General features: G+C 40.3%; 1 protein-coding gene and 1 pseudogene across 1 annotated transcript; one reads left to right on the forward strand and one right to left on the reverse strand.

Annotated features, from left to right (window-relative positions):
* Nucleotides 1-76836: 76836 nt before the first annotated feature.
* LOC126194738 (uncharacterized) lies at nucleotides 76837-81501 on the reverse strand (annotated as a pseudogene).
* Nucleotides 81499-213459, forward strand: LOC126259248 (zinc metalloproteinase nas-14-like). The gene is made up of 6 exons (XM_049955878.1): nucleotides 81499-81741; nucleotides 83592-83719; nucleotides 148136-148312; nucleotides 163955-164257; nucleotides 182860-182993; nucleotides 213307-213459. The coding sequence occupies exons 1-6, from the start codon at nucleotides 81725-81727 to the stop codon at nucleotides 213424-213426; spliced, it is 879 nt and encodes a 292-aa protein (XP_049811835.1). The 5' UTR covers nucleotides 81499-81724; the 3' UTR covers nucleotides 213427-213459.
* The last annotated feature ends 5692 nt before the right edge of the window (nucleotides 213460-219151 follow it).

Here is a 219151-nt window from a genome sequence, read left to right on the forward strand (position 1 = left end):
GGTCTCCTGTCTGTTTTGGGCAAATCACCACTGTAAGAAATAATTTCAGTGACTCTGGATATCACTTTCAACTTTACCCAAGAACATGTCTGAAGGGTGATATGTGTCCACATCATGAACTAATGTTATAATGTCCTCCAGGATTACTGCTGTAGTTTCAACAATATTCAGATGACTTCCTATTGTTGGTATTTGCGTTTGGTCTCATACTAGATGCCACATAAGATGGAAAAATCTGTTTTTCGAAAGCATGTCATGGTTTTCTTATGCCGATTTATTTTTCCAGGGTGTAATAAATCTTCATAGAAATTTTTGAACTGCCGTTTTTGTGTCGTCTCGACCTTTCTAAAGTATCCATCATGATTCTTCAGAATGTCTTAGAGTGCGAACTGCCACTCATCTTAGAGTGCAGATTGTCATTCACAACTACATCTACATCTACATTTATACTCCGCAAGCCACCCAACGGTGCGTGGCGGAGGGCACTTTACGTACCACTGTCATTACCTCCCTTTCCTGTTCCAGTCGCGTATGGTTCGTGGGAAGAACGACTGCCGGAAAGCCTCCGTGTGCACTCGAATCTCTCTAATTTTACATTCGTGATCTCCTCGGGAGGTATAAGTAGGGAGAAGCAATATATTCGATACCTCATCCAGAAACGCACCCTCTCGATACCTGGCGAGCAAGCTACACCGCGATGCAGAGCGCCTCTCTTGCAGAGTCTGCCACTTGAGTTTGCTAAACATCTCCGTAATGCTATCACGCTTACCAAATAACCCTGTGACGAAACGCGCCGCTCTTCCTTGGATCTTCTCTATCTCCCCCATCAACCCGACCTGGTACGGATATCACACTGATGAGCAATACTCAAGTATAGGTCGAACGAGTGTTTTGTAAGCCACCTCCTTTGTTGATGGACTACATTTTCTAAGGACTCTCCCAATGAATCCCAACCTGGCACCCTCCTTACCAACAATTAATTTTATATGATCATTCCTGTTCAAATCGTTCCGCACGCATACTCCCAGAAATTTTGCAGAAGTAACTGCTACCAGTGTTTGTTCCGCTATCATATAATCATACAATAAAGGATCCTTCCTTCTATGTATTCGCAGTACATTACATTTGACTATGTTAAGGGTCTGTTGCCACTCCCTGCACCAAGTGCCTATCCGCTGCAGATCTTCCTGCATTTCGCTGCAATTTTCTAATGCTGCAACTTCTCTGTATACTACAGCATCATCCGCAAAAGGCCGCATGGAACTTCCGACACTATCTAGTAGGCCATTTATATATATATTGTGAAAAGCTATGGTCCCATAACAATCTCCTGTGGCACGCCAGAGGTTACTTTAACGTCTGTAGGCGTCTCTCCATTGAGAACAACGTGCTGTGTTCTGTTTGCTAAAAACTCTCCAACCCAGCCACACAGCTGGTCTGATATTCCGTAGGCTCTTACTTTGTTTATCAGGCGACAGTACGGAACTGTATCGAACGCCTTCCGGAAGTCAAGGAAAATGGCGTCTACTTGGGAGCCTGTATCTAATATTTTCTGGGTCTCATGAACAAATGAAGCGAGTTGGGTCTCACACGATCGCTGTTTCCGGAATCCATGTTGATTCCTACAGAGTAGATTCTGGGTTTCCAGAAATGACATGATACTCGAGCAAAAAACATGTTCTAAAATTCTACAACAAATCGATGTCAGAGATATAGGTCTATAGTTTTGCGCCATCTGCTCGACAACCCTTCTTGAAGACTGGGACTACCTGTGCTCTTTTCCAATCATTTGGAACCTTCCGTTCCTCTAGAGACTTTCGGTACACGGCTGTTAGAAGGGGGGCAAGTTCTTTCACGTACTCTGTGTAGAATCGAATTGGTATCCCGTCAGGTCCAGTGGACTTTCCTCTGCTGAGTGATTTCAGTTGCTTTTCTATTCCTTGGACACTTATTTCGATGTCAGCTATTTTTTCGTTTGTGCGAGGATTTAGAGAAGGAACTGCAGTGCGGTCTTCCTCTGTGAACGAGCTTTGGAAAAACGTGTTTAGTATTTCAGCTTTATGCGTGTCATTCTCTGTTTCAATGCCATCATCATCCCAGAGTGTCTGGATATGCTGTTTCGAGCCACTTACTGATTTAACGTAAGATCAGAACTTCCTAGGATTTTCTGTCAAGTCGGTACATAGAATTTTACTTTCGAATTCACTGAACGCTTCACGCATAGTCCTCCTTACGCTAACTTTGACATCGTTTAGCTTCTATTTGAGAGGTTTTGGCTGCGTTTAAACTTGCAGTGAAGCTCACTTTGCTTTCGCAATAGTTTCCTAACTTTGTTGTTGAACCACGGTGGGTTTTTCCCGTCCCTCAGTTTTACTCTGCACGTACCTGCCTAAAACTCATTTTACGATTGCCTTGAACTTTTTCCATAAACACTCAACATTGTCAGTGTCGGAACAGAAATTTTCGTTTTGATCTGTTAGGTAATCTGAAATCTGCCTTGTATTACTCTTGCTAAACAGATAAACCTTCCTCCCTTTTTTATATTCCTATTTACTTCCATATTCATGGATGCTGCAACGGCCTTATGATCACTGATTCCCTGTTCTGCGCTCACACAGTCGAAAAGTTCGGGTCTGTTTGTTATCAGTAGGTCCAAGATGTTATCTGTTTAATTGCTCGAGGTGATTTTCGGATAGTGCACTCAGTATAATGTCACTCGATGCTCTGTCCCTACCAGCCATCCTAAACATCTGAGTGTCCCAGTCTATATCTGGTAATTTGAAATCTTCACCTAAGACTATAACATGCTGAGAAAATTTATGTGAAATTTATTCCATATTTTCTCTCAGTTGTTCTGCCACTAATGCTGCTGAGTCGGGAGGTCGGTAAAAGGAGCCAATTATTAACCTAGCTCGGTTGTTGAGTGTAACCTCATTCACAGGAACTATCCACTTCTACTTCACTACAGGATATACTACTACTAACAGCGGCAAACACGCCATTCATCTGAAGAGTGTGAACTGTCAATCATGGTCGTCTGCCCCCTAATGCTCACAAATGAAATTCTCCTATGTTAGGTTGTCCATTTCATTTTTATTAAAACAGGGAGCATTCCATATATTTTAGAACTAGTTCTGGGACAAATAAGGAACAACTCAGGACTCAAATTGTATTGACAAATTTTAATGTACATAGGTTCATTTTACATCATACACCAGATGATCCAAGTAACTTCTAACAATTACTCTGTCACTTGGTACTGTACATTTCACTTTTATGTATTTTATCAGTAAGAGCATTTTCTTTCGATATTGTGTCATAATAATCTGTACATGACACACGATTAAAGTGTGCTTTGACAATGAGCAAGGCCATAAATGTTTCAACTTTCATTTACTAAATAAAGCACATGATTCATGGCAGCATTTGACTCAGGAATCGCCAGACAAAGCGCCACCAAATGAATAATGTTTTATGGTAACATTTTTACTATTGAGAAGGTAAACATTTTACATCACATTGCACTAATACCTTCATTGTCTCCTTTTTTAATTTTTATCAAGTTCTGCACACATGAAAATTCATTGAAGAGTTCATCTTCATCAACAGAAGAAATTGGTACAACACTTCTAACAATAGCACAACAATCCTAAATATCCTTTCATTGTACTGCTCGTTTCCAGTGATCACCGAATCAAATGCTTTTCAAGGCGTGAGAAATGATAAACACCTTTCATTAATATACTGGATATGAGAGTCATAAAATATGTCAATATAACTATGAAATTCCTCAACAGCAATTTCACCCTCTTCTTCCAGCTTGCTTAGCTGCTCATGTACAAAGGAGAGAAACCTGTCAGACTTTCTACGCTATAGTTTGCCCAATAATTCAAGTTTATTTCTTGATACACTTTCACTACTGTGATTTTTTGCTTCTCAGAACATTTATTGTTGTGGAGAAAGATTTTAGTTGGCTAACAAGAAAAAGTAGAAGAACAATAGACAGAGGTTTTTCAGAGAATTGATTAAGGATAGCAGGACACTTACCAAGGGAAATGAAACAGGAGTTTAAAGCAGGAAATATCTCTATAATACTTTCCAATGTGGTTAACAGAGAGAACCATCTTCTCTTGCTGTGCCCAAGCACAGTTTTGTTTACAGTTTCAGTAAACTTATAGAATGAATTAAAAGATTATCTTATTGTATATGTATATGTACAAATGCTGGTATATTTTGTTCACAATTAATTGGCAGTCGTGCACGTTTTAACTTGCTTTTGTGCATGTGCAACTGGTGTGACGCAATCGCCTTACGGATCGAATACATATGAATTTGATGAACAATGTGCACAGTTCATGGAGTGCACAGCTGGTCGCTACTACTCAAATACAAATTCACGACAATGCCACCAGGTGGTAGCACACTGCAGCAGACTTTTAACCCTGTGCAATTGACATAAACCCAGCTAGGCAATAGCACATTCCTCGGACATGCCAATTCAAAAACTACGCAGTAAAATTAGATTGGACAGTAGTATATGTTATATTGACCACAAAACCCATTTTTTGGGTATATGAATGAGTTAACAGTACATTAAGTTTTGATTTTATCATACAGTGACCTGAGTGAGGTGCTGAGAACCGTTTGGACCTAAAGCACATCACCAACCATTGTGAAATTGTAGGAGTTCTTCATACTTCAAAAATCTGTTGCTCTTATAGTGAGTCAGATTCGTCTGCACTGTAGGCCCACACTGTATACACGAGTATGAATATTCACGAAAAGCTGTGTCAATTTCCATGACATTCACTTGAATGTGGGATCGATGATGGTTTGCTTTAGGCCCTTATAGTTATCTAGGTATTAGGGCACTTGTACATTTGCCCGAAAAAATAAAAACTCACGATAACTCCGTCTTGCACAAAAATTCTTTCTTTTGTCAGGCAAGCAATGCATATTATTATTATGATTGTTATTGTTATTGTTATTGTTAGGCCAGAGACAGCAAAGGACTTGGAAGAGCAGTTGAACGGAATGGATAGTGTCTTGAAAGGAGGATATAAGATGAACATCAACAAAAGCAAAACGAGGATAATGGAATGTAGTCAAATTAAGTCAGATGATGTTGAGGGAATTAGATTAGGAAATGAGACACTTATAGTAGTAAAGGAGTTTTGCTATTTGGGGAGCAAAATAACTGATGATGGTCGAAGTAGAGAGGATACAAAATGTAGACTGGCAATGGCAAGGAAAGCGTTTCTGAAGAAAAGAAATTTGTTAACATTGAGTATACATTTAAGCGTCGGGAAATCGTTTCTGAAAGTATTTGTATGGAGTGTAGCCATGTATGGAAGTGAAATATGGACGATAAAAAGTTTGGACAAGAAGAGAATAGAAGCTTTCGAAATGTGGTCCTACAGAAGAATGCTGATGATTAGATGGGTAGATCACATCACTAATGAGGAGGTATTGAATAGGATTGGGGAGAAGAGAAGTTTGTGGCACAAATTTACTATAAGAATGGATCGGTTGGTAGGACATGTTCTGAGGCATCAAGGGATCACCAGTTTAGTATTGGAGGGCAGTGTGGAGGGTAAAAATCGTAGAGGGAGACCAAGAGATGAATACACTGAGCAGATTCAGAAGGATGTAGGTTGCAGTAGGTACTGGGAGATGAAGAAGCTTGCACAGGATAGAGTAGCATGAAGAGCTGCATCAAACCAGTCTCAGGACTGAAGACCACAACAACAACAGGCCTATTACTATTATTACTATCAGTGTTATTATTGTTATTATTGGCAGTGGTTGTAATTGTATAAATTTGTTCATAAGCATAACTGTTATACAGCAGATGCTATTAATTTCACATCATCAAATTTATCTGAATCTAAAAACTGGAGAACACTCACAATGTATACCCACAATCTGCCACTACGACAACCAATCCAAAATACAACATGAACCGGCACTAATGGTTCAAATGGCTCTAAGCACTGTGGGACTTAACATCTGAGGTCATCAGTCCCCTAGACTTATAACTACTTAAACCTAACTAACCTAATGACATCACACACATCCACGCCCAAGGCAGGATTCGAACCTGCGACCGTAGCAGTCATGCGGTTCTGGACTGAAGCGCCTAGAACCACTCGGTCACATCGGCCGGCTGGACCGGTACTGCCAACACTGCAAAATATTAACACTGTGGCGATGAAAGCAAGTAGCAACTATGTAAAGTATCTCTGCACCGGAAACACAAGGCACAAAAGGATAATCTTTATTGTTAATCTTAACCTAGTTTTATGTAATAAGGTATTTGACTGATTTCTACAGATCGTCTTAAACTGTTAATTATGTCATTTTATGCTCGTTACATGCTTCTTTTTTTATTGAATTTCAGTATTCTTTTATAAGGACAGAAATGAAATTCAAATAAATTGAAATTCCGCTAAAACGATCCATTCGAGTCGTGTGATGCCTGTCACATAACAGGCTAATTCGGTGCTCCTACTATCATAAAGCTAATTCACAATGAGGACTTTTTTGTTAATTTAGGTTTCGGAAAATGGATTACAAATTGTACGTAGTGCCACACTGTACAAAAACATCGATAAAAAAATCTTGAAAAATTGTTTTTGAGTGTTTCATAGAATGGAAAGCTCATAAAAATTGGTTGCACTGTTCCGGTATAAAGTCACCATCTCACTAGCCAAGTTCCCTTACTTCATTAAAAAGTCTTGCACTCTGAAGTTAACATTAATTTACCTCCGAAATATATTTTCCCACTGTTACAAAGAAGGATAGCGTCAGTCGACGAAATTAAACTCTTAGAAAAATTATCGTTATACACTCTTCTTTGCACACAGTTGGTAGCTCGGTTGGCAGAGCGGTGGACTGTTGAATGTGAAAAGGTGGCATCCCAAGTTCGAATCAAGCATGAAACAATATTTTACCTTAGTATTTATAAAATAAATCGATAGTACTTTCACATGAAAACCAAATCACAATTACAAACTTCTGCACGCCAGTTATAAACAGAGTATTACTATGTTTACCTTGGCGTTTACATGCTCTTACAAATCCAATAGCTATTCATACACGTCATATTGAAGATGGTGATTATGTGTTTAAAGGGACGTAACTACTGGGTCATAAGTCCGTCCTTAACATGAGAGAAACACGTAAATAAGTGCAATGCGAAAAAGGGGTAGACTGCTCCAATTGCATAAGCAAGTCAAAGATTTTAAAAGGGCATGACAATAGTTATAAATAGACCGCAGATTTTAGGTAAAAACCTATTTTGTTCCTGACTTCCTATTTGCATAAAAATTGAACTTACACGTTTTATGACTATTTACACTTAATAGCGTTAATTCTATAGGACCTAAAAAAATCTATTTCAGCGTTAGTGCTTATTTTTGCCTATTTCGGCTTTAATATCCTAAAAAGTTCCTATTTCATCATATAAAACAGTGGCTCCAAGTTTTTCCACACTATACGACAGATGGAAAAAAATATTTTCTGCCCAGCGTGCAGCAAGGTCGCTATTTGATATGCGCTCATGCTTCTTATTTGCCTAACACTTCGGTCTTTTTTTAATTTTTATATCGCTATCCCTGTAATACCAAATACTCTTTATAGGTGTATTATTATTCATATGTAAAAAATAGATCACGGATCTTTAGGTTGAAACCTATTTTTTTTTCCTAAGTTCCAATTTGCATATAAGTTGGTACTTACGCTTTTTATGACTAACTAAACTGAATACCGTTAGTTCTATAGGACCTAAAATTGCGTATTTCGACGTTGAGGCCAAATTTTTCCTAGTTCAGCATCAAAATCCTAAAAAGTACCTATTTCGTTAATCTTGTGTATTCAAATATTAGAAAAAGGAAGTAAACTTAGGGCTTTACGTCTCGTCGAAGGCGAAGGTCGTTAGAGACTGTTTACAATTCCTTTGCTTATCTTACTACCAACAGCACTCGGCACGGTTGAATGGTCATCCATCCAAGTACGCGCCGAGCGCGACAGTGTTTAACTTCGGTGAGCGATGGGATCCGGTCAAAGATTTGAGTTACGCATTAGAATCGAACGTGGGAGTACTAAATGTTATGTCTGAAAATAATTCGTTCGTAGGATTCTGGCCAGCTGTGTATTTTCGCAAAGAAACGGTTTCATAGGCCTTAAGCTGAGCACGGATTAAAAAATCACAATGTTAACCGTAGTCGCCCTCTACAGCTAAATTACTGCCCTTCGTGCATTTTCTCGCTGCTGTCTACAGGCAGTCCTATCAAACTACTCTGTTTCGTGAAAGGTATTATACGTGAATTTTTCGGTTCGAAAAATAATTTGCCAGTAGTGAGATGTTTTCATCTGAGGCACAGGTAGATTCCACTCGCTTGTCTAGATGGGGCGGCCATCTGTCAGGGGCCATATGTTCAGCAACGAGTACGGTACTTCCCCTACTGCTCCCATGCACCGCAGTAAAAAAAAGGTCATCGTTCTCTTTTTCCCAGCGAAAACAAATCAGTACATCAGTACATTGTGTAGCGACCGACGTGTTAATAAGTGTTAGTGACGTTCTAAGTGCAAAATAAATTCTAGTTTCTGTGTGACAATACTACGCCATACAGCTAGTTCAAAGTCTACCCATATAAGGCAGTGGCTGCAAGATTTTCCGCATTATACAACAGATGGGAAAATTATTTTCTGCCAAGCATGCAACAAGGAGGTTAGTTGATGTTTTTCTTAGATTTCTTATTTTCCTATCACTTAGGATTCTTTTGTATCGCTATCCTTTAGTATTACAAAATACTCTTTATATGCGATTCTAAACTGCACTTCCCTTTTCTCTCGTATTAGGTTTCGAGTGTTAAGAAATCTCACTTAACTCAGCATGCAGATGGAATCGCGCATAAAGCTAATGTTGAACGAAAGTCAAAATTGAAGCAAACTCTTTTAATCAATAAATCTGGTGAATCCTCCGATAAAAACAAGTTCTGCGGTGATTTGTGTCATGCACTTGCGGCAGCAAACATCCCCTTTCGGAAACGAGAAAGTCCTATTTTCAGAGGTTTTCTTGAGAAGTACTGCCATCAGTCTATTCCTGCAGAGTCAACGTTACGTAAGAATTATGTGGATTTAGCTTACAATGCTGCATTGTACAGAATCCGAGAAGATGTTGGAGAATCTTGTATATGGATTTCTGTGGATGAAACTACTGACAGTCTTCGCCGTTACATTGCAAACCTGATTATTGGCAAGCTAGATCCAGATGCTCCATCCAGGGCTCATTTGATTTACTCAAAACAGCTTGCAAAAACTAACCAACAAACAATAGCACAGTTTGTGAACAATGGGCTTAAGGTGCTATACCCAAACGGAGTGGATGAGAATAAGGTGCTTCTGGCCGCCACTGTTGCTGCTGCATATACACTCCTGGAAATGGAAAAAAGAACACATTGACACCGGTGTGTCAGACCCACCATACTTGCTCCGGACACTGCGAGAGGGCTGTACAAGCAATGATCACACGCACGGCACAGCGGACACACCAGGAACCGCGGTGTTGGCCGTCGAGTGGCGCTAGCTGCGCAGCATTTGTGCACCGCCGCCGTCAGTGTCAGCCAGTTTGCCGTGGCATACGGAGCTCCATCGCAGTCTTTAACACTGGTAGCATGCCGCGACAGCGTGGACGTGAACCGTATGTGCAGTTGACGGACTTTGAGCGAGGGCGTATAGTGGGCATGCGGGAGGCCGGGTGGACGTACCGCCGAATTGCTCAACACGTGGGGCGTGAGGTCTCCACAGTACATCAATGTTGTCGCCAGTGGTCGGCGGAAGGTGCACGTGCCCGTCGACCTGGGACCGGACCGCAGCGACGCACGGATGCACGCCAAGACCGTAGGATCCTACGCAGTGCCGTAGGGGACCGCACCGCCACTTCCCAGCAAATTAGGGACACTGTTGCTCCTGGGGTATCGGCGAGGACCATTCGCAACCGTCTCCATGAAGCTGGGCTACGGTCCCACACACCGTTAGGCCGTCTTCTGCTCACGCCCCAACATCGTGCAGCCCGCCTCCAGTGGTGTCGCGACAGGCGTGAATGGAGGGACGAATGGAGACGTGTCGTCTTCAGCGCTGAGAGTCGCTTCTGCCTTGGTGCCAATGATGGTCGTATGCGTGTTTGGCGCCGTGCAGGTGAGCGCCACAATCAGGACTGCATACGACCGAGGCACACAGGGCCAACACCCGGCATCATGGTGTGGGGAGCGATCTCCTACACTGGCCGTACACCACTGGTGATCGTCGAGGGGACACTGAATAGTGCACGGTACATCCAAACCGTCATCGAACCCATCGTTCTACCATTCCTAGACCGGCAAGGGAACTTGCTGTTCCAACAGGACAATGCACGTCCGCATGTATCCCGTGCCACCCAACGTGCTCTAGAAGGTGTAAGTCAACTACCCTGGCCAGCAAGATCTCCGGATCTGTCCCCCATTGAGCATGTTTGGGACTGGATGAAGCGTCGTCTCACGCGGTCTGCACGTCCAGCATGAACGCTGGTCCAACTGAGGCGCCATGTGGAAATGGAATGGCAAGCCGTTCCACAGGACTACATCCAGCATCTCTACGATCGTCTCCATGGGAGAATAGCAGCCTGCATTGCTGCGAAAGGTGGATAGTGCCGACATTGTGCATGCTCTGTTGCCTGTGTCTATGTGCCTGTGGTTCTGTCAGTGTGATCATGTGATGTATCTGACCCCAGGAATGTGTCAATAAAGTTTCCCCTTCCTGGGACAATGAATTCACGTTGTTCTTATTTCAATTTCCAGGAGTGTATGATGGCAGCGTTTCAACTATTAAAAGTATTCTACCAACTGATGCTGCACATAAGTTGTGTAGTGCATGGGATCAACCGCATAGCAGAGCAAGTAAGGCTAATAAAGTAATATCTATGGCGAAGAAAATTTTTGTTAAGACACCATCAAGAATACAGGCATTCAAAGAACAGCTTCCAGATGTCCTATTGCCGCCAGAGCCTGTTGTCACCCGCTGGGGCACGTGGCTGGTAGCAGCAGAATACTATAGTACGCATCTCTCAGCTGTCCAGGCGGTGGTTGAAAATATACCAGAGGATGCTGCATCCGTAACTGCAGCAATGGAGTTACTCAAAGATTCTTCTTTAAAACGGGACTTATCTTACATTAGGGCCCACTACACATTTATGGCCAGAATAATTTCACAATTAGAAGGCTCAGGGAGACCTATCTACGACAATATTTCTTTGCTAGAAGAAGTCGAAATGAAAATTAATGAAGCGCCAGGTGAAGTAGGGGAAAAAGTACGGGCAAAAATGCAAACGGTTTTGCAGAAGAACACTGGCCTGAAGGAGTTGTGTGCTGCTGCCGACATACTTAGTGGAAAATCCAGCACTCCTGACTGCAGCATTCCTGTCCAACATGTGCCGAAAATGAAGTACGCCCCTGTCACATCTGTTGATGTAGAACGTTCTTTTTCAGCGTATAAATTGATTCTGACTGACAAGCGCGACAGTTTTTCAGAAAACCTAGAAAAGATTTTGGTTATTTATTGTGAAGCCAACTATGGTCAGAATATGTGAAACTACGAATGTATTAATGAAACCATTGCCACATCTTTTTTACGGAGGTCTTTATCTTGCAGGAACTCAAAAATATTTGGAGTTATGTTTAACATTAATGTTGTAGATTGCTGTGCTCTGTAACTGTGTAAACATTCATTCTCCTTGTTTTAATGAATAATAAGATGTTCATACTGTCAACACTGTATTTTCTATGCATCATTTTTATTAGAGCCTATTTTAGGTTTTATATAGCCTAAATGAACTACTGAAGGAGCCTATTTTAGGTGCCTAAAACACACTTTATTACGACCTAAAAATCCGTGGTCTAGTTATATCACAATAGATAAAGGAAAACAGAGGTAACCCAGGCAGCACAAGTCATGTTCAAAAAGATATTTTCTAGTCAATGTGACCGCGCACTTTTTCCTTTATTAGAAACTTTTTTTTAATTGTCGTACTGTCCAGTTAGGTTCCTTATTGTATAAGTTTTTCAAGTGTCATCGTCTAACATAATACAAAGTTAAGTCTGCTTCACACACTGACATTAGTTTACAATCACAAACAGCTGAGCCCTTACGTTTGTGTTACCTGCATGTTATGCATACCTTATCTCCCCGCATAAAAAAACCTCATCGCCCTACACTTTGTTATACTCCAGGAGTATGGTGATATCTTCAATACTAGCAATGCTTCCCTAAAAAGGTAATTGTTTCCAAGCAAAGTAGACGCATTTATCCTCAGTTGTCCATTTCTGAAACTAAGGTTAATGTGAAGCTATATACAATACAGCCTACCATCGAAACAACGGTTACAATGAGTTCTTGCTAACGTTATTTTCACATTCCGAGTAAAACTTTTAAAAATTATAGCCCTTCTAGGATCCGAATCTGCGTTATTCGCATACGTAGTTACATGCCCCAATTTGTTGTACCACAGAGCCCATGCTTCTGGCTGTACCTATGTTGAGTAACTTGTATAGCGGAAATCAGGACTAACATTTACCAAGAGTAATTTTATTGCGTTTTGCGTCGTATTTGATGAATGATAGTCGACACTCTAGATATAACATACGGACCCATTTCCAAAAGTTCCACAATTCCTAAGTATTGAGAAGATTTAATAATGTTGTAGGGGGCAGGGAAAAGGAGGTCCGAACTTGTACATATCGCCACTCTAAATGTGTGTTTCCACTAACAGCATTCACAAAATTCCTTTCTGTTGTTAGTTAAAAGTTGTAAATGCATTTTCCATCACTAAATAGCTAAATTATTTGCATAAAAAGTACATATAAGCCCAGTAACTATGGGTAACACTCCTGTAACACACTTAGAGCTTCGTCTTACTCCTAGTCTGTGACGTCGACAGAGCGTCAGCCAATAGCATAGCGTTTTCGATTCATGTGACCAAAACCTGATATTTAATGATTTTTAGGCTTTACTTACATAAAAATTAGAGACTTTTGTGAGAATATTGACCCTAAATGCGATTTGAATCTTATAATCACTCCGAATAACAACCCGAACTATATTTTTAACACAGGAAAGTAGCTTATTGCTTTGTTTGTTGTATTGTTCTCTACGACGCCTTTCGAGTTAATGAGTAAATTAGGTGCTAGAAGTCATGTGGAACGTAGTATCCAAACAGTAATTAATAAAGTTTGGAAACAAGTTCTACTAGTGGCGCTTCCTATCAGATATAAGTGCACAGTTAATTCCAGATCAAAGATCAGATAGAATTAAATACTTTAGCCAAGCGGAATCACGAAAAGCGGGACATTTGGGTGTCCACCAAAAAACTTTCGAAATGCGGGAAATTTTGAAAAAATAAATAAATAATAATAACCAAAGGGACGAAACGTATCGTTAGCTCGTAACGATTACAATATAACTGCCGGTGATGCTTTGTTAATAAAAGAGAAAAGCGGCTGATAAATGAGCTTTTCAATTTACAGGCAACTTAAGACAGCTAGGATCCAAATTAACAAGAAGTGCTTACTCTAGCTGACTGTGGACTGGAATTACTATGCATTACCTCATAGGTGGAGCATTTTGCTCCTCGTTTATTTCGTGGTTGCTTCACACTAAGGATGCCTCTAGGGCCTTGGCTATCACAATCTCGACATGAAAACCACCGAAGTGTAATTATTAAAACTTACTGCTATGGTAAATATTATGGAACATGCAGTCGAATCTGACTCAGTGGACAACGCTAATCATAATTTCATTCAAATACGTGTCACTGAAGGTCTCTTTGAGTCATTTAAGACCCTTTCGTTGGTAATTCAAGGTCCGAATGGGGCTTCTTCGAAGCCTGATACTACGTCTTCGTAGTCCTGGTGGAATGCAGCCATGGAGGTATTTTTACCTCCATCGCTGAGCTCCATGTGCGCAGCATGCTGTCTTATTATGTGAAGCAGTTACACCAATATCGGAAAAATTTGTAATTGGATCCACATCAACTCCCTTCACCTTGATACGAAATACACTGAAGTGTCAAAGAAACTGGTATAAGCACACATATCCCAATAAAGAGGTAAGTAAACAGTCAGAGTATGGCGCTGTGGTCGGCAATGTCTATACAAGTCAATAGTGTCTGGCGCAGTTGTTAGATCGGTTACTGTTGCGACACTCGCATGTTGTCAAGATTTAAGTGAGTTTCAACGTGGTTTTATAGTCGGCACATGAACAATGGGACGCAGCATCTCCAAGGTAGCGATGAAGTGGGAATTTTCCCATACGACCATTTCACGAATGTACCGTGAATATCAGGAACCCAGTAAAACATCAAATCTCTGACATCGCAGCGGCAGGATAAGGATCCTGCAAGAATGGAACCAATGACGACTGAAGAGAGTTGTTCAACGTGACAGAAGAGCAACCGTTCCACAAATTACTGCACATTTCAATGCTGGACCATCAACAAGTGTCAGCATGTGAACCATTCAACAAAACATCATCGATATGGGCTTTCAGAGCTGAGGGCCCACCCATGTACCCTTCATAACTGCATGACACAAAGTTTTACGCCTCACCTGGGCCCATCAACACTGACATTGGACTGTTGATGACTCGAAACATGTCACCTGGTCGAACGAGTCTCGTTTCAAATTGTATCGAGTAGGTGGAGACAACATCATGAATCGATGGACCCTAGATGTCAGCAGGGGACTGTTCAAGCTAGTGGATGCTCTGTAATGGTATGGGGGGGGGGGGAGTGTGCAGTTAGAATGATATGGGACGCCTGATACATCTAGATATGATTCTGACAGATGACACATACATAAGCATCCTGTCTGATCACCTGCATCCATTAATGTCCGTTGTGCATTCCGACAGACTTGGGCAACTCCAGCAGGACAATGTGACACCCCACACATCCAGAATTGCTACAGAGTGGCTTCAGGAACACACTTCTGAATTTAAACACTTCTGCTGGCCACCAAAATCCCCAGACTTGAACATTATTGAGCATATCTGGGATGCCTTGCAATGTGCTGTTCAGAAGAGATCTCCATCCCATCGTACTCTTGGACAGCCCTGCATGTTCATGGAGTCAGTTCCATCCAGCACTACTTCTAACATTAGTTCAGTCCATGCCAGCTCATGTTGCGACACTTCTGCATGCTCACGGGGGCCCTACACAATATTAGGCAAATGTACAAGTTTCTTTGGCTCATCAGTGTAGTTTATGTAATGCTAACCACTCTCGCCCTGGCCCGTGAAGCGAGGACAAACAAATCAGCAGTTCTATACCAACATCCTCTCCGTAGCAGTCGGATTAATTTCACCTAAGTTCCAAGTTCGTACTACTGAACTGGAAAAATGCAGCACTTCAAGTCTCCATATAATGCCCAACTAACACTCTGCAATTTTATCGGAAAGTGTGGGGCTAACAAGATGATCCTGCCATAGTCCACCCTCTGACACAATCGAAACTTGGCTTGGTGAAAGGAGGGTGAAAATAGAGGACACCTATTTTGTCTTAAGTGCCAACAATCAGTAGTTCTCAAGAAAATGACAAAGTTTTGATCATGTCATGCATGTGTCTTTAGTCCAAGTGATTTGGCAGTATAGTGGCTCCAATCACAGTTTCGAACCTTTGCCCTCCACATTAAAATCCAATCTTATGTTTTTTTTTTCTCGTTTGTTGCTGCAGAAGTTTGTGACATCAATGATACCTATATTTTTGTGGCATTGGGAAATAGAATGGGAATATTGACAAAACAAAGAAGTATTTCAAATTTTACTAAAAATAGAGTTTATCATCGCAAACATTTTATAGCCTTGTATAACTAACAGTAACTGAAGATGAAAAATATATAAATTCTATTATTTCCGTTTTCCCTTTGATATTTTTCTTTTACATGTCAAGAAAACCACTGCATTCCTCAGAGTGATATACATCATAAAAACAGTAAAAGCATAAAAATGCAGAGTTCAATGAGTAACATGTGAAGGCACATATGCTACAGTCACACTGACACCACACCAGGGTGAATCCCTTCCTATGACAACAGGGTTAGATGCAGTTTTTAGAGTGAAACAAATGGGCATTGCAATGAGTTTTTAAGGCAGGGAACTCTTGTCATCACCAGACGCTATTGGTAATGTCACAACACCAGAGCAATGCTGTACAGTGAGATGGCTGGGTTCCATCACAGGCTGTACCTAATATATGCACCAAGACCTTCAAGGGACTTAGTGTCACCGCTCTGCTGAGCTGCCATCTGTGCTAGCCATGGCACCAGCCACCAGCTGATTTCTGTCTGAAGGCAGCAGGTTGTATTTTACATGCAGCAGACTCCACATGCCAACACTGCGGCCATGTGTGGAGGTGAGGGGCTGCCTCCTGAGTGAGACACCATTGCGGCACAACACGACTTGACACTGATGTCAATTGACATGACCATCAGAGGAAGCTGGTCTCAAAAGTGCAAGGCAACTGTTCAGCAGCACCAGGACAGAAGACACTGCCTGTTTATCAGGCCCAGCCAGGGTCCATGAGCTGAGATGTGTCTGTCTCACTACATAATGTATCAAAACCAATAAATTTACTTGTAATTGTTAACACTGTTTGGCCTGGGCTCCACTGCCTGTCACTAACCTTCTGATGCTACAGAGTGGTGTCAGGAGGGCTGACATCACAACAGTCAACAATGGAGGGATGCCAACCCTGCAGTCATCCAAGCCACACCCTGCAGTATCATCGTTAGGGTGAGTCAGACTAGTCAAGGGGTCAAAGTTTAGGGGATGCAATTATACCAGCATTATCTTTACAAGGCCAGAGGAGCCAGCTGACTTATTGTGGTTTAAGAGGAATTCTAGAGATGAATGTTTGGTGTTTGTGCGTTGTATTCAATGTACACTACTGGCCATTAAAATTGCTACACCACAAAGATGACGTGCTACAGACACAAAATTTAACCGACAGGAAGAAGATGCTGTGATATGCAACTGATCAGCTGTTCAGAGCATTTACAGAAGGTTGGCGCTGGTGGCGACACCTACAACGTGCTGACATGAGGAAAGTTTCCAACCGATTTCTCATACACAAACAGCAATTGACCAGCGTTGCCTGGTGAAACGTTGTTGTGATGCCTCGTGTAAGGAGGAGAAACGCGTACCATCACGTTTCCGACTTTGATAGAGGTCGGATTGTTGCCTATCACGATTGTGGTTTATCGTATCACGACATTGCTTTCTCGTTGGTCGTGATCCAATGACTGTTAGCAGAATATAGAATCGGTGGGTTCAGGAGGGTAATACGGAACGCCGTGCTGGATCCCAACGGCCTCGTATCACTAGCAGTTGAGATGACAGGCATCTTATCCACATGGCTGTAACAGATCGTGCAGCCACATCTCGATCCCTGAGTCAACAGATGGGGACGTTTGCAAGACAACAACCATCTGCACAAACAGTTCGACGACGTTTGCAGCCGCATGGGCTATCAGCTCGGAGACCATGGTTGTGGTTACCCTTGACGCTGCATCACAGACAGGAGCGCATGCGATGGTGTACTCAACAATGAACCTGGCTGCACGAATGGCAAAACGTCATTTTTTCGGATGAATCCAGGTTCTGTTTACAGCATCATGATGGTCACATCTGTGTTTGGCGACATCGCGGTGAACGCACATTGGAAGAGTGTATTCGTCTTCACCATACTGGCATATCACCCAGCGTGATGGTATTGGGTGTCATTGGTTACACGTCTTGGTCACCTCTTGTTCGCACTGATGGCACTTTGAACAGTGAACGTTACATTTCAGATGTGTTACGACCCGTGGCCCTACCCTTCATCTGATCCCTGCGAAACCCTTCATTTCAGAAGGCTAATGCACGACCGCATGTTGCAGGTCCTGTATGGGCCTTTCTGGATACAGAAAATGTTCAACTGCAGCCCTGGGCAGCACATTCTCCAGATCTCTCACCAATTGAAAACATCTGGTCAAAGGTGGCCGAGCAACTGGCTTGTCACAATACGCCAGTCACTACTCTTGATGAAGTGTGGTATCGTGTTGAAGCTGCATGGGCAGCTATACCTGTACACGCCATCCAAGCTTTGTTTGACTCAGTGCCCAGGCATATCAAAGCCGTTATTACGGCCAGAGGTGGTTGTTTTGGGTACTGATTTCTCAGGATATATGCTTCCAAATTGAGTGAAAATGTAATCACATGTCAGTTCTAATATAATATATTTGTCCAATGAATACCCGTTTATCATCTGCATTTCTTCTTGGTGTAGCAACTTTAATGGCCAGTAGTGTAATTTGCTTGGACATTCTGCCACTTGTGCTCAATTGATGGCAGCGAATTGCTTTACATGTAATCGTTTAGGGCATGCAGCAACACAGTATGGAGAGTCCAGGTGGCTTATGATTAGATGGAAGAAATAGGTTGATAGTACACTCTATATGTATTAGTTTTATTATTTCTCTTTGTTTTTCTGAGTTGTGAAAATGAGTCAATTTGAGACAGAGGCAAATTTGGAGATAAAAGGTATTGCCAATGAGGATGCTTTACAGTTGTTAGTGAATGAGGGGAGAAGGCTATGGGGCTGCAGACTGTGAAGTAGACAAAAGCATTACAAATGTACAACCTGTGATGAAGCAACCTTCAGACACCAGCATATGTTCTATTTTTGTCATTTGATCTATTTTATGAATCATAACCCTCTTATAATTACACAAATAGACACTTTCTTACTCATGCAGGATTTCATAAGGTTTTCTTACTCACTGTGAACTTTGCAATTGCTAATGATGCAGTTAGCTTGACCAGAAGCAATTCTTATAACGAAATATCCATAATTTAAATATAGTAGGAAAATTCTGATACCCAGCTGGAACTATGTAGGGGCACAAGTGTGCATGTGTGCAAGTGTGTGTGTGTGTATGTGTGTACGTGTGAATGTGCTTCCTGTCTGTGTTTGTTTTTTCTCTTGAGAAAGTAGAAATTTCTCTCTCTTTCATGTGTACCTGTTGATGACTCAAAGCTTTTGCTTTTTGGTGAAAAGTCTCCTTTATCCAAAATTTAAGATTGGTGAGGAACACATGAAGTTAAAACTCTCAGTGAGCAAATACATGTTTCTGGCTAAAGTGATACAGCTTAGTTTATAAACATCTTACTTTTCCCAAACCTTCCTGTTTCAGAAATTATTCGTAATCAAAGATCTCGTGTTCCAGAGTGTCCAAATCTTAAGCAATGGTTATTTTCAAGATTCTGTAGCACAGATTTGTAGCCCTGATTTGCTGATTTCAAAAATTCCCACTTTCACTTGGAGAATAGATAGTGTGCAAATTATTTGATCTAGGAAATTTCATTTGAGCCATTTTTGGAGTCTCTGTGAATCCTTGTAGAAACAGAAATAGTATCTATAAAATAATACTTATAATTTTTCCTTTATGCTTCTCATGCAAGCAATAGTTACACAGACTTACTATTTTGATTATTTTAAGTCTGTATCCCTAATTTTTGTCTCTTTTCTATTATAAATTAAAATATAATAATAGATTTTTGAGTTTAATTACTGTGCACATCTATAAGTGGTTCTGCAGGACAATGCTTCAGTCACTTGCTAGTAGCCATTCACAATGTGTGACACGGATGTGTAGCTATTAAAGTCAGTCAGGATAGTCATTCGTAGTGTCCTATGTGTCAATATTAAAGTCAGTAAGAGTATGAAAATCAAATTTCACAATACTAAGGGTGTCTCAAAAGAAAGTTTATATCTGATATATCAAAATAATGTAGAAGATGAAGTGTATCAAGAAAATCTTTATTTACAATTGAAATATACAGTTTAGGAATTTACTTCTTAAATGCAATGTCATTTAAATGCAATTCAGCACACCTATGGCACTCATTTAAATGATAAACAAAATTTTGAATGTAAATTAAAGATTTCATCGATCAGTCATCCTTTTTAAATTTTATTGGCAGATCTAGATTTCAGCTAGAAGCTAGCCATTCTCAATGCAGTATTATTTATGGTCAATGCATGTAATTCCTGTTGGTCAGGCTGAGAATGGCTAGCTTCTAGCTGAAATCTAGATCTGCCAATAAAATTTAAAAAGGACAACTGATCGCTGAAATCTTTAGTTTACATGTCAATATAACAGTCGCTGAGTGCAACAGCTTTCCCAATGGAAGGTAACCTGACGAAAATTTTGTATGATAGCCCAGCATGTGGACACTGGGATGGCTGCCACTTCATTACAGATATTTTCTTTCAATTGATCCCGAGAAGAAGATTATTGACTTTCACTATAGATTTGACATATCCCCACAAAAAATAAATAAATGAATAAATAAATACACACATCAAAAGAAAGTTTTGCATCACCCCAGTTCCCAGAACTTCTGAAGATAGACATTGACTGTGGATACTGTATCACAGACACAGTCCTTTTGACGGTTCAGAGATGTCACTAAACCCGCCCAAAGATGTAAACAATCATGCATGAGCAGCGCCTATTAGATGGAGGGGGTCCAACATCCGATCAGTTCCAGTCATTCCACCAGGAAGGAGGTACACGGCCCGTGTTGTCAGTAATTCAACCATGCCTAGACAGTCAATACTGTGGTTCAATTTCACCCGCTTTGTTACTTTGTGCCAGGAAGGGAAGTGTCCAGGCATCTCGGAGTGAACCAAAGTGATGTTGTTCGGACTTGGAGGAGATACAGAGAGACAGGAACTGTCGATGACATGCCTCGCTCAGGCCATCCAAGGGCTACTACTGCAGTGGATGACCGCTACCTATGGAGGAACCCTGACAGCAATGTCACCATGTTGAATAATGCTCTTGGTGCAGCTACAGGACGTGTTATGACTCAAACTGTGCACAAGAGGCTGCATGATGCACAACTTCACTCCTGATGTCCATGGTGAGGTTGATGTTTGCAGCCATGACATCATGAAGTGCGGTATAGATGGGCCCAAAAACATGCCGAATGGACTGCTCAGGATTGGCATTACATTCTCTTCAACAATCAGCGTCGCATATGCCTTCAACCAGGCAATCGTCGGAGACATGTTTGGATGCAACCCTGTCATGCTGAACGCTGTAGACACACTATCCAGTGAGTGTAGCCAAAGATGGAGGTTCCCTGCTGTTTTGGGGTGGCGTTACATGGGGCTGACATGCGCCGTTTGTGGTCATGGAAGGCGCTGTAATGGCTGTACGATAAGTGAATGCCATCCTCCGACTAATAGTGCAACCATATCGGCAACATATTGTCGAGGCATTCGTCTTCATGGATGACAATTCGTGCCCCTATCGTGCACATCTTGTGAATGACTTTTTCAGGTTAGTGACATTGCTTGACTAGAGTGGCCAGCGTGTTCTCCAGACATGAACCCTTTTAAACATGCCTGAGGGATCTACAGTGAATTGCCAATGAGGAGTAGGACAATCTGAACCAACAGTGCCTTGATGAACTTGTGGATAGTATGCCATGATGAATACAGGCACACATCAATGCTAGAGGACATGCTACTAGGAATTACAGGTACCAGTGTGTACAAAAATCTGGACTACCACCTCTGAAGGTCTCGCTGTATGGTGGTACAACATGCAATGCGTGGTTTTCATGAGAAATAAAAAGGGTGGAAATGATGTTTATGTTGATCTCTATGCCAATTTCGGAACCGAGGTGATACAAAACTTGTTATGATGTGTGTAAATAAAAAATTAGAAATCGAAAATTTAAAAAAAGTAAATGCATGTGGCTCAAATCTGGACTGCATGCTGGTCAATTTATGTCACCTTATTGGAGATCAATTTGCAAGGGAAAATTTAAAGAACTCGCAGTGTAGATGTATTGGATATGCATTCTTTGGCTCCATCTTATGGAAACCATGTTCTCTGGTTATAACCACTCTCGTCCTCGAAAAAGCACATGCAAATTAACCTTTGAGCCAACATCGAAGCCCGTGCAATAACTTTTTGCAAATGAAGGGCTTTCTAATGCTTTTGTTTAGGATTTGTTGCACTCCAATAGTAGCAATTTTTCTTACTGATATTACCGTTCAGGTGAAAATGAGCCTCATTAGAAAACAAGATGTTGTTAGATGAAGGGGACTCAGTCACAACGTTTATGAACTGCATCCTGCGTTTGGCATACTGAAGCTTTAATTCTTGCACCAGCTGGATTTTGTGAGGGTGCAGTTTAAGGCCTTTTTGCAGAATTCGGTGCAGTGGTGATTAATGCAAATTTAAAGAACTTGCATGCTTACAAATGGGAAGGTTAGGATTGTCACAAACAGACTGTTTTATACTGTCCACAGATTCATCTATTCTTGATTACCTTGTTCGCCCAGATTTCAGTTTGGCCAGTGTTGAACCAGTCTCCTCAAACATTTGGTCCATTTCCAGATAAGGAGAACACTTGGAGTGTCATTTACTTTATGCAATCCATTATCAGTGCAAAATGTCCTTTGTGCTATAGTTGCTGAATCACCATTTTTGTAAAATACCCTCATACAGAATGTATGGTCCATTCCCAAGAAGCACCCCACATCAACTGAATTCCTAAAAACCAATCAACCAATGAACATCCCCCCCCCCCCCCCAACAGTTCCCCTCTCAGGCAATATACAATTTACCTATATCACAAATTACTTGAACATAATTATAAATTACTGTGTTTGTGTAGGAGAAGTATCTGCATCAATATCCATGATAACTGATATGAAGCCAAGATGCAACTGTTAATCAAGCAATATTGAGGATATTCAGCCCAGTTGTCGATCATATGATTATTGCCACAACATGTTTTGGGACAACATTATCCCACTTTCAAGTGTTAAAAACAAGAAAACCAGCTAAAACAATCCAAAGTTCCCAAGATACATTGCAAACTGAAAGCCACTGCCGTCACCTACCAACAATGATATTTATTTACAGCCAACAATGATATTTACTTATAGCCTAAGGCTCAGCACCAATGATACTACTGTCCGTCATAAAATCTTTGAGAAATGCCTGTCTGTTCCCAGCCCATTCTAACTTAAAACTATCTCGACACTGCAATCTAAATGGAAATAGCATGCATAAATCCTATGTGACTAGGTAAAATATACAAGTGGCTGCTTCCTAAGGAGGGTCTCATTGAAGTGTGTGCAGATATGCCTTTTAGACATGTCCATCCTCTTATTAAAAAAGCCAGTGCAGTTCTCTTTCAAGCCACAATACATCTTTACCTCCTCAAAATTTTGTAGCAAACCATTTTTCTTCAACATGCAACTCTCTCATGCTTTCCGTCGTATCCCCTAACAAATACTGCTGATTCTTTAAATGCTTTGCTACAACTGATGAGCCATTTTCTCTATTATTGTGCTCTTTAAAACTAACTTTAAAATTTTATCCTAACTGCCCCACATATCTCACCTCACAATCCTGACATTTTATTTTATAGACTCCAGATTTCCTTATCCAGTTCTCATCTGTGTTGATCTTATGCATCAGCCTTGGTTATTATTTGTTGTCCACCTTGAAAGAAATTCTAGCCCCTTTCTTGTTACACCATCTGGATCATTTATTTCAAATGGTCCCCATAGGGCATGACTCTATATTTTTCTGGATTTTTGTCATTTTGCTGGTTGCCATGGCTAACTGCTACATCCGACTAACCTATCAAACATGTGTCAAAATCCATTTTATACTACTATTTCTCTAAGGTTTTTCATTTCCTCATTCTTGTTTTCTCATTAGCCTTGAGCAGTGCAATTTTTAAAATTGCTAATTAATGTTTATTTGGGGGGCATGAGGACTTATCAGTATCCACCCTTCTGAATGTATGTTTCCTAAAGATTCCTATCTTGAGCTTGTTGTTCTTATTCTCAATGCTCAAGTCCAGATAATTTAAAACTCCATGTTGCTCATTTTCCACTGTAAGAACCATGTCCTTATTGAAGCCATTCTCCAACTCATTTACAGTATTTCTCCTTGGACTCCTGATATACAATGAAAATATCATTAACATATCTTCTGCACATCAGTATTTTGTAACCATACTTAACATCTATCTTTAAAAAAGCTGTATCATACATATTCAAGAAGATATCTGCCATCTGCTCTGCTAATGCACAGCCCATTTCTAAACCTTTATCCTGCACATAAAACTTAACATAAATTTAAAATAACTGAACAACAAAACCAACTTTAATAATCTTATAAATTGACCAACTTCCACATTGGATATTTTACCATGCTCACACAATATCTATCGTTCTCTTCACTGGCCCAGATGTATACATATTAGATGCATCTAATGAGGCCAACCTTGCACTGTCATTGCATCAATGGTGCTACTTCCTTACTACGTTTAACTGAAAAGGTTTTGAAGTAACACTGTTCTTGTTACGTCACTTAGCGTAGACCGGGACTGTGTCCTAGGCATGCCCGATGTTGACTGACTGGGCACGGCCCATGCTGCCGGAGTTGTTGTTGTTCTTGTTGTTACGCCGGCAGAGGTCGTGTCAGAATTCTCGCGTGCCCTCTGGTGGACGGGACTCTACTTGCAGCAACTACCGTCCGTGACGCGCCGTGCCAATGTGCGCCTCCCGCGATCTTTCTGGTGGCTACTACACTCCTCCTCCTTCGGGGGGTGAAGCCACTGTGATCCACTGCGTCGGAAGGTGGAGCGTCGGGCAGGAGCGATGACCTCCACATCCATTGGATGGCCGGAGTCGAGGGGATCTGCCAACCCTCGAGCCGGAACCTTCGAATACGGCTGGAAGTGACCCACACGAAGAGGCCCCCGTTGTCCCACAACCGGAGCCCGGGACAGAACGGGCGACAAGCTGTCGAACTCCGGATCCTGGTCCACCTCAGGAGGGGCAAGACCCAGTGGCGGGGACGAAGGGGAAGGGACGACCACAGGTGAACTAGCCCCCTGAGAAACTGGGCCTGCTAGGGGGGCTGGCTCTCGCTGGGGCATCTCGAAAGATGGCGATGCCGGTGCTGGAGCTACTGGAGGCTGCCAAGGCTGAGAACCATCGCAGTGTGGCAGAGTCACAGCGGGGAGAGGAGGTAACGTCCCCTGGGAAACCAATACAGGTGCCGGCAATGGGGAAGCCGGTGTCCGAGAGGTCGGAGGGTGGGTGCCCGAACGTGGACGTAGCTGATTTTGGTGATGACGTACCACCCGATCCCCCGCCTGCAAGGTATAGAGCTGGCGGCCATTTCGGCGCAGGACCACCGCCGGTATCCAACGCGGATTGCGACCGAACCCCCGGGCCCAGACTAACATACCCAGTGGAAAGCCAGGTACTCTGTTTTGTGAAGACTGGCGAGGACCAGGCTGGAGGAGGTGCAGCAGAGTCCTAGGTTGACGACCATGGAGGAGCTCTGCGGGGCTGCGTTCTCCCATTGGTGTGGTCCGGTATGCCGTCAAGAAAAACGTCAATGCTTCCTCTGCAGGAAATTCGTGCACATACTTTTTCATCTGCGTCTTAAATGTGCGCACCATGCGCTCGGCTTCCCCATTCGATTGTGGATGGAAGGGGGGAGAGCAAACGTGCCGAATACCGAAGCGCCTACAAAAATCCTGGAAGGTCTGCGAAATAAACTGCGGTCCATTGTCCGAGACCAGGGTGATTGGCAGACCTTCCACAGAAAAGATTTTTGCTAGTGCCTGGATTGCAATGTCTGAAGTGGTTGAGGAGCAGCGAACCACATATGGGAATCGGGAATAAGCATCAATGACAATGAGCCAAAAGCCATTGAGAAACGGGCCCGCAAAATCGATGTGAACACGTTCCCATGCTTGGGTTGCCGGCGGCCATGAAGAGAACACTGCTCTGGGAGATGCTTGTTGGCTCGCACACTGGGAACAGGCGGCAACCAAGTGCTCAATTTCTCTGTCAATACCAGGCCAGTACACATGTCTGCGAGCCAAGGTTTTAGTACGGGAAACACCCCAGTGCCCCGTATGTAATAACGTGAGGACCTCCCTGTGTAAACTTGCAGGAACAACCACGCGAGGAGCTGTATCATCGGTAGCCAGAAGGAGAACTCCTTCCAAGACCGAGAGGCGGTCTCGTAGAAGAAAATAATTACGAAGAGGGTCCGAGGCCCGGCCCGGAGGGCGGGATGACCACCCCTGCTGAATGAGGCGAACTACTTGCCGGAGAACTGGGTCAGCCGCCATTTCCCTGGCGACTCGAGAACTAGTGATCGGGAAGCCATCAACCGCTTGACGGGACGCCACATCCAATTGAAAACACATAATCTCCTCTCAATCGAACGTAGGATCCGGGCCCACCGGAAGACGGGAAAGAGCGTCGGCGTTGGCATGCTGTCCTGTAGGGCGAAAATGAATGTCATAATGGTAGTTAGAGAGGAACAAGGCCCAGCGCTGTAGTCTGTGGGCCGCCCTATCCGGAATCTGAGAGGCGGGGCCAAATAACGATATTAACGGCTTATGGTCAGTGATTAACTGAAACTTCGTGCCATACAAGAAAGGGTGAAACTTGGTAACAGCGTAGACAATGGCCAAAGCCTCTTTTTCCACCTGGGAGTAATGGGCCTGCGCGGGACTAACAAGGGAACCTCCCCATCGCACCCCCCTCAGATTTAGTTATAAGTTGACACAGTGGATAGGCCTTGAAAAACTGAACACAGATCAATCGACAAAACAGGAAGAAGTTGGGGAACTATGAAAAAAGTTAGTAAAATATACAAACTGAGTAGTCCATGCGAAGATAGGCAACATCAAGGACAGTCGGAGTCAAGGAGCGCCGTGGTCCCGTGCTTAGCGAAAGCAGCTACGGAACGAGAGGTCCTAGGTTCAAGTCTTCTCTCGGGTGAAAAGTTTAATTTTTTATTTTCAGTTTATGTGACAAACTCTTATGTTTTCAACACTTTTTTGGGAGTAATTATCACATCCACAAGAAAACCTAAATCGGGCAAGGTAGAAGAATCTTTTTACCCATTCGCTAAGTGTACAAGTTAGGTGGGTCGACAACATATTCCTGTCATGTGACGCACATGCTGTCACCAGTGTCGTATAGAATATATCAGACGTGTTTTCCTGTGGAGGAATCGGTTGAACTATGACCTTGCGATCAAATGTTTTCGGTTTCCACTGGAGAGGCACGTCCTTTCGTCTACTAATCGCACGGTTTTGCGGTGCGGTCGCAAAACACAGACGCTAAACTTATTGCAGTGAACAGAGACGTCAATGAACGAACGGACAGATCATAACTTTGCGAAAATAAAGAAAGTAAAATTTTCAGTCGAGGGAAGACTTGAACCAAAGACCTATTGTTCCGCAGCTACTCATGCTAACCACGGGACCACGGCGCTCCTGAGGTCATATTCTCCTTGATGTTACATATGTTGCGCATGGACTACTCAGTTTGTATATTTTACTAATTTTTTTTGATAGTTCCACACAACTTCTTCCTGTTTTCTCGATTGATCTGTGTTCAGTTTTTAAAGACCTATCCACTGTGCCAACTTATAACTAAATCTGAGGGGGGTGCGATGGGGAGGTTCCCTTGTAAGCGTTTTCGACGCAAACGCCAGTGGTTGCTCGGAACCATCGGCGTTGCGATGGGCCAGGACCGCCCCCACCCCATACTGCGAAGCATCTGTAGCCAGGACCAACGGCTTATGGGGATCAAAAGTAGCCAAACAAGGGGCTGACGTGAGGAGGCCCTTCAACGAGGTGAACGCTCGCTCGCATGCAGGCGACCAATCAAAAGGAACACCCTTGTGCAGAAGGCCATACAGGGGGTGGGCTATAGTGGAAGCCCTGGGAATGAACCGGTGGTAATAGGCTATCTTGCCCAAAAAAGCTTGTAACTCTTTCAGCGAAGTGGGCTGAGGAAGGTTGACGATACCTTGGACCAAACTTCCTAGTGGCTGGATGCCATGCCGAGATATGGTGTAGCCCACATACTCAATGGACGGTTGGAAGAAGGTTGACTTATGCAGGTTGCAACGCAAGCCCACAGACCTGAATTTGAGAAAGAGGGTGCGAAGGTTGTGCAAGTGTTCCTTCGTGCTGCGGCCTGTGACAATTATGTCATCCAGGTAATTAATACAATGAGGGATTGTCGACGTGACATGCTCAAGATAACGCTGGAATATCGCCGGGGCACTGGATATTCCAAAGGCCAACCGCTGGTATTGGTAAAGGCCAAACGGGGTGTTGACGACCGCCAGCCGTTTGGAGTCCTCATCAAGTGGTATCTGATGATAAGCCTCAGAAAGATCGATTTTAGAAAAATATTGGCCTCCCGCCACGGCGGAGAACAATTCATCAGCACGAGGCAAAGGATAGGTGTCCACCACCAATTGGGAATTAATGGTGGCCTTGAAATCGCCACAAAGACGTAAGTTTCCCGAGGGCTTCTTGACAATAACGAGGGGCGAAGCCCACTCACTGGAAGAAACGGGAAGAACGACCCCTAGGGCTGTCAGCCGGTCTAGCTCTTCCTTTACCTGAGGGCGGAGAGCCAAGGGGATCTGCCTCGCGCGTAGAAAACGCGGGCGAGCCGACGCCTTCAACGTTAAGTGAGCTTCAAAATCGGAAACACGCCCCAGGCCCTCCTCAAAAATATCTGGAAAGTCTGAGATCAAAGATTCCAATGAGTGATAGGGAACGTCTTCGGAGACCAACTGTATGGTGTCAGCGATAGAAAAACCGAAAGCCTGAAAGGCATCCAGGCCAAAAAGTTTAGCGGAGCTCGCATCACTGACAACAATAAAAGTAATAGGCCGAGTGACTGATTTGTAAGTCACGTCGGTAGTGAATTGACCCATTAGGGGAATGAACTGTTTACCATAACCGCGTAGACGCCGGTAAACTGGCGCCAACGGGGGCGATGCAAGGTCGGAATAAGTTTGTGCATTCAACAACGAAACTGCCGCGCCCGTATCTACTTGCAGTTGTAACCGGCGCGACCGAACCGACACCTCGATAAAGAGTTTGCGTGCCGACGCGTCGGGAGCCTGGCCCGATGAAACTTCCTGAATGTCAACGTCCATGTCCTCTGTACTTGCTTCCTTCGATTCTTTGGAGGCTGAGCGGCAAACTTTAGCAATGTGACCTTTTTTATTACATTTGCGACAAACGGCCCAACGCTGGGGGCACTCTGACCGATCATGATGTATATAGCACGACGCACAGGACGGCAACAGGGGCCGGCGGCCGGAATTCTGCTTACGCGCCGTGCGGGAGCGGCCGTAACGGCCGGATTGTACCGCTCGCACGTCGTCCACCCCGGACACAGTGGACGCGGCCGCGCCACCCTGAACCTCCGCGACGTCGCACCACGCTTCCAGCTGTTGACCTGCTGCGTGAGAGACTTCATACGATTGAGCAATGGACAGGACTTCCTCGAGGGAAGGGTCTTCTAACTGCAGGGCCCGTTGCCGGACCTCCCTATCAGGGGCCGAACGAACAATGACGTCGCGGACCATAACGTGGGCGTACGACTCTCGCGAATGCTCCGTGACAAAATGACACTTGCGACTAAGACCGTGCAGGGTAGCGGCCCACGCCCGGTAAGACTGATGGGGCTGTTTCTTGCATTGATAGAACTCGACCCTAGCCGCCACAACATGCGTGCGGCGGCGATAATATGAAGACAGCAATGAACACAATGCGTCAAAACACAAGGACGAGGGTTCCTGCAACGGCGCTAGCTGCCGCAAAACTTGATACAGCGAGGGAGATATCCAAGACAAGAAGAGAGGACGACATACCTCCGCATCGGCAACATGAAACGCCTGGAAATGCTGCCGAAAGCGATGTTCATATGCGTCCCAATCCTCCGCCGTCTCGTCATACGGGGGAAAGGGAGGAGGGAACTGCGCCGGAGCAGACGGCGTGGAGAGCAACGCCGGAAGCGCTTGTTTCATGGTGGCCATGAGCTCCGTCTGCTGCGCCACCAAAACCCGTACCAAATCCTCCATGCCGCGGAGAAGCTGCGAAATCGGAACAACGACGCAACACGCGAAAGAACGACCCTACTTGTCGCCAATTGTGAAGTAACACTGTTCTCGTTACGTCGCACTTCACTTAGCGTAGACCGGGACTGTGTCCTAGGCATGCCCGATGTTGACTGACTGGGCACGGCCCGTGCTGCCGGAGTTGTTGTTGTTGTTCTTGTTGTTACGCCGGCAGAGGTCGCGTCCGAATTCTCGCGTGCCCTCTGGTGGACGGGACTCTACTTGCGGCAACTACCGTCCGTGACGCGCCGTGCCAATGTGCGCCTCCCGCGATCTTTCTTGTGGCAACTACAGGTTTCACTATAAATATACCATTCCCAAAGCATTTCACACTTAATTGTTTGATTAATGTTGCTCCAGGTCCTCTTTACCCATTCACCATAGGCTGTATCGTTCCCTGTCTTTATGGGTCTTTATCTTACCATCCAAATATGGTGCCTCAGGATTCATTACTGTTATTTCTTTTTTGGTACGCAAATACTGAATTTCTTTTACACCTTTCTTAAGCCCTGCTTGAATTCTGCTAGTAAAGTCATATTTAGCTTCTACTATTTCATTTTCTATGAAGAAACTATTTACTTGATCCACATAGTCATCATTTTTCTAATAATGACTGTCCCCCCTTTCAACACCAACATATCATTTTCTTCCAGTTTCCAATTTACCTGTTTTAATACCTTCAATTCTCTGCTCTCCCTCCAACTGATAATTCCTTTTGAATTATTTTATTTATCTTTTATGCTAAATTAGACTGTGATCCCTCAATATTTTTAAACTATCACCAATAGTTTTGGTTTCTGCTACTAGTTTATGGATGTTTTTTGTTGTTGCTGTTGGTGGAGCATTGTATTTTAAACCTTTACGCAGAAGAGCTATTTCCTCATTGCAGAATTTTATGCTAGTATAGTTTTTAACTCTTGGATAAAATGTTTTATTGTTCACATCAATGCATCTGCTCCATTCATAACATCACCTTTCTCTGTTACCAAATCTAGTTACTTCTTTTCATGTGTCTTAACTATTGCCTCTCTCATTCTGAGAACTAACCCACTCATATTGTTGTACAATTCATTAAACTGTACCCTGACAGTGCCCTGGATAGTTATAAATCAGGGTGTATACAACCTGGGACAACTGGTAGATCTGGGAAAAACCCGGGAATTTTTTCATCCAGGAGAAAAACTGAAGAAACCTGGGAATTTTTTAGACTTCCTGGTATTTTATTTGTTTTAGTTTTCAGTTAAATTTTTGTAATTTTCGCTGGTAAGAATCAATACTCTAATAAAGGATACTACTGTATCCCACTACTGCAGAATAATACTGCAGCAATATAACAAGAATGAGAGGAAAAAATAAATAAATAAATAAAACTTAAGTTGCAAAGGAAATGCGCCATATACCACAACTAAACACAGTGCTCATACAAGCATTTGCCATCAGCAAAATGTGTCAAAGGATTAGGAGGATTATGCAGTGCTTCATAACAACAAATTGCCTCCAATGAGCGTTACATCATAACTGTTTACATTTGATTCACGTGAGTATTTGTGAGCGGGCTCATGCACATGAACAGTTGAGCCGCGCATGTGTAGTACATTCTCCCACTTCTGGCTACAGAAGTATGGCTGTTAGCTCTGTTAGCTGTATAAGCAGTAACAGCAAGCAGTCATATGCTACCCGGAAAAATTTTACTGGTGTGTGCAAGCTGCCAGATTCACTGGCGGCAAACCGGGGTATCTGCCATAGGCGGCTATTTCCTGGGGGAGGGGGGGGGGCAAATTCTATTTCACTAAGCGCCTAGTATCCAGTACACGTTGATCTATCAATTACTCATATGATTTTGAAATGCATACCTGTTGGTTTTTGAACATATTTTAAGTTTATATCTGAATGAATCATAAGTTGATTTTTGAAAGCTCACATAATGTACGTCATTTCTCTGCCAGGGGAATCCCCATCGCATTTAGAAATAAACTTCCTGCAGGCAGAAGGGGACGGGGTATATGAGCTGAGTGGAATAAAGCCGAATGGGTGAATGCCAGTCATTGTTTGTTTATGTGGTTGACTGGGTTTGCGAATGATCAACATTGTTATAATTACCAGCAAAATCCATAGATTCAGACTACCAGTGTGGAAATAAACGACTAACAGGAAGAACAGGTAAAAAAGATTACGTATTAACTTCTTGGTGTATCCAAGAAAATGAAATTTTGACAGAAAATTTTTGGCCAGACCGCTATACTAGTAAGGGCCACAGTCACCGATAGCAGCCGCCTATGTTCTATTCTGGGAGTAGTGAGGAAAATGCGTTGTACAAACACATAATAACGCCTAACTGGAGAATAAATGCGCGATAACTAAACCGTTGATTATGGCAGGGTTAGTGAAGTTAACCAGAGAATAAGTTTTGACACTGGCAGGAATAGTAACGGAATTAATGATGACAAAATTGTTTGTTACAACAAGGAAGGAGAAGAAACAGGGACAGTACACAAATTGTGAAAGAATATGGTGATTCCAAATTTATGTAAAGATTTCTTATTACTACTTTTCAATCTCATGCTTGAGAAGCTGTAGCATATGAATGAAATGTAATACTATTTCTGAATATAAAGGTTTCTGCTTGTATTAGGTCTAATAGCCATTTGGTATTGGTACTTCATGAAAATATATTCTGTCATGTGCAAAAATGAATATTTGTGCCAAAACAGTCTTGTTTATTTGGCATGTGTTGCAATTGCTGCAATATTAGACAGGCCTATTTCATTTTATCTAGCAGACAGTGATGAAATACACGTAATCAGATCGAGAAACCACACCATTCTTGGGTACTATTTGTATCAACAGCTTTTTCAGTATTAGACACTGACATTTTGTTTTTTCTTGCAGCAAAACAATTGATGAACTTTGATGAGATTTCCCAGAAAGGAAACACACCATTTAAAGAGGGACTGGCCTGCAGAGGGTCCTGACCTGAATCCTGCAGAACACCTTTGGGATGTTTTGGAACACCGACTTCATGCCAGGCCTCACCGACCAATGTCAATACCTATTCTCATTGCAGCACTCTGTGAAGAATGGGCTGTCATTCCCCAAGAAACCTCCCAGCACCTGATTGAACATATGCCTGCGAGAGTGGAAGCTGTCATCAAGGCTAAGGGTGGGCCTACACTATATTGAATTCCAGCATTACTGATGGAGGGTGCCACGAACTTGTAAGTCACTTTCAGCCAGGTGTCCAAAAACTTTTGATCACATACTGTATGATCATTGGTGAATGATGGCAGCAGCTTTCAATTTTCAATGTACCTTGGGAATTATGGATGCACTGGCTTGTGATGTTTCATATTTTATGGTTTGAGTTGACAATGCATATATGAAGGTTGTTCTTAAGTTGTCATGAGGACTAATAGCATAAAAAATTTTTAACGTAGGTTATAACTCAGGACGTCTGTAATCCGTATAGGTCGGCTGGTATAAGGAGGACTGTTTTATCTGGTTTCATTGTTGTTAGCACTTGAAAATCGGGTAATGTGTCCCAAAATAAGTGGCAACAATCACATGATTGCCAACTGGGCTGAATATCATCAATATTGCATCATATCCATGTCTCTGTGATTTAGTCTGCCACCAGTGAGGTTGAGACTTCTTGCTGATGACTGTAGGTTACCAATCTGGTTTCAATATTGAGGTGTTTCACTATTTAAAAAGATGACTATTATAAAGTCAGAATTGTTCTAAAATAACCATCAAGAAATTGAAAACTATGTTCTGCAAGTGAAGTTCATGTTCTTTTATGGATTTCAATAAAACCCAAGAACAGTAGGAGATTGGTTTAAGACAACAACTTATGAGACCATCAAAGAGATTAACCAGATAAGGTAAGTTACAGGGACATGATGTTCCCATGTAACCATGCTTATTGCAGAGGCTTAAGAATTTGGTGCAATATACTCTTTGTAATTGCTGACTGTCATGTACAATAGTTATCTCCTATGGTATTTTGTGACTAGAGATGAACTGGTAGCTATAATTAGTTTTCCTCCGATTTATTGACAGTGAGATTACTTTGAACCAGGTTAGGAGTTCTGAGAGTAATTTGTTGGCATCAGCATCTTGATAGATGCAATATTTGTTGTTTATCACAATGCTATTAATGCCAGTAAACACTGTGAACTTAACATGTTTTCTATGACAATGGGAAGTCATTTACATAATATATGACAAACAACAGTGGACCAAACATAGATCCATAGAGAATTCCATGGAGTAAAGTGCCCCATTTGGACTCTACCCCCAAACCACTTTGCTGATTTAATTCAAAACTTCCTTCTGCTTCCTGTCTTGAATGTAGGATTTGAGTCAATTTCTTGCTGCCCTTCTGATGGCATAGTGGCAAGCAAGATTAAAAAGTATTTTTTGATTCACACAGATTAAATTTTTAAAAAGAGCACAAAACAACCTAACTGGCTTTATTTTGTTAGCTAGGTATTTCAATAAATTGATCATCGAATAAGATACACCTTCATTGAGAACATATCTTTTTCACATCCATACCATCTTTCACTGATGATGTCAAAGTTTTTGTGTAGGTACACATTTCTCAACTATAGTTTAATTCTCAAAGTCTTGCAAGAATGTGGTCAGGAGAAATATGGGAAGACAGTTTGTGACTTTTGATATGTGTGCATTCTTGTGGAGAGGTTTCCTCTAAAAAGCTTCATTGTGACCCGGAACACAGTCTGCTTCATGGAAATGTGGCAGTGTAACATCTCTCATTCAGTAAAAGAAGGATTGCTGCCCCATAAGGCAGTGGGAGTTAGTATACTCTGAATGCTCATATTGATTACATGAGTTATGCATATCGTGCTTATCAATAAATAATGTGGAAGTTGTATCCCTACACTGTGTCACTATTCTGCTGTCACATCACTGGTATCCCATTTCCCACAGGAGTGACTCTCAATGTCTGTGTCTTGCTGCAATTTTGCTGTTAAGTCAAAAATCTGTTGCATTGGTTATGCCATCGAGAATACTGCTGTTACAAATGGTACAAGCTCACTGTTTCTTCAGCAATGTCGACAACATCTCTCAACAAGTGCTCGTGAATTCCACGAACATCCTGTGTCCAGAATCACTATATATCCACCAAAACTTGCAAGATATTATAGTTCCAAGTGATGTAGCAACATTGTCTTCATTGTCTGCAACATCTTTGCATCAATCTCACATTGCCACCGATGCCAAGCAGTGAACTGTGGCATGACAAGTGTCGAATCTACCAAGTGACTTCACAACAAACATTCTAGATTTGACACCAAGTCAAAAGTGCAGCAGAGAATCATAATAAACACTGGCCATCCGCCTCTGTAAAAAATGTTAATCTAAGTGCCTTTGACTTCTGCACAGAAAAAACATCACGTGTTCCAGTGCTAGTGATTAAGGACAATATGACACTTACATTCTTGACTTGAACCATAAAGATGCCTCCCACAGTTCCGTTAATGTTGAACAACAAAGGCCCATGCCATATCACTCCATCATTCTATTTCATCATTCATCTGACTACAGAATATGGGATCAAGGTTTACATCACATTTCAGTACCTGTGCGTTTTCCACATCTGGTTCTGAGAGTTGCGACTAAATGTGAGTTCCATGACACAGACTATGAAATCACTCATATCCCAGTTCCAGTTGGGCTTCACCACTGCTTCCGGTCCAGTACAATGCTTCATATCTGTATCACCTGCACCCAGCACCAAAACCAACTATTGACTCCAAGAACACAGTTTTCACAGCCTCGACTCAGTGAGGTCAGATACTGCTGCTTGCTGGTTTGAGTAACATCAAACCTTATCAGCCACATCGCAAATAACTCCACACCCACATGAACTCCATGAGACACAAACTATGCCACTGAATAATAAGTGGCTCACCCCTTCCTTCTTTACAGCACCAGGACTCCACCATGTGCACACCCACATACATATTCTGCCATCTCAGACATCTGACATGAGAAAGCTGTACCTGCCACATTGTCCCAGAACTTTACTCACACATGCAGCTATTGTTCAGACACACATCCAAGTTCTTCACACATAACCATGTGGCATTGATGTCATCCGCACTGTGACATGACTCATCCCATCATGCACCTCCCTACATCCAGCCACATTTCCTGCTCATTTCGCACACCGACACTCCCGACACTCCCGTGCCTTTGCACCACGCCACGCCCACCTCACGATGATGCCTTACCAACCACTGGTGACCATCATGCCATCCACCTCTTTCCAAAACTACCATTGTTCCATGTGAATTCACCCATGATCTGGTTTGCCCCCTGTGAGTGATTTCAGCCAGTGGCATCAGTGGGGGTGATGAGAAGTTCACCACCCTTCTTAACCACCTCAGAGACAGTGTGGACTTTATTAGCGACGTGCTTTTGGACATTCTGGCTTCTGACAAACACAAAACGGTCAAGATAATATTGTTACAATGACTAACATGTATATCTGAGCAGCAGCTACGCCTCATCATTGGCGAGACTGCTTTAGACAACCCCCTGCGAATTATAATTGACCCAACACTCCTGCCTGATCATGCACTATGGAAACTTTGGCTCCTAAAACTGCCAGAGAACATCCAGACAGTGATGCTAGTGCATGAGGAGGCACTGCTGGAGTTTAAACTTTGACTTGCTGACAGAATACAGGCAATATCACAACACCACATCCTAATCAGTAATCAGTAACTCTATGCTGCAGTTGACACCCATTATGATTGCACCAAAACTGATTTTGCATGATCCCAGCCGAGATGCCCTCACATTGCATCCAGCTGTGGACCACCTGATGATAGCTGGATTGACCCAAACCAGGCTGTGCCCCTGGCCTCTACCATCCTGAGCACCTTTCACGGCTCCGGCAGACAACAATCACTTACTGTGACAGCCAAGGTTGTTGTCCCCCCTTCTCCACTATCTACCGCCCCAAATATATATATTTAAACAAAAGCTGCACTGACCAAGTGCATCGCATGCTTCCACATCCAACACAAAGCAATGCTAGTGCTCGTTTCACACCAGATTTCGATGGGACACACAGCATTGCAGACAACCCTGCACCTACCCAAAATAGAATGGTGATATGATGTAGGTACCACTAGGCTGCTCTTCATTAACAAGACGCCACTGCTCACACCACAACAAAACAGCACTGATGCAGTGTTATGGTGGGCAGACGGTTTCCGACTATTCGTCCAAGACAGGCACCTACAAACATATTTCCTCGTTGATACTGGGGCTGATGTGAGCGCTCTACTACCTAATCTAGCTCCTGCTAAACTGTTGCCGTCGCCACTTCATGGCTGTTGACACTAATCACAGTTGCTGGAACTGCACATTTCATGCACGCCTTGGCACAGGTACGCAAATATCCTGGACATTCCTAGTGGCAGAGACAGTTGCACTTGTCCTGGTAGCCAATGTCCTCCAGCACTACCAACTGCTGCTGGATTTTAATCGCATCCTCCTATTAAGATGGGGTGAGCAACAGCGGATCATTGGTGTGGTCAGCGATACACTACTTGCTGGCACTGTAATGCTCTCGGTCGCACTGCCGCCCCTTGACGCATCATTTGAACTGAAGCTACAAAGTGAAGCACTTTTCAACCAGCTATGCTTAAAGGCAGCTCAGTGCTCATCGTTACATCATGACAATGAGCTCATGCACCTCAACAATGAACAACTACGAAGACGAATTGCAGATGCCTCCGCATCACTACATGCAGCTCAACAGTATCTTGACAACCGTCTTCATTTTGACACTGACCACTTCCATGGACGCTTCTCAGATTAGTGAAGAATCACAGCCCCCTCCCCCCTCTTGTGTGCACTCCTGAGACAATGGTATGTGACGTTAATAGCAATGGTGAATCATGTAGTGCCCTGTCTCCCAGACTTGTTCCTCGTTTCCCCATCAGATCGCATGCTATCTGTGCTGTGTGGGACAGTACAGTCCACCACATTCTAACCACACCAGGTCCCCCCCCCCCTCCCCCCTCTGTCTATCACCAACCCCGTTGACTAGCTCCTCACAAACTTAGAGTGGCTAAAGGTGCAGTGGATGAGCTTTTATGAGCTGGAATAATCAGGCCATCAGACAATGCTTGGGCCTCCCCAATTAAACTAGTTCCTAAGAAGAATGGTACTTGGTGCCTATGTGACTACCGCTACATCAACATCTGTACAATCATTGACAGCTACCCAATTCTGAACTTGCATGATTTTTCCATGTCTTGGGAAATCGTTGATTGCAAAAGAAGCATACCTGCAAATTCTGATGACAGCCAAAGACATATCAAAAATTGATAATCACCCCATATGGTATGTACAAGATGGGAGGATGGGAAGGCGGTGGGCGTAATTAAATCATCAGGATAATATTTAGAGAAATGCCATTTATTGGTGAAAGCATGTTAAAAAGGGGTCATATAGTCAGGCCTAGGGAGACGAGGGTGAACCAAAGTGTAGAGTTTGGCGAAACATAGTTCGTGAAGCTAATGAAAGTTGGCGTCTGCCATTCAGGCAAGTTCGAGTGGCGTGCCGGCTGCAAAACTAAGTCCACAGTGCTGCAGCACTGGGAGAAGCAGGAGATGTTCACTGCTACAGGGTGCACATCCAAGAGAGAGAGCCCTGGTGGCAGGCAGCCAGGTACATCCAACATGCCACACGGCTTCCTCCGCCCTGATTGGTCAGGACCGAGAAACCCGCAGGGGCAGCAATGGAATTTTCTAGAGCATGGTCTGGTCAGCATTGCAGATATGGCGTTACTTTGACAGCACACGAAGGAGGTGCGTGATCGAGATTGCCTACCTTGGTGCTGACTTCCTGTTGCTGGACCATGGGATGGAAAAATTACAGGCAGCTGACACTGCCGGCCGAGGCTTGGCCATAACAAGAAAAATAAAGTTACCTTTTGAACGCTAATATACTAAAGTAAAATCCCCTACTGTCTGGCTCATCCTTACATGTCTCTTTGTGTTCCTCTACATGCCATACAGACTAAAAAATGGGGCACAGACATGGAAAAGATTTATTGATAGAGTATTATTCAGTTTGCTTTTTGTTACACCTACCTATATGATGTCATAATCTTTTTGCAAAACAAGCAAGACCATGACAACAACCTGTGTATCGTCCTTGATGAGCTGGCCTCTCATGGGGTCGTGCTAAATGATAAGTTCCAACTTCAGCAATCCTGTGTGACCTTTGTTGGACACCACATCTATATGTATGGGATGCATCCTATGTCCGAGAAAACTGAACAGATATGCCTTCTCCCACATCCCAACAAGTACCAAGAGCTGCATAGGGTTTTAAGAGTCATAAATTTCTGAGACTTTGCTGCGACTCACCCAAGCACTGCACAGCAAGAATACATCTGGTAAACAATGCCTCAACTGGACACCACAAATGCAGACGGTCTTTGACAAAATAAAAGAACACCTGTTACACACCATGACCCTCGTCTACCCATTGCTAACTACACATATAATTATTGTATCTGATGCTAGCGATCATGCAATTGGGGCTGTTTTACTGCAAGCCATCGGTGGAATCACTCAGCTGCTCAGGTTTCTCTCATGCAAACTTATCAACAGTCAGAAAAAATGGTCCACATTTGATTGTAAACTACTAGCCATATATGAAACAGTTCATCACTTTCAAGGTGATGTTGAGGGGGAAACCTTACCATATCTAAAGACCATCACCAATTGGTAGATGCATTCCGCAACCTGCTGGCAGATTCTGCACCCAGGAGATTGTGCCATTTTGATTTCATAGCACAGTTCACTATTGGTGTGCAATACATTAAAGGTACTGATTATATTGTGGTGGACTATCTTTCCTGTATCACAGTTACCTCCACCCAGTTGGACTTCAATAGGATCACAGATGCACAAGTGACAAATGCTGATCTCCACAGCTTATTTAACAAACCAGACACCACACTAAAATTGCAGCAGCACACAGTACACAGTGTGACCAAGCAAGTTTGGTGTGATGTTTCAAATGAATGGGTCTGACCAGTCATCCCAGAGCCATGTTGCAGGACAATTTTTGACCTTCTCCACAATCTTGCACATCCGAGCATGTGCCCTGCTGTACATCTTGTCACGGAGTGGTTTTTCTGGCCTAACATTACAAAGGATTGTGCCATGTGGACCAGGAGTTTCACTTCATGCCAGCAGGCAAAAACTGGTTGCAATGCACAGCCCCCCTTTGCTAAATTTCTGATTCCAAAAAGGCGGTTACAGCATGTCCACACTGACATTGTAGGGCCACTCCCTGAATCACATTGTCTCTGTGGTGACATAACAGATCTGACTCAGTAGAAGGAGGATCGTTGCGCCATTGGGCAGTAGGAGTTAGCATGCTCCGTGCTTTCATAGTGATTGTATGAGTTATGTATATTGTGCTTACTGATAAATAGTGTGGAAATCATATCTCTATGCTGTGTCACTATTCTGCTACCACACTGCCAGTATCTCATTTCCCACAGAAATAAGAGTATATGGAGCCAAACTTTCAATAACTGACTTGAGCAGTTTGCTGGAAATATTATCTACTTGTTATGGACCTTTGCATTTTAAAGAGGCAATGGCTTTTTTTTCCTTTACTCCTTTTCCAGTTATTTCACTTATAGGATTAGGAAAATGGTGTTTCGCTATTTCCAGGCGACTTTCTAAAGAGCCATTGCAGCTTGTTCAATCAACAGCACTTAAAATGGTCACTGAAGCTTTCTGCAATTATTTCTTGGACACTTAAATGTTCATTACTAACATTTAAGAACATGTCTTTGGTTTTACTGGCACAGTTGTCACTTGTCTCAATCCTTATTATGTCCCAGACTGTCTTGATTTTTATTACCAGATTGGTCAGACTGTCTTGATTTTTATTACCAGATTGGTCTATTTTAGATGTAAAATATGAACTTTTTGATAGTTTTATGGCATTGTTTAATATTTTACAATACTTTTTGTGATGATTTATTTGGGTAGGCTTTCCAGAATTTTTTTTGACACAGTGGCATGCTGTACAGGGTGGACAGGGACCATGGAGGACTCAGGGTGTTGTGCCAGTCCCCCTAACCAACTCCCTAACCAACACGTTTGAGGTGCTGTCTTTCATTGGAACTGCAACTGAGTTGGTCAGAATCACTTCATCTGATTTGGGGCAACCTGTTTTGTCCAGTGTCAAGAGGAGGCAAACACAAAAGCGTAAGGGTTTGTTAATTGTTGGCAGTTCAGATGTATGGTGAATTATAGTATCCCTTAGGGATCAAGTGCACTCAGTGTGTATGCCTGCAGGCCTCAGTCAACATGTTGAAGAGGCTATTCTGGCAGCCATTGAGGGAACAAGGTGCAACCAGCTGCAGACTGTGGTGCAGGTTGGAACAAATGATGCCTCTCATCTGGGCTCTGAGATCATTCTTGGGTAATTCCTGTGACTGGCAGAGAAGGTTGAGGAGACCAGCCCTGTGCATGGAGTTTCAACAAAGCTCACAATCTGCAGCATTGTCCCCAGAACTGTTTGTAGCCCTTTGGTTCTGGATGGAAGGATTGAACCAGAGACTTCAAAGGTTCTATGACAAGTTAGGTTGGAATTTCACGGACTGGTGTCATAGAGCTGAGAACTGTAGGGTCCCTCTAAATAGGCTAGGTGTGCACTACACATCAAACCCAGAAGTATCAGTGTAAGGTTGAAAGAAATGCCTCCCACAGGTGAGATTATTAAAGCATTCACAGCGAAGTGCCAGAGTTTGAAGCACTCCTGAAAAGCAGTGCAGCTCACATAATACTAGATACAGAAAGCTGGTTGAAACCTGAAATTGACAGCAGTGAGATTTTTGGGGAAAATTTAAGTGTGTGTTGAAAGGATAGGCAAATGGGATATAGATGTGGTGTATTTGTTGCAGTGGACAAGAAACTCAAATCCACCGAATTAGAAATTGAAGGTGCACATGAGACTGTTTGGGCAAGACTCAGTATCAGGAGTGGGCATAAAATGATAATTGGATGCTACTTTCAACCATCAGACTCATCTCCTGATGTAACCGAGAACTTTACAGAAAATCTCATTTCACTTGTACATAAATTCCTCAATCATAATGTAATCATTGGTGGAGATATGAATCATCCAACAATCGGTTGGGAAAGTTACAGTTTTGTTATGGTGGGCATGATAAGACATCCTGTGAAACATTACTAAACGCATACTCTGAAAACTACCTAGAACAGATAGTTCAGAATCCCACTCATGATGGAAATATATTGGATCTAGTGGCAATACACAGACCTGACCTCTTTGAGGATGTCTACATTGAAACTGGTATCAGTGACCATAACACACTTGTGGCAACAGTGAATGCCAAAGTGCAAAGGACAACTAAAGCAAAATGACATATATGTTCATAAACCAGATAAAAAATTAGTAGTGTTGTATCTCAGTGATAAACTTGAAACTTTCAGCACAGAGTAGGAGTATGTAGAGGGACTACAGCTCAAGTTTAAAAGAATGATTGACCACCCACTATGTACCCAGTAGGAAAGTTTATAATGGGAGGTACCCAATATGGTATACAATGACTCTAAAGAAATAGAAATTACTGTGTTGTAGGTGTAAAACAAAGTATAAGGCTACAGACAGAGAGAGGCTGAATGAATTGTGTTTGGCTGTCAAGAGAGTAATGCATGAAGCCTTCAATGACTACCATAGCAGAATATTTTCAAATGATCTTTCATAAAGCCCAAAGAAATTCTGGTTGTGTGTAAAGACTGTTAGTGGCACCAAGGTTAGTGTCTAGTCCCTAGTTAATGAGAGAGGAACTGAAATTAAGGGTAGCAAAGCAAAAGCTGAATTGCTTAACATCATTTTCAAATGCTTCCTTAAAAAATAAATAAATAAATAAATAAATATAAAAAAACCTAGAGAATTGCCCCCATTTGATCTTTGTAACACTGAAAAGATGAGCAAAATAAATATTAGTGTCAATGGTACTGAGAAACAGCTGAAATCATTAAAATTCAACAAAGCTCCAGGGACCATGGAATCTCTATCAGATTCTATACTGAATTTGTAGCTGTGTTAACCCATGTGCTAATCATAATCTATCATAGATCCTTTGTGCAAACAACCATGCCCAGTTCTTGGAAAAAAGCACAAATCATGCCCATGCACAAGAAGGGTAGTAAAAGTGATCCACAAAACTACCATCCAATATCGTTGACATGGATCTTGAGATTCTAGAATCTTAGAATATGCTCTGAGCTCAGACATAATGAGGTATCTTGAATAGAATGACATCCTCCATGCCAATCAGCATAGATTCTAAAATTTTTATTTGTGAAACCCAAATTGCACTTTACTTACATGACATAGTGAAAGCTTTGGATCAAGGCAGTCAGCTAGATACAGTTTTCTTCATTTCCTGAAAGCGTTTGACTCAGTACCCCATGTACACTTATTATCAAAAGTATGATCATATGGAGTATTTGTGACTGGATTAGGGACTTTTTGGTAGGGAGGATGCAGCAAGTTATCTTGGTTGGAGAGTCAAACAGCAGATATAGAAATAACTTCAGGTGTGCCCAGGGGAAATGTGTTGGGATCACTGCTGTTCATGTTGTGTACCAATGATCTTGCAGATAATATTAATAATAATCTCAGGCTTTCTCTAGATGATGCAGTTACCTATAATGAAGAACTGCATGAAAGAAGCTACATAAGTATCCAAAGATTTCAAAATAGTGCAAAGTGTGGCAACTTGTAGAATGAAATTTTCACTCTACAGCAGAGTGTGCACTGATATGAAACTTCCTGACAGATTAAAACTGTGTGCCGGACCGAGACTCGAACTCGGGACTTTTGCCTTTCTTGGGCAAGTGCTCTACCGACTGAGCTACCCAAGCACGACTCACACCACATCCTCACAGCTTTAATTCCACCAGTACCTCGTCTCCTACCTTACAAACTTCACAGAAGCTCTCCTGGCAACTTGCTTTAAAATTAAAAAGTGTAAACTTGTGTACTTCACAAAACAAAAAATATAGTATCCTATGACTATGGCATAATGAGTCACTGTTGGAATTGGCCAAATCATACAAATATCTTGGTGCAGAACTTTGTGGGGATAAAAATGGAATGATCACATAAACTCACTCTTGAGTAAAGCAGGCAGTAGACTTTGGTTTATTGGTAGAATACTGGGAAAGTGCAATCAGTCTACAAAGAAGACTGCTTCAAACTAACAGGGGTATTGAAAGTATACAGAGAAGGGTAGCACAAATGGACACAGATTTGTATGATCCATTGGCAAGTGTCAAGAGATGAAGAAACTGAACTGACAGACTCTTGAAGATGAACAAAAACTTTCGTGAGAAAGTCTGCCAACAAAGCTTCAAGAACCATCTTTAAATGATGACTCTAGGAATACATTACAACCCCCTATGTATTGCTCTCATAGGTATCATGAGCATAAGATTAGAATAATTACAGTATGCACAGAGGCTTCCCACGCTCCATAGGTGAATGGAATGGGAAGAAACCGTAATAACTCATATAATGGGACATAGCCTTTGCCATGCACTTTATGGTGGTTTGCAGAGTATAAAGATGTAAATGTAGACACTATGACAGCTTTTCTACATTTAAATGGTGCAACAGGAGCAAGTCTAGCTGTTTCAAAATAGGCCAAGGTTCCATGAAGGTGGCCTATACATTGGTAGAAATAATAAGTTTGGATTATTTACAGGCAATCCACTGGTGCAAGCTTCCAGTTGTTGCTCTAGACAAAAATTGTGTATATCAGTTGCATTACATTTCAAACAGTTCTTAATGAAAACAGCAACACCTCATTTTTTTCTCCTCTGTTTTCTGAAGGATGATGCCATCACGCTGTTACAAAGTATTACAAAATCAGACATGGGGCTCAATGATACACAGTACATGGGCATGGTCATCCACGTTGATTGTGAGTTCCTTCATGCCTCTAATATTCTGGTGGAAAACTGCTAGCTATGCTTTCTAGAAACAGTTGCTTATTTGCTGTGCCATGGAACATTGAATTATTTGTTGGAAAATTTGGGAATTAGAGAAATGTTGTAGAGCCTTTAGGAAAAAGGGTCCTTTAGGATAAAAGGGTGGATTCAGTTGCTCGTCTTTGGGTTATCAGTAAAATATTTATAGATTTATCAACAACTTCAACAAAGAGCTCTAAAGAGACATAGATTTACTTGATAATAATAACCTGTTGTGTTAACTGAATTTGTAATTACATGCTCGATACAACAAAATTTAAATGAATATAGTATAAGAATAAAATAACCACAAACACAAACAAAAAAGTTAGTGGAAGCAACTTTTGAGATATGCTGAGCTTAATGATCAAGTATTTAACATAGATACTATAAACAAGAACACATTTAGCACAACAATCAGTTATTTACTGAAGACTATAATTAATATTTAAATGTATTTTAAAGTCATGATTAAAAACTACCATGGTAAGAAGACAAGTTGGTGCAAAACAACTTCAGAAAAGTATGAGTGAACATCGTAAAATGTCTACCATAAATACTACAGCATTAAGACATTCCCTTGTGTGGTACGTGAGCCTCTGCTGCTGCATCCTCCCATTAACTTGTACTTTGATACTTAAACATCAGTCCACCCCTGGACAAACAAGATAGGAGGAAATACCACAGACTAACTGAAACAGTTCATTACTAGAAACAAGACACAATGACAATAGCCTTGGGTTATTTCATTAGTAACACATGCTGTTGCTAGTGCCCTTGACCAGTTTTACAGCACCATTTATCACAATGTAAAAGAAACACACAGATAATGGATTGCCCAACTAAATGAACACAATCAGTGCAAGATCTGTGTCACACACACAGTGTTGTTGTTGTGGTCTTCAGTCCTGAGACTGGTTTGATGCAGCTCTTCATGCTACTCTATCCTGTGCAAGCTTCTTCATCTCCCAGTACCTACTGCAACCTACATGCTTCTGAATCTGCTTAGTGTATTCCTCTCTTGGTCTCCCTCTACGATTTTTACCCTACACACTGCCCTCCAGTACTAAACTGGTGATCCCTTGATGCCTCAGAAAATGTCCTACCAACCGATCCCTTCTTATAGTCAAGTTGTGCCACAAACTTCTCTTCTCCCCAATCCTATTCAATACCTCCTCATTAGTTCGGTGATCTACCCATCTAATCTTCAGCATTCTTCTGTAGCACCACATTTTGAAAGCTTCTATTCCCTTCTTGTCCAAACTAGTTATCGCCCATGTTTCACTTCCATACATTGCTACGCTCCATACAAATACTTTCAGAAACGATTTCCTGACACTTAACTCTGTACTCGATGTTAACAAATTTCTCTTCTTCAGAAACGCTTTCCTTGCCATTGCCAGTCTACATTTTGTATCCTCTCTACTTTGACCATCATCAGTTATTTTCCTCCCCAAATAGCAAAACTCCTTTACTACTTTAAGTGTCTCATTTCCTAATCTAATTCCCTCAGCATCGCCCGACTTAATTCGACTACATTCCATTATCCTCGTTTTGCTTTTGTTGATGTTCATCTTATATCCTCCTTTCAAGACACTATCCACTCCGTTCAACTGCTCTTCCACGTCCTTTGTTGTCTCTGACAGAATTACAATGTCATCGACGAACCTCAAAGTCTTTATTTCTTCTCCATGGATTTTAATACCTACTCCGAATTTTTCTTTTGTTTCCTTCTCTGCTTGCTCAATATACAGATTGAATAACATCAGGGAGAGGCTATAACCCTGTCTCACTCCCTTCCCAACCACTGCTTCCCTTTTATGTCCCTCGACTCTTATAACTGCCATCTGGTTTCTGTACAAATTGTAAATAGCCTTTCGCTCCGTGTATTTTACCTCTGCCAACTTCAGAATTTGAAAGAGAGTATTCCAGTCAGCACTGTCAAAAGCTTTCTCTAAGTCTACAAATTCTAGAAATGTAGGTTTGCCTTTCCTTAATCTATTTTCAAAGATAAGTCGTAGGGTCAGTATTGCCTCACGTGTTCCAACATTTCTGCAGAATCCAAACTGATCTTCGCTGAGGTTGGCTTCTACCAGTTTTTCCATTCGTCTGTAAAGAATATGCGTTAGTATTTTGCAGCCGTGGCTTATTAAACTGATAGTTCGGTAATTTTCACATCTGTCAACACCTGCTTTCTTTGGGATTGGAATTATTATATTCTTCTTGAAGTCTGAGGGTATTTCACCTGTCTCATACATCTTGCTCACCAGATGGTAGAGTTTTGTCAGGACTGGCTTTCCCCAAGGCTGTCAGTAGTTCCAATGGAATGTTGTCTACTCCCGGGGCCTTGTTTCGACTCAGTTCCTTCAGTGCTCTGTCAAACTCTTCACGCAGTATCGTATCTCCCATTTCATCTTCTTCTACATTATTAAACCTACTCCTGCATTACCCCTATTTGATTTTGTATTTATAACCCTGTATTCAGCTGACCAAAAGTCTTGTTCCTCCTGCCACCAAACTTCACTAATTCCCACTATATCTAACTTCTACCTATCCATTTCCCTTTTTAAATTTTCTAACCTACCTGCCTGATTAAGGGAGCTGACATTCCACGCTTCGATCCGTAGAATGCCAGTTTTCTTTCTCCTTGATAACGCCGTCCTCCTGAGTAGTCCCCACCCAGAGATCCGAATGGGGGACTATTTTACCGCTTGAATATTTTACCCAAGAGGACGCCATCATCATTTAACCATACAGTAAAGCTGCATGCCCTCGGGAAAAATTACAGCTGTAGTTTCCCCTTGCTTTCAGCCGTTCGCGGTACCAGCACAGCAAGGCCATTTTGGTTAGTGTTGCAAGGCCAGATCAGTCAATCATCCAGACTGTTGCCCCTACAACTACTGAAAAGGGTGCTGCCTCTCTTCAGGAACCACATGTTGGTCTGGCCTCTCAACAGATACCCCTACGTTGTGGTTGCACCTACAGTACGGCCATCTGTATCGCTGAGGCACGCAAGCCTCCCCACCAATGGCAAGGTCCATGGTTCTTGGGGGGGACACACAGTAACCACAATAAATTGGCAGCCACCTTAATGTCATGAGTTATAAAGACAGTCTAGCAATACAGTGTTTGCAGACAGCTGTCAGGCAATGGTGATGTAACAAACACCAGTTTACAGACATAGAAGGAACAAAGACAAACTATAAAAGGTTCCAGTGACTCAAGTCTACTTGCTGTATGTGCAACCTCACACAAATGAGCCATACTCTCAGCTTGTGGCCATCCTTCTGCCTTCGACCAGCACCATGAAGCCTGCTTGCTCCACTCACAGTTTCCTCTTACTCCCATGCATACCAGCAGATAAAATTTTACTCAACCAGACAGCCACATGGTAGGCTGTGAAAAACCCCTGGAAGCAGTGCCAACCTACAAACCCAGGCAAGATAGAACCACACTTGGCACATACTTCTCACCTCAATTTGGCAACCTCTTGAAAAGAACCAGATTATCCCAGAGAACCAAGCCTAATCTGAGAAAGGTGAGCCTTGATTTCTTTGCTGGTTTGTGGATCCCTTATCAAAACATTTAGTGGGATGAGAACTCTTTTAATCTAAATCATGTCCTTAAATTTGGGTACCAATTTCTTTGTCACCTTTTCAGAGGCTCTACTAACACCTTGAAAACTGCAATTCATTAATTATTTGGCCACCACCCCACATTGTACTGCATGGCTTCCTTTGTATGGACCTCTTTAATATTCCATTCAGCCAACCTTCATTGTGTAACCACCTACTGAGCATTTAACTTTTCAGGCAAGAGGTCATCAATGGACCATAAATTACACAACACAGTTTCAGTATGGCAGCCCAGCAGGAAATTAGTGGATGTGGGCTGACGGATTTCATGGTATGCCATGGTAAATGACATTAGTTAAGCATGGAAGCAAATAGTCCCATCCATTTGATCACTGCAATGATATGCTATGAGGGCAAATCTAAGATTTCTATTAAAGCATTCTGCATGAGATGGTTTGGGATAATAAGTTGTTGTTACATGCCGGATTCCCATCCCAAGGCAAAATTGTTTAAAACTATTGGCAGTAAATGAGGTCATACTATCAATCACTAAAGTCTGCAGAACCCAAGTGGTAACAAAATTCTGAATGACCACTTATTCAGTCACCACCATGGTGGGTAATAACCAGACAAAATGTGTGAATGCTGATGAATTCTTCTTGGTTTATCAGCTGAGTGGTGGCGTCGTCTTGTTGCAACATTTCAATGAGTTTTGTACCCATCACCTTCTGGCAAAGATGATGGGAATGAAACTCATTGAAACGTTGTGACAAGATGACGCCACCACTTGGCTAATAATTCGAGAAGAATTCATCAGTGGAATACACTGAGAAATACTGAAATCGCATGTGTGAATGCTTTCACACAAATCAAAATATATAAGTTCCCTGTCTATGACTCAGGCAACAGCCCTCTGACATCAACATATATCATTTGAAAGGCCCTCTCAGCTGGCTTTGAGGCCTATTCTATCTTATTATTCTGTGATGCTTTACTGAGTGTGTACACATTACAACTAGATACTCTGTATGTTTTCATATGTGTTATACAATCTTAAATGAGCCTCCTCCCCCCCCCCTCCCCCAACAAGTGGATCATGGAAATACTGGAACAGCAACAGAAATAATTCCTTAGGAACCATTATCTTAAATTCACGTCGCCTATGTCACTTACAAAGTAGTGCTTTCTCTCTCAAAACATGGTGTTGTATTGTTTCACTTTCCAAAGCCTCTCCTTAATTTTGCGAATGTGTTCATACTAATCTCTGAATTCTCTAATGTTTTGAAATACATGAAGTACCTGAATGAGAATCAAAGTCACTGACAGAGCTGAAGCATGAGCGTCTATTAACTGATCATCTCTTTTTGGTTATTGTCAGTGCAATCAAACGTAATGACTCAGCCCATATGTGAGCACATGTTCTGAAAACTTTGTGTTATATTGAACTTAAAAGTTAAAGTTCCTGTCATCCACCTGGCAATACAAACATTCTAGTGTGGTCTGGCTAACACATGACTGAGTGCTTTATTGTCGGTCTGTAGGATGAACTTTCGAATTCCAGATAGTATCAAAACTTTTCCAAGCTAGTCAGAATTCCCAAGGCTCCCAATCCATAAACTGAGTACCTTTTTTTCTAGTTCACTTAATCCTCTAGAGGCATAAGCAATCACCTGCTTACTCCTTTCCTGCTCTTCTAATAAAATGACTCCTACCCCCAGAGCAGACAAATTCATCTGAAGAATGAATGACACATTGAAATCTGGTAGGGCTAACACCAGAGCTGACTTCAGTGGTGCCTTAAGAGTCAAAAATAAGGCTCCTTGTGAAGGCCCCCAAAGAAATTTACATCTCTTTCTCTGCAACCCTTTAAGTGGAGCTGCCATCTCAGCAAAGCAGCTGTTGAGCTTCCTAAAAAAAATTGACCATGCCTGCAAACATGGCAGTTTGTTCCATGTTCTGTGGAAGTGGAAAATGATAACTGGTTTCCACTCTGTCTGGGTCAGTACAAATTTCTTCACATGCAAATATGTGCCCTAGAAACTTGATAGAGGAACAAGCAAACAAAACATTTTATGGATTAACCGTAGGGACTGCCTTTCGTAATTGCTATAAACCACCTGCAGATGCTGTATGTGCTCCTGAAGTGAGTTACTATAACCCTCTACATTGTCAGGATAATGGCACACATACCTAAACTTTGTACCAGAAAACATGGCATCCATCAGCACCAAGAGAACAGTGGGAGCTGTAGCTAATTCATAGGGGAAATGATTAATTTCAAATGTGTTCCAATTTGTTATGCACACTGTAATGGGCTTTAAACCTTCCTCCAAGGGTATTTGAATATAGCCCTGATTGAGATCTAAGATGGTGAAGACCTGCACTCCCTTATATCATTTGAAGCACAAAAGCAAATACGGCAATGGCACTGATCTCATTATTTAATTAATAGCAATCCGCTATCAAGTAGTGCTCATCTCTAGGATTAGGAACTACGAACACTGAAGCAGCATAAGGAGATTTTGATAGTCAAATTGCTATTTGTTCAAACATCTTTTCTACCTATTTCCTTAATATTTTCATTGTACGTGGTGGCAATCTATAGGGTGACTTCCTGAAGGGCACCTACTCTCTGTGACCTTAATGCCAATCTTCCAAGTAAAATCAGCAGTTTTGACAGTCAAAAACCCAATTACAATCAATTTTGATTTATTTGCTATTAAAAATTGCTCCACATCTAATACCAGCTTTACCCATACACAGACCCCTTGGTGTTTGACAAATCATTTGTAATCGATAGATTGACTGACTGATTCACCTGTTGAACAATATGCAATGTATGAGTGTCATTAAATGTTTGTACAATATTTCTCATTAAAATAAACATGCTCCTTATAGTATTTGTAGCTCCTATACTTATTCCTACTTTTCTAACCCTATTGTAAATTGTTATATAGTACGACATTCATGAACATTAAGTTACTATCAATAGTTATTTTAAGTATTCATTTACAGTATAACAGCTATTATTTGGTAAATATTTTTTAGCCTTTTGCTAAAGATGTGGGGATCATTTACATTGTTTACTTCTTGTGGCAGCCCACTGTACATTTTCATTCCATGGTATAATACACTATTTTCAGTTTTTGACTTGTGTCTTCTGTTTGCATGCAAACAGTGTCTGGATTCAGTTCCATGGTCAAGTAATGTGAAGTCAAATATGCTGTGATTAACGTATTCAACATAACTATGGAACTGTCCGAATTTCTAACTTTTTGAATAATTCTTTACATTGTGCCCTATTACTACCATTCATTGCTATTTAGACAGCTCTTTTCTGTGTCTTGAAAATAGTCTGTATATTCCCAGCACTCATTCCCCAAAACATTATCCCATAACTGAAGATTGAATGCATTTATCAAAGTACATTACTATGAGGCATGAAATATTGCATAATGCTTCAAGGATTCGCAGGATATGGTGAAGATAGCCTCTTTTCCAAAATTCTCACATGTTCTCCCCATTGCAGTTGACTGTCTACAATCATCCACAAGAAATCAGTATCAGTTACATAATCTAGTACATCGTTGTTTACATTCAATGCAGTATCATTGACGTTTTTATTCAGTCAGAAGGTTACACAGTTTGTCTTTTTTCATATTTAAAGTTACTGTGATGTGTAATGACCAGTCCAGGTGCCCCTGAAAGTTTCATTGGAATTTTCTGTTAACTGTGTTGAGTTTTTGCCTGTGATCACTATGGTGCTCTCAAGAGCAAATAGTATTTTTTCTCCATACCTGGTGACTCTATAGGGTATTATTTATATACCAGGTGTTCATTTTAACTGAAGACATTGAAATATCCCAAAACTACACATTGGATCAAAAAAAGTTATAATTCCAATTTTTTTGTCTTGAAAGGGGGGGGGGGGGTCAATCCAACAATATCTCACTTGACCTCCCCCCACCCCAGCCCAACCTGTCCACGAGTGGTGTGGGACGACTTTGAAATCTTCAGTGGGAACCCCATTTTTTATTGCAGATTATGACTCTACAGCAAAATCTATACATATATTGTCAGAAGCATTTTCTTCAAGTCACAACAGATGGCACCGTAATCAGAGGAATGGAAATGGGTATGCAATTGTGATTCTCAATGCCCATGAATATCCAATGGCAAGCAGTACTCCACCTCCATGCTGCAATGGTAAGATAGGACAGTATTTCACAACTTCTAATTGGATTCACAACACTTTATTCCTCTGACATATAAAACAGGAAACTATCCAATACACCACTGTGGCTGTGGCTCGAGGCAAATGCTACTCTACTTTACCAATTAGAGTAAGTCTTCAAATGTAGTACCACCAACTTCAGTGCAATTAGTGATCCACTTTTCAAATGACCATGCACAGGACAGAAGCATATCTACAGGAATCTCAGCACAGGCATTTCTGATGCAGTCGACCATGTCTTCAAGTCCTTCTATCACTTACTGGTACACATGTCTTTTAAATATCCCCACAGAAAGAAATCCAGCTATGTCAAAACTGATGAACTTGTGGGTCAATTAATGGGGCCTGCTGATCGTCCGATCACTGTAAACACAGTCTAATACCTCCCATGCTTCAATTGTGTAATATGCTGGGCAATCATCATGCTGAAACCACATACATTGTCGAACATTCAGGGAAAAGTCCTGCAATAGCACTGACAGTTCCTGTTAGAAAAAGTTTGTTATTTGCATCCATTCAACGTTCTATTGATAAAATGTGAACCAATCAGTTCGTTTCCCATGATGGGACACCATATGGTAACTGACCCAGGACACTGATGGTCAACTTGCTGTAACTACAGGGGAGTTGTCTACTTTCCAGCAATGCATGTTACACCGGTTAATGCTACCATAGTTTGTGTATATGGACTCATCAAAAAATAATATGTTTGCGAAGAACATGGGGATCGTTTGCATTTGTTGATGTCCCTATTTACAAAACACTACTCGGTTATGGAACTCAGCACCATGAAGTTCTTGACACAGTGACACATGGTATGGATGATACTTATGATTATGCAGTATTGTGACAATACTACCTATGGACATGCCAGAATCATGGTGTAATTGTTGGGCACTTATCAGTGGACTGGGGTGCAATACTATTAGTACAGCTGTTTAATTAACTTCTCCTGTCACACTTACGCTTCATTTCCTTTTGCCAGTCTGAACACTGCCACCAGACATAAAGGCATTTATAAATTTGTAAAAGAATGAACAAGAGTAAGCTTTCTCTGGAAAATGCTTGGCATGAAAGGCAACAGCAGCCTCAACATTTGTCTTAGATTCTTGGCATATCAGTATGATTTCAATTTTTTCATTTATTGTCCATTTCCACATCTGTTCTCCAATCATAGGTAAGTGTGCAGGCAATAAACATTGCACAAGTATTGTAACATTCAGAGCTTCTATCTGTTGTATGTATGCACACTACGTGAGCTCTATCAAAGTGTACTGCCTGTAATGTACATCATAGTTCGCTACATAGCCATGGTGGCACATTGAGTAGTTCTTGTATGATACATTGGGGGAATACAAGGTTGTGAATGGGATTTGCAATTAGAAGTTATTAAATACTGGCCTGTCCTACCCTCACAGTATGAGGGTGGGGTCCCATGATATTCAAGGCCCATTGAGTAGCATGTTGTAAATTATGACTGTGTACCCCTTCCTATTGCTCCAATTATAACACCATCTATGGCGAAATGAAGAAAATGTTTCAGACAAAATGTATGTAGATCTTGCTGTAGAATCGTAATCTGCAATAAGAAAATGGTGGTTTCCATTGAAGATTTCAAATTGTCCCCACCACCCACACACAGCCATTGGATGTCCCACTCCAAGACAAACAAATTTGAATTATAACTTTTCTTTGGTCTGATGTATAGTTTTCGAGATATTCCAATGTCCTCAGTTAAAATGGACACCCTGTATGTAAGAAAGAGGACTGGGCCCAATACACTTTTCTGGGTAATGCCTACATTAATATACTTCAGATCTGATAAATATTTTATTACTAGTATTTTAGAAATATGTACAATTTCAAGTCTTTGCACCCGGTTTTACAAATATGACTTAAACCAATTCTTTGCCATACCCCTTATCCCTAATAATTCTAATTTGTGTAATAAAATTCTATGGTCATCTGTGTCAAATGTTTTTGATAGATCCAAAAAATGCCTGTTGCATTCTCACCCTTGTCTAGTGCTTCATGTACAACTTCAGTAAACTGCACAATAGCTGACTGTGTACCTCTTGTGGGCCTGAAACTGAATTGCTCATTGCAGAGGGTTTGTATTTATTTATGTACTTCATTAGTCTATTTTTCTAGCGTTTTTGAAATGAAAGGTAACAAAGAAATAGGTCTGTGGTTTTATATGTTTTCTGCATCACCATTTTTTAGTATTGGTGCTACTTTTGCTTATTTCTCGTACATAGGAAGGCAGTCAGGTCTGAAAGATTCATTAATGATTATTTTTAATGGGATCTTATGTTGTTTATACATTTTTAAGAACAATCTCATTTAACCCTGTGGATTTCCTACTGTTTAATTGGTGTGCTTCCTGTGCCATCTCTTTCTCTGTTGTTGGAAAGAGCACCATTGAGCATGGTGGCTGGTCCTGGAGGTGTAGAACATGTGTTTTTGGGAATTTTTCCTTTAATTTCTTAGCAGTGCCAATCAAGTATTCATTCATGAAGTTTTGTAGTTCATTTGTATTGATGATTTGAACATCTTTACTTTTAGTCTGTGTTTCCAGACGTTTTTGTCCAACATTTGCTGTCTCCTGTTTGTTTGTAGCCCACCACAAAATTTCTCTCCTGTGCCAACCTCTTCATCTCAGAGTGGCATTTTCAACATATGTCCTCAGTTATTTGTTGGATGTATTCCAATCTCTGTCTTCCTCTACAATTTTTATCCTCTACTGCTTTCTCCTGTCCCACGTAAGTTACTCTGTGATGTCTTAATAGATGTCATGTCATCATGTCCCTTTTTCTTGTCAGTGTTTTCCATACATTCTGTGGCGTAGAGTGCCATAAATATCGATATTTGTTCAGTGTATAAGTGTGCTATCTTTGAGAAGAGGGCTTTGGGAGGATGTTGGCCGCTAACGGCAGTTAGCCTCCAGACTTGTATCTGTGTAGCAGCGAAGTGCTAATAAATCTGTATCTGAGAGAATTCTAGTTGTTTACCTACAACTATATCCTATTCCCTCACTGGTGACCCCGTTTTTTGTGTAATACATGTCAGAGTTACCGCCCGAAGGTTATTTACGTGCCTACCGCGTCAGGTTTCTTCGTGATCGCGAGGGCCTTTGTTCAGCTTCAGTCAATGGTCTTTCAGCACTCACCGCCACCCGGATTTCAGCAACATCTCTCCAGCACTTCTGCCATCGTAGTGGACATGCCGCAAGACTCTTCGGAATCCTTCAGCCTGAACATGCAGTGGAATTCATCGAGTGCCGCCAGTTTCTTCCAACTGCCAACGGTCGCGGACTCTGGCTTTGTTAGCTTAGACCTTTCCACATGTTCTCCACAGAGTGTTGTTTGGAACATTCCTACTCCTGTGTAAAATGCACAATTCAATACAGTTCGTGGCTTCAAGCGAAGTTTTGCTACTTTGGAAAATCCAGTAGTAAATTCAAACTCAAATCAGTTCCCGCCACGTGTGTATCCTTCCGTGCCGGCTAGCCAACAGGTGCTCAATGCTCGCCAAACAGGAAATATCACACCGAGTGTGCATCCTAGGGGACATGTGTGGGATCCTTGTGTTGCTTCTAATCAAGTCAACAATTCTGTGCTGGACAGTAATTACCCGGACATCTACAACCAGCCCCACCACTCACAGTCGAGTGAATACAGTGTGCATAACGGACATTCACCGGCGTACTTAAGTACTTGTGGCTTCTCTCTGAGCTACCATGTCAATGAGAATGCACATTTTGACTACAATCCTCACACTGTTCGAGCGTCCGTCACTTCTTAGCCGCCGCCCCCCCCCCCCCCCCCCCCCCCCGGCGTCAAGTGAATTTCACGATACTCGCATTACGAGACGCCAATAATGTGGACTCGCTGTCTTCTGCATGCTCTACTTCCATCCAAGGAAATGGGCACACCTCCACAGTGACTGCAGTGCCAAATCTGCCGCAACTACCAGACTTCAAACCCGCTCACCCGGAGTTCTGGTTTAACTTGGTTGAGCAAAGATTCAATGTCTGTGCTTTAGATGACGACGCACGGTTCACCTGCCTCATGAACCATCCATCTTCATGACCACGTCGATTTAATTTACGATCTGGTCAAAGCACCCCCCCTAGCAGGGAAGTATGCTGTGGCAAAACAGATGATACTGGAGCGCATCTCAAAAACCAGGAGAGAAAATGTGCGACAGCTCATCTACGAAGAGCGTCTCGGCGACAGGTCTCCGTCCCAGCTGTGGCGGTGCATCTGTCTTCTTGTTGATGAGCAAGTTATGCCTGATGACATGCTCGCAGAAATCTGGACAGAAAAGCTGCCTTTGCCTGTCCAGACTGCAATCTCTGCGTATGAAGATAGGCCAGTAAATGAACGTTTACGCGCCACTGACAGAGCATACTCCGCCAGGCAACGTGAGCTCCATGCACTGCATTCTGGATGTGACCGCACTAAGAAGCTTTCTGACACCACGCCCTTGTCTGATGCTGCTAATAACAAGTTTGTTAAACTAGCCGCCCTGCCTGCACCTTCAACTCCCTGCAACGACAGTGCATCGGCCTCTGTGGAAGACTTTGGGTCACATACTCCGTCACCTAGCAACTACCCACAGGAGCACAGGCCCTTCCAACCTTACTGTTTCTTCCACGCAAGATTCGGGGAGCAAGCTCGTAAATGCCAGTCATCGTGTTCTTACCCAAACTCCAACCGCAGGTAGGCTGCGCTGCCACCTCCTGCGATGTAAACAACGGGCAACATCCAATGTTGCATTCAGTTTCAGACAACAACAGAAAGTGTGGTCGAGTCTATGTTCGCGATTTACAATCAGGTGTACGTTTTCTGGTAGACACTGGCGCAGACGTCTCTTTGCTGCCGGTTCGCCTAGCAACAAATAAAGTGCAACCACACAAAACAGTACTTCATGCAGTGAACTTGTCTACCCTACAGTGTTCGGGTTCTACTCTGTATACAGTGAAACTTTCGCCCGAGTGCAAGCTGGAGTGGACGTTTTCAGTGTCAACAATTGAAGAACCTATTCTCGGAATTCATTACCTCAAGCACTATCAGTTGCCACTAGATTTTGTGCAAAATACTGTGTTTTACCCCCCACTAAACAAACATATTCCTTTCACTCTGCCTAGTGACAGTTCGGCTAACACCAAACATGTGTGCTGTGCTAAGAAGTGTTTAAACCAACCCTTGGAGCTGCAATCTTGGACAAACAAGTGGCTAGTGGAGTGCGCCAAGTTGCGGATGGAATGTATGGAAATGCTGCTGCATCTCCGCAACATACACCATGAGTTGGCCTCCACACAACGTCTCGCGACACTACAAGCAGACGACTTGTCGGCTACAGACAAGGTCAGTCCATTCCAATCTGGTGTTCCCGTGCCCATGCACGTTAACGACAATGTTGTGAACTCTGTAAACTGTGTCAGCACCCCCTCTTGTAATGACAGTGTATGCCCGAGTGCTCATGTTCCTTGTGTTCCGAATGGACAATTAACTTCCCAAGCTTTTGGCAATGAACTACGGCCATCTGCTGTTTGGCCACGCCCACTCGTGCCTACAGTGGCACGGCCCGCTACCAAGAACCAGTGTACCAACCTCACCCATGTTAACACGCGTGCGGCCTTTACGCAGCCTACGAGCGGTTGGCACACCTGTACTTCTGTGCCCTCAGCGCCACAGCTTTGCCCGTCTGCCACCGCCTGCTCCGCTTCATGGACATCTGACTGTCGTGCCGCGCCACATATTGCAGTAGTCACTAATGGCACAGTTCATCGGTTACGCCTAACCGATGGGCCACCCATATCGCAACGTCCACGCCGACTCAAGCCAGAATTTATGAAAATTGCAAAGAACAATTAGATGATCTATTACAAAAGGGAATAATTGAACCTTCTTCCGGTTGCTGGGTTAGTCCTATCCTGTTTGACCAAAAGAAAGACGGTACTTGGCGTATGGTCGCAGACTATAAGCGTTTAAATGCCTGCACCATCATTGAGAAATACCTGGTCCCACACATTGTGGACTTCAATCATGCGCTCGTAGGTGCAAAGTACTTCTCTGTTTTGGACTGTAAGCACGCATTTTATCAGATTCCTATGGCTCCGGAGGATATTGAAAAGACTGCCATAACCACTCCCTTTGGGCTGTTTCGATACAAATTTATGCCGTTTGGGTTGAAAAACGCCCCCCAAACATGGCAGCGTTTCATCAATCAAACTTTATCCCATCTAGACTTTTGTTTCGTATACATGGACGACATATTGGTTTTTGCTTCTACTTTGGAACAGAGTGAGGAGCGTGTCCAACTCGTGACAGATATTTTAGCAGCCGCTGGTATTGAACTGAACAATAAAAAGACTCAATTGCACCAGTCATCCGTCACATTCCTAAGTTATGTTGTGTCGTCGGACGGTCTGACACCACCGCAGGACAAGATCAAGCCTGTTCTCGAGATGCCACGCCCCCAGACCTATAGGGAATTACGCAGGTTCATCGGAACAGTTAATTATTACCGTAACCATTTGCCAGCTGCTTCTGCGGTGCAGGCTCCTCTCACAGATTCTCTGCCACTATTGCTCACCCACGTGCGGATGCCACAATGTTTATCACTACTGATGCTTGTGACAATGCTGTCAGCGCAGTACTGAGTCAGACATATAATGATGTTACGACCCCCCTGCAGTTTTTCTCAAAAAAGCTAAACAACGCACATAAGAAATACTCAGCATTCGACAGAGAATTACTTGCAGTTTAAGACACTTAAGAACTGATGTTGAGGGACGAGATTTCTATTTGCTCACTGATCACAAGCCATTGGTTCCTGCCATAAAAAATCCTGCGGCTGATCTGCCCCCCACGACGCTTCCGTCACATCAATTACATCTTGCAATTTACAAATGACATTCGCTACATACGAGGAGCGGACAATGTGGTTGCTGATTTTCTCTCAGGTTGCAATCGGCAGACCCCGATACCATGCAGTTAATTTCGGACCACAGCTCCTCTCTCCAACCAGTACGCTCTACTTTCCCTGGCATATCTGACTTAGTGTGGTGTGATGAATCGACTGGTACATTGTGGCCATTCATTCCTAAGCCCCTTCAATGCCAGGTCTTTGACAAATTACACACATTAGCACACCCCGGTGTCAAAGCTTCCACCCGTCTGGTATCTGAACGGTTTGTCTGGAGAGACATGCGCCGCGACTGTCAGTCTTGGACCAGGGCGCGCATTGTTGTGTCAACAGAACAAAGTTTCCAGGAACATTTCCCCAACCCTTGGCTATTTTGCCCAACCGCCAGGCCGGTTTTACCATGTTCATGTCGACCTCGTAGGCCTTTTGCCACCTCCCCCCCCCACCCCCCCCCACCCCCAAGGGTTTCCATTACTTGTTTACAGCTATTGACAGGATGACTCGGTGGGCTGAGGCTGTGCCTATTCCAAACATTACCTCTAAGACAGTAAGTCGAGCATTCTTAGATTCATGGATCTCTAGATTTGGCTCACCTGTTTACCTCACCACTAACCAGGAACGACAATTCGAGTCTTCAGTTTTCTCTGACTTATGTAAAATGTGTGGTATTGTCAAAATTCATACTTCCGCATGCCATCGCCAAAGCAATGGGCTTATCGAGTGATGGCATCGTACCTTAAAGTCTGCCTTGCATTGCCATGACTCACTATGGACAGAAGCACTGCCCTTCGTGCTTCTTGGCCTTTGTGCGACTTTCAAGGAAGACCTCAAGGGTTCCGTAGCCGATTTTGGTATGGCCAACCTCTGGTTTTGCCTGGAGAATTAGTCACTCCCACCTCACTTCCATTGCCCTCTGAACTCCCTTCACTTCTCAAGCGAGTGCTCTTGCACTGCAGCAAAATTCAGCCGCCGCCACCGGCTACTCATACACCTCTGCGCGTGTACGCACTGTGCACACTAGACTCTTGTGAGTATGTATTTCTCAGAGACGACTCAATCAAAGCCCCGCTTCAGTCGCCCTACACAGGTCCTTACAAGGTCGTCAAATGCTCCAAGAATAACATGGATCTCCTCATAAAAGACTCTGTAACCACAGTCTCACTCAACCGAGTGAAACCAGCTTTCATTGAGCCTCAAGTGAACCTCCCTGATTCTGCTCCTATTTCTCCCACTCCTGCTTCAAGCGGCCATCCATCTTCTCATACCATACATTCGGGTATTGATTCTCCACAGCGTGCTTCCCTGCCGAGCACTGCTTCTTCTCCACGTTCATCTAATTCGAGTGGCCAAGCTTTTCGAGGTTTCACTCCTCACAGCCCTTGCAGTCGCACAGCCAACCACTCGGGTTCTACCATTGTGTTACCATCTTCGTGTGACAGCTCTTTGTCACGCCGTTCAATCCACGCTGGCTCCTCGTTGCCTTCGGTCATGCTCCCTCGTCCGTCAGCTGATCGCCTGAGGTTGTCGCCTATGCAGTCCAGTGCACCTTCCACCCCCCTCTTCGCAGATGCTTCCCCCTGCCATGGCTTTCCCACACCTCCCTGCCTCCCTACCATTGCTTGTACAGGTGCCACCCAAGAATTCACAACACATGTACACCCTGATGACATACATAAATTATCTGTTGTCGTAGATGGTGATACGGTGTGTGTGGTATTCACGTGTGACAATGTTGAGGGAGGAAGTGCAGAAACTTGTGTGGTGCGCCGCTTTAAATTGAGCACAAGCGCTGTGAGTGGCAATTTACATGCCTTTGTTAGGCCTTTTGGCAAGGTGATTCTCCGCCTGCCTACTGATGAAATGCTACACCTCCACTCCAGGACGGGACGTCGTCTTCAGCTGCCAGCGTCGCTTGCTGACTTCGCCGTCGACGTACCGGGCTTCACCCCCCAGTCTCCTACCAGTTGACCGCTTCCGCCTGACGCGGAAGAACTGTACGCTACCTTGCTAACTTCTCATCCCCCCTCCTCCCCATTCACAGGGATGTACTCCATACTGCGGGTGGGAGGGGGGGGGGGGGCTATGTGGCGTAGAGCGCCATAAATATTGATATTTGTTCAGTGTATAAATGTGTTATCTTTGAGGAGAGGGCTTTGGGAGGATGTTGGCCACTAACGGCAGTTAGCCTCCGGACTTGTATCTGTGTAGAAGCGAAGTGCTAATAAATCTGTATCTGAGAGAATTCTAGTTGTTCATCTACAACTATATCCTATTCCCTCAATTCCTTTCCTCACTGATTCAATGAAGAACTTCCTCATTGTACACCTTATGAGTCCCCCTAATTTTCTACATTCTTCTGCAGCACCACATCTCAAATACTTCAATTCCCTTCTTTTCTGGTTTTCTCACAGTCCAATTTGCACCACCATAAAATGCTGTTCTCCAAGCACACATTCTAAGAAATTTCTTCATCAAATTAAGGCATATGTTCAATATTAATACACTTCTCTTGGCTAGGAATGTCCTCTTTGCTAGTGCTAGTCTGATTTTATGTCCTCCTTGCTCCATTCATCATGGGTTATTTTGCTGCCTACATAGCAGAATCCCTTAACTTAATCTCCTTGGGATCACCAATCCTGATGTTAAGTTTCTCGCTGTTCTCATTTCCGGTGCTTTTTCCTAAGGGCAAACTGATAGTCATGTAACATGTTCCCAGCTACCTTTTCTCTTCTTCTGTATATTATCCTTGTCAGCAACTTGGGTGCATGAGTTGTTAAGCTGATTGTATGTTAATTTCACACTTGTCAGCTCCTTCAGTCTTCAGAACTCTGTTGATGATGTTTTTCTGAAAGTCAGGTAGTATATCGCTAGACTCATACATTCTACACACCAAACTGAACAGTTACTTTGTTGCCAATTTCTCCAATGATTTTATAAACTCTGGTGCAATTTTATCTATATCTTCTGCCTTATTTGATCTTAAGTCTTCCAAAGCTCTTTTTAAATTCTGATTTTAATATTTAATTACCTATCTCTTCTGCATCAACTCCTGTTTCTCCTTCTATCATGTCATCAGACAAGTCTCCACCTTCATAGAGTACTTCAATGTACTCTTTTTGGCTATTTACTCTCTCCCCTGCATTTAACAATGGAACTCCAATTGCACTCTTAATGTCATCACCCTCACTTTTAGTTTCACTGAAGGTTGTTTTGACTTTTCTGTATGCTGTGTCAGTCCTTCTGACAATCATTTCTTTTCTGATTTCTTCACATTCTTTATGCAGCCATTTTGCCATATCTTCCCTGCACTTCCTGTTTATTTCATTCCTTAATGACTTGTATTTCTGCATTCCTGCATTTCCCTGAATGTTTTTCTACTTCCTTGTTTCATCAATCAACTGAAATATTTCTTCTTTTAACCACGATTTCATTGCAGTCACCTTCTTTGTACCTATGCTTTTCTTTCCAACTCTTGTGATTGCCATTTTTAGCATTTTTAGAGATGTCCATTTCTCTTCAACTGAACTGCCTACTGAGCTATTCCTTATCACCATATCTATAGCTTTAGAGAACCTCAAGCTTACCTGTTTATTCATTAGCAGTTTTGTATCCCACTTCTTTGCACAATTATTCTTTGTGACATGTCTCGTAAACTTCAGCCCAATCTTCATCACTACTTAAATGTGATTTGTGTATATATCTGCTCCTGGGTATGCCTATGCCTTACAATCCAGTATCTGATTTCAGAATCTCTGCCTCACCATGATGTAATTCAACTGAAATCTTCCCATATCTCCTGGCCTTTTACAATTATATCTCCTCCTCTTCTTATTTTTGAAGAGAATATTCACTATTACTAGCTGACATTTATTGCAGAACTCAATTAATCTTTCACCTCTCTCATTCCTAGTACCAAGCCCATATTCTCCTGCCACCCTTTCTTCTACTCCTTCCCCTACAACTGCATTCCATCCCCAATGACTATTAGATTTTAATCTTCCTTTACATATTGAATTACCTTTTGATATCCTCATATACTTTCTCTACCTCTTCATCGTCTGCTTGCAACATCAGCATGTATACATGAACTATTATTGTTGTTGTTGGTTTTCTCTCAGTTCTGATGAGCCTTAGCATTTTTGCAGTTTGGTCTCTTGAACTCCACCAACCAACCAATCAATCTTAGCATTTTCCTTTTCAGATTTTCTAGTTCCCCTGCCAGATTCAGACTTCTGACATTCCACACATTCCACTCATAGAAAATTATCCTTTCCTTAGTTATACCGTCTTTTTCTCATAGTCATCTCCACCTTATCAGTCCTCTCCCAGAGATCCAAATGGAATACTAGTCTGGAATCTTTAGCCAAAGAAGAGATCATCATGATACTTTTTCAATTACAGGCCACATGTCCTGTGGATACACATTATGTGTCTTTAAAGCAGTGGTTTCCATTGCCTTCTGCTTCCTGATGCCATTAATCATTGCTGATTTTTCCCCCATTAGGGGCAGTTTCTCACCCCTAGGTCAAAGAGTGCCCTGAATCTTTGCCCACTCCTCTGCCCATTTTGACAAGGCCATTGGCGGAATGAAGGTAACTTCTTATGCCACAGAGTCTTCAGCCACCATTGATGATGATTTTTTATTCAAAACTGAAGCAGTGGTCACTTTCAAACCTGAGACTGAGGATGTTTCAATTACAAATCAAAGCTGCCACCCCTAGACCATGGGTTACACTAAGGTTTAATCCACCTAAAATACGACTTACTACATGCACTTTAGTGTACAGTAGTTCCAAGGTCACCACAACCCCTTTAGCCCACTCTACTTAATTTATTAATGATTCATGAGTCCCTTGTTCATCGCCATATGGCCATGAGGACAAATTAACTCCTGCAGATCTCTGGGAGGCTAACTCAAAACTGTTTCCAAATATTATTATTCTTTATGTCCTCGAATACTTCCTCCTGTAAATTATTCTTATCATTTACCACAATTAATCTTAAGGCATCTAAATCACCCAGTTCCATGGTCCATGTCCTATTCTGAAACTTCAGTGCAAAACACAACATTCAACCACATATTCCACTGAATTCAATGCTAAATGGGTACACTCTTTAACAGTTGTATAAAGGCTTCAGCAATTTTACAAACAGAGTATCAAGGATCATTCACCCAGCCTCACTATGATGAACATTGTGATTAATTTCACAAGCAAAATCACTCAATTTTCCATTAGGTGCTTTGAATCATTCATTAATACTGTTACTATATGTTTCCAAACATTGTTTTTGATTCTTGTCCACAACCACTAGGTCACTCATTCTGTCAATGTAGTAATTAAAATGAGCCTGCAAGCCCCATACCTAATTTGGAGCATAACTGTCCTCACTTTCCAAATCCTCTAACATCTCTTCAAATGTGGCAAACATTGCAGCAACTCACAAACTTACCTCACTGTGGTCAGTAACCCATAGAACAACCAGAAAATGACTATTGTGGCATATTTGTAACACCAGCTCATGGACAGTACCTTTAGACTCCACCTTTCTCCTGTGTATTTCATACATTGGCTCTTCTCTTCTCAGTAAATCCAGGTCCTTTACTTCACCTGTGTATTTCATACATTGACTCTCTTCTTCTCAGTAAAGCCAGGTCCTTTACATCACCATAGATGCTCATACTGAAAAATATTAAGCTGTTATAATAACACTGAAAAATCTTAATCCAAAAAATATCTACCCTAACTCAGTCAGTTGAGCTCACTCTCCTACCATTTGTTATGTGTCATGGGGTATTTAGAATTGCATTCAGGTTTTCAGTACAATATTTACAGATTTATTGACAACTTGAAGAAAGAGCTCTGTAGGGTTACAGATTCACTTGATCAAAACAACTTGCTATATCAACTGAATTAGTAATTCGGCACAGCAATCAATTGTTATGAAAGACTCAACTCAATAAAAGTTAAAAAAAATAGTATCATAATAAAATAACCACAAGCATAAGCCAACAAGTTGGGGCAAGCAACTTCCAAGGTATACCGAGTTTAATGATCAAATGTTTAACATACATAGTACAACAATTAATTGTTTACTGAAGACTCAACTTCATTAATATTTAAGTAAATTTTAAAATATGTTTATAAACCACAATGATAAGAAGATAAATCAATGCAAAACAGCTTCAGGAAAATCTGAGTTTACACGATCAAATATTTACCATTAAAACTAGAACACTAAGACAACAGTAGATTCCGTTTTGGGGTACATGGGCTCCTGCCATTTCATCCTCCCAGTAACTTGCACCATGGTACTTGAATATCGGTCTGCATCTGCACATACAAGATGCAAGGAAATACCACAGTCTAACCTGGAACAGTTCAGTATCAGAAACAAGACAACCTCAGCAACTGTGTCTTATTCTATTAGTAACTTATGCTACTGCTGGAGTCCATGACCAGTCTTACAGCACCATTAATCACAATTTACAGAAAACATCTAGCCAACTGACTGTCCAAGTAATTGCACACAATCAGTACAAGATCTGTATTGTATACAGGAAATGTAGTACACTGTTAGAAGCCTCCTTGATGTCATCAATGATACCCACATTCTAGCAACACAGTGTTCACAAATAGCTGGCAGATAATGCCGATATAACAAAGTTTGCATTAGAGTACCTGCTCAGAAGAGAATGTTGACTAGCCACATATACAAGTTGTAGAATATATTCTCTGTGTGTCTGACATAGAAGGAGCATTGACATACCATAACAGATTCCCATGGCTCAAGTCTCCTTGACTGAGCTGACCCACAATCACAGCTGTATTGACAGTGACCTCTCAGAAACAAGCTCCACTCTCAGTTTGTGGCCACACTTCAGCCTTCAAATGACCAGCACCATGAAGCTCACTCCACTAACAGCTCTCTTTCTCCTGCCATGTGGGCCAGCTGATAAACATTTACTCAGCCAGTGAGTTACGCCATGGTAGGCAGCAACAAAACCTGAGGAAGCAATCCAACCTAGGCAAGATAGTGCACATTTGGCACATTTGTCAATAATTGTTAGTAAAGGATTTGTCACTTTTCGGTGTTGGGGAACAATCACTGTTTTTCATGGAAAATGACCGCTGACAAAGATGCTACTTATTAATGTGCACAGAGGACGTGATATTAACTCCTTTTATTTTTAATTACAGAGTTTGACAGGCCATAAATATTTTCAGACTGGGAGCAGCTCAATTTTTTCATTAGTTTAATGACATGATGTACTTCTACTTCTTTCTAGGAACAAATTGTCACTGTGTTTGCAAAGTTTTGCAGAAACTGATTAGCATAAGCAGAGTTAGAGTCAGCTTTGAACTCATGGCTTGCAGAATTAGGGGAACTGGCATTTGCAATAATAACAAAAAAAGAGATTGAATTCATCCACAAGAATATTAATACCATTTCCAGCTTTTGCACAACATTTATTATGATAGCTTTTAATGTAGTCATTTTTCCTAAATTTGGCTGATCTCATTTCTGATCTGTATTGTCTTTTCAGTCTATTATAAGATTCTGTATCTACATTACTAAGTTTAACCCTATCATAACAGATCATAACTAAAAAATTGCTTCTGAAAATGAGATGTGAACCACAGATTTAGGGATTTGTACCCACATCTCCTTACATTAGTTTTATGGTGTTTTATAACCACTGAAGAAAATTTCAGAGTGCTAACTAATTTGCTGGAGGAATTTGTTGATAATCTTCCTCTGGATCTTTAATTTGTGGTGTTGATAGTCAAGTTGACCACACAAATTACAATCTTTGGAATAGTAACTGCTCTGACGAGCTGCCATGTTTAATCCAGTCTGCCTTTGTACTTCATGCAGTGTTCATGTGTATCAGTCTTTATGGTAAAATATATGTGTATATAGAAAACTTGGGAACTGTTTATTATGTATATTATGATCCGTATCCAGAATCCCATATTGGTGACCCCAGACAAAAAGTTCTATTTCTTCCGCGCTGGTCATATAGAATCAACAAGTTTCACATCTGATGCCATGGCTACATCATTGAACATTCTTTATGAAGATTTGGAGGCCCAGCTCTTACAACCAGGACAACACAACCCTCCACTGTGAAAAGTGAAGTGGACAATCTACTACATAGTGTGACGATCGATCACTCGTACAAAGTTCAAAGGGATCGAAATTCGCACATGTGCTTTGATCCTCTACGCGCTATGACGTCAGTTACAGTAGTGCTGTGTGTTATGCCGCCATTTGTGCAAAACACATACACAGTCAACTATTACCAAGCTACACCAGCCTCACTTTCCTCACAAATCAATAACAGACATTTTTATGATCCAGTTTGCCAAAACAAACCAACGCATCGGCGGTCCATTATCGCAACCACGTGGGTACGAGTGCACCCAACACAGCCTCTTCACCCAGCAATGTTGTACTACAACAGTGCGACCAGTGTTTTATGGTCCTACCACGAAGGGTGCATAGCCACTCTGCGTGGAAAACTCTCGTTGTTGCCACTTTAAGCTCCAGGCCAAACCCCCCCCCCTCCCCCACACACACCCCCTCACCCACAGGGGGCCTTGATTCCAATCATACAACTGCTCGCACCTTCTGCAGTACCGTCAGTGTCTGCCGCGCTGGCCTTTCACGTCATTTCCGAGTTGGACAATGTCAGTGCTATTCCTGCAATTTCCAGTCCAGTTTAAAGGCCCTCATTACACACCGCTTGCCCGTTTGCTCCCACGGTACTGACTGTGCCTGCCGCGTCATGTTTTTGGGCATCTTCAGAGACAAAACCAGCCGTTGTTCCAAATGTGTGTGCTAGTAACATTTTCGCTCCAGTGATGCCAAATTCCAGCATGAACTCTTGTCCAGCAGGACCGCAGGCCTTCCAAGACATGCTGAAGCCACCTTTGTTTCCACCTCCAGGCCACCTACCCAAGCTACCTCCCCTATACGAGGACAATCCAGTTTCATGGTTCGCACTGGTGGAGCACCTCTTCGACTGCATCAAGTGACTGATGACAACTCCAAGTTCCTATGTCTGGTCATACACCTTCACAACCACTAGGATTTAATTGTGATCTCCTACTTTCGCCTCCACCACCACTGAAGTACGAGTTCGCCAAGAAAATGATATTGGACTGACTTGCCTGCTCACCACAGGAATTGGTAATCAAGATTCTGTACAAGGAGCACCTGGGAGATGGCACTCCGTCACAACTTTGGCGTGACTCAGGCTACTCGTGAGTGAACACACAATGCCAGATGTCACTCCGTGGGCGGTATGGTCTGCCAAGTTACCTACCAACCTACAGATACACCTACTGCCGCACTCTTTCAAGTCCATCGGTTCTCGCCTATGCATCGAAGATCAGCTGTATGCGCTCCTATGCCAGAAACGCCCATCTCATCCTCCATCGCTGTGTGACACTACACCTCCTATTTACTGGCCTTCTGCAGCCAGGGGCAGGGCCCATTCCGCTTCCATGCCTTCTACGCCACCAGGCAGTACTCGTTCGCTCTCTCCTCTTTCCGAGCACTCAAGACTCGCCCACACTCCATACGTACCAGTTTACATCCCAGAACAGATCAACGAGGACAAGCCTCCCCCACTATCACAGTCACCGCTACCGCCACATCTGGCTCATCCATACTGTTGATACCACAAGATTTTTGGGGATGAGGCCAAGAAGTGCAGGTTACCTTGCCAACACCCAAATGCTGACCGCAGGAACTAAGTGACACCGAATCCTGCGGGGAACATCACAGGCATCCCGTAACATTGCACTTCATCCACTCGTCCCCTCGGCCGAGCGGTCATTTATACATGACAGATATTTGATTGCAGTTTGTCTACCCAATTGACACTGGTGCTGATGTGTTTATCATACCTCGATCGTTGGCTCTTACCGAGTTTTCACTGACGAAGTTCCTCCTACAAGCTGTCAACGTATCAATGTTACAAACTGTTGGTTCTGTGAAAGTGATGGTGCACCTATCCCCTTCTCTGTGTTTTCCGTGGACCTTCTACATTGCCGACATTGATGAACCAATTCTTGGTATGGATTTTTTGTCCCATTACAAGCTCTTACCAAACGTAGTCCAGTGTTCAGTGTTACACCACCCATCTAACACTCAGATACTCTGCTCTGGCACACCCATACTCCTCGTTCCGTTTCTGCTGCAACATGGGAGTTAGTTTGCGAGTGTTCCACCCTCGCGGAGAAGATTGTGACCTGTCTCAGTAACCCACTTTCAGAATATGACTCGGCAGTGCACCTCTGCTGGGAGAACGACGAGCTGAAACAGCACATTGCTCACAATTATAACAAGCTCGCTGCGGACTGCACCTCGCTGTTGAAACTGCAGTCTGCAGTTCCTTAACTGGATCGAACTCCATCGCCAAGCATCAGTTCAAACACTCATCAGGTTAGTTCAAAAACAGTCATTGTGTGTGACAATGTGTGTTCAGTGGCCTCTGCACCGCCCAAGCGTGCAATGCCTCGTGTGTCTAATAACAGTCGCTTGCGCAGCATGACCATGCCCACTGTGCAGGCAGCCACCCCACTTGTTGATAAACATTCCCCCTCTCCCACACGCCAGCAAAGCAACTCGGCGGCCATCGCTGTCCCTCGTGCGACGCCAGCGCCTCTCTCGCCCATGCTGTTTACTCAAGGCAAAGTTAACAAAAGACAGTTGCTGCACGCCCCACTCCACTCCATGCTGCGCACGCAGCTGACCTCTACAAACAAGAGCACGCCACGCTTGCATAATAGGCATGTGACTTTTGTGCTGCCTTTTCCCACTCACGCTAACAGCTACGCCTCATCACGCCCCACTCATCCCAAAACTCCACGTCAGAACGTTACTCAGCCTCGTGTGCAGTTCTCAGTCTCTTCTGTCACTGACAGAATGACACACAAGATAATTACCACTTCCAGCCCTCCTATTAGACACAAGGTTAGACACCTCAACCCCATTAAGTTGTGCGCAGCCCGGCAGCAAATTAACGAACTTCTGGAGGCAGTCATTCTACAGCCATCGGACAGCAATTGGTCTTCACCATTTCACCTTGTCACCAAACATGACGGTTCTTTTCGAATGTGTGGTGATTACAGATGTTTAAATGCTCGCACTGTCATGGACAATTACCCCATGCCAAACATAAACGATTTCACTTATATGTTATCGGGCGCCACAATCTTCTGTGCGATTGACTGCAAACATGCTTATCAGCAGATTCCCATAGCGCTGGAAGATGTTCCAAAGACTGCAATCATCACACTGCTTGGTTTGTTCCAGTACAACTTCATGCCATTCATTTTAAAGAATGCAGCACAAACGTGGCAAACATTTCATTGACTCAATCTTACGATGATTTGAGTTCTGCTTTGCGTACCTGGATGACATACTCATTTTCAGCAAATTGACTGAAGACCACAAAGATCATTTATCCCAGGTCCTCCAGACTTTGGCATCCAATGGTCTTGAGGTCAAAAAAGAAAAATTCCAATTGTGTCATTCTTCTGTGACATTTCTGGGTTACACTGTCTCCGCAGACGGAATACAGCCTCCCAAATCCCGCATGCAGGCTATCACGTCATTGCCACCCCCTGCTATGTACAAAGAACTCAACGTTTCCTAGGTACCATAAATTACTACCACCGTCATCTACCTTCTGCTGCCACCGTGCAGGCCCCACTGACGGACTCACTCTCTGGCAAACAAACTTCGGACGTTAAACCAGTCCGCTGGACTGAACCCATGCTAGAGGCTTTCAGGGCTCTTAAAACAGCTTTAGCTCATGCAGTCGTACTCGCCCACCCTGATCCGTCTGCCGATTTGTCCATCACTACAGATACCAGTGACATCACGATCAGGGCAGTATTACAATAGAGCAAGGTGACACAGTTTTGCTACTTCATTTCTTCTCCAAAAAACTGTCTACAGCACAGAAGAAATATTCTGCTTTTGATAGAGAACTTCTGGCGGTGTACGAGGCCGTCAAACATTTCTGCACTGACATCGAGGGCCGTCCTTTCTTCATTCTTACTGATCACAAACCACTGGCGGACGCCTTCTGCAACCTGCCAGAGGATCTGCCACTTCGACCTGATCTCTCAATTTACTATGGATGTATGCCACATCAAAGGCACAGAGAACATCCCCGCTGATTTCTTCTCACGGATCAATGCCACTTCAAGTATCGTCAATTTATCCGACCTTGCCACTCTACAGGCTTCGGAAGAGGACACTCAGGTGCTGCTCACTGACCTGCAGTCTTTGCTCATGTTTACCAAGACTAAATTCCCTGGCATTTCGGACGAAGTGTGGTGTGACTCTTCTACAGGCATTCTGCGGCCTTTGCTCCTGCCCACGCTACGCTGACAGGTTTACGATGCCTTGCATAATCTCGCCCACCCTGGCATCCGAGCCACCACTCGCCTCGTCACCGAGCATTTTGTGTGGAAAGATGTGAAATGGAACTGTCAAACATGGGCATTCAGCTGCATTTCCTGACAATGAAACAAAATAGGACGTCAAAACCTTCACCACTTGGCAAGTTTGACATCCCTATGGGACATTTCCGTCATGTACATATCAACCTTATCGGTCCCCTGCCTCCGTCAGAGGGCCACAGGCATATCCTGTCCACAATAGACTGAATGTCTTGTTGGGTGGAAGTTGTCCCCTTACCCAACATCACAGAAGAAACTGTGGTCAAAGGATTCATTTCTTCTTGGAACACTAGGTTCGGCTGTCCATCCATCATCACAACCGACCAGGGTTGACAGTTTGAATCTGCACTTTTTACGTTTCTCTGTAATCTTTGCGCTATTAAAAAGATCCATAGGACAGCTTACCACCTGCAAAGCAATGGGTTGGTGGAACGATGGCACTGCACTACACTCAGGTGCCACGACTGTCTCTGGTCCGAGGCACTTCCTTAGGGTGTTGCTGGGCCTACATTTTACATTTAAACCAGATTTACATGGGACAATTCTGAATTTGTTTTCGGCAAAAACCCACTTGTACTTGGGGAACTAATTCTTCTCCAAGATCCCAGGAATTCCCCCACCTTCCCAGACTTTATCGGAAGGATGCGTTCACACTTTAGAAACACATGGCTAGCGCCACCTGTCAGCCATTCCCCACCTGACACTTATGTGCCGACCACACTCAGCTCTTGCTCACAGGTCATGTTCAGGGATGACTCTGTCAGACAATGCTTACAACCCCCTTACCTCGGCCCCTTTGAAGTACTCCAGAGGGGTGAGATGACGTTTGACATTATGATATAAGATTGCCCTCAAACCGTTTCTCTACACAGGCTCAAGCCTGCCTTTGTGGGCTCTGATACTCCTCTGCCATCCCAGTCGGACTGCCTGAACACATGTTCTTTTGATGAAGCTGCTAACGAGTCCATTCAACCTATGGTTGGGTTTTCTCCGTCCAATGATTCACCACCACAGTGTGTGGGTTCCTCAGGCATGTCATCATCATCCCCATTCACAGGTTTTGAAGACATTTCAGGTACTAGAGATGCAGATGCCCCATCCTTCATTTTGCGCTGCAACGTACCACCTGTCCGCGTCGACGATGTTTCGATTATGGTGTTAGATAATCGTGTGCCTGTACTGCTCACCGACAGCACAGACCCAACCCTCACTGAGGAACTCAACGTCAAGATAGTGCACAGCATGTCCCTCCCACAAGAGTGCGACCCATCACATGTTTGAGCTTTCATTTCTTTGGACGGCTCACAGTCTGCATTCAGGGAAGGCATGCTCACATGCCACCTCCTCTTCCATACCGCTACTTCTGAGTTAGCTGACGCATCATACATGCCCCCCACCCCCCACTGGTTTTTGGATTATGAGTTGGACCAGTGGCCGCCCTCCGCACCTTCGCACGCTGACCCAACAGAGATGGAGCTTCTGGTAGTGCGCCTGCCACCTCACACCACTCACGCCAACGCTGACACCCACACGACCACCCCTCAAGTCTCATAGGCCGTACTCCATACTGGAGGGGGGAGGGGGGGGGCTGTGTGGCGTTGATAGGTCACATCGACCACACAAATTACAATCTTTGGAATATTAACTGCTCTGACGAGCCACCATGTTTAATCCAGTCTACCTTTGTACTTCATGCAGTGTTCATGTGTATCAGTCTTTATGGTAAAATATGTGTGTATATGGAAAACTTGGGAACTGTTTATTACATATATTATGATCTGTATCCAGAATCCAATAAATTGTTGGCATTATCCATACAGCTTTGTTGTCTGACAGACAATCAATGTTACACATCATAGTCCTAGTTTGAGGTCACTTTTATGCAGGGTGGTCAGAAACAGTCTGATAAGCTTGTAAGGTTGTTGCAGGGGAGGTTGTGCTAGAATATAACTGTTAAGAAAAAAGTTTGATACACTGTACCATTTCAGGGCTATTTAGTATTGAAGTTAGCATATCAGGTCATTATGTGTAAAAATTCAAGCAACCAGCAAGGGAAAGTGTCATGAAACTTGTTCTTCATTGGTTTTCTCAAACCAAACAAACACAGCTTTTGCTCACCTAGCTTAAATTTTTCACTTTCTAAAAAGGTATATTTTAATTGGTAACAAGCATTTGAACAAATGGTAGCTCACAGATAACAGACGTCTGACATTACTGCATTTTAGTGCATGCAAGTGCTTGAAGTTGCATACATAATGACCTGATTAGGTAACTTTGATGCTAAATAACTCAGAAATTGTGCAACATATCAATTTTTTTCACAATTATTTCTCAGCACAAATTCCCATGCAACACCATTACAAGCTTTTTGGTTTGTTTCTGACCACCCTTATACACTTGTAATAAAATAACCAAGATGCCTTGTACAGTTGTAACTGATGCAGAAGATATTATGAGATTTTAACATATTAAGCAAATTAACATTGCTGGATGTTTTATTTCTTGTATCAGACTTTAAAATTAATGTTTTGTATTTAGCTTGAAAATTGGATTTTTTAAGCACTCTATAAATTGTTCAGCATCACTATCACAAGAACGGTATATAGAATCAGTCCTGAGCTTTTGTGAGGTAGCATGGCAGCTACTTCAAATACACTTTCAACACTTGAATCTCTGACACCATGCACAATATAGTTTAAGCCAAGATCAGTACTGACATATATTGACAAACTCAGTGGTTGGGAAAGAAGTGAGACAGGGTTGTAGCCTATCCCCGATGTTAATCAATCTGTATATTGAGCAAGCAGTAAAAGAAAGAAAAGAAAAAATTGGAGTAGGAATTAAAATCCATGGAGAAGAAATAAAAACTTTGAGGTTTGGCGATGACATTGTACTTCTGTCAGAGACAGCAAAGGACCTGGAAGAGCAGTTAAACAGAATGGACAGTGTCTTGAAAGGAGAATATAAGATGAACATCAACAAAATTAAAACAAGAATCATTTGATGCTGAGGGAATTAGATTAGGAAATGAGATGCTTAAAGTAGTAAATGAGTTTTGCTATTTGGGGAGCAAAATAACTGATGATGGTTGAAGTAGAGAGGATATAAAATGTAGACTGGTAATGGCAAGAAAAGCATTTCTGAAGAAGAGAAATTTGTTAACATCAAATATAGATTTAAGTATCAGGAAGTCTTTTCTGAAAGTATCTGTATGGAGTGTAACCATGTATGGAAGTGAAATATGGATGATAAATATTTTAGACAAGAAGAGAATAGAAGCTTTTGAAATGTGGTGCTACAGAAGAATGCTGAAGATTAGATGGGTAGATCACATAATTAATGAACAGAATTGGTGAGAGGAGGAATTTGTGGCACAACTTGACTAGAAGAAGGGATCAGTTGGTAGAGCATGTTCTGAGGCATCAAGGGACCTCCAATTTAGGACTGGAGAGTAGCATGGAGGGTAAAAGTCGTAGAGGGAGACCAAGAGATGAATACACTAAGCAGATTCAGAAGGAGGTAGACTGCAGTAGTTACTTGGAGATGAAGAAGCTTGCACAGGATAGAGTAGCATGGAGAGCTGCATCAAACCAGTCTTTGGACTGAAGATCAAAACAACAACAACAATTTGTTCTTATGTAGCTAAATGTAAGTTAGTAAATTAACAAGCTAGCTAGAACTTTGAAAAGTGCTGCTGGTTACTCAGTTTGATTAATAAATCATTTTGCCTCTCACTGTTAGGTTAATATGTACTTGACATAATGTTAATTTTCCGAGAAAAAAACACCTCATGTGACACACATGAGGAAGGAAGTGCAGCATTTTTTATGGTGAGTCACACAAGGGAGGTGCAGCATAACTCATCTGATGCATTTCACCAGGGGCAGCCAGGTGACAATAATCAAGAATTTTGTGTGTCCACCTAGCCAGGCAACAATGAAAAAAATGTATTCTTCTAGCATATCAATATACAATCTCTAAAAAAATTAACTCAAAGATCTGGAATACTGATTGGACAAATTAAATTGTGATGTTTTGCTAGGAAATGAACACTGGTTAATTCATAATGAACTTGAATTAAGTGCACCTTATCAATACCAATTAGTAACATGTTATTGTAGAACAAATCTTAAGCATGGTAGTGTTTCAGTCTTTATCAAAGAAACAAATAATTTAGAATATGAAGTGATAGATGAAAGTTTTCTATGAATAGAAGTAGTTTTTGAAGTCTCAGCTATAAGGATACCAAGTCAAGAAAAATAGCTATATCAGTGTACCACTCTCCCAGTAACAACACAGAATTATTCACAGAAAATCCTGAAAAATTGATAATAATGCTCTTTAAATATGAAAACTGCAGAGTTATGATATTTGGTGATATAGATATTAGGTATAAAATCAAACATGTTCAGCACCTATTAGATATATTCTTCTTCTTCTTTTCCTTCAGCGTTTGTCCCACGTGCCTGTGGGGTCCACTAAGTGGATCTGTTGTCTCCATTTCACTCTATCACGGGCTGCATCTGGTTGGATGTTCATGCATTTAAGATCTTTTGTATCAGCCCAACGTTGCTTAGGTCGTACTGAGGGTCTACTACCGACGACTTCAAGTGTGTAACCCACCTTGGCACTAGAGTCATCATCGGCCCGTACAACATGCCAAAACCATCGAAGATGACTCTCATGCATCTTGTCTTGGATCGGTGCAACACCAAATTATTTCCTAATGCTGTGAGTGAGGCCCGATGTCCACCTTAGCACCTTCGTTTCCATTACACTTAGGCGGTGTTCTGTATCAACTGTAGTTGGCCAGCACTGACAACCATACAAGGCGACTGGTCAGATGACAGTGTGATAGATTTTTGATTTTAAATTATCTTTCATCCTGTGGTCGCAAGTGACTCCGGTTGTTGTTCGCCACTTCATCCAGGCTGCCTGAGTTCTGGTGTTGACTTCTTCAGTGAGTCGGCCGTCAACGGTGATCGTGGAACCAAGGTACTTAAACTTACTCACACATGTTAGATCTTCACTATTAATCGTGATGGTTCCTATTTCATGTCTCTCTGATCTCATGTACTCGGTTTTCTTCAAACTACTACAGGATAGGCTAGGTGTCGAGTACCAGGTCACAAGCATTGTGAAACCTAGTGCTAAGCTTAGCCAGGATACAGAAAACCTAGGAGCCTTATGCAAAGCTTTTGATGGTGAGTACCATGTTCTTATCATAGGAGGAGTGGAGGAGTGGGAAACAGCCTGGCTAGCAATTCGGACTATAGTATTAGTTGTGGCCTGGATGTATTAGGAGCAGCAACAGCTCACACCCGTGTGGGGTTTGTGGATGTTTTGCAGCACCATGACCAGCCCTGGGTTAATACGGCTGTCAACCATGTTAACAGAGAGCCGTGTGTGTGTTTGTGTGTGTGTGTGTGTGTGTGTGTGTGTGTGTGTGTGTGAAGGGGGGCCGTGGTTACTGTTGGCAGAAACTAAATCTCATATCTGTGCTGTGCCTGTTGATGTAATTGGGATGTCATGTTACACTAGTGATGGCTTGCACCTGAATAGGAGGGGGAAGGATAGATTAGTTGATCTTCTTGCAGAAAATGTAAGGGGGGGGGGGGGCACATGCACACAAGACAAAATACCTGTGATTACTGGAGTCAGAGGGACACATTATTTAGGTTAGAGTTAGGTTACAAACAGAGAGTATTGAAAGAGATTAAAACAGAACAGTGCCATAATATCTGTAGCAGTATCCAAAGAAATAAAATTAATGTGTTTCATCAGAACATTAGAGGATTGAAAAATAAGATATATGAGCTTCTTGTATGCCTAGAAAATGGGGTAAATACTGAAGGTATAGATGTTTTGTGTCTCTCTGAACACCATGTAACCACAGGGATGGAGAAGTTAAATTTAAGGGATTACAGATAAGCATCTTATTCATGTAGAGTCAACTTGTAAAAAGGAGGAATTGCTACTCATATAAAAACTGGACACAAAGTCAAAAATATTGAAACAAATAGTTTTTGTGCAGATCAGATCCTTGAAGCATGTGCTTGTGAGTTGCTACTGCAATATACTTCTATAGTAATTGTAACAATCTACGGATCCCCTCAAGGTAACTTTCAGCTATTCATGAAAAATCTAGAGGTGTTATTGAGCTAACTGTCAGACAAAAAGAAGTAGTTAGTGGTTTGTGGTGATTTTAGTGTAGATTTCTTAAAAGATACGGATAGGAAAAATGAGCTAGAAGCTTTGCTTGGTTGTTTCAATCTAGTATCTGTATTAAATTTTCCAACTCGTGTGCAGCAGGGAGTAGGTCACTTATCAATAACATTTTCATAGACAGTGCTCAGGCAGAAACAATTAATGTGTACCCAGTTGTTAATGGGCTATCTGATCATGATGCACAGTTAATGGAAATAAAAACATATATCACCTGACAGGCTTGAGGCAGGTTCATACAAGGCAGAGGGGCTTATTGATGCGAACAGAGTACAGAGTTTTAAGAGCAGCCTAGAAGAGGTAGAATGGGACGAAGTATACACAGAAAATGATACTCAGTTCAACAAATAAGTGTAAAGCAGCACGGAAAGTTACCGAAATAGAGATAAGCTCTGAAAATAAACACATCATTCCAATTCAACCAAACACCTTAAATGCACACTTTAACACTTCTGGCTCAACTAAAAATCTCACTGAAGATGCAAATAAAGCTGCAGTTTTGCTTCTAGCTCTCTATAGTAAGCATCTTGACAAATTCTGCTGGACATGTATCCTACAGTCAGGTTAGCAAAGCAATTGCAAAACTTAGCAATTCAAAAGCTGAAGACTCCTAAGGACTTTCAAATTGTCCAGTCAAAAATATAAAGAAAGAAGTTCTACTGCTATTACTAACCAAAATCATCAACCAAATGCTAAGTGAAGGAATCTTCCCAGATTGCCTAAAAATTACTATTGTAATATCTGTCCATAAGAAAGGTGATAAAGCATCTGCTAATAACTATCATCCAATCTCACTCATGCCAATCATATCAAAAATTATAGAATATTGTATGGACAAATGGGCGAACCAGCACTTCAGGCAAAATAATCTGCTTAGCTTCTCACAATATTGTTTCAGACCTAATCTTTCCACTGTCAAAGCAGTTGAGACTATCACCAGAAAAATATATGTATCTCCTGAGACTAAGAAAACAACCTGTGCAACTCTTCTAGATTTGAGGAAAGTTTTTGACACTGTCTCCCATAGTATACTTATAAAAAACCTTCCGGGCTACAGAGTTGGAGAGCATGCTCTTCACCTTGCTGCGTCGTACCTAAACAACAAAAAGCAGATGGTAACTATAAACAGCCAAAGATCAGACTCACTACCTGTTACAAAAGGTGTTCCACAGGGCCCAGTACTGGGTCCATTCCTGTTCTTTTTATATATGTAAATGACGTACCCTCATTTTTGCCTTGTCAGGCATTACTATACACAGATGATACAACTATAATGTCAGAAGTTGATGATGCAAGGAGCTGCAACATAATATAAATGTGGCAATGAACTGATGCACTAATTGGTTCCAGGAAAATTATTTACAAATTAACAACAATAAAACTGAAGATATAGTTTTCAATTTAAGTGTCTCTAATGAACATAAAAAATAATCAAACTCTTAGGTTTTCACATAGATTACAAACTCAGCTGGGTGAGTAATACAGAAAAAAATGTGCTCAAAACTTTATCATCTGGTTTACCTGTTGTACAAACTAGGGAATAATGTAAGCAAAACCCTACTAGTACATGCATATTTTCATTTTTCCACTCACACCTTACCTGTGAAACTCTTCTACAGGGTAATTAACCCAGCTCAAAAACTGTATTCAAGGGACAAAAAGACTATCAGATGTATAGTAGCACTGACTTCAAGAGAATCCTGTAAAAATCATTTCAAAGAGCTCAATATTTTGATAGTCCCAAGGCTCTATATGTACAGTTGCCTTCTTGCTGTTAAAGAGAATTTAAATAATTTTAACCTTAAGGTGTCTGTACATGATCACAACACAAGAACTGGACAATCAATATATATACCCCACAGTAGCGTGGCTAAGTTTCACAACAGCCACAAACATAGAGGCCCAGATTTTTTAATAGATTCCTAAAAGCTGCCCATTATGTTCCCTATAATACATTTATGAATGTTCTAGCAGAGTGGTTTAAGAAGGAAGGATACTACTCCATAAAAGAGTGTGAGGAATCAGATGTATGTGACATAAAATTCTTATTACTGTGATAATTACTGGTTAAAAGTTTCTGACATATATAATTTTCACATTGTGTGTAACAATGTGTCAGTGATGTAGATATCATGAAATTTTTATGCGCTTTATGTATCGTAGCATGATGTGTAAGTAACTACACCAATAACATGTAAAATGTTTGAAGGTGAATAAATTCAAATTGCCTACATCTGTAACAACATAGGCCTGCTTACAACACACTATTACTAGACATGTTGTTTAACAATGAAGATTACTATTTGTCATACAGCAAATAGGAATTTTTCAACCCTTGAATCTAGATAATCAGATAACTTACTGCAGGAGCGGCTAATTAGGTATGTTTTTAATTTTCTTTTTAATTTTTATGGACTCCCAATATCCTGGTTTATGTTAGATGGGAAGGAAGAAGGAACCTATGAAGAACCTTATGTGTCATAGAAGACTACATGACAAAAAGCTTTCTAAGGATGTACTATTACCAATTATAGAACTATGGAATTAGGAGGTGGCATAGGTTGATCAAAAACATAGATTGTAAATGCGTCTCCCTTACAGGAAAACCAACATTAATATTTGTAATTATTTTAAATATTAATGAAGAACTAAAGTTAATAAAAATACGTATCAGAGAAGTTTCATTACATGCTGTGATAACGACAACAGATAAAAAAACACTATGGGAACTTCTTCATACAGCAGTTCAGTGAACATTACCAACTGAAACCATGACAAAATTGATAACCTCATTTGTAACACCAGTGTATCTGCTGCTACTTGTGCATTCCAGTGTGAACCCATTGATAACATTATCTTCACTTTCTCTCCCTGCAGAAAAGTCATATTTTTAGATAAATGCATCATGAACAAAGCACACAAAAATAAAGCATAAACATTATTTAGAATTCTACCAACAGGCAGGAGGCAAGAGATAAATGCATAATTTTACGGAATGGCAAAACTATAAATATCACGAGGCTTCTATTACCATAAGTCCCAGTAGACAAGAAGCATCTGATTGTTCACAACTTATATTTGATTCCTTGATTTTTTCGTTCTCAGTGACATGGGCGAGATTTACAGGTATTTATTTGCAATCAGTAAAGGCATTTCTAATAAAGCACTATTTCTATTCTGTCAGAGAATTTCTGAATACATAACAAAATTAATTGTAATATGTACCTATTTTTAATTTGCCTACTATTTTGCTAATACTATGTATTATTGTAACTTATCTTTGACCTGTCCAATATCAACTGTACAATTTGCGCTGTATGATAAAACTGGACCAATAAAAAAATCAAATCAGATCTTGTAGCAAAATTAACTTCCTGGTAAATAAACTAAAGTATTTGTATTAGGAATAAAAACGACATTCTACACTGCTGGGTGCCAAATAGTGGAATATCATCAAAAGATAATATGAAAGCACATTATTTCCGTCACATGTAATTTACAGAAAAAAACTGAATTTTGTGACACCAGGACAAAGTATACATAATGGCATGAAGTAAAATGAGCATTGGTTATGCTTTTGAAAGCTTACCTGTAAGCTACTTACATTCAAAACATTGTGGGTAGCTGTCAGTGGTAAATAGGGGGCCAGGTTTTGAGATGTTAATTCACACACATTTCATGTAGTAGCAATTCCTTCTATAAATTCTCTATATATTAGTACACACACATGTTCATGTAGTAGCAATTACTTCTATAAATTTTCTATATACTAAATACCATACTAAATAAGTTGTGATACGAACAATGATTACTTACTACAACTGGGTAAATGGCATTTTTATTCAGAGTAGTGACTTTCATACAAGTTGTATTATGTTTATTTAAAGCCATTCTAAACACTGACAGAGTAGAAAAATAATAACATTTTACAGTTAACAGTGTCAAAAATAATAATCATTGACAAATATTTCCATGTGTTAACTATTTCTCCATCTCTTCCACATCTCTGAATGTTCACCATTGTTTATTTACTTTTATTTGTGGAGTCTAATGTATGGATGAAGATTTTTAATATTCTACATTGTCTACATTACTTGACACATTAGCTTTACAAACATCAGGCCTTTTAGATCAACACTCTGCAAACTACTGTGGCACATATGGCAGAGAATACTCCACACTCCTACCACAGTCTTAAGTCATATTTCTGTGCATAATATTTTGTACAATAATGTCTTCATGGTCTCTGAGGACGTCTCAAGCAACAGGGGTGAAATGTTAGGCACAGAAACATGCCTTATACTGAAACCTAATTCCTGTGAAACCAATGTCACCAATAAATGCAGTAGAAGAGATTAGTTTCACAATATTGAACATGAAGAGGTGCTCATAGGTCTTAAGGTATTACTAGACTATTTTTCTTCTTGGTAAATGACGAATCTTGAAGTGTTGCTTTCGAGTTTTGAGACACCCTGTATGTATATCACCACGAATATCTCACAAAGGGGAAGTGTGAACGTTTTAGTCTTTCTTTTCAAACAGTGGAAAATCTGAAATGAAATAGTAATGTGAAAACTAGGGCAGATTTCTACTCACAACACAGAAGATATGTTCAACATTAGATAGGAATATTAACAGCAGACTATTATTATTAAATGTAACTCTCTGCCATTCAGAGCCTCAGGCCTGAAGATGACAGTGGCCATTTGTGTGAGTGAATCGGCTTGTGAGTGTCTACATCTGATGAAGGACTTAATCCAATAGCTTAGTATATCCTACAGTCTACTTTTAAATGTGCCTGTCTGCTGTTCAACAAGTCCTCTATGTGGCGAGTGTCACTCTGTCCTAATTCATACTGCTGTTGTTTCTTCCTGGATTTCTTAATCTTTCTTTTGATCAATATATCTAAATGATTTCAAGATAACTTGGCGCTGAAGATCTTCAAAAAAGAATGAAAAACTTGTCTTGCTTTCCAGCAGGATGCCGTCAATAACAATCTTCTTACTAACAGTGGCAGTAACATCAGTGATAGCTAATAGAGTTAAACCACCAGAACCTGCTCATAAGGGACAATTCTCTGATGCAGATGAGATGAAGAAAATCGGTATGTTATAATGTTATAAAAAAACTTAAAAAATTTTACTTTACACAACAACATCATTGACTGCAAAGGCAACTCAAGGAAGCTTATGATAATCAAATGACCACATGCTTTCATTACTTTCTGAGATATAGTTTTATGAACTGAAGAGTAACTGAACTGAGGGAATGTGAGAAAATTTTAAAATCCTTCTGGGCTTCTATTCTTGAAACAGATTTTCATTGGTTGGGGTGTAAGTGTCCGTCTTAGTAATTTAATGGATCCGCTTTTTTTTGTTCTTATGCATTCTACCAAATTCAAGGGAAACTAATTGAATTTGGTAATATTATATGACATCTTTGTAGGAAAGCAGTGCTGCTATGTGTGTATATGAAATAATGTACACTGGTACTGACTAGACAATTCCATACATTACTAACAGAGTAGACAGTACAACATCAAGAATGAAATTTTCACTCTACAGCAGAGGGTGCGCTGATATGAAACTTCCTGGCAGATTAAAACTGTGTCCCGGACTGAGACTCGAACTCGGGACCTTTGCCTTTCGCGGGCAAGTGCTCTACCAACTGAGCTACCCAAGCATGACTCACGCCCCATCCTCACAGCTTTACTTCTGCCAGTACCTTGTCTCCTACCTTCCAAACTTTACAGAAGCTCTCCTGCGAACCTTGCAGAACTAGCACTCCTGAAAGAAAGGATATGGCAGAGACATGGCTTAGCCACAGCCTGGGGGATGTTTCTAGAATGAAATTTTCACTCTACAGTGGAGGGTAGGAGACGAGGTACTGGCAGAAGTAAAGCTGTGAGGACGGGCGTGAGTCGTGCATGGGTAGCTCAGTTGGTAGAGCACTTGCCCGCGAAAGGCAAAGGTCCTGAGTTCGAGTCTCGGTCCGGCACACAGTTTTAATCTGCCAGGAAGTTTCAATACAACATCACACTCAAGTCAGACATACGTAACAAACTGAAACTGGTGTCAAAGACATTACTGTTGCCTGCTGCTCAGAGCAGTGACATCGATATTTACAGTGAGAGATAATAAATAGTCACTTTGTTGCCACTTCTTCATCTCTGCTAGAGCTGTTTCATATGTGGGCCTCATATGCATTACCATTGCATTTTAATTCCGTTTGATTATAGTTCACATTGTCATTGCTTTATTTTATGAGTTTATTATGCTTTGAGCATATAAATTATGACTGATTTTTTCTTACAGATTGAGTTCGTGTTTTTACATTGTTTTTTGTAGTGTAGCTACAGTTTATTCATAACAGCTAGTTGTCTGAACTAAATAAATCTGATACATACTATTTTGAACCTCATGAATGAGTGAGCTTTCTTTAAATTTATCCATAACCATCTTCATAGGATATAATAGATTTAAAGTGTTGTGGGAATATTTTTGAGAATGAATTACCTTTCTTCTACACAATTCTGTTTTGTATACACCTTTCACATTATTACTATAAATTACCAGTACCAGTAAAGATTCTGCATGTGTCATTTCATATGATTTTATTATATTGCTTTATTGTTGAAGATGATTTATTATCATCATAGTTCATCAGTTGTAGTAACAGTGATTACCAAAGTACAAAGGTCAATCAAACAGATAGACAAATATGCATGGTCAATAAATTTGTTTATTTGTTATTTACTGTCCATATAACAATCAGTTTTTGGAAATTGTCATATATTTTAGTTAACATATACAAAGGCTTAGTCAACTTAGTAAGTGCACCCATTGATACAAATAGAGAAGGTTAGAAATTATCATTTTGTTTTTGCAAAAACAAACCTACGCTGTATACACTGTTTTACAGAGACAATTTCAAAAATAAACCCGATGCTATACACAATGTTTCTTCTACTGAATAACAGCTTTTTTCTATTAATGAATGCTTAAGTTTATTCTTTGAAGTGTTTAAATTAGCTCTCTTGAAGTCAGATGGAATTCTGTTACAAAAAAATGGTTCCTATTGTTTGTATACTATGGTCTGCAGCCCTCTTTTACTTGCAGTTCTGTGAAAATTTTCCCATCCCCATGTACTGTACCTCCGTACATTACTGTTTTTTAATTATATTCTCGATGTTGTTTCACAGCCATTAACTTATTGCCTGCAGGATATACCTAGAGTAGATGGTTAGTATTTCATATTTTCTGAAGATTTCTCAACAAGTCTCCTGTTTACCTTGGCTACCACCCCTATTACCTTTTTTTGTAGTCTGAAGAACCAGTCTGTATAGACAGTTGATGCTCCACCCTATACCTTGATACCATACTGAAGATCGGATGTATCACTCCGAAATATATCTGTCTCAAGCTATCATAGTCTAGGAAGGCTGAGATACTTTTCAGTAGATAGACATTTGCACTGATTTTCTTACAAATATGGTCTACATGTTCTTTCCATGACAGGTGTTTGTCAACAATTATGCCCAGAAATTCGTGTTTGTTTGTGTAGCTAACGGCCAATGGAGGTGTAGGTAGAGCCCAATTTATGTTCTGACTACAGCTAAGCATAAATTGCACTGTCACTATCTTCTCTTTATTTATGAGTAGCTTATTTGCAGTAAGCAGTGACAGAACGCACACGTACAAGAAGGTTATAATAAACAATCTTTTGGAGCCAATGGCTCCTTCTACATGCAGAATGGTTAAAGGGGAAGGAAGAGGGGTGAAGGAAAAGGACTGGAGAGGTCTAGGAAAAGGGGTAAATTTCAGGAAAGTCACCCAGAACCATGGGTCAGGGGAGACTTACTGGACAGGATGAGAAGGAAAGACTGTTTGTTGAGGACTGCCAAATTTTTATTCATCCAACGAAATTATTTTTCAAAAATTGATTGTTCTCATTGTTTTATTTGCAGTAAGATAACTTCACAGAAAAGTATAATTGATTTCACTACTGTTTGTAGTAGTTTTCATGTCATGCCCCAGCTGACAAAAGATGTGTCACCAGAATAGCCTCCAACCTTGCTTTTTTGCAGTTTGATTAAATCATTTGCATACACAAGAAGCAGAAAAGGCCCCAGTATACTTCCTTGGGGCACACTATATTGAAGTATCCTGTGGGTTAATTTGGTTTTTACCAACTGTTCATTGCTTTTATAAGTTAGCTTGACACATTGTTTCCTGTCTTTCAAATAGGAGATAAGTAGTTGCATCCCATATGCTTCTAATTTATGCAATAGAATTGTATGATTTACAGTATCAAAAGCTTTCCTCATATCCAGAAAGGCGTCTTGTCTCACCTAGTTTCTTTAATATTTCATGTATAAAAATTGTTACTGCTGTTACAGTAGATCTTCCTTTTCTAAAAATGTGCATATTGTTAAATACATTATGTTTTATGAAATATGCCTCAGACTGATTTAATATTACTTTCTCTAAAATTGACCAATCTCTGAAGTTAATCATATTGGCCTATAGTTTTTCATGTCTGTTTTTATTCCCTTCTTATACACCAATAGGATTTCAGTGGTCCTCAAAAGATCAGGGAAATCTCCGTTGTAGAGGGAGATATTTATTAGATGTGTCAGAGGCTTCACTGATTCTCCTCTCCATTCCTCTAGCAGCATAGGTGAAATGTCATCCCAACCACGAGACATTTTAGCTTGAAGTTTTGAAATGATTGCAAGGAGATCCTTCTCAGTAATGCCATGGATGAAAAAAGATTGGCTGCTTTTTGTAACATTTAAATTGGGTGCCCAGTCTTGTGTTTCATTTGTGCCAACTGAATTAAACATCTCTATGAATTTCTTACACACTTCTTTTGTGTCATTTGTTACATTGTCATTGTCTTTTAATGTTATGCTGATGTGTTATTGAGACTGCTGTTTCTCACTTCTTTATACATTATTTTCTAGGCTCTTTTACTAACACAGGTTGAGTTGCTTATGTGATGGGCATTTTATGAGCTTTAAGGTTAGTCAAGAAATCTCTGTATTTTTTTCTGGGCAGTTTGCCTTTTGTTAAATAATATTGTAATTTAGTATCTCTAAAGAGTATGTAACAGTCTTTCATGTTCTCTCTCACTTCAATGATTTCTGCAGGGAAATTCTCAGATTTGTGATTAATAGCTTTATTTACTTGTTTTACTAAAGGACATGTTTCATTTAAATTTTATTGAATAGTTAATAGAAACTTTCCTATTTATCATTTGCATTTGTTGCATTGTAAACTGGCTCACATTGCTTAATGCCCTCGTAAGTGTATTATAATTAAATTTTCTTTTACACGTAAATGTACCACGTTTAGTTAGTAAATGTACCACTTTTAGTTATACCTACATTTCCTACATCAATTTCCATAATAAGGGCTCTGTGATCAGATATGTTGTTTTCTACAGGGGTTATGATTATGTTTTCCTTTGTTATATTTGTGAGAATGTGGTTAATGCATGGCTCTGTTTCTGCAGTAATTCTTGTAGGTTCTGCGTTTATGTGCTAGTAGTTATAACACTGAAGTAAATCAACATAACAAAAATAATTATTGCTATTATTTAAAGAGTCTGTGTTGATGTCTCCAACAAACAGCACTTTTTTATATGCTGATGTCTTCTCCAGCAGGTCCTCCAGATGAAAAATTCTTCACTATTACTTCAAGGTGATGTAGCAGAGCTGCTAAAATCAGACTTTTGTTCCATAGTTTTAAATTTATTGCTACAACCTTAAGTACCATTTCTTCACTCAGATCATCAATCCACTTGACTTTCCACATGCTATCTTATTTCTGCTATAAATGCCTACACCTCAACCTTTATGTGTTACTCTACAATACAAGTTTATGAGTTCATAATTTCTTAGCCTGTATCCATGTGCTTCCACTTCCTTGCAACCTAATTCACACACTATGAAGAAATGTGGTTTTCATTCATTTAGGTATATGTCCAAGTGCTCTGTTGTATTCATTATATACTGAACATATTGGTATATAAGGGTTAAATTGCTATGCTTCACTCTAAAAAACAGAATCTCTATCACCTCTGTAATTGATAATTTTGTTTAAGTCCTTTTTCTCTGCTATAATTTTGCTTATTTTTTCACATAAAAGTTTCTTTCCTTTGAAATTTAGAAATAGTTACAATTTGGTATGTAGGTATTCGTCCATTTTGCTTACATCTACTATTCTACATTTTCCAAATGAAGCACACATCTGTTTGCTTTTGTTGTTCATATTTTGTATCTCCTTGTTGACACACGAATTGTATTAGGTTATGGGAACGGGATACGATTATTGGTTGAATGCAATAACTATTCCCATTAAATTTCACATAGAGATATATTTCGCAGTAAGTCATATATGTGTACACAGCTTGCGATACAGAACTCAAAACTAACAGGGAGGCTTGGCAGAACAATCAGAGTCCAAAAATGGAGGTAATCATGGTCGATATGACCTATCGATGCCACAAGGTCATGCCTGTGAGGTAGCATTGCAACTATTGTGTTTCAAGATTTGGTGACTTCTAAGAACTTTTCCAGGCAATTTTATGCCTTGTTTTTTTGTGACATTGTTGGCACCAGCTATGCACACAACATATTCATTTTCATGTTTCATTTTTTCCTGCAGGTCGACGTCAGTAACATTTTTCATACTTGCACCCGGTTTTTCTGTTCCCATTGCTTGGAAGTCTTTGTTATTGTCTTGTAAAATACTCACCAGGTTTCTGCTGTGGTTGGCTGTTAGTAAAAGAACATTGTACCTTTTTTGTGACTGAGCGACTGATTCTTGGTGCTGCTGTCACTGTGTCTCATTGTTGTTTTATTTGCTCCACTGCTGATTTGCTTACAAACTTCATTGCAATCACACTTCACACTTTCATCTTTATCAATGTCACTTGTAACAGTATTAATTGCACTACACATATTTGAAAGAGTTTGACTATCATCCATAAATATATGCGGTTCTTGTAGCAATAACAGTTTACACTTTTTAGATGTTAGTTTTTTCATATTCATATTTGGAACAGTTTAGCTATCATGTGAAAGTGTACATGATTTTCGTGATGACCCACACTTTTCGGATGTAAGTTTTTTCATATCACTCATTAGAATGTTAATTGTTAGTTGAAGACTGCTTATATAAACATTTAACTTTTTATTTGATCACTAAAATTAGTGCACATGCTGCATTTGCCAGTAAATTAGGCAGAGGGTAAGTAGTGCCATATCTCTAAGAGGAGTTGGAAACATTTAACTCAGGGCAGGAGAATTTAGAGGAACTGCAGTTCAAGTCTAAAACATTAGTTGACAAACACTTTGTAAATTGTCATCTCTCATCACACACCACCTTTTTTGTATTTTGTCTATATACCATATATGTATTCTGCTATGTGAGTTATGTACTACTACCATCATCTCTCATCATACACCGACTTAACATAATTTTCAAATTGACTTGTCCTATATCATGATGTGCTTTTCTGTACAAAATGTATGATCTACAGGACAAATAAAAAATAAATATTTACCTACTATAGCATTTCATAATGGGAATGGTCACTCATGGTACACATTTTCTGAATCTAGCTGATGAAGATACAGTTATTACTGCACATTATGTGCAAAATGAAACGTAAGTCTATAGATAGAGAGATGCTAAATGAAAGGTGTTTGGCTATCGAAAGGGTAATGCATGAAGCCATCAATGCCTGTCACAGAAGAATGTTATGTTGTTGAAGGGGCTATATGAAATGAAAAGAAAATCTGGTCATATTTGAAGGCTGCCAGTAGCACCAAACTTACAGTCCAGACTCCTACAGATGACACAAAAACAAAAATTGAAGGTAGAAAAGAAAAAGTAGAAACCATGATTCTAATTTGAAAATACAATTATGGTTACCAATAACATCTATTGTTCTGTTCTTGAGGATGATTGTTCTGCCATCAAATCAATTTATTATAATTACAGGGCACAGATGCTTTTGTATATATGACTTTGTGGTTAACGTAAAGCACAATCTGCCTACAGAAAAGAAAAGAAAACCAGTTTTAGTTCAATGCCCAAATTTATTATGCTACACTGATTGTAAGGTGAACAGTAATTTTAGTACACATGCCTTTCATTGGTCACAGGTTCCTTTTCCAGTCATACTTACATCATATATACAACGTATAATGTGATGTATGCAATGACAGTACGTTAGTAATGAACAAATTCAGAAAATATTATATAATGATGCTGCCAACAGTAACAAAGTCCTATAATATTTTTCTAAGTATTATCAAAAAATGGAAGGTCCATGTTGGACTATCAACAATATTACGAAAAGGATAAGATGCTTATAATTGTAAAGATGACATGTTGAGTTGCAGACACAATGGAAAGACTGCTATATATATGCTTAAGTAACAGTCTTTTCATTGTGCTTCTCTGCAACTCAACATGTCATCTTTACAGTGAGTAGCAATCTATCCTTTTCATTATATTGTTTAAATCTATACTTTTCATTATGGTGAATTGTTTAATTATTATTATTATTGATGTTGTTGTTGTGGTCTTCAGTCCTGAGACTGGTTTGGTGCAGCTCTCCATGCTACTCTATTCCTGTGCAAGCTTCTTCATCTCACAGTACCTACAGCAGCCTACATCCTTCTGAATCTGCTTAGTGTATTCATCTCTTGGTCCCCCTCTGTGATTTTTACCCTCCAAACTGCCCTCCAATACTAAATTGGTGATCCCTTGATGCCTCAGAACATGTCCTATCAACCGAGCCCTTCTTCTAGTCAAGTTGTGCCACAAACTTCTCCTCTCCCCAATCCTATTCAATACCTCCTCATTATTTATTTATTTATTTCTTACACCATGGATCCAACTGTGACAATTTCACATGGATGTAGTGTGTGTCAATTTTTACATTGTCAATGACAAGTACTTGTACACTATGTTTACAGGTAAAGAATATAAAGTTACTTAACCACTACAATGATCCATAACACAATATAATGGAATGAGAATCCTTAGACCTACAGATTACAGGTATAAAACAAAGTAAATTAAACCTGAAAAGGTCATATAACCCAGACTGTTAAATATAAGCAGTTAACACTAAAAGAGTTACATATGTGACAAGAATGTTCAGCTTAATGTTCAATTTATATGATAATACATCTTATTTTAAGGCCGTTTCTCACTGTGTTTCATAAACTCTTCCAAACTGTAAAATGACATGGCTAAAAGAAATTGCCTCAGAAGCTCTTTAAATGTAGATTTGTTGGCAATTTCACATTTGATTTCTGGAGGAAGAGCATTAAATATCTTTATACCAGAGGACTGTACACCCTTCTGCACAATCTTCAAATTTTTACCTTCAGTGTGTAAATCATGTTTCCTCCTTGTGTTATACTGATGGTATTCACTGTTACATTTGTATAAATCAGTGTTTTTACTTATGAAACACATAAGTGAGTATATATATTGAGAAGTAGTTGTAAGAATTCCCAGATTCCGGAATAGGCTTCTGCAGCTGCATCTAGGATCTACACCAGACATCACTCTTACAACACGCTTCTGAGCAATGAATATTTTCTTTGCAAGAGGTTGATTTCCCCAGAAAATAATTCCATATGCCATCAAAGAATGGAAGTAACCATAGTATGCAGCTTTTTTAATGCTTAAGTTTGCACTGACAGAGATGATTCGCATTGCAAAAACTGAAGAGCTGAGTCTCTTGTAAAGATCTAAAATGTGATGGGACCAGTTTACTCTACAGTCAATCTTCACGCCTAGAAACTTTGTTACTTCCACTCTTTCTATGACCTGTGTGGCATATTTAACAGTCATTTCTTCCTCAGTTTTGGCAGTTGGGGTGAACTGAATATAATTAGTCTTACTCAGGTTAAGTGAAAGACCATTTGCAGTAAACCATTTCATTAAATATATAAGAATAGTATTAACAGACTCTTGAACATTTTCACATTTAAGACCATTAACCATTATGTTAGTATCATCTGCAAAGATGGTAAAATTGCACTGAATCATTGAAGAATAAGGTAAATCATTTATAAATAACAGGAACAGTAAAGGACCAAGAATAGAGCCCTGTGGAACTCCACAATTTATGCCTCTCCATTCCGATGAAATCATTCCACCACACAAATTGTCTGACTTATCTAAGACTACTTTCTGTTTCCTCTCTGTCAGGTATGACTGAAGCCAGTTATTTGCTACACCACTTATTCCTAGATGGTCTGCCTTCAGTAACAGTATTTGGTGGTTCACAGTGTCAAAGGCTTTACATAAATCACAAAATAACCCTGTTGTCACCATTTTCTCATTTAGAGATTCCAAAACCTTATCTATAAAAGGATATATTGCTTGTTCAGTTGACAGACCTTTCCGGAAACCAAACTGATGTTTGCTGAGAATATTGAATTTATGTAGGTATTCTAAAATTCTAGAATACATGAGCTTTTCTAGTACCTTTGAAAACACAGACAGGAGAGATATTGGTCTGAAATTTTTAACATCAGTTTTCTCCCCTTTCTTAAAGAGAGGCTTCACGATAGCATACTTTAGTCTATCAGGAACAATTCCTTGCTGCAAAGAGGCATTGAAAATATGACACAGTATATTGCTTACAGAAGTACAACACTGCTTTAACAATTTGCTAGAAATATTGTCTACTCCACAGGAGTTCTTGGTTTTCATGGAGGCAATTGTTCTTTCAATTTCTGATACTGTAACAGGTCTAATATGCATTTGGATGATTTTGTTAGGGAAAGCATTTCGCAAAAAGGTCAGGGCATCATTCACAGAACCCTTGCAGCCTATTTGCTCAGACACTGACAGGAAGTGTTTATTAAAGATTTCAGCTATGATCTCAGGATTTTGCACAAGATTCCCTTCATGTTTGATTATGAAGTTTTCTTCAGCTCTTTTTTTATTGTTCCCTGTCTCCTTGTTAACTATTTGCCAGACAGTCTTCATTTTATTATTGGAGTTATCAATTTCTTTTACATAATACAGTGCTTTTGATGTCTGAATAACTTTCTTTAGGATTTTACAATACATGTTATAATGGCTGATTAATTCTCTGTCCCTTGACCCTCTGGTTGCAACATAAAGTTCTCTCTTATATTTACATGACACTCGAATACCCTTTGTGATCCATGGCTTCTTTAAGGACGAGGAAATATTGTTCCTAACAAACTTTTTAGGAAAAGCTTCTTCAAAGTGGGATAGGAATTCATTTATGAATATGTTGAACTTTGTATCAACATCATCTACTCTGCGAACTGAATTCCAATCTTCATGCTGCAGCTTATGGTTAAAAAATTCCAGGGTCTCTTTGTTCATAAGTCTGATTGCCTTCCAGGATCGGACTGCTTTCTTGACAGGTCTGTAGTCATGTAGAGTGAGGAGCTGTCCATCATGGTCTGATATGCCATTTACTATTGCAGTGACAGTGAAGTTCTGGAATAAATTTACATCTAAAAATATATTGTCTATCAGAGATTGACAGTCAGGTGTGATCCTAGTAGGAAAGTCAACCACTGATGTAAGATTGTAGGAACTCAGCAAATTCTGGAGCTCTACTTTGTTGTTGCATTCCATTGCGAAGTTGACATTAAAGTCCCCAAGTAAGATAATGTCATTATTTTTAGAAAATAAGGTTTATAGTAACAATTCTAACTGAACCATAAAGACTGTGAAATTGCTTCCTGGTGCCCTGTACACTGTAACTACTATTAATTTGGAACTGTTTAATGTCACTTCTATTGCACACACTTCAAACTGTTGGTCACTGCAATATTTCCTTACATCTACAGATCTAAAAGTTAAATTATTCTTAATGAAAATTACTACTCCACCTTTTCTCATGCTATCTCTACAGTAGTAGGTGGCAAGGCTATAACTGTCTATATGTAACATTTCAATTCCTTCTGTAATATGGTGTTCTGAGAAACATAAGATCTGAGCATTGTTCATAAAGTTTTTGTTATTTATGTTAACTTCTAATTGATCTAGTTTGCTTCTTATTCCCCTTATGTTTTGATGAAAAATGGAGAAGTTGTTTGGATTATTACCTATTTTGGTGGTTTCTTCTTTCTCGTGCCTGTGGTTAAAAAATCCTTCAGATGAGGAGGACACACAACTTTACGTTTACCTCCTGTTCTCTGTGATGATGTCGATTTTTCTTCAGTAGATGCTTCCTTCTTTACTGAAGATGATGAAACTGATGACTTGCTTGTTGATTTACCTTGAGCTGATGCTGTCAATTCCCTTGGAGATGATGAAGCTATTGACTTGCTTGCAGGTGGGGATAAGATTGCTGTTGCTGTAGGCTCCAGGGGTTGTACTGCTGTTGCAGCTGGTGTTTCTGCTGGCAGTGATATTTTTGACGAACTGCATGTAGGCAGGTGCACAAGTGGTGTTGCTGTAGGTTCACAGAGTGGAAATGCTGCCTTTTCTTCTTCTGCAGTACATGTAACCATTGAGTTATCTCTGTTTGGTGAAGAAACAGAATCATCTGAGCATCTAGGTACTGAAACTTCTGATCCATTCATTTTCTTCGTTTTTGTTATTAAGCATACTGGCAGAGGGATTACAGCACGACCTTCCACTGTGTTGCAGTTAATAGAATTTAACAATTGTTTGCACATAGCTTCCTTTCCCTGTGTGTTCCTGTGCATACCATGCTTTGTAAAGTGAGCTCTCTCCATGCTGTTTGCGTCAATAAAGGTAGCCTGTGGGAAACTGCAGCAGAGTTTTCTTATTTTCCTGTTGACTTTGTTAATTTCTAGGTTAACACACGAGCTACTTATTAAGTCATGCCTATGTGGAACACTAAGCACGAAAACTTTTATTAGTGATGTGATCTACCCATCTAATCTTCAGCATTCTTTTGTAGCACCAAATTTCGAAAGATTCTATTCTCTTCTTGTCCAAACTAGTTATCGTCCATGTTTCACTTCCATACATGGCTACACTCCACACAAGTACTTTCAGAAACGACTTCCTGACACTTAAATCTATACTCGATGTTAACAAATTTCTCTTCTTCACAAATGCTTTCCTTGCCAGTGCCGGTCTACATTTTATATCCTCTCTATGTCGACCTTCATCAGTTATTTTGCTCCCCAAATAGCAAAACTCCTTTACTACTTTAAGTGTCTCATTTGCTAATCTAATTCCCTCAGCATCACCCGACTTAATTCGACTACATTCCATTATCCTCATTTTGCTTTTGTTGATGTTCATCTTATATCTTCCTTTCAAGACACTGTCCATTCCATTCAACTGCTCTTCCAAGTCCTTTGCTGTCTCTGACAGAACTACTAAGTCATCAGCGAACCTCAAAGTTTTTATTTCTTCTCCATGGATTTTGATACCTACTCCGAATTGTTCTTTTGTTTCCTTTACTGCTTGCTCAATATACAGATTGAAAAACATCGGGGAGAGGCTACAAACCTGTCTCACTCCCTTCCAAACCCCTGCTTCCCTTTCATGTCCCTCGACTCTTATAACTGCCATCTGGTTTCTGTACAAATTGTAAATAGCCTTTCGCTCCCTGAATTTTACCCCTGCCACCTTTAGAATTTGAAATGTCTGGAAATGTCTTACAGTTTAAACCCTGATTCCTGAATCTCTGTCTTACCATTATATAATCTATCTGATACCTTCTAGTATATCCATGGTTCTTCCATGTACACAACATTCTTTCATGATTCTTGAACCAAGTGTTGGCTATGATTAAGTTATGCTCTGTGCAAAATTCTACCAGGCGGCTTCCTCTTTTATTTATTCCCCCCAATCTATATTCACCTACTACGTTTCCTTCTCTCCCTTTTCCTACTATCGAATTCCAGTCACCCATGACTATTAAATTTTCGCCTCCCTTCACTATCTGAATTATTTCTTTTATCTCATCATACATTTCATCAATATCTTCATCATCTGCTGAGATAGTTGGCATATAAACTTGTACTACTATGGTAGGCACGGGCTTCATATCTATCTTGGTCACAATATTGCGTTCACTATGCTGTTTGTAGTAACTTACCCGCATTCCTGTTTTCCTATTCATTATTAAAGCTATTCCTGCATTACCCCTATTTGATTTTGTATTTATAACCCTGTATTCACCTGACCAGAAGTTTCGTTCCTCCTGCCACCGAACTTCACTAATTCCCACTATATCTAACTTTAACCTATCCATTCCCCTTTTTAAATTTTCTAACCTACCTGCCCGATTAAGGGATCTGACATTCCACACTCCGATACGTAGAACGGCAGTTTTCTTTCTTCTGATAACAACGTCCGACCGGAGATCCGAATGGGGGACTATTTTACCTCCGGAATATTTTACCCAAGAGGATGCCATCATCATTTAACCATACAGTAAAGTTGCATGCCCTCGGGAAAAATTACAGCTGTAGCTTCCCCTTGCTTTCAGCCGTTCGCAGTAGCAGCACAGCAAGGCCATTTTGGTTAGTGTTACGAGGCCAGGTCAGTCAATCATCCAGACTGTTGCCCCTGCAACTACTGAAAAGGGTGCTGCCCCTCTTCAGGAACCACATGTTTGTCTGGCCTCTCAACAGATATTCCTCCGTTGTGGTTGCACTTACAGCACGGCTATCTGTATTGCTGAGGCATGCAAGCCTTTCCACCAACGGCAAGGTCCATGGTTCTTGGGGAGGGGGGGGATACTGTAACCACAATAAATTGGCAGCCACCTTAATGTCATGAGTTATAAAGACAGTCTAGGAATACAGTGTTTGCGGACAGCTGTCAGGCAATGGTGATTTAACAAACACCAGTTTACAGACATAGAAGGAACAAAGACAAACTATAAAAGGTTCCAGTGACTCAAGTCTACTTGCTATATGTGCAACCTCACACAAATGAGCCATACTCTCAGCTTGTGGCCATCCTTCTGCCTTCCACCAACACCATGAAGCCTGCTTGCTCCACTCACAGTTTCCTCTTACTCCCATGCATACCAGCAGATAAAATTTTACTCAACCAGACAGCCACATGTTAGGCTGTGAAAAACTCCTGGAAGCAGTGCCAACCTACAAACCCAGGCAAGATAGAACCACACTTGGCACATACTTCCCACCTCAATTTGGCAACCTCTTGAAAGAGCCAGATTATCCCAGAGAACCAAGCCTAATCTGAGAAAGGTGAGTCTTGATTTCTTTGTTGGTTTGTGGATCCCTTATCAAAATATTTAGTGGGATGAGAACTCTTTTAATCTAAATCATGTCCTTAAATTTGGGTACCAATTTCTTTGTCACCTTTTCAGAGGCTCTACTAACACCTTGAAAACTGCAATTCATTAATTATTTGGCCACCACCCCACAGTGTACTGCGTGGCTTCCTTTGTATGGACCTCTTTAATATTCCATTCAGCCAACCTTCATTGTGTAACCACCTACTGAGCATTTAACTTTTCAGGCAAGAGGTCATCAATGGACCATAAATTACACAACGCAGTTTCAGTATGGCAGCCCAGCAGGAAATTAGTGGATGTGGGCTGACGGATTTCATGGTATGCCATGGTAAATGACATTAGTTAAGCATGGAAGCAAATAGTCCCATCCATTTGATCACTGCAATGATATGCTATGAGGGCAAATCTAAGATTTCTATTAATGCATTCTGCATGAGATGGTTTGGGATAATAAGTTGTTGTTACATGCTGGATTCCCATCCCAAGGCAAAATTGTTTAAAACCATTGGCAGTAAATGGGGTCATACTATCAATCACTAAAGTCTGCAGAAGCCCAGTGGTAACAAAATTCTGGATGACCACTTATTCAGTCACCATCATGGTGGGTAATAACCAGTCAAAATGTTTGAATGCTGATGAATTCTTCTCGGTTTATCAAATGAGTGGTGGCGTCGTCTTGTTGCAACGTTTCAATGAGTTTTGTACCCATCATCTTCTGGCGAAGATGATGGGAATGAAACTCATTGAAATGTTGCGACAAGATGACGCCACCACTTGGCTAATAACTTGAGAAGAATTCATCAGTGGAATACACTGAGAAATACTGAAATCGCATGTGTGAATGCTTTCACACAAATCAAAATATATAAGTTCCCTGTCTATGACTCAGGCAACAGCCCTCTGACATCAACATATATCATTTGAAAGGCCCTCTCAGCTGGCTTTGAGGCCTATTCTATCTTATTATTCTGTGCTGCTTTACTGAGTGTGTACACATTACAACTAAATACTCTGTATGTTTTCATATGTGTTATACAATCTTAAATGAGCCCCCTCCCCCCCCCCCCCCCCCCCCAACAAGTGGATCATGGAAATACTGGAACAGCAACAGAAATAATTCCTTAGGAACCATTATCTTAAATTCACTTCGCCTATGTCACTTACAAAGTAGTGCTTTCTCTCTCAAAACATGGGGTTGTATTGTTTCACTTTCCAAAGCCTCTCCTTAATTTTGCGAATGTGTTCATACTAATCTCTGAATTCTCTAATGTTTTGAAATACATGAAGTACCTGAATGAGAATCAAAGTCACTGACAGAGCTGAAGCATGAGCGTCTATTAACTGATCATCTCTTTTTGGTTATTGTTAGTGCAATCAAACGTAATGACTAACCCATATGTGAGCACATGTTCTGAAAACTTTGTGTTATATTGAACTTAAAAGTTAAAATTCCTGTCATCCACCTGGAAATACAAACATTCTAGTGTGGTCTGGCTAACACACAACAGTGCTTTATTGTCGGTCTGTAGGATGAACTTTCGAATTCCAGATAGTATCAAAAATTTTCCAAGCTAGTTAGAATTTCCATGGCTCCCAATCCATAAACTGAGTACCTTTTTTCTAGTCCACTTAATCCTCTAGAGGCATAACCAATCACCTGCTTACTCCTTTCCTGCTCCTCTAATAAAAGGACTCCTACACCCAGAGCAGACAAATTCATCTGAAGAATGAATGACACATTGAAATCTGGTAGGGCTAACACCAGAGCTGACTTCAGTGGTGCCTTAAGAGTCAAAAATAAGGCTCCTTGTGAAGGTCCCCAAAGAAATTTACATCTCTTTCTCTGCAACCCTTTAAGTGGAGCTGCCTTCTCAGCAAAGCAGCTGTTGAGCTCCCTAAAAAAAATTGGCCATGCCTGCAAATATGGCAGTTTGTTCCATGTTCTGTGGACGTGGAAAATGATAACTGGTTTCCACTCTGTCTGGGTCAGTACAAATTTCTTCGCATGCAAATATGTGCCCTAGAAACTTGATAGAAGAACAAGCAAACAAAACATTTTGTGGATTAACCATAGGGACTGCCTTTTGTGATTGCTATAAACCACCTGCAGATGCTGTATGTGCTCCTGAAGTGAGTTACTATAACCCTCTACATTGTCAGGATAATGGCACACATACCTAAACTTTGTACCAGAAAACATGGCATCCATCAGCTCCAAGAGAACAGTGGCAGCTGTAGCTAATTCATAGGGGAAATGATTAAATTCAAATATGTTCCAATTTGTTATGCACACTGTAACGGGCTTCAAACCTTCCTCCAAGGGTATCTGAATATAGGCCTGATTGAGATCTAAGATTATGAAGACCTGCACTCCCTTATATCATTTGAAGCACAAACGCAAATCCGGCAATGGCACTGACCTTATTATTTAGTTAATAGCAATTCACTATCAGGTAGTGCTTATCTCTAGGATTAGGAACTACGAACACTGAAGCAGCATAAGGAGATTTTGATAGTCAAATTGCTACTTGTTCAAACATCTTTTCTACCTATTTCCTTAATATTTTCATTGTAGGTGGTGACAATCTAAAGGGTGACTTCTTGAATGGCACCTAGTCTCTGTGACTTTAATGCCAATCTTCCAAGTAAAATCAGCAGTTTTGACAGCCAAAAACCAATTACAATCAATCTTGATTTATTTGCTATTAAATATTGCTCCACATCTAATACCAACTTTACTCATGCACAGACCCCTTGGTGTTTGACAAATCATTTTTAATCGACAGATTGACTGACTGATTCACCTGTTGAACAATATGCATTGTATGAGTGTCATTAAATATTTGTACAATATTTCTCATTAAAATAAACATGCTCCTTATAGTATTTGTAGCTCCTATACTTAGTCCTACTTTTCTAACCGTATTGTAAATTGTTATATGGTGCGACATTCATGAACATTAAGTTACTATCAATAGTTATTTTAAGTATTCATTTACAGTATAACAGCTATTATTTGGTAAATATTTTTTAGCCTTTCGCTAAAGATGTGGGGATCATTTACATTGTTTACTTCTTGTGGCAGCCCATTGTACATTTTCCTTCCATGGTATAATATACTATTTTCAGTTTTTGACTTGTGTCTTCTGTTTGCATGCAAACAGTGTCTGGATTCAGTTCCATGGTCAAGTACTGTGAAGTCTGTGAAGTACAGATGAAAATTTTTTTCTTCTATGAATTATGCTGTGATAAATGTATTCAACATAACTATGGAACTGTCCCAATTTCTAACTTTTTGAATAATTCTTTACAGTGTGCCCTATTACTACCATTCATTGCTATTTAGACAGCTCTTTTCTGTGTCTTGAAAATAAGTCTGTATATTGCCAGTGCTCATTCCCCAAAACATTATCCCATAACTGAAGATTGAATGCATTTATCAAAGTACATTACTATGAGGCATGAAATATTGCATACTGCTTCAAGGATTCACAGGGCATAATATGGTGAAGACAGCCTCTTTTCCAAAATTCTCACATGTTCTCCCCATTGCAGTTGACTATCTATAATCATCCACAAGAAATCAGTATCAGTTACATAATCTAGTACATCGTTGTTTACATTCAATGTAGTATCATTGAGTTTTTTATTTACTCAGAAGATTACACAGTTTGTCTTTTTTCATATTTAAAGTTACTGTGATCTGTAATGACCAGTTCAGGTGCCTCTGAAAGTTTCATTGGATTTTTCTGTTAACTGTGTTGAGTTTTTCCTGTGATCACTATGGTGCTCTCAAGAGCAAATAATATTTTTTCTCCATACCTGGTAACTCTATAGGGAATTATTTATATACCGGGTGTTCATTTTAACTGAAGACATTGAAATATCCCAAAAACTACACATTGGATCAAAAAAAGTTATAATTCCAATTTGTTTGTCTTGAAAGAGAGGGGGGGGGGGGGGGAAGGGGCAATCCAACAATATCTCACTTGACCCCTCCTTCCCCCAACCCAGCCCAACCTGTCCACGAGTGGTGCAGGACGACTTTGAAATCTTCAGTGGGAACCCCATTTTTTATTGCAGATTATGACTCTACAGCAAAATCTATACATATATTGTCAGAAGCATTTTCTTCAAGTCACAACAGATGGCACCATAATCAGAGGAATGGAAATGGGTATGCAATTGTGATTTATAACATTCTCAATGGCCCATGAATATCCAATGGCAAACAGTACCCCACCTCCATGCTGCAAGGGTAGGATAGGACAGTATTTCACAACTTCTGATTGGATTCATAACATTGTATTCCTCTGACATATAAAACAGGAAACTTTTTGCCTGCTTCATTTACTGTATTTTTATATTTTCTCCTTTCATCAATTAATTTCAATTTTTCTTCTGTTACCCAAGGATTTCTACTAGCCCTCATCTTTTTATCTACTTGATCCTCTGCTGCTTTCACTACTTCATCTCTCAAAGCTACCCATTCTTCTTCTACTGTATTTCTTTCCCCCATTCCTGTCAATTCTTCCCTTATGCTCTCCGTGAAACTCTGTACAACCTCTGGTTTAGTCAGTTTATCCGGGGCTCATCTCCTTAAATTCCCACCTTTTTGCAGTTTCTTCAGTTTTAATCTGCAGTTCATAACCAATAGATTGTGGTCAGAGTCCACATCTGCCCCTGGAAATGTCTTACAATTTAAAACCTGGTTCCTAAATCTCTGTCTTACCATTATATAATCTATCTGAACCCTGTCAGTATCCCCAGGCTTCTTCCATGTATGCAACCTACTTTTATGATTCTTGAACCAAGTGTTAGCTATGATTAAGTTGTGCTCTGTGCAAAATTCTACCCCCAATCCATATTCACCTACTATGTTTCCTTCTCTCCCTTTTCCTACTACCGAATTCCAGTCACCCGTGACTATTAAATTTTCATCTCCCTTCACTATCTGAATAATTTATTTTATTTTATCATACATTTCTTCAATTTCTTTGTCATCTGCAGAGCTAGTTGGCATATAAACTTGTACTACTGTAGTAGGCGTGGGCTTCGTGTGTATCTTGGCCACAATAATGCGTTCACTATGCTGTTTGTAGTAGCTTACCCGCACTCCGATTTTGTTATTCATTATTAAACTGACTCCGGCATTACCCCTATTTGATTTTGTATTTATAACCCTGTATTCGCTGACCAAAAGTCTTGTTCCTCCTGCCAGCGAACTTCACTAATTCCTACTATATCTAACTTTAACCTATCCATTTCCCTTTTTAAATTTTCTAACCTGCCTGCTCGATTAAGGGATCTGACATTCCACACTCTGATCTGTAGAATGCCAGATTTCTTTCTCCTGATAACGGCGTTCTCCTGAGTAGTCCCTGCCTGGAGATTTGAATGGGGGACTATTTTACCTCCGGAATATTTTATCCAAGAGGATGCCATCATCATTTAACCATACAGTAAAGCTGCATGCCGTCGGGAAAAATTACAGCTGTAGTTTTCCCCTTGCTTTCAGCCGTTCGCAGTACCAGCACAGCACGGCCGTTTTGGTTAGTGTTACAAGGCCAGGTTAGTCAATCATCCTGACTGTTGCCCCTGCAACTACTGAAAAGGCTGCTGCCCCTCTTCAGGAACCACACGTTTGTCTGTTCTCTCAACAGATACCCCTCCGATGTGGTTGCACTTACGGTATGGCTATCTGTATCGCTGAGGCACGCAAGCCTCCCCACCAATGGCAAGGTCCATGGTTCATTATTATTATTATTATTATTATTATTATTACATTAAGCGAATAAAGTGTGAGGGTGGGGGGGAGGGGTAGGTTGGGGAAAGGGGGTGCGTATGTGGATGAGGAAGGGGGATTGTGAGAGAAAGAGAGGGGCAGCACATTTTAACAATCACAGATGTGTTGGTTTTGAACATGTGACCTTTTGTGACTACTAGGCTCATGACACACTCTACATTCACTAGTGAGCTAAAACATTCTGACTACCACACACTGTAAGACTGAATGCCACCTGGTAGAATAGTGTAATGTGTTGTGGTAAGGAAAGTCTGTAAGTGAAGTGGAAATGTATGTGGAATCATTCTGGTGACAATCAAGGACACACATGGGATACTTCAATGATATAAGCAACTTTGAGATACGACAGTATGTTGTGACCTAGTACCTATGGATGAGCATCTTCAAAATGGTGAAGCTGTTGCATGCTACTGTAATGAGCAAGTATGGAAAGTGGTTGGATAGTGGAACTACAACTACAAGTAGTCAACAAGGTGGTGGATGTCCTCATCTCATCACAGAATGAAGAGACTGGAGTTGTGTCCAATCTGTAAAGTAGTACAGGCAGTGGTCAGTGACGGATTGAACTATAGAGTGCAGTGCTGGTGCAGAGTACACCATTCAGCACACATTGTTGAACATAGAGCTTCTCCATATATGCCTCCTATGTGTTCCTGTGTTGACACAACAATATCTTCAATTATAATTGCAGCTTGGGGTCATTGCGACTGGACCATGGATCAAAGGGGACATGTCACATAAGCACATTGTGTGTACTGTTGACAAAGGCCAATGACTGAAAGCTTTAATTGTGAGAATCTTTTTGTAGTGTCCACCTGCTTAGCTGGATGGTAACGTGCTGGCCTCCCATGCAACAGACGTGGGTTCGATTCCCGACCAGGTTGGAGATTTTCTCTGCTTGTGGACTGGGTGTTGTGTTGTCTTCATCATCATTTCATTTTCATCACTTTTGTGCGAGTTGCCCAATGTGGTGTCAACTGCAATAAGCCTCACAATCGGTGGCCGAACTTGCCCGGTTGTGGCCTCCTGGCCAGCAGTGCCATGCAATCATTCCTTTTTTTTGTTGTGCCCACCTGCAGCTCAGCATCTCCAGTATATGTTGAGTAGCAACTTTCCTTCTCATAATACTGAAACATGTCATCTGTTGTTTCAAACATACTGGTGTATGTAAAGACATAAAGCTTTTATTAGACTGATGCTTACAAACCATCAGGTAAACCAAGGTGTGTGTGTGTGTGTGTGTGTGTGTGTGTGTGTGTGTGTGTGTGTGTGTGTCTGAGAGAGAGAGAGAGAGAGAGAGAGAGAGGTGTGTCCAGACAGCAAAAGTGTTTCAGTAGCATGTAATAACAACACTGATGCTAACTTATTGAACTTAATATGGTGGCCACAATTTGTAATTCATTAGAGAGCAAAATGCTATTAATTTTTTTTTTTTTTTTTTTTTTTTGTGTGTATGCTCAATAAACATGCATTCACTTTCAAGTGTTAGTTCTTGTTGACAACCCTCATCTGATAACTAGTATTCAGTTTAAGACCCTCTGTGACATAGTTTTATGAAGAGACCGGGTATCTCACACACTGAATCTCCATGGGTCCAACAAGGCTCCACAAAAATTGTCACCCTCAAGGGCAAGAACCTAAATACAGTTAGTATGTTCCCCCTATGGTCCATGTTGTAAGATACCAATGGATACATCGCATAATGTACCTGAATATGATGGAAGCTGAAAACATTTCATACCTAGTAAGGGATGTGGCAGAGGATGTCTATCAAGTGCTGCTTTTTAAGAACGTCAATGCAATTCAGGGCATCATCTAGTGGTGCAGCATATTGAGTCAGTGTATAAGAGTATGCTGAAATATAATTGACAGACTCTTGGGAGTCGTATTGATGGTAGTCATGGAAGACAATCACCACCTAACATTGCTAATATGGTAATATAAGAAAGGAGCTACAAGCCTTTGTGATGACTGCTACTGTAAGACCCAGATACCTGGAAACAATAGCAATGACTGTTCAAACCACCAGGAGGAGATAACATTGTTAGTGCAATCATTGGCATGAATCTCTACAATGGATACCAACACTAAGAAATAGAGCTGTACACCCTGGACATATTTTGCAACCATTTGACAACATCCGAGGTTCTTGACAACAAAGATACAACTGGCTGCCTTGCCAGTTTGATCACCATGTAGAAAAAGAAACATTTGCTAAATGGAGGACAATACATCAGTATATTTCCATTGTGAACTCCTTAGGTGCTCTGAAACAGTGGGCTGCTATTTTGCGATTAGGATATGCAATGTCTGCATGGTATACAATGTATGCTGTTGTGTACAGGCTATAATTGATTGCTGGCTGGCTGTATGTGAATAACAAGTTCAACTTCCACCTCCTTAAATTATTTATGAGTTAACATTTACGTTTTCTGGAAGGTCCTGGGACATACTTATCAAATATTATAATTTTCTATATAAATGCTACCAGGAGCACTGTTTACATATCTCCAGCATGCCAGAGATGAACATGCAAAGTACGCTATACGTGGTGCTGTATTTTATGCTGTTACTGTTTTCAGTGAGCTTGGGTTGGTTACCACCAACATGGGTTGAAATATGTCTAAATTATCAGTACATTATTTATGATGATGATATTGCAGTATTATAACTGTTTAGTAAATAATAAACATTTTGTCCTATGCTCACACTGCTACTGGCATTCTCTGGCACTGGCACTTGGAAGTTACTAGTGGGCTCTGGCATTAGTTCTCTTTTGACAGCTCACTGTATCTTGTCTACTGTACACTATAGTATCTATATTATCATTTGGATTATTTGCTATGGTTGTTTCAAGCACACATACATATCTTATTCAGTCACTTATAAAGATGGTATGCAACCTTATTTGAATAGAATAGAATAGAATATTTTTATTAGCCTTTCAGTATTTTTCATACAATTGGCTTCGTCAAAGTTTACAGAGGGTTTTAGTTTCAGTACGATATTCAAATAGTTACAGAAAGGGGAGAAAAGGAACTAAAGACCTTTTCTTCAGCATTATGTAAAACAATGTTTATATAGTAATAAAATACACACATAAGAAAATAATCACAGTAAATAACTAGCTTATATAATATCAAAACATTTTCTTCATAACTTAGGTAAAACATATATTTTGATGATTAGTTTCTAAGAATTCTTCAGTTGTATAGAATTAATTGTTTTTTAGCCAGGTTTGCAATGTATTCTTATATTTATTTAGTGGTACTGTATGAGCTGAGCATGGTAACTTATTGAAAAATTTTATGCTTAAGTACTTATAGTTATTATGGAATATAGCAAGTCTTGTCGAAGGCAAGTCCAGCAGGTGACTGTTTCTTGTACTGTTTGCATGCACATCACATCTCATGTTCTGGGATATATTAAACAGTTATATATGTACATGCTTGGCACTGTCATTATGCCAAGAGATTTAAAATAATTTCTGCAGGACTCTCTGGGTGCTAACCCTTCCATGCACCTGATTGCTTTCTTCTGCCATCTGAAAATAAATTCAGCCCCTGCGGAGTTACCCCAAAGCAATATTCCATATTGCAGTTGGGAATGGAAAAAAGCATAGTATGAGTGGAGTAGCAATTGCTTGCTCACACTGTTTCTTAATTTATACAATAAGAAAAGTACTCGTGCTAGTTTACAACATATATAATTGGTGTGTTCTTCCCATGAGAGCTTTTGGTCTATGATTAGTCCAAGTAATTTCACTGTTTTGTTTTCATTTTTAGTTACTTTGAGATTAAATATTATTTCTCCTGTTTTTGTTTGATTTATGCACAGCTGGTTGTCCTGACACCAGTAATTAGCCATTTGCATCATTTCTCTATTTTTGTCCAGTACACTCTGTAAGTTCTCTCCTGTACTTATTAATGTCATATCATCATCATATAGTATGTTCTTATACGGTATGTAATTCGAGAAATCATTAACATAGACAATGAACAGAAAAGGTCCAAGAACAGAGCCTTAGGGTATTCCTCTTTCTATAGGGAGTATTTCTGACCTCTGCTTATTTGCATATACAAGTTGTAACGTATTGCTTAGATAAGATTTGAATAGGCGGAGTGTATCATCTTCAATGCCATAGTATTTTAACTTTTTGATAAGTATGTCAAGTGACACCGAGTCAAATGCTTTACATAGGTCAATAAGTGTTCCAGACATTGATACCCTTTTTTCATACCCTTCATAAACATTGCTCACCAAAGCTTCTACTGCTTTTACAGTTGATAGGTGTGACCTGAAGCCAAAGTGTCGTTCATTTAAAATTTTGTTGGTTTCAAAATACCTGTATATCTGCTTATGCACACAATTTTCTACTAACTTGGATATGATTGGTACTATTGAAATGGGTCTGTAGTTATTTGGGAGATTTCTTTCACCTTTTTTATACACAGGCAACGTAACTGTGAGCTTAAGACAGTCGGGGAATATTCCTTCATCAAGTACTCTGTTTGATAGTGAGAGAAGTGGTATTTCAATTTCTTTTGCTATACATTTAATGATGAGATTACTGAGTCCATAATAGTCTTCTGTTTTGGAATTACTTAATTTGTTTATTGACTTATGAATATCATTTAATGTGATTCAGGTCCAAGTGAACTTCTCACTTCTTGTCTGTTTTGTACAAGTGATGTTTCTGCATCAGAGGCAGAATTGATGGGTGGGGTGGTGACGCTATTTACAAAATATTCATTGAGAATATTGCAGTCAATAGGGATACTCCTTTCTTTATTGGTATTATTAATTTCCCTTTTAATGACAGTCCAGGCAGCTTTACATTTTTTTTAGAATTTAAAATATATTCATCATTTGCACAGCATTAGCATTTTTTTATTTCTAATCTGTAAAGGTTTCTCATTTTAGTATAATTTTTCTTGTCCCTATCACTGTTATGAGATTTGTCTTTCATAATCATCAGTAGTATTCTGAGTTTGTTAAGTTATGGGGTGTACCACTTGTTAGTATTTTGTTGCTTATGAGTAATATTACTCTGGTACCTTTTGGTTACCAAGGGGCATGTCATTTCTACTATACACTTGATCTCTGTCAGGAAAATGGAAAAACATTTATTAATCGTTTTCTTGTTATCCATTACATGAGTCCAATCCATTTCTTTTAACTGGTTTATCGTTTTGTTTACATTGGATTCACCTAGAATTCTGTATGTCACTTCTCTCTCTGTAGAACTGAAGGCTGACTTTTCTATTTGAAGCCATAGCCCTGTGTGATCTGATATTCCTAATTCTATTACATCACATTGTATGCGGTCTCTTTGTACATTGCTAATTATGTTATCAAGGCATGCGTTCAGTCTAGTGGGTTTTTCATTGAGACAGTAATAGTTTAATGACTTCAGAGTGTTAATCATATAAATTACATTTTTTCTCTTTGCCCTTATATCTATGTTCATATCACCTACAATTACAATTCTATGCTGTTTATATTTTGACAACAGCAATATTAAAGTATTAATTTTTTCTATAAATACTATCTCATCAGAGCCTGGGATTCGATAGATTGAGACAATTGCAGTTTTCTGTTTGTGCATCACCACACCAGCTACTTCTCTTGTAGCTTCAAGGCATATTCTACTAAGGTCTATAACTGAGTAATGCAATTCAAGGTTACTTTTGACATATACTGAGACCCCACCATGTGTAATACTTTTTCGGCAGTAGCTTGTAACTAACGAATATCCAAGAGGAACACTATCATGTTGTGACATGAATTATTGTCCCCATGCTGTCTGGTATTACTATTATTGCAACTGCTGTAATTCTGTTCCCTACAATGATTTGAGAATGGAAGAAAAGTGAAAACTGTCACCATCAATAAATAAAGAAGACTTCCTAATGCAACTTATGATGGTACTCAAATCATTTCATCCATTAGGAACACTATCTGGTGAGGCAGGATGATCACCTGCACTTTTGTGCGTGCTCTGCACCGTACTTTCAGAATGAAGTGTTAGTTCTTGTTGAAAACCCTGCTCTCATGATTCATACTTGATTCTGGATTCCATTTGACAGTATTATGAATTTGTAATTTATTGTACAAGATGTGATGTAGACTCAATATCAAAATAATAATATTAAATATCACAAACAATGATTAGTCAATTTTGGATTGCAATTTGGCACTCAATTAAACCCAAAATTATATGCAATGTATTCACAGACCAACTGGAACATTATTTATGTACTCAGTGGGGCCACATATCTTTTCTAAAGAAGTCATGGAATATAATTAAACTACTTCATGTTAATAGATCAGAAAATGTCAGTACTGAATTAGAGATTAATGAATACATGAGGGTAAGTCAATTATTATCTGCTATTTAGTTATATTTCTGTTTATTTTGGTAGTACTGTTGTTTTACATTGACTACACATGCTTTGTTCATTTGTTGTTATATCTTTGCAGTCTTCAAGCTGCCAGGTTAGTTTCATTATCACTACCGTGCTGTTAATCATAGCTGCTCCACTGTCTATTTGCACCAAAGAAGAGTAACATTCAGTGATCTGTTTTCTGTTGTTGGAAGGCATATCAGGGGCCAAAATTCATTGAAGACTTTTGCCACAACAGAGTGTCTACGAATGGATTGAAAAATTCCAAAATGGTCACACAAGTGTGACACATGATAAAGTAGCCAGATGACCATTTACTGCCACAAATGAAGAAACCATTGAGCATTCATGTGAAATGATTCTCTTAGACAGACAGTTAACTACCGATGAAGTGGCACATTGTCTGCAAATTAGTCATGGTTCTGCCTACAAAATCATTCACAACAGACTTGGGTTTCATAAAGTTTGTGCAAGATGGGTCCCAAAACAACTCGCATGGTTGCATAAACAAACATGCTTGGACATCTGCAAAAAACATTTGGATCACTATGGTAATGAAGGGGACAACTTCTTAGACAGGATCATTACTGGTGACGAAACATGGTCCATCATTATGAGCCAGAGAGTAAACAGCAGAGTATGGAATGGAAACATCCAAATTTGCCATGCAAGAAAAAGTTCAAGACCCAACCGTCCACAGGAAAACTGATGCTTACAGTGTTTTGGGACACACAAGGTCCACTACTAGAACATTATGGTGAAAGGGGCACAACAATAAACAGTGTATGTTACAGTGAGATGCTTACTGCCAAGCTAAAGCCTGCAATTCGAAGCAAACACTGAGGATTGCTGTCAAAAGGTGTTGTGTTGTTGCACGATAATGCCTGTCTGCATACTGCTGCCCACACGGCTGAAATGCCCCAGAAACTCAAATTTGAAGTACTGGATCATCCTCCATATAGTCCCGATCTTGGCTCTTCTGACTATCACTTGTTTGCATTAAGGGACCGTTGATTTGCCTCAGATGAAGCAGTGAAAGAAGCGGTGCATTCCTGGCTCGCAACTCAACTGAGAACCTTCTTTTATGAGGCCATCAGGAAGCTTGTACAACGATGGACCAAATGTGTTGAAATGCAAGGAGACTATGTCGAAAAATGATGTTCTTTTCTATTTGAATACAATAAAATTTTGTAACTACTTTGCGGATAATAATTGACTTACCCTCATATAATGCAGCCAGTGCTTGGTCAGGACTGGTACAGTTGTACAATGTTCATGGAGACCCAACTATATCCAGATATAGGCTATTATTGTGACGGGATTGTTACTCCCAAAGGCATTTTAAAGCTACTGCCAGCACCCTAATGTCATTAATCCATACAGTGGATTCAGTCTGGGGTTGTTGAATCTCATTTTGTCCAAGAAGCAAGCACTATAAAATGCTCGATTATGTGGACATGTTTATGTGACTCCTGTTTACACTATACTGGGTGGTCAGAAACAGTCTGAAAAGCTTGCTTGTGCATTGAAAGTAGATTATGCTTCCTAAAACTGAACAAGAGAGTGACACATAAACTGGACTTGGTATGGTAGCAAGGATCAAACTCAAACCAAAGGCTGAGCAGTCTTGTGTGCTATCATCTAGAGTATGAGAACAACTGACACTAATTGTGTCTGGTGGGTTTCTTGAATTTATGTTCACAATGGCTTGACTGGCTAACTTGGCTTCAATATTAATTGAATTGGAAATGGCACAATTCTTAACAATTATTTCTCAGCACAACCTACAATGCAACACCATTACAAGCTTTTCAGACTATTTCTGGCCACCCTCTACATTGCGCTACTGTTAATTGCATAGTTATTGTAGCAATTCTTTGGCTGTTATTAACAGACGTAATTGTAAGCTGTCACCTTTAAGAGATGTTTCTTTTATGAAATGATAGGTTGTCAGATTTTTTTCAATCATTGTCTGACTTTGAGACATACAGCGCCATCTACTGATCACTTTTCACACTATTTTTTTTTCTTCTGCCATATATTTCCCCCTTCTCAGATAATATTCCATTGCAATTTGACATCATTCTGATGAATGGTGTTATTTCTACAGTGTTTTGAAAGTTCAGCTTTAATTATAATCACTCTGCACTTGTGGAGGAACCAAAATTACTTGGAGACCATTGGAAAGGAAAAGTTTGGACACACCAGGTGTAGAAGTATGAAGCTGGAATTTCCCTACAGATTGTGCTAGCCATCAGTGTAGGGCTCATGAGACTGCATCTGCAGTGCCATCTGCTTCCTGTAATGGATCACAACGAATGTCAACACACAGTAAGCAAAGTTCCATACATCAGTATCTGTTTCAAACCAGTAAACATGTTGCATTTTGTGTCTACAAACTACGATTTGTGGACAGCATTGGTTTTCTGTTATCATTTGAAGAAAACTGCTGCAGAATCACATCAAATGCTTGTCAAAGCTTTTGGTGAACATGCTCTTGGGAAAACACAGTGTTTTGAGTGTTAAAAAAATTCAAAAGCGGTGACATTGATGTGAGAAACAATGAGCATGGGAAACCACTGAAAAAGTTCGAAGACAATGAATTGGAGGCCTTCTTGGATGAAGATGACACTCAAACTCAACAGGAACACAAGTAACAATTAAATGTTATGCAGGAAGCTGTTTCTCTTCAGTTGAAAGCTAGGGAAGAGGTGCAGAAAGTGGGAAAATGGGTTCTGCATGAACTGAATGAAAGACAGCAAGCAAATCAAAAGACCACTTGTGAAATGCTGCTTGCCAGATACAAAAGAAAGTCATTTCTCCATTGAATAGTGATAGGTAAGGAAAAATTGATGTATTTTGAAAACCATAAGCCTCGTAAATCATGGGTGAATCCAAGCAAACCATCGACATCCACCGCAAGATCAAATCACTTTGGAAAGAAGACAATGCTCTGTTTTTGGTGAGATCAGAAGGGTGTCATTTATTATTAGCTTACTAACATCTGGTGAAATTGTTAACATTGATAGCTACCAACAGAAAATGATCAATTTAAATCAAGCATTACATAAAAAATGACTGGAATATGGAAAAAGGCAACACAGTGTCATATTGCTCCATGATAACACCTTATCACACACAGCAAAACGGTTCACATTCATTTGGGAAACACTAGGGTATGTGGCTTATTCTCCAGGCTTGGCTCTGTCCGATTATCATCTATTTGCATCCCTGGACACGCTCTTGCTGAACAATGCTTCAATTTGTATGAAAATGACTCGTTGACCAGTTCACTTAAAAAAAAGAATTGTTTGTTTGGTGTGGCATTCATAGCTTGCTAGAGAGGTGGAAGAAAAGAATAAATAGCAATGGAGATTATTTTGAATAAAATATTGTTTTCCAGTTTCAGACGACAGACTTGCAAATTATTGCAACCAAATTCCATTTTAAAACTTCTACACCTGGTAGAGAGGATCAGTTTGCAGCAAATAAATTAAACTGGTATGGGGTTGGGAGATGGGATTTTTTTTTTTTTGTTTGGGGGGGGGGGGGTTCTATGATCAATTTTAGCAACATGTTATAAAATAATGCACATTGTTGAGAGCATAAGTGACCTTGAGATAGTTGCGTGCAAGCAAAAAGAAAATATGAAATAATAGTCACAGATTACCAAAATGCAAATGTGAGCTGGATGAATGCAAGCAAAGATGTTAACACTCTGGCTCAGAACGTATGACAGATTATATGGAAATATGAAGCTAAGCTTGTACCACAAAAAGTAATCACTAAAACTTCAGAGTTATTTTATTACATTAGATCAACAAGGAGAATAGAAAGGGAAGTTAGAAGGCAAAAGAATAAGATTTTTTTGAATGTACGAAATCAGTAAGACAGAAAGGAGTGCAGAGGAAAATAGCAAGCATTTAAATAGTAAACAGATTAATATGAAGACATATAGAAAAGCAGAACTATTAACCTTAAATGCAGTAAAATATGGGGGATGGGTGGGAAAATGTGTGAAGAAGAAATTAAGGGAAAAGAGAAGAATATCATTGATATACATGAGCTCACACATAATAACAGGCAAGTGTACATTCCAATAAATGTGGTACCGGTAAGTGCAAAGAAGGCAGCAGGAGTGGCCAAGGATAAGTTGAGTGTTTCCAAAAGTCAGAGAGTGATGCAATGTGCCTTACCAAAAATTTCTACTTCTGTGCAAATAATGGTGTGCCCCAAGATTAATGAAAAAAGTTGTGATAATACCTGTAAATGAATGAGGATAGAATAAATCATAGACTCCTTAACTTTGTCTATGTCATAATTAAGCAAAAGTAGGCATATAAGACAGTGTTTCCTGAAAATAGTGCAGTGATGTTGTATCCAGAATTAATTTAGAGTAGCTTTTACATGTGCATCATGGCTGGGTGGTTTCCAATGGGATATATAAGACGTGATTGACAAGAAAAAGTAACTTGACTCATATATTGTAATGTAAGTAGTGTAGATCTATGACACCTTAACACCTTAAGTGCAACAGACTGTAGTTTGATCTCTGTTGCTGCAATCGATTTCTTGTTTTTTAAATAGTCTCTGGCAGCCTCTGTTATCACATTTTTCTACAATACTTTATAGTTTTAAATAGTAAAAATGGATGGGAACGAATCTTGGGACATGGTGTTGCCATTGGCCAAACACAGGTATTGTTGTTTTGGTCGTGGCCAACAGGCTTTAGGTTGCTGCCCTAAGCTGCAGAGGCATTTGGGTACCTCTGCAGCCTCTGTAACCTCCCAGAAGTCCCAATGTTGCTGAGTTTTCACATGCACACAGTCCAGCTGGTTCACTCTTACTCAGCATAAAGTAACTGCTACAATATGCTACTCAGTCTTGACAGTATGTCTGAACTCATTTGGGTTCAGGTTTGTCAGTGACTTTCCTATCAATTTCAGATAAGCACAGAGAATGGGTATGTTAGACATTGTGAGCTTGAACATTAGGAACAGAATGGAATCCCAGAGAGAAACAGTAGAGAGGATAGGAAGGAAAGCCAGCATGCACTTGGTATATTTGCCTAACATCTCATTTGAGATGTGGGAGATGCTCTTGTGTCAGCTATTGAATGGACCTTGTGAAATTGGCTGCAAATCATAGTTCATTTGAGCACAAATGGTGCCTGCTGACATTTCTTCAATGTAAAAGATTTTAACCATTTCACACTAACATCTAGTCTGCGGGCTGGAGGTTATGTGGTTGGCTGGTACAGGAATATAAATTTTTATTTAAACTGATCTGATGCAAGAATTATTTATAAGGAATTAAAGAAATCTTGAAGCACTGTTGACAATATAGTTTTATTATGTATAAAACAGTATAAAACATATAAGCTCACTTAAAATAAACATCCTGTGTTGTATACTTTGAAGCAATATTCAACACAAACTCCTACACTGCAATCTCTTCTGAATTTCCAGCAGTTTTGCTATGAGACACAGCTAGAAATTTATAGTGTATCTTCCTTTATTTTCTCAATGGCTTGATAAGTAATATATTCACTGTGCACTGAAATGTTAAGTAGCCTTCTAAATATTTTCATGTACCACTTAACATATTTTTTTCTTTCCACAAAGACAGTTTGTGGTTCCCAATTTCTTCTGTCTTACCCACTCCTTGAAAAGGATATTAACAGTGCATCAACACAGAAGTCACTACACATGGGTGATAGAGCAGTGTTGCCTACCATCTGCAGAGCAATAAAGATTTATTTTTCTTCTTTACAGTCAGCAGTATAATATATGTCATATAATGTCATTATTATTAAACAGGTATACCAGAATAGCTGCTTATAATAATTAGTCTTTATTAATGACAGACTGTTTTGGCATTTATCACCATTGTCAAGTACCTGCGAATACAAATTTGATGAGACCATGTGTAAATGTTTTTACCCTATGATTTTACCCTATAACAAAAGATATTAACTACGAACAGTCAAAATAAATTAAAAAATTGATGACATACACAAAACTAAGCACAAAACTAGATCTGGTGCTATACTATTTAAAACTGAGGGCCAACCTTTCTCTATTACGAAACTGCAGATTATACTGACGTATGTTAATAGTAATTAGTTAAAAGTGAAAAAACGAATTTAGGGAGGCGGATGGCAAAACAAGAGGGGAAGTAAAAATATCACAGCTTGCTTCATCACATTACCTCCTCACTGGACTGACCAGACAGATTGTGAAAAAATTCAATGACTTCAAGTGGCCCCAGACATTGGGTTTAACAATCTACATACCAAAAAAAATATTGCATATGAAATCTTATCAAAGCTACTGTACATATCTTTTTAAAATTTCTACTTATATGAACTGGCCAAACGAAAATCCCAATACAACATATTTACATACAGTGTATTGTACAATGGTACAAATTCTCCACAAGTTATACTTTTAATAAAACTTAGCCATCTTCATCATAAGTGACGTCCTTTTTGGGTAAACAAGGATCACATTCTCAGATATGTATCATTTTATACAAATCCTATCTTGCTTAAGAAAAATAAATCTTCATGTGTTGCAAAAAGTTAAATTACACTGCACATTGCAGTTCACTTTTTAGACGGAAAATTTCACTTGCTCAATGTTTAGTATTTTTCACAAGTGCTTTCACACTTTTAATGAGCTTTTACACATTTTCTCATCAAGTTGTCCATATGTTCAACAGGTCCAAGTGGCAGTTAGAAAGGAAATGCACTGCTGTCAGTTCCCTTGAAGGAGGTTCTCCTCCACCACAGTACATGAAAAAATTAGACAAAATGTCCTACTTTAGTACACTCACCTTTACTTCTAAATATAAGGAAAACATGTTTTACACTAAGAATGATAGTCATTACTTCATAAATAGATACATTACACAGTTTTCATAATCTCACAATAATCAGCACTAAAATTGACTGTAGTATGAAAGGTGGTGACTAGAAAAAGTTTTAAAATCAAGTACACATTACACTACAAAACATTATTCTAAGTCATAACTGTCTGAAACTGGTTGAACTTGAAAGATCTGGGTCTCTTTCCCATTTGCAAAACAGCAAAATTTCAAGATATTCAGTAGCATAGATTTACTAATCATTACTTTACCAAAAAAGTATAGAGACATCATCACATAACTTATTACTACTCAGATCAAAATTAAGGGGATGGAAGTTGTACCAAATCATTGCCCTGCTTCTCTACTCAACTCTGAGCACTACTCTCATTCTAAGAGAAAGTTCAATCCTCACAAAATCATAAAATGTTACCAAATAGTTGACCTGTCAGAATATTCAGATCAGTCTAGCACCACAGTTATCAGTTAATCAGCAAAATTACTTTGCTTCATTCCAGTATTACCACTTTAAGCTCATAGTTCCTCAGAACACAAATAGGAGTTTTCAGATACCGGTAACCTATAGATCCAATGATGCAGCATTATATGACTCGTACCTCTCTACAATATTGCTCTTTCTGTTAGCTCTCATTCCCTGTTTCAGTTACATGATTTTCACAATATACACAGTGCCCAATGTTGCCTAGTCCAAAATTCAGATCCTCAATACACTTACTCCACATTTTTTTGTATACATTTATCTTTTGCATTAACCATGTCTGTCATCTCCATTATTTTACTTACATTTCTTACCTCATTAGCTAGTGGAGTGCATTCTCAAAAAATATCCCTACTGCAGAGACAACGTGGAGCTGGACTGCAACCTTCCAACTTCTCGTATACGAGTCAACTTACTTGGTGTATACAGCCGATCTTCTTCTCTAGATAGCCGGCTTCTGGAATCTCTATAAATTTCTTCCCGTAAGAATGATGCTAGTTACAGGAACCTTAAAGACTCTCTCACCACTTGTTAAATAATTTGGTACTCGAAGAATACTTTCCAGTGACTATTGGTATATTTGAGCTTCATAAGAACAAAATTCACACTTCACACATAAACATTTAACTTCTCATAAGTAACTTATATCGTGTCACATTAGAAACAGATTTAAGTCCATTTAGAAAAGAGTTGGCTTAACAACCATGTCTCTACTACAAACATATCGTAAAATGTGTCTCGCCTCCAGCAAGTCCAAGATAAGAGATTTTTTGCAGTTCAGAGTCTCAAATGTTCATGTTATTTATAACAGTGGTCACTGATATGATTAACACAGAATAACCTACAAGTTCCACAGTTCTTCCTTGCTCTTTCACTACAACTTCCATGGATCGACCGACAAGTACTTGTCAGTGCTGTTCGACCACCATGTCTACAGTGTTCTCACGACAAACTTCAACCTGCACACACAAACATGCGACGCGCAGTAGGTAGGATTCTATCATCCCACTCTCACATCTAAAATACTGTGTGTTCGATATGGTAGAAGGCCAAGTGGTTCTAGAATTTATGCCAAAATTCTTGAAACACTGCATATCGCCCCCCCCCCCCCCCCCAACCCCCCAGATTGAACACATGATATTTTATACAAAATCATTATGTACATAGTATCACACATGACAAGATTTCAAGATTTTACATTTCATAACCATATAATTTTCTTCTACATTTTTATACACATTTTTTTTTAACTCTGATTCTTTGTACTCTCTTAAACAGGCTTCTGCTTACAGTCTTTCTACTGTTTTCTTACTCTACTTTGTTTAGACATGAGCATTTGTTCATAATTTAGTAAGCTTGACTAGTATTTAGGAATCGTGAGACTTTTTCTTTATTTCCAATCATAAACTTCAGGTGTTCATGATACTTGAGTATTCTATTTTATGTTCTCATTGTTTGTACTAGTTTGTAGCTTGTAGTTTGGAGGAACTCTGGGAGAAATGAAAGTGTTCTTTTGACACTCATTTATTTATATGAAACATAATAATGCTAGTTTTGAATAGAATTCATACTTTCCAATATAATTCCTATAAAATGCGTGACTTCTGTCACGATACTGTCCCTTTCCCCTAGGATCAGTACCTATACCTTGCTTGTGGGTTAACCTTATGAGAGCACTTCCTCTTTTAATTTTGGTAGGTACGCCCTTTATAGAATATGCCCAATTTTTAGGCCACAGGTCATCCTATCTCCATGTAGGTACGCCTGCCCTTTATACTTAGTAAATGCCAGGTATGCCCCCCATATCCTTTCTGAGTAGGCCTCACAGTTCATTACCCTAGTATACTTTTCTATGTATACTATAATTAAGTATTTCCTGGTAAAGCTACAAATTACTCTACACTTCACATTCACTTCTTAATATATCATTTAACCCTAGAGACCTACTGTACTTCTCAACTTCTATACCCTTAGTGTATATACTATGTTCACCTATAATTCAAGTCTCACTATCCTACTATTCATAAAAAAACTAGGAAGAACCTCTGTGATAGAAGTAGGTGAATATGGAAAGAGGGAAAAAATAGACAGGTCCTCAGATGAGAAGTAAGGAAGGAAATAAATAGAAATGCTTGCTCAGATTGAAGAAGAGAAAGAAGATAGCCCCAAAGACAGGAAACCCTTTCCAACCCCCTTCCACAGGATCCCTACCTTGCAGGTACTTGAGTGAGACGCTGGAGGAGGTTTGGTGTTAAGTCGTCTCCTACAGAACGGACATTCCTACCTTCACCCTTGAGGACCTTGAAGGAAATCTTAGCAACCCTATAGAAACAGCAAGTGATGAAGAATCAGGCACACTTGTTTGCGAGGGCTGTTTGAAAAGTGTGGGGTGTGTTTTATGTTATTCATGATTTATGTGTTCTCGTAAATCCTGCTGTTATCCACAATACCCACCCCTTTCAAAACTGATATAAACCCTCTTGCCTATATCACATCTCACAAAAGGTATAAAATATTCTATAAAAATAAGAAAATTATACACTATAATATATTAGTTGTTCATCTAGTCACATAGTATTATATTTTCTATGAACATAATATTCTATTCAGTTCACTTTATTTAAATACCACTTTTTACCTATGATTTTCTAGGATTGTTTTTTATTTGACTGTCATATTCAGTTTCCTAAGATTTAAGATTACAGGATAGTTTAAGATTGTAGGAATAAATGACAAAATAGTTTAAGATTTTAAAGGAATTTGGTGCAGGAAAACTATTTTGGAAGAAACACCGAAAAGAACTCGGGATCCGACGGTCATCCTTTGCCCGTTAACTCAGAATGTTAACGTTCCTCGGGGATAGATGACTCCACCCAGATCCCATGGATCTGATACTAACTTCACTTGAGCAAGTGCAGACCAGTACTTCTTGTTAAATTTAGTTTTAAAGTCTCTCCAATGCAAAAAGCACCACTTCACTAGGTAACACAACATGAGGTGAAGTTATTTGTTTTTCTACTTGTTCCTGGATAAGTCTGACTTCTCTCCAGAGTTCATCTATGCTCTTTCTGGTACCAGTAAATTTGGAAGAAGCTATAGGTGATGCATTCCCAGATGTTATTCTCTCAGTGACTTTCCAATCTATAATTTCCTCTACCTGCCCTCCAGACTACTTACATTTATGAAATCAGAGTTTGCTATCTTCTCTTGGAACCTTCTTTCTACATTATCAACTCACGTACTTACACCTGTAATTTGCGACTAGATGACAGGCATTAATTCGTTATGCTTATCGATGCTCTCTTTTAAAATATTGAATCCCTGCTTTACTGAATCAAGCTTAACATTACATACATTTTCAAATGATCCTAGCTTTTCATTGATTTCTGATTCTACAGTATTTTATTTTTCCTCAATATCAAATTACAACTTTTTTGCTAAATCTTGTAATTGATCATTCTGTTTCTGACTTAAGTCAGTGAACAGTTGATTTACATGAATATCCAATGAATTGGTTAATTCTTTCTTTAAGTCTAATTTCAAATCCTCTACTTTACTATTTAAGGTGTCAAATTCAGTCTTTAAAGTATCCATGCATGCCTTTGCAGAGAATACCAAATTCTTTGCTCTGTGAGTTCACTTTGGCATTTAACAAACCTAGATTTGTTGCTTGACTATTCAAGGTTTCACTCTGGTTATTTAGAACTTCACTCTGAGCATTTAAAGCAGAATGTATCAAACCTATTTCTTTTCTTAGAGTTTCATTCTGAGCATTTGACTGCTGACTCTGGTCATCTAACTTAGCATTTAAAGTTTTGATTAGATTTACTAACTCAGACCAGTCTGGCCCTTCTTTACCAATTCTCATTGTCATGGCTGGTTCTGAATTTTCTCCAACTAACTGTGTATTTTCCATGGTTTTATCAGCTTTAGCCCTTGTGAGCATCTAAAAATTAAATATAAGTATAATAACTACACTAAAAATGTTCATCCAATGGTTTTCACCATGTTGTATTAAAACAATAAAGTTCTGTTTTATGCTCACCCAGCATAGAATCAGGGCTGTGTCAATGAGTGGATGTGTGATTAGCACTGGTGAACAGCAACTGATGCCGGTGGCGTCGGTTGTTGGTTTCTGCAGCTGTGTACCCATGATATATGAGAACTGTATACTCCCCACAACAGATCATCTTAGTCTTATTGTTCTAGGGGTATCTCTTCTTAGTCTAATATGTCGAGATCTCCTCTCTGGTTTTTCTCATTGTGGCTGTTTCACTTCTTCTCCCTTATTTACACTTACAAATTTTCTCCGTTGGATACTTAAGCAAAATCCAATTCCATGAAATGGTTCTTTTGTCTTGTTATGCTCGGTTGCTATGGCAACAATTAATAGCTTTTCTCTCGTATTCATCTCAAGTTTCCTTTTTTCCTTTGGTCCTTTCACACCGGTCATCACATTCTAACGTTTTATGATGTGTGTGGCAAAAAAAAATATTTTCTTATTTCTGTAATCTGATGATCACATATACAAAGTTTACTGTCAACATACTAATCAATTACCAATGTAGTTGACTCGAAACATAATAAGTTTCCTTGTGTTCACTTAAATATATAACTTCCAGAGACCAGTTAAATAACATTTATGAGAGAGTTGGTTTAATAACCATTCCTCTTCTCACAAAATTGGAACCATGTGTCTTGCCTCCAGCAAGACCAAGATAAGAGTTTTTTCTGAATTCCGAATCTGAAATGTTCATGTTATTTATAACAATGGTCACTGATATGATTAACACAGAATAACCTAGAAGTTCCACAGGTCTTCCTTGCTCTCTCGCTATGACTTCCATGGATCAACCGACAAGTTAACTTTTGATCTTCTAACTCCGGATCTCAGTCTATTCAGGGACTTCCAAGTTGCCCATTCCCCATCATGGCCTGGAGGTAAAACTTCAACAACTCTTTTCCAATCAGGGGGAAGGTACATCATAGCCTTCCATAGTTGTAACCTAGCTTTTTCAGCAGTGGTTCTAAGTTTCTTTGATGTCCTAAGGAAACTGTTCCTTGACTTCAGTCATTGCCTATGTGGTTCATGCCCATACAGAGGATGGGTAATTTCCTGTTCCACTGCCTTTCTTTCCTTGTTTGCAGCTATCTCTCTTCGAACAGGTGGTGGTGCTATTCCTGCAATGTGGGAAAGCCATTCGACTGGAGGGGATTTCAAGCAACCTGTTATAATTCTGCAGGTTTCATTGAGAGCTACATCCTCCTGTTTGGTATGAGTTAAATTATACCAAACAGGACAGGCATAGTCTGTCACAGAACACCATAGTTCCATTGCAGATGTTTGGATTGTTTCAAGCTGACTACCACATATACTAACACAACATAATATAAATAGATAAGGAAGAAACCTTTTCTAAAATATTCCTATACTAAAGTATCCTGCCTTACAAAATCACATAAAATTCAAAGACAGAATGTTTGTGATTCACTTATAAACTACAGATAGAATAGTAGAACAGTTTCACTGCCTCAGGAAACATGAAAAATGAGACAGACAGCTGGGGTAAGCATTATCACCACATAATGAATCCAACACAGAATGTTGAACCCCCTACTTCCTTGTAGGTCTTGCTTCTGGTTCAATGCAAATTATAGTAAGTTCCTCTTCTCCTTTTATGGGATAAACATAGCTACCCACACCATTATTCAACATCTCACTAGAATTATTCCGTGCCCATTCTGGCTATCCTCCACCCAACCATTCCTTGAATTTCTATTGTAATTAGTCCTGCTCATCCTATTTACCTGAAATTCTCTCCCTGATTGATTATTGTCATCAAAGTTCGTCCTACAATCTGCCACTGAAGACTTCACCCTCTTCATTTTATCAACATAATTCAAGAAATCACTAATATTACCCCTAGGGGCAGGTACAAGCAATTCTCTAACTTTCTGAGGCAATTTAGTTTCTAAACCTATAATTATTGATTCACTATGAAGCTCTTTGTCCAAATATTTGAGTTTGTTTATCCAAAGCTGACAGAAACCTTTCACAGTACCTTTCCTAGAGTCAAATCTCTCTCCTCCCCAAAATTCACTCAAAATTCTCTGCTGCTTCTCTTTGGACCACTAGGCATCTAAAAATGCTTTCTCAAAGCTTTGCCACGAAGTACAGCTATCAGCTACCTCAGCTGCCCATTTCAAAAAACCTCTCACACATGACATTTTCTCTTTGTCATTCCATGTTTCAAGGCAAATCATTAAATTCCTTAATGAAATCCAGTGGATGCAGTTTCCCATATGATTCAAAATTATTAAACTTCTTACAACTAATAAATTAAGGGCTGTTTGGAACACTACATACTGTATGCTTTAGATTTTGTACCTCTTCCATCTTTTTCTCTATTTCAGCCAATTTTGAATCTACATTTTTATTTTATTTTACCGGTTTTTCCTCTATCACTACTGCATGCATGGTTTCTACCTCAGTTTCAAAATCATTTTTAATTTGAACGATTTGGTTCTCAAGTTTAACCCTGTTTGGAGCACAAAATTTCCTGGCCGCTTTGACTTCATGTTTACACTGTTCTTCAGAAGCCTCTACTCTCCTACTATAGTCACCACAAAGCTTCTTTCTCTCTTCTTCACATTTACTACTAATTAATGTTAATTTCTCATTATTATGTTCTACTTTCTTTATCATTTTTGTCACAATCTTTAGCTATGCCTCAACATTGTTATTTAATTCTGAAATATTAGAGCTGACTTCCTGAACCTCCTTTTTAATTTCTTTCTTCAGTTCAGCCTTTAAGCTAGCCATGTCAGTTCTAATGCTATCACTTTTCTTCTCCACCTTACTAAAGTCTTCTTTCATACAGGATACAGGATATAAAATCTGTTAAATCTGAGCTCAAAAGGGTAATCAGTAAGCCAAAAATTGATTATTTTAGGACACTCCTCAGAGACATTCACTGGACTGATGTTTACAGCGTTCATGGCACGAATGAAAAATATAACATTTTTGCTAATAAAGTGCTTACCTTATTCGAACACTGCTTTCCCCCAAAACTTACCAAGGTTAGAGCAAAGTCTACAAAGAAGCCATGGATTACTCGAGGAATAGGGGTATCTTGTAAAACAAAAAGAAAACTGTATCTGTCACTCCGAAACATTTCCAATGTTGATGCTATAGCACATTATAAGAAATACTGCAAAATATTAAAGACTGTAATACGGATGTCAAAGCAAATATATTACAAGGAAAAGATAGTCATATCAGATAACAAAATAAAGACAATATGGGATATAGTGAAGGAGGAGACCGGTAGAACCAGGCATGAAGAGGAACAAATAGCATTAAGAGTAAATGATACATTGGTGACAGATGTGTATAGTGTTGCAGGACTTTTTAACAAACATTTTATAACTGTTACTGACAAGATGGGGTTGTCAGGTTCGGTAGATGCTGCTATGGATTACCTTAGACCAGACATTTCAAGTAACTTCCTTAATATGAATTTGACCCTCACTACCCCAACAGAAATAATGTCCATCATAAAATCTTTAAAATCAAAAACATCTAGTGGGTATGATGAAATATCAACAAAGTTAATTAAAGAATGTGATTCTGAGCTAAGTAACATATTAAGCTATCTGTGTAACCAGTCGTTTATTAGTGGAATATTTCCTGAATGGCTGAAATATGCTGAAGTTAAGCCACTGTTTAAGAAGGGAGATAAAGAAATAGCATCAAATTTCCGTCCAATTTCACTGTTGCCAGCATTCTCAAAAATTTTCGAAAAAGTAATGTACAGTCGTCTTTATAACCATCTTATCTCAAATAACATACTGTCAAAGTCACAGTTTGGATTTCTAAAAGGTTCTGATATTGAGAAGGCTATCTACACTTACAGTGAAAATGTGCTTAATTCATTAGACAAAAAATTGCAGGCAACTGGTATATTTTGTGATCTGTCAAAGGCATTTGACTGTGTAAATCACAATATCCTTTTAAGTAAACTAGAATATTATAGTATAACAGGAAATGCTGCAAAATGGTTCAAATCTTATATCTCTGGCAGGAAACAAAGGGTGTTATTAGGAAAGAGACATGTATCAAGCTATCAGGCCTCATCCAACTGGGAACTAATTACATGTGGGGTCCCACAAGGTTCCATTTTGGGGCCCTTACTATTTCTTGTGTATATCAATGACCTTTCATCAGTAACATTACCAGATGCCAAGTTTGTTTTGTTTGCCGATGACACAAACATTGCAATAAATAGCACGTCAAATGTAGTCTTAGAAAGATCAGCCAATAAAATATTTGTGGACATTAATCACTGGTTCCTAGCCAATTCTTTGTCACTAAACTTTGAAAAAACACACTACATGCAGTTCAGAACTTGTAAGGGGTGTCCCAAGAGTATATGTCTAACATACGATGACAAGAAGATAGAAGAAGTGGACAGTGTTAAATTCTTGGGATTACAGCTTGATAATAAATTCAACTGGGAGGAGCACACCACAGAACTGCTGAAGCGTCTTAACAAATCTCTGTTTGCAATGCGAATTTTGTCAGACATAGGGGATATAAAAATGAAAAAGCTGGCATACTATGCTTACTTTCATTCCATAATGTCATATGGGATTATTTTTTGGGGTAATTCATCAAGCCAAGCTAAAGTTTTCCGGGCACAAAAACGTGCAGTGAGAGTTATATGTGGTGTGAACTCAAGAACATCCTGCAGAAGCCTGTTTAGGGAACTAGGGATACTAACTACTGCTTCCCAATATATTTATTCCTTAATGAAATTTGTCATTAAAAATATATCACTTTTTCAAACCAACAGCTCAATTCATGGAATCAATACTAGAAATAAGAATAATCTTCACAAGGATTTAAAGTCACTTAGTCTTGTACAAAAAGGTGTGCATTATTCAGGAACACACATTTTCAATAACTTGCCAGCAGCCATAAAAATCTTAACAACCAATGAAATTCAGTTTAAGAGAAGCCTAAAGGATTTATTGGTGGCCAACTCCTTCTATTCCATTGATGAATTTCTTAGTAAAACCAACTGATTTGTATATAAGTACAACATAACTTCTGCACAATTTCAGTGCAGTAATGTGTTCATTGAAAATTTGTGTGTGTGTGTGTGTGTGTGTGTGTGTGTGTGTGTGTTAGTATAATCTAACTTCTGCACCATTTCAGTGCAGTAATGTGTTCATTGTAAATAAGTATTACAGTAGTTGTATTACCTTATAAATAAATAAAAAACTTTTTTATTTTAAATTCAGTGCATTAGTATTTGTAAAATTACTCTTAGTGTTCATTAAAAAATGACGATCATTCCACTTGGGACCTGTGGAATGGTACATTAGCTTATTTGTTTTAATTGTAAATATTTGTCATGTATTGTTGTTTTTCTGACATGTTCCACATCCTGGAGGACCTCCTCACTACGGATCAATTGGAATGAAAGTAAATCTAATCTAAATCTAATCTAATCTAATACTATTTTCCACCCTACTAATGTCTTCTTTCATACACATACCACTCAGACTATTCATTATTTGCCTTAACATTGCTTTCACTTTTTTGTCTGCCATAAACTTTTGCCCTTGCTGACTTCTGCTACTATATTCCTACTCCTTAACCTTAACAATCTCACCAACTTCAGTACTGTTTTCGTCCATTTCACTCACATTACCACATAATGTAGATGATGCTTTAATCATTTTATCTACAATTAGACTTTCGGCCCCATCATTCAAAGTTACATTCATGTCTGATTTATAACCACCATCATCTACAGAACCAGTCTCCTGTTGTCCCTTGTCTCCCATCACAATGTCTTTTTTTTATGGCCAATCATTATGTATCACTTAATATCAAACAGCTTCTGCTATGAAATTACCTTATTCTCATTCACTCATCTCCTGCTGCTCTGCTGCCCTGCTGCAGTTGTAATCTCAGTTTGTAGTCTGCTGCAAGTTGTAATTCTCTCAGCGGGGCGTCTTGTTTATCCCGGTCAGCTGTCTCCACCTGCGCACGATTGGCTGCTACTCAGTAGCTGCTTCCATAGAACCTGCTCGCTGATCAGCTACTGTCATACTGTGGCCATGAAACCCAAGTGTTGATTAGCTGTTGCATCACTGTTCAAAGTTCATGAGTCCTAGTTTATTGTGCCCACATGTAATATTCCTCACCCACAAGGGCTCCATTTGTGAAGTTCGCCTGCTTTATATCCTCGTTGATTGTCCTCGGTGTCGACGTTTGCTACACTGGCTGAAAATTAGGGGGTGGGGGTTGGGGGTGGGGTGGGGGTGGGGTGGGTGGGTGGAAGTTTAAACACTGACTACTTTAAATGACAACAGGTGTACATTTGCATTTCACAGTTCCCTACTTTCGCTGTTCACAACACCCCAATAAGACACAGTTATATGGCCAGTGCACTATTGTTTAACTTTCGATAAGCCTCATTAATAGTTTGCAGGCAAACATCCACATACTGCTACAATAGTTTACTGTTGAACACCTACAAGCAGTAAAAACATAACCACACATTTTGCAGTCTTTCAAATAAATTGAACAGACACTGTCATTGTTTTAACACATGGCCTATCGGTGTAACACTTATTTCACAGTTAAGTTGATGCATTGTTGTTGTTCTAACCAACACAGGTTTCTTGTCTGAAACTCGGCCATGGACTGCCTGTCTAAGGACCAAAAATCGGGCCCTTATATATCATCACAATAATAGGCACTGAAACTACACATTGTTTGAGGTTTAATTTACAGAAATTACAATTATAACTTAGCTTATCAAATTAACTGAATACATCAAAAAATTCCGTCTTTTTAACAGTTATATAAAATTAATTGCTGGTAAGGCGGGTACCAGGTTGAGATTCATTGGGAGAGTGCTTAGAAAATGTAGTCCATCAACAAAGGAGGTGGCTTACAAAACACTCATTCGACCTATACTTGAGTATTGCTCATCAGTGTGGGATCCGTACCAGATCGGGTTGACGGAGGAGATAGAGAAGATCCAAAGAAGAGCGGCGCGTTTCGTCACAGGGTTATTTGGTAACCGTGATAGCGTTACGGAGATGTTTAATAAACTCAAGTGACAGACTCTGCAAGACAGGCGCTCTGCATCGCGGTGTAGCTTGCTCGCCAGGTTTCGAGAGGGTGCGTTTCTGGATGAGGTATCGAATATATTGCTTCCCCCTACTTATACCTCCCGAGGAGATCACGAATGCAAAATTAGAGAGATTAGAGCACGCACGGAGGCTTTCAGACAGTCGTTCTTCCCACAAACCATACGCGACTGGAACAGGAAATGGAGGTAATGACAGTGGCACGTAAAGTGCCCTCCGCCACACACCGTTGGATGGCTTGCAGAGTATAAATGTAGATGTAGATGTACTACAAGAGTTAGACCGAATTATTTGTTTAAATTATGAAATTAAAAGATATAGTTATGCAAACAATACATTTGACAAACCTGGTAATTACTTTGGAATTAATTTAGGGCTGGCTTTGCTAACATGTTTTCGAATAAAGCCAAATAAATACTTAAAGAATGCCAGTGTTTCATCTTCCAAATGTTTATAATTAGTACAGAATTTATATTTGTTTGTAAGTCAACCACAGAATTTAAGTTACATAACAATTACTACTAATTTTACCATATAACATAAAATATTAACTATGAACAGTCAAAGTAAATTAGAAACTAAGAACAAAACTAGATCTGGTGCTATACTATTTAAAACTGAGGGCCAACCTTTCTCTTTTACGAAACTGCAGATTATATCCATGCACAGTATGTTAATGGTAATTAGTTAAAAGTGAAAAAAACGAATTTAAAGAGGCAGATGGCAAAACAAGAGGGGAAGTAAAAATATCCCAGCTTGCTTTGTCACAAATTCAAGGAAACTTGGGCTCTAAAATGCATACCTTGATCTTAAATACTGTGAAACAAATCTCTTCTACTGCAAGCTCTTTGATTTCTATCTTTTGGGAAGTGTTGGACCAAACAAGAAAACACGTCCAGAAAACATGTGCTCTAAAACACATACCTTAAAAGTTATGAGCACTTGCTCATTAGAAGAGTTATGTTTCAAAGTAGCAGAGCTGAACAAGTGTTCATAGCTCTTAAGGTAAGCATTGTAGAGCACATGTTTACTGGACATTTTTCTGGTTTTGGTCCATACTACCACTTCCAAGCAAATGAAAAGCAAAGATATTGCAGTAGAAGAGATTTGTTTCACAGTACTGAAGATCAAGAATTGCTCATAGCTCTTAAGGTATGCATTTTACAGCCCACATTTACTTAACTTCTTTGTTTCAAATGATCATTCCTGTCATATCCCTGAATATTGACCATCACTTCTGAAACACCCTGTATATGGAAAAGTAAAATGACATGTGTGCAAAAATCATATTAAACAAATCTGAAAAGCAACATAGAAATAACATCAACCATAAAAAACATATGTCACGCCACAGTCAGTGCACTACATTAATCTCTAGCTCAGTTTGTTACATTCCACATAGAACAAAAACAAACTAAACTCACAGTACTTTATGGTGCATTCATTAAGAGCAACAGTCTCAGTTTAATCTTTATGACAAACATTTGCCCCATCATAAAGTGTGCATTGCAGAATACCAGTGTCATGTCCAAAAGAACAGATACCATCTTCATGTAGTTAAGGCTAAGCGGCCATTGACTTTCTTCTTCTGTGCTGGATACACACGCATTGTTCGAACTCGTACGGGACTCGGTAAGATTGTCTGCCGCGAGTAATGAGTGTAATGCACAGGGGCACTACAAATGTAGTGTGTGGACATTAAGTTGGGAATGTGGGTCTCACGGGGAGCATGCAAGGGATAAATACCTGCAGTCGCACTATCCTCTGTGTCTTCGGTGGCTCAGATAGATAGAGCGTCTGCCATGTAAGCAGGAAATCCCGGGTTCGAGTCCTGGTCAGGGCATACATTTTCAACTGTCCCCATTGATGTATATCAGTGCCTGTTGACAGCTTAGGGTCTTGATTTAATTATCATTTCATTCTTATCTAAAGATAAGATTTAGGTTTTTAGTAACCACGGAAATAAGGAAGGACTTCAGCAATAGAAGTTTGTGAATATGTAAAGAGGGAAAAAATAGACAGGAACCTCAAATGAGAAGTAAGAAAGGAAAGAATAGATATGGATGCTAGGATCGAAGAAGAGAAAGAAGATAGCCCCAAAGACAGGAAACCCTTCCCCCCCCCCCCCTGCCCCCCCCCTTCCCTTGGATCCCTACCCCTCAGGTACTTGTGTGAGATGTCGGAGGAGGTCTGGTGTTAAATCATCCCCTACAGAACGTACTTGTCCCACTTTCACCCTTTGATGTTCCCAAAGGAAATCCTAGCAACCCTATGGAAATGCAAATGATGAAAAATCAGGCACACTTGTTTGTGAGGGTTGTTTGAAAGGTGTGATGTGTGTTTTGTGTTAGTCATGATTTAACTGTTTTTGTAAATCATGCTTTTAGCTACAATACCCACTCCTTTCAAAATTTATACAAACCCTCCTATCTACATCACATCTCATAAAAGGTATAAAATACTCTATACAAAATTAAAAATCTATACACTATGGTACAGTTGTTCAGCTAGTCACATCTTATTATATTTTCCACAAATATAATATTCTATTTAGTTTACTTCATCTTGATAGCATTTTTTCTGTAATTCTCTATTTCATAGCCATATCCAGTTTTCTAAGCAATGAGATTGCAAAATAGTTCTAGATTTTAAAGGAATTCGGTATAGGAAACTATTTGGAAAAAATACCAAAAACAACTCTGGATCCGATGGTCGTTATTCCACCCATTAACTTAGAATGTTACCATCCCTGGGGGATAGATGACAGAATAGAATGAGATTTTCACTCTGCAGCGGAGTGTGCGCTGATATGAAACTTCCTGGCAGATTAAAACTGTGTGCCCGACCGAGACTCGAACTCGGTCCCGAGTTCGAGTCTCGGTCGGGCACACAGTTTTAATCTGCCAGGAAGTTTCAGATGACAGAATAGTTTAAGATTTTAAAGGAATTCAGTGCAAAAAAAACTATTTTGGAAGAAACACCAAGAACAACTTGGAATAGTCGTTAGTCCGCCCCATTAACTCAGAATGTTAACGCCCCTGGGGGATATACAATTTTACATCCTTTACATTGTACTCCCCCCACCCCCTTTTTTATTTACTTTTTGCTTGTGTTAAACGCCAATCAAAATATTTCCTTATAGACAGCAAGTATTATTATAATATCTTGGTTCCCACAGATCTGATATTAACTTTTCTTGAGCACTGGCAAACCAGTACTTCTCTTTAAATTTCATTTGAAAGTCTTCCCAAGAGGAAAAATTTTCATTATTTACTGTTCCCATTCTGAGGCTTCCCCTAGAAGGTACCCCACAGCAAATTCAATCTCCATGGAATCTTCTCAATTTTTTGGCAAAGCTTGGTTAGATCTTTTTAAGAAATGGGTCGGATGTGCATCTCTATCTGACTTACATTTAGGGAACTATCCATGTAACCCTGAATTAGCTCCTGACTGAAAATCACTCACCGCTTCACTAGTGAACACAACATTAGGTGAAGTTACCCTTTTTTTCTACTTTGTCTTGGATAAGCTTAATTTCTCTCCACAGGTCGTCCATACCCTTCCTGGTTATCATTAAGTTCAGAAGAAGGAATAGTTGACACATTCCTGGATGTCATTCTCTAAGTAACCTATTGATCTATAATTTCTCCTAATTGTTCCTCCAAACTAATCACATTTATAATATCGGAGTTAGCTATTTTCTCTTTGAAATTCCTTTCTACATTATCTACCCGTATATTGACACCTGTAATTTGTGATTGAATGATTGGCACTATTTCATTATGCTTATCTACACTCTCTTTCAAAGGATTGATTCCCTGTCATACATCATTATATTTAATATTGTACACATTTTCAAAAGATCCTAACTTTTCAATAAGTTCTGATTCTGCATTATTCATTTGTTCTCAATGTCAAGTTCTAACATTTTCGATAAATCTTGAAAAGTATCATTCTGTTTCTGACTAAGGTCAGTAAACATACGATTTACATGAGTGGTCAAAGAATTTGCCATCTTGTTCTTTGAATCTACTTTTAAATTCTTTACTTTATTACTTATAGCATCGAACTCAGTCTTCAGAGCACCCATGCCTTCACATAGATTACTAAATTCTTTGCTTTGATAGTTGACTTTGGCATTTAACAAACCTAAATTTGTCATTTGAATATTTAGAGTTTCACTCTGAGCATTTAATTGAGAATTTACTAAGTCTAGTTGTTTACTTAGAGTCGCACTCTGTGCATTTAAAGCTTCACTCTGGGTATTTAATTGAGAACTTAATGAGTTTAACTTAAGACTCTCAGCTTTGATTAAATTTATCATCTCAGCCCAATCAGGCACTTCTTTGCTAATTTTCATGGCCATAGTGGGGTCTTGAGTTTCCCCAACCTGTTGTATATTTTCTATACTTTTATATGCCTTATCTCTTGTAAGCATTTAAAACTAACTTTAAATATGGTAATTACACAAGAAACGTTCACTCAACGGTATCTTGTACCACTTCGTACTAAAGTAATCAAGTTTTGTTTCACGAACACCCAACGTAGAATTTGCTTTGTGCAGGTGAGTGGATGTGGAGAAATGTCAGCACCCGTGAACAGCAACTGGTGTTGGCGGCATTGGGTGTATGTTGGTTTCTGCATCTGCGTCCCCATGATGAATGTGAGAGTTGTATATTCCCCGCACTGGATTTTCCTGGTTGAAGCATTCTATGTGTACTTCTTCTTAGACAAATATATTGAAATCTTCTTTACTATTTTCATCATTGTGAATTTTTCATTTCTTCTCCATTTTTCCATTTAAATTTTGCTTCATTGGATACCTGAACGTATTCAAATTTATCAGAGTAATTTCCTTGTCGTTTTATGTTTGGTTGCTATTGCAAAATGTAACAGCTTCTTCTCTCATTTTTGACTTAAAATTGCTTTTTTGTTGGTCCTTTCACACAGGTCACCATGTTCTAATGTTCTGATGACTTAAAGTGTGAATGTGGATCTGGATTATATCAGCTTATTCCCCCAAACCCCCTTTCACTTCTTTACGAGGTGACTTACTTGGAATTTACAGCCACTCTTCTTTACTGAATATCCGGTTGCTGGAAATCCTCTTCACTTCTTCTCCATCAAATAATGCTATGTACAGGAATTTTTAGACTCTTTCTACTTATGAAATAAGTAGACATACAAACTTTACTTTTCGTCAACTAATTATGTATTTGACCTCCATACACAATAAAAATCTCACTTTCCACATGAATATGTAACTTCCTGCAAGTCTCTCGTACAGTCGGACATTAGAAACAAGTTGAGTTACAGTTAAAAGAAAGTTGGCTTGGATACCATGACCTTTCTTAACATGAATCATAAGACTGGTTTTGCCTCTAACAAGGTTGTGTCAAGAGTCCACAAGAGGACTTTTTCAATTATTCTTATTTTAATAACAATAGTCAATGATGTAAAATGCACAGAGCTGTATATAACTCCATGGTTCTTCCTTACACACTCACTAAAACATTGGATTGCCTGACAGGTACTGGTCGGTGTCGTTCGACCGCTACTCTCCTTTCTTCCTGCAACTGATTTTAAACCTGCACACACAAATATGTGATGTGCAGTAGGTAGGATTCTACCATCCCACACTCATATCCAGAATATTGTGTGTTCAAGATGGTAGAAGGCTGAGTGGTTCTAGAATTTACACGGAAATTCTTGAATCACTACACAGTCTATTTCAAAATGGTGTATTCAATTTAGGAGTTCACTATGTAACAGACAAACAGCTCAAAATATTAATATGTTTAAGTTACAAGTAACAGGTTTTCAATTTTTAATTAAGGCAGTATGATTTTCAAAATCTGAGAAAAGTTTTGCTTGATTTCTGAAAAGTTATAATTTAAAAAATCAGAAATTCTGTGAAACACATACCTTAATTTTCAATGAATGTTCTTTATTTTTTCTTAAATTTCTACACCTTGAATATTTATTACATTCCTGTTTTTATTTTCTATAATTTTCTTCCTGTAAATTCTTCTTAAAACTAGGATCACTGTATTTACCTACACCAATTGCAACATTCTCCTCTTGATTTTTTACTAATTTATTTTTCTCCCAGTAACTCCTCTTATTTTCACTCTAATTATTGGCATTTCCACAAAGTCTTTCCCATTCCTGATTTTATCCTCAAATTTCTCTGAAATCCCACAAATATGTCTTCTTGTATCTATTAAACATTCATGGTCCCACTGATCTATTTTGACTTTAATGTTAGGACAAACTAATTCTCCTTCATCTTCCCTCCATTCAGAAACTTCATATAACAAATCATTTTCATCATCTTTAAAATATCCTTCAATACCATCCCTTTCAGTTTTCATTAAATTATCAAGAGTGGCAGAATCATCATTACTGGTATGAATTTTAGGCATTGGCTGAACACAAAACAAAACACTATTAGTTGTACATTCTTCACCCAGTTACATTTTCACTTTCTTCCACCTGCTTAGGTATAAGGCTCTACTAATCTTTGCTAATTGGTTCCAAAATAATTCTCTGTCATCATAATTTCCAAACTGATCCTATAAAAACATTATAAAAATCTCCCCTTCACCTTCAAAACTAACACATTTCAAAGGGCGCAACATGTCTCTATTTCTACGACAACATTCTTCAGTGACTATGCATTGAACAGCATGGCTTGCCAACAACTGATTTTCAGATATAACTTAAAATACTCTCTTTATTTTCATGGAATTCACTAATAAAAACATTATCATCACTTAGCCTCAATGTCATTTATTTCAATAAATTAATACAAAAAGATGACGATGTTGCAAGAAAACCAATTGCCATGCAACCAGTTTTGACCAAGGAAATGGAAAAACGGGAAAACAATTTCAAAATCACACACAGTCACAGCCACAGCGCCAGCTCAAACAGGAACATCATGTCCAGAAGATGAGACAGTGCCAGAACCAGCCTCAGAAGATACAGCAGAGATTGAAATTACTGTCAAGAAAACTGTACCTACTCATCATCCAAATGCTCACACACAGAGAAACTGATGAAAGGGGACAATTCTTTCCGAATTTGGCCCAATACAACAAATCCAGAACAAGCAGTCAACACTCAGGTGGACGTTCCATTACTTTATAGTCAAATTAGTTTTAAAGACCCTCTACCTAATAATATATGCAGTAGTAATTTCATTATGCACTTAAACATCAGAGGTCTGTCTGAAGGAATGATCAGGAAGTTTTATGATATAGAAATTTTGCTAGAAAGTGTGAAACAATCTGTGAAAGTAATATGCCTTAATGAACATTGGCTAAAATTTGAAAATACGAGGGCCGTTCAGAAAGTAACCTCCGGTTGATTTAAAAAAATACACCAAGTTAAATAAAAATATTTTAATATATACATCTTACAACTACATCTTTGCACTATTTTTCTACATAGTCTCCATAGCGATTGAGGCACTTATCATATCTCTTCACAAGCTTTGAAATTCCTTCTGCATAAAAATCACCCGCTTGTGCCTGGAGCCAGCCTGTGACCGCATCTTTGAGCTCTTCGTCGTCATCAAACCGCTGTGACCCGAGCCATTTCTTCAAATGCATGAAGAGGTGATAATCACTTGGCGCCAGGTCTGGGCTGTAAGGTGGATGGTTGATAACGTCCCACTTGAAGGACTCAAGAAGGGCCGTTGTTCTGCGAGCAGAGTGAGGACGGGCATTATCGTGCAAAAAAACGATACCGGAAGTCAGCATACCACGGCGTTTGTTCTGTATAGCCCGTCGTAACTTTTTTATTGTTTCACAGTACATGTCTTGATTAATGGTCGTACCACGTTCCATGAATTCAACCAACAGCACCCCTTTGGCATCCCAAAACACCGTTGCCATCAGTTTTCTGGCAGAAAAATCTTGCGAGGCTTTTCTTGGTTTGGTAGGCGAATTTGAATGTGCCCACATCTTTGATTGTTCTTTTGTCTCAGGGTTCACGTACTTAATCCAGGTTTCGTCACCGGTCACGATACTGTTTAACAATGGTTCTCCTTCGTCCTCATAACGTGACAGAAAGTCTAATGCAGAGGCCATTCTTTGAGTTTTGTGGTGGTCGGTAAGAATTTTGGGCACCCATCGTGCACAGAACTTACGGTAACCCAATCTTGCTGTCACTATCTCGTACAAGAGAGTCTTAGAAATCTGTGGAAAACCGGTAGACAACTCCGACATTGAGAAATGTCGATTTTCACGAACTTTTGCATCAACTGTCTGAACGAGTTCGTCAGTCACCAATGATGGTCTACCACTCCTCTCTTCATCATGAACGTTTTCTCGTCCACTTTTAAATAAACGTACCCATTCACGGACAACTCCTTCACTCATAACTCTTGGTCCGTACACGGCACAAAGCTCACGATGAATAGCTTCTGCAGAATATCCTTTGGCTGTAAAAAACCTTATGACAGCACGCACTTCACATGTGGCGGGGTTTTCTATTGCAGCACACATTTCAAACTGCCACAAAAACTAAACTAGTGCAGGTACGACGTTCACTCGACCACGGCTTGATGCCGACTGACCTGTTGAGTGCGTAAACGCACAGATGGCGTCGCTACTCCCCCCACAACCCGCACTGTGACCAATCGGAGGTTACTTTCTGAACCGCCCTCATATCAGTCTCCTGAATAAACTTACAGGTTATAAACTGGCTACCAGGACCAATGGGTATGGAGGCTCTTGCATACTAGTTCATTCCACAGTAGACTATGATATCAGACAGAATTTTAGCCATATGAATGAAGAAGGTACATTTGAAAGTTGTTGTATAGAACTTAAAGAGTATAACATATTAAGTATCAGCATATATCACACCCCTGGGTACCATATAAGCTCTGTGTTTTTAGATAAGTTTGATACATTGCTACATAAATTCAAAAGTGAGAAACTGTACAAGAAAGTGCTTATATGTGCTGACTTCAACATAGATGTAAGGACTGATGACAAATTTTCTTCACACTTAAAGAACCTGGTAGCCACAAATGGGCTAAATCTCAATTTTGATCAGTATATAAGAATTACAGCAACCTCCACAACATGTATTGACAATACTGTAAGTAGTTATAATTATTATGTAAAAGAAAAGTTTCTTCTAGATTTAGGAGTATCAGACCATAAAGTGCTATTTGTATCACTACCGAAGCAAAATTCAGTCTGCACAACAAAAAGGTGTAGGAATTTCAGTCAAGAAAATGTGGAAGTATTTTCCAAAAAAATAAGCCAAACCAAATTGACAGTCAGCAAACACACTTCCACAATAATAATAATAATAATAATAATAATTTTATTGTCATTCGGCCATTGCAGCAATAGACAACGTCATATACATACCAAAATACAATTAATAGTTTGAAAGAAACAACAGGTTTCTTGTTAACATTATAGTATTATATTACAGTTGATAAATTCTCTTATGTCATAGAATGGGTGGAGGACTAGCCAGTCATGAATTGTTTGTTTGAATAATTGTTCAGGTAATTCTTGAACAGATTGAGGAAGTTTATTAAATAATTTGTACCCCATGATTTCGTAGCTGTTGAGTGACTTTGACAGCCTGTGGTAAGGAATATAGAGGCACCTATTCCTTCTTGTATTGTGGCTGTGTACATTTTCTCTGGTTTTTGTTTCTGGTAATTTCTTCTTCGTATAAATTAGAACATAGTTTATGTACAAGTTTATAACAGTCATGATTTTCTGTTCACAGAACAATGGTTTACAGTGTGCCTTATATGCAGAACCAGTAATTATCCTAATAGCTTTTTTTTGCAGTATTAATATGTCATGTACACAGCTAGAGTTCCCCCACAAAATAATTCCATATGTTATTATACTCTGAAAGAATGAAAAATAGGATGTTCTAACATATTTTTCAGGAACACAATCCATAAGTCGCCTTAACAGGTAAATAACTCCAGACAATTTACCACTAATATATTGTACATGTTGATCCCAAGATAATTTATCATCAATGTATACCCCCAAAAATTTGACATAACTTGGATCATCTGACAGAAGCTTGTCTCTAAGACTACAGACCATCTGCTGTGTTTTGTTTTCATTCAGCAGGAATCCATTTGCCTTGAACCAATAGGATGCTTGGTCAATTGTCTTTGCTGCACAAGTTTTAAGGCTATTGAAATCCTCACTAGCATGAAGAAATGTTGTATCATCTGCATACAACACAGTGGTGGACTTGATAAATGACGGCAGATCATTTATCATTATCAGGAACAAAAAGGGGCCCAGCACAGATCCCTGCGGAACACCTACCTTGACTTGCTCTATACTCGACATTTCTCTCCCTACACAAACAACTTGCTTACGATTCTGAAGATATGATTTTATTAATTTAAGGCTGTTATGTCTAATGCCATAGAATTCCAGTTTTTCTAGGAGTGGCTTATGCTTTACACAGTCAAAAGCTTTGCTTAGATCACAAAATGTGAGTTGAGCATAGCCCTTATCCTCAAACACTTGATGTAAGTATTTGACTACAAAGTCTATAGCATCCACAGTAGACAACTTTTTCCTAAAACCATACTGAAATTCACTAATTATTCCTAATTTTTCAAAATAGACAGATAGCTGTTGGTAAATTACACATTCCAGTATTTTAGAAAAAGCTGGGACTAGGGAGATTGGTCTGTAACTGCAAGGTGAGTCCATATCTCCCTTTTTATATATTGGAATTACCCTAGCCACTTGGAGTTCTTCGGGAAAATATCCTTCAGATATGCATTTATTTATACAGAATGTTAAGGGGTACACAATATAATCTATTACTTTCTTTAGTAAATTACAGGATATGTCGTATATATCTACAATGTCTGAAGATTTCATCCGTTTTACAATGCTTAGGACGTGACTAGGTGAGATCTCGAACATAAACGTACCTGTGTCTGTTGGTGTTCTGCAAACATTTTTAGAAAGTAACTCTGATGAATTGATATCAGGTTTGATTATAGTATTTCCTACATTTTCAACAGATTTAATAAAGAAATCATTGAATTTTTGGGGACTTAAATTAATTTTTTTGCTTCTTACATCTTTAGCAACACCATTTATTAATTTCCATGCAGCTTTGCACTTATTTGTGGAATTATCAATGGTATTGAAATTATGTGCTTTTTTGGCTTCCACGATGGCTTTTTTATACTCATTCCTGCATTTTATATAGGCTAATCTGGCATGTTCTGTTTTCTGATTGCTACATATATTGTGCAACACCATAACTTGGTTTTTCATACTTGATAATTGGTTAGTGAACCATGAATTTTGTCTGTTTGTAAAGCCTTTGTCAGTTAATTTGCATTTCTTTATGGGGATATTGTCATTAAATTGTGTCAGAAATGTTTTAAAAAATCTCTCAAATAATAGTTTCCCTGACAAATCAGCACTAAGACTATAACTTGTGTCACCATGACATTGGTTGAACCAGTCTCTCTCAGCAAGGGACTTACAGAGCTGAACAATTTTGTCATCTGTGACAGGCCTGGTGATTATAACTTTTGGGACAGGCTTAGGAATATTACTATTATCAATACAGAACCTACTTGTATAGTTTAAAGATACAGAGTCATGATCTGAAAATGGAAACGCTGTAACAGCACATGATTCTTCTGTAGTTTTAAAGTTGACAAAAATATTGTCAAGACATGCTTTATCTCTTGTGGGCCTGTTATTGATTGAGTGCAAATTGCACTGTCTTAAAAGGTTTTTCAACTCAGTCACAGTACGTTTATGTGTTGTTATATCAAAATCTGCATTCAGATCTCCACCAATTACTATGTCATAATGCAACCATCTGGTCCCTCTTAGTACATCTAACAGCATGTCCAATTTTTCTAGAAATACATTGATGATACCCTTAGGTGACCTGTAAAGGGATACTATTACTAACTTAAGACTGTCCATAACTATACCAGTGGCTTCAAAGTTCTGTTCCTCACATAAATAATCTAGGTCCAACTTAACAATGGAGCAGCTGAATGACTGATTAATATACATTGCCACACCACCTCTTATATGCAGTTTTCTACAGTAACTATTTGCTACATTATAGTTATCAAGTTTGACAACTGTAAGTACACTCTCAGTAACCCAATGCTCACTCAGACAGAAAATATCAAATTTGTTATCTAGTCCAAAACTGTTTACAATAAATTCTTTATCTATTAGTCCTTGAATATTCAGATAGCAAATTTTAAGATCATAATTGTTGTTTATTTTAGATTGAACGTTTTGGTGAGGTGTTGTGAAATTTGTTACACTACTTATCTCCTGGGCTGCTTCATCTTGCTGCCTTCCACTAAAAAATCATTTAGACGGACAGGAGGTGCTGTTTTCCGTCTACACGTAACACTTGATGCTGCTTCTCCTGCTGCAATTCTCATTTCTCCTTTTAGAGGCACTATAGTTACTGTTGCTGGTGAAACTTCTGCTGTTGATGCTACTGTTACTTCCTTTTCCACTGCTGCTACTGATAATGCCACTGGTGACTGTGACGCTTTACATGTTTGCACAGTTGTAATTTTTTCATCATAGGGTGTATCTGCAGATGTTTCTTCCTCATATGCTGTTGGTGCACTTTTCTTTTCTGTTGTCATTGGCAGAAAACCTGTTGCAGGTAGTGCTATTTTTACATAGGCACCCACTCCTGCTGTCTTTATCACCTGGAGAATTTCTTTGGCCAGCACTTTCTTGCCTAGGTTGTTTCTGTGCAGTCCATGTCTAGTAAAATGCTCTCTTACTGAACTCGTTGCTTCAATGAAAGTTGTGTGCACAAAACCGCTACAAATCTTCCTGAATTTCCGATTTGTCGTGATGATTTCTTTGTTTACACACGAGTCTTCCGTTAAGTCGTGTCTGTAGGGAATGTTTACAACAAATACCTTCGCCTGTGAAATTTTTCCTAGCGATTCTTTCAGTGTTCTTACAGCAAGGCTGCTTTCATTTTTACAGACATCGTTTCCCCCTCCGATTATGACACAGTTGATGTCGCTTTTCACGGAACTTTCACAGTTTTTCAGCACTTCTCGTAGAGGAGCACCAGGTTTCGAAATTCCAATCACTTTATATTCGGACTGCATATCAGACATGATTGTAGCCAGTCCCTTGCCATGACTCGTCGATAACATGTATATTTCTTCCTTCTTCTTCTCTGTTTCCTTTTTTGTCTCGTGCTCAGTTTTATTACAAGTTGCTCTCACACGATTTTTTCGTTTAATAGTATTTGATGGTAACGTGTTTCTGCTGGCACTTTTTTTGTTCAACAGATCTTTCCGAGCAGTTACCTGTTACACTGAGATTTTTTGTCCGTGATTCTGAGCTGTCTGCACTTAGAACATCGTATTTATTCATTAGTGGAACACGAAAAACATTGGTATTTAAGACAGGTCGAGAGATTTTCTTAGGCCTAGTATATACACACTCTCGTTTGCCTGTTTGCGTATCTGTGGGAAGGTCCATATAGTCGATCAAACTTTTCAGCATTTCTGCATATTGTCTAGCTTTATTTAAGTCACTTTGCAGTTCTTCCCTCACACTTATTTCGAGTCCAGCGTTGCACATTTCAAATGCAGTTTCAAGACCGTTGCACTCAGTTCCACAGTCACATGTAGGCCTATGTTGACCGAGATTTGCTTCCACGAAACAACAAGAATGATACCATTTATGCGCCACTACACATATTTTAACACCTTTTATCACTTTTTTTGCACATAGCATACAATTCACTGATGGTAATTTACCGATATTCACGGAGCGATTTGCCACTACATTCATATACGCCGCCATCTTTATTATCAATTACAATAACTTTTTAACTGAATTCTTGGGAATATTCAATGAATGCTTCCCTTTTGTAACAGTGAGGACCAGGTACGAAAAATGTAGATCCTGGGTAACAAAAGGAATTAGAGTGTCTAGTGCTACTAAGAGGAAACTGCATATGGAGGCAAAAGTAAATCGAAGCCCTCAATTTCTTAAGTATGTAAGCACATACAAAAAACATTTGACAAAATAGTTAAACTAGCAAAATGTAGTGTGAATAATAACTTCATTTCAAATGCAAAAAACAAATCAAAAGCTGTTTGGTCTGTTATAAGAAGCGAAGTTGGCAGTGAGGCAGAGAGAAAATGCCCTTCTAAAATAATGATAAATGGTAGAGCTGTTACAGAACCCAGTGCCATTTGTGAATCATTCAATGACTTTTTCATAAACTGTAATGAATTTGGTGACTGTTCATCACCAAAAACAAAGCCCAATACGACAGTAAGCAATTGCCCATGTTTTAAGTTTTATCATGTTTCCATCTAAGATGCCATCAAAATCATAATGTCCCTAAAAAATTCAAACTCTGCGGGCTGGGATGAGGTCCCCACTGAAATAATAAAAATAGTCTGTCACAGTATTGCATATCCACTCTCTTTCATAATCAACCACTCTTTTGATGAGGGATGTTTCCCAGATCGATTAAAATATGCAGAAGTTTGGCCGATACATAAAAAAGGCAAACAAGATGAATTGGGCAACTATAGGCCAATCTCACTATTACCAATTTTCTCAAAAATATTTGAAAGAGCTGCATGTGATCAGACTGAAAATCACAATTCATCTAACAGCATTATCTTAGGCAATCAATATGGTTTCAGAAAAGGCCGCAGCACAATCCATGCAATAAATGAATTAGTCACAAAAGTCAGCAGATGTCTTGATGATAGAATGTGTGTGTCAGGCATCTTTTGTAACCTGTTCAAAGCCTTTGACACAGTAAATCATGACCTGCTTCTCCAAAAATTGGCACACTATGGTTTTCAAGGCAAATCTCTTAGCTGGCAAGAAATTTCTCTCTGGCTGGAAACACACTCAATTAGGTGTTCCACAAGGTTCAATACTAGGGCCACTACTTTTACTGTATTATACACTCCTGGAAATGGAAAAAAGAACACATTGACACCGGTGTGTCAGACCCACCATACTTGCTCCGGACACTGCGAGAGGGCTGTACAAGCAATGATCACACGCACGGCACAGCGGACACACCAGGAACCGTGGTGTTGGCCGTTGAATGGCACTAGTTGCGCAGCATTTGTGCACCGCCGCCGTCAGTGTCAGCCAGTTTGCCGTGGCATACAGAGCTCCATCGCAGTCTTTAACACTGGTAGCATGCCGCGACAGCGTGGACGTGAACCGTATGTGCAGTTGACGGACTTTGAGCGAGGGCGTATAGTGGGCATGCGGGAGGCCGGGTGGACATACCACCGAATTGCTCAACACGTGGGGCGTGAGGTCTCCACAGTACATCGATGTTGTCGCCAGTGGTCGGCGGAAGGTGCACGTGCCCGTCGACCTGGGACCGGACCGCAGCGATGCACGGATGCACGCCAAGACCGTAGGATCCTACGCAGTGCCGTAGGGGACAGCACCGCCACTTCCCAGCAAATTAGGGACACTGTTGCTCCTGGGGTATCGGCGAGGACCATTCGCAACCGTCTCCATGAAGCTGGGCTACGGTCCCGCACACCGTTAGGCCGTCTTCCGCTCACGCCCCAACATCGTGCAGCCCGCCCCCAGTGGTGTCGCGACAGGCGTGAATGGAGGGACGAATGGAGACGTGTCGTCTTCAGCGATGAGAGTCGCTTCTGCCTTGGTGCCAATGATGGTCGTATGCGTGTTTGGCGCCGTGCAGGTGAGCGCCACAATCAGGACTGCATACGACCGAGGCACACAGGGCCAACACCCGGCATCATGGTGTGGGGACCGATCTCCTACACTGGCCGTACACCACTGGTGATCGTCGAGGGGACACTGAATAGTGCACGGTACATCCAAACCGTCATCGAACCCATCATTCTACCATTCCTAGACGGGCAAGGGAACTTGCTGTTCCAACAGGACAATGCACGTCCGCATGTATCCCGTGCCACCCAACGTGCTCTAGAAGGTGTAAGTCAACTACCCTGGCCAGCAAGATCTCCGGATCTGTCCCCCATTGAGCATGTTTGGGACTGGATGAAGCGTCGTCTCACGCGGTCTGCACGTCCAGCACGAACGCTGGTCCAACTGAGGCGCCAGGTGGAAATGGCATGGCAAGCCATTCCACAGGACTACATCCAGCATCTCTACGATCGTCTCCATGGGAGAATAGCAGCCTGCATTGCTGCAAAAGGTGGATATACACTGTACTAGTGCCGACATTGTGCATGCTCTGTTGCCTGTGTCTATGTGCCTGTGGTTCTGTCAGTGTGATCATGTGATGTATCTGACCCCAGGAATGTGTCAATAAAGTTTCCCCTTCCTGGGACAATGAATTCACGGTGTTCTTATTTCAATTTCCAGGAGTGTATTAATGATATGCCATGTCAGGTCCAGTCTGATACTATCCTCTATGCAGATGACTCAACAGCTGTAGTCTGTTGTAAAAATGAGGTAGACCTAATTCATAATATTGAACTAACACTTGGGGAAGTGGAGGTTGGGTCAAAAACAATACTTGACATTAAATTTTACAAAAACAGAAATTGTTCATTTCACCACAAAACAATCTGCACAGTCTATAAGTGAAATAAGGTATATGGACAAAAAATTAGAGACTGCAGACTGTGTCAAATTCCTTGGCGTATTAGTCAATAAAAACCTGTTATGGAGTCACCCCATGTGGCCAACATACTGGGTCTACTGAATAGCCTTGTATATATTATGAATATCTTGTACAGTATTACTGATTTAGCTGTAAGAAAAACTGTATATAATGCATATTTTGTTTCATTCATTAGGTATAGTATAATTTTCTGGGGGTCTGAAAAAACAAATTTACTTAGAGCTTTTAGACTACGAAAAAGAATCATCTGAGCAATGGTGGGAGCAAAACCAAAGCAACATTGTAAACCTTTATTTGTAAAACTAGATCTAATGAGCATTCCAAGCATATACATCTATGAAACTCTCACTTTCACGAAAAGAAACCCACAACTTTTTGAGGGCAACTTCTTCTTGCATCAGTATTATATTAGATATAGAATGAGCTATAAGTAACCTACCCACCGTTTAAAATCATATGAAAAAAACCCCATACTATATGGGCATGAAATTTGTAAATAAAGTATGGAAAGATGTGGATGACCCAAATGTAAAAGGTACCAAAAGAGACCTGGAAAAATATCTGAAAGATAAATGTTACTATAGTGTAGAAGATTTCATGAATGGCAACAATGCATTATAATTGTAATTCAAATACCTCTTTGAAGATGTTACACCATATATATTACTAGTTTATTGCCTATTTTTAGTATTATTATATGTAGTGTAAAACTGACAAGTCATCTATGTCACAATCTTTGATTGTATAAGGCATGTTATGTGATAATAAAAATTGAATTGAATTGAATAAATATTCTGTACTCACCCTCAGAATCCTGAACTCTTTTCTCCTCTAAAATGATATTTTTAACATCGTCACCTTCATTTCTTGTGACACAGTACCAATATTTAACAAATCATTGTCATCCTCTTTTCCAAAAGATCCCCCAATGCAGAACAACATATCTCACAAACTTAGTTGAAAGAAAAGGTACAAATCATATAGAACCAGCAAATCTAACAAAAGAAAGCATACTCTCCTCGTAATTATTATGTACCTCACTTTCAGCACAGTTGTAAAAATTGCTTGTAGCCTCCACACCCAAATTGGATTTTCTACTTGTTTTTCAACACACTTATTTTGTAATGGATTACTGTTCCATATAGTATCCCAAAACTTTTTATCAAAACTCATGTGATTTATTTGATGCTCACTATGTTTGATCTGACACTGTTTAACACAATTATTCTGCTTATTTGATTTAAAGTAAACATTAAAGGTCCTATTATAATTTGATCTGTTCACCCAAAAACTGTGGACTCTCACTGGGGTGATAGTGAGTTTTCCAGGTGGATTCCACTGTTATCCTGTCTTCAATCTGTTTGCATTTTGTGTCCCCCATTGCTTTTTCCATTTCTGTAATCGTCATTTCTTTTCTAGCCACCATCTCTCATTACCATTATATCCTCTTACCCTGTCATCCTGATTTTCATTCTACAAAGTTCCCATTATCCCTTCCTCCAAAATTCTCCCTGTTGCAGCCGGAATTACAACCCCCATTGTGATGATTCTCATCACCAGAGCTGTGTGAAAGATTTCTTTGCCTAACCCTATCTAATGTCTACATACTTAAGAAACTGGTCCATGAATTAGATCCCACTGTACTTTTTCTGCAACTTTCTTTTAAGTGCATGTGTTTGAGTCATTTCATCAAAGGGTTTCTCTAAGTGTACTAATTTCTTTAACTGGTTCCCAGAAAAATACTTCATTTGTCATTCATACCTCTGAAAATGGGTCCATTTAAGAATTCACTCTTGATTCTACCTTGATTAAAACTTATTCAAAAAATTTTCTTAAAATCATTAAAGATTTCCCACAGTTCAAAAGGCTGACTAGCCCAAGACAGCACCTCTCCTACAAGAAACTTCTCAAAAAATTCAATCTATAAATTATCTGACATATCCAGTACAAAGAATGCTGCGAGAAATCAACAGGATGTAAGTTATTACAAAGAAAGCACTTCACAGATACATTAGATGAAATAGTGCCACTATTCATAAATAGATCTTTTGTTACTAAATTTTCCTGAATTTCATTAACCATTTTCTCTAATAAATTTACTTCATTTGTTGCAGTGTCATGTACTTCATTTACTTTTGAATCTAACTAAATTATTTTTTCCAATGTTTTAGAACTGAAATTGTTAACCTTTTCCTCTAATGTTTGATTTGAACTTATTTTGACCAAATCATTTTCTAAAAAATTATATGTTAGTTCTTGGCTTCTTCTAATATGGAATTCACATTTTGCATACTTTCCACTTACTGATTTTTTAACTCTGAAATTTCTGTTTTCAGACAGTCATTGATGGCTGTTATTTCATTTTTCACATTTGTTTCTAAATGTTCACTGTTGGATTTTGTAGCTGATTCTAAGTTGCTGATTTGAGAAGTTAGATTCCATATTTGTCCTACTACTGTTTGGCTGTATGTTAGCATACATATTAAATGTGCTTTCAGTCCTAAGCACTGTACTTCATTCATGACCCTGCTCTCAGATTTACTTGAGTCTGGTTACAACAAATTAGAAATTTTTATTATAAACTATGTTCGTAACAACACTGCACAAGTCCCTTTGAACTTCAGTAACACTTCTTTCAACAAGCCTTCTTTCATGGTGAGACATAGTTTATGCTATCATTGTTCAAATCTGTAGATCTCATACCTTTGTCAACATTGTAGAGTGGCTCCCATTGCATGTAAGAGATAGTTTGAGAATGTATTTGCTGAAGCAAACTGAATAATGCTTTATTAATGTGATGAGACATTAACCATCAGATCTCCTTTCCAGCAACAAAAGTTTCATCATGGTCACCAAATGATGAAGTAAATGTCTGGGAGATGAGTGGCCTATTTGAAGGTGACATAATGATGGCTGAAGACAATAACATAAAAAATATTATTCTGGATGAAGATAAATACTGGCCCGGTGGAGTTCTCCCATATTATATAGTTGAAGAAGACTTCTGTAAGCAAAAAAAGTTTCCAACTTGTCTAAGTTATATAAGTAAATATGAAAGCTCTGATTTGGAATAAAATGGCTAACATTTTTCATAAGCTTTAAAACAAGTATTACAATTACAGAACTGACTTTTCTACGTTTGATAATGGTCTTTCTTCAGTGTATCTGTCTGCTGCTCAATGCCTCCTCTATGTGATGAGTGACAATCTATCCTATTTTAAATTGTTACTGTACAATCCAAGATTTTCCATTGCTTGTTTTACAGGTTTATTAAATTTAGTGTTTCAATATCAAATTCTAAAACATGTAACAAAAATAATTTTCTGGGTGGGATGGAGTTACTATTCAGTAAGCCTTTGCTTGGAATGGTCAATCTTTCTTCAAATTTTTAAGTTAAACATCTCATTTGCTATGCTACCTAGATAATGAGATACTTTTACAATTGTTGTGCAGATAAGGAAAACAGTGAATACCACATGTAATCACTTCTGAAACTAGAATAATTTGTTTTGTGTATATAAAAAATGATTTCAATTTGATAATCTGAGAACAGAGTAAAGGTCATACAGTCAACCTGCACAGTCTACAGTGTCTACAGTCTATGGCTAGTGAGGGCAAGTATTCACTTATTGGAAGGCAACACCTCTACTATTTCTCACATCCAAATTCCCATAGATCAGTGGTTGTCAAAGTTTTTGGTCAAGAACCAATACAGTCATTGTGTGGCAGCATCTTGGGCTACAATGTACATATGTCTTGTTATTAATCGATAACCTACATAAATTAGTATGTTATAAGCCCCTGATACATTAGGTATAGTGAAGGCATGTTAAGTTGGCTGCCAGCCCCAAGTACTGATCATTAAAAGTCAACGCCATTCAGTGCACTTCATGTCAACTGTTCTGAGTTTCAGGTTGCTGGCACCCTCAGCAAAACCATAATTGTGACACTGCAACTGCCTGATGAAGTATTGTCGTGTTGTCTGTGTCAGCATATGGTTAAATGATTAACTATTGACAGTTTTCCTCTACTCATCATGTTGTATTATAACAGCCTTAATTAATTTAACGTTCCTTGCTACAAATACATACTACATTTGAAGATAACCTTCTCTGTAGTGTGCATTAATGAATCCATGTTGCTCCCAAGTCAAAATTTATGCCATAGCAAATGATCGGTTCACATCATTTATGCCTGTGAGACAGTGGCGGATACAGAAAAACCTCAAGGAGGGGGCGCTTAAGATATCTTGAGCTACCTTTACTTTTACTGTAATAAAAAGTAATCAAGTCACATGCAAAGTTTAAGAAAGTATCGAGATCACTAGAATGGCTGTGACTTTTCTCATAAATATGTTTTAGCTATCTATATGCCAGACAGAAACATATAAAATATGATGACATGGATGCATGTGCTACATAGGAAAGTAAAACTACTCGATAACTCAATTCAGTTGAGTCGACTAACGAAAGAAACAAATGAACAGGGGCTGACTTGTGTGGGCAGCGCAGGTGGCAATGCAGGTGGCCCCGCAAGGGAAGGGGGGGGGGGGGGGTGCCCACCCACAATATGTATCTGCCACTGCTGTGAGATGGCAGAATAGGAAGACAAACAATAAAACATTCCCCCTTTCACACATCCTCTAACCCCACAGTGGCTGCACTACTTATTCCTACACTGCAGTGGTAAGTGGCCAACTTTACTTAGTTCATGGTCCAGTACACCAACATCAATTAAAATTAAGCATTTCTTAAAATATTACTGTCTCTGTAAGTATTTTTATTTTTTACTGGGCAGTAAAACTACACCTTCAAGTAGGTCTTAACTATAGTTCACTGTTTTGGAGTTAGCTGTTAGCTGCTAGATGCATATTATTATAAAAAAACAGCTGAGAACCACAGGTCGCATGAATACTTGTTTTGGCCACATGACAACCACTGTCATAGATCATGCTGTCACATAACTCCACCTGAATCATCAAATAGATTATTGATGTGGCTATGATTGTGAAATGTCAATAAAGTGAATAGAGAGGGAAATAGAGTCAGGATATATCTTGACTTAATATAGTAGTGGTCTACCATATGCTCGAAAATAAATCTATCAAGTACGAACATGTGCTTCAACTGCATCTACATTTTCAGAACACATTTAATTGTAGGACAACTGAGATTCTAAATGGGCCCAGAAGAAAAAGTCTGTGGCTTTTGGTTTGAAGGATTAAGTGGCTAGACATACACATCACACCCACCTACCAGGCTGCACAGCAGTTAAAAATGAGTACACCTTCCCACATTATGGAAGCGTAATGATTCGTTGATAACTCATGTTCATTCACAGGTTGAGAACACCTTCACACACCATGGGAGCATAATTATCAGCTGATAACTAATGTTCATTCACAGGTTTAGGCATGTTTTCCAATGATTCTGAAAGCATAGGTTCCACAAGAAAAACACAAAAACACAAACACAGCATCCAGAGATGGGCAATACAGGCTCTGCAAATGCCAAGTAATTAACATTGATCAGTCATTTTCCTAAATGAAAGATCACGTATATGCACAAAGGTGTGTTTCATTGTAGTGATAGTTCCTCTTATTCGCCTTGATTTCCAGAGAAAGATATCTTTGTCTGCCCACGACACTCAACACAGAACGTTTTGATGATTTTGTGTCAATAACAAGTTACGAGCCTGCATTTTGTGATTTCTATCATTACAACTTAATTCTTCTACAATGATTTTGTGAAAAGAGTGGAACATATATCCTGGAGTATTCAGTGTACCAATAAAATGCTCATTTTCTATTATTGTAACATGTGGCACATTGATTAATGGATTAACTGTGTCACAGACAACATAACCTTTTTTTTGTTGGGAGTGATAAAACTCTAAGTTCAAGCACGAAGCAAAAATCTGATAAAATTGGACACAGCAACAACACATTCCTGTAGCTATCAAGAGTGTTCTAGGGTGCCACACCAGCTAAAGTGCAGCATTCTCTTTCACAGAAAATATAGATACATTGTAATCACTCGATAGTTCACAATTCCAGTCTGGACCAGGTTGTAGAATGCACCACGAGAATAATGATGATAGACCAGGAACAATCAGCTCACAAGTAATATATACAACAGCTTTTCCAAATGTAATTGAAGTCCAGCAAACAGCCAGGTCATGAAAGTACAGGGCAGGTGAGGTAAAGACTTTAGCACAGCTTGATGCAAAGTGTCTTGCACCCACCCAGCAGCCAGAACTTGTCTTCAGCTTGACATCAGTGGCCAAACCCATTTGATGGCCTGCTGATGCTCTTTCCAGCCAACTGAAGAATCCTTGATAGCAGACATTACAAGATACTGACTTCGCTATTGGGTGACAGCTTCCCCTTCACTCAGTGTGTAGGATCAAAAGTGTCCATTTCGGTATCATGATTATCATATCAGTAGGGGAATATGGAGGAGAGTAAGCCAAACTAAAGGTTAACTGTCTGTGTTGACATCTGCCATGATCTCAGAGATGAGATGCTGGGAATGAAGGCTGCAGCAACTCAGCTTGAATCCCAGCAATTGTGTTGAACTCTTGTAGTCAAAATGGGACATGATATTCATAATGTTGCCAGTGAGTGTAATTGGAAGCAACAGTACAGCAACTGGATGTGGCCCAGGTTACTATACTAGGCTGATGGCATCTTATGCAGCTCTGCGTCAGGCACGACTTGTAGCGGAAGTGGCATCCTCACTGTCAGAGCTACTGCTCAAGGCCACACAGCATTATAGCTACCGTTTGTGAGTAGGGGCAGCACAAGTGGCACCAATCCTTGGACTCCTATGTCTCATGGCCCTTGACATATTAGAGGTGGTCAATGAGTGGCTGCCCAGTGGATACCAAACAATTATTTTCTGGTTGGCTGGGTACATATGACCAGTCCATTTGTGATGGGTTGTTCTGTTGTTGTTAGTAGTGGTGTTACATAGTGCTGGTTACTGCAATGCTGATTCAGCAAACTGGACAGCCAACACCTGATGGCTACTGTGAAACAAGCATAATGTTGGTAGCAGCTAGAATGCTGGTGATGATGTCAGCTGTGTGGCATCTTCTGCAACAGGTACATAACGTGTGCCATGTTTTTGTGCAACAACAGCATGGAATATACTGTAGAATTAATGCATCTTAATTGATGCTGTTTAAAATATTGGGTAGAGAATTATGTTCAGATATGGGATAGTACACAAGCAACAAAATTTACTCATTTTTGGTAACTGTCTTATCCAGCTGATGCTGCTATTGACATTGGGGAAGGGAAGGGGGGGAGGAAATTAAAAAAAAAAAAACATTTGTTTAGTACTTCTACAATCTACTTTAATGAAAAGATTTTCTCAATTTGCAATGTTTACTTACAATGAATTGCATTACTGCAATGAAGCTGACCAATCAGGTATTACACAGCATTCCTGTTATGTGGTGTTGGCTAGTTCATAGTAACATAATGCAGGAGTTAATAAGAGTGTAAATCTAGATGCACTGTATGTGGTAGAAGAGGGGGTTGGGGTAAATTTGACAGGTCAGAAAATAAAAGATATAGAAAACTAATAGGCAGTAGAGAGAGGAATAATTATTGACATGAAATGTTGAGACTGTAAAAATGAATGTACATTAAAGCCAGGTGGGTGATAAGAAATGTTGTAACACCACTTCCCAACTGCGGAATTATGAGAAACTGGTGTGTGGAGGAAGAATCCAGAATTGCATATGTGGTGAAACAGGCTCTGCCACTATCATGTTACAGAGCACACTTTGCAATAGGTTACGATGGGTTGCAAATATACAGCCCCTGTCTACGCCCATTCATTCTAACTGATAGCTTGGTGGTAGTCATGCCAATGTAAAATGCCAAACAATATTTATGTAACAGCTGGTACTTCATAGATGGATCTCCCTTGATAGTATGTATAAGTTTTTCCAGTTACAGTGATGGTACTGGTGATGGTAGAAGGTTGCATAGGGCAAATCTTACAGAGGGGACAGTCACGGGGGTAGGAGCCAATGGGTATGGAAATGGTTGTAGTAGCAGCACAGGGTCTGACAAGAATATAGCTGAATCAGAAGGCCAATAAAAAGCTATTCTATATGTGGTGGGTAAAATGTCAGACAGAATGGACCTTATTTCATAGCATGATTTTAGGAAGCCATAGCCTTGTCAAAATAGCTGCCTAATACATTCAAGAACAGGATAATACTGATAAGAGGTGTACACCCAGGCTGGTTTAGTTTATTTTTTTATTTTTTTAATTTATTTTTTATTTATTTATTTTTTTTTTTGGGGAAAAATCTGCAGTACCAGGATTGGATGTGATGGCCCAGGAAATCTGAACTACATAGTGGGGTAGTTACATCCAGCGAAGGCTGAGAGGAGACTGATGGTGTATGCCAGTAAAGAGTCCACATATGAACAAATACATTTGCCTTGTACGCCAAGGGTGTACAGGAGGGAACATTTGACATGGAAAGCATGGCACCTGTTAACAAGTAAACACTATTGTTTGTTAGTAGCTTTTGTGTTAACAGGAGTATATAGATGATCCTCACTGAGGATGAGGTCAACATCAAGGAAAGTAGCACAGGATTCATAATGGGACAAATTACATTTAATTGGAAGAATGTATTTAGAGATTACAAGAATTTTAACAGGTCAGACTCACCATGAATCTATGTGGCAAAAGTGTCCTCTATGTATCTAAACAAAAAAGGGTCTAAAGGCTTGTGGATCCCAGGAAAGTCCCCTCCAGGTGACCTATGAAGAGGCTGTCATAGGAAGGAGCCATCCTGGTTCCCATGGCTGTGCCTCTGATCTGTTTGTATGTCTGGCCTTCAAAGATAAAGTAGATGTTGGTAAGTATAAAGTTGATTAAAAAGAGCAGGAAAGATGACATAGGTCAGGAATCAGGGGGACACTTATTGAGGAAATGTTCAGCAGCAGACGAACCATGTACATAGTGATGTAGGTATACAGGAAGGTGTCATCAACAGTGACAAGCAAGGTGTGCAGTGGGAGTGGGATGGGCACAGACTTAAGTCAATCTATGAAATGGTTGGTGTCTTTAATATAGGAGGGATGTCTTTGTAATGTAGGTTGCAGGTGTTGCTCAACTAAGGCTGATATTCATTTGGTGGGTGCTTTGCTGTTATGGGACAGCCAGGGTGGTTGGGTTTGTGGATCTTAGTTGCTGGCTTCAGAGCACCCACTGGATATATATCTGCCTTAGTTGATCAACACCTTCAACCTGTACTACAATTACTTCCATTCTATATTAAAGATACCAGCCATTTTGTAGATTGTTTGAAATCTGTGTCTGTTCCACTCCCACCTTGTACTTTGCTTGTCACCATTGATGCTCTGTACCAACAGCCTCTATGTGCATGGTCTGTCTGCTGCTGAATATTTCCTCAACCAGCATCCACCTGATTCCAAACCTATGATGTCCATCCTGCTCACCTTAAGTAACTTCATTCTTACCAACAACAACTATACCTTTGAGGGCAGACATACAAAGAGGCCATAGGCACAGCCATGGGAACCAGGATGTTGACCTCATCCTCACCACGGGTCTGCTACACATGTCTGTTTACATGATACCTACTAACAAACAACAGTACTTACATTGTGCCATTTGCCACCCTTTCCATGTCAAACGTTCCCTTCCATACAGCCTTGGTATTCAAGCAAATGTATTTGTTCACATGTGGACTCCTTATATCAATATACCACCAGTCTCACATCAGCCTTCATTAGATGAATTACCCCACCAGCCTAGTTCAAAAGCAGATTTCCCATGCCACCCCATTCAGTCCTGATACTACTGATCCCTCCAAAAAACAACTTAGGAGTACACCTCTTGTCACTCAGTATTATCCTGGTCTAGAATGTATTAACCAGCTACTTCGACATCTCTATGACTTCCTAAGATCGTGCCATTAAATGAGGTCTGTTCTGTCTGATATTTTGCCCACCACACCTAGAATAGCCCTTTGTCACCCTCCCAGTCTCTGCAATATCCTTGTCAGACAATTGTGCACCCTTTTCTCCATCGAATGGCTTCTATCCCTGTGACTGTCCCCACTGTGAGACTTGCACTACGCACCCTCCTACTACCAACTATACCATCACTGGAACTGGCAAAACAGTGCACCTAGGTGCCTGTTTCACCACACTTACCATCTGGATTCTTTCCTCACACACCAGTTTCTCAGAACTCTGAAGATGGGAAGTAGTGTTACTACACATCCTTGGTTCTTACCACCTGCCTGGTCTGAATTTGCATTAATTTTTATGGTCTCAGCATTTCTTCTCAGTAACTTCTACACTCCCTTTTAATATTCTATATCTTTTATTTTCTGACCAGTCTCTTTTTCCCTCCCCCCCCCACCCCCACCTTACCAAATACAATGCACTTAGCTTCCCATTCTTGTTAACTCATGCATGATATTTTGTCCGTAATCTATCTTGCATACTACCCTATCTTCCACCTTTAAGCTCTCAGGTTTTCAAATCTCATTCAGTCAAGGCCCCAACAATCAGTCTTTCCTTCGCATCCCATCCAGAAAGTCTCTCCTTACATGAGGTTCTAGGTGGCTCCTTACATGAGGTTCTACGTGGCTTTTCTGAACTCTCCATACTTCCTAGACCTCACCAGACTTTTTCCTTCATCCCTCTTCTTTCCCCTTCAATGATTCTCCCAGAAAGCAGAGCCATGAGCTCTGAAAGGTTGCAAATTCCAGACATTTACATGTATATTCTCCTGTTGCTGCTCAGTGAGTAGATTTTTTTAAATCCATTACTTTCAATAATTTGTATTACATGCTTTTGGGTCAAAAAACTTTAGCCTTGTTTCATGAGCTATCCTGAAATATGATACAGTATGACATTATGAAAAGAAAGTAAGCCAAGCGTATCAACTTTTTTCTTTCTACATCAGTTATGTCTGTCAATATTTGCATTGCAAACAAAGACTTGTTCAGAAATCTCAGCATTTCTATTGTAAGATTCTCCCAAATGAATTTACAAATACATCAATCCAAAACTGTAACAGTTTCAATCTCATCTATCTGCTTCTCTTCATATTAGAAACCTCTGTCAGCTATCAAATTGTTTATAGTAAGTTTTTGCAAAGTTTAGTGACAGTTAAGTGGCTTGAAGCCTTTTATTAATGTCCATAAAAGTTTCATCAATTGCTATTTCTAAAACTGCATTTGATAAGCTATTTATCAAAATATTTGTGTCATCTACAAACAAAACAATCTTATGATTCATTAATGCTACTGTTGAGAGGTCATTGATACACTCAAGAAAAGGAATCTAAGATAGAACATCATGGCACATCAGACATAATTAATTCCAGTTCAGATGAAGATTCATAGCTTAGATCTCTTTCCTATTCACACCATTTATTTCCCGATGAGAATCATTTCACAAAATTTCCTGCAACTTTGTAATATTTTAATTTACTTATAAGGGTGTTGTGAATGACATAGTCAAATGCCTTTCTCAGATCACAGAAATAACTGGTAGCTCATAACTTATAGTAATTTCATGCACTCTCACTAAATATGTAAGTAGCCTTCTCAATATCAACACTCTTTGGAAAGCCCAAACTGTCCTTTCAACAGTATATTATTTGTACCCAGATGATTAATGGTATATATTAGTTTTTGTAAAATTCTTGGGAATGCTTGTAAAAGTGAAACTGACCAGAAGTTTGATGGCATTTCTCTTTCCCCTCTTGTATACAGTGACTTAGTGGCTACAAATACTGCCCCAGTTCTAGGCCCACACCATTGTCGATATAAGTGATGCAGATATTATCAGTGGCCTTAGGAAACAGCGGAAATTGGTAAAATTTAGCAAAGTCTCAGGGGCCAATGGAGTCCTTATCAGATTCTATGCAGAATTTGTGGCTGCTCTTTTAACCATAATATACCATAGCCCCCTGTAACAAGAAACTGTATCCAGTAGTAGGAAGAAAGAACAGGTTGCATCAAGAAGTGTAGCAGAAGTGGTCCACAAAATGTCTATTCAATATTGTTGACATTGAACTGCTGTAAAATCATAGAATATATTCTGAGATCAAATATAATGAGATATCTCTAACAGAATGATCTCATCCATATTAATCAGCATGGTTTCCAAAATATCAGTCATGTGAAACTGAATTTGCACTTTTCTCATGTGGCATTTGAAAGTTAGGAAATCAAACAGATGAAGTACCTCTCAACTTCTAAAAAGAATCCGGTTCAGAACTACACCAATATTTATTAATGAAAATACAATCATATGGAGTATGGTATAAAACAAAATTTGTGAAAGGACTGAGGATTTCTTGGTAGACAGGATGCAGCATGTTATCCTGGATAGAGGATCATCAACAGTTGTAGAAGTAGCTTCAGGCATACTCAAGGAATGTTTTTTGGGATCCTTGCTGCCCACATTATTAATTAATGACCTGGTAGATAATAATAGTAGTAATACCAGACTTTTGCAAATGATGCAGTTATCTACCACGAAGTACTGTCTGAGAAGACTTCAGAAATATTCAGTAAGATCTTGATAAGATTTCTAAGTGGTAAAAAGACAGGCAACTTGCATGTTCATACAAGTAAAATTGTGAACATTACAAAATGTAAAGAAATTAATATCCTATGATTACAGTATCAGTGAAAGACAATTGAAGAACTCAGTTGCAAACATTGGTGAGGGGCAGTTGATGAGAAACAGAGGTACTGTATGTAAAATAAATGTGGGAATGAGATGGGTTACTACCCTGAAATCGAACACTTCCACTTTATATTTCGATACAGATGTATATTTAAGTACAAACATCTACAGGTATATACAACAAGTCACATAAACAGGCTGAATCATGAATAAACTTGTTGTAGCTGGATTCACAGTCATAAAGAATTTTTTGAAGGACATCATCTTTCCACCAGTGACTGTTATAAGTTTTTATTACACTGTTGCAATTTTGGCATTAGGCCATTATCAAGTGATATTATGGCTTTAAGTCATGTCAATGTAATGTAAGCTGACACATTTGTATGTCATCGTCAATACTGTTAAATACACTCATGATGTTACACAGTGCAATCACAGATATTCAAATATCGTAAAACAACATAATCTGTAAGTGTACATGTTTGTTAAACCACCACTAGTCACAAATTCATTAGACCACAGCTGTAGACTACTGTTTGCAGTAGTCTGCAGTCTATGTTTTACATCCTCTCTACTTCAGCCGTCATCAGTTATTTTGCTCCCCAAATAGCACAATTCATCTATTACTTTCAGTGTTTCATTTTCTAATCTAATTCCTTCAGCATTGCCTGATTTAATTCGACTGCATTCCATTACCCTTGTTTTGCTCTTGTAGATGTTCATCTTATATACTCCTTTCAAGAGACTGTCCATTTCATTCAGCTGCTCTTCCAAGTTCTTTGACATCTCTGACAGAATTGCAATGTCATCAGCAAAGCTCAAAGTTTTTATTTTTTCTCCCTGAATCTTAATTCCTACTTCACATTTTTCTTTGCTTTCCTTTATTGCTTCTCAATGTACAGATTGAATATCAGGGATAGGCTATAATTGTGTCTCATTCCCTTCTCAACTGCTGCCTCCCTTTCATGCTCCTTGATTCTTACAACAGCTGTCTGGATTCTGTACAAGTTGTAAATAGCCTTTTGCTCCTTGTATTTTACCCCTGCTAACTTCACAATTTCAATTTCAATTTCAATTTCCAGTCAACATTGTCAAAAGCTTTCTCTAAGTCTGCAAATGCTATAGACAAAGATTTGCCTTTCCTTAACACATGTTCTAAGATAAGTTGTATTGTCAGTATTGCCTCGTGTGTTTCTACATTTCTCCAGAATCCAAACTGTTCTTCCCCAAGGTCAGCTTCTACAAGTTTTTCTATTCCTCTGTAAAGAATTTGTGTTATTAAATTGACAGTTCAGTAAATTTCACACCTGTCAACAGCTGCTTTTTTGGGAGTTGGAATTCTTACATTCTTCTTGAACTCTGAGGGTAGTTTGCCTCTCCCATATACCTTTCTACCTGTCTCATATAGCTTTGAAGTGGTTATACTTCATTATTTTAAAAATTGGTAATGCAGATCTTAGCTTTATAAACTGACAATTCAATTTGTATTTTTGAGAGGTTTCACAGCACTGTATCATTAACTGGCCCTGCAAGCAGACAGTGGTAAGTCAATGGCAACTCATGTTAAGTGGGCTGAGTTTGCAAGAAGTACTCATTGACATACTTTTAAGAATAAAATTTTGGATACAATGTATGGTTTTATAGAGATGATGCTACCCTAGAAATATTTGAAAACAATGACTTGTCTGAATTGGAATCAGTGTATGTGAAACAACTTACTTATGAGATGTTATTGAAATTTTACTTTGAAGTTTCTTACAAGAAGAAGTTTGTACCTTATCACTATTACAGCCAAGATCTGTCCATCAAGTCATACAGATACTAGAGTGTAACAATTTATGGAAACATGAAGTCAAATGATCACATGTATGAAAAGCAGATGGCAGACTTTAGTTCATTGGTAGGATATTGGGAAAGCCCAATGAGTCTACGAACAGGTTGCTTACAGAACATTGTGTGACCCAGGCTATAATACTGGTTAAGTGTGTGGGACCCATACCACATAGGACAAGCAGGTGATACTAAATGTATATAAAGTAAGGCAGTTTGCTGGACCCATAGGAGAATGTCATGGAAATATTAAAAATCCTGAGCAGGCAGATCCTTGTAGATACACACAACTGGCCCATGAAAGCCCACTTACAAATTTCCAAGAACTTATATGATATTATGAATCTATGAACACACTACTGTCCCCTACATATAATTCCAATATGAACTAAGAAAATGAGATTAGACTAGTTACAGCACGAAGACGCATTTAAGCACCCACTCTTACCACATTCCATATGTGAATGGAATAAGAAATCCCGTTAGATGGTGCAAGGGGAAGAATTCTCTGACATGCACTTTACAGTGGTTTGTTGAGTATGGTGTAGATGTACATTTAGATGTATTTCAATCAATTGGGAAATGTTCCAATGACAAATGATAGGTTACACAAATAGTCTAAAATGTTATTCTGCAGTATACAGTGGAACCTTGCATAGCAAGCATAATTTGTTCCAGAATCTTACTTGTAACACGAGACACTCATTAAGTGAAACCATTTATCCCATATAAATTAATGAAAGATTTGATAATGCACCCCATGCAGGATAAGTACTAAAAGTTTTATGTTATAGATTATTGGGTACTTTATTATTCATGATACATAACCAATTCTTTTTTCCTAGGAAGCTATCTATCATCATTTGTTTCTGCCGACGCTTTAACACTTGGCAAAAATGCAACACAGCATTATCGTGAAATAAATTTGTAGTGCGTGTAGCCACTGCTTTATTGGGATGATAATTTTCAGTGTACAATGCAACCATTCCCATGCTTTCAGCATTTCTCATATTGTGCCAGAAGAGTGCTGCTTAGCTGTCAATAGGATGTACCCTTTGCCATACACTTCACAATGGTTTGCAGAGTATACATGTAGATGCAGATGTAGAATGTCATAATGCAGTCATAACTAATGTTCTTTTCAACCTCAATTGCTCTGCTTGCTTTCTATGTCACTTCTCATTTTCTTCATTAATTTTTACTCCTTTTCCATTTTATTCAGTCTGAGGTGCTATTTATTGTATTTTATTGTTTTGGTCTTTTCTACCACTTCTTTTCCAAGCATTTCACAATTTCCAATCATCTGGGTATTCTTCTCCTTCCTACACTTCTCTCTCAATTCTTAACCGTCTTGCCTGCATTCTGAATTTTTCAGTTTCAGGGAGTACTTGATTAGTTATCATCTCAGTGCCAAAATCTTCATTCATTCATTCATTCATTCATTATTGTCCATAAATTTCGTCAAGAAGAATAACCTTTAGGTATGTGGAATGAGTCAAGGTAAATCTTAAAAAAAGGCAAGAAACATAAAAAACGTAATTTGTTAGCTGTATAAAACAATTCTGAGGCAGAAATGTTGGTCATTAGGACAGACCTACCTTCAGGAGGCCAAATATTAGTACTACTGATAGATGCATATGAAATCATACACATTATCCTTGCTTTTGGTACCAATGCAGGTAGTTCCTCTTTAGAAACATATAAATGATAGGTTGGGGAGGCCAATTTTGCCTCAAAATTGCTTTGATTTTCTTGAGTGAAATTTTCTTCTGATGATCCTATTAACAATAAATTATCACTGTGCTGCTTACTTGCAATACTATTTGTGTTTATGTCAATTAAAAGTAAACTAGTAAAAGTTTTGCTTTTTTAATCATATTAAATAGCTACTGTTTATATACTACTGGCACCTTAGTGTTTCCTTGATTAACTTACTGTTTTTCAAAGAAAGTGGTTGTCTACATCTGTAACAACAGAAGCTTCTTTATAATCTGCTACAACATGCCACACAGCTTTACAGCAATTTTCAATTCTTAATTCTAATTTTCAGTTCTCAATTCTGTATGAAACACATCAATTAAATTTTTATAGGCATCAACATAAAACAACATGTTTTGGAGAAATTGTTTATATTAAACATAAATCAAGCAACTGAGAAATTTGTTAGTGAGAGGGAGAGAGAAATAGAAAGAGAGAGAGAGAGAGAGAGAGAGAGAGAGAGAGAGAGAGAGAGAGGGGGAGAGAGAGAGAGAGAGAAATTTTGACACATAACACAGTAGCCACATATTGTTTGGTAGCAAATTAAAAAAAAAGTTCTTGAAATACAGACACCCACATTATTAAGCAAAATCGATCAACTGAACAGATTTATGTCTTCTATGCACAGTATTCCAACAACAAATTTGTACTAAAAGTATATGAAGCATGCACTTTCAATATTTTTTTCTGGCTTGCAGTGCAATACAAGTTTTTCTAGTTATTATTTGTGGCATATTACTTTCATAAATCGGATTTAATTCATAGACAATAAGAAATATGCTACACTAGGAGTATCTGTGACAAAGCATCAGTTGAATTTTTAGAATTAGTACACACATCAAAAAAAGTTTTGCATCACCCCGGTTCCCAGAACTCCTGAAGATAGACGTTGACTGTGGATATTGTATCACAGAGACAGTCCCTTTGAATGTTCAGAGATGTCGCTAAACCTGCCCAAAGATGTAAACAACCATGCATGAGTAGCACCTATTAGATGGAGGGGGTCCAACAGCCGATCAGTTCCAGGCATTCCACCAGGAAGGAGGTACACAGCTTGTGTTATCTGCAGTTTAACAATGCCTAGACAGTCAATACCATGGTTCAATCATGTCTGCATTTTACTTTGTGCCAGGAAGGGCTCTCAACAAGGGAAGTGTCCAGGCATTTCGGAGTGAACCAAAGCGATGTTGTTCAGACATGGAGGAGATACAGAGAGACAGAACTGTCGATGACATGCCTCGCTCAGGCCGCCCAAGGGCTACTACTGTAGTGGATGACTGCTACCTACGGATTATGGCTCGGAGGAACACCACCAGTTGACTAATGCTTTTCGTGCAGCCGTTGGACATCGTGTTACGACTCAAACTGTGTGCAATAGGCTACCTGACACGCAACTTCACTCCCATCATCCATGGCGAGGTCCTTCTTTGCAATCATGACACCCTGCACCACAGTACAGATAGACTCAACAACATGTCGAATGGACAGCTTAGGATTGGCATCACGTTCTCTTCACTGATGAGTGTCACATATGCTTTCAACCAGACAATCATCAAAGACATGTTTGGAGGCAACCAGGTCAGGCTGAATGCCTTAGACATATTGTCCAACGAGTGCAGCAAGGTGGTGGTTCCCTGATGTTATGGGGTGACATTATGTGGGGTCGACGTATGCCTCTGGTGGTCATTGAAGGCACCGTAATGGCTGTATGATATGTGAATGCCTACCTCCGACTGATAGTGCTACCATATCGGCAGCATATTGGTGAGGCATTCGTCTTTATGGATGACAATTTGTGTCCCCCATCATGAAATGCACATCTTGTGAATGACTTCCTCCAGGATAACAACATCGCTCGACTAGACTTGCCAGCATGTTCTCCAGACATGAACCCTATCGACCATGCCTGGGATAGATTGAAAAGGGCTGTTTATGGACGACGTGACCCACCAACTGTTCTGATGGATCTATGCTGAATCGCTGTTGAGGAGTGGGACAATCTGGACCAACAGTGCCTTGATGAACTTGTGGATAGTATGCCACAACGAATATAGGCATGCATCAACGCAAGAGGATGTGCTACTGGGTATTAGAGGACCAGTGTCTACAGCAATCTGGACCACCATCTCTGAAGTTCTTGCTGTATGCTGGTACAACATGCAATGTGTGGTTTTCATGAGCAATAAAAAGGTTGGAAATGATGTTTATGTTGGATCTCTGTTCCAATTTTCTGTACTGGTTCTGGAACTCTCGGGACTGAGGTGATGCAAAACTTTTTTTTTTATGTGTATGTTAAATTATGAAACAAATTATTAACTGAATGAAAACAGATAATTAACTTTTTGACTCAGCTGAAGAAGAAGTTGAAATCATTCACAAAGCCATCAAAGATTATAAGAAAAAGACCTGTGTATCAATTCGACCATACAGAAAGGGTGATGAAGACTTTGTCATGGTCCAAGGGAACAACACAGGCTGCTGGTCATACGTGGGAAGAAAAAATGGTGGCCAGGTACTTAATCTACAGACTCCTGGATGTGTACATCATGGGATTGTTATTCATGAGTTTTTGCATGCTCTAGGATTCTACCACCAACAGAGTGCTCATAACCGTGATGATTATGTCAAGATACTTTGGGAAAATATCAAAGAAGGTGAGCAATTTTTTCATGGACATATATTTAAGGTATAACAAAGAAACTAATTCAAAATAAAATATAATGCTTCATTACATTATCTCACACATGAATTTTAAAAATCATGTGTATGAACTGCTTTAAACAGGTTTCCAGGTAAAACATTATATGGAAATTAAGATAATGAATTTTCTGCAGATATTTCAGTAAAATTATAAAACACAGAGCAAATTTCTGCTAACAAGACCATTGTTTAATGAGAATAAGAACTGAAGGAGTAGTTGTAATCTCATGTTTCACAAAATTATCCTGCTGGACTGTACTCACTGCCACAGGAAGTGGGCCTGGGAGGACAGTGATGTATTTGAGAATTACTTCAAGTGACATACATCTCTCAAATTTAGTATTCTATTTTTCATAAGTGCTGAGTAGAGTAAAAGATCTTTGTAAGACCTTTTAAAGATCATTTTGCATGATTTGAGTCTGTTTATCAGTTTCCTTCCAAAGCAGAACGGATCAGGATGTTGCCCGGATCAGGATGTTGCCCTCATCACCAGACACATGCTTTTCTTGTTCAATCTATAGAATACAGTGACAGCACAATATGTCCACGGGGGAAAGAGCTACTGTTAAAACTAAGTTTGTACCACTGCTAAAAATCACAATCAGTATTTTTTATTGACCTGTATCTCTCAATTCAAGAATAGCATAGTCAGATACTTTGAAGTAGTTGACCTATTACACTGCAAATATCAGAGATTGTACAGTGGGGGCAATGTCACAAACTTTTTCAAGCCAAGTGCAGGTCTTAGCCAGGTGGTAGAGGATATAGGTTCCTTGTGCAAGGGATTCACAAAGCAGGATCATGTGATGGTAGTGGGTGGAGTGGGAAACAGTATTGATAGGGATCAGGGCTACAGCATTGAGTGTGACCTGGTGAAAATAGCCTCAGCAATGACCCATACAAATGTTGGGCTGGTGCCTGCTTTCGTGCGTCATGATCAGCCCCAGTTGAAGCGCTCTGTCACAAGGGTAAATATGGAGTTGGATCAGTTGTGTAGGGCAGCCACTCTGTCAGACATTGGATTGGTTCCTGTCGAGGCTATTGATAGGGGGGATTTCACAAGGCATGGCCTACATCTCAATAGGAAAGGGAAGGGTAAACTGGCAGGGTTGTTAGTGAAATCCATAAGGGGGGACATTAGTACTCATGGATGTAACTCTTTTTTAGGCTAATATCAGTGTCCAATGAGAAGTTCAGGCAGGCAGGTGCTAAAGAGATCCAAAACTCACAAAATTCTCACAACAGGAAAGTAAATAATAATGTTACCATATTTAACCAAAATATTGGTGGATTAAAGAAAAAAGTAGATTCTCAGAAAAGTAAAGTAAAAAATAATGTTACCATTTTTTACCAAAATATTCCAGGGTTTGAAGAATAAAGTAGATGAGCTCCTGGTTTGTTTAGATGACATTGAATCTAATAATGTAATAAATATACTATGCCTGTCTGAGCATCACATTGTGTCTGATATGGAAAAGGTAAATATCTGTGTTTATAAACTAGCTGCACATAATGAGTAGAGAGAAAAAGGTGGGAGGAGGAGTTGCCACATATGTCAAAAGTTATCACTGTGTAGAAAGCTTAGATACAAAAAAGTTTTGTCTAGAGCAACATATAGAAGCATGTGCCTGTCAACTTAAACTGAAGGAGGGCTCTTTTATAATTGTAACAGTATATACACTCCTGGAAATTGAAATAAGAACACCGTGAATTCATTGTCCCAGGAAGGGGAAACTTTATTGACACATTCCTGGGGTCAGATACATCACATGATCACACTGACAGAACCACAGGCACATAGACACAGGCAACAGAGCATGCACAATGTCGGCACTAGTACAGTGTATATCCACCTTTCGCAGCAATGGAGGCTGCTATTCTCCCATGGAGACGATCGTAGAGATGCTGGATGTAGTCCTGTGGAATGGCTTGCCATGCCATTTCCACCTGGCGCCTCAGTTGGACCAGCGTTCGTGCTGGACGTGCAGACCGCGTGAGCCAACGCTTCATCCAGTCCCAAACATGCTCAATGGGGGACAGATCCGGAGATCTTGCTGGCCAGGGTAGTTGACTTACACCTTATAGAGCACGTTGGGTGGCACGGGATACATGCGGACGTGCATTGTCCTGTTGGAACAGCAAGTTCCCTTGCCGGTCTAGGAATGGTAGAACGATGGGTTCGATGACGGTTTGGATGTACCGTGCACTATTCAGTGTCCCCTCGACGATCACCAGTGGTGTACGGCCAGTGTAGGAGATCGCTCCCCACACCATGATGCCGGGTGTTGGCCCTGTGTGCCTCGGTCGTATGCAGTCCTGATTGTGGCGCTCACCTGCACGGCGCCAAACACGCATACGACCATCATTGGCACCAAGGCAGAAGCGACTCTCATCGCTGAAGACGACACGTCTCCATTCGTCCCTCCATTCACGCCTGTCGCGACACCACTGGAGGCGGGCTGCACGATGTTGGGGCGTGAGCAGAAGACGGCCTAACGGTGTGTGGGACCGTAGCCCAGCTTCATGGAGACGGTTGCGAATGGTCCTTGCCGATACCCCAGGAGCAACAGTGTCCCTAATTTGCTGGGAAGTGGCGGTGCGGTCCCCTACGGCACTGCGTAGGATCCTACGGTCTTGGCGTGCATCCGTGCGTCGCTGCAGTCCGGTCCCAGGTCGACAGGCACGTGCACCTTCCGCCGACCACTGGCGACAACATCGATGTACTGTGGAGACCTCACGCCCCACGTGTTGAGCAATTTGGCGGTACGTCCACCCGGCCTCCCGCATGCCTACTATACGCCCTCGCTCAAAGTCCGTCAACTGCACATACGGTTCACGTCCACGCTGTCGCGGCATGCTACCAGTGTTAAAGACTGCGATGGAGCTCCGTATGCCACGGAAAACTGGCTGACACTGACGGCGGCGGTGCACAAATGCTGCGCAGCTAGCGCCATTCGACGGCCAACACCACGGTTCCTGGTGTGTCCGCTGTGCCATGCGTGTGATCATTGCTTGTACAGCCCTCTCGCAGTGTCCGGAGCAAGTATGGTGGGTCTGACACACCGGTGTCAATGTGTTCTTTTTTCCATTTCCAGGAGTGTAGGTCTCCTTCAGGAAACTTTCATTTATTCCTGGAAAACTTGGATGCCTTGTTGTGCTATCAATTAGATAGGGGAAAGCAAATTATTATTTGTGGGGACTTCATTGTTGATTCATTGAAAGACTGTAATAGGAAGAATGACCTGGAAGTCTTGCTCGGTTCTTTCAATTTGACATCTGTCATTAATTTTCAAACTCGGGTAGTAAAGGACAGCAGCACATTGATAGACAACACTTTTATAGACCGAGATAGGTTTAAAAACATAAATTCTTGTCCTGTTGAGAATGGGCTTTCTGATCATGATGTTCAGCTAGTTACAGTATATGACATAGCTCCATTCAGTAATTCAAAGCTACCCTCCAAGTTGTGCATTTAATTAATGACTCAACAATTAGAAATTTCAGAGATAATCTTCAGCAGTTAGACTGGGATGAAGTGTACAAGGAACCCGATACTAATTTAAAATATAACTTATTTCATGATACACTTGTAAGAGAATTTGAAAACTGTTTCCCCAAGAAAGTAGTTAAATCTAATTATAAGAAACTATGCAAAAAACCTTGTCTTACTAAAGGAATAAAAATATCTTGTAACCACAAAAGGGAACTGTATCTAACAACATGAAAGAGTAATGACCCAGAAACAGCAAAATATTATAAAAACTACTGTGCTACATTAAGAAAGGTTATTAAAAAGTCCAGAAGCATGTGCATCATGTCTGAGATTAATACCTCTGACAACAAAATCAAAACAATTTGGAATATTATTACAAGGGAGGCAGGACAACCCAGAGTACAGTATGATGGCATCACCATCAAAGCGAATGGAAACTCGATAAACAACAAGCTGGAAGTCGAAAACATTTTGAATAATCATTTTTTAAATGATGTAGAGAAAATAGGATCTAAATGTTCATTAGAAGAAGCAAGGCAGGTAATGGAAGAGGCCTTACCCACACCATTTGATACAATTGAAATTCCACCCACCTCTCCATCTGAAATTAGGATGTCCATAAAATCTCTCAAGAATAAAAGCTCACATGGGATTGATGGCATTTCCAGCAGGATAGTAAAAGCTTGATCCCAAGAAATAAATGGGATTCTTAGCCACATATGTAATAGCTCTCTGAAGCAGGGTATTTTCCCAGATAGACTGAAGTATGCCATTGTTATACCACTGCATAAAAAAGGGGATACGTCTGATGTCAACAACTACCACTCAGTCTCTCTTCTGACTGCCTTATCCAAAATTCTTGAAAAAGTAATGTATTGTAGAGTAACTTCACACCTTTGTAAAAATCAAGTTTTAATAAAATATCAGTTTGGTTTCCAGAAGGATTCTTCAACAGAAAATGATATATATACTTTCACTAATGAAATATTAAATGCTCTGAGTAACTAGAAGTCACCCGTTGGGATTTTTTGTGATCTATCAAAGGCTTTTGATTGTGTAAATCATGGAATACTTCTAGATAAGCTCAAGTACTGTGGTGTGAATGGGACAGTGCTCAGATGGTTTAAATCATACCTAACTGGAAGAGTGCAGAAAGTTGAAATAAACAGCTCACATAATATGCGAAAAACTGGTGATTTCTCAAACTGGGGAACAATCAAGAATGGGGTGCCGCAAGGTTTGGTCTTGGGTCCTCTGCTGTTCTTAATATACACTCCTGGAAATTGAAATAAGAACACCGTGAATTCATTGTCCCAGGAAGGGGAAACTTTATTGACACATTCCTGGGGTCAGATACATCACATGATCACACTGACAGAACCACAGGCACATAGACACAGGCAACAGAGCATGCACAATGTCGGCACTATTACAGTGTATATCCACCTTTCGCAGTAATGCAGGCTGCTATTCTCCCATGGAGACGATCGTAGAGATGCTGGATGTAGTCCTGTGGAATGGCTTGCCATGCCATTTCCACCTGGCGCCTCAGTTGGACCAGCGTTCGTGCTGGACGTGCAGACTGCGTGAGACGACGCTTCATCCAGTCCCAAACATGCTCAATGGGGGACAGATCCGGAGATCTTGCTGGCCAGGGTAGTTGACTTACACCTTCTAGGGCACGTTGGGTGGCACGGGATACATGCGGACGTGCATTGTCCTGTTGGAACAGCAAGTTCCCTTGCCGGTCTAGGAATGGTAGAACGATGGGTTCGATGACGGTTTGGATGTACCGTGCACTATTCAGTGTCCCCTCGACGATCACCAGTGGTGTACGGCCAGTGTAGGAGATCGCTCCCCACACCATGATGCCGGGTGTTGGCCCTGTGTGCCTCGGTCGTATGCAGTCCTGATTGTGGCGCTCACCTGCACGGCGCCAAACACGCATACGACCATCATTGGCACCAAGGCAGAAGCGACTCTCATCGCTGAAGACGACACGTCTCCATTCGTCCCTCCATTCACGCCTGTCGCGACACCACTGGAGGCGGGCTGCACGATGTTGGGGCGTGAGCGGAAGACGGCCTAACGGTGTGCGGGACCGTAGCCCAGCTTCATGGAGACGGTTGCGAATGGTCCTCGCCGATACCCCAGGAGCAACAGTGTCCCTAATTTGCTGGGAAGTGGCGGTGCGGTCCCCTACGGCACTGCGTAGGATCCTACGGTCTTGGCGTGCATCCGTGCGTCGCTGCGGTCCGGTCCCAGGTCGACGGGCACGTGCACCTTCCGCCGACCACTGGCGACAACATCGATGTACTGTGGAGACCTCACGCCCCACGTGTTGAGCAATTCGGCGGTACGTCCACCCGGCCTCCCGCATGCCCACTATACGCCCTCGCTCAAAGTCCGTCAACTGCACATACGGTTCACGTCCACGCTGTCGCGGCATGCTACCAGTGTTAAAGACTGCGATGGAGCTCCGTATGCCACGGCAAACTGGCTGACACTGACGGCGGCGGTGCACAAATGCTGCGCAACTAGTGCCATTCAACGGCCAACACCGCGGTTCCTGGTGTGTCCGCTGTGCCGTGCGTGTGATCATTGCTTGTACAGCCCTCTCGCAGTGTCCGGAGCAAGTATGGTGGGTCTGACACACCGGTGTCAATGTGTTCTTTTTTCCATTTCCAGGAGTGTATATTAATGACTTGCCATTCTATATTCACGAAGATGCAAAGCTGGTACTTTTTGCCGATGATACAAGTATAGCTATCACACCCGACAGACAAGAATTAACTGGTGAAATTGTAAACAATGTTTTTCAGAAAATCATTAAGTGGTTCTCTGCAAATGGGCTCTCATTAAACTTTGACAAAACACAGTATATACAGTTCCACACAGTAAATGGAATGACCCCATTAATAAATATAGACTTCGATCAGAAATCAGTAGCTAAGGTAGAATATTCAAAATTTCTAGGTGTATGCATTGATGAGGGGTTGAACTGGAAAAAACACACTGAGGATCTGCTGAAACGTTTGAGTTCAGCTACTTTTCTATTAGGGTCCTTGCAAATTTTGGCAATATACATCTGAGTAAATTAGCTTACCACGCCTATTTTCATTCTCTGCTTTCGTATGGCATCATATTCTGGGGTAACTCATCATTGAGTAAAAGAGTGTTCATTGCACAAAAGAGTGTAATCAGAATAATTGCTGGAGCTCATCCAAGATCATCCTGCAGACGCTTATTTAAAGAGCTAGAAATCTTCACTGTAGCCTCACAATATATATATTCACTTATGAAATTTGTTATTAACAATCCGAATGAATTCAAAAGTAATAGCAGTGTACATGGCTACAACACTAGGAGAAAGGATGATCTTCACTACTCAAGGTTAAATCTAACTTAGGCTCAGAAGGGGGTAAATTATGCTGCCACAAAAGTCTTTGGTCACTTACCTAATAGCATCAAAAGTCTGACAGATAGCCATATAGCATTTAAAAGGAAATTAAAAGAATTTCTTAATGGCAAAAAAAAAAAAAAATTACAAAGATGATGTGACTTACCGAACGAAACCGCTGAGCGCTGGCAGGTCGATAGACACACAAACAAACACAAACACACACACAAAATTCAAGCTTTCGCAACAAACTGTTGCCTCATCAGGAAAGAGGCGAAGGAGAGGGAAAGACGAAAGGATGTGGGTTTTAAGGGAGAGGGTAAGGAGTCATTCCAATCCCGGGAGCGGAAAGACTTCCCTTAGGGGGAAAAAAGGACAGGTATACACTCGCACACATGCACATATCCATCCACACATATACAGACACAAGCAGACATATTTAAAGACCAAATAATGTCTGCTTAAATATGTCTGCTTGTGTCTGTATATGTGTGGATGGATATGTGCGTGTGTGCGAGTGTATACCTGTCCTTTTTTCCCCCTAAGGTAAGTCTTTCCGCTCCCGGGATTGGAATGACTCCTTACCCTCTCCCTTAAAACCCACATCCTTTCGTCTTTCCCTCTCCTTCCCCTCTTTCCTGATGAGGTAACAGTTTGTTGTGAAAGCTTGAATTTTGTGTGTGTGTTTGTGTTTGTTTGTGTGTCTATCGACCTGCCAGCACTTTCGTTCGGTAAGTCACATCATCTTTGAAAATATATCAAAAAACAAAGATGATGTGACTTACCAAACGAAAGAGCTGGCACGTCGATAGACACACAAACAAATACAAACTTACACACAAAATTCAAGCTTTCGCAACAAACTGTTGCCTCATCAGGAAAGAGGGAAGGAGAGGGAAGGACGAAAGGATGTGGGTTTTAAGGGAGAGGGTAAGGAGTCATTCCAATCCCGGGAGCGGAAAGACTTACCTTAGGGGGAAAAAAGGACGGGTATACACTCGCACACACACACATATCCTTCCACACATATACAGACACAAGCAGACATAATTAAAGACCAAATAATGTCTGCTTAAATATGTCTGCTTGTGTCTGTATATGTGTGGATGGATATGTGCGTGTGTGCGAGTGTATACCTGTCCTTTTTTCCCCCTAAGGTAAGTCTTTCCGCTCCCGGGATTGGAATGACTCCTTACCCTCTCCCTTAAAACCCACATCCTTTCGTCTTTCCCTCTCCTTCCCCTCTTTCCTGATGAGGTAACAGTTTGTTGTGAAAGCTTGAATTTTGTGTGTGTGTTTGTGTTTGTTTGTGTGTCTATCGACCTGCCAGCACTTTCGTTCGGTAAGTCACATCATCTTTGAAAATATATCAAAAAACAAAGATGATGTGACTTACCAAACGAAAGAGCTGGCACGTCGATAGACACACAAACAAATACAAACTTACACACAAAATTCAAGCTTTCGCAACAAACTGTTGCCTCATCAGGAAAGAGGGAAGGAGAGGGAAGGACGAAAGGATGTGGGTTTTAAGGGAGAGGGTAAGGAGTCATTCCAATCCCGGGAGCGGAAAGACTTACCTTAGGGGGAAAAAAGGACGGGTATACACTCGCACACACACACATATCCTTCCACACATATACAGACACAAGCAGACATAATTAAAGACCAAATAATGTCTGCTTAAATATGTCTGCTTGTGTCTGTATATGTGTGGATGGATATGTGCGTGTGTGCGAGTGTATACCTGTCCTTTTTTCCCCCTAAGGTAAGTCTTTCCGCTCCCGGGATTGGAATGACTCCTTACCCTCTCCCTTAAAACCCACATCCTTTCGTCTTTCCCTCTCCTTCCCCTCTTTCCTGATGAGGTAACAGTTTGTTGTGAAAGCTTGAATTTTGTGTGTGTGTTTGTGTTTGTTTGTGTGTCTATCGACCTGCCAGCACTTTCGTTCGGTAAGTCACATCATCTTTGAAAATATATCAAAAAACAAAGATGATGTGACTTACCAAACGAAAGAGCTGGCACGTCGATAGACACACAAACAAATACAAACTTACACACAAAATTCAAGCTTTCGCAACAAACTGTTGCCTCATCAGGAAAGAGGGAAGGAGAGGGAAGGACGAAAGGATGTGGGTTTTAAGGGAGAGGGTAAGGAGTCATTCCAATCCCGGGAGCGGAAAGACTTACCTTAGGGGGAAAAAAGGACGGGTATACACTCGCACACACACACATATCCTTCCACACATATACAGACACAAGCAGACATAATTAAAGACAAAGAGTTTGGGCAGAGATGTCAGTCGAGGCGGAAGTGCAGAGGCAAAGATGTTGTTGAATGACAGGTGAGGTATGAGTGGCGGCAACTTGAAATTAGCGGAGATTGAGGCCTGGTGGATAACGGGAAGAGAGGATATATTGAAGAGCAAGTTCCCATCTCCGGAGTTCGGATAGGTTGGTGTTAGTGGGAAGTATCCAGATAACCCGGACGGTGTAACACTGTGCCAAGATGTGATGGCCGTGCACCAAGGCATGTTTAGCCACAGGGTGATCCTCATTACCAACAAACACTGTCTGCCTGTGTCCATTCATGCGAATGGACAGTTTGTTGCTGGTCATTCCCACATAGAATGCGTCACAGTGAAGGCAGGTCAGTTGGTAAATCACGTGGGTGCTTTCACACGTGGCTCTGCCTTTGATTGTGTACACCTTCCGGGTTACAGGACTGGAGTAGGTGGTGGTGGGAGGGTGCATGGGACACGTTTTACACTGGGGGCGGTTACAAGGGTAGGAGCCAGAGGGTGGTTTGGGGATTTCATAGGGATGAACTAAAAGGTTACGAAGGTTAGGTGGACGGCGGAAAGACACTCTTGGTGGAGTGGGCAGGATTTCATGAAGGATGGATCTCATTTCAGGGCAGGATTTGAGGAAGTCGTATCCCTGCTGGAGAGCCACATTCAGAGTCTGATCCAGTCCCGGAAAGTATCCTGTCACAAGTGGGGCACTTTTGTGTTTCTTCTGTGGGAGGTTCTGGGTTTGAGAGGATGAGGAAGTGGCACTGGTTATTTGCTTCTGTACCAGGTCGGGAGGGTAGTTGCGGGATGCGAAAGCTGTTGGCAGGTTGTTGGTGTAATGGTTCAGGGATTCCGGACTGGAGCAAATTCGTTTGCCACGAAGACCTAGGCTGTAGGGAAGGGACCGTTTGATGTGGAATGGGTGGCAGCTGTCATAATGGAGGTACTGTTGCTTGTTGGTGGGTTTGATGTGGACGGACGTGTGAAGCTGGCCATTGGACAGGTGGAGGTCAACATCAAGGAAAGTGGCATGGGAATTGGAGTAGGACCAGGTGAATCTGATGGAACCAAAGGAGTTGAGCTTGGAGAGGAAAATCTGGAGTTCTTCACTGTGAGTCCAGATCATGAAGATGTCATCAATAAATCTGTACCAAACTTTGGGTTGGCAGGCTTGGGTAACCAAGAAGGCTTCCTCTAAGCGACCCATGAATAGGTTGGCGTATGAGGGGGCCATCCTAGAACAGCATGCCACCCTTCACCTCAAAAAACTATCCAATCTCCTGGTTTCCCACCTCCGGAAAGGCAACTCACTCACCCTTCACAACCTTTCCAGCAAACCTCAACCTCCTCTCATTGCACACAAACCCAGTCTCTCCCATCTACTCAATCTCCCACTTCCAGCTCCACTCCCTCCAAAACCTCAAAATTCCAATCAACACAATCCGGAACCACAACACCCTAATTCAGTAGTTAACCTTTCCTCCAAACCTCTCTCCCAAACCGAAACCTCTGTCCTATCCAAAGGCCTCACCTTCAGCCCCAATCCCAGATTCAACCAAACAGCCCTCGTCAAAGATTTACTGTCCTACACTCGTACTCTCTGCTGGAAGTATCACTTTGCCACGAAGAAAAATGATCCTAATCCTACTCCTAATGATCCAACTCCCCAAGACACTATCCAAATTGAACAATGCCTGGAACAGTTCCGTCCTCCGTCACAGTGGGACCTACCTCCTCTTCCTCAAAATCATCCTCTCCAAACCTTCCAGGAATTTCTGACTTCCAGCCTTGCCTCTCAATCCTTCTTAAAAAACCTTAATCCTACTCCCAACATCACCACTGCTGAAGCCCAGGCTATCCGTGATCTGAAGGCTGACCGGTCCATCGTCATCCTTCCGGCGGACAAGGGTTCCACGACCGTGGTACTTGATCGTCGGGAGTATGTGGCTGAGGGACTGTGTCAGCTTTCAGACAACACCACATACAAAGTTTGCCAAGGTAATCCCATTCCTGATGTCCAGGCGGAGCTTCAAGGAATCCTCAGAACCTTAGGCCCCCTACAAATCCTTTCACCTGACTCCATCAACCTCCTGACCCCACCGACACCCCGCACCCCTACCTTCTACCTTCTTCCTAAAATTCACAAACCCAATCATCCCGGCCGCCCCATTGTAGCTGGTTACCAAGCCCCCACAGAACGTATCTCTGCCTACGTAGATCAACACCTCCAACCCATTACATGCAGTCTCCCATCCTTCATCAAAGACACCAACCACTTTCTCGAACGCCTGGAATCCTTACCCAATCCGTTACCCCCGGAAACCATCCTTGTAACCATTGATGCCACTTCCTTATACACAATTATCCCACACGTCCAGGGCCTCGCTGCGATGGAGCACTTCCTTTCACGCCGATCACCTGCCACCCTACCTAAAACCTCTTTCCTCATTATCTTAGCCAGCTTCATCCTGACCCACAACTTCTTCACTTTTGAAGGCCAGACATACCAACAATTAAAGGGAACAGCCATGGGTACCAGGATGGCCCCCTCGTACGCCAACCTATTCATGGGTCACTTAGAGGAAGCCTTCTTGGTTACCCAAGCCTGCCTGCAATATATATGAGTGTCATGTAATATTTTGTCTAATGTAATATCTTGTATAGACACCTTTTATTAACCTGACACGCTCCACATCATTACAAAGTGTCTTATTCATGATCTATGGAACAAGTACTAATCTAATCTAATCTAATCTGTCCCTATGTATAATACTATCAGAATAATGGATACTCCAGAATGAAAATAATAAACCTACGAACAGAACTCACACTATCTCAGTAACTGTACAAAATAATCTTTCATACAGAAACACCATAGAACAGAAACATTTCTACCTTATATGCTAATCACTTTCTTTATTTTAAGCACACACACACACACACACACACACACACACACACACACACACACACATGAGAGAGAGAGAGAGAGAGAGAGAGAGAGAGAGAGAGAGAGAGAGAGAGAGAGAGAGCAAAACACATCCACCTATGGTCACAGCGACACAGTTTGTGTATGATGTCTGTATGGTTGTCTCTGAGAATGTGTACATAAACTAGAAAAAGGAATTTCACTTCAAAAGCTAATAGTATCTTTGTGCTGTTACACATTTCTTTGTGTCACACTTGGATCAGTGATAGGTGAGAGACAGGTTTTACTCACTGTTGTTCAATTTATACTTGAAAAACACCATTAATCAGTTCCAAACCAATCAATAGTTCATACAGATATCAACCAAACTACAAAATTTTAAAGGCATTAAAGTGAAATGAATTTCTGACTTAAAATGTGAAACAGTGTGTAATAATACTATCCCCAGTAATGAAGCATTGTGAATAAATGAAATGAAATTAATTAACAATAAGTCTTTGAATATTTGGAATAAGTGACTTTATACAGTGAGAAAAATATGACATAATACAGAAGGAGAATTATCAGACTGAAAATTTATTTCTTTTAGGGAAATAAAACAAGAAGAGGAGATGGAATAAATGATGATATGTGAAGATGTCTGGCTTTACAGATCAGATTTACAGTTTCAGATATTATTTCAGAATTTAAAGGGGGTCAATATTCTACCCAATTTTTACCTCACATTAATGCTACAATTTATTTGATAACAGTTGAATTTTTCAAATAATGACTTTTGACATAATCGTTTATTGTTCAATTTTGATCCATTACATACAATGGATGTAGGACAAGCCAAGAAATCATAATTTATGAATAAATGGTTCAAGTGTATTGCACAAGTCTCAAGTATTAGATAGTTATTTCTGAAAATAGTGCGTTGTAAGTCCACTTATATACAAGGTAACTTAAAAGAAATTTGAAACTATTTTCTAAAATAGAAGCAAAATTAAGTATTTCCAGCATTTTACATCAAAGTGGTTGAACTACACATATGAAAATGCCAGTTTTGAAATAGAGTGAGTAAATGGTAACAATAAATAAAATTAGGTGTGGTGTCAACAGATTAACTGTAGATTTCTAATAAAGGTAAGCTCACAGACACTGACTTCAGTATATCTTCTCTAACTTTCATGAAAATGAAGTTTCTGTTTTAAAGTGTGAAGCACATGCCATAATATCTTATAACTTTGCATGAGGGTCACAGTCATATGAAGCTTTACCTTGGATAGTTGAAATCACAGTTTATTTGGAGATACTTCAAGTGCTTCATGTTTTCTGCATAACACGCTGTGAGGGTTTTTTATTTTGTTTATTTTTTTATTGTATGAATGGAGAGAGAAATCCTAAAAAAAATTGCATGTCAACATGCTAAGTAAAAGAAAGCAAATACATAAAGAAAATGTCAGTAGTTGAATGCATCAGTCACAAATCAAGATAAAGAGAGATAGCTTCAGAAGATAGGGACACATGGAAGATTATATAAACTGGGCTACAGATAGGAAGAAAATTAATTAGTGCATTGGATTAGTGACTGTACCTAAAATGCAAAAGCAATGAAATAAAAGAAACTGCTCAGTAGAAATAAAAAAATGTCAAAGCTTAAAATGGAGACATGAAAAAGAATACATTTGCAGCAAAGGAATGAGTAAGTCAATGTGCAGATATGACAAACATTAAATCAAAAGTATTGGTTGAAATCTAATAATAATGTTGTGAAAAGAATAGACTGTCATTCACCATATAGTGGAGACACTGAGTAGGAGACAGGCCCAACAAAAACATTGATATATATTTGAGATTTTGGCCAAAAGTCTTTCTTTTAAAGTAGAAAACATGTTTTCACTATTTTCACACAAGCACAGCTCACACACACATGATCACCATCTCTAACCACTCAGGCTGGACTGCATACAGTAATGGCATATGATGGAAGAAACAGTTTTTGGGTGGTGGAGGTAAGAAGGAGGCTGGGGTGGGGAAGGGGAGAGATGGCAGGATAGGGGTGGGGAAAGATGTAGTGGTGCCTGTGAGAACCTGTTGTGATGTGGTGGAGCAGGATAGGGCTGCTAGGTGTTGTTTGCAGGGAGGCTTGAATACATGGGTGAAAGACAGGGGTGATCCATTATGGCCAGTTACTGCACCCCCACTGAGAGAATCTCTGTGCCCCACTGAGAGAATCTCTGTGCCCCACTGAGAGAATCTCTGCTCTAATGAACCAACACCATCAGCCTTTTATGTGTAACCTGCTCTTCTATATGTAGAAGACACCAACTATTTCCTCCACTGACTCTCCACAGCTCCTGTTCCTTTACCACAGTGGCATATGCTCATCACAGTTGATACCACCTCCCTCTACATTAACATCACTAATGCCCTTGGTCTTGCTGTGCTATTGAACACTATCTTCCCCAATTCTCAACTGACTCCAAACCTACAACCTCATTCCTCGTCACCATGACTAACTATATCCTCCCTCCCAATTACTTCTCCTTTGAAGGCATCACTTACAAATAAATTCATGATGCAGCAATGGGCACCCACATACCACCATCCTATGCCACTCAATTCATGGGGCATCTAGAGGAATGCTTCCTAATGATCCAGAGTCCCAGGCCATTCATCTGGATCAGATTCATTGATCTGCACCTCCATAAGCTCAACACCTTCTCCTACATTTTCTTCACCTGGTCCTCCTCAACCTGAAAGCCACATCCTTGATGTTGAGACTGAGACCTTCACAGTCTGAAATTACCCTCCCTACAGTGTAAGGAAACAGATATTCCATGCCTTGTCTCTCCTGTCGGCTACCACATCTCACATTCCCACCATCCAACCCCAAAGGAGCACTCCCATCATGACCCAGTACCACCCAGGACTGGGGTAATGGAATCATATTCGTTGCCAGGGTTTTGACTACCTCTTGCTGTGCCCTGAAAAGAAGAATTCCTACCTACTATCCTTCCCACCCTCCCCACAATAGTTTTCTGCCACCCATCAAACCTACACAATCCTTGTCCATCCCTACTCCACCATTGCTCCCAATCCCTTGCCTCATGGCTCATATCCCTGCAGATGATATAAATTCAAGACCTGTCCCATATAACCTCCTACCACCACCTACTCCACTACAGTCACAGGCAACACCTATTGCATCAAACGCAAGGCTACCTCTGAAAGCAGTCATCTTATTTACAAGCTAAGCTGCAACCACTGTGCTGCTTCCTACATGGGCATGCCAACCAGTAAGTTGTCTGTCCGCATGAATGGCCAAGAAACAGCTGGACTACTCAGTTGCTGACATGCTGCCCAACACAACATGTTTCAATTCAATTACTGCTTCACAGCTTGCATCATCTTTATCCTTCCTACCAGTACAAGGTTTTCTGAATTGTGCAGGTGTAAATACCCTATGCAATATATCCTATGTTCCTATAACCCCCTGGTCTCAGCATTCACTAGTCCTTACCCTATCACCCACCTATCTCCTACCCTGTTCCCACTCCAGCACTATACTGCATTCTATTCCACCAACACACCCAATAGTCTTTTCCCCCCTCCTCTACTTCTTTCCTTTTCCACTCCCCTTAAACCCCCCCCCCCCCTCCTGCACCCTCCTCAAACCTCCTGACTGCACCTGCCGGGCTTGCCCTATTCTCACAATGTCCCTCCATCCCCACCCAAGCAGCACTACATCTTCCACCACCCCTGTCCTGCTATCCATCCTTCTCCCTGACCCAGCCCCCTCCCATCCCCTACCACCCACAGATTTCTTCTCACAAGAGGTACAGTGGCTGTATGCAACCAATCCTCAGCAACCAGGGACAGTGGTAATTTGGGAGTTGTCCCCTTGTGTGAATGTGTGTGTGTTTTCCACTTTAAAAGAAGGCCTTTTAGCCAAAAGCCCATGTGATTGCAGTACTTTTGTTGTGCCTGTCTGCAACGCATCACTTCCTCTATATGGCCAGTAGCAGTCTATCCTTTTCATAACATTGTCATTATTCCATCCTCGATTTGCCATTGTTTAATCAATAATGTCAGAGATTAGTATCCATAAACATGAGACAGAAGACGGGTATCTAATTGCCAGGTAAATATTATATCATGACAGAATATGCTAAACTACACAAAACTATTCAGAAATGTTTTCATGAAGATGTAGAAGGTTCAATGAAAACATAATATTAGAAACAACTGAATAAAGTGAGTATGAAGAAAATAAAACAGAAAAACTTATGTTAGGCAGATACCAAATTTCATCAATTCAGGTGGCAAAAAGCACAGTAATAAACAACAGAGATAATATTCAAATAGCTCAACAGATTAATCATAAATACCGACATTAATAATGAGGGCATTTACATTACGTAAGTAATAATGGATTAGATCCATAAAAGTATTCAGACTATGAAGAAAGGAAATATGCTTGATGAATACAGTGTTTTAATACAGAGGTTCAGAGTAATATAATATACAAGACATTTTCAACATTATTAACAGTATGTCTGCAAGGACAGCATTATTTTAATTTCAGTTTAATCAAGTACCATACATTGTCATGATGTCCATGATTCTTCACACCTCCCCGACCTCTCTCTTTTTCTACGAGGGCCGTTCAGAAAGTAACCTCCGGTTGATTTAAAAAAATACACCAAGTTAAATAAAAATATTTTAATATATACATCTTACAACTACATCTTTGCACTATTTTTCTACATAGTCTCCATAGCGATTGAGGACTTATCGTATCTCTTCACAAGCTTTGAAATTCCTTCTGCATAAAAATCACCCACTTGTGCCTGGAGCCAGCCTGTGACCGCATCTTTGAGCTCTTCGTCGTCATCAAACCGCTGTGACCCGAGCCATTTCTTCAAATGCATGAAGAGGTGATAATCACTTGGCGCCAGGTCTCGGCTGTAAGGTGGATGGTTGATAACGTCCCACTTGAAGGACTCAAGAAGGGCCGTTGTTCTGCGAGCAGAGTGAGGACGGGCGTTATCGTGCAAAAAAACGATACCGGAAGTCAGCATACCACGGCGTTTGTTCTGTATAGCCCGTCGTAACTTTTTTATTGTTTCACAGTACACGTCTTGATTAATGGTCGTACCACGTTCCATGAATTCAACCAACAACACCCCTTTGGCATCCCAAAACACCGTTGCCATCAGTTTTCTGGCAGAAAAATCTTGCGAGGCTTTTCTTGGTTTGGTAGGCGAATTTGAATGTGCCCACATCTTTGATTGTTCTTTTGTCTCAGGGTTCACGTACTTAATCCAGGTTTCATCACCGGTCACGATTCTGTTTAACAATGGTTCTCCTTCGTCCTCATAACGTAACAGAAAGTCTAATGCAGAGGCCATTCTTTGAGTTTTGTGGTGGTCGGTAAGAATTTTGGGCACCCATCGTGCACAGAACTTACGGTAACCCAATCTTGCTGTCACTATCTCGTACAAGAGGGTCTTAGAAATCTGTGGAAAACCAGTAGACAACTCCGACATTGAGAAACGTCGATTTTCACGAACTTTTGCATCAACTGTCTGAACGAATTCGTCAGTCACCAATGATGGTCTACCACTCCTCTCTTCATCATGAACGTTTTCTCGTCCACTTTTAAATAAACGTACCCATTCACGGACAACTCCTTCACTCATAACTCTTGGTTCGTACACGGCACAAAGCTCACAATGAATAGCTGCTGCAGAATATCCTTTGGCTGTAAAAAACCTTATGACAGCACGCACTTCACATTTGGCGGGGTTTTCTATTGCAGCACACATTTCAAACTGCCACAAAAACTAAACTAGCGCAGGTACGACGTTCACTCGACCACGGCTTGATGCCGACTGACCTGTTGAGTGCGTAAACGCACAGATGGCGTCGCTACTCCCCCCACAACCCGCACTGTGACCAATCGGAGGTTACTTTCTGAACCGCCCTCGTATTTCTCTTTCTCTCTATCCCCAATGGAAGAGAGACATTGCGCTTTTTGGTTTAAGTACACACACACAAGCCACAGAGAGGGGGGAGGGGGAGGGAGGGAGGGAGGGAGGGAGGGAGGGAGGGAGGGAGGGAGGGAGAGAGAGAGAGAGAGAGAGAGAGAGAGAGAGAGAGAGAGAGAGAGATAGAGTCCTGTCAGCACAGAACTTCCAGACTGAAAAGTCTCTGCATATATGTGTTACCATAGCTGGGACATTGGTACATAACATAAGTAATCAGAAAATATTACTGTTATTACACTAATACTTATTGTAATCAAAATATCAATAAGTATTTTTATTATTGCAGATATTTACACTACTGGGTAAGACTTTCAATGCATAAGTAAAAATGAAGTATTAATGTTAATTCCAGTATGCATTGCATATTATAATGTAAAATCTGCACTGGCTTATTTCAACAGGCAAAGAAGGCAACTTTCGGAAATATAATGAGACACTTGTAACAGATTATGGAATTGGTTATGACTATGGAAGCATTATGCACTACAGCAAAAAAGCATTTTCAAAAAATGGAGAACCTACAATAGTACCTTTAGTAAGTATACCAAATTAACATTCATCATATTTTATTTAATTTAAATGTCACACACACTGGTATTTGAATAACTACAAAAGTGGAAACATTAATTTGCTAAAAACGTAGTCTGATTTAGTATAAAAGGAAACAAATCCTTCTGAAACATATTTCTAAGGTCATAAGTGACCCCTATTCCATATTATTTGTGACTGCATCTACATCTATACTACACAAACCATCTTAGGGTGTGTGGGAGAGAGTACCTTTGGTATTACTATCATTTCCCTCTTTTCCTGTTCCATTTGCAAATGCTGTGTGGCAAGAACAACATATGATAAACATCCATATCAGCCCTAATTTCACTAGTTTTTATCACCACTTTTATTTTTTGAGACGTGCACTGTAAGACAAAAAAGAAAAAAGATGTACCGTGAAGAAATTATCCAACTGGGAAAGGAATGATAGATGTGGTGTACAAATGATTACAATTTCAGAAAAAGTGGGTGATTTATTCAAGAGAAAGAGCTGCACAAATTGAGCACATCAATAACAAGTTGGCCTACTTCTGGCCCCAATGCAAGCAGGTATTCAGCTTGACAGTGATTGTTGGAGTTGTTGGATATCCTTGTGACAGATATGGTGCCAAATACTGTCCAATTGACTTGTTAGATTGTCAAAATCCCAAGCTGATTTGGGGATCCTGCCAATAACATTCGAAACATTCTCAACTATGGAGAGGTCTGGCTACTGTACTGGACAATCAGGGCTTGGTGAACTTGAAGATAAACAGCAGAAACACGTGCCATGTGTGGGCAGGCATTATCTTGCTGAAATGTAAGCCCAAGAAACAAAACAAGGCTTAGAATAATGTCAACTTAGCAATGCGCAGTAAAATGCCGTGGATAACAACCAAAGGGGTCCTCCTATAAAATGAAATGACAGCCCAAACTATGACTCCTGGTTGTTAGTCTTATGGCAGGCAATAGTCAGATTGGTGTCCCATTGCTGTCTTGAGCATCTCCAGGCACATCTATTCTGGCCATTGAGGCTCAATTTCAATTTGGACTCATCACTGAAGACTGTTCTACTCCAGCAAATGAGATTCCAGGCCAAATACATGTCTGGAGATGCCCCAGCTAGTGGTGGGTTACCAACCTGACTGTCGCCCACCATATGACCCAGCAACCTGGAGTAATGGTCGAGGGTCCATTTCATTTCACAGAAGAGTCCCTTTGGTTGCCATCTGCAGCACCTTAACAGCACAATGATGTGCCAATGGGTGCCCTGTTTTGTCGCTGTAGATGACAAGCCATTCTGGGCTTACATTTCAGCAAGATGATGCCCACCTGCAAATGGCCAGAGTTTCAAGTGCTTGTCTTCATGCTTGTCAAATCCTACTTGGGTCACCAAGGTCACCGGATCTCTCCCCAACTGAAACATTTGGAACATTATGGGCAGGGACCTCCAACCAGCTTAGGATTCTGATGATGTAATGTGCCAATAGTACAAAATTATATATCTCTCAGGAGGACATTCAATAATTCTCTCAATCAATGCCACGCCAAATAATGGCTTGTATAAGGACCAGAGATGGACTAATAGATTATTGTCTTGCTCAGTTTGTGAAAATCTTTCTCTTGAATAAATTGCCCAGTTGTTATTTGTCTGTACATGTACATCACATCTATCGATTTCCATCACATTTGGATAATCCCTCCTTGGTATGTCCTTTTTTTATTTACTCAAATCAAACAATGGAGATTCCAGGTAGGTATGTCAACAATGTACGAAGAGACAGATTGCTACTTACCACAAAAAAGACCCATTCAGTTGCAGACAGGCATAATTAAAAGAGACTTCCATAAAGCTTTAGGCCAAGGCCTTCACCAGCAAAAGAGAAACACACACCATTCATACACACAAGCAAGCACACCTCATGCAGACTTGACTGCCAACTCCAGCATCTCAGGCCAGAATGCACTATCACATGGGATGCAAGCAGCAATCTGAAAGGTGTGGGGAAGGGAAAGGAACAGTAATGTATGGGCGGGGAGAGAGACGAATGCTGTCTGGTGGAATGAGCAGGGACTAGAATACCAACAAGCACATCATTAGGAGGTTGTGAGGCAGGTAGGTAGGAGTGGAAAAGGAGAGCAGTGGAGAAAGACTGTGGGTGCATTGAAAGAGGGCTGCAAATAAACAGGGTGGGAGATGAGAATGAGGAAAGAGAGTGTGGGAACTGTCGGGTTGAGGGTGTAGGGACAGTATTTTACCATTGGTCGAGGCCAGGACAATTACAGAAGCAGAGAATGCATTGTAAGGATAACTCCCATGTGTGCAGTTCAGAAAAGCAGGTGGTGGAGGGAAGGATCCAGATAACCCAGGTACGGAAGCAGCCATTGAAATCGAGTGTGTTATTATTCAGCTGCATGTTGTGCCACAGGGTGGTCTACTGTGCTCTTTGTTACAATTTGGCAGTGGTCGTTCATCCTGGTAGGCAGCTGGTTGGTAGTCATACCAATTTATAAATAGCTGTGCAATGATCGCAGCAGGGCTGGTAAATGACGTAGCTGGTTTCACAGGCAGCCTAGCCCCTGAGGGGGTGGGATAAACCTGTGGCAGGACTGGAATAAGAAGTGCTGCATAGGTGGCTTGGGCAGGTTTTCCACCTGGGTTTTCCAGAGGGATATGATCCTTGTGGCAAGGGGTTGGGGTTGGGAGTGGCATAGGGATGGACTAGGATGATGTGGAAGTTGGGTAGGTGACAGAACACCACTTTAGGAGGGAAGTGTCCGAGTTAGGATGTTCCTCATTTCAGGGCATGATGATGGGTAATCAAAACCCTGTAGAAGGATGTGAATCAAATGTTCCATTTGTAATCTTACCCTCCCACACATCACTATTAGAATTATCTGTCTTTGCACAAATTTTGAAATTTTTGGGAAGTGTAAGATATACAAATGAATAGCTTTTTACTTATCTTTATTAACTCATTGTTGTTGTTGATGGCTCAAAGTTTCATCGTGTCTAGGAGTACATTCTTGCTGCTGAAAATTTTGATTTAATGTTGTGGGTTCTTGTTGCACTAAATAACAGATAAAGATTTGCCTGTTGCAACAAATATCTTTTTATTTTATCCCATTCTTCCAAATCACACCAACTTTATAATTCCAACATTAAAAAAACCAATAATTTCATTGTTGGTGACAAACATAAAATGTCTACGTCCATCTGAGGCATTTCAACTTCTACTTACATTCTGTGGAACTCACAATTTCCAAAGACTTTACAAAGCAAAAGATTTTACAAACTTTCTCAACAGGAGAAGAATCTTTACTAAATTATATCATTATTTCATAAATAAATCCAGAAACAAATTTAATAATTAGCATTAGATTGCACAATTAATAATATGAATTTTAAGTATGCCAGAAATTTTGTGATTTCAGTTATTCTTAAAAGAACAGTAATTTTCACTGTTAGTACATATCTATTGTAACACATTAATTTATTTTTTGTACACTTAAGCCTGAAATATAACACATCATATACAAAATCATATGAATTCCTTTTGTGAAACAGCTGAGATAATTTTAACCTATGCAACAATTGATAGTACACATGGCATCGGTTATTTCTATATAAAAAAAAGGTAATATTAGAGGATGATGATTCATTATACAGCCCAGGGTGGTACAGGGTGAAGAAGCAGACACTCCTTTGTGGCTGGTTCTTGGCAGTGGTGGGAGTATTGGGGGTGTGAGGAGAAATGGCACAAGAGATCTGTTTGCTGACTAGGTCTGGGAGATAGTGCCTGTTTGTGAAGGCCTTGATGAGACCCTCAGCATACTGAGCAAGGCAATTCTTGTAACTGCAGATACATCATGCATGGGCGGCTATGCTGTATGTGAGGGATTTTTTGATGAAAAAAGGATGACAGCTGTTGAAATGCAGAAAATGGATGACAGCTGTTGAAATGCAGGTGCTCTTAGTGATTGTTGGGTTTAATGTGGACAGAGGTGTGGGTAGAGTCATCAGAGAGATGGAGTCAACGTCTAGGAAGTTGGCACACTGGGTTGAGGAGGACTACGTGAAGCAGATGGCAGAGCAAGTGTTGAGGTTGTGAAGAAATGAAGGTAGATTGTCTTGGTCCCAAGTGCAGATCATGAAGATATCATCTGTGAACCTGAATCAGACTAGAGTTTTGGCATTTTAGGAGGCTCGAAGGTCTTCTCTTCATGACCCATAAACAGACTGGCATAGGAGGGTGCCATGTGAGTGCCCATGGCTGTCCTGTGGATTTGTTTGTATACCTTCCCTTCAGAGGAAAAGTATTTGTGAATTAGGATAAAGTTAGTAAGGTGTATTAGGAACAGGTAGTGGGTTTGGAATCTGAAGGACATCAGGAAAGGTGGTGTTCAACAACAGTAAGACCATGGGCATGAGGGATGTTGGTGTATAGGGAAGTGGAGTCAACAGTGTCGAATAGGGATTCAGGAGATAAAGGGGAGGGGATGGTGAAGAGTTGGTGTAGGAAGTGGTTGGTGTCTTTGATGTGGGAGGCTAGATTACGGGCAGTTGATTGGAGATGTTGGTCAATGATGGCTGAAATTCTTTCAGTCGGGGCACAGTAACCAGCCACAATGGAGCATCCAAGACTGTTGGGTTTGTGGATTTTGGGGAGTGTGTAGGTGGGTGTACGGGGTGTCATAGGGATGAGGGAAGAAATGGATTTAGGGGAGAGGTTCTGGGAAGAGCCTATGGCTTTAAGCAGGGATTGGATGTTGTGTTGAACTTCTGGGATGGGATCACTCTGACAGAGTTTATAGCTAGAGTAGTCAGACAATTGGTGGAGGCCTTCTGCCAGGTAGTCACTGCAATTCATAATAACAGTGGTGGAACCTTTGTTTGCAGGTAGGGATGATTAGGTCGGGATTTGTTTTGAGGCTGTGCAGAGCTCTTCTTTCTTCTACTGAAAGGTTGGTATTCTGTGGAAGGGACCTGGAGTAGGATGGTGAGGCTAAGGTGAAGTTAAGGAATTTGTGGAAGGTGACCAGTGGGTGGTTAGGTGGGAGGGAGGACGGATCATGATTGAACGGTGGTATGAACTGGAAGAGATGGTTCAATGTTTGAATTAGGGTGGTTTTTCGTTGGAGGGATTGACAGCAAAGAAGTGCTTACATTGTAGGGATCAGAAGGGGAATAGGTCTTTCACAAGTCCAGCATGATTAAATTTGGGCATAAGGGTGGAGCCTTTGGATAGACTGAAACTTTACAGGAATGTTCTGGCTCTGGATTTGGTGGAGAGTTGGTTGGGAGTTTAGGGGCATGTGGCAAGTTGGAAAGGTCAACTAGGTAGGGTTTAGCTACTACGAGAGGTCGACGAGGAGGAACACTGTGGGTGCAATAGGAGATAGTGGTGCCCTGAGGCGGCAGAAGGATGGCAGCAGGTTGGATAACTTATGGAGGTAGTATCTGAAATGCCCCTCCAGTTGCTGGAGAGCAAGGGATTAGATTTCAGAGAGGTGCATTTGGAGTGGGGATTGCACAGTAGTAGTATTTTGCAGAGAAAGCAGAGAATATTCTGGGATGCCTCAGCCATGGAGATGTGTTTTTTTTAGTACCTGGTTCGTGAGGGCCAGGGATTGGCAGAATCTGAAAAGGTGTAGGTCATTGTGAAAGGAGAGTAGGGATCCAGAGGAAGGAATCTATGGCACTCCATGGTTTAGGCATCATTTGAAAAACAGGGTGTGGAACTAGGTTTTAGCCAGGGAAAGAGATACTTTTCTGAACTGATGCAGAAAGATGGAGAAGGGGTTCATTGTGGCAGGATGGTGAACAGAATCAGGAATCATGCAAAAATGTGCAAAATAGATGTTGGTGGTTGGGAGAGGAGCTGGATAAGGAAAAAATCACATAAAATGCATAAAATATCCATAGACACACAGAAACATGTACAGATACACAAAAGTATGCACAGATATGTAAAAATATGCACAAATATGTAAACATAAGCAAACCCGAAACTGTGTACAAATTTGCACAAATGTGTTAAAAAAATAGAAGAAAAGGTACAGTGAGGTATAGGTGTGTGTGTGTGTGTGTGTGTGTGTGTGTGTGTGTGTGTGTGTGTGTGTGTTTTTTGCAATAAGCGAAGAGAGAGGGTGGGGCGATTGCTTCGGTCCAGGAGGGAAAGTTCATGTGGCATGGACAGGTGTGGAAAATAAAATGATAAAACACATCAGGATGAGGAAGGAGGTGGGATCAATAGGAATAAATATAATTATAACTATTGGAGGAAAGAATCTGGAGGGTCAGATGCTGCATCTACAATCTGCACAGTCATGAAGTCTGTGTTGTGTGTGGACAATCGTTGATACAATGTGACTTGGAAGTAGATGCGGTTTGGTAGGCAGTGAATAAACACAGGAAAGTAGAGAAAGAACAGACACTGAGAAGAGTAATGCTCCACCAGACAGCATTCATATTTCTCCCCATCCTTACATTAGTATCCCTCTCCCTTCCCACCCTCTCCAGATTGCTGCTTGCATCCCACGTGATAGTTCTGGCTCAAGATGCTGGAGTAGGTGGTCATGTGCACATGAGTTGTGCTTGATTGTATGTATGAATGGTGTGTGTTTCTCTTTTGCTGATGAAGGCTGTGGCCGAAAGCTTTATGTAAGTATTTTAATTGTGCCTGTCTGCAACAGAATGTATGTGTTTTCATTTATTTATTTTTGTCTTAGAGGAAGCACTATGTTTCCTGACTCTGCTTTCGGTGTATACTCTCACAATTTCAATAGTATACTGCCGTGGAAATTCTTGAATGGAATAATATGCAAAATAAAGGAGAGGCAACGACTCACCTATAGCTGACTGATGTGTGGGACATAGAAACTTGCATTAGAAAACTATTTATACTAGCTTTTGAGTTCTTTCTCTTTCTCTAGTAGAAGTATATACATTCACATACACAACCACACAGACACCCAAACATACACACCCATGGCTACAGCAAGACTGATGCTGATTATCGCTTGTGTCAATGTCATGGGAGGGCATAAAATTGTAACTGGATCCTTCTATCAACCACTAGACTCACCTCTTGGTGTAACTGAAAACCTTAGAGAGAACCTCAGTTCCATAGTGCATAAGTTCCCCAGTCGTACTGTAATCATCGGTCAATACTTTGGAACTCAGAGGTATTGCCCCAGTTTAATTCTTGTACCACTAAAAAGACAAGTGAAGTAGATATTAGTGTCACTGGCATTGGGAATCAGGGGAAATCATTGAAATTGAAAAAAAAAAAAAAATCTCCAGGTCCTGAGGAACTGCTGTCAGATTCCACACTGAATTTGTGGCTGAGTTTGCTTCTCTTTTAAATATCATGTATTGTAGATTCCTCATGCAAAAAACAGCACCCAGTAGTTGGAAGAAAGCACAGGTCACACCTGTGTGCAAAAAGGATTGCACAAGTGATCCACAAACCTACCATGCAATATCCTAGACCTCAGTATATTGTAGAATCTTAGAACCTATTCTGCGCTCAAACATTATGCAATATCTTGAACAGAATGACCTCCATTCCAACCAGCATGGATTCTGAAAATGTAGATCATGTGGAACAGAAGCTCACACTTTTCTCACATGACATACTGAAAGCTTTTGATCAAGACAGTGAGATACATGCAGTTCTTGTCAATTTCTGAAAAGTATTTGAATCAATACTATATCTGCATTTAGTAGCAGAAGTACAATTGTATGGAGAATCAAGCTATATTTCTGACTGGATTGAGGATTTTCTGGTAGGGAGTACATAGCAAGTTAGCTCAGATGGGGAAACATCAACAGTGTAGAAGTAACTCCACCTGTTACCCAGTGAAGTGTGTTGGAATCCTAGCTGTTCATGCTTTGTGTTAATGACCATGTGGGCAATTTTAATAATAAACTCAGATATTTGCATAAATGATGGAGTTTCTATAATGAAAGAAGCTGCATAAATATTCAGCCAGATCTTGATAACATTTCAAAGTGGTGCAGACAATGACAACATGCTTTAAATGTTCAGAAATGTAAAACTGTGCACTTCACAAACTGAAAAAAATTTGGTATCTTATGACTGTGTCATCAGTCTGTCCAGTTAGAATCAGCCAACTCATACAAATACCTGAGTGTAACAACATGTAAGTGTATGAAATGAGATGATTGCACAGACATGCAACTTTACCTGATGGATATTTTGCTGAGTAGTATTTACTCTAAGCAACATCCCATACAAACAATCCAACTGTAACTTTACCTTATGTGATCACACATTAGGTAACTGGACTGTGCACTGCTCTGTTTAAAGTGAATCACTCAATAATGTCATAAGGCCAAGCTGCAAATGTCTGCTTTTATGCCCAGCAGCTAACTCATTACAAATAATAATGTGTAGCTGTGATCATGCAGCCAAACAGTCTATGCATTGGCTAGAATTGTGAATTAACAAAACAAATAGAAATACTAAATAAAAGACAAATCAAGAATTAATAAAAAGGGTTCTATTCTAACATCAATAACTGATGTAGATGACATCAGAGAATTCTGTTAAATAATGTTTATGCAAGAAACTAATTTTGTAAAAGTGAAAAGTGGTCCTATGCTAACCTTTTAGAACACAGACAGAAAGGTATCCTCATAAAATGCAATAAAATTGCATTCTGTGTGTTATGAGAATGGTAGCAATGTCCCAAAGCTAGTCATTCAACACTAAGTCCATTTCATGATCACAATACATGAAATTTTCAAAAGTTCAAAACGGTTCAGACTTCAGAATGATGATTTGCATATTAATATGCTAGAGATAATGTGGAGGACCTCATGTGCTGTTTATTCTCAATAACATAATGCAAGTGGAAAACTTCAAATTCTGCTATGGAACACATTCAGACATTGCAAAAGTTAGAGTGCCTTCAAAATCTAAAGTATTGTAGCAGCCATACACTGCCCAGAATCTATCACCTACCTGACCAAGTTGTACATGTTACCACAGGCGGGACTGCCTTCTTCAAGAACTTGCCATAAGTATCCAGAATCACTTCCCTGAGTGCATCTCTCAAAAAGCATGTCTCTTCACTTGATGCCAGTAGTTTTCTGCCACTGCCTACTCTTCATTGGCAGAAAGCCATCCTCACCAAAAAGATGTCATTCTATGTTCTACAGATATGATTTTGATTCAACTTGACCACTTTCTGCATTAAACTAAATTATTAAAGCAATATTTAAATAAAATAAATGTTATAAACTTTCTATCACACATAGAAAGAAGCATCTCTTGGCACTCTTTTGAGCAGCAGTGTCTGCTAACACATATTATTGACCACTTCTTAAATTACCATTGTTTTACAATACTGATTATAATCCTGTCTAAATATAGTTATCAGTAAAACTAGTAACATATTCCTTAAATAACTACAATAGTATGACAAGATATGAGATAAGCACTTGCTTGATGAAAAAGAGACTAAAAATGTAAGAAATCAGTAAATAAAATAGATACATATAGGTGGCTTTCAGGAATGATAGCTTAAAATTGTGTAATGTTGCAGACCCAGTTGTGAATAAAGCTTGTGATAGACTTCAATTAATTGGTAGAATGCAGGAGAAATGCAATCTGTCTACAAAGGAAACTGCTTACAAATTACTAGTGTGATCCATCCTGGAATATTGCGCAGGTGTATGGAAGCTGTATCAAACAGAACTAACAGGGGATATTGAATGCATATAAAGAATGGCAGCATGAATGGTCACAGGTTTGTCTGACCCATGGGAGAGCGTCATAGAGATGATGAAGAAACTGAAATGGCAGACTCTTGAATACAGACATAAAGTTTTCTAAGAAAGCCTACTTACCGTGTTTCAACAACAAACTTTAAATTTGACTGTAGAAATATACTACAACCTGTATGTATTGCTCCCACATGCCGTATGTGAATGGAACAAGTTAAAATCATAATAACTGGTACAACAGAATGCAATTGCTGCCTTTTACTTCACAGTGCTTTACAGACTACAGACTAGGTGCAGATAATGGATAGAAATAGCTGTTACATGTGCAGTGTGCAGATGGAGGTGGGGAGGGGGGGGTGGAGGATAGGATGTGCGAGGAAGGAGAGGGTAGTGGGACAGTGTGAGGCAGGTCTTTCCATGACTCAGTGACTGTTACAAGACAAAAGGAGCTTAGAGGGTACTGAATATGAAATATAGGGAGAGGCAGAAAGAGAGGGGGTACTGATGGGAGGAAAGGAGAGAAAGATGATGATTAGGGAACTGGGAAAGAAGACAAAAGGGAGAGAGGGGAAGGATGGTGAAAAAGAGAGAGAGAGAGAGAGAGAGAGAGAGAGAGAGAGAGAGAGAGAGAGAGAGAGAGAGAGAGGGGGGGGGGGGGGGGGGGGGGAGGCAGAAGGCAGTACATGATCTGAATGGGGGAGGAGTGATGTGGACAGGAGAGAGAAGGAAAAGGCCAGCTGAGGCAGTGGGAAACAGGTTAGTGGATGCTTATGCCAGGGCAACTGCGGGAGTGCAGGATATGGCAGAGAGACATTTTCCATCTGTGTAGTTCAGAGCAATTAGTGCTGGAAGGGAGGATCCAAATGACTGTCATGATGAACCAGCTACTGAAGTGATTTGTCTCGTGGCGCACAGCATGTTTGGCTACTGGATGGCCGGCCGGTGTGGCCGTGTAGTTCTAGGCGCTTCAGTCTGGAACCGTGTGACCGCTACAGTCGCAGGTTCGTATCCAGCCTCGGGCGTGGATGTGTGTGATGTCCTTAGGCTAGTTAGGTTTAAGTAGTTCTAAATTCTAGGGGACTGATGGCCACAGAAGTTAAGTCCCATAGTGCTCAGAGCCATTTTCTTTTTTTTTTTTTTTTTTTTGCTACTGGCTGGTCAAATTTGTAGTCTGCCACCATTTTTGGCGGCCATTAATGTGAGTAGAAAGTTGGTTACTGGTCATGCCCACTTAGAATGTTGTACAGTAATTGCAGCGTACCTGATACATAATATGGCAGCTTTCACATATAGCCCTACCTTTTATAGGGTATCTGTGATTAGACTGTGGTAGGAGGTGGTGTGTAGGTGTTTGGCACAGGTCTAGCACCTGGATTAATCACAAGGGAATGACCCATGGGATGCTGGATTAGGAGCAAGATCAAAATTGGGGTGGACAAGGATATAATCATAGCTATGGATGATGTGATTTTGGATAGAATATCTCTCATCTCAGGGCAGGACTAGAGGTAATCAAAGCTTAGGTGAATGATGTAGCTGAGCTTGTCAAAGCCGTATGTGTGTGTGTGTGTGTGTGTGTGTGTGTGTGTGTGTGTGTGTGTGTGTTTGGTGTTTATGGACACACAACAGTGAGATTAAATTATAAAAATGGGATCATACATGCTAGGACAATGGGAAAGAATAACAGATACTGTACAGAATATTAAAACACAAGTAAAATCACATAGGAGCTAAAAGGAAGGCACAGAAAAATATGATTGACTGACCACTTACATAAAATATGGGCAAGCCAGTCACCCTGTGAATATGGTAAAACTACCACCCTAAAAATATTGATAAAAGCATTGCACAGTTCGCAAAACTTTAAAATTCTACACAGATTCATTTGATCAGTACCTAAAATAAACTGCAGATCCATTGGCAAATCAGCCACAGCCCGCTGGTTGAAAAATAAAATGCAGTCCAATAAAATGTGGTGCACAGTGGTCTGTATGCCACAAGCTTCACACATTAGAGGGTCCTCTTGCTGGAGCAAGAAACCATGAATCATAGGGCTGTGGCCTGTGCGAAGATGAGTGAGGAGGACCTTGTCCCACTGACATAGCTGGAAGGATGTACACCATGGCCAAGTTGTGGGCTTTACTACATGGAACTTATTGTTGGTCACATCCAGCCATTCATCCTCCCACCGACGCAAAACTCTGGAGTTTGACAGTGAAATCATAGCATGCAGGTGGATGGTACGCTGAAATACCTGAGAATCTATACATGCCTCCTTGGCTGCTAGATCTGCCCTTTCATTCCACATGTGCCCTGGTACCCAGCAGAAAGACACCTCAATTCCCAGTCATTGTAGTTGGAGGAGGGCATCCTGGATAGTCCGGACTACTTTATCTGCTGGGCAGAAATGTTTCAGCAAGTGAAGAGCACTCAGAGAATTGGAACAAACAAGAAATTTAGTACTGGAACAACACCTCATCTGCTTCAGTGCCCAAAAGATCACATATAATTCTGCATCAAAGATAGCAAAGGCTTGAGGCAATTAGACCTTGAGGACACAAACCAGGAAAACAACAGAGCAACCAACAGAATCCCACTGGTTCAACCCATCTGTAAAAACAGCTGTATAGTTGTGGTGCTGAGATAAAATGTCAGAAAATATCACATTAAAAACAGAAGCAGGAGTGCAATTTCTTCTTTACCACACCAAATCTAAAATCACTCTGGGTCACTCCAGTAACCGGGTGGGAGATGGTTAAAACCCTGGCTTTGGGGTCATACTTGGTCCACACTGAGTGACTCCATCACATGCTGCATGTGATCCCAAATGACACTGTGGCTCATGGATGGTTGGAGAAAAGGTGTTCCAGAGTATGGTGTGCTGGATGGAGAGTGGTAGTTCCCCGGCCTCAGCACAGAGGCTGGGTATGGGACTGGTCTATAAGCGCACATAGCCATCTGAATCCCCTCATGGTGGACAGCATCAGTGATCTTCAAATAAAAAGGCCTCAGAAATCCATAGACCATCACCTCTAGTCCAGCGATGAATGCACAGAAACTCTATAAAACTGGAGCAGATGTGCCCTGTCCACTCCCTCACGAACTGTGGCTAAGGCACTTGATGATGTTCAGTGCCTTGAGAGTTCTGGCTTTTAGGTCTCACAGGTTAGGCAACCATGACAATTTGGAGTAAAAAATGAAGCCTAGAAACTTCACTGAGTCTCTAATGTGTAGGATGGTGTCACTCATATGCAAGTCAGGTGAACTAAAAATGCAATGAGAATGATTAAAATGAACATATTTGCAGAAAACTGAAAACCTGTCTTCGTAGCCCACTCCTATAAGCTCTGCACTGTAAGTTGCAACCGACAGGGACGGGTCACTGTTCCAACACTGGAGGAGTAACAGAAAACAGCAAAATCATCCACAAATAAGGAGCATTGTACAGGACTCATTACTGTAGATGTGATAATGTTTATGGCTATGGCAAAGAGGATAACACTTAAAACACTGCCCTGAGGGACACCATTTTCCTGCTCAAAATGATCTGACAGTGAGTCACCAACTCAGGTCCTAAAAACCCTCTGAGACAGGAAAGACAATAAGAAGATGGGGAAATGGCCACAAAAGCCCCATTGATGCAGTTGTGCAAGAATACAGTGTCGCCAAGTAGCATTGTATGCCTTACTGATATCAAAGAATATATCGATACAGTGATGTTTGTATAGGAAAGTCTGCTGAATATGTGAATAACAGTCAAGTTGTCGACAGTGGACTGAAATCTCTGAAATCCACAATGAGAGCGCCTAAGGAGTTCCCTGATCTCTAACAATCAGACCAGATGACATATAACCATTGGCTCCAGCATCTTTCCTATACAGTTCGTTAGAGCAATACTCCGATAACTACTGGGACATGTGTGATCCTTTCCTTGTTTGAGGAGAAGTATCAAAAGTGCCCCTGTGTCCATGAGTTGGCGAAGTTATCTGTCTCCCATATAAGATTAAAACATTCGAGGAGGATTTCCTTTGATGCTGCTACAAATTGCGAAGCACATGCTACCAGATTTGGTCGTGACCAGGTACAGTATCACAAGTCTCAGACACGGCTGATTCCAGCTCCCACATGGAGAAAGTATAATTCTAAGTCTCAGAATTGTTGGATCTGAAGTCCAACTTGCCCTTCTTGACAGTCACATGATAGCAACAAAATGCCATATCCTGACTGGCAGTGGCAATAGTTTTTGCAAAATTCTCTGCCAGCGTCTCAGCAATATCTCTAGTTGTTGTTTGGAGATACTTCTGTTTCAGTATTGCTGCTATTGGTAAATGACTGTGTTTATCTGAAATCCTCAGGATGGCTTCCCATACTTTCGTAGAACACGTGGAACAGTTCACAGAGTCCATAACATTTTATTGCTCTTCTTAATTACATACTGAGCCTTGGTTCTCGTGACCTGAAAGGCTATGAGTAGGTCTGCTGTAGGGCAGTATTTAAATCATCAAAGAGCTACACACCTGTCTCAGACTGTTGAATGGCACTTATCTGTCCAGTAAGGTACAGGCTGCCTCCTAAGATGACCTGAGGACTCTGGGATCTATAAGTCAGCAGCATGATGGATCACCTATGTGATGTCCACCCATTCCTGAACACTGTAGTAATGTTCAAACACAGCCAGCTGGCTGAACAGTGTCCAATGAGCCCTGCTGACTGTCCATTTTGGTGGATTCTATTGAAGCAATCCTCCTTCCAGTATGTTAAGATGGAATGGAAAATGATCACTAGAATGAGGGTTGGGGAGCAGAGTGTTAGATCGATGGCTGAAAATGACTCAGTAGCAGCACAGAAATGAATGGTAGTAGCGATGTGGAGGATGCACAGTATGTTAAGATGGAATGGAAAATGATCACTAGAATGAGGGTTGGGGAGCAGAGTGTTAGATCGATGGCTGAAAATGACTCAGTAGCAGCACAGAAATGAATGGTAGTAGCGATGTGGAGGATGCACAGTTTTTGGGAGGCCATGAAGCCATCCAGAATCTGACTCTGAGGGCAAGTGGAGGTTCATACCCCACAAGACATGGTAAGCATTTAATCTCCCAAGAGAAGAATTGGGCAGGGGAGTTGTTCCACAGGATCTGTGGAGCACATGTGAAGTTCAGCTGCAACTGCTTGCAGGTCAGTAGCCAGAGAGAGAAAGGAGGACTGGTAAATGTTACTTACAAACACAGCAGTGCATCTCTTGGCCCTTTCCTCAGTCAGGTCATCCTTGCAATAGACCGTATAGCCCCATAGGACATGGGCATCAGATGCTTTAAAGTGTGTTTCCTGCATACAGTGTTCACACTGATTGTTCCTGTGCTAGGAGCTTCAGTTCTTCCCATGCGTCCTGGACCCATTAATGTTCCACTGGAGGATGGGAGCCATTTATCGTAGAGGTTGCATTTTCACCCTGTCTTTCCACCTAGGAGGGGAGCCTACCATATGAGGTGGCTCAGCTTTGGGGCGAGATGATTGCCCCAGTCTGACATCTAGATCCATTAGCTCTGTTGAAGAGTCAAGAAATGCGTCAGGGAGGATGAGTTTGACATTGTCAGACAGTTGACTCCCTGGCTCTGTCAGTGGTTGGTGCATCATCTTGGATTTTTTGTCTTGAGTGGCCTTTGGGGCCACAATTGTGACTGTGATAGTAGCAGCATTAGATGGTGGACCAAGCTGAACCTTTGGAGGGGCAGGGAGTTCAGCAACAGTGGTAACCACAGCCTTGTCTGAAGTCTTGGGTTGAGTTAAGGGCTTCGGAATAACTGCAACAGAACAAGTGCACTGGTGACACAGGCACTACTGCTGACACTCGCAACCTCCATTTTTGTAGCAGCATTGGTTTTAGGGACTGGCTGTTTAATTACAGACGCAAAGGAGATAGCAAACATTAGGGGCTCATGGCCTTATAGATGTTTTTGGCCACTCCATATGAGATACATTTAGTTGTTTTTATTTCCTGTACCTTCCGTTCTTCAAGAACAACACTGCAGTCCCTACTCCAGACAAGGTGATCCCCAGAGCACTTGACACACTTCGCAGGAGATGAACATTCAACTCCTTCATGGGCAGCCTTCCCACATTTGTTGTCAATGGCTTCTCCTTTATAGCCAACAGTAGTGTGCCCAAAGTGCTGGCACTTAAAACAGCACATTGGATTTGGGAAATAATGCCACACGCTAAGGTGACTGAAGCCACCATTAACACACTCAGGAGGTTTTGTGCTACTGAATGTTAGGATAAAGGAGTCATATTTGATAAGATCCCCATCCAACTTCTTCATAATGTTTTGCATGTCAATGATACCTTCTGGAGCCCACTCATGTTTCAGTTCCTCCTTGGAAATGTCGACTAGATCCCTGCATGAGACCACACCTTTGCTATAATTCAAGATGCTATGCAGATCAGTGTCTATTGCATACTGCTTGAGGCAGATAGCTGTTTGTAGGTTAGTGGCTTGCTGGGAATTTGAAGTTTCCTCTAGCAGTATCCCATTGCACAAACACTTTATTGATTTTAAGGTGCCACAGATTCCCTCTAAGCCCTTTGCTTTGGGCAAAACCTTCTCAAAACTATTCTCCTTCCATTTCAACACTGCGAGTACATTCTGAGGACCAGCATGCATTCTGTCACTAGAGAATGTACTTTTGGAATGAGTTCCTGAGTCAGGAGGACTGGCTACAAAAGCCCTCTTGTTAGATTGGGTGTTAGTACCTTCCAGCAGCCCACCCTTTCCGCTGGGAGGAGGAAACGAAAATTTCGTAGTATCCAATTTGGTCCCACAAGCAGCAAAATAAGGATCCACTCAGATACCGCCCCATGTGCCTGAGTAAGCCTCATAAAACTGAGGTATGGCTGGTTCCCCAGAGGTTTCCCACTAGTGACTGTTCCACCTCAACAGCCATGTATCTTATCAACACCCAGCACACCTTGAGATTCGTGATCTGGGCAGTCAAGCCAAGATCCCCATTCCCTGTGTCACACAACATTCCACCACCACACTGCAGGTGGTCACTAAAGCATGCCCAGAGCTTACAGTGACAGAGGACTGTCGGCACTTACCAGTCCTCAGTTCAGGAACCCCATGGTCACCAAGCCTGTACCCAGTACATGAATGCTGAGCTCCTGAGTGGCTGTCAAGGCTGGGGTGATACTAGGTGGTGAGAGTAATGCTGGTCAGTGGCTTGTTAACAGGTTTACTTGTCAGGGGAGGAAGTGGCAAGGGAGACCTGTTTATGGATGAGCTTGAATGTATAATGTCTGTCAGTAAAGGCTCTGGCAAGGTTGTTAGTGTATTTTGACAACTCGTGCTTTCCACTGCAGGTGTGCCATCCATGAGTGATGAGACTGTACGGAAGAGATGTTTTGACATGGGATGGGTTATAGCGGTGACAGTGGACATACTGTTGGTAGTTGGTGTGCTTAATATGAACAGACATGTTCAGGGAGCAATCTAAGAAAGCGAGATTGACATGTAGGTACGTCACTCATTGAATTGAGAAGGACCAGGTGAAGGGGGCTTGGAAGTAGGTGTTGAGATTATAGAGGAGAGAGCAAAGGTTGTCTCTGCCATGCATCTAGATCATGATCCTCATCCACACCATTCCTTGCTCATCCAGATCATGTACTGCCTTCTCTCTCAACCACCATGCCAGCATTCTCTCTCCATCCTTTCCCTCCCCCCCCCCCCCCCCCCCCTCTGCTTGTCCCACCCATCTCCCTTTCTCTTTTCCCTCCATATCTCTCTCCTCATCTCCACTTTTATCTCCATTCCATGGACCATGAAGCTAACTAACTAATGTATTACCCCATCCTCACCTCGTGTGTCCTTCTCTACCCCTCCCATTTCCATCTGCCTAGACAACTGCTAGTGATAATCAACAGTAAGTCTCACTGCAGCCACAGGTGTGTGTGTTTGGGTGTCTATGTGGTTGTGTGTGTGACTGTATGTAGTTCCACTAAAGGAAAACCAAGAGCTTCAAAGCTATTATAAACTGTTTTCTGTTGCATGTTGCTGTGTGTCACACATGAGTCAGCTATAAGTGAGTGGTCGTCCTTGTTTTATTTTTGATAATAATAAACTTCTTTGTGATACACAATACCTCTATTGTAGTGACTACCACTGCATCTTGCTATGTGTCACACGAGTCAGCTATAAGTGAGTGGTCATCTTTGTTTTATTTTTCATAATAATAAACTTCTTTGTGATACACAATACCTCTCTTGTAGTGACTACCACTGGAGTTTTCTTGACCAACTCTGTAACACTCCTACACTTACTAGACAATCCTGTGACAAAATGTGCCACTCTTCATTGGGTCTCCCTCTCTCTCTTTCCCTTCTGTTACACCTACTTGATAATAAGCCAGACAAGTGTTTTGTAAACCAGGTACTTTGTGGATAAATTACATTTCCTTCAGATTCTTCCAGTGAATCTTTGTCTGGCATCTGCCTGCCCTACAATTAGTTTTATGTGACTATTCCACTTTAAGTTGCTTTAGACAGTTACTCCTAAGTATTTTATGGTTTTTACTCTTTCTAATAATTTTTCACGAACAGTGTAATCAAACAGTAATGGTTTCTTTGTCCATTAATGCATAATACATTATATTTATTTACACTGAGAGTCAACTACTTGTCCACAGAGAGATCGCCAATTTCAGCAAGTCTTGCTGCATTTCACTACAGTCTTCTGGCATAGTGGCCTTCCTATCTGCCTACAGGCAACAGCATAATCTTCAAAAATCTTCATGGGGCTTTTGATGTTAACCACCAGATCATTAATATATATTGTAAACAGTAATGACCCTATAAAACGTCCTTGAGGCAATCCCTAAATTACCTTTACATCTGTCAATTTCATCTCATAAAGAATAACATATTAAGAACTGTCTCCTAAAAAGTCCTCAATCCAATCATAAATCTGATCCAATAATCAGTGAGTTCTTAGTTTGTCCACTAAACAGTACAAAACTATATCAAATGCCTTGGACAAGTCAAGGGACATGGCATCAACCTGGGTACCTTTGTCTCTGGCACTCTGGATATCATGGACAAACATTGAAATTCAAGTTGGTTTCTGTAGATGAGATTCTTTCTCCAGAGATGACACAATGCATAAGTCTAGAACATGTTCCACAATTCTACAAAACAAATGTGGTTAAAATGTTTTAAAAAAGTAACAGTCAATCTTTGGAAACAAAGGCCACACTGTTCAAAGAGAATATGATAACTTATTGTAATTTATGTTATTTTTCATAGAGCCACTTTTTCTGACACAGTTTTTATGACACAATTATTGTCCACAGTAGCCTCTTAATGTACTACTAAGGAAAAATAAAATGCTTAAGTTAAGGTCTTAAAACAATTAAAAATTTTTTCAACAGACCTACTTGGGAGTTAACTAAATTACTATTAAAATACATGTAGATCATACCTATGGTCAGCATTTGGGCAACACACTGTCATGTGCTGTCAAACTAAATGCAATATTGAAATATTGCGAATTATATAGATAAAACCATGCATATTTCCCTTTTCGTACTTTTTATGTCCTCTATAACACAATATTTACTTGTACAACCCATAAAATATGACAAAATTATGATCATATTTCAGTCAGTTATTCATAAAATACAAAAAAAATATGAAAATGAGAGTACAGGTACTTAAATCAGTAAAACCACATTTAAAACAGAGTTAAGGTCTTTACAATAACAGAAAAAAGAAGGTTTACTTATGGTACATATTTCTGATGGCTGTTGGTGCTGAACTTTGGGCTGCTTGACGTTTATGTCACTCCCCAGAGCTTAGAAGAGGTGACACGTAATGGATGAAAAGTGAAAAGGGAAGCACCTCTTTCTTTGAGAACTCTTGGATGTCGTAAGGGTATGTGAAGCAGGTTGTTAAATCTCACAAGACACTATCCAGGAAATGCTGCCAAGTTTGGGCAGCATTCCTAAGGCCAAATGTCAAACATGCTCTCGAAGATATCAAAAGGGTTGGTAATTGTTGTTTATTCTACCCTCAGGTGACATGGGGATCTGCATGTATGTCTTTGTGCAGTCAGTTTTGTTAATATAGTCACACCTGTCTGGCACTGTCCTTGAGTTTAGCACCTGGTAACCTCACATGGGTGCCATGAATTGTCCTTTTTAGGCACCAAATGTAAGATGGAAGACCATGGGCTGCTCAATGGTCGGACAACACCTTATCACAACATTACCTCGAACTCTGCCTTTTCTTTCACAAGCCTCTCGGGTACAACGTTGACATGGGCAGCAGGAGATGGGAGGACCAGAGGAGGTAACAATATGGTGGAGCGTCGAGTGCTTGATGTCCTGCAGCGCCCCAGTTGGGCAAGTTAGCTTCGGAAAGTTGTTCAGAACATATGTGAGTGGTCTGGGGCATGCCACAGATTTAATGATGTGGAAGGTGGCCTGCTGTTGCTGCCCTCCTATCTTCAGACTTTTCGTAGAGTCAATCAACTGGGCATTTGTAATATACACCAGCAACTTGTAGTGTTCAAGGAAATCTGAACCCAGGATCAGCTCATTTACATTGGCCAAGGTCAACCTTCACATGAATGTGTGGCGCAGTGCAACATCCACATTCCAATGTTGGGTGCCATACATTTTTATGGCAGAATCATTTGTCACCATGAGACAGTTTTTCAGCCTTCCTGCAATCTCTTAGCATGGATCCACAAAAAACCGATAAATCAGACCCAGTGTCTACAAGGTACCTCATGTCCCCACCCCATTCAGCCACAGATTCTTTGTATAGCACTGAAGTTGGATGCATCTAGGTCTGATAGCAGCTGGTGTTCAGGTGGGAGCAAGGGGCATAGCACTTGGACGCGTCATTTCTGAAGCGGGCATGATACCAGCAGATGCCACTTGGAGCCTGCTCTGTCATCAGTGGGGTACTGTGAGAGCAGCAGCTGCCGCTGCTGGTGCTTTGCTAGTAGTGTAAGCTGTGCCACCTGTCGCTTTGCCTGCTGCCACTGCGATGCCTGTAGCTCTCTTGCTGTGAGGGTGCAAACCGGTCAATCTGTGTACTGTGTGCTGCCACCTGTGTGGCCAAATTCTGCATAAGGTGCTGTAGATCAGTGTCCACTGCTAGGGCTGTGGGAGGCATGTGTTGCGACAGAGCAAAGGTGTTTGGTGGGGGTAAGGGTTTGTTAACAGCTGCAGATGCTGTGCTTGTAGCCATTGCCATCATATCGTGCACCCTGCCCACCATGTCCCCTCAGGTGTCCAGCTGCATGTCAGTCTGCACAACTGTGACTGCTTGCACCTGAGTGGGGAGACTGTATGCTCAGATAGCACACAATGGCAAATCCAGAACCATATCTGACTCTGTGAGGCTCCACAGGTGATGCTAGATCCGCAAAGGCCTCCAGTCACCACATTCTTCTTGGCGTGGTACTTGCTGTACTTGCTGCTCCTTGGATGCTGAAATCCACTGTATCATTCCTTAGGCCACTTGTAGGAGGAATGCATCATTGGGGTGCTTCCTATGCCCCATACTTGAGATGTGTAATTCTGGTCCAGATGGCTCAGGATGTGTTCAAATTTTGTGAGAGTGCATGTCATATTATTATTCAGGAAAACTGCCTCCACTTGGCTGAGCCACATGAATGGGTTGGGGGGCTGAAAGGAGAGCAGTCTGACCACCACACATCTGGGCAGGTTGCTGCTCCAGCGGCAGTGGAGGATGGCAGTGTGACACTGTTTTGGGAGCATGAATTTTCATGGGCTGGCCCTGGGTGGGCAGAGTCTGTGTGCATGGGCCATGCCTCCTGCACCTTGCTTTCCAGAAAACAATTACATGCCAACTGCTCCTCTAGTTGCCTTTGGAGATAATCCATAGTTACCACTGTATTATTGCACTAAGTTCTCATGCAAAAGAGGACACACAAAAAGTACGAAGACACACACACAAGAAAAATACATACAAAAGGAATAAATGTGCAAGGCCCAAATGTTGCCTATGTGAGGCTACTGAGCACAGAAACATTCAAAAGTTAGTCCAGTTGTGATTCACGGTCACTAACACTGATCAAGTCCATCACCATGAGTCTTTTCCTACCAACGATCATGTCGAGGTCACCAGTGAAGCATGCAATGAGTGGTTCTTGCTGCTTTAAAAACTGTCATACTGTGAGCTGGCTTACTGCACATGAAGTCCAAGCTGTAGACACAGGTGACAGTAATTAATGCAGCAACTCATTTGTTTAACAGCAATGTATACACACTTAAGAACTCATAATATTCACACTCAAAATGACTGTGAGGGTGATCGAATTACTGCAGTGGACAGCTTGACCATTGATCCTAGAGGGTACACACTCCTCAGTGATTGAGCATGCAGTGCAGTCTTGTGGCCGCAGAAGGACAATGGACATGTGACTGGCCAGGCATGCAAATTGTCTCTTGTCTCGCGGATACTGTTTAATTCGCAGGCATGAGAAATGTAGTGAACAAGTGGGAACTGCCCTGTTTGTGGACGCGATGGTGGGGAATGTGCATTGAGCTTGACCCATGTGGACCGTGGATCATTACATTGAAGAATGAAGTAGACATCTGTGGAGTATCAGCTACTAGCTGGCACTGCTCTCTCTCTCCGAGGCATGTGCCCATGGGCACCACACCATTGTCAAGCTTTGGCCTAATGGTTCTTCTACATGGAGGCACACAGAGGCAAATGTCGGTCTGTTGGCTGTGCCATCTACAATTGCTATGTTGCAGTCGTGGCTGTGGTAACAGCTGCCACAGCATCTAGCTGCCAGAGGTACAGTGCCATCGGCCACTGGAAATTTGTGCTGTAAGGATTGTTCCTTTCTTTCTTTTATAGTCAAGTCTTTACTGTATTTTAGATATGGTTTTCCTGATTTAATGACCTATATTCTGTTTTTATATTTTAGAATAAGTGACTGAAACATGATGGTAATATTTGTTGTATTTTATGTTTTCTACAAGTAAATATTGTCTTACAGAGGACACATGCATGTAGCACTAAGAGTAGAAAAAGGGAAGTGCCCTTGGTTTTATTTATATAGTTCTCTATATTTTGACATTACATTTAGTTTGACATCACATGACCATGTGTTCACCAAATGCTGCCCACAGGTATGATCAATATTTATTTTAACGGTACTTCAATTATCTCCCAAGTAGACCTGGTGAAAATATTTTTCATTGTTTTAAGATCTTAATGTAAGCATTTTATTTTTCCTATTGTAGCACCTAAAGATGGCCACTGTAGGCTGAAAACATTTATAATTTTTTCATAAAAAGTACTGTGTTGAAAATAAACATATCTTTATAAGAGTCTTGATAGGGATGGGGAGTATGATGTACGTAGTGACCTGGTAAAGATAGCTACTCAAACTGGTGGCACTAATATGCACTTCATGCAACTGTTTCAGTACCATGATCAACCTCATCCTAATGCTGCTGTTAGGTATGTTAACGTGGGACTGGAGAAGGCACTGATGGTGGAAGGCATGGCTCACATTGCAGTGGTGCCAGTTGAGTCTATCAATAGATGGGGTTTCATTAAGCATGGCCTGCACCGTAGTATGGGAAGGGGAGGCTGGAAAAGCTTAGGTGACAGTGTAGTGGGTGGTGGTGGGATCATCATGGAAAAATTCCTTGGTGTTAAGAGCTGCACTTTTTTTAAATTGAAGTCAGCTGATAGGAACCCCTGCTTAAAGGAAGTCCCTCTAACAAAGGAATCACATTCAAAGGTGGTCAGGTTTCGAAGTAGTGAAGAAATTAGCATATTTCATCAGAAAATAAGAGGTATTAGAGATAAAGTTAGTGAACTGCTTGAGGATGCTGACTCTGACATTATTGGTGTATCAGAGCACCACTTAAATAATTTGACAATTCAGAAGCTTCCTTTACCAGGATACAGATTAGCTGGCTTTCTTTCAAGGAGTTCTTTGGGGAGTGGCCACATACCTAAACAACAGTATCCCATTTGACTATGTAGATGTATCACACAACTGCACTGAACAGGTATTTGAATGTTGAGCAGGGGCAGTTGAAATTAGGTAAGCTGAACTTCTATTTGTTGTTGTTTATAAGTCCCCTAACTCTGACTTCAGAGCATTTCTGCTCAAGCTAGAGAGGGTTCTTGGTTCACTTTCTAGGAAGTACCATAAATTAGTTATATGTGGTGACATCAATATTAATTTTGTGTGTGATTGTGCAAGAAAGAGGATGTTGGAAGATCTCCTAAATTCATATGATCTGATGCAGACTGTGTTTCTTCCAACCAGGGTGCAGAACAGTAGCATAGTCATAGACAATATTTTTATTCATTCTTCATTACTAGATGGGCATCCTGTTAGTAAAAGGTTGAATGGCCTTTCAGACCATGAGGCACAAATTTTAACACTAAAAGCTTTTTGTACTCAAACAAATGTTTATATAATCACAAACTATGTAGAAAAGCAAATAAAATGGCAATAGAGAGTTTTTTTAAACCTCATTAAGGAACAAGAATGACAGGATGTTTATAGTGCTGATAACATGGATGACAAATGTAATGCTTTCCATAGCACATTTCTCATGCTCTTTGAAAGTTGCTTTCCATTACATTGTTCTAAACAGGGTACTAGTAGTAAAAGGCAGTCTGGGTGGCTGACTAGGATATCATGTAGAAGAAAGTGGGAATTATATCAAAATGTTAGAAGTAGCCATAATCAAGCTCCATTAGCCCATTATAAACAGCATGGTAAGGTGCTCTAAAATGTTATTAGGAAGGAAAAGAGTATGTGGTACACAAACAGAATAGCTAATTGAAAGGATAAAAATAAATCATATGCACAGTCATGAAAAAGTAAGGTTGATGATATAAAGTCAGTGCATAGTAAAAATATTTCTGTTACTGATAAGTCAGATGCATGTTCAGTATTTAATAATCACCTTCTGGGCATTTCTGGTGAATTACATAAAAACTTACTTCCTACAGGGAACTGTATAACTTTATTGGAAAATGCCTTTTCAAGATTGATGTCTGAAATACTCCTTTGTGATACTGAAAAGGGGGAGATTGAGTCAATAATTAAATCACTGAAGACTACGGACTCTCATGGATATGATGGAGTGCCTAGTAGAATGTTAAAGTACTGTGCTGGACATGTTAGCCCTGTTTTACCCGTATTTGAAATTTTTTCCTTCAAGAATGATCAGTTTCCTGAATGATTAAAGTAATCAGTAGTAAAGCCACTTTATAAAAGGGAGAAAGGGATAATGTAGCCAGTTTTAGACCTATTTCTATGCCATTGCCATTTGCTAAAGTTATTGAAAAGGCTATGTATGTTCGGACAATTGATCATTTTATTTCACATAATTTGCTATTAAATGTACAGTTCGGTAGTAGAAGTGGTTTAACAACTGATAATGCTATATTCTCTTTTCTCTGTGAGGTACTGGATGGATTAAACAAAAGGTTTCAAACACTAGGTGTCTTTTTTTTATTTAACTAAGGTGTTTCATTGTGTTAATCACAAAATATTGCTCCAGAAGTTGGACCATTATGGAATATGGGGAGTAGCTCACAACTGGTACACCTCTTACTTTAACAATAGGCAGCAAAAGGTCATTATGCACAGTGCTGAGAATAGCTATGATGTGGGGTCTGAGTGGCGCACAGTCAAATGGAGAGTGCCTCAGGGATCAGTGCTGGGGCCACTCCTGTTCCTTATTTATATACATTATATGCCCTCTAGTATTACAGGTGTTTATAAAATATTTCTGCTTGTTGATGGCACTAGCTTGGTAGAAGGATATTGTGTGCAACATTGCCACTGTTTCAAATAGTGCAGTTCATGACATAAGTTCATGGCTTGTAGAAAATAAACTGACACCAAATCACAGTAAGACTCTATTTTTACAGTTTCTGACACACAATTCAACCAAATCTGACGTTTTAATTTTACAGAATGGGAATATTATTAGTGGAACTGAACAGTTCACATTACTAGGCGTTCAAATAGATAGTAAACAGCTGTGGAAAGCTCATGTTCAGGATCTTGTTCAAAGACTTAATGCTGCCATTTTTACTATTCAAACAGTATCTGAAGTAAGTGGTAGTTCAACACGAAAAGTAGACTACTTTGCTTATTTTCATTCACTTATGATGTATGGTATTATATTTTGGGGTAACTCTTCCCAGTCTCAAAGGATAATTTTGGCTCAGGAATTGGCAGTTAGGGCAATAAGTGATGTAAGTTCGTGAACCTCTTGTTGACCACTGTTCGTTAGTCTGGGTATTCTGACATTAGCCTCTCAATATATGTATTCTTTACTGTCATTTATTGTTAACAATATCAGTTTGTTCCCAAGAATTAACAGCTTTCCCTCAGTTAATACTAGACAGAAATCCAATCTGCAATTGGTTTGCACTTACTTGACGCTTGTGCAGAAAGATGTGTGGTATGCTGCTGCATCCATTTCCAAAAAGTTACCACAAGAATTCCAAAATCTTAGCACTAATCTATGTGCTTTCAAATCAAAACTGAAGAGTTTCCTCATGGGCCACTCCCTCTATTCGGTAGAGGAGTTCCTTGAAATACTAAGCTGATTCCTGTGACATATTGTTGATTGCTTTTATTTAAACTTATGGCTTGTATTTTTTTTGTTCATAAACATTTGATTTTATCTGTTATTACTTTTACATTGTAATTTTATATACTGACATGTTCTGCGACATTAGTAAGTTATACATATAAACAGCTTACCAGGAAGCTCTCTGCTGGCACATTAACACAGTAATTTACTTAATTCTGGTATGGAGTGTACATTTTGATAGCTAGATAGTGATTGTGTACAAGATATTCAACTTAATGACTGTTGAACACAAACTGCTAATTATATGACATTTATGAAATTAGTGATAGCCTCCATCTGACTTATAATGTAATGTTTACATTTTGGCAGCTTAACAGCCCTGTCTAGTTTGTTAACATATTTTAAAAACTGATATTTTGTATCTTCTAGATTACATAGTAGTTTTGATGGTAATCTGTCAGGCAATCTTCTTTTTAAAGCGTCAACTTTGGTAAGTTCAAGAGAAAGCTTATTCAAGTGTATTAAAAATTTTAACCGATGTTTACAAAATTCCTTTGTACTCCCAGCCCTTATCTCTGGCTTGGTCTATTTGGAAACTCACTGTTTATTCTGGCTTGTTCTGACTCAGACCAAAATTTACTTAGAAAACTTCATCAAACTCAAAAAAATTCATCAATTAACTTGAATTTTGATTTATCCAAGACAACACTTCCTCTTAAAGAATCTTCTTCATAAGATTTGAAGACTGTGTCATGTTTGCTACAAAGTTGTCTTTGTAAAGCATAGAGGTTTCAAGTAATCAAATAACACCACTGTTAGTTAATAAGTTTCTTGCTACTATACATTCATGAATTTGTACTAAATTCTTTTCTACATTAGCTAATTCACCTTCTAATACTGAAATATTATTTTTGCAAGTAAACATCACTAGTTACATTATTTTAATCATCATTAAATTTTGAGTCCAAATGGATTTTCTCTTTGTATCATTAGTAAATGTGCACATTTTGATATGCACAGCTACTTTCACATTACACAATTCTACCTCACCTTATCACGTTCATATCTGATCATATTTCGAAGTTCACCAAAGTTCTTCTCATTCTTATTTGTTTCCTTCACAAACTCATCTTATAAACTAGCTGTTTTGCTCTCAGTTACACACATTCTGGAACCCATGTCCTTTAGGTCAGTCTCAACATAAGCCTTACGTACCTGTAACTGTTTACTGAATGAACAAGAACCAAGTGCTTGGATAAAAAAGACAGAAAGACAGGGATGTAGTGATTCACCTCCTACTGTTCAATCTATACATCAAAGAAGCGGTGACAGAAATGAAAAAAAAAGTTGAAGAGTGGGATTGAAGTCCAGGGTGAAAGGATATCAATGATAAGATTTGCTGATGACATTGCTATCCTCAGTCAAAATGAAGAAGAATTACAGAGTCTTGTTGAGTGGAATGAACAGTCTAATGAGTACAGAATATGGATTAAGAGTTAATTGAAGAAAGACAAAAGTAATAAGAACTAGCAGAAATGAGAACATCGGGAAATTTAACGTCAAAATAGGGGATCACAAAGCTGGTGAAGTTACAGAATTCTGCTACCTAGGCAGCAAAATAACTCAAGATGGATGAAGTAAGGAAGACATAAAAAGCAGAGTAGCACCATCAAAAAGGGTATTCCTGGCCAAGAGAAGGATACTAGTATCAAATATAGGCCTTAATTTCAGGAAGAAATTTCTTAAAATGTATGTCTGAAGCACAGCATTGTACGGTACTGTAACATGAACTATGGGAAATTCATAACGGAAGAGAATTGAAACATTTTAGATGTGGTGTTACAGGATAATGTTGGAAATTAGGTGGACTGTCAAAGTAAGAAATGAGGAGAATCTCTTTAGAATCAGTGACAAAAGGAAAGGAATATTTGGAAAACACTGACAAGAAGAAAGGATGGGATTATAGGTCAATCTGTTAAGACATTAGGTATAGCTTCCATGGTACTAGAAGGAGCTGTAGAGGATAAAAACTGTACAGGAAGACACAGATTGGAATACATCCACCAAATAATTAAGGATGTAGGTCGCAATTGCTACTCTGAGATGAAATGGTTGGCACAGGAGAGAAATTCATGGTGAGCTGCATTAAACCAATCAGAAGACTGATATCTCAAAAAAAAAAAAAAAAGAGCTGTTTACTATTAATCTGCAGACTGAATTCGAGCTTTGATAGTATATAATTGTTTTTTTGCTCTGATACTCTGTAACTGTTCACTGTTTTCTGCTCTGAAATTTTACAACTGTTCACCTTTCTTTTCCTACATTAACCACAGTTTGGTCCACCTCCGTTGATCCCCCTACTGCCTCATTATCCATGTGTTTTACTTCTCACCTGTGATTGTCATCTAAGAACCCTTTTTAACAGTTTTTATCAAGAAAAACAAAGTCAAAACAAACAAGTTCTTTTTTTGTATACTTATCTTTCTTCTTTCCATTCCAACCCCCCCCCCCCCCCATTTATTTACATTTACATTTTATTTAGGTTTTTAGACATATCTTCAAAATTTACTCCACATAACTTCCTTCTCAAATAAGCAGTGATATTAAAATATTGCATATCAAACACACAACATGTTTGTAATGAACTCACACAATTCCAATGTTCATTTCACTTACCTCAATCACTGAAGTGTACTTCTAGTACTATAAACACAATACTAATTTGTTAATTTATAAATTCAATTATGAAGGAAGATTTGTATTATTAAATGTGTTTACTTAGCTGTTCATGCAATCTGGAGTCAATTAATGCCATCATCTCCCAACAAGGTGAGTCTGTTGCACATTTGATTGAAGCACAATATCTCCTGTTTCGTGTTTTTTATTTATTTTTATTTTTCCTGAAAAACATTTCATACAAAATGCACTTGAATTTTCATGTCACAGAGTGCAGTATTTTACAAAGTTTATTTTTACAAAGGTTCATATGAAACAACTGCAGTTCTGAATGTGTCACATGGCCTAATCTTTGAAATGACTACTGATCATACAGTTTTCATGTGTATGTAATTTTGCTAACCATGCCAGAAACTTCTAGAAGCCCGGAACTTTTAATTACAGTAATTTTCAATTAAGATCTTAGTTACAAACACGTATTACATCTTTGGAATCAATAATTTTAATATTTCAGAACAAATGTTATTAATTAATTACAAAATTATTGATTAATTACAAAACTGAGATCAAATTTCTGGATATCATAGATTTGTTAACATTATAACTTTTCAATAATTTTGCTTAATCATATACCACTTATCTATGCTTTGAGTAACAAATCTCAAAAAAAATTTTGGACCTTCATATATCTGCTGGCTGATTATTATGTATTTAATAGACTGTATGAAAGAAAACCCAGCTGTTAACTGAATTAACATCTCCTACTTTTGTTTTGAATTATTTTTCTTATTTCAAAATAAATGAGAAACCTTTTCTGGGAAATACTTTAGTTGTGCAAAACAATATTCCCAAAAGAAATGCTTCTACACAGTCTCAATCACCTAAGCTACTTGTTCACTGCTCAAAACTTAACTGTTCAATATCTTCACACTACTAATTAAAAAATGGTGAAACTAATCTCCAAATTTGTGATAAGCAGGCCTACTCCTGATCCAGTGATATCTCTACAAACATTTGAACCACAATCATTTGTTAGAGCTGCTCTTGTACAACTGAAGCTAAAGACTGTTGTCATATTTCCTGTACAAAAAACATGAGACAAAAATGACTAGCAAATTTAACTACTGCTTTATATAAGTAAATATTATTACCACTTATAAAATATTATATTAAAATTTATATGATCATTTTTCACGTACTATGTACTGTATTTTTTTTCATGTAACTGAAAATATGTAAAGCTCTTTTACTTGTTAACAGGAGGAAGACGCTGTAATTGGTCAACGGGATGGACTCAGTGAAAAGGATATTAAAAAGATTAAAAAGACATACAAATGCAATGAAAAAGATTCTCTCTTCAGCATTTTTTCATTTGAATAGATCTAATAGCTATGAATAAAATTCTGTCATTTAAAAGAAGTTGTATTCATTTGAGAACACACTAAAATATTTGATGAATCTAAAGTGACAATTGAAAATTTGTGCCAGATTGAGACTCAAATGAAGATTTTCTGTATCTTATGAGCAATGATCTAAACAATTAGGCTATATGAGTATATCTCCACATCCAAGTAAAACTTTCATTGTCACTATCAGAGATAAGCAGGAAATCAAATTTCAAATACCGATCCAGACCAAATTTTCACTTGTCATTATAGGATGCTACACATAAAAATTGACTGAAAGAGGAACAAATGAATCCATTATTGAACAACTCAGTATCTCCAGACGCCTTTCTTCTTGAGTCACCAAAAAATTTCTCCAGTTCTTTGCCATATTGTAAGAAGAGATGGAGAAAATCTAGAGAAAATAATCTTGCAATGAAAGATCGAGGGCACAAGACCAAGAGGAACAGCAATGAGCGGATGGATAGATAAAATCGAGAAGATCTCCAGTCTACCTCTTCAGCAAGCACTAAGAGAAGCAGGCAACCGTCCAGGATGGAAATGCTTGGTTCATGGGGTCACAATGCTTATCACTGAGCACAACTTACGATAATGATGAATGTTGTTCATATCTAAATGATTTCCACTGATATCATTTCATGTCACTGGATATGTATTTATTTTCTGAGTTCACCCCCACCATTGCATATTTATTTATTTTCTGAATTCATCTCCATCAATCCAGCCATTTCAAAAAAATAGTTTAGCATGACAATATGGCAGCATAGGTTTTTATGCGACTGTGGGGGCCAGCATATTTATGAATGCCTGCACCTTCTCCAGGAGTGACACAGATCTGCTCTGGGTGATCAAATGCCTAAGAAACGAAATTATAGTTACCCTGAATATGCATTTCAAAGGGTTAGCGATGAAACTCGCTTCTCTCCTATGCTGATATATGATCATCAGGTGGTGGTGGTGGAGTCCAGGTGATGTCAAATCACCAGGATGCCATTGAAGTATGCAAACCAGGTATGGGCTGCATTCTGAGGACTGAATATCATAAATGTACTCTCAAAGAGCCCAAAGGGCTTGATCATGGCAATTTTGTGAATGTGCTTAGGTGCCACAGGAATCTGCTTCAACACCTTCATGCAGTCAATTTTGCTGTATGCAACTGATCACATCAAGGCATGGAAAAAATCCTGGAGGAGTGCTGCCTACAGTGAGCATCATTTGATCATGGTTTTAAGGGAGATGACCAACATCTGACCATGATTTTGAGGGAGATTTAGTTGCAATAAATTTCAACTGCACAACTACACCACATTTTCTTGGAATGGGTGACAATGAAGTGAAAGAATAATTTTCTCTATTACATCATATGGTATGAATATAATAGAGGGAAACATTCCACGTGGGAAAAATTTATCTAAAAACAAAGATGATCTCACTTACTAAACGAAGTGCTGGCAGGTCGATAGACACACAAACTAACACAAACAAACACACAAAATTTAGCTTTTGCAACCAACGGTTGCTTCGCCAGGAAAGAGGGAAGGAGAGGGAAAGACGAAAGGATGTGGGTTTTAAGGGAGAGGGTAAGGAGTCATTCCAATCCCGGGAGCAGAAAGACTTATCTTAGGGGGAAAAAAGGACGGATATACACTCGCACACACACATATATCCATCCACACATATACAGACACAAGCAGACATATTTAAAGACAAAGAGTTTGTGCAGAGATGTCAGTCGAGGCGGAAGTGCAGAGGCAAAGATGTTGTTGAATGACAGGTGAGGTATGAGTGGCGGCAACTTGAAATTAGCGGAGATTGAGGCCTGGTGGGTAACGGGAAGAGAGGATATATTGAAGAGCAAGTTCCCATCTCCGGAGTTCGGATAGGTTGGTGTTAGTGGGAAGTATCCACATAACCGAGACGGTGTAACACTGTGCCAAGATGTGCTGGCCGTGCACCAAGGCATGTTTAGCCACAGGGTGATCCTCATTACCAACAAAGACTGTCTGCCTGTGTCCATTCATGCGAATGGACAGTTTGTTGCTGGTCATTCCCACATAGAATGCGTCACAGTGTAGGCGGGTCAGTTGGTAAATCATGTGGGTGCTTTCACACGTGGCTCTGCCTTTGATCGTGTACACCTTCCGGGTTACAGGACTGGAGTAGGTGGTGGTGGGAGGGTGCATGGGACAGGTTTTACACCGGGGGCGGTTACAAGGGTAGGAGCCAGAGGGTAGGGAAGGTGGTTTGGGGATTTCATAGGGATGAACTAACAGGTTACGAAGGTTAGGTGGATGGCGGAAAGACACTCTTGGTGGAGTGGGGAGGATTTCATGAAGGATGGATCTCATTTCAGGGCAGGATTTGAGGAAGTCGTATCCCTGCTGGAGAACCACATTCAGAGTCTGGTCCACTCCCGGAAAGTATCCTGTCACAAGTGGGGCACTTTTGTGGTTCTTCTGTGGGAGGTTCTGGGTTTGAGGGGATGAGGAAGTGGCTCTGGTTATTTGCTTCTGTACCAGGTCGGGAGGGTAGTTGCGTGATGCAAAAGCTGTTGTCAGGTTGTTGGTGTAATGGTTCAGGGATTCCGGACTGGAGCAGATTCATTTGCCACGAAGACCTAGCCTGTAGGGAAGGGTCCGTTTGATGTGGAATGGGTGGCAGCTGTCATAATGGAGGTACTGTTGCTTGTTGGTGGGTTTGATGTGGACGGACGTGTGAAGCTGGCCATTGGACAGATGGAGGTCAACGTCAAGGAAAGTGGCGTGGGATTTGGAGTAGGACCACATGAATCTGATGGAACCAAAGGAGTGGAGGTTGGAGAGGAAATTCTGGAGTTCTTCTTCACTGTGAGTCCAGATCATGAAGATGTCATCAATAAATCTGTACCAAACTTTGGGTTGGCAGGCCTGGGTAACCAAGAAGGCTTCCTCTAAGTGACCCATGAATAGGTTGGCGTACGAGGGGGCCATCCTGGTACTCATGGCTGTTCCCTTTAATTGTTGGTATGTCTGGCCTTCAAAAGTGAAGAAGTTGTAGGTCAGGATGAAGCTGACTAAGGTAATGAGGAAAGAGGTTTTAGGTAGGGTGGCAGGTGATCGGCATGAAAGGAAGTGCTCCATCGCAGCGAGGCCCTGGACGTGCGGAATATTTGTGTATAAGGAAGTGGCATCAATGGTTACAAGTATGGTTTCCGGGGGTAACAGATTGGGTAAGGATTCCAGGCGTTCGAGAAAGTGGTTGGTGTCTTTGATGAAGGATGGGAGACTGCACACCCACAGCCACACCGGCTGTTCAGAGCATCCTCCTACAGGCCAACCGCAAATTAGAACAGCGTGCCACCCTCCACCTCAAAAAACTATCCAATCTCCTGGTTTCCCACTTCCGGAAAGGCAACTCACTCACCCTTCACAACCTTTCCAGCAAACCTCAACCTCCTCTCGTTGCACACAAACCCAGTCTCTCCCATCTACTCAATCTCCCAATTCCAGCTCCACTCCCTCCAAAACCTCAAAATTCCGATCAACACAAACTGGAACCACAACAACCTAATTCAGTAGTTAACCCTTCCTCCAAACCTCTCTCCCAATCCGAAACCTCTGTCCTATCCAAAGGCCTCACCTTCAGCCCCACTCCCAGATTCAACCAAACAGCCCTCGTCAAAGATTTACTGTCCTACACTTTTACTCTCAGCTGGAAATATCACTTTGCCACGAAGAAAAATTATCCTAATCCTACTCCTAATGATCCAACTCCCCAAGACACTATCCAAATTGAACAATGCCTGGAACAGTTCCGTCCTCCGTCACAGTGGGACCCACCTCCTCTTCCTCAAAATCACCCTCTCCAAACCTCCAAGGAATTTCTGACTTCCAGCCTTGCCTCTCAATCCTTCTTAAAAAACCTTAATCCTACTCCCAACATCACTACTGCTGAAGCCCAGTCTATCCGTGATCTGAAGGCAGACCGATCCATCGTCATTCTTCCGGCGGACAAGGGTTCCACGACCATGGTACTTGATCGTCGGGAGTATGTGGCTGAGGGACTGCGTCAGCTTTCAGACAACGCCACATACAAAGTTTGTCAAGGTAATCACATTCCTGATGTCCAGGCGGAGCTTCAAGGAATCCTCAGAACCTTAAGCCCCCTGCAAAACCTTTCACCTGACTCCATCAACCTCCTGACCCCACCGACACCCCGCACCCCTACCTTCTTCCTAAAATTCACAAACCCAATCATCCCGGCCGCCCCATTGTAGCTGGTTACCAAGCCCCCACAGAACGTATCTCTGCCTACATAGATCAACACCTCCAACCCATTACATGCAGTCTCCCATCCTTCATCAAAGACACCAACCGCTTTCTCGAATGCCTGGAATCCTTACCCAATCTGTTACCCCCAGAAACCATCCTTGTAACCTTTGATGCCACTTCCTTATACACAAATATTCCGCACGTCCAGGGCCTCGCTGCGATCACCTGCCACCCTACCTAAAACCTCTTTCCTCATTACCTTAGCCAGCTTCATCCTGACCCACAACTTCTTCACTTTTGAAGGCCAGACATACCAACAATTAAAGGGAACAGCCATGGGTACCAGGATGGCCCCCTCGTACGCCAACCTATTCATGGGTCGCTTAGAGGAAGCCTTCTTGGTTACCCAGGCCTGCCAACCCAAAGTTTGGTACAGATTTATTGATGACATCTTCATGATCTGGACTCACAGTGAAGAAGAACTCCAGAATTTCCTCTCCAACCTCCACTCCTTTGGTTCCATCAGATTCATGTGGTCCTACTCCAAATCCCATGCCACTTTCCTTGACGTTGACCTCCATCTGTCCAATGGCCAGCTTCACACGTCCGTCCACATCAAACCCACCAACAAGCAACAGTATGTCCATTATGACAGCTGCCACCCATTCCACATCAAACGGATCCTTCCCTACAGGCTAGGTCTTCATGGCAAACGAATCTGTTCCAGTCTGGAATCCCTGAACCATTACACCAACAACCTGACAACAGCTTTCGCATCACGCAACTACCCTCCCGACCTGGTACAGAAGCAAATAACCAAAGCCACTTCCTCATCCCCCTCAAACCCAGAACCTCCCACAGAAGAACCACAAAAGTGCCCCACTTGTGACAGGATACTTTCCGGGACTGGACCAGACTCTGAATGTGGTTCTCCAGCAGGGATACGACTTCCTCAAATCCTGCCCTGAAATGAGATCCATCCTTCATGAAATCCTCCCCACTCCACCAAGAGTGTCTTTCCGCCATCCACCTAACCTTCGTAACCTGTTAGTTCATCCCTATGAAATCCCCAAACCACCTTCCCTACCCTCTGGCTCCTACCCTTGTAACTGCCCCCGGTGTAAAACCTGTCCCATGCACCCTCCCACCACCACCTACTCCAGTCCTGTAACCCGGAAGGTGTGCACGATCAAAGGCAGAGCCACGTGTGAAAGCACCCACGTGATTTACCAATTGACCTGCCTTCACTGTGACGCATTCTATGTGGGAATGACCAGCAACAAACTGTCCATTCGCATGAATGGACACAGGCAGGCAGTGTTTGTTGGTAATGAGGATCACCCTGTGGCTAAACATGCCTTGGTGCACGGCCAGCACATCTTGGCACAGTGTTACACCGTCTCGGTTATGTGGATACTTCCCACTAACACCAACCTATCCGAACTCCGG

This window comes from Schistocerca nitens, chromosome 1 (genome assembly GCF_023898315.1).
Source record: "Schistocerca nitens isolate TAMUIC-IGC-003100 chromosome 1, iqSchNite1.1, whole genome shotgun sequence".
In the NCBI taxonomy this organism is placed as follows: Eukaryota; Metazoa; Arthropoda; class Insecta; order Orthoptera; family Acrididae; genus Schistocerca; species Schistocerca nitens.

Excerpts from the sequence above, each read along its gene's own strand:
- LOC126259248 (XM_049955878.1), top strand. Across the intron at positions 83,720-148,135 it reads AGATGAGATGAAGAAAATCG|CAACAAAAGTTTCATCATGG; the intron begins GTATGTTATAAT and ends TCTCCTTTCCAG. Across the intron at positions 182,994-213,306 it reads AACCTACAATAGTACCTTTA|GAGGAAGACGCTGTAATTGG; the intron begins GTAAGTATACCA and ends ACTTGTTAACAG.